Source organism: Electrona antarctica (assembly GCF_951216825.1).
Source record: "Electrona antarctica genome assembly, chromosome: 16".
Taxonomy (NCBI): domain Eukaryota; kingdom Metazoa; phylum Chordata; class Actinopteri; order Myctophiformes; family Myctophidae; genus Electrona; species Electrona antarctica.
Genome location: NC_136797.1, coordinates 26503779 through 26792136, shown reverse-complemented (window position 1 = coordinate 26792136; position 288358 = coordinate 26503779). Strand labels below are relative to the sequence as shown.

General features: G+C 42.8%; 9 protein-coding genes, 1 long non-coding RNA gene and 1 pseudogene across 23 annotated transcripts; 8 read left to right on the top strand and 3 right to left on the bottom strand.

Moving 5' to 3' along the window:
• Positions 1–18419: 18419 nt before the first annotated feature.
• Positions 18420–21150, top strand: LOC306939377 (puromycin-sensitive aminopeptidase-like; annotated as a pseudogene). Its single transcript has one exon. The product of its transcript is annotated as a puromycin-sensitive aminopeptidase-like (transcript).
• Positions 21151–49460: 28310 nt separating this feature from the next.
• Positions 49461–121853, top strand: rapgef1b (Rap guanine nucleotide exchange factor (GEF) 1b). 6 transcript variants are annotated; one of them, XM_079525216.1, is made up of 27 exons: positions 49461–49848; positions 78972–79117; positions 81266–81444; positions 86824–86980; positions 87768–87856; positions 88410–88577; positions 89420–89470; positions 90564–90678; positions 91249–91435; positions 92081–92620; positions 94568–94770; positions 99221–99391; positions 103589–103738; positions 106976–107068; positions 109365–109450; positions 109920–110025; positions 111451–111526; positions 112273–112360; positions 113472–113561; positions 114788–114973; positions 116246–116330; positions 116879–116973; positions 118071–118149; positions 118235–118336; positions 118628–118725; positions 119397–119525; positions 120102–121853. In XM_079525216.1, the coding sequence occupies exons 1-27, from the start codon at positions 49821–49823 to the stop codon at positions 120250–120252; spliced, it is 3648 nt and encodes a 1215-aa protein (XP_079381342.1). In that variant the 5' UTR covers positions 49461–49820; the 3' UTR covers positions 120253–121853. The 6 variants fall into 6 exon arrangements, with proteins under 6 accessions (XP_079381342.1, XP_079381343.1, XP_079381341.1 ...); XM_079525217.1 differs by having other exon boundaries at positions 88407–88577; positions 91249–91399; XM_079525215.1 differs by having other exon boundaries at positions 49462–49848; positions 88407–88577.
• Positions 121854–122557: 704 nt separating this feature from the next.
• uck1 (uridine-cytidine kinase 1) lies at positions 122558–126455 on the bottom strand. Its single transcript, XM_079525034.1, has 7 exons — positions 126224–126455; positions 125124–125283; positions 124713–124809; positions 124449–124591; positions 123975–124069; positions 123814–123862; positions 122558–123679 (listed from the first exon to the last, which is right to left on the bottom strand). Exons 1-7 carry the CDS (start codon positions 126311–126313, stop codon positions 123486–123488), a joined length of 828 nt encoding a protein of 275 aa, XP_079381160.1. The 5' UTR covers positions 126314–126455; the 3' UTR covers positions 122558–123485.
• Positions 126456–131558: 5103 nt separating this feature from the next.
• On the top strand, positions 131559–143621 carry lrrc8aa (leucine rich repeat containing 8 VRAC subunit Aa). Its single transcript, XM_079524719.1, has 3 exons — positions 131559–131822; positions 136945–139072; positions 140916–143621. The coding sequence occupies exons 2-3, from the start codon at positions 136955–136957 to the stop codon at positions 141189–141191; spliced, it is 2394 nt and encodes a 797-aa protein (XP_079380845.1). The 5' UTR covers positions 131559–131822; positions 136945–136954; the 3' UTR covers positions 141192–143621.
• Positions 143622–145527: 1906 nt separating this feature from the next.
• phyhd1 (phytanoyl-CoA dioxygenase domain containing 1) lies at positions 145528–151978 on the top strand. Of its 2 annotated transcripts, none has more exons than XM_079524372.1 (11): positions 145528–145683; positions 146751–146909; positions 149101–149176; positions 149268–149315; positions 149419–149474; positions 149561–149623; positions 150016–150037; positions 150346–150474; positions 150775–150891; positions 151387–151513; positions 151656–151978. In XM_079524372.1, the coding sequence occupies exons 1-11, from the start codon at positions 145651–145653 to the stop codon at positions 151702–151704; spliced, it is 879 nt and encodes a 292-aa protein (XP_079380498.1). In that variant the 5' UTR covers positions 145528–145650; the 3' UTR covers positions 151705–151978. The 2 variants fall into 2 exon arrangements, with proteins under 2 accessions (XP_079380498.1, XP_079380499.1); XM_079524373.1 differs by lacking the exon at positions 145528–145683 and adding an exon at positions 146530–146583.
• Positions 151979–152110: 132 nt separating this feature from the next.
• On the bottom strand, positions 152111–165764 carry dolk (dolichol kinase). Of its 2 annotated transcripts, XM_079524371.1 has the most exons (3): positions 165620–165764; positions 157299–157377; positions 152111–157195 (listed from the first exon to the last, which is right to left on the bottom strand). In XM_079524371.1, the coding sequence occupies exon 3, from the start codon at positions 157150–157152 to the stop codon at positions 155512–155514; it is 1641 nt and encodes a 546-aa protein (XP_079380497.1). In that variant the 5' UTR covers positions 157153–157195; positions 157299–157377; positions 165620–165764; the 3' UTR covers positions 152111–155511. The 2 variants fall into 2 exon arrangements, with proteins under 2 accessions (XP_079380497.1, XP_079380496.1); XM_079524370.1 differs by lacking the exon at positions 157299–157377.
• Positions 165765–166143: 379 nt separating this feature from the next.
• nup188 (nucleoporin 188) lies at positions 166144–194230 on the top strand. Of its 2 annotated transcripts, none has more exons than XM_079524718.1 (43): positions 166144–166216; positions 168437–168491; positions 168822–168895; positions 169097–169181; positions 169273–169353; positions 169456–169500; positions 169883–169975; positions 171723–171842; positions 172150–172361; positions 172949–173063; positions 173670–173870; positions 174432–174521; positions 174659–174724; positions 174846–174965; positions 175053–175179; positions 175584–175742; positions 175835–175961; positions 176173–176260; positions 176913–176989; positions 177102–177216; positions 177571–177691; positions 178097–178163; positions 178880–179005; positions 179392–179632; positions 180050–180256; positions 180925–181094; positions 181937–182006; positions 182110–182177; positions 182718–182916; positions 183199–183276; positions 184346–184431; positions 184582–184727; positions 186389–186570; positions 187013–187213; positions 188481–188573; positions 189077–189229; positions 189723–189860; positions 190010–190084; positions 190460–190675; positions 191230–191361; positions 191642–191715; positions 192192–192321; positions 192570–194230. In XM_079524718.1, exons 1-43 carry the CDS (start codon positions 166191–166193, stop codon positions 192747–192749), a joined length of 5229 nt encoding a protein of 1742 aa, XP_079380844.1. In that variant the 5' UTR covers positions 166144–166190; the 3' UTR covers positions 192750–194230. The 2 variants fall into 2 exon arrangements, with proteins under 2 accessions (XP_079380844.1, XP_079380843.1); XM_079524717.1 differs by having other exon boundaries at positions 191606–191715.
• Positions 194231–195842: 1612 nt separating this feature from the next.
• LOC306939912 (uncharacterized protein) lies at positions 195843–205795 on the top strand. 3 transcript variants are annotated; one of them, XR_013791945.1, is made up of 5 exons: positions 195843–196154; positions 199636–199669; positions 200131–200340; positions 201510–205136; positions 205335–205795. XR_013791945.1 is itself a non-coding variant. In XM_079524720.1 (3 exons), the coding sequence occupies exons 2-3, from the start codon at positions 200139–200141 to the stop codon at positions 202922–202924; spliced, it is 1617 nt and encodes a 538-aa protein (XP_079380846.1). In that variant the 5' UTR covers positions 195844–196154; positions 200131–200138; the 3' UTR covers positions 202925–205795. The 3 variants fall into 3 exon arrangements, 1 of the variants encoding a protein (XP_079380846.1); XR_013791946.1 differs by lacking the exon at positions 199636–199669 and having other exon boundaries at positions 195844–196154; XM_079524720.1 differs by lacking the exon at positions 199636–199669 and having other exon boundaries at positions 195844–196154; positions 201510–205795.
• A 3149-nt stretch (positions 205796–208944) lies between these two features.
• Positions 208945–211806, bottom strand: LOC306939376 (uncharacterized protein; the record flags this gene model as incomplete). Its single annotated transcript, XM_079523964.1, has 1 exon — positions 208945–211806. One exon carries the CDS (start codon positions 211804–211806, stop codon positions 208945–208947), a length of 2862 nt encoding a protein of 953 aa, XP_079380090.1.
• Positions 211807–214622: 2816 nt separating this feature from the next.
• LOC306939139 (store-operated calcium entry-associated regulatory factor-like) lies at positions 214623–223632 on the top strand. 2 transcript variants are annotated; one of them, XM_079523652.1, is made up of 7 exons: positions 214623–214858; positions 216306–216490; positions 217495–217684; positions 218744–219019; positions 219632–219860; positions 220001–220101; positions 223144–223632. In XM_079523652.1, the coding sequence occupies exons 1-7, from the start codon at positions 214792–214794 to the stop codon at positions 223167–223169; spliced, it is 1074 nt and encodes a 357-aa protein (XP_079379778.1). In that variant the 5' UTR covers positions 214623–214791; the 3' UTR covers positions 223170–223632. The 2 variants fall into 2 exon arrangements, with proteins under 2 accessions (XP_079379778.1, XP_079379777.1); XM_079523651.1 differs by having other exon boundaries at positions 214626–214858; positions 219998–220101.
• An 8549-nt stretch (positions 223633–232181) lies between these two features.
• On the top strand, positions 232182–232991 carry LOC306939763. 2 transcript variants are annotated; one of them, XR_013791924.1, is made up of 4 exons: positions 232182–232260; positions 232349–232449; positions 232576–232645; positions 232837–232991. It is a non-coding gene; the product is annotated as an uncharacterized lncRNA (long non-coding RNA). The 2 variants fall into 2 exon arrangements; XR_013791925.1 differs by having other exon boundaries at positions 232570–232645.
• The last annotated feature ends 55367 nt before the right edge of the window (positions 232992–288358 follow it).

Below are 288358 nucleotides of genomic sequence, written 5' to 3'. Positions count from 1 at the left end.
CCCCAGCTGCACGGGGTTTCCTCGTGTTAAATGCAGGGGCCTGCCTGCAGTTCCAGCTCTGACCACTACGTCTCGCAGCTCCCACGCCTTTCTGGCGGCTTGTTTCCCACCCATTGTGTGACATAAGAGCAAAATGGCCACAGTGTGAATATGGTCAACGGTGTTCTCCAAAATGTTACTGTGTGGTTTTCACCTTTTCCATTGCCTGAAAGTTTGTATTTGTTTTACACTCCCCAATGAAGTAACAACACTATGCATCATGCACACACACGCACGCACGCTCGCACGCACACACACACACATTAACACAACCTCCACTTTTCCCCACTCCACTCTAAACTGGCTCCACCGCTGCAACTCAGCAAATATGGCGGGCAGGGTTTAATTTTCTGGCCTCCGTCTTAGACCCAGCCTCATGCATTTTTCATGACCACCATCCTGTTCCCGCCCCGCCGCTACCGTTGCACAATGCTATCGATTGGGCGATTAAGCCATCAAACTGTTATAAAGAGGTTAATATTTTAAAGCGGTTACACTTTTCTACACTCCTTACGTTAATGTGTACCCTCCAGTACAGTTTCAAGGGTTTTAACCCATTCAGGACGGGAACCCCTTTTGGTGTTAAAAATCGTGAAAATGTGGCACAAATCTTTGAATATATATTCTTTCAGAGCGAACGTTTTTAGCTCAAATCCTTGCTTCTGGGTGGGTCCCTGGAACACCATATTTTCAGATGGGGGTCGGTAGCCAATTACATATGATTTCTGGGGTCCTTGACATGAAATAGTTTGAAAATCCCTGATATAGGTTTTTTGTAGAATCTGGTCTCAGATCTAAATGGGTTAAGAGTTTCCGCTCTCGTACTAGGTGAGGTTATGAATGTTTGATGAAATGCAGACCAATGTGTTTTGTTTTGGGGTTTTTTACTTTCCTACCATGCTGAGCCTACCAGCTCTGCGGTGGTGCGTCCAATCGGCTGACAGTGTCAAAGGTGGAGAGGGAACGATGTCAGCAGGAGGAAACTGACTGCATGGGGTCATGCTAACCCAAAAAGTTGGAACGGATATACGTCTATAAATTGATGACCAGTTTGCTTATGGTAATTCCATTAGAGCTCTGGAGGTTGCCTGGCAATATTGCAGGGTTCAGCATTAATTGTAACCAGCGGGCTCTGAATCTGCAGCCTCATGCTATTCCGTTGGCAATTGATGAGCATCTCAAGTTATGTTTAGATGTTGATCCAAGAGAGAATCCTCTCTCCTCTCTGCTTACGCTATGCTGTCAAATATAATGTCTAGCGAAATGTCATTAGACGACATTCTCCACTCTGGAAGGGGTCATTGCCTTATTAGCAATGACATGCTTTATTATAAATTATAGGGGTGGGACGATTTACTTACCTCCCGATTCGATATGATATCGATACCTATATATAGGTGCCAAGTTACTTTGCTTTCATTATTATAGTCTTGAACATTTTAAAGCAATTCTAAACAATATAGACCATGAAAGGTTCAATCATATGCTTCAATGCAACCAGATAACATCAGTCAATCATTGTGACATGAAAAAATAAATACATACAAAATTAAAAATAAATAAATTGGCGATATGATTTTAGTATGGTGGCATTAAAAATCGTGATATATCCCTGAATCGGGGGTTTTTTGCGCGCCCCTATTATAAATACAGCATTCGAGTTGAATGTTCATTATCACGGAATATGGGAGACATGGATTTGCACCAGTTCTTTTCATCAACACTGGAGGAACGTAAGGAGGAACTGAGGGCCTGGGCCGTGGCTCAGCGGTCCAGGCACCTTGGCTGGTAATCCAGTCTGGCAGTGTGCCGCGGGTTCGACTCCCGATCCCGACGGCCTTTACTGCATGTCTTCCCCCCCATCTCTCTCCCCATTTCCTGTCAGCCTACTGTCTGTCCCTCCATAAAAAATATAAAATAAAGGTGAAAGCCACAAAAAAAAACAGAAGTACTGGAGGAGTCTTGGAGAGTGGATTGTGAATGAAGGAGAGACTTCAGTCATAGGATGTGTGAGAGAGAGAGAGAGAGAGAGAGAGAGAGAGAGAGAGAGAGGAGCAAAGTTGCGTGTACAGTTCAACACTGCCGGTCTGTTCCTCCATGCCACTGTACGTACGCCACACAGCATGGTCTCACTACCATCTTCACTCTCACTCTTGCCGTTACTGTCACAGATAACTCCTGACACTTTCTTCCATCCGTTCCACCCCCGCCTGCAGCACTCTCCTTTTCACCTCTCTTCCGCACTCCCCATTACTTTGGATAGTTGACCCCCAGGTCTTTTTAAAAACTCCTCCACCTTTGCCACCTCTACTCCTCCTTGCATTCCTCACTGTTCCACTGTCCTCTCTCTCTCGTTTATAGGCGCACATTATTCTGTTTTACTCCTGCAGATTTTCAATCCTCTAATCTCTCTAGTATGCAATACTGTAGTATCCACCTTTTCAAGGCTCTCTTCAACCTGTTCCCTTGTCTCACTACATACCACAATATGTCTTAACACATTCCGTAGGGAATCGAACCGAGGGGTACATACGACGTCTGTGCGCATCCTCAGTGATACCGGGTGAAAGAGGAATATCCTGAATTTTTTCCTTTTTTTTATTTGTCAGTTCGCCTTTCGGCTACCTTATGCTACGCTCTGGGCTCATGTTAGCTTACCGTTGATTTAGCTGTTAGCGCGGCAGAAAGAATGACTCGTCTCTCCTAATCCAGGGCGCTCTCCGTGGTTTTGAACTGATCGATATACTAGCGCTTCATTTCTGCTCCTCATCCGTCTCTCCCGCAAAATATGAACGCTTTTTGGATCATATATCGTATAAATTAAAACGATAGCAATGTAAGCTAGCAATGTAAAGCACACTTTTTTAGCGGATTGTTTCCGGGTCGTGGGTTTCAGAGTAAAAGCGACCATGTCTTTCCGGCACCCCAGAGCTCCTGTTTTGAAGGAATCCCGGCACCGGTTGTGTTAACAGGCGAACACATTCGGTGAAATATAGGCGAATATTTGGTGAGAATATCCAATCTACAAGCCCACGAGCCCTGCATCGCATCATAATGTGATAGTGAAGGAAAGAAATCACACCCGTGTGAAGTGAGGGACACTCTTATCATCATACATCATCTCCCTTTGTCTTCAATGTTTGTGTTTACACAAACCCGGAAATCTGGGCATAGGAAAAAAAGGAGCAGGCCTAGTATAGAACCCTGGGGGACCTCACCTCGGTCAACTAAGTGTATGTATACAGGGCTCATGATGTTTCCCTCACCTGGCTGTGACCTGACGGAACTGCCCGCCATGGCGAACTCTCGCACACGATCCATACACCTAAATACCAGGGGTCACCAATATGTCCGTACACGGACACATGGCAAAGACTTGGCCTTGTCCGTGGCAAAAGTTTTACTTATTTTATTTTTTAGACTCCATGAGGCCTATAATGTTCGTATTTTGATCCAGATCCAGAAGACCAGGGAATTACTGAATGTCTCCAGGTTTCCTTCAGAATATACTAGTGCATGGTTATGTTTTATGTTTTATTTGCAAGGACCTCTTTAACTCTGAGTGTATACAAATGGAACCAATGCACCTGGTAAGGGTTCCATTTGAACACTCCCAGAGTACAGTATGTCCGTGACAAAAAAAAAAAAGAATGTTGACAAAAATGTCCACCACAACCCGCGCTAAATACTGAATCCATTCAGGCGAATGCCTAGTTATTCCCATCCCCCCCCTCATGGTGACAGTGCTCATACAGACCATAAGAGCGGTCCTTGATTGATAGATTGATTGAATACTTTATTGGCAGAAATGCAATCAGTACAGGGTACAATCAAACATAAATGTAATCCGTACAGGGTAACACATGTCCAAAGGGATCACAGAAAAAAAAGTCCTTGCGGTCTTGTTTCCATTAAGGTCCTGGGTATTCAATTCATAATCAAACTCCATTCATAATCCTCTCCATTATAGTGTCAGTGAATTTGTCCTGTCTATGTCGTCATAGTGCAGTCCTTCCAGGGCGGAGCTATACGCATAACGCGCCCGAGCAGCAGCAGCATGTCCCGATCACTGTGATCACCTGTGACAAACCACACCGAGGCCCAATCAATACACTATAGGCCCTCCTGGGGCCAGTTGGATTAATGCAACTCTGCTGGCCTGGGAGCGTGCGTGCATATAGGCTATATAAGAGGTGTGTGTGTGTGTGTGTGTGTGTGTGTGTGTGTGTGTGTGTGTGTGTGTGTGTGTGTGTGTGTGTGTGTGTGTGTGTGTGTGTGTGTGTGTGTGTGTGTGTGTGTGTGTGTGTGTGTGTGTGTGTGTGTGTGTGTGTGTGTGTGTGTGTGTGTGTGTGTGTGTGTGTGTGTGTGTGTGCGCGCACGCGCGTGTCAGTGTCCATCTGATTGAAAGAAAGAAGAAAAAAAGAAAGAATGCTTAATATGTTTAATGATATAAAGCTAAATAATAACTGGAAACGAGAAAGTTAGAGAGGAAAATCAGGCTAAATTGGAAGAGTTGTGAAGGAGTGTGGGTGTGTGGTGGGGTGGGGTCCACAGGGAGCATGTTCACAGCTATATTAACCCATTCCGGACGGGAACCCGTTTTGGTGTTTTGACTAACCATTATGTTATACTATAGCTATTGAAAAATAGCAGATCTACAAGCTCATAGCCGCGCTACGAGATCTAGATCTAGATCTGCTACTTTTGAAAACTCGTGAAAATGTGGCGCAAATCTTTGAATATATATTCTGTCACAGTTTGTCACAACGTTTTTACTCAAATCTTTGCTTCTTGGGGGTCCCTGAAAGAACATATTTTCAGATGTGGGGTCGGTGGCCATGAATTACATATATTTTTGGGGTCCTTGACATGAAAATGTTTGAGAACGACTGACATAGAAACATGGGTTTTTCTGAAAACTGTCAGGTTTTAGAATACATTTGTAGAATCGTCCTCAAGTCTAAATCGGTTAATATAACACACAGGGTATATTAATATATCACAGCGGGGGCAGTTATAGAGAAGCTGTGTTTGTCTTGGTCTAAATTGACACCCCCTCATCACGGTGATAGTGGCGTTGTTTTGGCCCAGGTACCCCTTGGGGGGTGAGATTTTTTTTCCAGGTACCCCCTCATCCTCGCAACACCTACATTTAGATGCCATTGGAACTATTTGTATAAAAACTTTTCAATCAGCCTGGGCCATGGCTCAGTGGTCCAGGCACCTTGGCTGGTAATCCAGTCTGGCAGTGTGCCGCGGGTTCGACTCCCGATCCCGACGGCCTTTACTGCATGTCTTCCCCCCCATCTCTCTCCCCATTTCCTGTCAGCCTACTGTCTGTCCCTCCATAAAAATATAAAATAAAGGCGAAAGCCACAAAAAAAACATTTAAAAAAAAAAAAAAAACTTTTCAATCAACATTTAAGATGCTATCTTAGAATAGATGTAGACCTATTTGACAGTGCAGAAACATTATAATTGCCTTCCTTGATGCATCAATTAAGCATCAACGACCATCAGCTGGTCACAGTCACAGACCCTCAGCCTCTGCAGTACTCCTGAAAGTGACTGCATGGAGTCTGTTTCATTTCTATCCAAAAGCCCTTGAATGATGGAATATGATTACTGTGATTATGGTAAGCTCACACATCACATTACACATACCATTTCGCGGACCCCCTGGCAATGCGTCGTGGACCCCACCTTGGCGTTGGGGAGCCTGCTAAGTATTAAGTCACTGTTATCTTTCACCTATTATGAGCTGCGCTTACTGCATTGGATTTCAACCCTTCTCATATCAAGGCTCATTATTTATTCTGCATTTGAGCCACGGACCACCCTGATGAGATTTAGCATCTCGGACCCAAAACCAAAGAATATTTTGTTATCGTTGGATAGGATTTCATTTTGTCCACAATTCCATGCTGTATTGATGGTTGGTACCATTAGGAGAGATAACAGGCAAATGTTAATCAATTCCTCTACATTCTCTAATTGTGTAGAAGAAATGTGAAAATGCAGAAAAACCACACCAGAATACGATAATGTATGTTGTACAGTAATACGGTATAATAAAGAGCACTTTGAACCTCGAGAAACAAACACAAGCATATACACACTCAAACATTCCAGTCTACATTATGATCTATACAAGCTCATAGCGCCGTCACGTACGTCAGCAACCTTTTGTAGATCAGTTATTTCTAGATCAGTTCTAGTATAGTAAACCTCAGCCATTACTGACTGTCTTCTGAGTCTACTCTTTGCTGCTGTACTTTGTTTGTTGTTGCGCTTTAACCCATTCTGGAAGGGAACCCTGGCGTTTTAAGCATTATGTTGTACTTTAGCTATTGACAAATAGCAGATCTACAAGCTCACGACCTTGTAGATCTGCAAATTTTTTTAAATCGTGAAATTGCAGCGCAAATCTTTGAATTATGTATTCTTTCAGAGCGAACGTTTTTAATATTTTCAGATGGGGTCCGTGGCCAAATACAGATAATTCTGGGGGTCTTGACATGGAAAAGGTTGAGCACCACTGACAGAGAGAAAACAGTTAGGATTTAGACGACGTTTTTTTAGAATCGGCCTCAGTCATAAATGGGTTAAAAACCTCCTGCCGTGGTCACCCCCCCACACACACACATACACGCATGCACACACACACACACACACACACACACACACACACACACACACACACACACACACACACACACACACACACACACACACACACACACACACACACACACACACACACACACACACATCCAAGAGTCTGTCCCTCATTATCGGTCCAACCAACCTTCCTCCCCAGCACGGTGTCACAACTTCAGTACAGTATGGTCTCGTTATCTCCACGGACACCAGAAAGGCATGGGGTATTATGGGGTGTCAGACACGCCCCCTCAGTTACAGGCTACTGAGGGAGCTGCCTGGCGATTAACACCAAGGTCAAAGGTTTTTTTTCTTTCTTTTTTTTTTGCTATACTCACTGTACTATTTATTTGATATACTGTATAGCTTCAGCATATTTGGTTGTGCTGGTCCCAATTTGCTCCTTTGCAGCACATACTAGTTATAATTCTCTGCACATACACAATATGGACTTGCATTCAAGTTGTTGTGGTACTATACACTGCCTTCTTATCTGTAGAATCTACAGTATATTATTGGCCACCGACCCCCATCTGAAAATATGTTGTTCCAGGGACCCTCCCAGAAGCAAAGATTTGAGTTAAAAACGTTGGCTCTGAAAGATTAAAAGATTTGCATTACATTTTCACGAGCTACAAGCTCATAGCACGGCTTGTAGATCTGCTATTTTTCAATAGCTAAAGTATAACATAATACTTAAAACACCAAAAGGGGTTCCCGCCCAAAATGGCTTGTCAACCACACCAATGAAACTCATTGCAACTCAATGAGTTGCATTGGTGTGGTTGACCTTAAAAACCGTCTCGTCCCGACCCGACCCTTTGGTGTGGTTTGGGCTTAATGGCATATAGTTCAATGTTGAAAATGAGTGTTATTCCCCTTTGAGTTAACATTTTTTACTTGATGCTAAACATTGAAAGCTAGTGATGGTTGTGGTCCATCTATATCTTGATACTGGCAGCTAAAATAAATCATGTTTTGTCTGACCCCATCTTATCCTTATGTCATGTCCATTGCAACATTATAGATTGTTTTTAATTGTTATTGACCTATATGAGCCATTGTTCGGGAACCGCACTCAAGGCTACTTCAGTGAAAAACAAATGACATTTCAGTTGTGACATGCCGTTGCTATCGTACAGCAAAGTGTATAGGTGCTTATTTTTGGGTAAAATAGCCAGATCAAATTTATAAGAAAAGGATCGTCTTGGCCCGGGCCGGCCTAGAGGTCCGGGCACCTATAGGCTGGTAGTAATCCAGCCTGAGGTTCGAGTCCCGATCCCGACGACCTTTGCTGTGTGTCTCCCCCTAAATCTCTCTCCCCGTTTCCTGTCAACCTACTATAAATCCCCCAAATTCTCTTAAAATAAATAAATGAGGTCAGTTTGCTATGCAAACCAGATGAGATGGTGCAGCGGGGTTTGATTGACAGGTGGGCACAGAAGCTGGTGTCAAGGAAGAGATTGTTGAATGTAGAGCTCTGCCAGTGTGACGGTCCGCTCCTCGGTCCGTGGACTTTGTGGACTTGGCTGTCCTTATTTCGGTTTTGGACTTTAAATGATGTTTCTGTCATTTCAGCGTGGTCTGTCGTCTGTATTAGACATTATGTGTTCCTGTTCTGCTTGGTTTTGGTTTTCTGTTACTCTGTTGTTGCCTTGGTTTTGTGTATCTTTTTGTAGTATGGTTCCTAGTGTTTCCTTTCCTGCCTGCCTAGTTACTGTTGCCTACCTTGTCTATAACCTACCTTTAATAAGGGAAAATTAGTGAAATATGTGTGGAAAATCTGGGAAAAAAATGCTTACCACTAGCTTTCTTCACAGATGTGTTCATAAAGGTGTCTACAATAACATATACATTTGTTCCAACCCAACTCCCTTGGGAAACTTGACTTGACTGACAGCTGCTGCTGAAAGATGGGGTACCATTATCAACCAATATAAGGCAACAATTTCCAAATTTCATTATACTTTAAGTAGCATGTGACGTGTCAAACTAGGGGGTTTTCATGATTCTGAATCCATTGCAAGCATTAGTTTTGCACAAACACCACTCCTTTGCCTAAAAATGCCCATAGCCGTCATCACAAATGTGATGAGGTCAGCACATTTGGACACATTAGGGCAAGTGACTATGGCCGAATTTAGCCCAAGGAGTATTTCCATGCAAAATTAATGCTTGGAATGGATTCAGCCTAATGAAAAACCCCTAGTTTGACATGTCACATGCTACTTAAAGCATAATGACATTTTGGGGATTTTGCCTTATATTGGTTGTTAATGGTACCCCAACTTTCAGCAGCTGTCACAAAGTTTCCCAAGGGAGTTGGGTTGGAACAAATTTATATGTTATAGTAGACACCTTTATGAACACATTTGTGAAGAAAGCTAGTGGTAAGTATTTTTTTTGCAGATATGCCACACATTCTGCTAATTTTCTCTAACTACTTATGATGTGTGTCAGTGTTTCCACCTGTGTCCTGTTAGTCAGCCTATTCTAGTGTTGATTGTATTTTGGTTTCACCTGTGCCCCAGCTGTTATCATGTGTGTTTGTATTGTGTTCTTGTTAGTTTGTAGTTCCCTGTTGCGTGAGTTCCTGTGTTATGTATTCTGAGATTTACCTGCCTTTTGCACATTTATGGATATGAATCTAAGTTTAATTGTTCTGCCTGCTGTCGCCTGCATTTGGGTCCTCATCATCCGTACTCATCCGTAACAGCAAGTGAGGCTAAGAAGTGATCCATTTGCCAACCCAAATTCTCTCCGTCTCTCATCGTAAGTAGCAAGATCTACAAGCTCACATGAGCTTTAAACTCGGGCTATTGTCGTCGGTGCGTGACACGACGGGCGCGCATTAACTGAGCATAAATCAGGCTCGAATTCAACCAGCGTGGAGAGAGGGAGGAAAGGATGAAGGGAGGAGAGGGAGAGAGGGAGGGTTTGGGGGGGGGGGTGTCTGTCCTAGGAGACAGATGGCGCGCGGGGCTGATCCGTGCCAGGCTGGCGCTGGACGGGCTCCATGTGCTGTAGCGGGTAACTAGGCCCAGGCAGGGTGGCTCGTGGGCGGCACTCTGATCCTCTGCGCCACGGTGCTCCTCTGAGGCACAGGAGTCCACTTCCCCCGCCCATCTGTTACCTTCACCACAACTCGCACGCACGCACGCACGCACACACGCACACACACACACACACACACTTTCTATATCTCCCTCGCTTTCTCTCCCTCATTCACACTCACACTTAATATCAGTTTTTCTCTCTCGCAGGCACCTGACCAGACACTCACTTCCTCTCTTTCCCTCTCTCTCTCTCACACACACACACACACACACACACACACACACACACACACACACACACACACACACACACACACACACACACACACACACACACACGTCAGAGACTGCCCCCCAACCCCCCCCCCCCCCCCCCCCTGCTAATCTATAGCGCTGGGTTCAGTTACAGTGCATCAGCAGCCTTCCTCCGCACCATCTTACAAAATTAGCCTCCAGCTTTGACCAGAACCCACCATCCTTCCGATGCCGTTTGGTGTCACGCTGACTGTATATCTGTTATCAAAGCACTTAATCTCTACCGTTCAAGCGCTCGTGTATAATCCTGCGTGATATGATATTAGCTAGACAACTCCCACACACACACACCACTCGACTATAATGGCCACGACCTTCTTTTTTTTCTTTTTTTTTGCTGTACTGTAATCCATGACACCAACAGGCGTTTAATTGCTTCTGCTTGTCACCTGTGGGGGCAGGGTCCCGTATAGAGCAGCTGGGGTCCACAGTCTGAGATCCAGGGCCGTGCCGTGCCGCGAGAGAGCACAGTCATTCATGCGTGCGCTTCAGTTGTAAACAGCCAATAGGTAGACACGTACATTAACAAACATTAACATTGAGAGTATAGACAAGAGGCGCCTCTTCAGGTATAGCGTTATGATGACTTCGTCGGCCAGCGAGTCCTGTTTTTGTGTACTTAATATGTCTCTATAATCTGGGACAAACTGGAATGTATTGTGTATTTTAGTCTGATGTATTCATTATGATGTATATACACAGAGGCTTGTAGTAATCACTGTTGTCAAGGGGACATGACTGTGACGTTGATTAGGGACTGATGGTGGATGGGCCACAGGTGTGGTGTGTCACACCATATATAAATGTATGTTCTACTCATTTGTGCGAAGGTCTGCGGAAGGGCTTCGGCCCGAAATGTTACCACATTAGTAAAAGATATATCTGGGAGCAGAAATTGGTGTGCAGACTTCTTTTATTTCTTGACACGTGCACCTGACAAGTATGCATTTGTGCCACTGATGGCCCTTTTATTTTATTTTAAATAATGAATCCGGTAATAAACGTGATATATGTGAGGAGGCCAGACTGAGACTGAGAATGAAATGTTGAAATCTACTACAGACTAGACATTGTCCGGACGACTGCTGGGGACTTTACTGTAGGACCACTGTGTAGAGACAGATCAATAGTGAACAATATGTCTCGCAGCATTATTGCATATCACATGATGCAGTATTACATATCAACACAAAACCATAGCCTATTCTTAGCTGGCTGGCTTTCATGATTTAAAGTTTATGTTTTGAGCATTTTCAAGCTCAAAACACATAACGATACATGCTGGAAATCCTGAGGAACATTCATAATAATACTATAACAATATGATAAAAAAACGTAAAGTAAATAATGTATAGCACTTCTTAGCATACATGTATTAAAGGTAAACATACAGCTTTTAAATAGTAGGACATATACCCCCACTTTTAGATCCTCCCCAACTGTTGACAATTAATTCCTTGTTGCTTTCATTTAGTTTATAGATTAGTGTGTGTGTGTGTGTGTGTGTGTGTGTGTGTGTGTGTGTGTGTGTGTGTGTGTGTGTGTGTGTGTGTGTGTGTGTGTGTGTGTGTGTGTGTGTGTGTGTGTGTGTGTGTGTGGGGGGGGGGGGGGGGTGTAATTGTATAGAATAAGAAATGCCATAATAATTGAAAATGTGCCCAAATGCTGAGAGAATTTCCTTTTTTTTTTTTACATTTCCGGAACACTTATCTAGGTCTAGGCTGTAGTGGCTGTGATGACATTGCTTTGAGCACTGGCTTTGACATGCTTTTAGAGAACGGTCCTTCCTCAGCCGGCTGTCTGAACACCAGTTAGGGAAACATTAGACCTTAAATATTAATGCAGTAATATGGCATTGTTGGAATGCTCACTGAGCTGTGGGCTCCAGGCCTGCTGGGCCATTTGTCACACTCCAGAAAGCTCACATGCAGCCAGAAAACTCAAACCTCCATGAAGGGAGCCGCGAGAGACATGCGTGCACAATGCAATGCATAGCCCCAGCATGGTTGATTGACCTGTAGACCCTTTCATAACATCAAATGAGTTACGTAAAGAAATTACTATGACCTCTTTTCAATGCCCGATTCCTCCTACATTATGGACGATGTTTGTCCTGTTTTGTGTTAGCATGTGACGCCCACAGTATAAAATGTCAAATGTTCTGACATTTTCAAAAATCACACAATCTCAGAAGCTTGTGCAGAGATGTCCCAACATTGTGAGCTTGTAGATCATCTATAATCCACTATTCGCCACACGGCCATGTATACTAGGGCTGGTGTGTTTTAACGTAAAGAGTATAAAGAGAACTTGCAAGAAAACCATCTCATGTTCCCGCTTCTCTTTTGTCGTCGTAATTGTCCTTCACGTGTAAAAGTTGCCCTGGAATCTAGCCCAGATCATTTCTATGAAATGTTTTGTTTCTGTTGGGAATCGTATCGCTGATTGCATAATCAAAACAGGTACAGTACAAACACTCCAAGCATGATTCTCTCTCCGCCTGTGAGTTCCAGCAACAGATGGCAGAGGGAGAAATCAGCAACACGTTTATTTTTTCTGTCCTTCATTTTAACAAAAATGTGGCATAATTGGACGCTTATCCTTACACACACATATTTCAGCATATTTTGATACCATTCCAGAACAGATATTTTCATCTTCCCTCAGAGTATGAGGTCCTTTGGTAATTAGGAGTTTTCAACTCCTTTTACAATTTCGTTTTTCACCAACAAACGATGTAATCCTGTAAACAGTAACCAAACCACCCCTTGAGTTCACACACATGCACACACATACGTGCGCAGTCTGCGCACACGCACACGCACAGACAGACAGACAGACAGACAGACAGACAGACAGACAGACAGACAGACAGACAGACAGACAGAGTTAAATAAACACTGAGTATTTTATTGTGTTCAAGTAGAACTTGACTATCCACTATACAGCAGAAAGCCTGATAGGTGCAGGACTAAATTGTCAATAGCAGGTCAAAAGAGTCTATACACCATCCAGAATGCACAGAAATCTGCATCTCCATGCTCATTTGAATAAAATGATGTGTGTTGTTTTTGTTATGTTTCTATCTGCACAAGGCACTGGCTCTCAAACCTTTTTCATGTCGAGGACCCCCAATTTACTATGTATAGGAAATTATTTGTGCTGATTTGTGTTGAGAAATTTTCAAAGATTTTCTTTTGTATATATACCATCAAAAATCAATTTCATAAAAGCCTTGAAAAGGTTTTATAAAATGTTGAATATTTCTTTTAACATTTACGAGGATCCCCTGGTACAAAATATTTGTCGGATGGCAGTCCGTGGCCTAATAATAGCATATTCATTTGGGGGTCCTTGACATTAACCCATTCTGGTGTTTTAACTAAGCATTATGTTATACTTTAGCTATTGAAAAATAGCAGATCTACGAGCTCATAGCGCGCCACCGAGTGGCGCGCAATGAGCTTGTAGATCTGCTATTTTTGAAAAATCGTGAGAAAATGTGGCACAAATCTTTGAATATTATATTCTTTCAGAAGACTTTTTATTTATTTCGACGTCAGGCCTAAATGGGTTAAAACGTTTGAGAACCACTGCCCTATATATGCGGGTGGAAATGTAAATAAAGTGACTGGGAGCAAGCAGGTGACTTTGCAGTGTGCTGGAGGTCTCCCTCGTTAAAACCGGGAGATGCGCAGTTCTGGCATTGATGTATATGCTGCTGTGCATTCTGCTGTGAACCTCACTCTGTAGGGACGAGAAGACGTGAAGATCCGATGAGATGAGAAGACCCAATGAGATGAAGACAGGATCGGCGTTAATTGTCTCCACCAGGCCCGAAGGCACGAGGAGAGAGTATGTTTGGTATAGGCTACCCTGTCTGTCCGTCCGTCCTTGTGTCTGTCTGTCTGTCCGTCCAATTTATTCTGACCCCTCCAAGAAAAGGCCTAGTTGTCCTGACCCCTTATCCATCATTTATACATTATGGATAATTAGTGTGGACTTAGACTGTTATTCGTCTATAGTATATTGTCAATGGGAATTTAACATGGGAATTTGTGTAGGACGAAAATAGCGGATTTGCTCAGACACATATGACGTAAATTCTCCATTCATTGTCGATGGAAATGTAATGTTTGTGTATAGGACAAAAGTAGACACTAATAGCTGAATATAGGAATAAACCTGATACAGATAAATAGGAACTTGAGTTCCACTGATCCAAACAGGAAGACTTATTGATGATTGATAATAAACATGCTCTAAAAATGCACTCCGTCCACCCATTGGACCACTTAACATTGCAGCCGTTGGTCTGGCTGCTTTGTAAAGTGGTCAGAAGGGAGGGCTGCGAACGCTGATCCAAAGTTGGGAACCGCTGAGTTAAGGCAGCTGTCTATACATCAACAACTAAAGTTCACTTGAAGAGAGAGAGCGAGGGTGGAATGTAGTTGTAATATTTATAGGTACAGCGAGCACTGAGCACAGGCTCATATGTGTATTTCCTAATCGTGTGGACATATTAAAAGTGTGTGCGTGTGTGTGTGCGTGCGTGCGTGCGTGCGTGCGTGCGTGCGTGCATGCGTGCGTGCGTGCGTGCGTGTGTGTGTGACTCCAGGTTGAAAGTAGGCTACAGTAGTTATACGTCTGTCTGTGGATTTAAACAAAAAAAGCATTAGGCGCTCGCTTGTGATTAAATATTAACTACATTGGAACTTTGGTTCTTTTTTCCATTTCCTGAAAAGTAACAGTTTTGGACGTACAAGGTGTCCCACCCGACAGCAACGATAGGCTCTGTTGCAGTCAGGAATGTGTCTTATTCGATAAGTAAAGAAATGCAGATCTGGAGTCAGCTGGGGGGACTCTGGCACAGAGTCACGAGTGTGAAAGTGCTGCCGTGGGTCCGTGGAGAGGTCGGGGACGACGGTGTGGCAGTGGGGAAGGGGGGCGGGGGGAGGGGCGGGGGGGGGGGGGGGGGCGGGGGGGTCAATGATGTGAATTCCATCGATCCCGGGCTTCCTGACAAGTGTTCAGTGATTTCCTGTCCCTGGCAGAAATATTGTGCTTGTTAATCCATTCAGGCCTGACGTCGAAATTTATTTATTTATTTTTTCTAAATCATGACAATTTTCGGAAAGATTTGCGGCACATTTTAACGATTTTTCAAAAATAGCAGACCTACAAGTTCATAGCGCGCCACTCGGTGGCGCGCTATGAGCTTGTAGATCTGCTATTTTTCAATAGCTAAATTATAACATAATGTTTAAAACACCAAAAGGGGTTCCCGCCCAATTTGCTTAATGGTTAATGTGGTTAAACGCTAACGTGACATGGATGCGTTCCAGGTCTCAATGGATTAATCCATTTGAGTGGGAGCACCATGGGGGGCTGAGGGAGGGCTCAGAGAGAAAGAGTGCATGGGGAGGAGAAGGTGGGCCGCTGAAGTGAGGGTTTGAAATGCTTCATTTATACTCGACAGAAATAGCGATCAAGAAGCTCGTAGACCTTATATCTTGCTTGTATCGAGCTTGTAGATCGGCTATTTTCGTGCGGGCGATGCCGTCGTATGTCAAAGTATAATTCAGGCTTGAGGATATAGGAGGCAAGAGGACGAAGAGAGCATGGTCAACGCAAACAGGATGCTAATGAGCGTGCACTAATCAATGTTTGCTTAATCAGCTCTTCAGCTGTAAGTGTCCAGGGGAAGGATAGCAGAGGGGAAAGAGGGTGGTTGTGGGAGAGTGTGTCGGGGTGAGTTCATGAGAAAGTGCAGCCCAAACCTCTGATTCACTCCCTCTGTTAAGAACATTGGTTCTCAAGAACTCCTTGATGAATGCAGCAGCTATACATTACAGATTCCTTTTAGATAACAGCCACGCAATTGTTTGGTGTGTGAATGAGAAATGCTAGTAGAAACTGACCTGGTATTAATAAACAATCACTGAATAGGATTGTGATTATAGTTAGCCTGGGTTCCAGCCTGATTCGCTGCGTTCCGCGGATCTGAAAATGTCACTGTGCTACTCAGTCTGGACTCTGGACAGAGGCTGCATGACTCACATTTCATAACGTCACCTGTTACGTACTGTAGCCACGTTGTTGCTTCCACTCTGTCCATGCTTCTCACTGTTGACAAAAATAGTGCCGTTCGAGACTTGAGAGTAAAAACCTACTGTAAAAAGTAAACGTATAGGTTAAGTATACAAAAAGAATGACGGCTGTGTGGGGTGGGTTTTTGTGAACGATAAGGGGACGTCGCAGGACAACAGCAGTAGCGGTGTGGGGTGAGTTTAGTGAATGATAAGGGGACGTCGCAGGACAACAGCAGTAGCTGTGTGGGGTGAGTTTAGTGAATGATAAGGGGACGTCGCAGGACAACAGCAGTAGCTGTGTGGGGTGAGTTTAGTGAATGATAAGGGGACGTCGCAGGACAACAGCAGTAGCTGTGTGGGGTGAGTTTAGTGAACGATAAGGGGACGTCGCAGGACAACAGCAGTAGCTGTGTGGGGTGAGTTTAGTGAATGATAAGGGGACGTCGCAGGACAACAGCAGTAGCTGTGTGGGGTGAGTTTAGTGAATGATAAGGGGACGTCGCAGGACAACAGCAGTAGCTGTGTGGGGTGAGTTTAGTGAATGATAAGGGGACGTCGCAGGACAACAGCAGTAGCTGTGTGGCGTGGGTTTAGTGAATGATAAGGGGACGTCGCAGGACAACAGCAGTAGCTGTGTGGGGTGAGTTTAGTGAATGATAAGGGGACGTCGCAGGACAACAGCAGTAGCTGCGCAGTGTGCATTGATACCACGTCAAACTGGTGTTTTTCCTCAACCCGCACCACAGACCAATCAGAAGCCTCGGCTCCATTTCAACCTTCATATGTCCCGCCTACCCGTGGAGAACAGGAGACTCCCCAGACTGAGTAACGCAGTGCCATGTTCAGATCTGCGGAACGCAGTGAATCAGGCTGGAACACAGGCTAGTGATTAGTGATTGTTGGTAGGAAGCTAAACTATAGACTTGCACGTGATTGCAATGAAAGAACAGTCTTTAGGTATGACACAGTTTAATTTGCCCACTACAGTTTCACATCGGCATCCCCCACTACACAGACGTGCGCACACATGTGCGCATGCACACGCAGGCACGCACGCACACACGCACGCACGCACACACACACACACGTAACATAACATTGCCAGCTGTAGGGGCATTAACGTCATGCTGTTAAGTTTTTCAGTGATTTCAACTAATCCTCACCCCTAGTTCCTTTGGAGCGATAATAGGAGCCCCAGCACAGTTGGCCAAATTCATGGCGGACTGACTTTTACTAACAGGTCAAGTGAGGGCATAGAGCGGGAAAGGGACACGGGACAGGGGGGTTGTGATGTGGAGGAGAATTTATACGTTATACGTCAAATATAAAAAGAGCTCTAAGTTAAAAACAAAAGGTGACCGGGCCTTTGCACTCAGAGCCCCAACTCTCTGGAATGCCCTCCCCCTCGAGATAAGGTTTGCTTCAAATCCCTCCTAAAAACTCACTTTTATAAAGCTGCTTTTAACACCTAAACGTTTTCTAAACATTCCCTATTGTTCTTATGTCCTACTGCATTTCTGTACATTGCCTGTTCTTTATTTTTATTTGTATTATTGTAAACTGTTGTTTTTTTGGTGTGCACTGCATTTGTTCTTATTTTATTTTGTTGTAAAGCACTTTGTAACCTCGTTTTGAAAGGTGCTATATAAATAAAGGTTTATTATTATTATTATTATTATTATTATTATAGTCTCTTCAGAGACTGGCTGGGAGTTCATAGAGTCTTGGGCATGCATGGGCTACAGTGGACAGAGCAACAGCTCATTGTCTTTCTTTAAACTTTTTGATGTCATTAGATAATTCAGGCCGTGTAGCGGCATACAGTATATATGGGCATGGTACTTCACGTGTCACTAACGCGTGATGTCACAAAAGTGTCACAAAGTGACATTATTGCACACCATCTGCCCACAAGCCAAATTTAATCTAAAGGTCATCGATCCAAATTGGCTTTCTATTGCGATCAATTTGCCATATTTGGGAGATCAGCAGACTTTCGGCTCGCCTGATTGGCCAGCCCAACCCATCGACGTTGTGGATCGGCCAAGCCCCGTGTGACAGCGGTGCCACTGTACCAATATAAGCAATGGTGGCGTGTCAGATCTTTTGATTTGCAGCGAGAGCAGCGCAAACACTGAGGCATTGGAAGACATTCTCAACTTGCTTTCAAGACCTATCGTTGAAGCCCGTTTCAGCAAACCAAGCTATAGCCCTGTCTTTTGTGAACGTGACAAATCAGGCAAAAGGAGACGCCACCATGTCCGAAAAGAAGTCCTTTGAACGGCTGCCCACTGACGTCGGCCCCGTCAACTATGGGCTGTGCCTGAAGCCTGACCTCACCAACTTCACCTTCGAGGGGAAGCTGGAGGCGGCGGTGGAGGTTACACAGGCCACAGATCGGATTGTGATGAACTGCTTGGACATTGACATCACCACAGCATCCTTTGCCGCAGAGGGAGGGGAAATGAATGCTACGGGGTTCGACTATCAGAAAGAGGATGGGAGAGTCACTCTGTCATTTGCCAACCCTCTTCAGAAAGGATCCGGTACATTGAAGATTGACTTCACGGGAGAGCTTAATGACAAATTGAAAGGCTTCTATAGAAGTAAATATACAACTGCTGCGGGAGAAGTCCGCTACGCGGCCGTGACTCAGTTTGAGTCCACGGATGCTCGTAGAGCCTTCCCCTGCTGGGATGAGCCAGCTATCAAAGCTACATTTGACATCACTCTGATAGTTCCCAAGGGCCGAGTAGCCTTGTCAAATATGAATGTCATTGACCAAAAGCCGTATCCAGACGATGACAGCCTTGTGGAAGTGAGGTTTGCAACCACACCCATCATGTCCACATATCTTGTAGCATTCGTTATTGGTGAATATGACTTTGTGGAAAGTCAGTCGTCAGATGGGGTGACAGTACGTGTCTACACACCCATTGGGAAGGCAGAACAGGGGACGTTTGCACTGGAGGTTGCGACAAAGACCTTGCCTTTCTACAAAGACTACTTCAGTGTTCCTTATCCACTGCCTAAGATTGATCTCATAGCTATTGCTGATTTCGCTGCTGGTGCCATGGAAAACTGGGGCCTTGTAACTTACAGGGAGACGGCACTGCTGATCGACCCAAAGAACTCAAGCTCGTCCAGCAGGCAGTGGGTGGCTCTGGTGGTCGGACACGAGCTGGCACATCAGTGGTTTGGAAACCTGGTCACCATGGAGTGGTGGACCCATCTGTGGCTTAATGAAGGCTTTGCATCATGGATTGAGTATCTGTGCGTGGGCCATTGCTTCCCAGAATACGACATATGGACCCAGTTCCTCATTAACGACTATGCCCGTGCTCTGGACATGGACGCACTGGACAGCAGCCATGCCATAGAGGTGAACGTTGGCCATCCGGAGGAGGTGGAGGAAATATTTGACGCCATATCCTACAGCAAAGGGGCCTCTATCATTCGCATGCTGCACAACTACATAGGAGATGAGGACTTTAGGAAAGGAATGAATGCCTACCTTTTGAAGTTCCAATACAAAAATGCATCAACAGAGGACTTGTGGGATAGCCTGAAACAGGCCAGTGGCAAACCCATTGCTGCAGTTATGGACTCCTGGACCAAACAGATGGGCTTCCCTATTATTGTAGTGGACCAGGAACAGCAAGGCAATGACCGTGTCCTCAAGATATCTCAGAAGAAGTTCTGCGCCAGCGGACCATATAAGGGTGAGGATTGTCCCAGTTGGATGGTTCCCATCAGTGTCTGCCTCAGTGGGGACACCACGCACAAGTTTCTGTTGGACAGCCCGGAGACCACCATCACCCTCAACAACGTCGGCCCAGACAAGTGGGTCAAGATCAATCCAGGCACAGTAGATTTCTATCGTGTCCAGTACAGCTCTTCCATGCTGGAGAGTCTTCTTCCAGGCGTCAGAGACCTCACCCTGCTGCCTGTGGATCGGCTGAGCCTGCAAAATGACCTTTTCTCTCTGTCACGTGCAGGCATGATCAGCACGGTGGAGGTACTGAAGCTGTTGGAGGCGTTCGTCAACGAGTCCGACTACACCGTATGGAGTGACCTCAGCAGTAACCTGGCAGTGCTCTCCTCGCTCCTCTCCTACACCGACTTCCACGATTACATCGAGGAGTTTGTCCGGGACCTCCTCGCGCCCATCGGCCTCAAGCTGGGCTGGGAGAGCAAGCAGGGAGAAGGCCATCTGGATGCTCTGTTAAGGGCGTTGGTCCTGGTGATGCTGGGGAAGGCAGGACACAAGCCCACACTGGAGGAGGCCATACTGAGATTCAAGGACCATGTGGAGGGGAGACGCATCCTGTCAGCAGATCTAAGGGGCCCAGTGTACGTGACCGTGCTGAAGCACGGGGACAGTGCCACGTTGGACACCATGTTGAGGCTTCACAAGCAGGCTGACATGCAGGAGGAGAAGAATCGGATTGAACGAGTGCTGGGCTACATCTCTGCCCCCGAGCTCATCCAAAAGGTCCTCACCTTTTCCCTCTCCGAAGAGGTCCGTTCACAGGACACGGTGTTAGTAATTGGCGGCGTGGCAGGTGGCAGTAAACAAGGCAGAAAGGCGGCCTGGACGTTTGTGAAGGACAACTGGGAGGAGCTGTCTGACCGCTACAGTGGATCCCTCATAGCTCGACTCATCAAGTCCACTGTTGATGGATTCGCCATTGACAAAATGGCGGATGAAGTGAAGAGCTTCTTCGAGAGCCACCCCGTAGCTGAACGCACGGTGAAGCAGTGCTGCGAGAACATTATCATCAACGCCGCCTGGCTGAAGCGTGATGCAGATGACATCCACCAGTATCTACTGCTTCGCAAAAGTTCCACCATCTAAGAAACGCATCCTACCCTCAGGCCCCATGCCTTGGCCGTTGACCCCCACACTGCAAGCAAGCACAGAGGGAGAGCACAATGCACTTAAATCAGCCTTCATCTCTCCAAAGAAAAGTAATTTTAAAAAGTGATGTGGATCTCAGGATCCACACAGAAATGACATATGACTCCAAATTTGGGTAAGGTTGTAGCCCAATCAGATCCCTGACGTGATGTTACAGCATGTGAAATATTCAAAAAGTATAAAACATGCAAATATAATAATAAAATCACACTTGTGTGAAGTGAGGGGTGCCTCACTCCTTTAAACATCAACACATGACGTCACTGTCGACACGTGACGTTTACTAAACAAACATTAAAAGTCCATAGACTTGGCTGCCATGTGACGTTGAGGGCCTATAGCACCCCTCAAAAATCACACTTGTGTGAAGTGAGGGCCGCCTATGGGGCACACACAAACATGATGTCATGGGGAGGCATGCTTTCTTAAAGAAATCCATAGACTTGGCTGCCACATGACGTCACACACAAAGCCAGCCGTTGGAGCCTTGGTACTTCCGTGGCCTTCTGACAGCGTGTAATACGTGTATACATATTTGTGGTGCTGAGTGATAGTTCAAAACCTTTATTTTGAAGTAATATCAGAAACACTTTCCTGGGGGTTTTATGTGGGTAATTTGTGTTTTTAGAGATTCCAGTATTTCAAAGTGTCCATGGACTCCATCATGTCATGGACACTGGGCTCACTTACTTCCTGGACTAAAATTTCCATAATGCTTTGGTGCACTGCTCCTCCTTGTGGATAACTGAGACAACATGTAGTCCAGGAAGTAAGTGAGCCCAGTGTCCATGACATCATGGAGTCCATGGACACTTTGAAATACTGGAATATCTAAGAACATAAAAACCCCAAACATCATTAAAATAAGATCTGGTTGCAAAAGGGGTGAAGTGGCCCTTTAACTCTTTCCGTGCCGATGACGCCTTTCACAACTTATTTTAAGTAACACTGACCAAAAAATGAAGAACAAAAAGAATGCACGCACGCACACATGCATGCATGCATGCACACACAAACACAAACAAATATTCCATGGATAAGTCTTGATTGCAAGTTGGATGATATTCAGTATGTTTTTATAGCTACATCAAATTGTAGATTATATATAAATAAAGTCACAGTACACTACAAGGCTGTCTGCATGAATATGTCACATTCGATACAATGTACTGGGAATAACCACCATTTCAGTGTAATGAATATTGCAAACCAGCTGACCAGTTTAAGGCTTCAAAGTTCACAGCGTAGTGAAGAAATCCTGTCAAACTGGGTCTGCAATACCAGAAAGGGAGGAAAAAAAGTCTCTATTTGATAGAAAACATGGATAGGGAAGTGACATGCAGCAAATGCTGGGAATCAAACCGGGGACTGGTGGTCAGGCATTAGAACCCATGTGGTATGTGCCCTAACCACACAGCTATATATAGAGAAGGACTTCAGGAAACATGTTTTGTAAGTGTGAGTGAGAGAAGAATGACTGCAAAAATTGTCTGTCTGTCTGTCTGTGCGTGCGTGCGTGCGTGCATGCATTGGGTTAGGTATCTGTTACACGCAGGGAACACTTTCCCATCGCCACCAGGCCTCCAGCTTGAATTGGTGCCCCAAACAAAGGGACGGTGCCCTTGGTTGCTGTGCTAGCGACTCCTGCTGGTTGGCCGGTGCGTGCCCGTTCAGCGGGGAGGGGATATGGGGGAGAAGAAGAGGGAGAAGTGTAAAGGCTCAGCTGGTGAAATTCAAGTGAGAAGAAGCTGCTGGTGACTCATGTGTATGAGAAGAGGCATGTGGTTTCTGCAACACACCCTACCTAGACCAACACTGGGAACCGGGAACATATTGGAAAATAGCTCAAATTGGAAGAAGTGGGCTGAAAGATTAAAAAGAAAAAGAGAGATTCCCATCCAAGAGGATTATTTTCAGGTTTCCAAAAGCTATTCCAATCTTGAAATCAATCCATTGTTTAGTGCAGCCATATATATTCCTCATTCAACTATAGCCATTCAAGATACTGTGCCATTATGGATATTATTAATCATTACCATAAGCTGTGTTTAATGCCTATTCATGGAAAAATGCCGCTGTATTTCTCTGTTATGCACATGCAGCTCACACATCTCAACCATATAATAATGTATGATATTGAACATAATCGTCTTGTTCATAAACTTCCATTATTGGAGGCTCTCCCATATAGGACATATTTTCTCCTTGCTTTTTTGAGCACGATGGTTTCTTGAGTTGTGCATTAATCCTGTTCTTTACCCACTCAGAAAAAGGCCACAACTCAATCAGTTTCCCGTCCTCGGGAACGGCGGCCTTTAAAAAATGACTCTATACCCTGAGTTGACAGCCCTGAGATGGGAAGAAGGAATTCATCTCACACAGAGATCCAGAAGAAAAGAATAAACTGAGAAGAAGCAGGGGTGAGTAAGGAAGTGAGGTACGCGCGTGTGCGTGTGTTCGTGTGTGCGTGTGTGCGTGTGTGTGTGCGTGCGTGTGTGCGTGCGCATGAGTAAGGAAGTGAGGTGTGTGCTGCGTGTGTGCGTGCACATGTGTGAGTAAGGAAGTGAGGTGTGTGTGTGTGTGTGTGTGTATGCACGCAAACACACATATATTTACACAGAGACACACACATATACTGTACACACACACACACACACACACACACACACACACACACACACACACACACACACACACACGCGTGCGTGCGTGCGTGCGTGCGTGCGTGCTCACGCGCATGCACTGTGTTTGGGAAAATGAGCTGTATGGTTGTATCAGGGCTAGGCATGTGAAGGGGAGAGCAGAAATCAACCTGTATTACAGTCTAATCTGTATCGCCCTGGACCAGCACAGGACCAGGCCTTTATGGTGGGGACTTTATGAACGTCGTGTCAACATGGGATTTCAGCAAGAGTTTTAGTCCTTGAAAGCCACATGTGTTTGTTAATTCGCTATAGCTGGCCAGTTCAACACAAACATTTTAAACCACTTGATACGCAGCTTCACCATTCTCACCAAAAATAGCAGATCTACAAGATCTGCTAGATTTAGTTTAGATGGAAAAAAGAGTGCAGTACGTGCGATTCAGGTTCAGTTTACTATGTTTAAAGTGGTCTAAGTGGTTAATATTCTATACAGTAGGTGGCCAATATATTCTATAGATCAGCCAGTTCACCAGAAACAGGTTCATATTCCGTCGCTGGCCAGTAGTTTAGCTTGTCTTATAATGGTCTTGTTGTAGACTCAAAGCTTTTGTACACGCTTTTGAACATTCTGCAATATGAGTACTTTTTACTTTTAGTACTTTAAGTACATTTTGATGCCGATACTTTTGAATACGGGACTTCTGCTTGTAATGTACATCTCCATTGCAGTATTTGCAGCCTACTATACCCAACAATTGTCACAACCTACAGTAAACCATGACTGTAAAGTCTAATGCCACTATCCTGTTTGTGTCGGAGAATAGGATTATGGGTATTATACATCGCAAACAAATCCCCTCTATCTATACGTGTCTGTCTGTTTGAGGAAATGAGCCTGCTGGCTCTCTCTCGCATGTGCTGGAAAGCCGAGCTAGCTGTCATTAGTCGGTCTTCACCACACACGCCCACTATAGCTCTAATGATGCTAAAACATGCCTGGCTTTGCTTCAGCGTGAACCCTTTGAAGAGGACAAAAATAAATAAATAAATAAATGAACAAGATTTGAAGAAAGATAGTTGTACAACTTCAGATGGAGTTTGAATTTCACTTTCGGGGAGACGTGGTGGAGGCTGATAGGTGCGTGCGTGCGTGCGTGTGTGTGCGTGCGTGCGTGCGTGCGTGCGTGCATGCGTGCACGTTACATTTTTATTTTCATTTTAAAGAGAAACGAGCTATTAACATGCAACTCGGAGTCTGTCTCTCTGTCAACCACTCTTTGATGTCATTCTGCCTCTGCAGCCTTTGAGAGGGCTTGGTATCATTAAGCACCTCCAACGAGTCACACACACACACGTAGGGGAGATGACTAGATCGCCAAAGTTTTTCATCATCAATAAAACGGGAGTTTGCTTCTCCTTTGACTGGGAACTTCAATCAACATTAATTCATTAATTTGTCCATAAATAAACTGCCTGTGATTAGCCAAATGATATTCTCTCACCATTGTTGGACAAACCGTAGGTGGCTATATTCCATTTGAATGCTGCAAGCATCATAGAAGTGATGTCCAGTGGGTGTGCATCTATAATGATGTGCAGGCATCCATTTCATGTTATGTACCGTATCGGCTAATGAGAGTGCCAAACGCCTGATTTCTTTTACATCGCGTCTCGCACCGAAAATAGTAGATGTACAAGCCCACACCGCGTCGCAGTGCAACAAGTTGTGAGCTTAAAGAGCGGCTGTTTTCAGTGCGAGACACCGTCATGCAACTAAGTGTACTGTATAAATCAGGCATGTTAATATATGCCTGTCACAAGTAAGGAGAGCATGAGAGTTCTAGAGTGTACTGCGTGCTGAATTTGAACGAGGGGAAGACATTAAATATTCTTGATTGAAGTATGATTGCATATCCAGCTGCATATTCTCACTGAGGGGTTTTGCTTTTAACTGAATATTATGCTGTACACAAGCACTTTGCAGTTGAACAAATATTCCCCCCCCTGGCAGTGTCTCAGCCCACCGGTGGTTTAGTATTTAATCCTTCCCAACAAACACAACTACTAGATTTACTCCGGGAGTGGGCGGGTAGCTGCCATCTCTACAAAGGGAATTATTGACATTGTTAAGCTATGTGTTTACAGTATTAAAAAGGAAAGAAGAGGGGGGGAAAGGACCATAATAAAATAAACACATTTATGGTTTCCATTCCTCAAGCTCACTGTAAAGCTATAACTTACGTATCTCAAAGATGATGAAAGTGACCTTGCTCTGGAGTCTTTTCTGGGCAGGTTTTACTAATGTAGCTCGCAATACTTGAGGGAATACTAATTTTAGTTGAGGCAATGTCTTGCTGCTTAAAGCTGCTCTTACCTCAGGTCTCCCCAAGAATCAAGGGTCCTTTTGAAAAGACCCATCTTCTCATCTCATCTCATTAGGGTGAGAGATCAAAGCATGCTGAACTGGACACTGTGGGCTATATTTCAATCTATTTATCACTCACTGCGCCCACTGACTCTGAGTGAAGGTGATGTTCGTCCAAATTCTTGCACTCACCACCTCTTCTTCCTGTAAACACGCCATTTTGGTGACACACGTCGGCAGCTGTGTCCGGCTCTGTGGCTTCCGCCCAGCACTGGGCTCCACATGAAAGGGCGATCCACAGCTTTGGGCAGTGGCTCTCAATCTCTTTCATGTCAAGGACCCCCAAATTAATATTTGGCCACGGACCACAACCGAAAAAGATTTAGTGCCAGGCATATCCTTACAAGATTTACGTTGTTAAAATGTTTACTCTACTAGAGTAGGCCGGTGCACAGGTTTTTTTTTTAAATGGCAAAAATGCGACACGTTGTGAGCTGTCTTGTTTATTGTCTTTTCATATACCTGTCACAGATTTTATAGTAGTTAAACCCCCATAAGCGCCCACTTTGAGAACCACTGCTCCAACTTTCCCAACAAACAACTCCAGACTGAGAGATTTACAGAATAAATAAGCTTTTTTTTTTTTTTTTTTACAGTAGGCCTGTTGCAGACTGTACTATCTGTCTATCGTTCAGCAGTTCATCTAATCCTGTTAATCTGACTTTGTCTCAGGCCAGTGGTTTTTGGGTTCACCAGATTAATTCCCGGTCTGATGTTCAATCTCTCCGATTTGTTTAATGTCTAGACAGATTACAGATTCACACGGGACAACACTGTAGCCTACATATAGACTAACGCAAACGCACAGACAGCACTGAACAGCTTCTTACAAACAGACCATCTGTCTGTGTGTGGATATTGTCATGTTCTATACATGTACACATGTGGACTCCTCTCAGAGTTAAATGAACACTTAGGACTTAAGAGTGGACTGTATCTAGATTTATGTTTACTACAAGCCAAAAGGGCTATAGCTTTATCGTGGAAAAAGATAGGCAAACCCAGTATTGCTCAGTGGTTTAGGGAGCTGTCATTGTGTCTTCCTCTGGAAAGAATCACTTATACTTTGAAAAATAAACAAGAGATGTTTGATAAGATATGGGGACGGTTTATCCAATATATTACGGTTAATGATTTATCTTATTTAATGGTGGAAACTGAAAATGTCTAATTGTATTCTCTGCAGCTATTTGGTCTTGTGGCCATAAGGACTCTGTTGTTGTTACCAGTCTAAGTGCCCTTATTTTAATATACTGTATTTATATGTATGTACTGTATGTTTGTTTTGTTTTTTGTTTTTTAAGTAATTGTATTGTCTGATGTATTATGTATTGTTCTGTTGTATTGTCTGTTTGTACAAAAAAAGACAAATGCAATAAATATATTGTTTTAAAAAAAAAAGAAAAAAAAGAGTGGACTGTATCTAAGGAAGTGGTTCTCAATTCTAAAATAGCCGAGCTAAAGAATCTCTATGAGTATGTCACCAGCGTATACTAAGAACCGCCCCAAACAATCGACTTGAATCGCAGAGGATCCGAGGGAGTGATGCACCAAGTGAGAAGTTGGTTGGATCAGCGGATCTCTAAATAATATCGATAAATCCGAAAGCCCCCATGATATTTGGGCATGCCTCACAAGGAACTCCATCTGCATGAAAGGGACCACAGACAGACACAGAAATCTCCATATATATACAGGCATAAAAGCACTCTAGACAGACAGACGGTTACGCTAACAACCTGTACAACGGGAATAGTGGGGCTTGCATTCCCAACTTGCAACTTGCGCCGGTGTCCAAATCCAATGGGCACCAGTATATAAACATCATGACAAATCTCTGATGGTGGCCCCCTGGTACGAAATCATATCAAATAGGGGTCCGTGGCCAAATACGTATCAAATTTGGGGGTCCTTGACGTGAACATGTTTGAGAAACACCGATCTAAGACAATGCAGATTAAACTCAGAGGTAAAATGACGCAGAGGATGTTACCGTGCAGGAACTTCTCTGTGATGGCCGTGGCATCAGGGACTGTGTGTTTCATACATCGCACTGTAATGACGCCTCTACGGTTATACATTATACATGACACACCCACACGCCACATGCATATACATCCATATATAGACTTTAACACACACCCTTACTCTTCATTCATACCATAAACACAGAGGCGCAGGGCACTGACCTGTCATTTTTGATATACAGGTTTAATGTTTGTTTTTCCTTAGACAAACATGAAATGCCATTAACAATGAACAGAGAGCCCCTCACTTCACACGGGTGTGATTTATTTTATTTTATTCTCACAGTCCTTCCCGTGAAGACCTGTCTGCATGCTCTATATGATGTGCTACCCTGGCTCCTGTTGAAAGAACTCTCAAATGATCAAAACGTCACAGAGATGGCGAGCGACTGAGGGAGAAAGAAACAATTGTGTCTCTGCCTGTGTACAGTGTGTGCATGCATATACTGCATGTGCACGTGCATGCAGCTAGGGGTGTCTGTATTGTATTTTGTATGAGCTCTAATCAATTGAATCAATTATATATTAATAATAAGGGTAATAATAATAATAGTAATAATACATTTTGGGAGGTGGGGGCATTTTCCCCACGCAAGCCTCTACATTGGGTATTTTTGCTATTTGTGTGTGACACTGTTGTATGACTACAGTATGTATAAAATGTATATAAAATGACTGCCCAAGCATCCACCATGACACCCCTACGGCCTCCTAGGCCATGGGATGAGTAAGAGTAATGTATAAAATATGGCTTAAGTGGTTTGTCAGATTAAGTGATTTTGTTTGTTTGTTTTTTTGCATTGATTTGTTTATTCGAAAAATATTCTCAGCAACATTATTCAAGAGGATTTCTTTTGTCAATTAAACAAGACAGTATTATCCAGCACAATGCTTGAGCTGCGATACTCCAGGGTTTCATGTTTCCATGTGTGCAGTATGCAAAGTAAACTAGGTTACCCAGTCTGCATAAAAAAAGCAAAAGTTGAGTGGAGCACATCAGAGCTGAGCGACCCGGTGGCTGTCACTCTGTCGGAGCTCAACAGATATGCAGCTTCATTCGCTAAATCAGCGCCTGGAAAGTTGTCAACACAGCTCCGCCAGAAAGGACAGCTTCTCCTCTTCTTGTCTGTTAGTTGCACTGGAATTTGAGTGTTTACTGACTGTTGGACGGATAATGAGGAGGATGGCTCTTTTGTGTCCTCGGGTTTCATTTTTATTATCATGGTTAAGGGGCATTGTGGGTTTGAAGACAACATGCAAATGACTGTGTCGACTCCAGTCAAAACATCTCTTTGATGCCTGGGGTTCACTCTCCTCTCTGGGAGACGGGACTTGTGGGCAGGCTTGGTTACACCATAAGGACACAGATTTAAGTAGTAATATGTTTTACACTGTGCCTACAATTTACACATTTATCGAAAAGAATGTGCTTTGCTCTTCTGACCTCCCACGTGCATTATGATTCTAAACAAATTGAGAGCCAGAAAACCCGTAGACAATATTGCACACTAGAAAGAAAACAAGCCCTTATATATCCCAAAATGCTGACGCATACAAACAACTTTGATGTCCACTGGGAGCCACTTCAGATTCTACTGGATACACCGATATTAATCTGCCGAACATCGGTATTGACCAAAACGTTTTTGTTAACTGCAATCGGTGTATCGACAAATAAGATGACATTCACCGATACCAGTCAGTGAGTGGCCGATGTTTATCTGCTGTTTCATTTGGGCCCCTTTTAGAGGATAGTGCGATGAGAGTCTGAAAGACTATGTATCCCTGCATGGGGAAATAAAAAAAAAAAATTGCGTCCTCACTTTTGTCTTCAATTTTTGTGTTTACACACTTTTGTCTTTGGTGTTTGTGTTTTTACACACTTTTGTCTTCAAATGTTTGTGTTTACACAGACCCTCAAAGTTGGAAATTGGATCGGCTAGCGCCCCCTCAAAAAATATAAAACAAACAAGGAAACAGATGAAAATATAGGCTTCGGCTATCAGCCAAATGTAACCTCAGTAAACTATGCCTAAACCAACCCGGATTTGGGGGTTTTCTAGTAGTTAATCCTAAACTTAACCTCAGTAAAACTAACCCTAACAATAAAGCATCCAAGAAGCACCCACGGCCCCCACCCCATCCTTCCGGTTACCCTACATTACAATCTACAATTTTCCCCTGCCTGACCTTGAACTATGAACCCTTAAAGGACCACTTCACCACTTTTCAACCTATCTTCATATAAATAGGTGCTCACTAATAATCATGAAAAAAATTAATTCTATTCGGTCTGTGTCTCATAGGAGGGCTGTGGGCAGTTCAGAAACCGTCTTCCAGTGACATCATCGATGGGGAATACAAGCTAATAGAAACTGCAGGCTTTCTATTCCTGAAAAGTTGCAATGCGAAAATTGAAGCCATCGTTCTCACGATACTGAAAATCTAAATATCTTTGTAAAAAAAATCTTGTTTAAAAAAAAATCTGCCTCATGATGATGTCACTGGAAGACGGTTTCTAAACTGCCCACAGCCGTCCTATGAGACACAGACTGAGTAGAAACAAATCGTGACATTTTTTCATGATTATTAGTGAGGACCTATTATATGAAGATAGGTTGAAAAGTGGTGAAGTGGTCCTTTAAGGATGTTGACCAGGGTTTCCAGGGGTCTGTACTTGGCCCTCTCCTTTTATTCCCTCTACACCAAATCTCATTCTGTTGTGACGCGTTGTGATCTTGTAGATCGGCTATTTTCACATAATGTCCGTAATAGTGACAGCATGGGTTCATGTGGTTAATTAATTTGTACCATAAATAGCTGAATACACATGGTCGTATCTGGGCCACTCGTGTAGCTAACTGTGTAGAGCATTGGATCTGAAAGTTGGGCCCCCAGGGGTCCTAGAGGGGGTTCCAGTGCGTTCCCATCAAAATATACCCTATACATCGGCTATTTGAAAATAGACAATCTACAAGCTCACAACGTGCCGCAATGTTGTGGGCTTGTAGATCTGCTATATCTGCAGATGTCATTGCAATTACCTCTCTCTGTTGACAGAGGGAGACAATGGACCAAAAAAACCTATGTACTAACTATAGCTGTAGCTTTTAATAGTTGTAGTCCTAATGTTTTTTTTCTCATACTGTACCCCTGCCATTGCCCCAGATGGAGGAACAAAAATACTATATTCAGCTTGTGTTAAAAATATTAATAAAACAAATCATGATTTATTTACAGTATTTACACAGCATCAATCCTCAGAAAGCTCATATTCAGTAAATGTGTGTCCATATAGATGCACTTTGATAATATGTTAAAGTGTGTGTGTGTGTGTGTGTGTGTGTGTGTGTGTGTGTGTGTGTGTGTGTGTGTGTGTGTGTGTGTGTGTGTGTGTGTGTGTGTGTGTGGGGGGGGGTGTGTGTGTGTGTGTGTGTGTGTGTGTGTGGGTGTGTGTGTGTGTGTGTGTGTGTGTGTGGGGGGGGGGGGGGGTGTGTGTGTGTGTGTGTGTGTGTGTGTGTGTGTGTGTACTGTGTGTGTGTGTGTGTGTGTGTGTGTGGGGGGGGGGGGGTGTGAGTGTGTGTGTGTGTGTGTGTGTGTGTGTGTGTGTGTGTGTGTGTGTGGGGGGGGGGGGGGGGGGGGGGGTGCGTGTGCGTGTGCATGTGCGCGTGCGTGCGTGCGTGCGTGCGTGCGTGCATGCGTGCGTGCGTGCGTGCATGTGCATGCGTGCAGTTCAGGCACTCCCACAGTACATTAATAACAGCTGTCACAGTGCATTTTTTGCTGCAGTGAGGAGTGATTAGGCCCGACTTACTCCCAGCATGTGACAGTCTGAGCTACCCATAAAATACGTCAAAGAAAACCCCTACTTTCATTATTCCACCATCACTTCATGAATTCATAAAGGTGCACTCATTCTCCATCGCTCTACACACACGCACACACGCACATGCACACACCCTACATCAAAGAGCAGTGCTAGATTATGAAAACATGATGGCAGCTATGTGAGGTCATTTAGGTAATAATTCAGATCTATAACAACAAACAGGGATGTATGACTTTAATAATGTGTGGTCTCCTCTCGTCCATTCAATCACCCCTTGAAACCATCCAAGACATAGTTAGTTAGGAAGGAGGCTTTTGCTCTAAGCTATAGCTGACAAACCTAATTCAATTAATCACAGCCTTAATCACCGAGGCTGTTAAATGGTCCTTGTGTGGATTGGATAGTTAAGCAGTCGGGCCAAGTTGGCAGACTTACTACAGTGTAACCCTCCTCACCTCAAAGTGCATCACTTTGCCCTGACCAGACCAACGACTCTCATTCCTCACCTAGTTTAATTTCGCTGGTGTTTCTGAGAAGTGATCTGCACCACAGTGAGTTTTAAATTAATGTCTATTGAAATGGGAAGGGAAGGCTCGTTCAACTCAAGGACATTTCTGGAAAAAGTTTGAGGTTATACTCAGATTCCAGAGTCTTTTTTTTAATAAATCGTATAGGTCTGCAGCAGCAGTCCAAACGTTGACTGTCGTTGCGGATCTTATAACCATTATTAAAAAGGACTCCGAAAACTTGTACAGAGAGTGCAAATTATACATTCCTTCATTTTAAATAATTGCCAGCACCTGGTGACCTGCATGGGATTTGACCTGTGGTGGTTACTGTAGCACTGTGGTACCATACAGTGAAAAGGCCCTGTTCAAACCCGACTGCATGGGGTTAGGGTTACACAACCAAAAGGATGTATTTTAGGGATATTACTCCTGCCTTCTGGTGCCAGAGAATGGCTGCCCCAAGCTGTGAAAAATAAAATGTCACAGTGGGAGCTCTTTAACCGCTTAAAACCTAACTTGACCGGTACTCTCCTTTTCCCTATTACACCAAAGTTCCCCCCAGAAGCGTTTTAAGCAAACTCCTATGAGGAATACTACACAGTATAGCAGCATTAGCAAGTAGCATCACTGGGAGACCAAAAACCTCACGTGTAAATGGATGCAAATAAATGCCGTCACTTTAGCAAGACTCTCAGACAACTATTAAATGCTTCCGACCTCCTGAGAAGAACAAAGCAAAGGCCGACGGATGACATTTAGTCCCAAACAAGTGGAGAGGAAACCAGGCCCTTAAGAATCATCGAAAGTGTTATTCTTCTCTTTGTCTGTACATCACAAAGGTGGCCTCTTCACCCACAGTTCTTTGTGTTTTTGCACCTCTGAGTGTGAGCCCCCTCTCAGGCTGAGGGCACCTGCCGACCCTGGAGGACTCCGCTGGCTAATGGATAGAGGTGTGAGACAGAGAGAGAGAGAGTGGTCCAGCTCACTGTGCATCCCTGTGTTCTCTTCATGGTCTGTGGTCCTCTTTACTCTGGCACCACTGCTAAATGTCAATCAGGAGCACCAGAAGGACTGGCACACTGTCACCGTGGGTAGTAGTACAGCCAGGTTGACCCTGCCGTTTGAACACACCAATTGGAAAGGCAGTGAGAGAGACAGGGGGAGACAGACAGAGAAAGGGGGAGAGAGAGAGAGAGAGAGGAGTGAGACCTTCACTGTCATGGTGAAAGGATAGAACGATCTTGAAAAGGCAAGCAGCTGCGCTTTCCAAAAGCCAGGCCGCCGTCCTGTAGTGCTCCCAAAGAGCACTACAACAATGCCTGTATCAGCACATAAATAATTCCTGCAGGTGTGTGTGCATCTACAAATGTGTGCAGACCGCTCTGTGTGTGTCCTATATGTCAGTAAGGCTATGCAGCATTCCTTTAACCTTTATGTCTTTTGACATTCCTGAATACATAAGCCTGGCACATGCAATGTGTACGTGTGTGTGTGTGTGTGTGTGTGTGTGCACTCAAGTATTTGTGTTTATATACCGTATATTGTTTTATATTTAAAAAAGCGTGTGTGCATTTAGTACGTTCACGGTTCCATCAGTCTACATCTATTTCTCCTGACCTTGTTCACAATGTATCTCTACCGTTTTTTGTTTGTGGCAGTGACGGAGTGTTCTATTCTCATGCAGTATTGAGTAGGTTATGACCTAGACATCGTCTTCTCTTGGCCCAACTGCTTTGCGGCATTGCTCTTCAATCTGCACCGGCTCGGGTCGAACCCCCTCATTGATATCGCGAGCCGTCCATCTTAATTCCACCATGAAAAGCACTCTTCAGACAAATCAGTCAATGGCGTGTCATCGTAGAGAGGGCCCAAAGACAGAGGGCTCAATTTGTTGTGGAGGTATTTCTCCTTCAAATGTATTCAGTCATTTAAGCCTCACTGATCCCCTCCCTCTCCCACCATCCCTCAGATGTGAGGGGCCTGATTGCTGGCCAAGGTTAACAGAACCCTAAACTGTGTTTGAGCTCTCCATCATCACGCCCACCACCAGAGAGATCAAACAGCGTTCTTCTTCTCCCCTCGTTCCCTCTCACGACCCTCTGCTATAGCTCACTTCTCCTCGCTATACTCTCTGGAATATTCCTGCTTGTAAAGTACTCTATAATAAACCATAGCCTATAGCCCTAGCACGAACCAGACTGTACACTAGGGATGCAACTATTGATTATATTCCATACCTTTTCCATTCATCTTGAAGCTCATTTCGTCAAATTATTTCTTACTTATTTTCTAAATATACCAACAAATTGATGTAGGCCTATCGGCTCACAAATGAGCTCGCAACGCGTTCCACCATGCAACATGTTTGAGCACATCGCCTATTTTAGCAATTTGAAATGTTTGTAGTGGGAATTGATTATTTATTTTATGTAATCGATTAAATTGGTTATAGTTCGATTAACTGTTCATTAACCCTGTCCCCTATACACCACATCTTATAATAAAATGGACAGTGGATGTTCCACGTGGACAGTGAGTGGAGCGTGGGTGTGTCACAAAAGTATAATATGCCCAGATATGGAAACTCTTTAAACTAGATTTTCTAAATCTAGATTTGAAGGCTGTGTAGTCTGAAAATCTGGTTATAGAAATACCTCCAAATATTGACTTTGTACTTTCATCTTGCATAACTGAATGATATAGTGTTGATTTGATCTGAATGCTTACAATTCATTACACTGCATTACATTACATTACATTTAAAATCTTGTTTAAACAACCGCTATAATTATATTAATTTATATAGACGATTAAGTTCTGAAATACATTTTCAACTTTATTGTCCAGTGAATTTAACAGCTAACCCTAACCCTTGCGGTGCATATTATTTTGATATTATTTAGGTATCATGAATTCAGTACAAACAATATAAAATCATTTTCATTTCCGTTGTTACATGTATGCAGGTTCTTATATTCAACCTTTCAGCAATTTCTTCTAATTTCTTCATATGTGTGTTGTGTGTTAAATCAGTGGTTTTCAACCAGTGGTCCTTGAGGGGGTTCCAGGTGGTCCCCAGCTGGAGAGTTGGTAACCAAATGGACCCTTATAGATCTTTAACTCTTGAGAGCGTAAAATGAAACCTAATTTTACACCCTCAAGAGTTACATTTTTGTTAAACATCTGCATTACTTAATTTATAAGATGTCTACACAATTACAGAATGTAGAATTGTTATTTTGATCAACGTTTGTCTGGTATCTCTCCTAACGGTATACAACAACAATACAGCATGGATAGTGGACAAAATACCATTCAACAAGTACAAAATATTCTTTAGTTTTGTGTCCGAGAGGCTAAATCTTAATAAATAATGGCTCTTGATATGAAAATGGTTGAAAATCACTGTGTTAAATGGTCCTCCACAGTGTGGTCTTTTGAGGCCCAGCAGGGACAAACATGTCAGCAACAGCTCATGAGTGCCACTAAGTGGTGTACGGTGGAATTGTTCTGGTTTTAATACCATACTAGTTTTACTGTAGATTAGAATATAAAGATTGTGACATTGCAGACATTAAATAAATCATAGCCTATTTTTCTTTTTTTTTAACCCATTTAGGCCTGACGTCGAAATTTAAAAAATGACGTCTAAATCCTGACAGTTTTCTGAAATACCTCATGTTTCTGTATCAGTGGTGCTCCATATTTCATGTCAAGGACCCCAGAAATTATATGTAATTGGCCGCCGAACCCACATCTGAAAATATGTTGTTCCAGGGACCCCCCAGAAACAAAGATTTGAGTTAAAATGTTCACTCACTAATAATATATATTCAAAAATAGCAGACCTACAAGCTCGTAGCTTGAGCTATGAGCTTGTAGATCTGCTATTTTTCAATAGCTAAAGTATAACATAATGCTTTAAAACACCAAAAGGGGTTCCCGCCCAAAATGGGTTAAAGAAGACATTGACATAAGTGACAGTGAAACACTATAAAATATAGTAAAAATAAAGCAATCTATGCCATGATAGGCTTAATATCCCTTTGATCTGATCTAGGCAAAGTTGAGACAAATAACAGTCTAAGTCCATCATTTATTCTGACCCCTCCCTGAACAGGCCTAGCTGTCCTGACACCTTATCCATCATTTCTACATTATGAAATTGAGTAAATATTACTCAATTACATGTGATAGTTGCTTTTTAAAATTTGTACTTGAGTTAAAGAAGGCCTACTGGAGTACATACTTGCTTTTGAAAATACTCAAGTATTCAAAATTACAAATTACAAAGTACATTTATTTTTGAGGGGCGCTAGCCCCTCCTATAGCCTATTCAGCTATTAGTGTAGATTGTCGTCCCATTAAATTCTCATTGACAATGAATAGAGAATTTACGTCATATGTGTCTGAGCAAATCGGTATTATTGTCCTACACAAATTAAATTCCCATTGTCAATGAATGGAGAATTTTACGCAAATTGGCATAGTGTCTATTTTACGTCATGATGATGTACGTATGATAAGAGCGCCCCTTACTTCCAAGGGGTGTGATTTTTTATGGCATTGCTTTATATGTTGACATTTTCCAAAAAAGAAATCAATAATAGTTAAATAAAACAGAACGACAAGCTCACAATGTGAAGCGTTGTGGTCTTGCAGATCTGCAGTTGCTACAGTGTCTCCCAGTCCCTCCAGCTTTTTAATAAACAGAAAACATGTCCGGGTAGTTTGCCAATTAGGAGAGAGTGCCCATTTATCAGCTTCAATTAGTATTGCAGTTTTAACTGTGTCTGTTCTTTTTTTTTTTTACCACACATATTCATCCTGTGTGAGTTCTCTCTCCTGATTGGATACAATTGGTATCCCAACCTGAAAATAAATGTTACTGTTTAGTAAAGAGCTGGAGAGATGGGGAGACTCTTGTTACTGGACAAACATTCTTCTATAGAAATGAGTAGGCTATACTATTAGAATATGTATGGAGCTATAAAAACATACATTTTAAAGGAATATCACTTACCCTACCTTTAAGGGAAGGCCTATAAAGTAAATGTAGCCTTCTTACTGTCCACCACTGGGATGGCAAACAAATCAGACTTGTCCAAAGTCCGGCCCTCGGGCCAATCGTGGCATGAAGGCAGATATTTTTCCTTCCTAAAATGTATTATTTATGGCCCGACATGTGAAATTCATACCTTGAAGTGTTTTAAATGTAACTGGGCAGATTGGGTATTTCCCTGTAGAATTTTTAAGGAGTCCTATAGCTGGTATTAGCTGCTTGTTCCTTGTGTTGTTTCATTCTTCTTTTTTTCCACACCTGGTTACATTTGGCTACACTGCCATTTGAACAAAATACAACTTACTATTAAATATGCCTACTAGGAAAAGTGCTTCTCAGAGCACAGGTCTCCGTCAGGTCAGGCAGGTTATTGTGGGCCAGCAATGTTCGGAATTTGCCAGGATGGAATATGATTTTTTTCTTTTATCTTTTTAAAAAAAACTTTAGATCTTAGCCAATTAGGATGGAATATAAAAAAATCTGAAAGACCCATTTCAAGCCAACGGTGCTGGAGATTAACTGTTAGATGGACACACACACACACACACACACACACACACACACACACACACACACACACACACACACACACACTCACACTCACACGTACGCGCACATGTACACGCAGTCGCGTCACGGACACACGCACAGACAGACGGACAGGGTGCAATACATCAGCCATGTCTTTCTGCCTACATTGGAGAAAATAAAAGCAGCGCATGTATACATGCGGAAACAAAGGCTGATTTTTATTTTATTTATTTTTAAGATTTGTTTTTGGCTTTTGCCTTTATTGATATAGTTACAAGTGAAGATAGACAGGAAAGAGAGCCTTATACATTATGTGGCATGCATGCACCTGTACCACTAGGCCAGCGGGCGTCCCGGCTGCATTTTTGTTTTGTTCACAGCACAGCTGAGTGACTATACATTTGGCTACACAGCCAAATGCTAATTGTGGCGTTCCACAAGGAAGCATACTAGGGCCTCTACTGTTCCTAATATATGTAAACGACATGACTTCAGCTTGTGACTGCAACTTGTTCCTGTTCGCAGATGACTCGGCACTGCTGGTCTCGGACAGGGACAAACTGCAGGTTGAAAATGCCCTCAGCTCTGAACTCGGTAGAATCTGCACCTGGCTCGCTGATAACAAACTATCTTTACACCTGGGAAAAACTGAATCCATTCTCTTTGGATCTAATAGTAATCTCAGCAAGGCAAATGGCTTCTTGGTTAGAGTGGGTGACAATGTTATCACACGTAAAGATGAAATTACCTACCTAGGTTCCATCCTGGAGGCTAATCTTTCCGGTGATAAAATGGAAAGATTAGCCTCCAGGATGGAACCTGGCCCCCGTAAAATCTGAATCCCCCCAGTCTCTAAATGTTTTGATGAATTGAACATGGTGGACCCTGTTGTAAACAAACAACTAACGCTTAATTGGGTCGTCCACTCACAGTTAACAGCCTTTGTATTGGGTTTGTGCTTGAAATGTACTGTAATTCTGCAAACTGTTAATAAAATTTTCAATCAATCAATCAAAAAGGATGTTTCAGTTGAACCCATACGCTTTCGTAGATTGATTATGGTAGCGAATAAATGTATCTGTCACGTGTCACTGCCATATTATGAAGTCCCTATTTTGGGCACACACAAAAATAAAATAAAATTGAAATGTTTCAAACTGTTGACCTAACTGTGGTTCACTGTCAGCAAGAGATGGTACTGAACTTCAAGTCCAAGTCTGCTCTGACCTGTCAAGTCTCCATAAACCGTGACCATAAGGTAAGGGAGGAACATAGAACCCGGGGCCTGTATGCCTCAGTGACATCGTGTGGGCCCGGCCATCTCCCACTCCTGCTTTGAGTCACCGCAGCGCTATCATTCTGGTGTCATGTGCCCTGCCAACTGTAGGGTGTTGAGGATATCTCTGTGCAGGTATCAGGTGTTTAATTGAAGGTGGGGGCCGCCACCTCCAGTTGCCCATGTATGATTTAGGCTACACTAGCTGTTATTATTGTCTCCACCAGGCCGAAGGCATGGGGAGAGAGTATGTTTTGCACTCCGTCCGTGTGTGTGTGTGCGTGTGCGTGTGTGCGTCCTTCCTTCCGTCCGTCTGTTACCAGCTAATCTCCGGCACCGTTAACCCGGTCGATGCCAAACTTTGCACACACACTCCCTGGATGCCAACGATGAACCTCTGCCCCACATTTTCCAGAACGGCCTGTTATAGCGCCACCATGAGGCAGCTTTTCACATTTTTTTACCTAAAACTTACCAATCTGCGTGAAACGTTGCATGCACACTCCCTAGAGGCCAAGGACAAACCGTTGACCTGCATTTTCCGCATCTGCCTTTAATAGCGCCACCAGGATGCCGACTTTTGTAAAACACATTTTTTGATATTACTCCTCCAGATTCTGTCCAAAAATCTCACAAATCGTTACACACCATCTCTATGGTCATGTGCTCAAGTCGGATCTGTCCGATATTTCATATTCCATCCTAATTGGCTATAATTAGCTTTCACAGTTTGCAAGATTGCCCCGTTTTGAACAAAAGCCTCAAATCATTAACGCAGCATGCAATTTACGTGAAATCTTTCACACATTTTCTTACTAGGCTGAGGAATATATCCCACCCTTTTCACATTGGCCTGTTATAGCGCCACCAACAGGTTGATTTTTGCTAAACACATTTTTGGAACAAAATGCCTCAAAAACATGTTTATATTAATCCTAAACATTTTGCCAAACATCTCACACAGTCCTATCCTCCTGGTGGAGACCTGTGCCCAGAAGGGCACTTTTTCTAGTTCATAATCTTATTCTCTTGTGCTTGAGAAGAAACCACACCCATAACCTGTGTGTGTGTGTGTGTGTGTGTGTGTGTGTGTGTGTGTGTGTGTGTGTGTGTGTGTGTGTGTGTGTGTGTGTGTGTGTGTGTGTGTGTGTGTGTGTGTGTGTGTGTGTGTGTGTGTGTGTGTGTGTGTGTTTTTCACCATGTTCCTCTGTGCAGTGCTGGATTTATAGGAGTTGAGGCCCCTGGGATAGAGTAATTTTTGAGGCCCCCCGGGGCCTTGTGGCTGCGCGGATTTTCCACGCGGGAATTCATTTTGGCCAACAAAAAACGGAGGGAACGGCAAAATCCCCCTAATAACACTAAATATTCAAACACAAATCTCACTTGACTTGGATTGCAATACTTTAGATGTTCACCATTTAAAAAAAGCCCAGTGGTAAATCCGGCCCTGCATCCCTGCATCTAACCAGCTCAGTGGCCTTGTGGTTAGAGTGTCCACCCTGGGACTGGGAGGTCAGGGTTCGATCCCCGGCCGGGTCATACCAAAGACTCTGAAAAATGGGACCCGGTGCCTCCTGCTTGGCACTCAGCATCAAGGGTTGGATTGGGGGTAAGTCCCTGCGACATACTAGCGTCATGTCCAGGGGGTGTACTTGTACATCAAGCTGCCTCACGCTACAGAAACGGGAGATAGGCTCCTGCCCTATGGGCCCCATGGCTCGGCAAGGCTTACTTACTTATCCCTGCATCTGTGTATGTGTCTGTGTGTGTCTGTGAACAGTGAGAAAGCCCGGGGGGGGCGAAACGTTGTTGTATTTATAGGTTGAAATAAAAAAGACGGGGAGCAGAATTATATTGTGTGTGGGCGGACATTCCACTTTTTTCTTCATTCAGTAATTTTTTGGGTCCAGCACCGTATTCTGAAACTCGCAGCGAAACTGCGCACACACTCCAAGGCTGCATTTTTCAGATGGGCCTGTTATAGAAAAAGGAATATCCGCACTCTCTTGAGTAGTTTATGAACTTATTTATTTTCAATGAAAACACAGTGGGCAGTATTATGCGTGTCTTAAGTACCAGGTCTTATTACTTAACTTAAGACCTGGAGGCGTGGTCAATGCTGTTTGGCCACTCAGAATAGCCAAATGGCATAAGTTAAGTAATAAGACCTGGTACTTGACACGCATAATACTGCCCAGTATTCTGCACTGCTGCTGTGTGTGTTCATTCATCACTACTACTACTACTACTACTAGTAGTAGTTTATTTTGGTCATAAAATTAACATTAAACATTTGATGTTTGTTTGTTTTGTTTTGTTTTTTCCTTACAACTTCTGTAAAGACCAAAAAGGTTTAGGCTGAAGCCAATGCCTATCCTTTTCACATCAAAGCAGACAAGGCCCTTGTTTGCTTTGGGGTGGGATTGGGGCAGAAAACAAAGGAAAACAAACACAGAAAAAAAAGGAGAAAAGGAAAAAAAAGGAGAAATAAGACATTTTCAGAATCTAGAATGGCATGTTTTTTGCTCTGGTGGGAGATTTGGTCCTGTTATAGCGCCAACAGGTTGGTTTATATAAAAATATATAAAATATATAACAATCGTTTTTTATATTACTCCTACAGATTTTGTCAAAACATCACGCAAATCGGTACACAGTATCTATAGGCCTATAGTCATCCAGTGAAACATATTTTTCATATTCCATCCTGATTGGCTAAGATTGGCCCATTTTGAACACAACACGTCAAATCATGAACGTCCGATCACAGTGAAACTTTGCAGGCACAAGGCCATCAACAAACTTTTTCTAGTTATTTATTTTTCTATTTTCTATATTTACTTAATTTTTTGGACGAATACCCAATGTATTTTTTTGTTTTGTTTTTAAACAGTGGCTATGCTGACTGAAAAAAAAAAGATAACTAACTGAACCTGTATTTTGTGTACAAAACTATCTAAAACTAACTTATTTTCTTGGGTTTTCATTAGACAATAATAACTCTGGCCCTTTTCAATCCAGCGCCTGACTTATTTGTCAGGTGAAACACTAAAACTAATAAAAACTAACTAACTAAACTAAGTACAAATCCTCCCCAGTATGTCCATCGCATCGTAGTGGATCATTCTGGGCGCCTTAGTGCTTCTTATTTGTACATGGAAAGAGGTGGGTGGATGGACATGGTCAAGAAAAGGGACGAATGGTTTGGCAGTGAAAAATGTCTCAATTGAATTTTGGAAGGAATGCGATTTTCTTCATAAGGAGACAAACACACACTCACAGCGAGTGGCTGTCATGGCAACTTGATGCTGCGATGGGGGACTCACTTAGACAGATGGAGGAGAGATGGTGAGATTACCCTCTGCGGTTGGGTCATTAATATTGGGACAAAGACAAACACAGAGGTCATTATGCCAGCTGCGATTCTCCTCGTAGAAGGCTATGACAATCTGTGGGCACTTGTCTTTGGCCTCTTCGGCGCACACTAAACTTTCCTCGTCAGAGTCCTTCCACTTCATAAGGAAGGCCGAATCAGTGGCTCCTTTGATCCTCTCCGGTGTGGGTCCTCCCTCAACTATAGGTGCAAACCCGCCATTATAGCCTTTCTTCTTCTTGGGCTCATTCACCGCCTCCTTTTCATCGTCCGAATAATTCCTCTTGGAACCTCTGGTGTCTTTGGTGCGCTCTGGGGATCCTGTACCGGAGTTAGTGACCCCACTGCTGGGAGAGCTACTGTCACAGCTTTTCTTATGGGGCTCGATCTCGGAAATAAGCTCGGGACTGTGTTCCTCAGGGGACCCTTTCCACTTCTCCATGCGGGGGGCTGGTGTTGAGGTCGTCTCCATGCATGTTGAGGTAGTTTCCACGGAGGGATCTGGTGTTGGAGTTTTCTCCACGCAGGGATCTGGTGTTGGACTTCTCTCCACGCAGGGATCTGGTGTTGGACTTCTCTCCACGCAGGGGGCTGGTGTTGGAGTTTTCTCCACGCATGGATCTGGTGTTGGACTTCTCTCCACGCAGGGATCTGGTGTTGGAGTTTTCTCCATGCAGGGATCTGGTGTTGGACTTCTCTCCACGCAGGGATCTGGTGTTGGACTTCTCTCCACGCAGGGATCTGGTGTTGGACTTCTTTCCATGCAGGGATCTGGTGTTGGAGTTATCTCCACACAGGGATCTGATGGTGGAGTTGTCTCCATGCAGAGGGCTGGTGTTAAGGTAGTCTCGATGCATGTTGAGGTATTTTCCATACAGGGATCTGGTGTTGGAGCTGTCTCCATGCAGGGGTCTGGTGTTGGAGCTGTCTCCATGCAGGGGTCTGGTGTTGGAGCTGTCTCCATGGAGGGGGCTGGTGTTGGAGCTGTCTCCATGGAGGGGGCTGATGTTGGAGCTGTCTCCATGGAGGGGGCTGGTGTTGGAGCTGTCTCCATGGAGGGGGCTGGTGTTGGAGCTGTCTCCATGGAGGGGGCTGGTGTTGGAGCTGTCTCCATGGAGGGGGCTGGTGTTGGAGCTGTCTCCATGGAGGGGGATGGTGTTGTACAGTACCTGGGGGTGCGTGTTGGGGATTCAGTGCGAGCCGTAGCAGCCCCCTGTCCACGTCTCTCCCTGAACTCGGAAATAAGATCACGACAGTGTTTGAGATTATGCTCTGGTTCCCAGGTGTTGTCTTCATCAGAGAATCCTTTCCATTTCAATAAGAACTCAACTCTGCCTTTCACCTTCCTCCTGCCCACCACTTGCTCAACGACATACTCCTCATTAGACTCCTCGTCGGAATGGCCTTCGGAATCGTCTTCCGGATCGTCCTCGTCGGAACTAAGCTCGGGACGGAGATTCTTCTCCCGGGTCCTCTCAGAGAATCTGTTAGAGTTCAGCTCATCTTTGTCTTTCTTCGCCCTCCTGTCCAGCACATTTTCACCAACATACTCTTCCTGCTTGAAGGATAAAGACTGGTCTGTACGAGACTTATTTCCCATGGTGATGGCTGCGTAGCACTCTGTGTATTACAGATAATGGATGAGCGTGCGTAAAATAAAAGCTTGAATCCCGAATGGCGCTTGCGTGCACCTTTGGTTTACAATGCCAAAGCCAAAATAAACACAATTTCCTTCTTTGTTTTAACCATATACAGAGTAAAATAAATATATTGATACACTGAGTATTTTGCAATATTGCACTGGTTTATATATACATAACCGCATCATAGTGACATCACATGATGAGTTCAAGTACGATGTTCGGTACGGTGTCTTATGTAAGTCAAGGAGTGGGTGTGGGATGGTGTGCTTTTTATCCCACAATTCTGCAACCCATTTTTCACCCAGTGTCAATTATCTAGTGTAATCCTAGGCCCTACATGTCCTCTGCCAATCTGGGGAGAGCAACAGACCTTCTATCCTTCCTTCTATGCACGAGGAGTCCAAGCCACTTCCTTTCACCAGAGAGGGGGGAGTTTCCCCGGTTGGATGTAGTGCGTGGAAGGAACACGTTATTCCAACCAGTTCCTTTCCCCTCCATCAGGTGCCCCGGCTGGCCAGGGGGAGGCAGTTTAGAGACCAGGATTACTGCATGTTTTTTGTGAGGGGGAGGGGACACGGGGAGAACATGCAAACTTCACACAGAAAGGCCCTTTTGCCAACCTCACCCAGGGTATACGGGCACTGATGACGCAGAGGAGAGAACACGCCCCCAGCGCCAAGCGGGAAGCAAACCGAGGACCTTCTAGCTGTGAGGCGACAGCGGTACCGACTGCGCCCCCTGCCCCTTTTTCTTAATTCCTCCCTTTGCCGGAGCCTTCGTCCTACTCCTCCCTGCACTCTATCTTCCTACCCGCCTGGCTTCCCTCCCCCGGCCGGATGCACTGCGGTGGATTTGAACCCCCAGACTCCTCGGTGGTGGGCAGGCACCCGATCGCCCGTCTGATTCTTTTGTACACTGGTTTTGAGGTTGTCTTCATGCAAGGGGTCTGATGCTAAGGTTGTGCCGTATCCGAGGGGCTCACAGGTGACAGACTGGAATTGACAGCAGGGTATATTATGGATGCTCTGTACAGAAGAGTCAGAGGTGTCTGTCCTGAGGAAACAAACTCAGGTTCTACCAGTCTATGCTAGCAAGCATCATTTTCGATGCACATAATCTGAAAATGACTTTTACTTTGGTACTTTAAGTAGGCTACTCTAGAGGTTCATACCGTTACGCGGTAACGCGGCCCTCACACATAGAGTTCAGGCCGCTACTCGGCCATCACCCTACGTCGCACCGCCATTCCGACCAATATGTCTGAGTCATATAGTGTCGAGGGCTTTGTCACTCAGAGTACCCGTTGTACCTGTCTCTGACTCTGTCTGTGTCCCTTTTATGCCCATATATGGAGATCTCTGCAGTCCCTTTTATGCCCATGCATGGATATCAATGATGTCATCAGTATATGCCCACATGTTGGAATATCGGTTGGATCGGCGGTTCTGGACAGCGCCAAGTTTGAAGTCGTCAGTCCCATATATGCATATCACCATATGGGAATAGCGGTCGGATCTGGACAGCCGAATCTCTATCTGTATCCTTGTCCCTTTTATGCCCATATGGAGATCACTGATGTCATCAGTATATACAGACTATATACCATATATTGGCCATGCCCCCTTTTGTGCCCATATATGGATGCATGATGACACATTGAGGTTAAGCAACACACGCCATGTTTGGGCGTAGCTGCATATAGCTCCTTATATGGTTATGACTGCCGGCCGGCCAGTCCTCCCTTAAGCCAATATAGGATTTGATGCTACTAAATACTTTTTACTTATAAATACAAATTTGAATACATTTTCTACATTGTGGTATTGCTATACTTAATTAAAACACTGAGTATTCCGTACGTCCGGCTGGGGAAAAGAAGCAGCTTGGACTCCTCATGCATAGAAGAAAGCATGAGGTCAGTCCGCTGCCCCCCCAGGTTGGCAGAGGAAGTGTAGCGCCCAGGATTACATTAGATAATTGACACTGGGGGGAAAAATGGGTTGCAAAATCGTGGGATAAAAAATATATATTTTTTTTTAAATAAAATAAAAAAATAAAAACACTGGGTATTTCTAACTCAGACATATAGGCATATCGTCAAATACTTCAAAGCAGCTTACTGTCCAGAGTTAGCTGATCAAGGAACAATTTAGGGACTTCAAATATCTTGTTTGTGTCTGTTTGTGTTGAGCTCAAAGTTAAACTAACACTCAGGATTTCACAGTGTATCCTGCCCCGACAAGTTTGTAACTGTCAAGAAGTCTATTGTTTTCCTTGGGCGACTTTACTATCGCTCCAGGGAATGAATTCCACGACATCCTTACCACTCCACCGAGAGAGGGCGAGACTCCACCACCACCTGTCAAACACACACACACGCACGCATGCACGCACACACACACACTTTGGTTATGGGTGTGGTTTCTTCTGTGCAAGCACAAGAGAATAAGATTATGAATAATAACAGCTAGTGTAGCCTAAATCATACATGGGCAACTGGCGGCCCCCACCTTCACTTAATGTGGCCCATACTGCATACTGTAGGTTAACATTTGAATAGATGTAGTATTTATTTCAGCTGTTACAATTCCAAACATGCAAACATGACACGCTTGAATTACTTCAGTCTATATTACGCTAGTAGCTGAATGACTAGTATTAGAATTGTATTATCTTTTTTTATGTCCAATGTATTTGTAATTTAGTTCAGAAAGTTAACATAACTATAATTAAAGGCATTTGAAAGGCATTTGAAATTAAATACAATTTTTACTTTTCAGGATTCCAAGTAAAAAATAGCAAAAAATAGCTGATCTACAGATCGGCTATTTTTGTAGTAGTTTTTGCAGTAATATGCAATGTGGCCCTCTGGAGTGAGTGTGGAACTACCACAACCTGACATCCCTATTTTGGAGATAGGTCCACATCAAATATATTTGACTAATTAAAGGTTTACTTATTGCATGAAAGAGAAATACTGACTCGTGCAGCCAAGTCTATGGACTTGGTTTGCTTTAAGCAACCCCCCCCCCCCGCCCCCCCCCCCCCCCCCCCCCCCAAACAGAGTCTGGTGTGATTTCTGGTGTTTTCCTTCCTTTGCTTGCCTCTTTAATTTTCCTTTCTGTCGCATTCCCTTTCTTTCTTACCTTCGTCCTTTCCTTCTCTCTTCCTTAATATCCCTACATTTCCCTCACATTTGTCTTTTCCCAAGCTTTCTCTTCATGTCCTATTCCCTTCCTCTCCTTCCGTTACTTCCGTTATTTGTCTTTTCCCAAGCTTTCTCTTCATGTCCTATTCCCTTCCTCTCCTTCCGTTACTCCTTTCCATTACATGAATTGATGGATTGATTGATATAACACTTTATTAATCCCCAAGAGGGAAATTCAGGGTGTCACAACAGAATAACGAGATTAAAAAGCAGAAAGTGACAGTAGATGTAACGGGCACCATAGATCAATAATTCCACTGACCTTCCTTTCCCCTTATCCTCTCCTACCATCCAGTTTATTTCTTTTCCCTTTCCTTTCTAAAGGACTTCTTTAAAGGATGACCTCACCCATTTTTAACGGACCTATCTTCATATAATTGGTCCTCACAAATGCTCATGATAAATAATGTCTCAGAGGAGGGCTGTGGACAGTTCAGAAACCTGCATACCAGTGATACCAATATTTTGTTTTTGAGGGGCGATATGTCCAGATTTGTGTGTGTGTGTGTGTGTGTGTGTGTGTGTGTGTGTGTGTGTGTGTGTGTTGTCCCCACATCTTATTATACCTATAATATTGATTGTACATAGGGTTGCCACCTTTGAGATCTTGAAATAAGGGACACTCTTTACGCCTGCCACGGCCTTGCGGCGCAGGCATATGCGGCAAGGCCGGCAATAGGTTGAAGCAATAAGTTGAAGCAATAGGTTGAAGCAATAGGTTGAAGCAATAGGTTGAAGCAATAGGTTGAAGCAATAAGTTGAAGCAATACGTTGAAGCAATAGGTTGAAACAATAAGTTGAAGCAATACGTTGAAGTTTCCCTTCAACTTATTGTTAACGCTATCCACAACTTTTGAAGTAGAATTTTGTTTTCCAAATGGGCATAACAACATAAAGAGTTCTGATTGTGAATCTGAGTGGTTCTTTAAATGGGCACAATATTTAATTATATTGATTTATATTTATATTAGACTTTAAAACTCAACATTATTAAACAATCAACTATAATAGTCTACTGAAATAGCAGGCTAACCTATCCCCACATCAGCAGCCAAGATGTGGGCTATTGGGCAGGTATTAGAAATACTACTGACATGACATCTTGTAAAAACACGGATAAATAAGATGATAAATAATATAAGGTCCCATACCGAATCGATCTCAGGAGATGTTTGTCAAATGTCAAATGGATTTTGCCCTTACTGGATGTTTAGGTCATGAAGAACTGAAAATGAACTGAACATGAAGAACACGAAAAGATGAAATTACCTACCTAGGTTCCATCATGGAGTCAAATCTTTCCGGTGATAAAATGGCCACCAACGTAATCAAAAAAGTCAACCAAAGAACAAGATTCCTATACAGGATCTCCTCACTGGTCAACAAAAACACCTTGAAGACCCTAACAGGAGCCCTCGTACAAGGTTTCCTCGACTATGCATGCACCTCCTGGACGGTACCACAGCACCTCAAAGGCCCTTAAAACAAGATTCCAGACTTCCCAAAACAAACTGGTCAGGCTACTACTTGGCCTCACTCCCCGAACCCACCTGGCTGGAATGGCTACAGGACTCTATACTAGGAGCCCGCGGACCCCCATTAGAAAATATATGCCAGCAACCCTAGCTATTAAATAAAGTATTAAAATAAGGAAATAATAATAATAATGAAAAAAAATAAAAAATAAAACATTGTACTGAAGGAGGCTATACCTACAGTACAGTACTTCAATAGATGTATTGTTACTTGTCTTGCCACCACTGTGCTTACATGCTTTTTAGGGAGTTCACAGCTCTTTGCATTGAAACCCCAACTCGAACCCACCCATTGATGTAACTAATTCCTCCCACAAGGGGTCGCTGTTGTGCTGGATGACGGCACCCTTTCACGAGTCAGCCAGCCAGCCAGGTCTGGAGTGGAGACAGTGTAGACTAGTCTCGGTGTGTGAGTATGCGTGTGCGTGCGTGTCTGACTGTAGCCAGAGAAAATCACCCGGAGACGGACTAAAGACAGTTTTCACTGTACCAATGTGTGGCTCGTAAATCTACTGCCTTCACCCCAGCAGCGAAATGAAATCACCCAATGGACACTATAACATGAGTATATGGAAAATGAGGGAATAACAATCGTGTTCGAGACACGGCGGCTTGTTGGTTTTAACGGTTATTTGGAACTGTGAGTGGAGTCTCTGCCGCTGGAAGCTACGAAAATGTCGGGGAAAATAGAGAGCAAGCAAGGTAAGCGTCTGCCCCAGACCCCGGCGGAGCTGCTCTGGGTTTACCGTTATTTATACACATTTAAGCATTTATCACAATTCGTCGCGCGACCCTTTCGTTCGACAATGACGTATTGTCAACTAGGGGTGGAAAAAAAGTGTCGACGCGCGTGTTTTCAGCTGAAAATGTAAAATGTTGGCCATACGATACTTAAAGAAATGACAACACGACTAAGTGTTTATTACACAAATAAAATATAGACAATGTATTGCATCCAGCAGAGCTTTAGTAATGGTTTTTAGATTAGAATGTGAGGGTTTAAAGCTAAAATAAATGTGTGTGTAGTGTGTGTGTGTACGTTGGTACCATTAGTGATAGTTGGTATTTTGCTCAGACTGTCCAGTTATAAATCAAAGCGACAAGCAGCTTGTGTTAGCTAACGTTATTATCCATTTTAACTAATTACTTTCCCGTGGTGTGTATAATTCCCCTCCGTCAGTGTATATGAGGGGGGCTACTGGTTTCCACTATAAACGGCCCTGAACGTGAAGAATGCCTCCCCTTCTTTTACAGGATAACAGCATTCACATGAACGTTTACCCCCGCTAGCTCAACCTAACGGTCAGTTAGTTAGCTAGCCGACACTGATTTAGTTGCTTGTGTTCACACACCCAGCCAGAGGGCTGTATCGGCAACAACGCCAACCAAACCAACCTAGAGCAACATCATTTAGGTCGAATAAAGTCAAACGGTTACACGGTAGTGTCTCTGGTTTAGAGGCGTTTGGCTGGAGAAGGCTATTGACCGCAGCTAGCTAACTGCTGTGCTGCAGCTACACACACACTAGCATCTGTGTGAGCTGGAGCTAACAACGTTAGCCTGGTTGTTACCTACAGGACTCCAGTGATAATAATATAATGTGTTCACGCCCAAGAAGCTCGTGCCTGTATTGATTTCTGCACTGTGTGCACGTGGCATATTTTGGTCGGGTTTGACATTTGTTGCATGTTGTGGTATGGAAGGCGCCGCAGGGATATTTATATGCAGCAATAACGAATACTAAACAGTGACAATATAACACATTGGTTATTGTAGTAGTAGTAGTGGGGAGGAACAGACGTATGCTTTTGGATGGAAACTTTATCCCCGCCAGCTAGACTCGCATCCCACACACACACACCCCACCAGCTGTCTCCCCGCTTCGCCTCACAATCCTGTGCGATGATGCACACACACACACACACACACACACACACACACACACACACACGTTGTAGCAGGCGGGGCGAGAGTGTCATCCACCACTGTCTGGCGTCATTCTTCTCTAGGTGTTTTTGCATGTCTTTTGAACTGATGACCACATCGTATTTCAATAGACATTACTTAATATGTAATACCTTTTTAATTGATTGGTTGGTTAATGGTAGCACATGGGAATAATAATAATAGGAATTATACACCTCATATAATCTCCCCCCACACAGCCACATAAGTGCAGCTAGAGTGGCTCCTCTGGTTGCGTTTAGTGGGTCACCTGTTGGGCTGTTGTCTCTGCTGCCTTCCATTGCTCTATTCCTCATGCACTCATTGATCTCAGAGGGAGTTTTGTATGTTCCCTCAGCCCTATATCCTACTCTAACCCTATAGCCCTGTTTGTGACCTGACCTCCCCCTCTGCAATAGCTCCGGGAGGAGGTTGTGTCAAGCTCTAGCGGAGGGTGGGAGTCTCTGGCAACAATGACCAATTATCACCTTTTTTCTGAACATCTCGTCCCAAAATGTAAAGTTACCGATAATCTAGCGATCCTACAGATTTCTTGGAATAGCCCTTGGGTCCGATCCACACACATGTCCAATCCACAACTCCACATCCACCTTCTGAGCTTCATGAATTGAACAAAGTGGACCCTCTTGTAAACTAGTGTAATGCTTAATTGGGTCGTCCACTCACAGTTAACAGTCTTTGTATTGAGTTTGTGCTTGAAATGTACTGTAATTCTGCAAACAGTTAATAAATATTTCAATCAATCATGACCTGGGGGTCAGGCATGTTTCCTGTAAAGCGTTAACCCTGAACATGTCCCTGCTTGCACCTGTATGAGTGACAAATACACCCTCTTAAGTCTTCATTCTTAAGCCCTTAGATATACTTCATCATATGATAATGGCAAAAAAATAGCTGATCTACAAGCTCAAACTATTTGAGCTCTAAAAAGAAAAAAATAACATTTCCACATATGCCTAAAATAGACAGGCCAGGCTTAACGTGGTTAATGTCAGATTGGCAGTGGCTGCAACAACATAGTCCCTTATCACCATAGACACTGTCCTGCTGTCATCGGCTCTTTGTCTCTCGGGGGCTAAACACGGTCACAGTGCGTCTGTCACCTGTTCAGAAGTTGCCCCTTTACACCACGTGTTGTGTGCCATTCACTGGGATGTCGGCTCTGAAGCTGTTTAGAGGGTACTGCTGCTCATCATTCTTCTGACTTCAACCCATATTATTCACAATATTCACAATAATGACATTTTTTGCTTGACAATTTGAAAAACAAAATTTCAACATGAAAATGATTATGACAATTATGCAAAAGTAATTGCAATTATCTCAAATAATTGCATTTTAGGGGATTGTGTAGTAATTAGGACAGGCCTAGACCTGCACGCACATAGAATTCAGTCACTTGGACACATACAGTAACAAATGCTTTGTTACGGTTGATGGTGTCGCCCCAAAACCTCTCAACAGCAGGAAGCCAATCTCACATCCTAGTTCTTTCCTTCTACAGTGAGAAAATGAACTGGGTGGAGGAAGATTGGGAGTGTGCACCAGTGTGTTCCTTTTGTTGGTGTGCGTTTCTTGTGCAGCACATGTCTAATCTGGCCATTAGTTGCATGTTACAAGTTCTGGTTAGAACTGAAGGGGATCTTGAGGTTGTTATTTTGAATGCAGTGTCTCTATTTGTACGACACCACATTATGTTTACTCACTGAGGCCCCTTTTCCACCGGGGTTGGACCGGTTCGGTTCTTTTTCCCCCGCCTGCTATTGAGTGTTTCAACTGAAAATGAATTGGTTCAGAACCCTAATAGTTGGTTCGGAACTGGACCCAAAAAATGGCCAGCGGTTCCGTGAAAGCACTTCCGAAGAATCTAGAACCAAAGTTATTTTGGTGTAAAAGGGCCCTGATTGTTGGACAATCAGGCCCCTAGATAATCATTCTAGATAAGCTAAATAGTACTAATACTATATTTCATATACCTGCATCAAACTTACCTGTGTCACTTTGATGCTTCGTTCGTTTAGAGAGTTTATGTGCAGATATCAAGCATTCAAAACGGACTGAATTGCTGATGGTCCGCTCTCATGTCTCACGCACGTGTGTGTAGGTTTGGGTGGTACAAATGTTCTACGGCATTGCGAATAAGGGGCCAGCGTTTGTTTGTCTATGTGTATGCATCTATACATGCATACATACATCCCCCACTCAATATTTGGGCAAGACTGACATCAGATCAATCACACAGCAAACTATACAGCTCAGCTGCACCAATGGGGTCAGGCAAAGGCATACATGGAGATTATATTTTTTCCATGGCTAATCTTGCAAACCACTACACTGATCAGCAGCAAGTAAATCAATCAAATATCTTTCAAATCCGTCCACCACAACAACTTTGTGTGAATTTATAATCTGATTTATAATCTGTCCAGGCTTGTCTGGAGCCGAGTGGAACTCCATATTCAGGCAACACTGACATCATCAATAACTTGCAATCCATAGCTACAGATTGCACACGGAAGATATGCCTAGTACTAGGGCTGTCGCAGTGAAGGGATTTTTTTAAATTTTATTAAAACATTTTTTGTATTAATTTATCCTGATTTTATGTATTTAAAAGCAATAAACCAAAATTTGACTATATATAAACACTCTGCGTATGGACAATACTGAGGCTTCTTTGAATGCAAAATCATAGAAGGATTGTGTTACAATTGATGGTATCCCGAATGCTGACCTCTAAAATAGACAAATGGTTACATAAGATCTGTGCACCAACATATAGGCAGAGTGCAAGATTAACATTTTCCTTAGTGAACTCGCTGGGAACGGTGTATAACCGTAATCTACCTCGAGCCATGCAGTTATCAAAAAATAATGCATTATTTGCATTTAGCGAAGCCTCTCTCTGCTTCACATTGTGGGAAGGGTCAGTTTTCATTACCAGTGTAATACAAAGTACAAGCTTGGGCTATATACCTTTTCAATTGAATGCAAACCGACTGTACTACTAACATAATCATTATGATTTATGATGATAAATTCTGTCAATTCTGAGAGAGAGAGACTATAGTGCAAAAGAAACAAGACTTGCAATTTTGAATTCCTCCATTACAACAAAATGAACACATTAAAGGATTATGAGGTGAAGGGTTCAACATTGGTGAACCTTGCCTGGCGCCAACTAATAGAAAAGAAGCGCCGTCGTTGACCCCACTAGGCAGCCATATTGCTTGTAGTTCTTCGGATGCCAACACACCAACGTAAGTCAAACAAATAACACACCAGGCCGTCATTGTCCACAGCCCTCCAAGACAACATTGGAGACTGATGCAAAGCCTCAGTGTTAACCCGTCTGAAGCATGTGTCTGTGCCGAGTCTGTTGAGTGTTTGGAGTTTTTTGATAGACATGGAGAGGGAAGTTGATGAGAAGCACAGCAGGGAAAGGGTAGAGCCCTGGTACAGCTGCTTTATTTTTTAAACACAATTGCTTGTAAAAACTAATCTGCTTTATCGGTAGAGGGTGTGTATCACTCAACTGTTTGTAATCAACGTTTAGTTATCTTGCAACAAAGCCATTACATTGCGGCACTTGCTTTCTTTGCTACTATAGCTTGATGAATACTGTCAATGATTTAGCTGCCTATAGTTTTTACAATGAAGGAACGAACCTTTTTCCCATATTGGCCTCAACAAATAACAAATTGTTAATTGAAATAAACGTGATTTATTCCTTCCACCAAATTCCCATACAATTCTATCTACTTGTGGACAGCTAACAAATGACTTGGCAATATGCTTTATAGTACTCTGTACATTTTAAATTATAGTCTATATAGTATAAAAGTTATGAGATATTGCAAGGAAATAGAAAATCCTCCTATACTGAAACGCACCACCAACCTATAAACCCAAAACTTGTATGTTCTGAAAGGTGACATTTGTACAATGATAAGGTTTCTTTATACTTCACATGTTATGTTTATTCATTTTCTATAAATGAATGCCATGGGAGTTTTAAAGAAATGAGCCTGTGAGGCTTGTTGTTTCAGCAGTACCTAACTGACATTGTAATATAATATAATATAATATATGATATAATAATATACTTTCCCCAGGTAAGAATGAACTCACAAGATCATCAATGATCAAGAATCTTTGTATAATACATTGTTGTCTTCCCCATAGAGAGACATGACTTCATCCGGCGTGTCCACTTTAGTAACAAAGCTCTACAGTAGGCACTAGGCAGCACAGTGTTTTATAATTAGCCCTCTGACTCCATGCTAGCTGGAGATGCAATGCTAGTTGCTAGCCACAGCAGACCTGATCCATCAGTTCCTTATTTTAGCCTCCCTGCCCCCAACACCGCTCACTGTGAGTGTAGCTGTATGTCTGTTTGCTTTTGAAACAGTTGGTTGTAATGTTGTTGGGTGTTTACTGTTAAGCATTCCAAGAGTTTAACATGCAAGCGTAAGCCATTTCAGTGGCTTAGTGTTAGTCAAGTGGATACTGCGTGGCTTAGCCTTAACTAGGTCCTGGTTTGTCATGTAAGGAGTAGCATCTGAATTACCTTAAACCAGCACTGACTGAATAAAGTCTAAAGCAGTAGATCCCAGTAGATTAAGTTTTCCCTCATTACAGCCCGCTGTGGCAATGGCATATGGCAGGCTTTGGGTCTTGGTTTGACATGCTGCAATTTCGAGGTTTTAATGGCATTGAGCATTTCATCGTGCCTTTCCCACGGAATGAGAAGCGTGCTGTTACCATAGTACATTTAGTTGTGTTGTAATTCGTTTTGAGTGTGCTCTCTGCTCTGTATGGGAGTGCAAAAGAGGGAGTGAATCGGGTTTAGGGACAGGAAGGCAGAGGGGTGGAGAGAAGTAGAGCGCCGATGAGTATTGAGTCCCAGTTCAGAGAGAGCATTATGAGAGGGATGGATCTGACTTTGGATAATGCTTAGAAAGAGGATATGATGAAAAAAATGCAAGACGGACAATGGTCTCTTTCTAACAACAGTATATTTGTGTGAAGGCTTTGGCCTGTTTTCTATTTTCATACATTTTACAAGGAGCTATCCTCCCATATTTTTCAAGCAATATATCATCATTCTTCCGGTATTCATCTCCTCGCCTTCATCATTGATCTTTAGACAACATCCCTCTCAGAAGTTGGCCTCAAGATCTTGTGCTGCACCTGATGTCAGTGCCATGTGTAGGCTTGCATGTTGCAAAGCAGGTTCGTATTATTTCTCCTAATGGACGTATCAGTAGGTTCTTCTGTTCTAGAAGTTAGCCACGGATTGGATTGGACACTGGACCACTGATGACACAGCAGACCGCTTCAGTCAGGACCTCGGCTGAGTGAGGATTATGTGAACGAATTCATTCAGAGACACAAGAGTAATTCTCACATCAAATAAACCAACAATTTGGATGTACTGCTGCATGTGATGGGATAAAAGTACTCATCTTCATTAAGGGCTATTTGTGGATATATTTCCTTTTGTGCGTTCTGTAGTGTTAATGAGTCAGGCTGGATGGATCACTAGGCTCAGTTATTGTATGACTAACTTTGGGCAGTGCAGCTGAACCATAGCTGTGAAAATGACCCATCTGACCACAAAGTCATCAGGACACAAACTGCAGTCATATTAGTAGCACACAGTAGTACTGTAAGACTTCCAGTGCTACCTGTAAACGGTGTTGGACAGTGTGGTAACCTCCTACCCAGGCCGGTAGGTTTGTGTGAACTCAGGTATCCTGGATGGGAAACATAGGTTGGAAGAGCCAGGCCTCCTCGGAGGGCACAGGCTCCGAGTCCTCACTACAGGAGGATCTAGATGTGGACACAGGTAAATACTCATGCCTCTCTTAAAATATACATTTCATGCCATGTTCAAAGTACTGTATGGTTCAAAATACTTTTACTTTATTCACTTGTTCTGATGGTGGTCCACTACTCACTGTGACCTAACAACCTTCATCTTTGATCCAGCAATGCAGATTTATTGCCAGGAAAACAAGTGATAAATACAGATGAAACTGACAGTGATCACATTGTGATTTAGAATGTATTTGAAGATTAGAGAAGACTTAGGTACATTTTTAAAGTCATATTCATGAGCAGGTCAAACGGCAAAAAAGAAAGAAAAAAAACACTATTCATCATTGAGTTTAAGATTATTCTCAAGCAGATGGCTGTGAATTTCAAGCAGTTGTATAGAGAAAATGTGATGAATAAATGGTCTCAGAAATTCTGTAATTTGCACATCAGGACTTTGATGTTTTGAATGCATATAGTTCTTTTATGAATTTTGAATGCATTGTTCTTTTATGTAAGGCCTATTCAGACTGTTTTCCAAGCGGTTCACTGTTGTGGAGTTTTACATGTAAAAATAAGCGCACTGGCAGAATGAAATGCAGGGGACATTCTTTGCTTTGCTTTTTGTGTTGTGTGGCTTTTTGCAAGGTGCTCATTTTGCTCTGCTCAAGTCTTGGGTGGACCCAGTCAGAGGGAGCAGAGCTCTCTGCTAGGCCACAGCCTTCCCACACGGCCTGTCTGCCTGCATTGCTCCTTCCATAGTCACACTTTAATCCATGTCTCATCAGGTGATGACCCATTTAATAGGTAGCCTACTGTATCATATCCAGGATCCTTGGACTTCTATCTGGGTTATACAGTGAAACCTAAAGGAATTCAAGCCGACGTCCAATTATTCTATGCTGTCTTTGGCCCTATATATTTCGTACAACGAATTGTGCAAATGGGCGATCTATAAGCTCACAGTTTACATCGCGACGTGTTGCACTAGTCTTGTAAACTTGATCTGCAATTTCCACAATCTTTCAATTTGCTATACACCGTAGTACCTGAACAATTGGATCGCGTATGGGGGGGGGGGGGGGGGGGGGGTTAACACTTAACAGTGTTTGAGTTATTAATGTTTCCAGTGAACTGCCTGCTTCCCCCATTAAACCATATGAGCTGAGCCACCCTGGTGAGCCGCTAGCATGGCGAGGCTCCGTAATTGAGGTAGTTGGGTTCATCATTGTGTAATTACACAGTGTTGAGCGCCATAATATCTTGTTTTGAAAACACACCCTATGTGGTGCGCTAAGCCTAATGAATCTGTGCCCAGCAGGCTTTGAAGAGTTGACATTAAGTACATGTGCATTTTGTATGTCTACCCTGAGCAGCCCAATCTCCACAGCAGTGATGATGCACCTGATTAAGGATTGGTGGACTGAGTAATGCTATGTCTTGCAGACAGACGGACTGAATGGTGGCTAGTAAAGACCTGTTGCGGCAGGCACAGCTTCTAAACTAGTCCGAAAGCAAGGATGTTATGACTGGTCTACAAAATGACAAAATTCTTACGGCATAGTTGGGTCTACTGTATAATCGCTTTTGTGATCTGTCTCTGACATTTTAGAAAAGTTGGCCTACACAGCAATACTTTTTCAACTCAATGTATGTATGTAGGCCAAAATTGCCATGTCAATCAGCAATATAGATTCACAAAAGGTATAACGGGTGTGTCTGCACTACAGCAAACAAAGCGAGTAGCACAGAGTGGTGCTCGGCAAACAATGAAAATGTATTAAACACAATGCTTCCAGGAAAAATGTCTTGAAAACGTTTTCTCTTCACTTAATTGTCCACCATTGGAATAAAATTAACTAAATTCCCTGTCTGGCAGTGGGCAACTTGTGAACCAGTAGCTCAGCCAATAAGTCTACATTTTTGTTATGTTCCCAAATATTGGTTCATGAGTAGGTACAGCACAATACATCAGTTGGTCACTACATTTGGCTTAAAAGAATATAACATTTTCATTGTCATTTATTACAGCAGTTATTAATCACTAGTACAACCTTACCAACCTTACAGATAATTTCACAAAATGCAATGTGTGAACATTTGGAAGTTGAGCATACAAGTTCTGCCGTAATGATTTGAGTGCATTTATAGGAAGAGAAAAATATTTTGATGTGTCATGGCTTTACAGAGAGTACAGTGAGTGTATATTAAGAAAATACTTTGCTGGGACCCACATGTAGGTCACCAAGCTAGTCCACATGGCATGCATTTTGTTTTGAATAGAAACATAGAAATATAATGCAGAATTCAAATCAGTTTTTAATTCAATTTGATCATAGTGCCAAATTTGCCAAATCACAACGTGTCATAGAGCAGATGTACATCCCTGGACGATGTACGTTGTCTTTGCTTTTGTGCCACCCTCATGCCAAAAATCTCTGTAAGGATGGCAATGTTGATCCAATTCCGTTCAAACCACTTTGGTCCAGTTGGGTGTAAGCCTCTAGTGATGCTAGCTGGGATTTTAGGCTCTTAGTCTTGTTTGCTGTGTGTGTGTGTGTGTGTGTGTGTGTGTGTGTGTGTGTGTGTGTGTGTGTGTGTGTGTGTGTGTGTGTGTGTGTGTGTGTGTGTGTGTGTGTGTGTGTGTGTGTGTGTGTGTGTGTGTGTGTGTGTGTGTGTGTGTGTGTGTGTGTGTGTGTGTGTGTGTGTGTGTGTGTGTGTGTGTGTGTGTGTGTGTGTGCGCACACGTGTGTGTTTGCATGCACATGTGTGCATTGCATTTCATTTTCAGCGTCCTTTACAGTCATTGCCAATTTCCGATGCCAATCTAAATGGACAGTACAATTGAGTCATGTCTGTGTATGGGTAGGAAAACCATTAGCTTGATTCATCCTCTTTGTACCCACACAGCATGAGATGCCCATACATAAAAACAATATATCCCATCAGCCACTGCGACTGAGCCTCGAGGCCTGCATGCCGAGTGTGGGCTTTCAACTGGTGTGTCTCTGACTTTATTTGACCCACTTCCTCTTGGACATTAGTACTGAGTGACCGTCTTTACACATCTCTGCCAATCCCACCTCTTTGACCATTACAGACCATGGTGTATTTCATTTTTTACGTGCATCGTTTCTACACTTTCCAGAAACGCATCCACTCAAACTCAGTTACTGTACACTGTTTCCACCCTGTTGCCTTTAGATATTACTGTATGTCTCACACGCGCACGCACGCACGCACGCACGCACACAGAAGACAACCAAATGGAGTTTGGAATAGCAAGTATTCCTGGTTTGGTGTTGGACATGTGTTAACCCATTTTGGGGGCGGGAACCCCTTTTGGTGTTAGCATTATGTTATGCTTTAGCTATTGAAAAATAGATCTACAAGCTCATAGCGCGCCACCGAGTGGCACGCTACGAGCTTGTAGGTCTGCTATTTTTGAAAAATCGAAGAACGACTGACATAGAAACATAGCTTTTTCAGAAAACTGTCAGGATGTAGAAGACATTTTTAGAATCTGATCTCGGGTCAAAATGGGTTAAAGGGCTGCAAGTGATAAAGTGTTAAAATAACCCTATGGTATATTCCCATAGCAATCATTGCTAGTATTGAGTGTTTGAGTGATTGTTCTTGGAATCCAAAGGTTCCAGGTTCGATCCCCGGGTTACCCTGGCTACGGGTCAGAACTTAAGTGTCCTTGAGCAAGACACCGAACACCCAACTGCTCCTCTACTGTTCATGCAGATTGCCGAATGCTTAAAAAAAAACTTGAAAAACTACACAAAACAATGGCTTGTTCTACACATATTTTTATATGATAATATTATAAATTAAGGGGACAGACTCCCGTGTGTTACCGGCTGATACCGACAATAAGCCATGCCCGACCTACTTCATATAGTCGGTGACCATATAAAATGTGATTTGAGTAATTGAGTTTGCATCAATTAACTTTGTGCATGTTACAGGCAAACACTTTAAAGGAATGAAAGTACCTTGTAGATTGGTGATTTTAGCCATTTCTGCGCAACACCATCATATGACAAAGTATCAAAATGGGGCCTTAGTTAGTGCTTCATTAGAACTGAGACCTCCAGAGGTGATCAAATGGATGTGATGTGTTTGGGAAGTGTCTGTCGTGCCGGGCCTGTGCAGTGTGGCTGCACACAGAATGTCAAGAGGATGACAAGTACGCTGCTGTGTGGACAAGAAGAGCTTTGTAAAGCACTCTAGTATGGGGAGAGTTGTACCACTCCTCCTCTCGCTGCTTAGGGCCATTTACTCGCAAAGAACACTGATGCTTACTCTTCTCTGTCTCCATGTCTCGTGTTCAGGGCTGTAAAGTGATTGGTCCTCCAGTGGCTGTTTGTCTGCAGTGTGTTAGCATCACTCTCCTATCTCAAGAGCTTTTATAGTGCCCCGATTGCCTCTTAGTCCCCACAAACAGCTGCCATTGACTACGAATTCTGCATTCATCTCCATAAAACAAGAGCGTTTGTTTTAGCTGTCTCACTGTCTCCGTTATATTGCTGGCTGATGCTAGGGTTAGTGACAGTTAGGCTGGATATTTATAGCACTTTGAAATTCTTCAGCCCATTGGTTTCACACCAGGTGAACCTGCTGCCTGCTATACTCTCAGTGGAGCACATGCTGCTGATATGAAACGCATCGCAGCTTGGCACAGTTTAAAGGGAATGCTGAAAAATGCAGTAAACTAACAGCAGCCAGGAGGGTCACTTGAAGGATCAGACTGTGTGTGCGTGGTGGGTGTTGGTGTGTTGTGCCGTGAGCTTCTTTATCTTTTTCATGTGGTTATCATGAGTAGGCCTATTTATTTGTGTCTGTCTGTGCAGTGCCAGTGACTGGGCTATATGATATGTGTGTGATCTGTGTATGTGTTGGTGCACTGACTATGCTGTGATGAGCCTGGCTGAGGTGAGTCAGCTGCAGTTGCAGAAGGATTATGCTAGAAAGTTAGTCCAGGCTACTCTGGACTGTGTGTTTCATCTGGGGAGAAGGGGGGTGATTAGTGAGGGAGACGAGTATCAGTGCCATTTAGCTGTGGCATCAGGAGGGGTACTACACACTACACAGGGTCAGGGTGGCATCAGGAGGGGTACTACACACTACACGGGGTCAGGGTGAAATGTATCTGTCTTTCATTTCCCACGTTTAACCCTCATTTGCTGCCTAAGCTACACACATCTTCAATTGTCTGTTGTCTCATTCAATACTGTTGAAATATCTATGCCAACTTTACAGAATTATAATCATTCGCTGCTACAATAACAGCTCACCAGCCTTTCCCACTAAAATGAGTATAGTACTGACTAAATTACTGAGAGGCATAACATCATGTCATTGTCATTTCAAAACCTGGGCAGGAAATCAAAGGTTTCTTTTTTGTTTTGTTTTTTGTTTTTTTGTCTGCCCAAATCCCCATATTCACCGGCCACAGCTTTACCAGTCAGCTAGATTTTTAGCCCTGCTAGCAGGGCTCTAAGGATAGAAATGTTGGCCCGTCCAAGAGTCCGTCCAACACTTGGGTTGCAAAGAAGATATTTGGAAAAGTACTAGCTGGATTGTCATGGAATGTGTCGTGCACCTTCGCACTCCCTCAAGAGTTCATCGAGTTCATCTGTTGTGTTCATGCTGCTGCTGTCTTGCGGACAAGACACGCTGAACCAACATTTCGCTGCTTGTTACTGTATGTGTGACAAATAAAGCATTGATTCTTCTTGATTTGTGATGCAATGGCCTTTCCTCTAGCACCAACACAAGTCCAACATGTCCACAAATTTGCACACGAGATATCTCCAACTCTCAGAATGGGGCAATGAGCAGAGTGCCATGAAACTTACTGATTGCATGCATGCTTTGCCAAAGGATGAACTCTACTGATGTTAGTGACATAAGTGACCCGTGACCTTTTCTCAGTGCATCATTCAGTGAATATAAAATGTAGAGGGCCTAGCTGTCACATCCTCTTCATCTCATCATGCTTTCTTTGTGGATCAATAGCTTTAGAGTGGCTCTTGGTGTATACATAAGTGTCTGTCAACGAGTGGGTGCTAATGCATCTATGTGTGCACGTGCATGCGTGCGTGTGTGTGTGTGTGTTGTGTACAGGACAATTCAGTGACCCAGCCCTCAGGTCCGTCCCCTCTCTACAGTCCCCAGTGAGCTGTAAGGAAAGAACTAAGAAGTGCTCTAATTCAGGGGTTCTCAACCCGTGGGTCGCGACCCCTCGGGGGGTCGCCAAATTATTTTAGGGGGTCCCCAAATTATTTAAAAAAAAAAAAGATTTATTTTTAAATTTTATTTTCACTTTTTTTCAAAAATAGCAGACCTACAAGCTCGTAGCGCGCCACTCGGTGGCGCGCTATGAGCTTGTAGATCTGCTATTTTTCAATAGCTAAATTATAACAATGCTTAAAACACCAAAAGGGGTTCCCGCCCCAAAATGGTTTAAGGTTATTGTAGCAGTCAATTTATATTGGGGGTCGGGAGGGGGCGGGGCGGGGGTCCCGAGACATTGCCAAAGCATTTCCGGGTGTCCCCGGCCAAAAACGTTGAGAACCCCTGCTCTAATTAACTAGTCCTATTAACCACACATGCCCAGTACCTCTACCAGCCTGCATTATATCCAACAACAGTGCTATTAGTGGACGAGGATAGAGGTTGAACGTTCACAACATCCTAAAGGTCACACATATCCTGTAGCCTAGTTTATTGTGACTATACTGCACTGAAAGATTGTGACATTAATGATTTTAAGTGGCATCTGCCAAGTGAAATTAACTGACATTTAATGAGGCTGCCTGTAACAATATATAAATATACCGCATATGGAATCATATCGAATCGATTGAGTGACTCCTGTATTGATATTTGGTCTCTTTAAGTGCGCATGTAGTTTGTAGTTGTACACCTATTTAAGGGCACTGCATTATGCGTGTGGATGCATAAAACTCTTTTTGTACGGTACTTTGGCTATTAATAATAAGCTTATTATGATGTTTATTGCCTTACATTTAGCATTATGATGAAAATCGTATTGTATGCACTTTACTCGTATGTACTTTACAGAGTGTGTTTTACATTTTGTGATTATATTGAAGTTTTGTTATTTTTCATGTCCTGAGTGGAAAATGGAGACCACAAAGACCTTTTTGTTTTGGTGGTATGATATCCTTTTAGACCAAGTGAGTGGTTACATACATTATGTTATAATTTAGCTATTGAAAAATAGCAGATCTACAAGCTCATAGCGCGCCACTCGGTGGCGCGCTATGAGCTTGTAGATCTGCTATTTTTGAAAAATCGTGAAAATATAAGACTCTGGAATGCCCTACCTGAGGCTATCCGATACAGCGATGCTGTATCGTCTTTTATAAACACACCTGTTCAGAAAAGCCATTTTTAGTTTTTTCTTGTTTATAGTACATTTGAACTGAGAGCATACTGGAAGAAATGGTTTATCAGATCCATAACAGTTTAGTGGACTAGCTCTAGTTAACATTATTACTGATGAGCTAGTCTTTTATTTCTGCCTTTTCCATATAGATCAGCTGTAAGCCCAGGAGAACAGCCAGTTGAATATGCAGTATTGGCTATATAGGACATGCATGGCTTTAGTTTGTCGCACTAAGCTATTCCCTTTGATGATATTGTCTGTGTGTGCGTGTGTGTGTGTGTGTGTGTGTGTGTGTAAATCAGTGTGCAGTCTGTGCACATCTGAAAGAGATGTAATGGTATATAGTGAGTGTGCATTTGTGCGAGTTGTTTTGTGAAGCCAGTGTGGTGTAGCTGTGTAGCATGTTTTCATAGAAGTAACTAAGTACAACTTTATACAATCTACTCCAAAAAATAAAAAGAAATGGTGCATTTATATAGCGCCTTTATCCAAGGCGCTTTACATAGATTGTGCATTACATTCACCCATTCACACACACATTCATACACCGATTGCAGCGGAAGCCATGCAAGGTACCAACCAGCACATCGGGAGCAATTTGGGGTTCAGTGTCTTGCCCAAGGACACTTCGACATGTAGACAGGAGGAGCCGGGATTCGAACCGCTGACCCGTGGATCATTGGACGACCTGCTCTACCTCTTGAGCCACAGTCGCCCCCCCACTCCACTATATCATAGACGGCTTTAGTTACTTTGCAGATTTGGATTATTACAAAAGATACATGAACCACTCAAGCCCTATTTTACACTTATTCTGATTTCCTATGCTATTCAAAAATGGCCAATCTACAGCACAAAACTCACAAACATGTTGCGATGCTTTGTGAGCATGTAGATCTTCTATTTTCAAAAAGGTTTGTCAAATTTTGAGAAATTTCAGTACTCTTTCTTTGGTATTGTAAGTATATTTTGATGCGAATACCTTTTGCACTCAAGTAAAATGTTGACTACAGGCAGTTTTTTTTATATAGTGGTATTGCTAGTTTAGCTTACAGAAATTGGAGTACTTTGTCCACCATTGCCCCACAGTCTAGCACCGCTCACTCACACAACCAGTACAGTTGGAGAACACTCACTTGGACACATAATAAGGGCTTACAGAAATATACAGTTGGAGGCCATCGATATTGTCCTTTTCTTTTTGCTGAGGTTTGAGTGATCTGCGCAAAATGACACTTAACCCATTTTGGGCGGGAACCCCTTTTGGTGTTTTAAACATTATGTTATAATTTAGCTATTGAAAAATAGCAGATCTACAAGCTCATAGCACGCCACCGAGTGGCGCGCTACGAGCTTGTAGGTCTGCTATTTTTGAAAAATCGTGAAAATATTTATTTCAGAAAACTGGAGGATTTAGAAGGATTTTTTTAAATTTTGAGGTCAGGCCTAAATGGGTCAAATGATAAGGGACAATATCGGTGGCACCCAACTGTAGATAGAAGAAAGTTGAGCCTGACCGAAGCCATATGTTTGGGTCCGATCCCGATCTTAGACCACCGATTACCGTTGTTTTGACCCAGAGTATAAAAAAAGATAAACATTGTTTTAATAATTTTGAAACATTTATCTTATAAGCAAACCAATGAATGAAAATAAACACAAAACACTTTTTTGATATTTATTTTAATATTTATATAAACTTCAATATATGCATTTTTCTTTTAATACAATTAACACGCAAATTATAAAATATACACACAAAGCAACACAAAAAAAATGCTTATTATATCAGCCAAACCGAGACATATATATCGGTCAGGCTGTAGAAGAAATGAATTAATAAGATAGATATAGCGGGCATGAATTGTATATATTTTTGAACACGGACCTAATGACCCCCAGGACGCACCTTGTTTAACAAAACCACCAAGTCACTGGCCTACATACAACCACAAGGGTTAGAAAGAGGACATGCCACAGGGTTATTATTAACTCTTAAAAATGGGGGAATCCCACATGCACAATGGAGCTGGAGCTGCAATGGTGGAGGTTAAAGCAGACGAGACATCACTACTATACTGTCTGCATGTAGTCTTTTGGTGCATTTGGAATGGATGGGATGATAATATGAAAAACATTTTCAAATGTAGTTGGTCTTTAATTATGATTAATCATCATTATCGCTAACATTTTGGATGCTAAAAATGTTAATAATACCAGCAGGTATTGCAATCTAACTGATTTCATGCAGTTAAATTCCTGGTTTAGCGAGACATCTGGCATCTGGAATGCCAACGGTGTTATTGAGCTATTGGTGTATTTATAAGGTAACACGTAGCTTTTCGACTGGTTTGAAAAATACATTCTTTAGGAGTTGTGCCTGTTTTCTCGCACACACGCACGCACGCGCGAGTGAACACACGCACGCACGCACGCACGCACGCACGCACACGCTTGCCTCTAAAGACGTTGCAACTGTGGTCCTCTACAGTGGTTGTTCTAGATCTGCTAGTGTTTAGTGTTATGGATCTGCCTGTATCCTCTGGCCATGCTCTATTAGCCATGGTTGACCAGGCCTTCTATTCCCATACAAGCCAACATGCAGCATGATTCCCATCACCTCATTTGATATGTAGTCTACTCTTTAAAGGGCCACTTCACCCCTTTTGCAACCAGATCTTATTTTAACCCATTTTGGACTGAGGTCGATTTAAAAAAAAAAAGGCTTCTATTGGGCCACGGACCCCAATCTCGCTCTGAAATATATATATTCAATGATTTGCGCCACTCGGTGGCGTGCTATGAGCTTGTAGATCTGCTAAATTATAACATAATGTTTAAAACACCAAAAGGGGTTCCCGCCCAAAATGGGTTAATGATGTTTGGGAGACAAGAAACACTTTACTGGGGTTTGTATGTGGGCCATATGTGTTTTAGGTATTTCAAAGTGTCTGTGATGTCAGAGACGCTGGTCTCACTGCTGGATTACTACAATGACCATAATACACTGACACCACGGCTCGTAAACAGTGCCTCAAACTGTGACTCCGCCCACAAACGGGGGAAGTTGTGATTTTCGCTCGTTCACTGCAATGCAATTTGCGGCATTTTCAAAACAATATTGAGCAGAGTAGCGATTATCAAACGTATTTGCAATGCCATACGTTGAAAGATCTGTTTGTTGCCCGTGGACAAGGCACGCTACCTCCGCAAGTTAGATAGCATCGGCATAGATGTTTGTCCGTATGATTAAGGATTGGACCAAGTTGCATTGGCAGCCATAGAAAATTCCGGGGTAAATTCTTACCCCGGATGTGACGTTTTTGGGCGTTCCTGTCTAGCGTGGTGTCAGTGTATGCTTTGCTGCACTCACCCCACCTTGTGGAGAGGGGGGGGGGGGGGGGGGGGGGGCTGTCTTATTGAGACAACATGTAGTCCAGGAAGGAAGTGAGACCAGTATCTGTGTGTGTCAACATAGTCTTATCAACATAGTTTAAAAGCTTTTCTGTACACATTAATTACATACAGTATACCCCACTTGAACTAAACACAGATAAACCAAAACATGTAACAATAAAGTTACAGTTACATGTACTGTATGTCTTGGGTAGTGTCACCTAACTGGCTATACTAACATGAAGTAAGGCCACCCTGCACACCGTCATAAGTCTGAGTGATAACCTTCTACCACGTTCAGCTGATGGATGCATCTCTTCACAAGGTCGTTTGACTGCCTGTCAGACAGCACAGCAGGAAAACCGGAAGTCGACCACGGACGCTATACTACCTCCTCCATTACAGAGTCGGGGACATGTTCCATTCCGATGGTTGTTCCCTTCCCTGTCATCCTTGTGGACCAGTTTGAGCTGTGGGACGGATAACACTTTAATTTGGCCTGTCATCCCGACTCAATAAACCACTTAATAGTTAGTCATATGACAAATAGCAAAAACAAGCGATCTACAACCTCACAACGGGTCGCATTGGATCGTGCTGTGAGCTCGTAGATCGCCTGTTCTCGCCGTTTTCGAGGGATGCCAGGTTGAACGTGGTTAATAATAACCAAGGAGCTAATGAGGATTGTACTAAACGGAATACAACACGGCCAAGGAAAGACCCCACTACAATGGAGTGTATAAATAATTCACTAAGCACTTAACTATTTCCTGTTGCGTTTTTCAATCTTTCCTCTCCATTTTGTCCCCCGCTGCTTGTGTCTCACGTGCCTGAGGCTTGCATTCCATTCTCTTGCACCACAGCAGGTCTTGCCTGCGGAGATATGATACTTGGCACTTGCGCCTCTGTGGTTTTTGTTTTACAGTGCAGCAGACACTGTGTCGCTCACTATGTTCTCATTTTTATAGACAGATGTGTGCGCTGTATACAGGCAAGGTCACTTATAGACAATTGTGTGTGTGTGTGTGTGTGTGTGTGTGTGTGTGTGTGTGTGTGTGTGTGTGTGTGTGTGTGTGTGTGTGTGTGTGTGTGTGTGTGTGTGTGTGTGTGTGTGTGTGTGTGTGTGTGTGTGTGTGTGTGTGTGTGTGTGTGTGTGTGTGTGTGTGTGTGTGTGTGTGTGTGTGTGTGTGTGTGTGTGTGTGTGTGTGTGTGTTAATCAATTTAAAAGAGCATAACAGAGGGCCAGGGGGTAACAGATAATGAGAGTTAAAGCAAATTATAACAAGTGTGTAAAGCAAGAGCGATTCAAGAGATAATGCGGCATAGATAAGGTGATTTATGGAATGGCTTTTCTGAACAGGTGTGTTTATAAAAGACAATACAGAATCTAGATACAGAATCTAATACCTGAGGCTAATCGGATAGCCTCAGGTAGGGCATTCCAGAGTCTTGGAGGCTAGCTTGGACAGCGAAAGCCTGTCAGATCACCCGTAGTTGTTTGTAGCATATGTGTAGCTTTGTATCTGAAGTTGAAACAACTTATTTGCTTATCAACCTCTTAGCTTTTGTAGCAGCTCTAAAGGTCCCATGTATCTTTGTATCTTTATGTGTCGCTGGCATCCATTGAAGTCAAGAAGAATGGTAGCCGGCATCTTTGTATTTCTGCCAGTGTGAATGAAGCGTTATTGCAAAGATGCTTCTTTCCAAGAATAGAACGTAACCATTTCCTGTATAGAAACACCACATTAACCCAACTAACTCTTGGGCTATTTTCACGTTAGTTTGTAAATATGAGTCAGACAGATTCACACCGGATGAGACCATTCGGTAGTCTATCTCACTAACTCTTTTTTTTTTAAATGTTTTTTTTTTTGTGGCTTTCGCCTTTTATTTTATATTTTTATAGAGGGACAGACAGGCTGACAGGAAATGGGGAGAGAGATGGGGGGGTGACATGCAGTAAAGGCCGTCAGGATCGGGAGTCGAACCCGCGGCACACTGCCAGACTCGGGCTACCGGGCCAAGGTGCCTGGACCGTTGAGCCACGGCCCAGGCCATCTCACTAACTCTTAATACTTTGAGTGGTAGCTTTTGTGTCCGCCACTAGAGAAGGCATTACAACTCTTTGGGGACACCAGTGGCTATTTTAAGCTTGTGTAAATTGATATAGTTTTAGCTGGGTGGTTTTAATTAATGGATTTAAAACGATTTGCTATTCCATGAAGTGTGCTGTAGCGCTTGTTGGGTAATTTTGGTAGTGTGTCCGCTATAGTTAGTGTGTTGAAATGCATAAGCTTTCGACATGGCTCTGTGGGACGCCTAGCCACCTATAGCCATCTGTGTGCCTGTGCGTGTCTCTGATTCCTTGGGCACGCTGCCAGTAAGATAACGTACTGTAGTACAGGGTTGTTTTTGGCAGTACATTTTGATTTTAGTTTTAGTCATAGTCTCTTGAATAGTTTTCATTTAGTCTTAGTCACATTTTAGTCACCTGGAATGTTTTAGTGTTAGTCTAGTTTTAGTCGACTAAATGTCACAAGATTTTAGTCGACTAAATCTACAGTTGATTTAGTCGAACAAAATGTATTTTGGCTGGCCTAGATGCCTTCGTAATGACTCACAATGATTCACTTGCTGAAAATAGCGCGTTGTGGGCTTGTAGATCTGCTATTTTCAGCATGCAACCAAGTGTAAAATGACTTATACTGGATCTCTTGTCCACTAGTCCCTTACTAACATTTTAGACTAGTTTATATTTGTTGACGAAATTGTCAGTATATTTAGTCTTAGTTTTAGTCATCACAGCTTAGTTTTCATTTTAGTTTCCATTAGTTTTCGTCAGTGAAAAAAGGTAGTCGACGAACATCTTTGTCTTATAGTTTTAGTCGACAAAAACAACACTGCTGTAGCACCTCCAACTAATTCCCATACATCATTTATTTTCAACTAATGGGGTCTTTGAAGACAGCGGGTCCTCTTCTTATCGAGCAGAGACATTCAGCTTAACTTAATTAGCCCATTTTACACCCACTTTGGAATGACTTTGTCCGCTGCAATTTATTCACTCTCTCTTTCTCGCCATTTTTCAGTCTCCCTGTTTTCTTTCATCTGTCCTCCTCCCTACTTAACAGCTGGCATTGTGTGACCTCTTTGTCTCCTGCTGTCATTTTTTAGAAGCCACGAATATGCATGGACACACACACACACACACACGCACACACACCAGGTTTACCCATTACTTAAGGAGTTGAGTTGAACGTGACAGCTGTGAGGGTGACCCCAAGCATAGCGTCTCCTGCGTCCTGTGTTAGGCAGCTCCTCATTATCTGTCACCCCCCATCTCGACCCTGTGTACACGTACGGGGTAGTGAAGGGGGCCGGCCAGCTGTCCTGTAGAGATCACACACCTGTACTGAACAAGAGGCTGGTCAATCTGTCAAACCTGTCAGTCCCCTCAACAGGTTTGGACAAGCTCATGAGCAGCCGCACTCTCTCTGTGTGTGTGTGTGTGTGTGTGTGTGTGTGTGTGTGTGACTGTGTGTGTGTGTGACTGTGTGTGTGTGTGTGTGTGTGTGTGCGGGGTATATAAAGAGGGAGGTCGGAGTCCTTATTTGTCCCATCGCATACTGATTTTAACCCATTTTCAGATTCTAAAAATGTCTTCTACATCCTGACAGTTTTCTAAAAAAGCTATGTTTCTATGTCAGTCGTTCTTTGATTTTTCAAAAATAGCAGACCTACAAGCTCGTAGCGCGCCACTCTGTGGCGCGCTATGAGCTTGTAGATCTGCTATTTTTCAATAGCTAAAGCATAACATAATGCCAAAAGGGGTTCCCGCCCAAAATGGGTTAAATAAAGACGGACGCTCGGGTCGCGCAGGGGTAAAGCACCTCTCAACACAACGTGGGCGTTCTTTGATGAGGGGTGTGAAAGCAGTCAGTGAGGGGTGTTGTTGAAAGCAGTGTTGATTTCCTCTACCAATAACATGACGAAAAATTTTCGTCGACTACCTTTTTTCACTGATGAAAACTAAATGAAAACTAAGCTACGATGACTAAGTAAAACTACGACTAAATATACTGACAATTTAGTCAAACAATTTAAACTAGACTAGAGAAGCCAGCGTCGGTTTCTTTTTTTCGGTCACGTGATCCTAACGTGTGACGTATCCCATTGTGTCCGCGGAAAACCCTGTATGTCTTAAGTTAAAAGTGATCAAAAACGGCAAATAAAACAACTCGGGTAACTCATGTTAGGGAGGGACAGAGGTCTTTATCAATTAACTTGTGTAACTCGTGAATGGGGGTGAACGTGTTAAAGTATTCTGAGGCACCCCTGGGACTTGCCTCACAGCACACTAGGGTGCCAGGGGAAGCCCTGATCTTTTCAAAAAAGATACTGTAAAAGGCACTGTAGGCCTTTAACCAACTGCATGGCTTCTGTACTCTGTCACTCACTCCATTACAAGCCACATTTAGTCACAATGCCTCACAGGCCTCACAGCTAATGACATCACTTGTCTTGTTAAATGGGTAGAAGAAGCAGGCAGTCGGGGAAGAATGGTTGGCCCCACATCTTCGCTGGTGGAGGGAATGGTGGTCATTAAAGATTCGCCATTATGACAGAACACTTTACGATACATCTTATTTTCTTCTCTCTTTCTCTCTCTCTGAGAGATGACGTGATTTCCAGGCCTAAGCCAGACTCCCATTGAACTCTATCTAGTATAAGAGGGACTTTTCCTACCCTCAAAACAGATGAGCGTGTGCATGCTGTAAGGTTTAGAGAGTAGAGAATTGATAAATGGTGTATAAAACCAGTGTTGATTTTGACAGAAAATTTAGATTTTAGTTTTAGTCATAAACTAAAAAAAAACTTGAATAGTTTTCATTAAGTTTTAGTCACATTTGAGTCACATGGAATGTTTTAGTGTTAAGTCTAGTTTGATCGACTAAATATAACATTTTAGTCGACTAAATCTACAGTTGATTTAGTTGACTAAAATGTATTTTGGCCTTGATGCCATCGCAATCGACATGATTTTACAGTTGCAGACTATAGCTGATCTACAAGATCACAACGTGTCGCGCTGCGATGCGTTGTGAGCTTGTAGATCTGCTATTTTCAGCATGCAACCAAGTGTAAAATGACTTATACTGGATCTCTTGTCCACTAGTCCCTTCCTAACATTTTAGTCTAGTTTTTATTTGTTGACGAAATTTAGTTAATTTAGTTTCCGTTTCTCAGTGAAATAAGGTAGTCGACCAACATATATTGTCATAAAAATACATCCAAAGGCAGTCGTAGTTACATAGGTATTAGTCGACGAAATCAACACTGTATAAAACATCGTAGAGAGAGCAGAAGACACACAATCCTGACTCCTCTATAGTGTGCCTGGTGTACACTGTGTACAGTATATCTGTGGGTGTAATGATGATCCTATGAGGGCCGTATGTAATGTATTGATCATGGAGGTGACTCACTCTCACTGCTGATGTCATTGCATTCTAACCGGGCAGGGGAAGTGGAACATGTAACCTCAACGTCCTCCTCGGCTTTTCTCCGAGGTGATTGAGTGATAGATATTACAGTATACTGACGATGTTTTATAATGTCAATTCAGAATACATCCAAAGGCGGTCGTAGCGTTACAAGCTATATGGTGCCTGTGAAGGATTTTACATACACAGTGTTTGTTTACACTGACAACGCCAACATCACTGATTTGTAGAATTACCCACATAAATCCTCCTCTTTTCAGTGATCCACTTTCAAATCTCTTTTTCCCTCTCTGTTTAAAGTTTTTTTTTAAATAATATATTTTATTGACAAGATAAATATCAATGTACATGGTATGCTCTACAGCGTGGTGTCTTTTCTCCCCACAAGATGTATAAGACCAATAAATACACATAGGTTACACTCATACACACATTACAAATAACAGGTATACAAGACAGGACAAACTGAAAACCACAAATACAGAGGTGAGAAAGCAACAACAACCTAATATCGTACATTAAGAAAACAGACAAACAAACAGATAAACAAATGCCATGTGGCTACAAACCAACATGGATATAGAGAGCGCCCCGAGCTTGATGGACAATTATCCCCAATGTTTGAGGAGGATAAGAGGGAATTTATACCTGAGGTGAGTTTTTCAATGTCCGATTGAGTCTAATTTGTTAAAGTAAGTGATGAGTGGTTGCCAGTACAGAAAAAAAAGGGTGTTTGTTTCCTACAACTCAGTGAGTCACCTGGTCTAGTGTGTGAATGATTGTGCCATGTGTCAGAGACAGAGTAGCGGTAAATCCTTGCTGTCCTGTCCTGTCCTGTACCATACCATGCAGACCTGTGTGAGATGGGGAAGCAAGTTAACCCATTTAGGACTCAAGCCGATTCAAAAAAAAAAAAAGAGTCTTCTAAATCCTAAAAGTTTTCTGTAAAACCTATGTTTCTGTGTCGGTGGTGCTCATCCTTTTTCACGTCAAGGACCCCCAGAATTATCTGTATTTGTCCGTGGACCCCAATCTGAAAATATGTTGTTCCAGGGACCCCCAGAAGCAAAGATTTCAGTTAAAAACATTCGCTCTGAAAGAATATATATATTCAAAGATTTGCGCCACATTTTCACAATTTAACAGAAAGTCAGTGGAAAAGAGTGGCGCTGAAGTTGGAAAAAACAGCAGGGCGAATTCTGAACGCTGCCTATTAGAAGAAATATCTGTGCAAAGTGCAAAGTTGACATTTTGCCTTGAGGCCGGTGCTAGAGGAAAGGTCATGGCGTCACTGAAATGGTTAGGATTCATCCTCCAGAAGGTACTCGGCGTGCTTCATGGCAATCTGCCCACTAGATGTTTGAGATATTTCGGATGCACTGCGACGCGTCGAAAACGTTGTAGATCTGCTATCTTTTCAGCATGCAACCAAGGAAATCAGGCACTAGACAGCAGGGCTTTAGTGGGGCTAAAAAAAACATAAATGTACAGCAGAAACTATAGAATCAATCACATGCATGCATAGCCATGAAGTGGAACCATATCCATACATGCATAGCCTACAGGTTGTGGTGTAATGTCATTACCTGGGTGAACACATTAATGATGACGTCTTACTCAAGTGCCCGGATGTGGATTATGGAAACAAGCTGTAGCTACTTGTAACACTGCAGTGCTGATACTGAAGGCATGCATAGTATGCATACCCTCAGGGCAGTCATAAAAGGCCTAGACTAGGTGAGGTATTCAAATGCCGGTCACACTCTTAGTGACACGCCGTCGACAGCAGCCTGTCATTGTCACTATGGATTGTTGAGTGAATAGGAACAACTCAAGTCCCAGACTCTATTGATTCAGACTAGGACAGGCCGATCTGAGCATGTTGTCCCCCTTCCCCTGGGTCTTTACTCTTGTCTAGTCACCAGAATGACTTTTATTCTCTGGCGCTTTAGAGCTCCAGCTCTCTCTTTCTTTTATGCCCTTGTGTTCTCTGCCAGTCCCTCCTGGCTGTCTAGAGATTCTGTCTGTCTCTATATACTGCATGGATGGTGTGACTAACGGAGGTGTAGAACACCAGACTATTTATAGCCACCCTGAAGAGAAGTCTCTTCATCCGATGCTTCGCGATCAAAAGAGTGAATTATTTTCTGCTCGACATCTCATTTTCTTTTTGAAGTGACATAACTAACTAGGCTAATACAGTACCATGCACACATTCCCAGATATGTTACCCTGTGTACATTTCGTGACGGTATAGTTGCATAAATAAATAATTAAATGACGTGTTTGTGCGATTAGAGACAGATTCATTTTCTGTAATTTGCTGGTTTGTTGAATCGGCTGTACTAGGCTATTTTTCATGGACCCCGTCCCGAACCTGTACAGATCTCCGGTACTGTCTGCCGGCCGGGTACTTTCGGTTTGTGTAGATCTGTGAAGACCTCTGTTAGTGGAGGTCCACTCAGTCATTTCTGTGTAATGTCGTGCCTCATCTCAGTCACATTTTTGAGTGGTGCTAGCCACTCCTATAGACAGCAATGTGTGTCCCTGGCCGGGTCTGTGTCTGTCTGTCCATCCGTCCGCCCGAGTACGGAAATAGTGTTTGTTGACCACCAAGGGTGCGTTCAGAAATACAGCACCGGAGCGTACTCGCCTATTAGCATTGCAGTGTGCTCCACTGCACTGCAATGATTTCTGAACACGCCCAATGTGCCACTGTTGCACACACACACACACACACACACACACACACACACACACACACACACACACACACACACACACACACACACACACACACACACACACACACACACACATACTTGTACAGTACACTACAGTACAGTACTACAGGACGAGTACACAGTACAGCACCACTCAGTTCAGATGGGTCTGATTTTCTAGAACAAACCACTACAAAAAAAAGCCAATGAGGCTTTGGTTTTCATAGAGAATAAAGAATAATGATGATGGATATGGAGAGACGGGAGAATAAGGATTGATGAACGACGCGTCAATCAAAGGCGCAGACGAAAGCGCAAAACGGGTAGAAGGCCAGTATATGTGTGGTGGTGGTGCTGTTGTTGACGATGATGATGTTGCTGATTGCTATTCAGCGCTCGGTGTTTTGTGCTGATGGCAGTGGAATGCCAAATCCTACTGCCACACCAGACTGTGGGGGAGATTACACAGATAGAGTTTAGTTTTGTCACTGATAAAAACCCTCTTTTCCTGCTGGCTGACACCGCTGTATAGCGTTTATCTCTCTGATTCTGATGAGCCCTGTTTGAAGAGTGTGGAAGGCTTCTATCCCCCCGTACACATCCAATGTGCTGCTGACAGCAGACTGTTAACCCATGTAGGCCTGACGTCGAAATTTAAAAAATGTCTTAAAAATCCTGACAGTTTTCTGTATCAGTGGTGCTCAATATTTCATGTCAAGGACCCCAAAAATTATATGTATATGCCTCCTCCCCCCCTATCTGAAAATATGTTGTTCCAGGGACCTCCCCAGAAGCAAAGATTTGAGTTAAAATGTTCACTCTGTAATAATATATATTATAGGCACATTTTTCACGATTTTTCAAAAATAGCAGACCTACAAGTTCATAGCGCGGCACTCGGTGCCGCGCTATGAGCTTGTAGATCTGCTATTTTTCAATAGCTAAAGTATAACATGATGTTTTAAAACACCAAAAGGGGTTCCCACCCAGAATGGGTTAAATTACTCTTATTATGAAGCATCTCACTATTATGTAAAGGCAAGGCAATTATAGCATAATAGCATATTTCAACAACAAGGTAATTCAAAGTGCTTTACGCAAACCGTTAAGCATTAAGACGGGACACACATTACAAAAACATTTGAATACAATCAAACACAAGAAGTTAAAATAAAACGTTGCACACGACATTGAGAAAAGTAACCTAATCCTTCCATCGGGCTGTAAACTGCACACATTTCTGAGTGATGATCAGCCTCCTCAATTGATCAATGGATCATCATGCCGTTCAATGTGAATTGAATGGGTATTGGACTCACAAATAAGGACTAACAAAGATTCAATAAAACTTATTCTCATAATATTAGGAGTCTGGACAAAACTGTGCCATTTATATAATGAGTGAAGGCTGTGAGGTGAACATTGCTATATTTCGAGTATAAAGGGGTTTTATTTGTCACTCACTCACTCCTACAACTACAGCATGTGGCAGTGAAATGTTGCTGTTACATGCTATGCAGACTGTGCTAACAAACAAGATATAATGACAGGGTATAGACAAAGTCAGAATGCCAACAAACGAATAGGGGGTATTTCTGGGGTGTATATGGCGCATCCGCCCAGCTTTCTGCAGGACTACAACTTGAACAAAACACGGACAATTATACCGAAATCATGTTGCGTTTTGGGGTTTAAAACTAAATGCTTTGTACGTAATGAACCAAGACTACACTTTGCGCTTTGAAGTCTAAACGCCTGTGTGCGCACACACTCGCTCGCACGCACGCATGCACACACACACACACACAAAATGCCATCCCACATGCACAGAACGGAATGTTGCTCTGCGTGTGCTTTAATGTAGTCACTGTGTGACAAAGCGTGTCATATCCTGTATACTGTAGGTTATTAAATGTGCCCATAAAATCTAAACTTCATACCAGGAATCGAAATAAAATGAGATGCCTTCTGTATGCACCCAGAGGTGGTGGTTTTCTTGATATAATAAAAAATAATAATAATAAATAAGTATAGCATGGATACTGCCCCCATGCGGAACTGCTAGCTAATATTGTGGTGGCCTCATGATGATTTGGTACTGTATATAATATATACAGTTATATATACCACTTAAAAACCCTATACTTGACTGACTGAGAGTCCCACCGGTCTAATAGGTCCAGCAAATTCTATCCTCACTGAAAATATAACTTTTTGTGAGCTTGTACAATACATCTGCTGTTTTTGCAAAATGTTTGCCCCAGAACACAGATGCCAAGGTTATGCCATGTGATTAAAAACAAAAGAAAAAACTTTTAACCGCTATAAATATATAATGTTTATCCTTTTAGTTTCTAAATGCTTCATGAGGCTCTTCTCTCTCCTGTTTGACTGACCACTCGTCTGTTCTCTCCATAGACTCTTGTCTCTCCTGTTTGACTGACCACTCGTCTGTTCTCTCCATAGACTCTTGTCTCTCCTGTTTGACTGACCACTCGTCTGTTCTCTTCGTAGACTCTTGTCTCTCCTGTTTGACAGACCACTCGTCTGTTCTCTCCGTAGACTCTTGTCTCTCCTGTTTGACTGACCACTCGTCTGTTCTCTCCGTAGACTCTTGTCTCTCCTGTTTGACTGACCACTCGTCTGTTCTCTCCGTAGACTCTTGTCTCTCCTGTTTGACTGACCACTCGTCTGTTCTCTTTGTAGACTCTTGTCTCTCCTGTTTGACTGACCACTCGTCTGTTCTCTTTGTAGACTCTTGTCTCTCCTGTTTGACTGACCAGTCGTCTGTTCTCTCCGTAGACTCTTGTCTCTCCTGTTTGACTGACCACTCGTCTGTTCTCTCCGTAGACTCTTGTCTCTCCTGTTTGACTGACCACTCGTCTGTTCTCTCCGTAGACTCTTGTCTCTCCTGTTTGACTGACCACTCGTCTGTTCTCTCCATAGACTCTTGTCTCTCCTGTTTGACTGACCACTCATCTGTTCTCTCCATAGACTCACAGCGGTCACACCTCTCATCCTTCACCATGAAGCTGATGGACAAGTTCCACTCTCCCAAGATCAAGAGGACGCCCTCGAAGAAGGGCAAGCAGCTGCAGCCCGAGCCGGCAGTTAAGAGTGCTGAGAAACCTGTCAATAAGGTTTGTGTTTGTGCGCGCTCGTGTGTGTGTGTGTGTGTGTGTGTGTGTGTGTGTGCGTGTGCGTGTGCGTGTGTGCTTGCGCATGTGGACCCATAACCATAATAGAGCTTGTAGATCGGCTATTTTCGATGTGTGATCCCCACGCTTAAAGGTATATTCAGTGATTTTGCTTCATTCAAATATCACTTATTTTTTCTTTTTATTTGGATAATCCTCCCTACTATAGAGTGTGCTGACCATATAAGGAGTTCCTCCCTGTCCCCAGTGAGCCCCTGGGGTCAAAAAACCCTAGTTTCAGTTTTGGTGGCGGGTGGCAAAGCCTTCATCCAATCAGGATGAGAGGGGCCTTCCTCCAATCATGTGTGGGGGCGGGCCTTTTTTTTTCTTATCAAGTCTACACATTTTTTCTAATCAGATTTCCAGGTGAAAATGTGATGTCTCAGTCTGGTCACTGAAGCCTGATTTATACTTGGATCATGGATCTTGCTATTTTTGGTGTGCGACACCAGTGGAAGTTAAGCATTACTCACGCCTACGTCCACAGCAATCGATGCAGATGGGTCGACGATCGGATCATAAAATCTGATTTGACTGCATGCTATACTCAGGCTTAAGTGTCTGTGTATTGTGTGACATCCGTCTGTCTGTCTGCCACCTGTCTGCCACCTGTTATACATTGCAGCTCATTTGTTGTTGCGTGTTTTGTTTGTAAGACAGCTGATTTCCTGTGTATTATTCTTTCTTCTGCTTTGTGTCGGTGTGTGTGCGCGAGCTCCTCTGTGGGTTCCCACCAGCACAGCCCCCCCCCCCCCTCCCCCCCCCCCCCCCACCCAGTGTGGAGTATAGAGGCTGTGTGGCTCCTCCAGTGCAGCAGGTGTCTGCAGTGCACCCAGTGTGTGGAGTATAGAGGCTGTGTGGCTCCTTCAGTGCAGCAGGTGTCTGCACTGCACCCAGTGTGTGGAGTATAGAGGCTGTGTGGCTCCTTCAGTGCAGCAGGTGTCTGCACTGCACCCAGTGTGTGGAGTATAGAGGCTGTGTGGCTCCTCCAGTGCAGCAGGTGTCTGCACTGCACCCAGTGTGTGGAGTATAGAGGCTGTCTGGCTCCTTCAGTGCAGCAGGTGTCTGCAGTGCACCCAGTGTGGAGTATAGAGGCTGTCTGGCTCCTTCAGTGCAGCAGGTGTCTGCAGTGCACCCAGTGTGTGGAGTATAGAGGCTGTGTGGCTCCTTCAGTGCAGCAGGTGTCTGCAGTGAACCCAGTGTGTGGAGTATAGAGGCTGTCTGGCTCCTTCAGTGCAGCAGGTGTCTGCAGTGCACCCAGTGTGGAGTATAGAGGCTGTCTGGCTCCTTCAGTGCAGCAGGTGTCTGCAGTGCACCCAGTGTGGAGTATAGAGGCTGTGTGGCTCCTTCAGTGCAGCAGGTGTCTGCAGTGCACCCAGTGTGGAGTATAGAGGCTGTCTGGCTCCTTCAGTGCAGCAGGTGTCTGCAGTGCACCCAGAGAACGCACATGAATGGGTGTTTCCTGAATGGACGCCTCCTCCACTAGTCTCATTCTCAGGGCTTTTTGTTTTAATGAGTTTTATTTCCCAACAGCCCTGTAACACCAGAGGAGCCGATACAGTCGTGCTGATAGAACTGGTTCCCAGTTCTGGCTGCTCTACCGGCCACTCTACCCCTGAGCCACTGCCGCCCCAATAAAAATGTTTTTTTAGTGAGTGGGGAATATCAATACAAAAATTGTCTGATATGTTGACTTTATTCCAGTGTTGATTTTGACATCAAATTTTGATTTGAGTTTAGTCATAGTCTTTGGAACAAAACTTAATTTAGTTTTTGTCACATTTTAGTCATCTGAAATGTTTTAGTGTTAGTCTAGTTTTAGTTGACTAAATATACGATTTTAGTCGACTAAATCTACAGTTGTTATTTTGTCGACAAAATTGCATTTTTGCGGGCCTCGATGGCGTCGTAATGGCAGGTTTTACACTTGGCTGCATGCTGAAAATAGCCGTTCTACAAACACAACACAACGCGCCGCGCTTTGATGTGTTGCGTGCTTCTGCTATTTTCAGAGTGGTCGACGGGAACATCTTTCGCCACAGTCTTAAGTCGACGAAATCAACACCGCTTTGTTTCCTTTTTCTCTTCCAGAAGGTGAGTCGACTGGAGGAGCAAGAGAAGGAGGTGGTCAGTGCCCTGCGCTACTTCAAGACCATCGTTGACAAGATGGTGGTGGAGAAGAAGGTGCTGGAGATGCTGCCAGGCTCGGCCAGCAAGGTCCTGGAGGCCATCTTGCCTTTAGTACAGGTGGAGGCCCGCATTCAGCATAGGTGAGCCCTATCTGTAGCTAGTGCTGTTTCTGACAACACATTTTGATTTTAGTTAAAAAAACTATTCTTTTTTTTTTAGTCACCCGGAATGTTTAGTCTAGTTAGGTTGACTAAATTGTATTTTGGCGGACCTTGATGGCAGATTTTACGCTTGCTGAAAAAAGCCGATCTACAAGCTCACAACGCGTCGCACTGCGACACGTTGTGACCTTGTAGATCGTCTATTTTCAGCATGCAACCAAGTGTAGTTCTAAACTGGATCTCTTGTCCACTAGTCGTTAATGTTTTAGTCTAGTTTTAGTCATCATGGCTTCGTTTTTGGCTTCGAACAAATCAACAATAATCTGTACGCTGAGGCTCTCTGTGTGTGTGTGTGTGTGTGTGTGTGTGTGTGCTTGTGTGCTTGTGTGCTTGTGTGCTTGTGTGCGTGTGCAATATCGCTGGACCTATCAATGTCAAATGTCTTGTGGGCCACAGAAGTACCTCCACTAATTTCTTTTCACACACGTTTTAAAAATATCCTTCTATAACTTACGCGAATCTCATGGCATCTTTTTTCCACCCATTACATCTTGAGATAGCTTGTGTGTAAGTGGAATGGATATTTTTGTCCTATGTTTGATCCTCATGTCTTCCCCCCCCCCCCCCCCCCCCTCCAAAAAGGGGATTTATAGTATTTTGCGGTAGCTGTAAAGTTTCCTCTTCAAAGCTAATATGAGGCAGTCATTCTTTTTCATTCCCTCAATGTTTTTAAATTAAGGATTTAATGTGTATCAAGATTGCTCTTATTTGTTTTCTTCTTCTCATGACCGCTTCTTGATTCCTTTCATGTGTTAACTGTAAAGCACGGAGAACTTATTACAACTAGAATGTTATGCTATATAATACAGTGGTTTTATTATATTTTGTGTTATTTTATTTTTTGTTGTCGTTGGATAAGATTTTCTCCACAATTCCATGCTGTATTGATGTTGGTACCATTAGGAGACATAACAGGCAAACGTTGAATTGATGTTTAACAATAATGTAACTCTTGAGAGCGTCAAATGGACCCGGGAGAGTTAATTTGGTTTCATTTTACACTCTCGGGGGTCCATTTGGTTACCAGCTCTACATCATTTAGCTGGGGACCACCTGGAACCCCCTCAAGGCCCACTCACCACTGGTGGTCCCCGGACCATTGGTTGCAAACCACTGCTATAGTGAATCCAGTACCCGCTCTGGAGGCGGAGGGGGGGATTGTGAAGGTCATTACACACTGGCGAATTAGCGACGCGAATTATTCGTGCGAATAATTCGCCTTTTTTTAAAACCAATTGAAGTCAATGCAAGCTTCCACATCAGTGGCGAATGTGCGAATGTGCGAAAATGCGACCGTTTTCGCTCTTTATTTGTTCGCTCCGGTGTTCGCTCCGGTGTCGAATTTTTAATTCGCGTCGCTAATTCGCCAGTGTGTAATGACCTTACGTCTTGCGACAGAGGCCATCACCCCAGGACTCCCTCCAACCAAAGGCATCCTGGCATTATACAAACTGAATAGCTGAGGAATTACACATCACGTTCATTTGTCACTCTGTTGACATAGCACTGTATTAGCAGTGTAGCTTCTTGTAATCAGAAGGAATTTGACAGAATGCCCAGCATATATTTATAGTAAGTAATTGAATGGGTCCGTTTTCTTGGCTGCCACTTTGTGGTAAACTTTAAGCTCTCTGTGGTGGGAGACTATACTGGAGTGTCTCTGGTCTTGGAATGTCTGTCAGACACAGACGTGTTAAAACTTCTCTCTCTCTCTCTCACTCTCTCTCTCTTTGTGTTTTTGCTCTGCTAGTCAATGCACTTGGAGGTCAGAGGTAAAAGGATTTGTATGCCAGTTTGTCATTTTTGTATTTCTGGGCAGATGGATGGATGCTACCCACTTTTCATAGGCATCAGCCCCACTAGTGGGGATTTGATCTCAGTCTCCCAGAGTCAAATGTTACCCTATCCATGTGTAGATCGTTAGTTTTAATTGATTGATCTAGATCTTTAGTTCGATGTAGTTTTAGCACCAGGACCCTGTGGAAATGTTTCCTATAGCCTACATATATGTACTGTGTGTGTGTGTGTGTGTGCGGGCGCGTGTGTGTGTGTGTGTGTGTGCGTAAACTATACTATACTTGTGATTGTGTGTGTAGATATTTGTCGATATACTTTACTGTATATTGGTTACTTGTTTCTTCTTGACAACAGATTTTTAAGAATATTATTTAGATAGCTTGTTTAGACAGATGCTAGGTTCGATTTTTACCTTGTATCCTAGTTTCTTTGGGGCACGACTACATTGTTCTCTTTTAGACTCTTATGTTGACATTAATTAGAACCACCACTTACTAAACCCGTAGCGGTTACCAATCTTCACACGACAAGATCTTAAGTCATAATTATTTAGCCTGAGTATTGTTTATTTCTTTCAGGGTTATTTTGAAACTAGCGCGGTGCCCGTTGGGCACTGGCCTACTTCCAACGATGCAAGTTGGAAATGCATGCCCCACCCAGTTATTATGTATGTGTCCCTTTTATGTCCATATATGGAGTTCTTTGTCAGGCATGCCCAAATATGGAGTCTATGCAGATGTCAGAACGTCATTGTGATGTCGGAACAGGCCAGCTCCATATGTGGAGATCTAGGGGTGATCAGGTGTGATCAATTGGCTAATTTAATTTGGGCCCTGTCCAGAGCCCGGGCAAAGGCTTTTGTGCTGGTTCTGGACAATCGGCGATCCGACGGACTCGACGCCGTGCACCGCACCCCCTGTTGGGGGGTGTGTGGAACGAGTGTGTCGAATGTTGAAGTCGGTGGGGCGAACGGTTCTCGGGTTACGTGCATTACAGACGTGCACACAGAGACGTGGTGCATTTATAATAGGATGACGGTAGAGAGGCAAGAAACATGGAAGCAGAAACGGCCCGGGAAGCATGAAGCGGGTCTCCAGATGGAACTGAACCAGGGATGATGTGATTATGTGGTCGACACGCTATCCGCCGCGCTCCATTAACCCATTCAGGCCTGACGTCGAAATTTAAAAAAAAAAGTTTTCTAAATCATGACAATTTTCGGAAAGATTTGAGGCACATTTTAACGATTTTTCAAAAATAGCAGATCTACAAGTTCATAGCGCGCCACTCGGTGGCGCGCTATGAGCTTGTAGATCTGCTATTTTTCAATAGCTAAATTATAACATAATGTTTAAAACACCAAAAGGGGTTCCCGCCCCAAAATGGGTTAATGGTTAATGTGGTTAAACGCTAACGTGACATGGATGCGTTCCAGGTCTCAATGGATTAAGAGACAGAGAATGTTTGTGTAATAGTTAAAGGCTTGAGCCTCTCTTACCTCAGCTCTAGGACTGCTCGTTGACTTACAGAGTCTGACTGCTCCTGCAAGGCAGAAGGGCCCCGATAATGACGGGTGCAATCCCATAGCCCCCAGATTACATCTGCTTGCTTTTAATGTGCTTTCTAAATCAAATTGACTTGACTTGACATTCTAGGTCGGACAAACCTCTCTCCAGCTCCCAAAATCTCCGCCTGTACCTCAAACCGTGCCTTAGTTCGTCTAACCTCCTTCGCTACAGTGTTGCGTTTGGCAGTCAAATTTAGATTTTAGTTTAGTCATAGTCTTTGTAATGAAACTTAATTTAGTTTTAGTCATATTTTTGTCATCTGAAATGTTTTAGTGTTGAATATCATACGATTTTAGTCGACTAAATCTACAGTTGTTTGCAAGAAGAATACATTTTTGTGGGCCTTGATGGCGTTGTAATGACAGATTGTACGCTTGGTTGCATGCTGAAAATAGCAGATCTACAAGCTTGTGTGCTTGTAGGTCTTTCAGATTTTCAGAACGCAACAACCCCAAGTGCAACCAAACATAAAATTATCTCTTCTACACTAGTCCCTCCCTAACAATTTAGTCTAGTTTTTATCTGTTGACGAAATTGTCAGTATATTTAATCATAGTTTTAGTCATCGTGGCTTAATTTTTGAGTGGTGCAACCACTCCAAGGAACAGCAATGTCCGTGTTAACCTATGTGACTGTGTGACTATGTGTGTGACAATGAGGGGCAAAAGTGGCGCTGTTGTGCCAGAAACAGAGAGAGAGAGAGAGAGATAGTGTTGCACTGTTGCCTAGTGCTAATTACAGAGAGAGAGAGCGACATAGAGAGAGGCAGGGGGAGAGGGGAGTTGCACCACTCAGTTCACACAGGTGTGATTTTTATTTAATTTTAGCTGCTTTCGTCAGTGAAAAAAGGTAGTCGGCGGACATTTTTCGTCATAGTTTTTTAGTTGACAAAATCAACAGTCCTTTAACTGCAGACGCTGGCAGGCCTGTGAATCACTGGCAGCGTGTTGGGACTGGCCTGGGCCACACCTTGTTGTTGGCTTTGAACACTCCATTCACTGCAGCCAGCGCCACACCTCCGTGTTCAGATACAAGTGTACAGTGAGCATGATCAGAGGCGAGCTTTTTTACAACCCCCCTAGCTACCTAGTTCCTGAATTTAACCCTGGGCTTCCTACTTTGGGCATGTCGTTATAGGAAAGACAGCCTAGGACTGCCAGTATATGCTTAGTTTATACACGTGACGTCACAGGCCGGTGTTGCGCACAATGTGCAGTGAAATTAGCAGATCTCCAAGCTCACAACACATTGTTTAGCGATGTGTTGTAAGCTTGTAGATCGGCTATTCTTGTCATAATATGCTGGCGTCAGGCTTGAGCGATTAAACCCTGACTGCTCTAATCATTGAGTTATATTTGGTAGATAATAGATATGCAGTAGTATGGATTCATATGGTTTCATTCTTGTTTGTTTTTGCTATTTTAGAAAATTAAGTTTGACCTATTCTCAAAAGGTTTCTTTTAATCCTTCTTGGCTTATACCTTTCCAAAGGGGCATTTATTTTGCAATAAAATCACCTGGAAATATATGTCTTTTATTTGGTTTGGTTGGTTGTAGCATGATTACATCTGTGTAATCCGTGTAATACATCTGTGTAATTCGCAATGGACATTACAATGTCCACTACAATGTCCATTGCGAATGAAGGCATTACGTTGAATAAATTGAAACGTTTATTTTTTTATTTTTTGCATAATTTATTGTTTAATCTGTATCCCGACACAGGCTCTATCCTGATTGGATCAATCTGGTATCCCAGTTTCAGTTTCTGAAAATGCATTTTCTGTTTAATAAAAAGCTTGAGAGACATGGAGACTCCCGTTACTGAACAAAACACTCTCTATAGCAATGAGCACTATCACAATATAGAGCTTTTTATAACACTTATTTTAACCAAACAAAGTCACTTACGCTACCTTTTTAATGTTTTCAGTTCGGCGCTGTCTTCCTGCCACAACCGCGTGTACCAGAGTCTTGCCAACCTCATCCGCTGGTCCGACCAGGTGATGCTGGACGGTATCGACCTGGAGGACAAGGAGAACGCGGTGGCGGTCACTACTGTCATCAAAGCAGTGCTGGACGGGGTCAAGGTCAGTCTTGTTGCAATGTCGATTTTGACAGCAACATTTTGATTTTAGTTTTAGTCATAGTCTTTTTGAAGAAAATTCCATTTAGTTTCGGTCACATTTTAGTCGTGATGGCCGATTTTACACTTTGGTTGCATGCTGAAAATAGCCGATCTGCAAGCTCACAACATGCCGCGGCGCGCGACGCATTGTGAGCTTGTCCATCTGCTATTTTCAGAATGCAACCTAGCACAAAACTGGATCTCATCGCTTAGTTTTTCTTTTGTTTTTCTTTTGTTTTCGTCAGTGAAAAAGGGTAGTACTGTAGTAGCAACTTACCGAAGCTGCATGCCACGTAGTAATGCACTAAATAGGACTACTCATTTTTAATTTACAGTTCAATACCAAGGTCCATTCCTTTGAAACAATCAGCCGGACAAAATGTATACATCTGGCCTAATTTTTTAAAAAAGGACTTAAAAAGCATAATAATTACGCTTACATTACCAACTTCAGCTCAATGACTCTTGCAATTATTTTGTTATATCTCAACTTATTTGATTATTGTAGTTTTTAGTTAAAAGTCTCTTCCTTGTTTAGTTTACAATTTCTCATAATGACAAGGGGGAAGGGGAAGTCAAATGTCCTGTTTTACCGTATACCTTTATCATTGTGTGCAAATAACATTCAGCTATGGAGAAGAAGGGTTTATGAATGGCTTTTGTCTGTTGTTATTGACTGTATAGCCAACTGCTGTTTACTTTTTACTGGAGGGAACGGAGGCATCACTGTTGTCTGTTTCTATGAGCAGGAATTGGTGAAACTGACCATAGAGAAACAGGAGCAGCCGTCACCCACCACCCCAAACAAACCAGCACCCCCTGCCACCACCGCTGAAAGGTGAGGGCAATGTACACATTAGGCTATGTTCAGACTGGCAGCAGACAATTTTGCCCTATCCATATTATTGGAATCACAGTATCAGTTTTTCATCAAGACCGAACATCTTTGCTAATCATATTTGAACTAGGTAGTTTTGACACCACCTCAGACACTGAAGCCTGATTTCTATTTTGTCATGTGATGGTATAACGGGGAAAAAAAAAAATATATATATATATATAAATATAACGGATTGATTTAACACTTGCTGGAAATATCAGATCGTTGCGTTGTGAGCTTGTAGATCTGCTATTTTCAGCATGCAACAAAGTGTAAAATGACTTTTACTTATACTGGATCTCTTGTCCACTAGTCCCTTCCTAATTTATTCTAGTTTTTAACTTTTTATTTGTTGACGAAAGTGTCAATATATATTAGTTTTAGTCATCATAGCTTAGTTTTTCATTTAGTTTCCGGAAAAAGGTAGCCGATATTTTTCGTCACAGTATTGTCGACGGATATACAGATGACTCGGCAGACGACTGACGCCTTTCAATTTTCTCTGCAGTAGTAGCACACCTGAGCCGCCCCCCTCGGCGGACCAAGAGCCGGAGGCGTCCAATAAGGTGGCTCTTCCGCCTGCTGCCACGCCCACCGGAGAGGCTGCTTCCGACGCAACCGACGAGGACGTCGCCCCGCCCAAGCCGCCACTTCCTGAAGCTAAAATGGCGGAGCTCAGGTGAGGAACATGGACGTACTACATGTCTGCACATTTCACACTCGGTGATGTGCACACATCGGCGATTCTGAGATGAGCCTTCTTCTCTTCATCACCTCACCACCTCCTCCCCTGCAGTGTGCTTCCTTATTGTCTCCTTTCATTTAACTTGTTAGATGAAGGGACCGAGATAAGAAGAATGTCAGGCTTCTGATATTATTCACGACACACTTTCATTCATTCGTTAATTCGTACATTCATTCATTGTCTGGGTTTTTTGTGGCGTGTGTCCAGAGCTGGTTTTGCAAACCTCTGAACGGATCACCGACAAATAATAGTTTATGAACACTTTTTCCGCGTATGTTTCATACTTTTTGAAATATTTAACTTATAGTCAAAGCCAAAAGGGCTCTGAAACCATGCCCAAATTTGGAGTCATATGTGTGGTAAATGACCGACCATGATAAGGCGACTGCTGTCACTGGCTGGCCTCATGAAGTCTGAGATCCAGATTGGAGCCATGTCATTCCCATGTGGACGTTTGTATTTATTTTTTTAACAGAAAGTTGGGAGCTTCTGAAATGTGCCTGAAAATATGTTTATCTTCTTGTTGTTATTATTATAATACAGTTTGTGTTTCAGGATGTAGATACAGTATGTCTGCAAGAGGGGTTCTTTTTTCCCTTTCTTTTCATACACAAGTTCATGTCCTCTAGACTCTAGTCAAAAATCCTCAACTCCTGACACTCACTCTTTAGGCGTTTGGTTTAGTGGCCTGTCTCTTCCTTTCTTACTCGTTCTGCTCTGTCTCCCTCTCCGTTTTGTTTGATCTGTGGTTTCTCTTTGGATTTCGGGGGGAACAGAGCACAGTTGAGTGCTGATGCTGGCCAAAGGAGACTCACACAGAAGGAGAAGTATGTCAGCTCGTAGGATCATAACATAACTCGGCATTATAACATCCCCCAACCCAGTCCTCCCATAATAAACCTGCTGGATTGGATGAAAGGGCTTTGACTTGCATGTTTGATTTGTCCAAACGTTTGCTCCATCCCGTTGTTCACCGAAGCATTTCTCATCCAATCAAAAGAACAGTCCAGTGCATGAGAATGTGTGACTGACCTTACGCTGAATTCACACCAACAGCTCTATCAGCTGCTTCCATGCTGTGAGAAAGCGTCGAGATTCAATTCAAAGTCTATGTGACGAGGAACGCCCGTTGCTTTCCCCCCAGCGTGGCAGGAGGTGGAGCTAGCAAAAAAAGCGGAAAAGTTGAGAAAAGTTCAACTTTTGCAGCTGCGGCTCTGTGGCGAGGCAGAGTTGTGATCTGATCTACAAGCTCACAGCGCGTCACAGCGTGATGCGTTGTGAGCTTGTAGATCAGCATCCAACCAACCATACAATGGCTTGTCTTTTAGGTCTACTTTATCTCTCGTCTACTAGTCTCTGTACACTGCCTGCCGAGCAGCAGCTGTGCTGGCTTGATCCGCCTGTCCTCCCCCGTCCAGGATGTAATGGAGCAGTATAGAAATCACTTCCGCTGCTGGTGTGAATTCAGCTTCATCCAGTGCTTCAACTGGGCCCTGCGATCATGCTCTCCGAGTCCCATTTTAACTCTGTGTTAATCCACTGGAAGTCTGACGAGCAGGCAGAGCTTTATATTATATATTAAAGCTGAGACGCTAACAAGAGACATCCTCACTGACATCTCACTGTCGCCTATACCTCCAGGAAGGAGGAACATATCCTGGATATGTTGTGTTCATGTATTCATAAGACATGCATTTGTGTGTGAGTGTGCGTGTGCGTGTGCGTGTGCGTGCGCGTGCGTGTGTGTGTGTGTGTGTGTGTGTGCGTGTGCGTGTGTGTGTGTGTGTGTGCATACATGTTGGACAACGTGTTTTCCCCCCCCCCGTGTGCTTTTTCCTTCCTGTTCGCATTCTTTTTTTTTGAAAAACTCGACTTCTGCCATTCCCGTTATTGAAGCTGTTCTGTTTATTTGTCACCCAGCCCTCCACCAGCACTGCCCCCTAAGAAGCGCCAGTCGGCTCCATCGCCCACCCGGGTCGCTGTGGTCGCCCCGATGAGCCGGGGGTCTAGCTTGCCATGCAGCGTTCACAGACAGGTGAGGGGAAGGGGGGTCACCACCACCTGAGATATTGGACAACATGTCATGCTGTCGCAGAGGGGAAAAAATAAATCAGTCAGTCAACGCTTTTATGTTTATATGCCGTGGCTCTGCAGGAGGCTGGCCTTCTATAAGTGTCTGTCTGTGTGCGTGCGTGCGTGTGTGCGTGCGTGCGTGTGTGCGTGCGTGCGTGCGTGCGTGCGTGCGTGCGTGCGTGCGTGCGTGCGTGCGTGCGTGCGTGCGTGCGTGCGTGCGTGCGTGCGTGCGTGCGTTCGTGTCCAGAGCTAATCTAACAAACCGCCGAACGTTGGGTTAAAAAAATAATGATTCCTGGAAAAGTGGGATCTCTTCTCTCAGCCTAGCGATAATGCATGAGGATTTCAATGAATGTATCTTGCAATATGAAAAATGCAGCCTTGTTTTTGTTTTTGTCTTTATCCTTTTTTCTTTTTTCGTATTGTCTTTTTTTGCTTTTTGTTGTCTGTCTTTTCATCAATAAAAATTAAGTGAAAAAAAATAAAATAATAATGATTCCCATTTTGTGTGTGCGTGCGGGCGTGCTTGCAGCCACAGGACTACGAGCAGGACTTCCTCCAGAGGCGTTTCTCCGGGGGCAGCCAGTCGTACGGGGGCGACTCCCCCCGCCTGTCCCCCTGCAGCAGCATGGGGAAACTCAGCAAGTCGGACGAACAACTGTCGTCGCTGGAGCAGGACAGCGGTCAGTGCTCTCGCAACACCAGCTGTGAGACCCTCGGTAGGAAACACAAGATATACACGTGCACCCATTGCCGGTGAAACAATCACATAATGTAATACTGTATTTATATATATAGTTTTTTCTTTTATTGGCCATCTGTACTGTAGTACAGCAGTGCTACCGCTTAAAAGCAAAAAGTATTACATTATTACAGCTTCTTATTTATGAAAAAACCTGTCCTCATGGATTTAAAGTTCTCAGTCGCCACGACTGATTTCAGTCATTTGGATTCCATAGAAGTCAGCATGTCTTCTATTGTAGAAGTGTGTCCTGCACACAAAAAATAGGCCATGTACAAGCTTACAACACGTCGCATCGCGACGTGTTGTAAGCTTGTACATGGCCTATTTTCGGTTAATAGTTATTTCAGTCTTCCAGAAAACCCCAACGATCTCAGATATAACGCCTCAATATGCAATTTCTTCAACGGGTTAGCTGTATGACTACCAAAACATCCTCATTTTACATATCGCGTTAAGTGCGTGGGACACACGGCGCTAGTGTGTGGTGGCTCCTTTCACGCTTGTTTCGCAAATGACATATTAGGACTTTGCCCTAGCAAAGCATTTTTCAGTCGTGTGATTTTATTTTTGCTTTAATAATCCACGTGTACTCTCTCTCTCCTTCTCCCCCCATGCGCAGACAACACGGAGAACTACGACCCAGACTATGACTTCCTCCACCAGGACTTGTCGGTCGGGGATCACTTACCGCCGGCCCCCGTCGGCGGGTGTCTGAGCCCGCTGCCGGAGTCTCACAGCGAGTCCTCGTCCCCGGTCCCGGGACAGCACCCGCTGCAGCCCCGCTTCAGCGCCGGCCCTCCTCCCCAGCATCCCCCAGAGTACTGGAGCCCCCAGCCCAACCAAATGAACCCGTTCTTGCACCACCCGTCCCGCATCAGCGCGGCGCCGGCCCTGCCGCAGAAGAAGCGCCGCAGCACCCAGATGTCGCCGTTCTCCGAGGGCGGCGGCTCGCGGATTCTGTACGAGCGCTACCCCTCGCAGTACGACAACCTGTCGGAGGAGGAGCTGCTGCACCCCACGCCGCCTTTCCCCCTTTTCACCTCGCTCTCGCCCATGCCCCAGGCCAACGGCGGGGTGTTTGTGGCCCAGTACCTGGCCAGTGACAATGCGGAGTTCCCTGGTAGCCCCCCGCCACTACCAGAGAAAAAGAGCAAACACAGTAAGTTGGAACGACAGCGGGGCGACGGAGGTGGTTATTGAGGAACAAGGAAAAAAGGCCAGAGACAGTCCTATAGGGTTTGTTCAGACTGCAGGCAAATCCCCCCCCAAAAAAACCCCACATTGCTTATAGCAAGTGATGAGATTGGATTTGTGTATTTTAGACATTGTCTGCATTTGGTTGCTGTGGTAATGACATCATGACATCATGACATCAGGCTTCAGTGTCCAAAAGTGTCCGGTCTGAGACGCATCTTTAACTTTGGAAATTAGATTTGAATTGCATTTTGAACAACCTATGAATATTGTTCAAATCTGATTAGCAAAAATCCATTTCTTTCCATCTCTTTTTTTAATGCAGACTTGATAAAACCGATCTGGTTCCGTCATGTATATTGTATAGGCCAACGATCAGATTTTGGCTGCCAGTCTCAACATGGCCTTAAAAGAATACTGAGACAGGAAGGGAAGAGGGAAGACTAGATTAATTAAGAAGAAGAAACGTGGACGAGTTAGGGAGTGACAGCAGGGTGACGGCAACACTTGCAACAGCCAATTCACTCCCATGTAGGAAATGTCAAAAGGAATCGTAATCTTTTGAACAGGGACAGGAAGTGGACTCCAGGATATACACCACAATGTAGCTCCAGCTACAGGGCTACGGAGGGCAACATTTTGGGTAATTTCCTGACACACCCCATTATGTCATTTCCTGACACGCCTATTATATCATTTCCTCTTCGCTACTGTAACCGGGAGAAGAAAAACACCACTGTAGCTGTTGAGCAGAATCCTTGTATGTCCTGTCCATGATCTCCACCGCGGTCGAAAAATGATGATATCCAAAAACCTTTGACTTTTCAGGAAATGTCTTCCAATGGATCCAATGCACTTATTTTATGTATTTATTTTATTGGATTGGATTACCGTAATATAGTCCCGCGGGGGAAATGGAGTTTTCAGCTCCACCCTGGCTGATGGTTGCTCAGATGGTTAGACTGAGCACTCAGAGAGGGGGGAGCAGTTGGTGGTTAACTGCCTTGCTCTTGCTCAGGGACACTTCGACCGGCCAGTGTTGATTTTGACAGCAGATTTTAGTTTTAGTTTTAGTCATAGTCTCGTGAATAGTTTTCATTTGGTTTTAGTGACATTTTAGTCACCTGGAATGTTTTAGTCGACTGAATATCACAAGACTTTCGTAAACTAAATCTACGGTTGATTTAGTTGACTAAACTGCGGGCCTTGATGCCGCCGTAATGACTGATTTTACACTTTACACTGAAAATAGCCGATCTACAAGCTCACAACAAGCGTCGGGGCTTGTAGATCTGCTATTTTCAGCATGCAATCAAGTCTAAAATGACTAGTGTCTTTTACTCATACTGGATCTCTTGGTCCACTAGTCCCTTCCTAACATTTTTGTCTAGTTTTTATTTGTTGACGGAATTGTCAATATATTTTAGCCATAGTTTTTGTCACCATAGCTTAGTTTTCATTTAGTTTCCATTTAGTTTTCGTCAGTGAAAAAAAGATGTTTCAAGCATTCTGTTATACTTTAGCTATTGAAAAATAGCAGATCTACAAGCTCATAGCGCGCCACCGAGTGGCGCGCTATGAACTTGTAGGTCTGCTATTTTTGAAAAATCGTAAAAATGCGGCACAAAAATTTGAATAGCTATATATTCTTTCAGAGCGAACGTTTTTTTTATTTCGACGTCGGGCCTAAATGGGTTAAATATTTAGACGACCCACAGACCTGGGTTGGTGTCCCCATTCTGTCACTATAGGTGAAAGTTTTCAAAAAGGTTTCTACAATGGTGAAAAATAGCACAGAGCTTGTCGGTCGTGACTCTCGTGCGAAGAAGGTCATTCATTTATGAAAATAATGAGCACGTGAGATGGCCACAGCCGTGAATAACAATGCTGACCTCTAATCTCTCCTGTCAAGTCCTCAAGTACATGGCGTTTGTGGAGGACTACTCGGAACCGCAGCCCTCCGTGTTCTACCAGACGCCACAGAGCGAGAGCATTTACGAGCAGCGGAACAAGCGCTTTCAAGAGGTCTACGGCTTCAACGACTCCTTCAGCAGTACCGACTCGGTTCATGAGCCGGTGTTGCCTCCAGCTCTGCCCCCCAAACAGAGGCAATTGGTAAGAAACAGCTACACACATGCATACATAACATTGTCTCTGTCTCTACGCAACCTTGGCGTTGCTTTCCAGATGTCCAAACCAAGACTTTTATTTGGACTCCTTTTCAAAAGACTTTATGAAGTATGTTGACGTGATTAAGTAAGACTAGCTAACTCGATATATAATATCCAAAAACTTCTGACGTGCAGAGCTGGCGTTGATAACTGTAATCATTGCCCAGAGCGGCTGGGCAACGTTGAAGCCACCACCCGTAGTGGGCAAAACTGGAAGTGCAGGCGGGCTGGGCCCAGGTTAACCCATTTTGGGCGGGAACCCCTTTTGGTGTTTTAAACATTATGTTATAATTTAGCTATTGAAAAATAGCAGATCTACAAGCTCATAGCGCGCTACGAGCTTGTAGGTCTGCTATTTTTGAAAAACCGTGAAAATATTTATTTCAGAAAACTGGAGGATTTAGAGGGGGGGGGGCTGTCGCTCCTCATCCGCTCTCTAGATATATATTATAACTCTATGGATCAAACAGAAAAGAGAAAACAAATAAATAAATAAATAAAGGTTGGTTGGTGCACCATTTGGTCACCGTGGCTCAATTAACGTGGGAAAGAGGAGCCGATTGCGTCCATGAGCTAAACTGCATTCCAGCGAGTAGGTAATCCTCATCAATTCTCCCGTGAGCCTCCGCCTATCTTGTTATCTCTCTCACCTCTTGAGCCCCTATTCTCCAGGAGTCTCTATCTCTCTCCCTCACCCTTTTCAGCAGACACCTGTGTGTGTGTGTGTGTGTGTGTGTGTGTGTGTGTGTGTGTGTGTGTGTGTGTGTGTGTGTGTGTGTGTGTGTGTGTGTGTGTGTGTGTGTGTGTGTGTGTGTGTGTGTGTGTGTGTGTGCGCGCGTGCGCTTATGTGGGTGCGTGCGCTTATGTGGGTGCTTGTTTGGCTGTCACTGAGAGATAAGGCGAGCCGTTATCAGCCCTGCATCTGATCCAGTACGCGTATCTTCATCGGAGAGTCTGTGGCTAGGTTAATTGAGACAGCCGTCTGACAGGCGCTCAATGGGTGGAAAGAGATCCGTTGATGAGGCCATTCGGCTAGGGGAGGTGATGAGGTCAGATGGTGGTCAGATTCGTTCAATCATGGGGCCAATAACCCACAGTTTAGCAACGGTTAGCATGAGACCATTATGGAGGCTGACTAAATGCACGGTAATTTGTCCTTTGCTTTTTATCACCCAGGCGATTTAACCCATGACTAGGGTTTTAGCGGACGCTAAATTGTTGTTACCCTATAGTCATGTTTTCTGGGCCAAAGAAAACATTGGCTGTTTGCACTTTGATACCTGAACACAGATTCTTTTTTTGTTACTAAAGATCTATATTTGACATTGACATGCCATCCTGACGAACAAATCAATAATAGGTACTTTGGTGCATTGCCACTGCCAACTGGCAGACGGTGACACACTGTGTCACACACACATACACACAAGTGACTTGAGGGCTATTTCAGTCTAGTGATCTGTGATTGCCTGATGAAATCAATGCAACATTCCATTGCCCTCTGACCTAACATATTAACGCTGGCGCTCAGAGAAAAAGCATACCGCTATAGCATCAGGGACGATGGGAAAAGTGTTGATTCCCCCCCAAGCTTGTGTCAGCAGAGGTCATGGAGGGACTATTGCACTGCAGCTCTTCCGCTGCAGATGAAAAGTGATCACACAGTCAGAGAGACACAGACGTTACTACATATACTGCCCCCCAGGCAGGCAGTTGCTTTCTTGACCACATCCTTGTAATCAGGTCTACCAGATGTTTAGATGAATACGAAAACGGCTGATAAGAAAGATAATAGGCCTACGAAGTTGTTTAGGCTCTCTTCTTCTACAAATATTCTTTCCTTCATAAAAAAAAGCACATTTTTAGATGAGGCTTAAAGGCATTGACAGCAAATTTAGTCATTTTAGTCATAGTCTCTAGTTTTCATTTAGTTTTAATCACATTTTAGTCACCGGGAATGTTTTAGTGTGATGTCTAGTTTTAGTCGACTAAAGAATGTAAGATTTTAGTCGACTAAATCTACAGTTGATTTAGTCGACTAAAATGTATTTTGGTGGCTCTTGGTGTGTGTGTGTGTGTGTGTGTGTGTGTGTGTGTGCGTGTGTGTGCGTGCGTGCGTGCGTGCGTGCGCGTGTTGCGGTTCCTGCTGTGAAGCCTAATCTGGCCTCATGTTTTGGACTTGATGTCTATTGGCCCAGTGGAATAAGCCTGTTTGCCTCCCGCGTGAACCCATGTTCCCGCGTGAACCCATGTTCCCGCGTGAACCCATGTTCCCGCGTGAACCCATGTTCCCGCGTGAACCCATGTTCCCGCGTGAACCCATGTTCCCGCGTGAACCCATGTTCCAGGCTCGCATGCTTTGGGGACTAGACTAACCCCTTTTGGTGTTAGCATTATGTTATGCTTTAGCTATTGAAAAATAGCAGATCTACAAGCTCATAGCTACGAGCTTGTAGGTCTGCTATTTTAGAAATAAGCCTGTTTGCCTCCCGCGTGAACCCATGTTCCAGGCTCGCATGCTTTGGGGACTTTACAGAAAAAGAAAGACTTTTGGTCCGCAGCGGTGGATAAATGAAAGCCTGATTTTATATTTTGTTTCGTGGGAACCCCTTTTGGTGTTTTAAACATGTTATAATTTAGCTATTGAAAAATAGCAGATCTACAAGCTCGTAGCGCGCCACCGAGTGGCGCGCTACGAGCTTGTAGATCTGCTATTTTTGAAAAACATTGAAAATATTTATTTTAGAAAACTGGAGGATTTAGAAGAATTTTTTTAATTTTGAGGTCAGGCCTAAATGGGTTAAATTTATGAATGAATTTGGTGACGTAGACGAGGTACCACAAGAACAGCGCGAGGGGGTACTATCATAGTAGCCTGGCATGGCCAGACTAATATCTACGCAGTGATATTAGTCCGTGCCTAAAGCGGGCAGATCTACAAGCTCACAATGCGTCGTGGTTCAAAGCGTTGCAAGCTTATAGATCTGCTATATTTGGCACGTATAAATCAGACTTAAGTTAACGGTAAAAATGGAAGGGATAATTTTGTCCCTGTTTAGAGCCAGTTGTAGATGGCCTCATTCCTCTGAAGCAGTGTTTAACTTTGAATAGTTTTCATTTAGTTTTAGTCACATTTTAGTCACCTGGAATGGAAAGATTTTAGTCGAGTAAATCTACAGTTGATTTAGTCGACTTTTAAAATGTGTTTTGGCGGGCCTTGATGCCGTCGTAATGGCTGATTTTACATTTGTAGACCTGCTATTCTCTTATCCACTAGTCCCTTCCTAACATTTTAGTCTAGCTTTTATTTGTTGACGAAATTGTCAATATATTTAGTCTTAGTTTTAGTCATCATAGCTTGGTTTTCATTTAGTTTCATTTAGTTTTTCGTTAGTGAAAAAGGGTAGTCGACGAACATTTTTCTTCATAGTTTTAGTCGACAAAATCAACAAGCTGAAGTGGCCGCGGAGAAGGTTTACACCAGGGGTTTTCAACTGATTGTGATCCAGGGACCACCACCTTGACTAAGAATCAACCTGGGGACCACTGTTGTGTTGCAATGGGATATGGGCTAAGACTAGTGCTTTCGTAACATTTGCTATAGAATACTGTTTCTCAAACGATGGTCCACGGACTTAACTGATACTGATACAGTACTGACACGTGCCTTAACCTTTATCCCTAAACTTTTTTGCCATATTTTACTATCTTGAAAAATATTTTAAAATAGTTCAACTAGCCGATCTACATCCACACATTATGATCTTGTAGATCGGCTATTTTTATAGTAGTAATAATAGTATATTATATATACTGTATGTAAAAATGTCAAATACGTGCAAGATATAGCACATGATGACATGATTATATGGGCACATTTCCTAATAATGATGTCACGTGATGTCACGAGGGCAGATCCATATATGGAGACCTAAGGGTCTTCATGATGTCACGTGATGTCACAAGGCATGATGGATTGGCAACCATATATGGTGGTGTGACTGACGCGAGACGCAGGATTTCATCGTAAATGCGACCTTCGGTCACAATTAATTCACATTCAGTCACTTTTCTGCTCTTTTGTTAGACTGATTCCTCTCTCTCTCTCCTCTCTTACACTCTCTCTCTCTCTCTCTCTCGCTCTACTGTGGTCCCCAGATTTTCAATACTCTTCTGCTCAACTTTGATTAAATATAATATGCTATAATTAATCTCTCTGCTTATTTATTATAATCAACTGTCATGTTTTCTCTTTCTTTCCTCCCTTGTTTTCCTTTTAACACATTGGTTTTCACTCTCCACTCTCCTCACACCCATTTATTCACATCCCCTTTTCTCTTTCTTGTCTTTCGTTCTCTTCTTTGTCTCTCCACTCTTCTTCCTCCTCCCCTCAGGCCTCCCACTCCTCCTCCCCCTCCTCCTCCTCCTCCTCCTCTCTCTCCTGCCACCTCCAGCCGTCCGTAGCGACGGCCATGGAGGAGGTGGCGGGCTCTGGGCTCAGCGGGCTCAGCATGTCCGTCTCTAATTCCTTCCTGATTGGCCAGGCCTCCTTGACCACGCCCACGGTGAGTCCCTCCCCCCCAGCCATAGGGCTGCTGGGAGGTCCTGGGTCGGGCCAGGGGGTGGGGCGGTGTGTGTGTGTGTGTGTGTGTGTGTGTGTGTGTGTGTGTGTGTGTGTGTGTGTGTGTGTGTGTGTGTGTGTGTGTGTGTGTGTGTGTGTGTGTGTGTGTGTGTGTGTGTGTGTGTGTGTGTGTGTGTGTGTGTGTGTGTGTGTGTGTGTGTGTGTGTACGCGCGCGCGCACGCGCGTGCACGCATGGATTAAAGCAAAATAAAATCTCACGACTGAAAAATGTTGCTTGGCCAAGTCGGAAAGTCCTAATATGTAATTCATGAGACGGTGTGAAAGGAGCCACCACACACCAACGCTGTGTGTTCTGCACCAGTGGTTCCCAACTTTGTTTCATGTCAAGGACCCCCAAAATGATACTCATTAGCCTGCCAAGGACCCCCATAAGAGAAGATTTGTACGGCTCTAGCAGTGATTTTCAACCATTTTCATTTCAAGGGCCCCCAGTTTGACCTGAATTGGGCTACGGTCCCCCATTTAATGGCATTTCTTCCTTTGGGACCCCCAATGTATATTGTAAAGTCAAAGTTAATTTAACTCTGAGAGTGTACAAATGGAAACAAATGGACCCGTTAGGGACCATTTGGTTCCATTTGTACACTCTCTGAGTTACAGACCCATAAGGGTCCATTTGGTATTTTGGTTACTAACTATCATTTATCTGGGGACCCCCTGGAACTCCCTCAAGGAGCCCTAGGGGTCCCCGGACCCCACTTTGGGAACCACTGTCCTACACACTTAACAGCTGTCCAAGTGTGATGTTTTGGTAGCCATACAGCTAACCAGTTGAAGAAATTGCACATTGAGGCGTTAACGAAATATCTGAGATCATTAGGGTTTTCTGGAAGACTGAAATAACTAATAACCTATTTTTGGTGCAGGACACATTTCTATAGAATACATATGCTGGCTTCTATGGAATTCAAATTACTGAAATCATTCGTGGCGACTGAAAACTTTAATCCGTGTGCGTGTGCGTGTGCGTGTGTGTGTGTGTGTGTGTGTGTGTGTGCGTGTGTGTGTGTGTGCGTGTGCGTGCGTGTGTGTGTGTGTGTTGTGGTTTGTCCGGCCATCCTTCCGTTCTCTTAAGGCTGATTAATGCTTAGTTGCGCAATGACAATAGCAGATCTGCAAGATCACACGCCTTTTTCGACGCACAACTAAGGATAAATCACGCTTTATGGATTTTGATTGATGCCGTCGTAGGCATTGTTTGGTTGCTGTGTGCTTCTTATTTTTGTCCATCCATTCATTTGGTGTGTGCATTTGTTTTGACTCTGTGATTTTGCTGCTGTTGTTCCTCCATTTTGTTTGATATTTGGCACAAGCGTTAGTTGTGTTGTAATTAGTGTGTGCTTATGCGTGTCATTATGTCTCATAATGTGTGCACTTCTTGCATGGTCGTTGTGTGCTTGCCTTGTGGTGCAGTCAGTGTCTGACTGGGAAAGATGTGTGATCACGTTTCGCATCGAAAGGGTTTCTCAAGACATTTTCTAAGGACGATTCTTTATCCCACACACCCTTTTCGTCGTCATGGGTCTGAGATGCAGTCATTTGAGTTGAGTGTCTGGAAAAAGACGTGTACAAGAGTAAAGTATCCAAACATTGCAACCCCACAGTGTCATTTAGGAATAGCAGAATACTCGTATGTAGGTCTAGCTCAGGGGTTTTCAAACCGAACATTTTTTAATAGATTTTCGGAAAATTGCGGAAATAGCAGATCTAGAAGCTCTCGCGAAAAAAGAAGAAAAAAAGAAGAAAAAAAAGCCATTCGCGAATATCGACTTTAAAAAGTCGATTGGCCGTTCCACCCCTACCGTGACCGTTGACCCTCAGTGGATAACGTTCTGCACGTGGGTGGTTTATTTGGGGCGTAGGGGGGCTGAGCCACATGCTGTCAGCAGTGGTGGAAAGTAACCAAGTACATTTTTTGGAGGTATTTGTACTTTACTTGAGTTTCAGTACTTTTACTTCTACTCCACTACATTTCAGAGGCAAATGTTGTACTTTTACTCCACTACAATATTTTGAGTTACTAGTTACTTTGTAGATTTAGATTATTTATTACAAAACATGCATTAAGTACTTCAGCCCTATGTACATTTTGGCCATTTGTAAAATAGCCGATCTGCAAGCTCACAATGCGTCGCGATGCGACACATTGTGAGCTTGCAGATCGGCTATTTTCGGAACATTCTTATACATTTGATAACTTGAAATGAGACATTCTGAACAATGAGTACTTTTACTTTTGTTACCTAAAGTACATTTTTACGTCGATACTTTTGTACGTTTCACTCGAGTACATTTTGAATTGCGAACTTTAGCTTGTAGTACTTCTACATTGCAGTATATTGATACTTTCACTTGAGTAAGAACTTTGAGTTATTTTCCCCCCACTGGGTGTCAGTCCCCAGGGTGGGTGGGTGGGGCGCAGCAGGGTAGTGGAGATCTCCCACTCTCTCATCTCGCTGTGGATCCAGTGGAATGCAGCACCACATATGGACCACATGTGAAACACATTCCTCCTTCTCCTTTCTCCTCGCTTAACCACTTTATGCTCTGTTGTATGACAAATAGCAGATAAATAACAGATCTGCACGCGCACGTTTTTTTGCTATCTTAGAAGATTTTGAATTTTTTTTTGTTTTGTGTGACATCGTCAAAATAGGGATGCCAGATTAAAAGTGGTTAAGCCTCATTTATTATTTTTGTCCAAATGGTATCTATTGTGCTATGTTGGTAGAAAAACAACAACAACAAAACAAACAGACAAAAAAAAACATATTTTCAACTTCCAAACTCGCGACCCTACGACAGGAAACGCATGTCTAAAAATAAGGAACAGATTGGCTATTTTCTCACAGCATGGAAATAGGGCTTAAATGATTGAGTGCACCTAGTATCTCTGCAGCCCCCCCTTCCCTTCTTGCCCTTCTGTTCCTGTGGAATGTTAGCATTCCTCAACTCCTCAGGGCATGCTGTTTTCTCTTCTTTTTTTCAGGGGGGTGTCATTGGAGAAGGGGGTCTTGAAAGTTGAGGTAGAGGGGTTTGCACATGTTGGGGTGGAAAGACAAGGGAATATTCTGTCGTGTGTGTGTGTGTGTGTGTGTGTGTGTGTGTGTGTGTGTGTGTGTGTGTGTGTGTGTGTGTGTGTGTGTGTGTGTGTGTGTGTGTGTGTGTGTGTGTGTGTGTGTGTGTGTGTGTGTGTGTGTGTGTGTGTGTGTGTGTGTGTGTGTGTGTGTGTGTGTGTGTGTGTGTGTGTGTGTGCCTGCGCCTGCGCGTGCGTGTGTGTGCGCCTGTGTGTGCGTGTTGCTGTTGTAGTAGGCCCCGGTGTATTTTTTTTTGACTGCTGCTATAGGAAAAAAGAGAAAATTCTAAACCTCTGCATGTGTGTGTGCGCACTAGCAGACTGCATTCATCACTGATCTATGTGCTGCTTTGTACTGGGATGCCTAAACAGGTCTGGTATGCAAGACTTGTTGCAGCAGGTTACTAGTACTACCTCTACCGACAGGCATCTCCTGAGTCCTGACCTGGCCAATATGTCCCGCACGCACGGTCGCACGCACCCACTCACACACACACACACACACACACACACACACACACACACACACACACACACACACACACAGACGCAGACGCGGACATTCTCACATGCGCAAACAAGAAATGACCCCTTTCAACCTGCCGTCCCTATTTGGAGCAAAAAGACAAAATATAGGGTTCATGAAGCTTCTGTTTGTACTGGTACTGTCATCCATGTGGTATAGACTAGTATACTGTAGGTACAGGCATTTCTGGTTTGTTATGTCTGTTTCGTCTAATCTTTGCAGATTAAAAAAAGCCGTTAGTTGCAGTGGAGTGGTACATTTTGTGTGTGCGTGTGTGCGTGTGTGCGTGCACATTCATTGTTTGCATATCAAGTTGAGGCACATCATCGTCATAATCCCCGGCGTTCATACGGAGGTGTTGGAGAATTTCATTTTTTTCCAGCTTCTTTTTTTTCCAGTATGTCTTGCTCTCTCTCTCTCTCTCTCTCTCTCTCTCTCTATTCACCTCTCTGACCTTTATTTTTCTCTCTTGTTCTTTATTTCCTTTCCGACTTGTCGTCCTTTTCGCCGAACACAGAGCAACGACCCGGCCGCCTTGACCAATGCCACTGTTCTGGATGGCAGCGGGGGCGGGCCCAACTGTTCCCTGGCCAGCTCATTGGGCGGCTCTGTGACTGTCTGTCTTCCTTCTGAGTCTTCTCTCACTGACTCTCTCCACACCTCAGCGGTGAGCTTTGCATCAGCGCACTGGTTTTCAACCCTTTTCCATGTCCAAGGCCCATTATTTATTCGGCATTTGAGCCCACGGTACCACCATTTGATGACATTTTAGCCCCCGGCTCAGACCCAAGACTTTTGTTGTCATTGGATACGATTTTGTCCACAATTCCATGCTGTATTGATGTTGGTAGTACCATAGGAGAGATAAAATCAAAAATAAACAATTATTCTACATTACTAATGTGGTAGACTTGTAAATTAAGTAATGCAGATCTTTAACAATAATTTAACTCTTACGGGTCCATTTGGTTTCATTTTACGCTCTCAAGAGTTAAAGATCTAATAAGGGTCCATTTGGCCAACTCTCCGTCATTTTGGGGACCACCTGGAACCCCTTCAAGGACCACTGGTGGTCTCCCCCGGACCACTGGTTGAAAACCACTGCATTAGCGGAACCCAAATATACACAGTCAAATCCTCCGTGTTGGTTTAGAGGTGGTGTAAGTTGTAAAGGGATATCGAAATGTTCAGTAGCTCTGTATTCCGATTCTGTAATCATTGCTATAGAGTGTTTTGTTTAGTCTCTACATCTCTTCAGCCCTTTTAGTAAACAGAAACTTCATTTTCATGTTGGGATACAATTGTTAATCCAATCAGGACTCGAATCCCAAAAAAGCATAATAATTTATCAGCTTCAGTTTTATAATGTTCCAGTTCCAATTGTGTCTGCCGCTCATTTTTGTTTCTAAGTGTCCTCGTCCTGCGTGAGTTCTTTCTCATGAATGATTGGAATGAAATTGGTATCCCAACCTGAAAATGTATTTTCTGTTCACTTAATCGATGGAGACACTCTACTATAAAGTTGTATAGAGTTCACATCACTTTAACTCATACAAATATATGTCTTTAGGGTCCATTTTGTTACATTTGCACACTCTGAGTGACAGATGATTAAATAACCATTGATGATTTTACTGTGTACTTTAAGCCAGACAAAGCTAAATCACTACAGATCATAATGATCGGCCTGTGTAATCTAGCCGGTCGTCATTTAGGTATTTGGCGGGATTTGAGTCTTGCAAAGTGGAAGCTCTTTGGGTCAGGACTAAATGATTCATAATCTGACATCCTGGTCATCGTGACTAGACTGCCCATAAATCTGCTCATCTCTAATTCTATTTCTTGATAGACTCCTGGTAGGTCTAGATTAGCTTCAATCTTGTACTGAATGTTCTTTTTTTGCCAATCTGTACTGTTCCATTTACAAATGATGCACAACAGCTCCTCCTGGTGGCCACATTTGCAGAGAGCTGAAAAAGTTACATTACAAACAATGCAATACACTACACCAGTGGTTCTCAAACTTTTTCATGTCAAGGACCCCCAAATTGACATTTATTATCCCGCGGACCCCCATTGAAAACATATGCCAGCCAGGGACCCCCATAAGAGAAGATCCAGCAGTGCTTTTCAACCATTTTCATTTCAAGGACCCCCAGTTTGACCTGCATTAGGCTACGGACCCCCATTTAATGGCATTTCTATCTCTGGGACCCCCAATGTATATTATAAAATCAAACTTAATTTAACTCGGAGAGAGTACAAATGGAACCTTCCGTTTGTACACTCTCTGAGTTACAGCCCCATAAGGGTCCATTTGGCTCCTATCTATAATTTTGCTGGGGACCCTCATGAAACTCCCTCAAGGACGCCTGGGGGTCCCCGGACCCCACTTTGAGAACCAATGCAATACACAATACAATACAATTCAATACACTATGTACAACTAGCAACTTCCTCCACTTACCCAGGCAGCTGCTTTGACAGCGGTTATGGAGAACCATTCTGGTAGTGCAGCTAGACCACAGCTAGTTCCTGCCTACCTTTATTAGCCATACTTTGATCATTACTAGGCCTGTCCTAACCTCGCGTCACCAGGCTTTCCACCTCGGAGGAAAGCCTGGTGTTCCAAAATCGCTGTGTGATCCGGTCTGGAGCGGATGGTTAATTTACGCCATGTTGTAGTCACTGATTTGTAGTCACAGGCAGGAAACTACCCGAAATAATTCCTCACGATCATAATTTTAGGGCCTACCCAATATAATAGAATTTACCCGTGGGACAACAAAGGTATACAGATGCTAAATAGTTTCTGAAAACTACACCGCGTCAATTTATCGGGTAGGCCCTAAAATTATGATTGCGGGAATTCTTTTGGGTACTTGCGGCTTGTGGTTTCCTGCCTGATGACTACAAATCAGTGACTACAACATAACGTAAGTTACCATCCGCTCCCGACCGGAACATAAACCCGAAAAGGAAGGCTGCCCAGGCTAGGCCTTTCCCACCCTTAAAGGGATATAGTTCACCCCCAAAATGACTTTTTTCTCCTATCGATTACTCAACCCATGGAGCGACTGGTGGAGTCTCCGGTAGGACAGTGGTTTCTAAACTTTTTCATGTCAAGGACCCCCAAATTGACACTAATTAGCCCGCGGACTCCCATTTGAAAACATATGCCAGTGACCCCCATAAGAGAAGATTTTTACGGCTCAATGTTAATTTAACTCTGAGTGTACAAATGGAACTTAACGGGTCCATTTGGTTCCATTTGTACGCTCTCAAGAGTTACAGACCCATAAGGGTCCATTTGGTTCAAACTATCATTTAGCTGGGGACCCCCTGGAACTGCCTCAAGGACCCCTGGGGTTCCCCGGGCCCCACTTTGGGAACCACTGCGGTAGGGAACTCAAAGAGCCTCCATTGAGTCTCCACTCTGCTGGTCACATCACATTATTGACTCGGGAATGCGACAAAAACTAAGGGCAGTATTATGTGTGTCTTAAGTACCAGGTCGTATGACTTAACTTAAGACCTGGAGGCGTGGTCAATGCTGTTTGGCCACTCAGAATAGCCAAATGGCATTGATCACGCCTCCAGGTCTTAAGTTAAGTAATAAGACCTGGTACTTAAGACACGCATAATACTGCCCTAAATCTCCATGAATTCAAGGCTTCACAGGGTGTGGAATTGATAGAAAATAAGCATTTATTTTTGTTTTTCATTTAGTTGCCACGGCCCTTTCGACAGATATCACTCGATATCACTTTGTTTTGTCAAGCAAAAGATAGGAAATCTAAATGAGCCTTTTTAGCAAACACCACTTTTTAGCGAAACAACTTCTAGCCGCCTCTCCTCTCCGCTCCCTCACGCCGTGGTTTGTGTCCCTCCTGTCTTCCCGTAGAGCGAGAGTGCGAATGAGGAGGGCGGGGAGGGGGAGTACGTCAACCTGTACTCGTCCAGCCAGGCCAATGGGGAGCTGCCGCTCTCCTACAGAGTAAGTAGCTGACACGCCTCTTTAACTATGACAGGCCAATGGGGAGCTGCCGCTCTCCTACAGAGTAAGTAGCTGACACGCCTCTTTAACTATGACAGGCCAATGGGGAGCTGCCGCTCTCCTACAGAGTAAGTAGCTGACACGCCTCTTTAACTATGACAGGCCAATGGGGAGCTGCCGCTCTCCTACAGAGTAAGTAGCTGACACGCCTCTTTAACTATGACAGGCCAATGGGGAGCTGCCGCTCTCCTACAGAGTAAGTAGCTGACACGCCTCTTCAACCATGACAAAAGAACATGTTCGTCGACTACCTTTTTTTCACTGACGAAAACTAAGAAGACTAAATATAATTGACAATTTCGTCAACAAATACAAACTAGACTAACATGTTAGGAAGGGACTAGTGGACAACAGATCCAGTATAAGCCATTTTACACTTGTTTGCATGCTGAATCAGTCATTACAACAGCATCAAGGCCCGGCAAAATACATTTTAGTCGACTAAATCTACAGTTGATTTAGTCGACTAAAATGTATTTTGCCGGACTAAAATCTTATGATATTTAGTTGACTAAACCTAGATTATCACTATAACATTCCAGGTGACTAAAACTAAATGAAAACTCTTCAAGAGACTATACTAAAATTTGCTGTCAAAATCAACACTGCTTTCAGGATATGAACCAATTGAAATTCAGTGTTATAATGATCAGAAATGGAAACTTTGAGTGAGTTAGTTTTCCGTTTCTACCACTTATCTGTTTTGTTGACTGGAAAGTGAAAAGGCAACCTTCTGGTTCACATCTTGAATTAATTGAGTTAAAATGCAACTGGAATGGAGTAGGGCTGCAACTATCGATTATTTTCTTAGAGATTATTCTACCAATCGCATTTCCAATGAATAAAATAATATAAACAGATTTTTGTTCTTAAATGTATTTGTTTTTTTTACTTTACAAATCAACAGAGAAAAATAAAAAATATATTTTTATAATCAACAAAATAAATACTTGGAATACTTGAAACACTGGTTTCACACAAAAATGGTAAATAGTTGATCTACATGCATCCAACGCATTGCGATCTCTGTCGGTTTTCTGCTCTACATGTAAAGTGTCTTGAGACAACTTGTTGTGATTTGACATTTTAATAAGCTTGTGAGCTTGTAGAGCGGCTATTTTCACAAAAAAAAGCATCCTCCCCCAGATTTTATGTATTTATTTAGAATCGATTAAACCGATTAGTTTGATTAACTGTCGCACCCCTAGAATGCAGCGATCCCTGAGTGAGCATGACCTGGGATTCAGTGGTTTGCCTAGCCTGTGAGAGACACGTGTCTGTCGTGTGATGCAATGTCACCTGTTGAGATGTCCATCCATGTGTCCTTCTGATTGCCTGGCTGGTGATTACTGTCCCCTGACTGTGCTTCAAATATAAAGCCTGAGTTATACCGAGGTGTGTGCGGGTGTCGCATGCCGAAAATAGCTACAAGCTCACAATGTGCGATGCCTTGTGAGCTTGTGGATTGGCTATTTTTGGCGTGAGACACGCACAACTCGCTATGAATCAGGCTTAACTAGCATTTAACCTCGTTCTGATCTAACACCTGACATGGTACTGCTCCAAGGGGATTTTCAAGGGTTCACTAGTTTTCAATTTCCCAGTAACATTCTCCATAACGTCTTTTCTTGTGTGTGTGTGTGTGTGTGTGTGTGTGTGTGTGTGTGTGTGTGTGTGTGTGTGTGTGTGTGTGTGTGTGTGTGTGTGTGTGTGTGTGTGTGTGTGTGTGTGTGTGTGTGTGTGTGTGTGTGTGTGTGTGTGTGTGTGTGTGTGTGTGTGTGTGTGTGTGTGTGTGTGTGTGTGTGTGTGTGTGTGTGTGTGTGTGTGTGTGTGTGATACAGAGTGCCGTATACATGCGAGCGTGTGTATTTGATGCAGTGATGGGGTGTTTGTACGATTTGTGTGTGTCTTTTTAACTGGGTTTTTGATCCGTCCTGGGTTTTTTTTCTCCATCTGGTGTTGAGAAAACACTACATTTTTATACACAAGCGCCTTTTGATACGATCCCCTCTAATGGTAACAGGGCTGACACCCTCATCAAACAGCAGTAACATTTATATAAAGCTTCTAACCTCTCTTACCACCAAATGTGTTGCATGACATCTTGGTGGCTCCTGTGAACTCACCGCTAGCCACGTCTTCTTTCTGTTGCATGGTGTCTTCCTGTCAACACTGAGTGGTGGTTTTAATGCAAATGTGCCGACGTTCATCGCTTTTTGTCCCGTTTCTCAACCAGGAGACGATCACTGCTGATGATGGACTTCAAGACTCCAGTCCTCAGATGCCCTCTTCCAATAGCAAAGAGGCCTTGGACAAGGACAGGTAAAGTCACAAGTGAACCAAGTTGCCATAGTAGAAATCACAACCACGCGCGTCAGTTTTCTGTCTGGTTTATACTTGGTTTGCGCAGCATTGTTGTGCACCGGAAATGGCAGATCTACAAGTCATGATGTGTCTCGCTACAACAGGCCGTGAGCTTTTAGATCCGTTATTTACATTCCCTGACAGCCGCGTGCAACTACGGGTGAACTCACGCTTAATAATAGGTTTCATTTTATTTCAAAACAAGAATGTCAGGTAAACTGTAATAATGTAATGGATTAAATAACCCCGGGCAATTAAAGTGTTAACTGTCGCACCCCTAGAATGCAGCGATCCCTGCATAAATGTCATAAATGTCCATACTCTGACAGTATAGGTTTCAGTTTTTGTGAGTGATTGAGTGATTACCGATGAATGATTGACATCTTTATTGACACAGTGTAAATGCATATGCTTCCATGGGTTATAGGAGGCAGAAATCAACAGACTCGGCTGGAAGCGACGAGGAAGAGGTGGATGAACTTTCCCTCATCGACCACAAGGAGATTATGAGCAGAATAACACTAAAACAAGAGGTAGGAGTCACAGAGGCATGCATTGTATATTATTTAATATAAGATATATTTTCCTCTTTGCAGAAACGCCAAAGGTCAAATGACAGGAAACTGCAGTCACGCACATTTCTTTATATTATACTAGCGAATGCGCTGGTTTCCTGTGACGTATTCAATGAAATGAGAAAACTCTAAGCTAGTTGCCTTTGCTGCCCTCTGTAGGCAGTCATCAGAAACCGCACCACTGCATGTTAGCCTCTCTACGCACACACGCGCACACACACACACACAAGTCCTTTTCCATTCTCCGTTTGGCGCAGTCAGATGTGTGAGTAGTTTTTCTGGGCAAAGCATGTGAGCGTGTGATTATGTGCAAGATGGTGCTGCTGTGCTGTCCCCGCTCTGTAAGGTCGGGAGCAGAGACACAGCAGAGGACCATGGGACCGGCGAGAGAGAGACACAGAGAGAGAGAGAGAGACAGAGAGAGGTGGGGCTACATAGAGATGTAGCTAATGTGCACCGTTTACGACTGTGCAGGCGGAGATGTTGGAAGTGATCGTAATGTTTGATCAGCAGGCTAGTTTATCTGTGTTTCTGACTGTCTCTGACATCAGTGGCAGGTGTTGCCAGATCGCGTGAGAGAAATAAGCATCCAGGTCTATGAAAACAAGCCGAAAAAGAGGCGACAACTAGGTTGTGAGCTTGTAGATCGGCTATTTTCAACAAAACAAATATTGGGGGAAAAAGTGGCAAATGTGGAATATTTTTTGAAACATTTTAACGGCACAAATCTGGTATGGGGGGAGGGAGGGGGTCCCTGGCACAAAATGTTTTTAGATGTAGGGTCCTTCGTTGGACAAATACATTAATGTCCTTCTTGACATGAAAATGTGTGACAATCACTGGGTTTAAAAAAAACAACCATTTAGGGAACAAGCCCAAATAAGCAACTATACACTTTAGAAGCAAGCCCCCCGCTAAAAACCGCAACCCGCAACAACTACCAATATTTACAAGCACCTTCACAGAAGAAACGAGCCCAACGTCGCTTATAATCAGCGGACATGGCAACATGGCAACAGCACTGATCAGTGGAGCTGGTGCAAGGCAGAGGGAGGTGGGGGCACTGTAGAGGAGTATGAGGACAGAACAGAGAGAGAGAGAGAGAGAGCTGCATTTTGGGCTAGACTGCATTACTGCCTTACATCCCTCCCCATCAACTCCTACTAACCACTCATCTCTCCCCCTTCCTCTTCATCTGTCTCCATCTTTTCTTCCATTCATTCTTCCATCTCTACACCCCTCTGTCTGTCATCTCGTTACCTTTGGATTGTCTGTGCCTCGCCCCTGTCCCTCTGTCTTTGTCTCCGTCTCTGTCTCTCTCTCGCTCTCTCTCTCTCTCTCTCTCTCTCTGTCTCTCTGTCTGTCCCCCACGCACACACACAGAGTGACGATGGTCCTGACGTGCGTGCTGGATCTGGAGATATACTGTTAGTCCATGCCACGGAGACGGACCGCAAAGGTACAGTGCAGGATGCTTTATGACTTAACACATTCAGAACGGGAACCCCTTTTGGTGTTTCAAGCATTGTGTTATACTTTAGCTATTGAAAAATAGCAGATCTACAAGCTCGTAGCGCGCCACTCGGTGGCGCGCTATGAGCTTGTAGATCTTCTATTTTTTAAAAATCTTGAAAATGTGGAGCAAATCTTTGAATATATATTCTTTCAGAGCGAACATTTTTAACTGAAATCTTTGCTTCTGGGGGGGTCTCTGAAACAACATATTTTGAGATGGCTGTCAGTGGCCAAATACAGAAATTTCTGGAGGTCCTTGACATGAAAAAGGTTGAGCACCTGCACCACTGACATAGAAACATAGGTTTTTCAGAAGACTGTCATGATTTAGAAGACATTTTGTAGAATCTGGCTTCAGTCCTAAATGGGCTAATACTCTTCTAGTATGTGCTATGCTACTGTGTCTGTGGGTCACTTTCTGGTGTTTAAACCTGTGGTCGTTTGATTTTGATCACAGCGACTGTGGTTCCTTTGTACGATTTTGTACAATTTGGGTGTGATTCCTCTTGGGTCCTGGTCTTATCGAAGTGCATCCATCTCTGTTTGGTTCAGTGATCTTTGCTCTGGCATCGTGTGCGTTCTGGCCTCGTACACGTTACAGTATAGCGAAGTGTTTACAGCTGTATGTGGACAGTTGCATATCTCGGCAGAATTGTAATCTGAAAATGTGTTTCCGTTTCTTTTTGACAGATCTCGTTTTGTACTGTGAAGCCTTCCTGACGACATATAGGACCTTCATAAGCCCAGAGGAGCTCATTAAGAAGTTACACTACAGATATCCTTTTGTCTCCCTACTGTTCCAAACAAAATCATGTTTTCTTAAATGGTCGCTGAGTGCTTATTCACTTTTAATTCCACAAACGCACACCCGAGTTCAGCTCTGTCTGTCTGTCTGTCTGTCTGTCTGTCTGTCTGTCTGTCCTAGTTGAACCCAAGTATGCAGTTCAGAGCATAATGAGTCTATATATGCTCTGAAAGATTAGGAGCTGTCCATCAATTTGCAGTATTCCAATTTCCACCAATCCCTGAGCAGGCAAGACACAGGAAGTGGGGTGTCATAAATTAACATTGCACACAATCCTTCCAAACTATCTATAACACAGAGTAAAATCCTCAGTATTGATTTAACCAAATGGACCCTCATGGATCCATTTGGTTCCATTTGGTTGCTCAAAGGCACCAAATGAGTTCTAATTTAGAGTCAGTTGTTGGCTTTTTTTCCTCTCAAAAAGTAATGAATGTGTTCTCTCCTCCGCGTCATCAGTGCCCCATACCCAAGGCTGGTTTGGCGAAAGGGCCTTTCTGTGTGGAGATTGCATGTTCTCCCCGTGTCCCCTAGGGTAGGTACCCTCACAAAAAACATGCAGTAATACTGGTGTCTATACTGCCTCCCCCTGGCCAGCCTGGGTGCCTGATGGAGGGGAAAGGAACTGGTTGGAATAACGTGTTCCTTCCACACGTTTCCAACCGGGGAAACTCCCCCCTGTCAGGTGAAAAGAAGCGGCTTGGACTCCTCATGCACTGAAGGAAGCATGAGGTCAGTCCGTTGCTCTCTCCCAGGAGGGAGTGTAGAGGCCAGGGTTACATTAGATAATTGACACTGGGTGAAAAGTGGGTTACAAAATCGTGGGATAAAGATTATAGGTAAAAATAATAATAATAATTAAGTCTTTACTGCCAATTCCGGTACATTGATAAGCGTGCAGCCTGTATTTTCATAAATTCTTTAGAAGCGTTACATGTTTGCGACAATTCGATTTTATGCTATAAAGGTCCCTGCACACTGCTTCGTTTTTCGGATTTTTAGCAGCGTTTTTACGCCCGTTTTCCGAAAAAGGGACCTTAATGCTTCCGCTGTGTGTTCATTCTCCTTGACCACAGAGCACATACACTAGGTTCTGTCACAGTCCAGACACATTCAAGAAGCGAGTCAGCAAAAACACCTTCTTTGTATTGGTTCGTGTGGTGGATGAGCTGTGGTGAGTAAATGATCTATGTGTCTGTACCGAGCTTTTCAAAATATGACACAATGTTGATGGTGGGCTGGCTCCCCAACTTTTAGTCAATAAACATTTTTCGTAGAAATATCCATAAGGACTATACTATTTGTTGGGGGGAATTTGATACATAATGACAATAGCAAAAATATACATTTAAAAAGGTGTATTGAAGGGATTAACCATAAGCTCTATTTAATAATTTGTCGTACAATGGGGTTATGCTGCAAAAAATAGCCTAGTTACAAGCTTGCAGCGGGTTGCTTTGTGACACGCTGCAATGACGTGCCCAAAAATAGGGATATCAGGTCGAAAGTGGTTAATTGCTTCATCACTTTCAATTGAAAGTTTATTTTACAGTGACTCATCTTGTGAGGCTTAATTTTGCGGTGTAATATAGTTTTGTATTGCAGTAATATTTATTTATATGTAGTTTTCTAATTCAGCAATTATCTGGTGGTGCATTTTTCCCCTTTGCAGCCATGAAATTAAATTAACTCCTACTGCAAACCATTAGTTGTATTAGCGTGTCGCCTATTCAAAGCCATCATTTGAACCTAATTTAACCATACTTTAATGATTAATTAAGGTATCAGTCTATGTGAACTTCTAGAATGCTTGTTTTTTTGTATTGATTTTGTTGACTAATGTTATGACAAAAAATGTTCGCTGACGAAAACTAAATGGAAACTAAATGAAAACTAAGCTATGATGACTAAAACTAAGACTAAATATATTTACAATTTCGTCAACAAATAAAAACTAGAAAATCTTATAATCTTTAGTCACTGAACACTAAAATAACAACAAAACAACACATAACAAATGAACGTTCGTGACGGAACGTTCCGCCAACTAGAATCCAACCGGCAACTGCTTTTGGCGGAACGTTCCGTTTATTATTGATATCAAACCGGATCGCTGATTTCTTTATTTTTGTTTTGTTTTTTTGCTTGGCCTTTCCTTCTTCAGCGATCCTAGTCCGCTTTCGCACACACGCACTGCCGTTCACTTCTTGTATACAGGCGGACTAAAAATCTGAATAACTCTAAATCTACGGAGCTCTCCGTGGTTTTGACAAAACGTCGATTGGAACAAACCGGACGTGCATCACACTAAAACCAAGTAGATCCGGGTCGGCAGTCTAGTGTCGGCTCTTGCGTCCACCAGGTGGCAGTAAAGCTTAATGCTCATCATCTCCTCCCTAGCCTGGCGGAGTTGACAGAGGACATCCTGAAGCAGCTCATGGACCTGGTGTTCAGGCTGGTGTGTAACGGCGAGCTCAGCCTGGCCCGCGTGCTTCGCAAGAACATCCTGGACAAGGTGGAGCAGAAGAAGCTGCTGCGCTACACCAACTCCCTGAAGCCGCTCGCTGCCCGCGGGGTGTCTGCCAGGTGGGGCCGTCGCTCACAACTTACAACTTAGCCTGTATTAGTTTGAACTCCAAAGTTTAAAGCCCTAAACCATGCCAAAGGGTCTGGTCGCGGGACCACACCAATGTAAACCACACCAATGCAACTCCTTGCAACTTAATGAGTTGCATTGGTGTGCTTTACCTTAATAACCCATTCCGGGCGGGAACCCCTTTTGGTGTTAGCATTACGTTATGCTTTAGCTATTGAAAAATAGCAGATCTACAAGCTCATAGCGCGCCACCGAGTGGTGCGCTACGAGCTTGTAGGTCTGCTATTTTTGAAAAATCGAAGAACGACTGACATGGAAACATAGCTTTTTCAGAAAACTGTCAGGATGTAGAAGACATTTTTAGAATCTGATCTCAGGTCAAAATGGGTTAAAAAACGTTTTGTCCCGACCAGACCCTTTCGTGTGGTTTGGGCTTTAAAGCCGATCTGTATAGTAGAGTACAGTATGTTATATTTGGTTATGGTTCTATCAGAAATGTGAGCGCGTCTGTGGTTCTGTAAGACTGGTTAAGTACTGGTTGACAAGAGCTATTGCATGAAGCTCAATCTATCCTCTTTCTGTATTAGCTCAAGAGTAGAAATTGTGGCCCAGGTTAGGACATGAAGGTTACGTATTGCAGCTCTCTTTCTTACCTACCCAAGTCGTGCTACTCAAATGCTGCCTGTACCCGGGATCGAGCTTGCGATCCAAAGGCGAGCTTTTGTCTGACTCAGCGACACGGACACATACCCTGTCCCTGGGCATTCCATCTACTGTATGTATGTCGGCAGGCACAAGAAGATTGGTCGAGTGGTTTGCGAGCTTAGCTTGCGGACACTCACACAGACACACTCTTCTAGAAACACGCCCCTTAGGTGCCATGCCGTTAAAAGTTTAAAAGATAAAATGTGCTGCTGTAAAATAGCCTGTCACTTACAATGGATATCTGGAAGAAATCACCTAACTCTAAAAGAAAAACTCCAGCTCAAGTGTAGTTAGGAGGTTTTTGTCGAAGCACTTTTTAATACTTTTCATTGGTTCAATATGTTTTTTAACCAACACACAGATGTAAAGGGTGTTCAATATGCATTGATTTATGAAAAAAAGAAAAGAAACTCCCAAACCTCAAAAATGGAGTTAGGTGGTTTCTTCTGGACAGCAACGAGAGTAAATCAGAAAGGTTACACCAGTTGTGGGACAAGTCTACTGATACAGAGATGGCTCCTCATATTTACATGTGTGTTTTTTATGCATCACTGCAGGCCTGGAACTCTCCATGACTTCCGCAGTCATGAGATTGCAGATCAGCTCACTCTCCTTGACGCAGAACTTTTCTACAAAATTGAGGTACAGCCCGCTGCCACAGAACCCTGCCTTCTGCACAGCACAATACTTGGTTTTCATTTGTAACGCCATTTGGTTACAGGTTATTTTACTGTGTTTAGGTGTCATTACAGGGAGTTTCCTGTGTTTATACTCACTGTACATTTTGAGATTGTTGTTTATTTTGATCTTTTGTTTCCAATTTAACCAACTCCGTACACTTGGAAATAAATTAAATAACAAATAATAAAAAATGTGTAAACCAAAAGGGTGTAGACTGAAGCCTTAATAATTTATAATAATAAATATTATATAAATAAATATATATAAATATATAAATATATATATATATAAATATATATACATAAATAAATAAATAAATATATATATATATATAAATATATATTTATAATAATAAAAGGGTGTAGACTGAAGCCTTAATAATTTGTGATTACCGGTACACAATCAATTTTTTTTTTTGATAATTATGTATTTCTATATAGTATATTAATTTAACACGTACAACATACAATTGCACTCAACTGTTCCTCGCTCTTCTGTTCTCCTTTCAGATTCCTGAGGTGCTGCTTTGGGCCAAGGAACAGAATGAGGAGAAGAGTCCCAACCTGACTCAGTTCACAGAGCACTTTAACAATATGAGCTATTGGTAAGATAATATGAAGCCCTCCTCTCCACACCGCTGATGTCCTTGGATTGTTATCATCGATGCTGTCACTCTTCTGTTAACCCCTTTAGGACGGCGGAGGAGCGCATCCGTGTCGTCTTTGAATATAGTATATTCTTTCACAGCTAACGTTAGCTCAAATCTTTGCTTCTGGGGGTGTCCCTGGAACAATATATTTTCAGTCTGCGGCCAAATTACATATCATTCTGGGAGTCCTTGACGTGAAAAAGTTTGAGAACCAATATTGATTTAGATCAGGGGTTCTCAACCCGTGGGTCGCGACCCCTCGGGGGTCGCCAAATTATTTTAGGGGGTCCCCAAATTATTAAAAAAAAACATAAAATAAAATAAAAATCACGATTTTTCAAAAATAGCAGACCTACAAGCTCGTAGCGCGCCACTCGGTGGCGTGCTATGAGCTTGTAGATCTGCTATTTTTCAATAGCTAAATTATAACAATGCTTAAAACACCAAAAGGGGTTCCCGCCCAAAATGGTTTAAGGTTATTCTAGCAGTCAATTTATATTGGGGGTCGGGAGGGGGCGGGGCGGGGCGGGGGTCCCGAGACGTTGCCAAAGCATTTTCGGGGGTCCCCGGCCAAAAACGTTGAGAACCCCTGATTTAGATGACAGTTGTAGAATCAGATCCTCAGGTCTTAATGGTTCATCTGACATCAGGCAATATGGGGCATTAGACAACATTCAGCCACTAGATGTCGCAAGTATACAGGTTACAACGTCTCTGTTGCATACATGTGTTATTCCCCTATCACCAAAGGCAGCAATCATGTAGTCTTTAACATTGTAACATTATGGCTGCCTTACAAGAATATATTTAGCTTTAAAAGTAACTTACCCAATGAAAACGCATGTTCTCTAGTTTGGACGCCCGACAAAAGTATTATAATTATTATTTCAAAATCATAATGTCTTGAGGCGGTGCAACATTTTTATTCCACATGTTTTTAAAAGCTCTGTGGATGTATTTAGTTTTTATTGTTCACTTTCCAAGACCTCCGAGTCTCTTTCATCTTTCAGACAAAGATGTTGACCATAAAACAATTCCTCTTTGTCCGGCAGGGTGCGATCTTTGATCATTCAACAGGAGAAAGCCCAAGACAGAGAGAAGCTACTCCTGAAGTTCATTAAGATCATGAAGGTTAGTCATACTAATGAAGAATTAATAAAGGAGATCATGTTGTTTTGCCGTGTTTGTGTTAACTTTTATTGTCGTCTCGTTTTAGCACTTAAGAAAGTTGAATAACTTCAACTCGTACTTGGCAATACTTTCTGCTTTGGACTCGGCTCCCATCCGCAGACTGGAGTGGCAAAAACAGACGTCGGAGGTGAGCCAACAACAACGACCATTATTGTGTCACCACATGTCAGCCTATTAAATAGTAAATATTAACGATGAGTGATAAGGATCTTGTGACTGCCACCTATGCACAGTAAAAGTGTTCATCCATTTGTAACTTGTATACACAAGGATAACCAAATGGACCCTTAACAGATCCACTTGGTTTCATTTGTATACTCTGGGTTAAAACACTGAGGAGTTTATTGGGTGTGAAGGATTGTTTGATCAGGATTGTGTGCAATATTAACTTCTCGCATCTCGTCTGTTCACTGCTCAGGGATTGGAGGAATACTGCACGTTGATTGACAGCTCGTCATCGTTCAGAGCATACAGAGCTGCTCTAGCTGAAGTGGAGCCTCCGTGCATCCCATATCTGTAAGTACAGCTGGACAATAGTAGCCTGGCTAATAAGCCAGACTCAAATCACACTGTCGTGTGGTATTTGAGTCTGGAGATGCTGTGTATGGATCTTGTTTCCCGGGGGGCGGGTTCAAACATTTTCTCTTTGACGCAATTGGTCAGAGCTACTGTTAGTCAAAGGTCTCAAGCATTGAACGTCACTGTACCAAAGCCCGCCCATATTGCATACCGTGTCCCGATTGGCCACACCAGTTCTCTGGTGTAGGAAATGGGCGTACAATTGAGCCTCTCCAGACCGTAATCCGCCGGCAGGCATTTTATTTTGCCAACGGCTGATTCGGTCTGGCTTATTAGCCAGGCTAGGACAATAGTACAATATTAACCACTTTAACCCTCTATTCTCAGTAAAACACACTTTTCGCAAAAAAATAAAAATAAAGAAAAGGCCTTCTAAGCTTGTAGATCGGACATTTTTGGCGACTGTTCCCCCCCAGAATGTAGATGCTGGGGTTCAAGTGGTTAATCACAATAACCCCTAGGTGGAAATAGCAGATCTACAAGCTCACAACGATGTGATGCGTTTGAGTGTGTAGATTGTCTCTCTTCACTGCATCATGGTTTAAGTTATGTCTTGCACTGAGTTGCACTGACTGATTTGTTTTCCCATCATCCCCTGCTTCTTCCAGGGGTCTGATTCTCCAGGATTTGACCTTCGTCCACCTGGGGAACCCTGACCTCATAGACGGAAAGGTCAACTTTTCTAAACGCTGGCAGCAGTTCAACATTCTGGACAGCATGCGGCGCTTCCAGCAAGTGTAAGTAAATGAAACTTAAGAAGACGATGGAACCACCTTTCTAACTATAAGGTTTCACATAAACACATAAACATTTCTGGGGGCCTGACGTCGACATTTTAAAACCGTCTTCTATATCCTGACAGTTTTCTGAAATACCTTTGTTTCTGTTCGCCACATTTTCACGGTTTTTCAAAAATAGCAGACCTACAAGCCACCGAGTGGCGCGCTATGAGCTTGTAGATCTGCTATTTTTCAATAGCTAAATTATAACCTGTTTAAAACACCAAAAGGGGTTCCCGCCCAAAATGGGTTAACAATTCCATTCTCAGCTGGCCAGAACATTTGCGGTGTGTCCAGCTTCCACTAATGATTAGTGGACTAATCTATCTCCACATTTCCTCACTTATCTATCAAAAACTAAAAGGCTTGCAATGCCCCCAAAATAATGTATCACCTGCTAATCATTCTATCCACAGCTGTCGACTACAATATTTACCATTAAAGTTCAACAACATAAAACATTTAACCCACTGCAGCAGTTGCTTATTGTTGTATCCATAATCACTAATAAGACATTTTATTGGCTCTATCCAGGCATTACGAGCTGAAGCGCAACGACGACATCGTCTGCTTTTTCAACGACTTCAGTGACCACCTGGCAGAGGAAGCCCTGTGGGAGTTGTCCCTGAAGATCAAACCCAGGAACATCACCAGACGCAAGACGGAGCGCGAGGAGAAAACCTAGGGGCTTTCCTTCCTGGTAACTTCTGCCCTGGGGGGGCGCAGAGACTGACCTCCAAACTGTGCTTCATGACACTAATTCCACTTTACTACAGACAGAGACAAGAGGGACACTTGGCTGGGGAGCTCATGGGAGAGTACAGAACAAACTACAGTAGACTGGAGATGAGTGGCCAAAGTTTACAAGACGCTCTGCTGCTCTGGGAGATGACGATTGGGATAACGGTAGCTCCAGAGCACGACAGGGATAGATTTCAGTGAGCCTGCGATGCCAAGGAGGACACTACAGAACTGGGGAGGACAGGGAAGACGCTCATCCCTGTCCTCTCCGTTCACAAAGTGGAACTGCGGTGCGTGTGCGTGTGTGTGTGTGTGTGTGTGTGTGTGTGTGTGTGTGTGAGTGAGAGATTGAGGTGAATGGTCCATTAATCCCCCGGAGATGCTCCTTTCTCTTCCTTCATGTATGTATGTGCCATTCATTCATGGGTCATCTTCTACACCCCTCTCTCCCCTCCTGACGCTGAGCTCCTCCGACCTAGCAGACCTGGAGGTCTCTCTGTTTCAGAGTAGTCTGCCATGAACAATGACGTCACGATGCAGACCGCAACTGGGAGGAACTGCTGGGGGGGGACGTGCGGGGATTTGTACTTGGAGAGGATGACAATGAGGGACTGGAACCTTACCATGAGATTTCATTTTGAAACATTTTGTGTAAAGCCCGTTTTTTGTACTTCATCGTATGACTAGTGCCACACGACAAGAATAGCTAGTACCCTACAGGCTCACAACGCCTCGCATCCATCCACAACGCGCTGTGAGCCACGCTGTGAGCCACGCTGTGAGCCACGCTGTGAGCCTGTAGCTCTGTTCTTTTTGGCTTGTGACACGGCGTACGCCGGAGCATAAATTAGGCATAAGAATCATGTATGGTTATATGTATTATATACAGTGCTCCTTTTGTTCTTAAAAAGGATCTTTATGCTAATGAGAAGAGCTTAGCTTCTCCCAAGTGCCATACGTGTGTGCACTAAAAAAAAGCAAAGCAAAAAAAAACACAAAAAGAGAATTACTAAAGATGCTGTGATCTATGTTATGTCATACTGAATCATTGTGTGCCATGTTCAAGTATAGAGAACCATCAGGCAATCAGAATCATGTCCCAGTTATTTCAGTATGAAGGCGAGTGAGAGACCGAAGTCCTACGACAGCGATTCTCAACCTGTGGGCCGTGAGGATATTGCAAATGGCCCCGAAATAATTGGCAAAGCACATTTTACTGATACACATAACAACAATATTAACTTAAAAGTTCTCTGTTGATCCAGGGAACACAATCGATTGTGTTATACATTCTCTGAAAATGCATGTGGCCCACCCACCCACCCGACTGACCACTTAATAAGTGGTCAGATGGGTGGGCCGCGAACACTTTCAAGATTTTCAAGATCCAGAAAGTTGAGAACCACTGTCCTGTGAGACCTGTGTGTTTATCATTCCATCATGTGCTGTTGTAATTCATTTTTATTCCTCTTTAGGAAGATTCTCCCATCCAACACACTACACTGTATTCTCAAAGTCCCAATAAAACGGCTCCGTTTCGATACATATACAGTATGCGTCTCTCGCGTCCCTCTTATCATTTGCCGATATTCTGCTTTAATCCATTGAGACCTGGAACGCATCCATGTCACGTTAGCGTTTTAAACATGTTATAATTTAGCTATTGAAAAATAGCAGATCTACAAGCTCATAGCGCGCCACCGAGTGGCGCGCTATGAACTTGTAGGTCTGCTATTTTTGAAAAATTGTTAAAATGTGCCTCAAATCTTTCCGAAAATTGTCATGATTTAGAAAACTTTATTTTTTTTAAATTTCGACGTCAGGCCTGAATGGTTAACCCAGAATTCCCAGGACGGGAACGGATCTGTATTGCTTTAGCTTTTAACCATTATTTTAAACTTTAGCTGTTGGAAAATAGAAGATCTACAAGCTCATGGCGCAGCACAGAGTGCCACGATACGAGCTTGTAGATCTGCTATTTTGGATGATTCGTGAAAATGTGTGAATCTTTGAATATACAGTATATTCTTTCCCAGTGAACTCTTTTAACTCAGGTCTTTGCTTCTGGGGGGTCCCTGGAACAACATTTGGGGATTGGGGTCCCCGGCCAATTACATAATTCTGGGTTTTTTATAGGTTTTTCTGAAAAACAATCTAACTATGCTGTAACATTATGTAGTAGAACTCACACCTTGCCATTGATAGTGAAATTATTATAGATCAGTGGGAAATAGATTTAACGAAACAAATTAAGGCATTTTTTTATTCATCCATCAAAACATGGCAACCTAGGTCTAACACTGCAACACCAACAAAAATAATTGACCTACTGCATGTGATAATTTACAAGGAAAATGAAAACATGTGGGTTTATACACTACTAGGTATAAACTATTAAACAAATGAATATAAACAACTCGAATTATGTGCAAAGCCAGGAATAAAATAAATAATTGATATTGTTCTTAAAATATAACAATTTTAAATAATTGTTCATACCTATTATATCACCCTCAAAATTCAGAAACAGATGTAGTCCTACCACAGCTGGTAATAAATATACATATACAGTGGAAGACCAGTGCTAGAACTGACTGTAAAGGCAGCGTACAGTGGTATTTATTTGTAAAAGAAAAAGTAAAAAATAAACATTAAAGCTCTATTGTAATTCATTGCTATAGTTCAGTAACAGGCATCTCCCCATCTCTTCAATAAACAGAAAATATGAGAGAACCGCATAAAGTTCATTTATCAGCTTCAATTTGATAGTGTTCCAGTTTGCTTTGATCACTTCCAATTTAGCTCGTTTGCCCTGTATCATGTATGACTTCTCTCCTGATTGGGTAAAATTGGTATCCTGACCTGAAAATGTACTTTGTTTCCTGAAGAGACAGACAGACACATAACTGAACAAAACCTCTACAGCAAATTAGCAATAAGTCTGAATATAGAGCTTTAACATTTCTTTCAACAATAAAATATAACTTAACACCACCTTTAACTATTAATGATGCACCAACGATTTCATTAAATGGATTATGAAAACTATTGCAGCCCTTGGACACTGGACTGTGGAAGAAAAAAAAAGGAGCTGAAGAAAATAGGACAGATACCCAACAACTGACCCAAACCCACCAGTCAATCAACCAGTAAGTCCCAGCTCTCACTGGTCCAGGTTCAGTGGGGACGACTGCTGGGCTCCAGTAGGACCCTCTTCCCAGTGAGGTTGGAGGTTCCATTCTGAAGGTCTTGCTCAGAAATGGACCGTTTTAATAAGCGCCCATGGCCATTGCCGCCGGACCCTCGCTGCCACTTACAGATGTCGCCGTTAAGAATGTCCTGGATGTGCTGAACGATGAGGTTGATGGCCACTGGGGAGATTAAAATTTAAAAAGAAGATGGTTTTTAGATGGTGTCCTGCAAGAATAACGAAAATAACCGATCTATGGAACATGTCAATGATTTTTCACATTGTACGTCTGGTTGAAAGTGTTAAACAACGTACCCATGTTGTCAACTCCTCTTGGAATAATAACATCTGCATACTTCTTGGTCTGGGGACAAAGACAGCATTATTTGACACAGACCAGTGAAATGATAGATACCGTGTAGGTCACTGGCCAATCATTTATTTATAAGCGTAGCGTTAGAAAACTGGATACATACGGGTAAACAGAACTCCTCAAAGGCAGGTTTGACGAAGGTGGTGTACTGCGTGAGAATCTGCTCCAGGTCGCGACCTCTGGTCATATCTCGTAGAACTACAGACAAAGACAATCAAACCAGAGTATTGATACTAGAGGCCGACTGAAATATTATGTATTTTTTTTGATTACATCAGTATTGTCAATTATGTAGCCAAATGTGTCCTGGCATGTCCTGCTGTAGGCGAAGATTAGCAGCAAATAGCAGATCTGCAGGTTCACAATGCATCATGACGTGAGCTCGTAGATAACATTTAATGTATTATTTTCTCTTTTTATAGTGAAATACAATTCACGCTTACGTGTTTTCTTTTCACTTGTCCATTGCATAATTCAAATCGGACCCAATTAAAGACTTGCATTTGTGGGGCTCTAATTGATAGAACAATGTCAGTGACGGTTTATGTTGTGTTCTGTGTTTGTGTGACAGCAATACCTCTACGAGACAGCCTGACGTCTGAGTCTGTGTCCACAAACAGCTTCATGTGGAACATGTCTCGCACTTTCTGCGTGTAGAAGACGAGGATCCCCTCAAAGAGGACCACGTCTGCAGGGTAAACTGTGATCTTGTCCTCCAGTCTAGAAGCATGCATACAGTTTTCAGTTTTTCACACAAATCAAAATGCTCAGGCCTCTGTGAAATATGAAAAATAAGTATTTCTCTCTCTGGTGGTAATACACGTGGACTTGACCTTCTCACCTGGAATGAGTGACGAAGTCATACGTTGGAACTTCAACCACTCTCCCTTCCACAATGTCCTTCAGGGTTTTGTACATCAAATCATTGTCAAATGCGTCTGTAACAAACCACAGCAGATAATTAACCTAGTGTCCCTATTGGCAATTTTCAGCTAAGAGAGTTGGTGTCAAGGAAGGGAAAAAGGAGCAGACATAGTATAGAGCCCTGAAGGACCCTGGTCAACTAAGTATAAGTTGGTGGTTCTCAAATTGGGGTTCAGGAACCCTTGACGAGGTTCCAAAAGGACCCTTACAGGTCCTCTCCATTTGTACACTCAAGTTTAAAGAAAAGGTTTTGAGAATCACCGTTGGTTGAGTTGAGTGCACATTTTATTAATGTTCACCTGAACAACTGCAATGACATTTTGCCTACCTGGGTGGTCAAAGTTATATTGTCCCTTTGCTGCCTTTGTCTTCTGGTCTGGGACCAGGACCCTGTAGAAACTGTCCTGGCTTACAATGGCCACCTTCCTCTGGCGATGGTCCACCTTGTGCTGACCCAGAAGCTCCATGATCTTGGCACATACTGTAGACTGTGATAGAATACTCATTTTACTGAATGAGCGGCAGTGGTTCATGTATCTCATTGTGAAACGTCACTTGATCATTATATTAAACAGAAAACTATTATTTGTAGCTTATAGCACATTTACACACATTAATAATCTCAATGCTTTTCACAACACATTATCCATCCACACAAAATCTTGTGTTGTGAAAACTTAAGCACACACACACACACACACACACAATCATTTTTTACGCTATTGCGTAGAATTGAATACCAACACTGAGCCCAGTGTCCACTCTGAGATTGGACTATGGTACCCAATGCCTCCCTGTTTGGCACGGAGTCAGCACCAAGGCCAGGGTGAAGTCCCTATGACACACTTGCATCATGGGGGTGTACCTACATCAAACGGCCCCACGCTAAGGACATGAAATGGATAGGCTCATGACCTATGGCCACATGGCGGGGTAAATGGCCACATGGCGGGGTAAACAAGGCTACAGTACTTACAGTACTTATAGGGAGCCAGCCGAGCCAGTGAAGTGATCTAAGTATAGCAGAATTCTGTCTGCAGCATTTTGGGTGAGCTGCACTCTTCCAACAGCAAATTATAGGCCATTACAGTAATCGAACCTGTTGGGAGATTAATCCATGGAGCAGTTATTCAGTCAGACTGAGGCGAGAAAGCTTCAACTTTATGAGATGTTTAATCATTTGGGAAATTAAGATCCAGTAAGTATGTTTAACTGACACCGATATTGACTGGACTGGAAAACAAGCAGATTGCTATTGTTGTTTGCTCATAGATGATAATATAATAATGTACGTCTAAAGGATTAGGAATAGATCATCTGAACCGCAAAATGTTCGCCAGTAGAGGAAAAGGGGCGTTTCTGGGTTAACTATTTTGACAGATAGCAGGAAGCTAGCTGTTGACGCTAAAGCTAACCGTTAACACTCACCTTGCCGCTAGCAGTTCCTCCACTGACCCCGATCAGAAAGGGACGATGTCGTGCCCTCTCCACCTCGACCAGAGTTCCAAGAGAAGCCATGTCAGGACGGATGACAGGGGACAGTCACCACTAACTTGTTATGGAGAATAATAGCTTCCTTAAGTTCTCTGTGCTATTTTCAACGATTAATTATTCTCGCGAGATTTCGGTAGTCGGTACTCTCTATTCCGTGGACACATGTCATGTGACAATGTTCCCAAAAAACAAACAGCATCATGAATCATGATCCGATGGATATCCGCTCAGATTCGGAGCATCAGGAATTTGCAATGAATGAAATTAATAAACCAGTTTCATAGCAATTAAAATGATTATATTTATGATAAGAATAACATGTCAATCTGCTACAGAGCTTAAAGATTTTAGAAATTTAAGTTTTCAGCGCAGTAGCCTATCTCTATTAGCCTATCTGTTGCTTTCGTACAGGTACAATATACACTACGTGCATGCATGAGTGAGTGACAACATAACAGTAACACCTTGTGTAATATATCAAAATAAACCTATTTGTATCTTGAATATACAACAGGCCTATCATTTTACTGTAAGGGTTTTGATGAAACATTCCTTTATTAGGATACATTTTGTATTTGCTTATATAGTCCTTATCGCTGTACTACATACGTATGTAAAGTTGTAGTATTATTTAATTTTTATTATTCACATGTCATGCCCAAATTAGGACTGCCAGGTTGATTGATTTACATCTTAAACCCTACTTGACATCTGACATGGATTGCCAGGGCTCTATAGGCCCTATAGAGCCCTGACTAGGTCCACTACTTTTTCCCTCAAAATCTCTTAGCTGAAAATAGCTGATCTACAAGCTCACAGTGCTAGGATCGTTGCTGAATGCCCCAGTTAAACCAACCACTCAATGCTATGCCAGGCTTGACACACAAAATGAATATGTGAAGTGAAGGGAAGAAAGGGATAGTAAATCATATTCAATTTATTATAAAAGGCAAACAATACAATACGCACACAACAATATATATCTATCTATCTATATATAGTTATATACTATATATAATTAGATATATATCATGTTTTGTGCGAGTCATTGTCTGTTTCTTGTGTATCTTCTTCAGAATCCTGTGACGTCAGAGCTTTTCTGGACTCTTCCACCACAATCTCTAAAGCAGAATCTCCTTCAACCCGTTTCACCTTCTCTCCCTTTGCTGCAAGGATCTCTTCAATATTTCTGAAAGTACAGAGAAATGTGGCATATTATAAAATAATAATGATCTTGTGAGAATCACAAGCATTTCCTTTCCTTTCAATATTGTGCTGCACATTTTCAATTTCTTGTGTATGTGGTGTAATAGCCATAGTACACAATCTACACATGATGCTTGTACTTCAACTCAACTCAAACTTTATATATATAGCACATATTACAACTACCAATGGTCAACCAAAGTGCTGTACAAGTTAAAAACAGGAAGGGAAAAAAACAAGACAGGCAAAAGGAAAAGAAAAACAGATCAATACAAGCAAACATAACATAAAAACAAAATATGAAGGGACATATGAAATATGAAATATGAAAATAGACAAATAAAATATAGAAGGAGCTAAAAGAATTACATGGTTATACAATTTATATAATCAGGCAGTGTCGAAGGCCACAGTGAAGAAATGGGTCTTTAGTAGGGGATTTAAAAGCCTCTAATGAGGGAGCAGAGTGAATATGGAAGGGTAGGTTGTACTTTATATTTGAAATCTGAATGTTTATGTACATGTTTGCTCTGTAAATGTAGCGGTCCCAAAAAACAGGCTGAAGTTGCTACATGTCATGATTATGTCATGTTTCAGGGGAGTGTTATGTGATAGAATAGCTCTATATTCCAATCCAAGTAATCATTGCTATAGTGTTTGTTCAGTAACAGGTGTCTCCTTTCTCTCCAGCTCTTTGGTAAACAGAAAATAATTTTTCAGGTCTGATACCAACTGCTGTTTTCGACCTTTCGACACAGAAGCACCCGGGGGGAAGTGGGCTAAGAAAGGGAACGGGCCAAACCTGAGTTCCTGTTTTACACAAAAAGGAGGTGGTCCTCCCAGGGGCAAAAACAAAGGGGAAAACCGAATGGGTTCTCAGATTGTAACCTCATATTCCTAAATGACATAATCTTGAATGTGTTGTAGATGTATATTTATTCAACTACACTAAAAGGGATCGAGCCTCAGGAAAAATATTTCTGTAATAAAATACCGAAATACAATGGTCTCTCAGATGTTACAGTAGCTATGGTCAACCGTAGCTTAGGTTTTATGATGGTGTGAGAATAAAACAAAGTAATGTATTCTCATTTGAGTTCATCCATTGTAAAATGTTCAGCCAATCACTGACCTCTTTCCCTCCAGGTCAGAGAACCAGCTCAGGTTATCAGCAATAACGTGGTGTTTTTCACATCCTGGACAGGTCACTATTACCACACCTTTGTGGTAAGCTATCTTGGATATCCGTTTCATTGATCTGGTGGAGCAAACCTAAAAAATCATTCATGATAACTGTTAATGATTAATAATCCATATAGTCCACATGCAATATTATATGGAACATTCACTCACTCACACACACACACACACACACACACACACACACACACTACCTTGCATGTGTAAATTAGCTGATAATGCGTTGTCTGGATCTTTCCAACGATGTCATTTCTACAGAGTGATGTAGTTGAGAAGAATCCTCTTTGTGTCACAGTGGGACACTTATGATAGATACGCGTGTCTGGCTGCATAGACCGTAAAAGGCTTGACGACTGTCTTGTTTTGGATGCTGTCACTGCTCGTCCCAAGTGGTGAAATTGACGTCCATACATTAATCGTGTTGACATTGTATGACAGCGTCTTAACAACCCGGTAAAATTACTCATGGCGTTCGGTTGCAATTAACAAGCGGGACCTTTAAATAAATGTAGATTTTAAGGCTTTTAAAGCCTGAACTATTTCATCAACGTGCATATGATTGTCGCAATGTGATGACGTCAAACACAATCAATTGTTTACTTCCGTCTCAGGGAAACAGACAGAGGAGTTCCTTGCAGGCGGGAGTCGCGGGACTGGATCGATTTTAAAACGTTGAAAAAGACCTATGGATCAAGAAGAGTCAAGACTTGTTTAGATACTTTCGTATATTAAATAAAATCACACCCGTGTGAACTGAGTGGTGTAAGGTCTTATATAGACTGATCAGCTGTGGTCTGACGTAATGTCTGACGTAATGAAATCACACCCGTGTGAACTGGGTGACAATAGCAACCATGCTCATTTTTTGGTACGAACAGACAGACAGACACGTAAACTAACAAAGCCAGTTGTAGGAGTGGTTTACACCACTCAAAAAAGACCTAAAGCTCGACTGGTGAACCTAAAGCGAACTAGCGAAGTATCTCAAAGTATAGTTTAGTCAGAACTGGTTAAAGAAGTCTTGAAGATTCTCTTCTGTCTTGACTCTTCTTGCATAGTCTGTCATAAAGCTTGTCAAAGAGCTGTGTCTTGGTCCTGGAGATCATTAGTGTCTGGGTTGACTGACTGGCTGGGTATCGCGTTGGATCTGGACCTTGGTTCTTCATCAACCCGGTGACGTCGCTATGAGTCAGTCATATGACATCAAGGTTTACCGGAGTCCCAGCTGTCAGTCATGCCCAAAGATGGAGTATGATGCCAGACATATCATGTCAGTTAGCTCCAATTAGGGGGGGGGGGGGGGGGGGGACATCAATTTGTGGGGTGGGGGGGGGGGGGGTATTCTGTTATCCATCCACATAAATGTTGCCTCAATCACAGTACCTTTACCATAAATACCAATAATGCAGTCACATGTTGGTATAATAGGCCTTTAATAGCCCTGTACTCAACATTGCACCATATCCTATAATCTAACAAAATAAATGATAGGCCTATCCTCTAAAATATTACTATGGGCAGGGTTTTTGAATGGCAGCATGGCCTTTTCAACATTTTCTTTTTATAAAATATATAGGCCTATATATATATATTTTTTTAACAATCAATTTTGATCCTATTATTGATTAATCAGACCCTTCCCTGATATAGTAGCCTAAGTTAAAGTAGTTGTTCCACTGAGCTTATAATGCATTATGACCAGGCCAGCACTTATAAGGTGTTATGAAGTTATGTTTTAAGTTGTCATACATGATTATAAACCTTTATAACAAGTGTTAATATAGTGCCTTACAAGCACATACATGCATTATAAATGTTGTAACAGGTGACCAGCACATTATGCAAGGGCCATAGGCTATGGGAAGGGCTGAGGGAACATAGGGTCTATTTTGGGATGAGAGAGGGAACATATGGCTATGGGAACATACAAACATAGGGACTAATTTGGGATGATTAAACAGAGGGCTGAGGTAATATACCGGTAGGGCAGAGGTAAATAGGGCCTCATTTTGCAATAATAAAAAAAGTTAGGGATTGAGGGAATATGACCCCCGTGGATATTTTACAAAATAGCCTACACACTTTCTGCCAGACCTTTCAAATGGATATGAAACTATAGGCCTAATAATAATAATAATAATAATAATAATAATAATAATAATAATAATAATAATAATAATAATAATAATAATAATAATAATAATAATAAATAATAATCATGACATGAAATGCAGCTCAAAGTGCAATAGAGAAAAAATAAAAATGCATAAAACAATAGTGAACAATATCTGACTCCAAGTCATGGAATACATGAAAGGTAATATTACAGACATTCAGGGCCATGCTGTGTATATCATTATTTTGGTAAGGGGAAGAGTGGGAATTAAGGAAAAGTGAGCACCAAAATGGGCTATTTTTCCCCAAAGTGATACAAAATAAAATATTTGGAAAATGTAATTAAGTATAGAATAATTTAACATAGGCTATTACTACAAAGCTGTTCATTCAATCATTTTGGGCATAAACATTAAACTATTGAACTTGAAAGATACAATTAGGTCTAATTATCTGATAATGATGTACCTTCCGTGCATGTTCAAATCATTTATAGGTTGCATTACCATTTTTCAATTATATATTACCTTTTTTATTTGTATATTTTTACAAAACAGACAATTTTAGATCAAGGTGCACAGACTGCCTGCTTACTCTTATTTTGGGAGTTGGTTAGATAGGAGGCCTTTCAGAAACAACATGGGGCACAATCATAGGGGCACAATACGAGAAAAGGTGTTGGTCAGAGGCTTCAATCATGCCTATGTTTATTTTTCATCATTCACAGTTATCTGGCTGTGGACTTTCATTTCATTTTTGCACAGCATTTAGTTTGAAGTGCGTGTGTACAGTTAGCGGAGGAGGTGGTTCCGGTTCCTGTGTCAGCAGCCAGCAGGTAGACTGGAGCTTCTTGTTTCTTCAGTTCCTTCTCTGGCTTTTTTCCTGCTGCTTCTCTTCTCGGTGGATGTGTGGTGGAGTGGACGTATTGCTCTGTGGCGGAGGGGAAAACGTTAAGAAATGAATCAGTTGTGGACAGAAGAAGAGGCGAAAGACACAATCTGTAACCTATCAGGTGGGTGTCGGTTCATATCAAACGTTTATAATAACGCATTCATTGTCGCAGCATGTACAAAGAATATTGCTCATCTTCTGTTTTGCGTGTGACATCGTTTCCCCGTCACCCGGGTGGTGGAATGTTGTTGTGGAAATACAACAAAGAGCTCTTCAAAAACAGCGACAAGAGAACCCTGTTCATTAATGAATGTACCACGTTTTACACTGACATTGTCCTGCATTACAATGATTACATTGTTTACAGCTAAATGCTACATCATGGTAGTGATTATGCATCAGATACAATGTTACTACTATCCACACAATCGCCATCGTTACGACATGATCTGAGACATGATCTGTTAAAAATCTAACTATATAGGCTAAGGCAGTCCTAATAATAATACATACAATCGGGTAACATTGGGAGGATATTTTGTATTGTGCTCTCCTCTCCCTCAAAGGTAAACCCACTTTGTACAATCGTGTTTTACCGGTAAAAACAAGCTGTGTGTGAGAGAGGGAGAGGGAGGGACACTACATGGTCAAATGGTGTCTGCGACTAGAACCAGTTCAACCTGGATGAAAGTGAAAAAGCATTATTCATGTTTTCCCCCATCTCCTTTCTCAAGGCAGTCACACAGCGGCACCATGGCTTAGTCACTGTCTGTCACACCACTGTAACGAGAGCACAGGTCTTGTTCGCATGGATATGGTAGCTTTGATGGGTTGTAGAGAGAGAGAGACACTAGTCTAGAATGCAAGGGATTTTTGTTGGATTGCTAGATCATGGAGACTTATTTTGTATGGAAGTTTGTGTGACTATTTTATTGAGAGCTGATCCCTAGCTCCTTTCGGAACCCTACGTTAAAGTTTCTGACATTTTGATGACTTTATGTAGGGTTCCTTCTCACCGGATTCAAGCGACATGGGATGCAATCTGATTTCCCCTGACTTACCCCTGTGCTGCGGTGTGGGTGTCACGCTGACATATTCCAAACGAAGCATATGGACGCTATAGGAGACAACGAACCATCTGACCCCCCCCCGCGAACGGCTCAGAAGCCGTTAAGTATTTTTAATGTTTGTACGACCGTTTTGCCAGCTCTGAAATTCTCTCTTCGGTCCCTCCTTGTTGACATCTCGGTTGGCTAGCTGCGCCTACGAGGCGCGTAGGGAGGCGCTGCTAGCCAACCGAGATGCCGAGAGGCGGTACAATGGGATGTCAACAAGAGAGAATTTCAGAGCTGCCAAAACGGTCGTACAAACATTAAAAATACTTAACGGCTTCTGAGCCGTTCGCGGGGGGGGGTCAGATGGTTCGTTGTCTCCTATAGCGTTCATATGCTTCGTTTGGAATATGTCAGCGTGACACCCACACCGCAGCACAGGGCTAAGTCAGGGGAAATCAGATGGCATCCCATGTCGCTTGAAGCCGGTGAGACCGGACCCTACGTGGTAGGTCCAAAGGAGCTCAACCCGGGGGGTCCGGAGACGGGCTAGCTGATCCCATGAAGTCCAGATAAAATGCTGTCCGTGGAGAAAGTGCATACAACACAAATCACACAACAAAACAACATAAATCACACAGTCCTGACTTAGGCTAAACTATGCTTATCAGCATAGTTTAGGCATTCAAGTTTATCGATAGCTATTTCCAATAGCTATTTCTCTAGTGTTTACCCTATCTTTAGTAAGGCATGCTGTTAAAACATGCTGTTAAAAACCCCTTTAAAAATATATGCTATCTTTTTGGACAATGTCACAATAGGTGAATAAACATTCAGTGAAAATAGGTGCATATTTGACAAAAGTATTCGCAGAAATGTTTGGGGTTAACTGTGCTAATTAAAATCCAGAGACAGGGACATGTCATTCCCTTCATACCCCACTACTCTGGGAGTTCGGGTTAGAGAATGAAGTTGAGTTGGACCATGGATAAGCATGTAGTCAGGGCTGCTTAGACATTGACTTAACAAAAGCAGCTCTGTAGGGAAAGAATGTGGGTGAATTCTGCTAGAAGGCCATCAGCAAATCAGGAAGCTAAGAGCAGATCTCTGTTAAGATAAGTGAGAGCTTTGGACAAGTCTGCTATCAAGCCTGGGATGCCACTTGCCAGTAATGAAATTGCTGTGCATCCCATTTTAATTTGAGGAATCCCTGTTCCTTCACTGTGGTGCAGTGAGACCGATCAGGTTACAGTCTATCTGGTGGCTGTCTGATAAAAATAAATCGGGACGTGTTGTGATGGTGGACTGGGTCTGGGAGTGCACCGTGTTGAGAGTGTAGTGACTGTAGTCGGACCGAGATGCCCTTAGTAGCTTACAGTTTGAGTTAAGTTCTGTTCTCCATACAGTAAATAAATACCATATCACACCTGATACAATTTTGAGTGCTATTCTGAGAAGGTTTTTTTGGTGTTTGTTGTGAATCTATCAGACTATGGTTTAGCTGCATTCTGTGGTGTTAGGGCAAAAGGCTTTCAACCGAATAGGCTGTCTTTGTCTTTAAACTAGCTCCCTGATTCAGTGATATTAATTTACTGCACATTGCACAGTCCTGTCAGCTGACGCGCTACGCCACTACCGCTTTGCTTGAAATATTAAAGCATTGCACTACTTTGAATCATCACTTGGTACATCCATCCCAACTTAGTACTAGGAACACATTCTGTTTGGTGGGAGAGATTGCTAGGGCAAGGATGAAAGCTAATTTGAATTATCACATAATGTGTCGGCCTTAAATAAAACATATAGGATAGGCTATTGTCAGCGTCAAGAGGGAATATTTAGTCTGTCTCTTTAAATTCACCTTGTGTTCAAATATCACCTGTTATGATCACTGTCACAAGGAGAGGTGCCGCAGTGGCTGTTTGAGTCACTCTGTACAGCAGTAAATAACTTATGAACAGTTTCTGACACATTAAGTCATGCAACACTAACTGCATGCATTTCAGTACAGGCTTTGGTGTAAAGCCTTTTATCACGTGGAGATGGTATCAATTTAGTATTTGGTTTGAAATAGTGTCTGTAAATCTGAAATAAGGTTGAAATATGGCTGTGAGCTAGATTCTAGAATATATTAAAGATGGAGATAGTGTGGCTTTCTGTTAAGTCTTTTTTGATTAATCCATCCATGTTGTATCGGATACCCTTTGATCCTTTTCCTGCCAATAAAAATGGCAGTGAGGGTTAGCAAGGTGAATGGGGGGTCATGCCTATGTTCCCTTGGTTCTATGTTCCCCAGTTAAGGTTGGGTAAGCGGGGAACAAAGAACCTCGTGAACATAATTATGCTCCCGGTGGATGTCGAGGAGACTTTGGAGAAGTTTTTTGGTTACTTGCTTACTCCTCAATGTTGTGCTTGTCATTTTAATGCCAAAGTTCAAGTTGCACGTCTTTGTTCACTAACGACTTCCTTATGTTTAGCCAACCCCTCAGCCCATTCATTCATTCTTGTACTGCCTCATAGTGTAATAGATTCTGTTAAAACTTTAGATTTGACTTTATGGCGGTAAAATCTGAAGTTGTGACTTACTTACTTTTCTTAGTATACTGTATAAGTGTATATCCTCAATCTAAATATGAAACAGGCTTAATGTTTAACTATAAGCCTGTGTGCGTGCATGTCGGCATGAGCATGCATGCTGACATGGCTCTGTGGTCCTTCATATCCAGCTTGCTCGGCATTCTCCAAGCCACAATGGTCTGTCGACATACAGGATGTCTGGATGTCCCTGACGCATAGCAGAGTTTACAGTCAAATTAAATGACTTTCCTCCCTCCTCTGACAATCCTAAGCTTGATTACGTTTGGTTGCACTGTGCACGCCATATTGTGCAATGAAGATAGCCGATCTACAAGCTCACACTACACCACGTCCAGCTGAGCTGTGAGCTTGTCGTTTGCTATTCTTGTTGTGTGACTGACACTGACACCCAGCTAAAGGGCCATTCACACTAAAGCACTATAACTATACGAATATAGTTCGTCAAGTGGATGACAGAGTTCACACAAACTTTGTAAAAAAAAAAAGAAAAGACTGGTTATAGTGACTTCCACGTGCGGTTAGGGTTTGGGGATAGGATTAGTCTGGGGCTCTATGGTCGGAATATTGGGTAGTCGGATTAATGGGTGTCGGGTTATTGGGACGTCGGACCCTCAGTATGAACGGCTCCTTAGTCTCTAAATCAGATCAGCGTGTAATGGTTTGAACTATGTAGTCCTAAAATGTCTCTTTTTGATGTATGTGTTTCTATCCAGTCTAGATTCGTGGTAGAGTGGTTTTAATATACGTTTATGGTAATAATTAATTTGCTGAACACTAGGCTGTCAAGATAATACCAGGTGATATAATACTGTCACCAAATCATTAGATGCATGCTCTAATACTTAATTTCTTTCTCTATTTTTTTCTTGAATATGAGATAAACAAGATAATTGTCTTTGTAGTTTGGTGGAGCTAAGAATTTCCCCCACTTTTTGTTACACCTGTAGTGTAGTGTTGAGTTTAAGCATTGGAATTGCGCAATACATTTTAGGGGTGAGTGAATTTGCCTCGATTATCTGATTAATAGAAAATCTATCGGATACAAATTTCGTTACTGAATAATTGGTTTACTCGTGTAGAATTATATCATTAACTATGTGTTGTTTACAACTTCACCAAAAGGCCAATGCTTGTCCCTTTTACTCATTAAATTGAGTAAAAGGTCACGGGGTCGCTCAAATAGTTTGGGTTAATTTAACAACTCACAATTTGCCATTGTGCCCTAATGGTGGCGCTAGAAAAAAATACATTAAGTGTCCAACATCAATAGAGGTCATATTTTGAGGAGATTGAATGGGACTATTGTGGAAAAGTTAAAACTCCTTTATAGTTTGGCTAATGCATAGCAAGAATACAAAATGCACATTCAGTACGTGTTGCGTCAACAATGCCTTCATCAGGGTGACTGAACAGGATTCCAGAACAAACATGACATGCAGATGCAGAGCCTGGGAAGTGTTGACAAGTTATATGACAAGTTATATTAATCAATGGGTCAAATAGTAATGTTGTAAACGTGACAAAATAGGATAGTAGACTATAGTATTAATGTGACTGTAAAACTAATGCTATTCTGTCTATTTATTTTTACAGATAAACCATCATGATTCCCATCACAGAGCTCCGGTACTTTGCTGACACGCAGCCGGCGTACCGCATCCTGAAACCATGGTGGGACGTTTTCACCGACTACCTCTCCGTTGTCATGTTGATGATCGCCGTGTTTGGTGGCACACTGCAGGTCTCGCAGGACAAGATGATCTGCTTGCCTTGCAAGTGGGTGGTCAACGGGGAATGTGAGACCATTCCCATCGCCAATGTAACCATCCCGTATGCCCCAGAAGTACCCAGAGGGATCCAGTACCAGCTCGACCGCCACCAGTATAACTACGTCGACGCAGTCTGTTATGAGAACAAACTACATTGGTTTGCCAAATACTTCCCTTATCTCGTGCTCTTACACACTCTCATCTTCCTGGCTTGCAGCAACTTCTGGTTCAAGTTCCCAAGGACGAGTTCTAAACTAGAGCACTTTGTCTCCATCCTCCTCAAATGCTTTGACTCTCCATGGACTACGAGGGCTTTGTCTGAGACGGTGGTGGAGGAGAGTGACCCTAAGCCTTTGGGGAAAATGAACGGTTCTGTGGAAAAGAAGACCTCATTTATCAGTGAGGACGTGGAGGCAAGTGTACCTATGCTCCAAAGAACCAAGTCTAGAATTGAACAAGGAATTGTAGATCGCTCTGAAACCGGGGTTCTAGACAAGAAGGAAGGAGAACAAGCCAAGGCCCTTTTCGAGAAGGTGAAGAAGTTTAGGGTCCATGTTGAGGAAGGTGACATAGTCTATCGCCTCTACATACGTCAGACCATCATCAAAGTAATCAAATTTATATTGATAATTTGCTACACAGCCTACTATGTACGCTTTATAAAATTCAGTGTGGTCTGCAAAGTGGACATTGAGAAGCTGACGGGATACGCCATGTACCACTGTGCTCACCCCTTAGCTACACTATTCAAAATTCTGGCCTGTTTCTACATTAGCTTAGTGGTAGTTTATGGAATTATCTGCATGTACACTCTGTGCTGGATGGTCAGTCGCTCCCTTAAGCGGTACTCCTTTGATTCGATTCGTGAGGAGAGCAACTACAGCGACATCCCTGACGTGAAGAACGACTTTGCCTTCATGATGCACATGATCGACCAGTACGACCCGCTCTACTCGAAGCGATTTGCTGTGTTTCTGTCTGAGGTGAGCGAGAACAAGCTGAGGCAGCTGAACCTGAACAATGAATGGACACTGGACAAGCTCAGGCAGCGCATTACAAAGAACTCTCAGGAAAAGCTGGAGCTACATCTGTTCATGCTCAGTGGGATTCCAGACACAGTATTTGATCTAATAGAGCTGGAGGTGCTAAAACTGGAGCTCATCCCTGATGTTACCATTCCCCCTATCATAGCTCAGCTGGCCAGCCTGAGAGAGATGTGGCTCTATCACACACCGGCCAAAATCGAGGCTCCAGCTCTCGCCTTTCTGAGGGAGAACCTCAAGTCCCTTCATATCAAGTTTACTGACATCAAGGAAATCCCTCTTTGGATCTACAGTCTTAAGAACCTCAGCGAGCTGCACCTGACTGGGAACCTGAGTGCAGACAACAACCGCTTCATCGTCATCGATGGGCTCCGGGAGCTCAAAAGGCTCAAAGTTCTTCGCCTGAAGAGCAACCTAACCAAGCTTCCTCAGGTGGTGACCGATGTGGGCGTTCACCTCCAGAAGCTTTCCATTAATAATGAGGGCACCAAGCTGATGGTACTCAACAGCCTGAAAAAGATGGTCAACCTAACCGAGCTGGAATTGCTCCGCTGTGACCTTGAACGCATCCCACACTCCATATTTAGTCTGCACAATCTTCAGGAGATTGACCTTAAGGATAACAATCTGAAGACAATAGAGGAGATCATCAGCTTCCAGCACCTGCACCGCCTAGTATGCCTGAAGCTGTGGTATAACCAGATTGCCTATATCCCAATTCAGATAGGCACCCTGACCAATATGGAACGGCTGTACCTGAACAGAAATAAGATCGAGAAGATCCCCAGCCAGCTGTTCTTCTGCCGCAAGCTGCGTTTCTTAGACCTGAGTCACAACAACCTGACCAGCATTCACGCTGATGTGGGCTTCCTCCAGAACCTGCAGTACTTTGCTGTGACAGCCAATAGGGTATGAACGCTTATTTTCTTCTTTGAAAATGTCTGTGTATTCTTTTAGGAGAGGTTTAATTATACCTGAATTCACACAGTGTCTTTCATTTTCTCTCTGTTTTACATGCTTGAATAGATCAGACATTATAGGTCAGGGCAGGCATTTCTAACACTTTAGCCCTATAGTCCTATTTGTCGTACAAAGAATAACTAAAATAACCAACACACAAAGTGAGCTTGTAGCTTTGCTTTTTTTCTTTGCTTTTTTGAAAACAATTGAAAATACAAATTTCCCAAAAATAGGCACGCAGCACGCTAGGGTTAAAGTAAAACAATGTAACCTTCCTCTTCCTGCACAAGTGTCTGTCTGTCTGGCTGTGAAGAAGATGGAAGTTGCATGCTTTGTGCACCGCCGATTAATTAAAAGCACTTACACAATGTTCTACTTAATGCACTCTGTTTTTAATTTAAAATTGCTTATTGGATCATGTGGTCTGAGTAAAAGGATGCTATTATTGTTTTACTTTGGCTATTTGTGTGGCTGCACACTGAGAATACACTCCATGAGGTCAGTATGCAGCTGAAAATACCTCTATTTATAGGGACCATTCTGGTGAGTTCTGTGTTTTAATGTCTTTTTCACTCGAGTCCTCTCTACCCATTAGCACATTATCGGCCCAAACGAGTTGTGTAATTTGTGAAAGTTGTGTCCACCAGGCAAGCATTAATTTAACCACATTTCACAATTTTAAAAAAGCAAAAAAAAGCAACAACAAAATAAAGCTGATGTATCATGTATGACTCGGCTATATTCGGAGATTTGATGTAGTGTAATACAAGCGGACCTATTGTAGAACTCTGGGGGACCCCGGGCAACTAAGTATAAAAAGGGTTTATTGGTTAACCACATTACTCCACTGCCGTTGGTACTTTGTGAGCTTGTAGATCAGCTTCTTTGTTTTTCGTCATGCACGAAAGTATATGGTAGCCCTTGAAAACATTTCATTCCATTCAATGTGATTTCAAGGGGGGAGCGGTTAACCGGGCTAGTATATGAGGCTTAAGTGGTTAAATAGGACCTGATGTTATCCTGGATCGCAATGAACTGGACTTAATGTTCTTCCAAAACAAAGCAAAACAATGCCAACTGCAACTTTATGGACTTGTAATCTTTTATACCATCTCTTCATTTGTTTGGAAGGCACATATCTCGTTGCTGGCTCATGATGCAAAAACTTTGTTGTCTATTTTTATTTTTCTATCAGCCTTTATGGTTCTTTTCACCAAACTATTCTTATAAATTGTGGGTGTGGGTGACATGAAAGAGTTTGGAGTATATAACTGTGGTTAGTATTTCTGAAATATTTACACTCTTTTGATCAGGTTGTATCTTGTGAGACATTTTCCATTTGGTAAAATCTTGAATGGACGTAGGGTCTACTGATCTTTTTCCACGTTCACAATATACCTTTATTTGGGCCTGCCTATCTTACTTAACCCTCAGTCTATGGCCTGAAAATGTTTTAAACATCAGCATAATCAACAATTGGTAGTGTGAGTTGTTGAACAAGTTTCTTACTGTAAATGTGAAGCAGTTAATATGTCTGTCTGACTATATGACATTTTAATGATGGACATGAGTCAAGCCAGAGACCAAGATATTTGATTTGATCAACTCCATGCAGTTGTGTACCATCGAGACAGGAAATATTGTATGATTGATTATTAGTTTGTACTTTAATATTCGGATTATATGATGGAAGGATAGATGGGTAGACAGACGGCCAGAAAGATGTGTACATGCTACTCGATAAAATGCCAAATGTCAAATTGTCAATTCTATTTCTTCTATCCCTCATCAGATCGAGTCCTTGCCTCCGGAGCTGTTCCAGTGCAAGAAGCTGCGCACTCTGAATCTGGGAAACAACTGTCTGCAGACTTTGCCATCTCGATTTGGGGAACTAACCGGTCTGACCCAGTTGGAGCTGAGGGGTAATCGCCTGGAGTGCCTCCCAGTGGAGCTGGGTGAGTGTCGACTGTTGAAGAGGAGCAGTCTGGTGGTGGAAGAGGATCTCTTCAACACACTACCATCTGAAGTCAAAGAGCAGCTATGGAGAGCTGACAAAGAGCAGGCCTGAGCTGTAAAACGTGAGGTATTTGCGAGACACCGAGAGATTGTAACAAAATGAAAGAGGTAAAGGCAGTTCGTACAGCAGCCATGTTGGTCGTATCGTGTCAACACAATATCATCTTTGTTGAGTGACGTGAGACATGACACTTGTTTGCTGAAGCATAAATTGGGCTTTTTTTGGTTGGTGTCTCAGGTCTCTCTTGTCTGGACCCATAACCACAGATCATGTTGAAGCCTCAACAGACGACCGGGACAGTTTTGTGCCACTCTCCTTTCCTTAAATTAAAAGATATGCAAACCTTGTATACAAGCTTGATTGTAGTTACGATCACAAGAGAACAACAAGCTGGAAAGAACCATGGTATTTTTCTTGTGCTGGTACTAGGTACTGACTGAATCATGACACTACATAGGACTTTTGCCCTTGTGGCGCCTCCTAGTGGACGAACCACTCTATAAATGCAACACACAAGTTTCTTCACTAGCTGCCAAGGATGTCCACGGCAACACCAGTGGTCACTAATGTGGATGAATACTGGTGTTAATGGCTCCTGACCTAGATCACCTTTCATCATTCATCACCCTCCGTTGAACTCCAAGTAAACTGGATATTTACCAGCACTGTTTATTCATTCAAGAAAAGCAAGAAGAGACAGGACACGTACAATAATAATAAATAATAATAATTAATGAACAACCTCAGCTTTTGGCCATATTGGGAGAAAAAAAATATTCACCTAAAGAGTGTGATAAGATTTCATGATATTCAACATTCAGCAATGTGCTCTATTTGCTTGAAACCGTTTTTATTGTTAATACCTTGGATTTAATAGCATCGTTTGGAGTACGTGGAGTATGTGAACTCCAGCCAGGCAACTCTTATGACTAATATGGCCTTACCTTTTACAAGCTGTATATCCTGTTAATGATCACAAACATCACATTCACGACTTGTTTTTTTATGCTCTATAAAATGTATAGCTCACATCAGCAGCTTTGTTTCATGTATACCGGTGGTACGGCACGAGCTGTTATTCTTACCAGCGGTTTTATTTTAATGTTATTTTCTAAGCGAGTTAAGGGACATTTCTCTAACATGAGACAATTGCACCTTTGTTCAAAATGAATTTTATTACTCGGAGGCCTTGGCTACATCCAAATGCCCTTCTAAGGGTTACCGGCGATGTGCTCCCACCTGCTCTTTCAATACAGTCCTTCCTGTCCTGAAAGGAGTCTTCTTATGTTTAATAAGGGAATGTTGCCAACTCAGTAATTGGGAGCTGTGCTCCCAGAATGGAGGAATAGATGAGTCCAGAAAAAAATAAAATAAAAAGCCTTAGCTCGCTGGTCGAGTCATTGGCGTTTTGTTTGTCAGACAGAAAGGTATAGTGGAGTAGCTCAAAATTATTATTATTATTTTTAACGGAACATTACAAACAGATGCTGACCCAGTCCCTCAATATAATTACAATATAAAATTTGCTAGTGCCATAGAAATTAATCTCAGGAGATTCAAGGAAAAGAAAGTAATTGTTGATATGAACACTTCTGTGTCATGCAGCCTTAATTAGCACTGAATCTCACATGATTTTGTTCAGATTTGGTCATATTCTAAGTAACCTTTTATCACGATGTGAGCACTGAAAAGAAAAGTGTACGTTCAACTTGTTTTGTTTCCCCCATAACAGCTGGGTCTTGAATGTTGGGGATGCTTTGGTCATGAATTTTGTTTCGTTTATATTTTTGCTGATATTTAGAGCCTAGTAATACAGCCATTAGCCATTTAGACAGCAAACACCAGGCATTTTGAATGAGATCCTCATGGAACCACTATCCCCATGCACCTCATTCCCGCATGAAGGAAATGGGCGAGGGCCTTGAGACGGCTGTTTAAATTCACAGCATTCAAACCGGGAAGTACTGACTTGGAAGAAAATGCCTTTGGTGACGTTGTCATAGACAATACCCCCCACACGGAATAGCAGTGTTTCCCAAACGTTTTAGCTTGAGATCCAAAAGAGAAATTTGGCGTCCCTGGGACCCAAACTTACAGAATACATTATGAAGTTAAGCCTTAACAAGTTATGAACTTAAGCCCTGTTTAATATAGTCAAAATAGCCGATCTACAGGGTCCCAGACATGTATGCTTGTATATCTGCTATTTTCACAATTTCTTACAAGTTTTTGTTTTAAATAATATAATTATTGGTTTTTGTATTTGAATTGAAAAATGCAGGAAATGTAAAAAAAAAGAGAAGAGAAAATATATATATTTAGTCATGTCCTGGCCCATTGTTTGGGAAACACTGCAGTATAGCACTTTGCCAGCACTTTAAGTAGTGTTAGATTAAATGCAGCTCACGCACATTTTATCACTTTATGTAACCTCTATCAGCAGCCTACACCTGAATGCCATTGGTCATTCACTACCCCCCCCCCCCAAAAAAATGCTTGTTAAAGGTTTTATCTTGTTCTGTTTGTTTTTATGTTAACACAAACTCGGAAACAGTCAGATGTATGCAGTTTAAAGCATGTTTTGAATGAATGTTATTGCAGCAGGATTTCACAGTTTGTTCTAACACATGGGTCAACGCACAGCTGTAAGTTCAGCTGTTGCCTAGGTGATGAGTGGACATATCCAAAGTACACGTGATTACACAACTGAACTAACACCTGACAATCTATCTATTGTGTTTACCCTCCTCATCCCATAGTCTGGGGTATTGTGTAACGCTAGAAATAATCATGAACGAATGGTTAACGACTTTAGCCCCATTTTCAAAAATAATTCTAAAATTTAAAAAAAGTTTGCCTAATAATGACATGTCCGAAATAGGGACACCAGGGTTAAAGGAGCATTCCGTGATTTGAGTGATTTGGAAAACCACCCAGTCCTCCCCGGTAACAAAATGTGCACATGCACACTCTACAGTGGGGGGAAGTGCAACAGGCCAACAGCATGTGCACCAAGGCCCGCCCCCACTCGATCATGATTGGAGGAAGGCCCCTCTCGTCCTGATTGGATGAAGGCTTTGCCACCCGCCACCAAAACTGAAACTAGGGTTTTTTTACCCCAGGGGCTCACTGGGGACAGGGAGGAACTCCTTATATGGTCAGCACACTCTATAGTAGGGAGGATTATCCAGAAAAAAAGAAAAAATAAGTGATATTTAGATTAAGTCAAATCACTGAATATACCTTTAATGTGGTTGTGGGGGTAAAAACTAAAAAGCATATTTCTTGACAGTCATCAAATATTTTGACTTTTGGGTCAATATCCAAAATCGTGTTATTCTCAAACTGCCAAAATTACAAAATATAAATTTCAGATATCTAGTTTAAGTTTTATTGTAATTATTACACTTCTGCAAGGACATGATTGTACTCGCTGTATAAATGTAGATATGTCAATGATTAAGAAACAAATCAATTTTATTCAACTTTCCTTTATAGGCTATACTACATGTCCTTTCCATCATTGCAGGGGGGCTATTAAGGCATAGCTTATTTATACACATTGTACAGTATATACCAAATGAATGCTATTCATCTACCCAGTAATACAAGACCTCCATAATCAATAAACATTTGTGTGGCTGAATATGGATTTAATTTGGCTGAATAGAAAGAAAAACGGAGCTGAGTGAATGAAATTATTGTCTATCACGGTGTGATGGAGCCTTTATTGTTGCCAAAAGGCTTCATACATAGATTGTTATGATGATTGTGATATCCCAGAGTCAAATAAAAAAAATGGGATAATTGCGCTTTGACTAACAAATGTTCTGCCCTGACTTTTCTACCATTATGACAAGTGATAATAAAGCAAACACTAAAACATTAAAGTCTATTTCTGAGTTTGTATTCCTGACTGACTTTAATTAGAACTCCAAACAAACTGGATTTCCTTGCCCCTGCAGAGCCCTCAGTTTGTTCTCAACCTTTTCAGACGCGACAATATTAAGTATTTGTAATAGAGAGTATGCGCATGCTTAAAGTGAATGGCACATCGAGTGGCAAATCGAGTGGCAAAGCAACAGGAAAAGTGAGTTTAACATTGTTTAATGTTGTTTAATGCAATCAGATAGGACTTTTCTGTTTGGTGTTTGGGCTGTCAAGGCCAGAAAGTAGTTTTTTGCCACTCATTAGGCATTCCTGCATAACTTCCGGGTTTGATGATGATGTCACACGCATACCCTCTATTGTATGCGCGTGCACGCACGAACCGTGCGCGAGGGAATAATTATCTCTGAAAAAAAAACCACGTGACCAGAGGATTTGCTCAGCAGTTAACGAAAGGGTTAAAGTACAAAATCCTATTAGTCGCGTCTGGACACTTTCATCACATGGTAGATGTTTCCCGGATGAGAACTCTCACTTCTCTGTTACTTTTCTCTTACATGCTACTAGCCTACTACAGTAGGCCTACAGTCAGTAACCGTAGGCTACTCTACACAGCAACAGCATGGATTTCATGACGGATCGGGACGTGCAAAAGGTATAACACAATGGAGACAGTTTGTTGCATTATTAAATTCATTATGCAAGTATAGTGAACTCAAAGGACCGCAATATAAGCTCTCGTGCTTTTTTTGTGGTGTGCTTGTGTTGTATGATTATCCATTCCTTTTGACAAATTAAAAGGGCAAGGCCCATAATGCCATTAATTATTGCCTTATGTGATTAATTTGTATGCGGCATTTCGCATTTGTTTGTTCGTCAATTAAAACGTAAATCAATTAGTCGATAAAACGTCAGTTTTAATCGGAATCCCTCAAACACGAACGCAAGGACAACACTAGAGACGGTCGCGGCCACACAGCCAACTCAAGGTATGGCCACGGCCAACTTGGGGACCCAACGCAGCTCCTCCAAGGAAAACAAACAAATTAACGGAGCTGAACGTGAATCCCCCCCACCGCCCACCCCTTTTTTCCCCTCACTGTATATGTTTCTTTTCCCTTTTTACCTCCTTTATGCTGAATTCCTGTTCTGTCTATAGAAGTGTCTATTTGTACGTCTCTAAATGTTTTGATGATTTGAACATGGTGGACCCTATTGGAAACAAGTGTAATGCTTAATTGGGTCGTCCACTCACAGTTAACAGCCTTTGTATTGAGTTTGTGCTTGAAATGTACTTTAATTCTGCAAACTGTTAATACATTCTTCAATCAATCAATCAATCAATCAGTTCCGAGCTACAGCGATGGGAGGTCACGGACATAGCGGACGAGGGCTGAGCCCGAGTTAAATTAAACAATTTCCTTCCGCGCGCGCGCGTGCGTGTGTGTGTGTGTGCGGCTGTGCGCGCGCATGTTTGTGTGTGTGACTGATGTGTTGGGGACGGGGACGGGATAGCAGATCAATTCAATAATAACTAGCCTACATACATTAGAAAGTATGTATGATGATGTAACTTAAGTCATATAATAATTTGTATCGAAGTTTATTTAGTCCTAGAACATACTGTCATTTCGGGTTAGGTAGCCTAGCTACTGCATTGGCCTTCCTCATCATCACACTGTTAGTGTTTGTGAAAGGCTTTATCTGTCATCATCACAACAGTGGGAGGAGGACGGCTATGTGGTCCTGGAGGGCCTCCTGACCTCAGATGAGTGTGATGAACTGAAGCAGAGGATGGTAGAGATAGTGGACCAGATGGATGTACCAGAACACTGTCGGATCACATTCTCCACGGATCAGGAGGAGCAACTCAAGTCACAGGTAAACTATGCTGTATCTATATTACCAGTGCATGGTTTTCAACCCTTTTCATATCATGCCATGGCCCATTATTTATTCTGCATTTGAGCCATGCACACAGACCACCATTTGATGACATTTAGCCTTGCAGACCCAAAACTAAAGAATATGTCCACATTTCCAAGCTGTATTGATGTTGGTAGGAGAGATAACTGCAGGCAAACGTTGATCAAAATAACAATTCTTCTCATACATTTTGTAGACTTCTTGTAAATTAAGTAATGCAGATGTTAAACAATAATTGAACTCCCTTATAGATCTCTCAAGAGAGATCAAGAGATATCTATAAGGGTCCATTTGGATGCCAACTCCATCATTTAGCTGGGGACCTTTGAGGACCCCTGGTGGTCACCGGACGACTGGTTGAAAACCACTGCTTACAGTACGAGTCCGCTGGTGATTACTAGACTTGTTACTTTATTGTAACTCTTTTTCTCCATCCTTTCATGTATATGCACTTAAAAGATGCAGGTAAGACTGCCATGTTGTACTCAGTAGCCTAATGCAAATCATCATTTCTTAAAGCTGCAGTCCATAACTTTAATGGCCTATACCCGGGGTTTGAACAAGGGTCTGAGAGACACATTTCTACCGCTCATTCAAGAGACAATCCTCACTTGACCAGTAGTACTGCTCTGGTCAACCAGTAAGGGTTCTACACGACACCGGGGACTAACTTCTCTTCCATTGAGACATCTCAGACTAATATAGTACTATTAACATACTCTACTATAGAGCGTCGCAGTCCCGCCCGCTTCCAGGGCACCGGAAGAGAATTTCCCATACATTTTCCCATAGATGTTTCAGAAAGTATTTATTTAAAGACCTTTAAGCCTCAGACAAAGCCAACTCGGATGATGACAAATCATGACAATGAACACATTTTTTTGGGGTGAACAAAAAAAAGAAGGGGCAGTGTACAACACTTTATTTTTATTTAATTATTTGTCCGACCCAAAGAATTGTGTTTATTGTCATGAATTGTCATCATCTGAGTTGGTTTTGTCCGAGGCTTTAAAGGTCTTTTTTGAAACGTCTATGGAAAAATGTATGGAAAATAATCTTCTGGTGCCCTCGTCGTTCTGAGAGGGGGCTGGACTTCGACGCTCTATACAGATTGGTTAACAAGAAATTGTATTAATTCAAATAGAATTGCAGCTTTAAACCCTAATTAGTTGACCAGTGTGTCCCCATGGCTTTATACTACTGCTAGTATTTCCATCTGGTTGTATGTAGTGGTGGAAAGTAACAAAGTACATGTACTTAAAGAACAATTTTGAGGAATTGTTACTTGAGTATTTCCAATTTTTCTAGCCTCACAGCTAGAAGGTCCTGGGTTCTATTCCCGCTGAGGACGCTGGGGATGCTGGAGGCGTGTTCCCTCCTCCGCGTCATCAGTGCCCATACCCGAGGCGGGGTTGGCGAAAGGGCCTTTCTGTGTGGAGTTTGCATGTTCTCCCTGTGTCCCTTACCCCCTTTTTGAAACTAGCTCCTTGCCACTCGCCCTACACTTTGAGCATACATATATAAATCATAGAGACGGCACTGGATGGGAGGGGAATCCCAGTGCCGTCTCTATTATTTATATATCTACGCTCAGTGGCGAGGAGCTAGTTTCAAAAAGGGCCCTAGGGTAGGTTCCCACACAAAAAACATGCAGTAATCCTGGTCTCTAAACTACCTCCGCTTGGCCATCCGGGGCGCCTGATGGCGATTGGAATAACGTGTTCCTTCTGTGCGCTACATCGGGACTAGGAAACTCTCCCCTGTCAAGTAAAAAGAAGTAGCTTGGACTCCTCATGCATAGAAGGCAGCATGAGGTCAGTCCGCTGCCCCCCCCGCCCCCAGGTTGGCAGAGGAAGTGTAGCGCCCAGGATTACATTAGATAATTGACACTGGGTGAAAAAAATGGGTTGCAAAATCGTGGGATAATTTTTTTTTAAAAAGAAGACTGAATCACAGCAGCCATGCTGTGATTCATATAATAGCTCGTCCCTCACATGTGATATTCTTGAATGCATTAGTCACTGCCTGACCTTAACTGTCCTATAGTACTATATTCCTGTGCCAAGTCTTATCAGTCTGCCTACGTCTTATCTCTGTGTTGCGTTGATGTATCGGGTACATAATACATAAACTATCTGTCCTGCAGGGAAATGCTGACTATTTCATTACCAGTGGAGATAAGATCCGTTTTTTCTTTGAGAAAGGAGTTTTTGGTGAAAAAGGTGAGCACAAGCCTATTACGATTCTTCCACAGTTTCTTTAAATTAAGGCCAGATATAAAATGTAATGGAAAAATCATCGCTTAACTTATAGGAGAATTCATCGTTCCAAAACAAAAGTCCCTGAATAAAGTTGGACACGGTGAGTTTATCACAGAATGTTTGCTATTTTGTGGAATAAAGATATTTTACGTAACTGAAATGACAATAAAAATATAGCATAATGCTTTTTTTGTTACCTGTAGCTCTCCATGCCCATGAGCATGTGTTCAAAAAGGTTACGCATTCACCTCACATTCAGGTGAGTTAGCTGTCAGCTTTATCACAATAGCAATTGATATTCTGTATATTCATTCACTGATATGGAATGTAAACACTCTCCTATAGGGTATCGCTAAGAAGCTGAGTCTTAAAAGCCCTGTGATATTGCAAAGCATGTACATTTTTAAGGTAATGCATGTGTCATTATTTTCTAACCTCATTCATTCTCTCACCTCAGAGAAACGTTTAATGGTGTTAATGCTGCATTCACACTAGCAGTGACAACGCAACAGGCTACGTTATTTGTTCTACGCGCCAACACTCACAATGAATGGGAAAAACCTCATTGTTGCCGTTAAGTTCCCCGTGCTATTTAACCCTACCCAGAATGTATGCAGTCAGTGTGGCTTGGGCAACACTTCAATGGAGACTGCAGAAATGACCACTCTTTGGCAGTTTTGTAGCCCATCACTGATTATATGAACGCAGCATAACACTGTCTCTAAATTATGCCATCTCAGCTTATTATGCACCACAACATTGAAGACAATGTTCACTTTCTTTTCTTCCTCCCTTTTCAGCAACCAGGGATTGGTGGGGAGGGTAAGCAAACAGCCATGATAAACAAAATAAAACCAATTATAACCTTGATGTCACAGTCACCCTACTTTTATACACCATCGTAGGACAGTTTGCATGAAAATAGCAGATTTTCAACCTTATACATCATGTCTCTTTGTGACGTGTTGTGTTCTTATACTTTAGACCAGATATTTCTTTATTTAAGAATTGTATTATTATTTAAAACCTTCGCCTATGATGACAAAATAGTGACATCAGGTTGAAAATGGATAGCAGGAAAACCAGAATATAATTAATTGGTAGGTAACAGGTTGCGCTCTGTTTCCTAGTGACTCCGCACCAAGACGCCACCTTCCTGTATACAGAGCCACTGGGCAGAGTGCTGGGCCTGTGGATCGCCTTAGAGGATGCCACTCTTAACAACGGCTGCCTCTGGTTCATCCCAGGATCACAAGATAGTAAGCTTAAAATCAGAATAAAACGGATTGCTTTTTTGTTTGTGGACGCCGGTAGCCAAAAGCTGGGTGTAGGAGGCCTTAAAAAATGTGTGTAAACACAAATATTGTTTTTCTACCGTTTCCTATGACTAGTTTTGAGTGTTAAGTGAGGACGCAAATTGTGATTGGCCGGAATGAGATGTTGTATGATGATGTATGATGATAAGAGCGCCCCTCACTTCACACGGGTGTGATTTTTTTAATTTATATATTTTGGGGAAATAAACATTATTATATAACAACTTGCTCTCCTTTCCCCAGTTGGCGTCTCTCGGCGAATGGTACGGACTCCAAAAGGAACCTATCCCCTGACAGACTTTACTGGCAAAGAACAGACCTATGATGAGGAGAAGTTCATTGCCGCTCCTGTAAAAAAAGGTAAGTGAGGTTATTCATTTCCTAACCTTAAGGCTAAAGAATGTTCTAGTTATTGTGCATAAAGTATGCTGCATAGAGAAGTATTTGTAACTTAAATGTGGTTTTATTAGAGACTAGACTTGAAATTCTGCCAATCTGGGTTACAAAATTGCGGGATAAAACGTGTGTGTGTGTGTATATATATACACACACACACACACACACATCTAATGTGTGTAGTGTATATATACACACACACACACACGAGATGTGCAGGAGCCCGTTCTTCAACCTCATTTCTCTACCAAATAAACGTCATTGACTCATTGTTGAAAAATTGCAGATCTGCTATTTTATTGTTTTCAATTATTTATGTTTGGATCAAAATAGGTATTTTGTGGGATTCATTTATCTCATTAATCTCTTATCTGATATTTGGTCGTTAACACATGGATTGGATGCCAGGTTAAAAGTTTGGTGAACCATGTGAGATATAAATAGGATTTGTGTGTTCAGGTGGGGTGGTGCTGATCGATGGTCAGGTAGTGCATCGCAGTGCTCAGAACACCTCTGAAGATTCTCGCCATGTCTACACGTTCCACCTCATGGAGTCCCAGAACACCCAGTGGAGCCCTGACAACTGGTGAGGAACAGCGCACATTTTTATACTGTTGAATCATGCATTTACAGATTAATCACAATGGGTATATTTGTGGGATTTATGTTCATTTGCAGTTCCAACTCTTAACTAATTAATAATGAATGAAATGATTTGGTCTTCAAAGGTTGCAGCCCACAGAGGACCTTCCTTTTCCAGCGCTCTACACTAAATGAAGATGTTTCGCATTTTCTACTAGTTCTGGGATATAATCGCGATCTTCTCTTTTCTGAAGATGGAACCGTATTGTCCCCCGCCAAACGTTCAGCCTTGACAGTTTTTAAAAGGCGTGTAAGTGATATTTCTTTGTTAAAATAAGTGTTCAATCGGATACATTGGTAAAATTGGTATCCTGACCTGAAATTTTCTGTTTACTAAAGAGCTGGAGAGACAGGGAAACCCCTGTTACTGAACAAACACTCTATAGCGTTGGAATATAGAGCTTTAACATTTTAACAAAAATAAATCACGTACACACCCTTTAACAGAACACTACAAACATCCTGAGTCAACACTAGGAATGGACGTACTAATTAACGCTAATTTACATTCCTGATCAATTTGAATGTTTTTTTTTGTATATTATAAAAGGTGTCAAAAACATATTCTTCTAGTTTAATAAATAAGTTCAAACTGTTACAAGGATACTGTATACTATTTTCATACATTATATTTCCCAAGAAAATATGGTCAATATTCCTATTTCCAATTTTGTGTCCAGCCGACAAGCCCTATATTATACTTTGTTGTACGAGGTGTCAAGTGATGAAATCTATTTAATGACATGCCCAAAATAGGTATGCCATGTTGAATAGATTAAATAGTTGGGCAAATTCAGTTGAACATCTATTTATGTATATGGACCCATCAGACACTGGTTTTATTTCCATCTACATGCGTGTTATTTGAAGACATTGATCAGAACACAGCTACATCTTTATCTACTGTATTATGTGGGCAAGGAAAAAACAAACAGCAATTGTTTGTAAGAAGGAAAGAACAATGCAAGCACAAATGGACAAACCGTTAAACTCGAAGATGGTAATGTTACAGTGGGTTATAGTGAAAAGCCTTTTCAGTTACAATGATCAGTGACAGTCTATTAAATTCTTAACGGCCCACGCTGAAACCCTATTTTAAAATTGCCTTTATTCATATAGGCATAAATGTTCAAAATCTTCAAGAAATGTTAAGGAATTTGGATGTTTTGAAAATAGCCAATCTACATGCTCACAACATGTTGCATGTGTGGTGAGTGAGCTTGTAAATCTGCCCTTTTCTTATGCAAATTCAAACTAATCTCAAACCAGACATGAATGTGATTGATATCAATTCCTATTTTCTGTAAACTAAATGAAGTATTTAAGCACAAAAGTCTTTAATGATGCACATGCAATACCAATTTCAGACAAATGTAAGTGGCAAGTTCATACTGAAAAGGCATAAATGTTATAACCACATTAGAAAATATCAACTTCTACAGATGAAGGTTAAACCAAATACGTTGGTTTCATGCTAAAGAAGGAAATGAAATAAGGTAAATAGCCTGAGGAGAGTTGAGCATATCTACCCACAAAATAAATACCAAGCAATATGTTTTTAATATTAACTATTGCTGAACAAGTTTGACAAAATTAATTTGAACTCAAAACATCCGTTTTGACCGACTTTTTGGGATGTGTGGGATTTAAGGGCTCAGTCACAATAAGGAAATCTCTCAATATACACACAGAGGGTCCATAGAAATAAATTATTTTAACCTGAAAACAAAGGCATGTTACAGTATGATATTTCACATTAGTGTCATGCAAGAGGATAATCATTTTCTGCCATCCAGCCCTGGTAACAAACTGAAAAGGGCTACTCTGTCAGATACCATGCATTTTGACTACCTACACGGTACTAAATGATAGAAAATATGGATATTAAGGCAAATATGTCCAGTAGTCAGTCCTTCAAATTGCCATGATAAGGCAAAAACAATATATTATAATCACATGAAATGGCTCATAACAAAACAACTTCAAGAAGCTCACTTTAAATAATGTTCTTCAAAGGCTATAGAAAAGCATACATCCTTTTGCAGACAGGACAAGATCGAAAAGAACAAAACAAAAACATCAACATTTGTCATCTGTCATCCAACATCCATAATCCCATGATTGTACATAGTCTCTGTCATGTGGAATACTTTTCAGGATTCAAATAAGAAAAGCACATGTGAAGTGAGGGGCGCTCTTATCATCATCTCATTCTGGCCAATCACAATTAGCGTCTTCACCTTTCTGCCCTCACTTTTATCTTCAATATGTACTTTACTCAGCCAATCAAATCATTGCGATGGGGTGGGTGATCAGCCTATCACAAGCCATTGGAGGCTTACGAGGGGCTAGCACCCCTCAAAAAAGTTAAAATATGGAGATAAGAGGTTTCTGCCTGACAGAAACTATATGTAGAAAGTACATTTTGGCATGTTGCTAAAGTTTATCTCCTGTTGGATATTTCAGGAGTTTGTGGTGTCAGTGGCACAGCTCTGTGACCCACAAAGAAACTCCAAACGTCTGCATCAATACAGACATAACTCAAGCAATAGTATTTAGCAAGCCCAGCGGTTCTCAAAGGCCCCCCCATAACTCTTTGAGTGTACAGATGGAACCGAATGGACCCATAAGGGGCTCCATTTGTACACTTGCAGAGCTACAGCATTGTAAAAGTACATGTGGAATCCCTTCAAGGAACCCTGAGGGTCCCTGGACCCCACTTTGAGAACCGCAGATCTAACTCATCCTCTCATGTACCTTAGGTTCAAACAATAATCCATAAGAAACCATTACTGAAATGATTTGTGAAAGAAACGGAACAGATTCCTGTCATGCTTAGCAACGAAAAAGGAAGGCAGTCCGCACACCGATCTTGAGCTCCCTTTTGGGATCTCAAGAACAGTGTGCGGACTGCCTTCCCTTTTCACTGTATGTATCTTTTGTTCACCTGTAGAATTTTTTGAGATGTGCATGCTTCCCTTTGGACTCGATTTCTAATGCTTATCAGCAATCCCACATGGTACACAGTAGAATTGTTAGTGCCATTTGTATTTGTTCTTATTTATTATTAAATAAAACAAGGGAATAATTACGCATCCCTTTCTTGTGGTAGTCAGGATGATTCCCCTTATGGAAACCCAGTGTTACATCAATACTGTAATAATGGCTCAACTTCACAGCTTATACAGAACAGTTCCCATATCCTTTCTCTTGATGACAAGGATGCTCATTTCGTCGCTGTTGGGTGGAAATCTTGTTTGTCAAAAACCATTACTTTTCAGAAAATTCTGGAAAAAACAGAACCTGTGTTTACATGAATCCAATGAATGTAGTTATTATTTAGCTATAATCTTTTGTCAATACTTTTCATTGGTTAAGATGATAAAGCCCAAACAGACTCAACCACTTTCAACATGGTGTCCATATTTTGGGCATGTCATTATTGGCAAAACGGTTAAAACCTGTCAACTATTTTGCATGACACTGCTATACAATGTATATAAAATCACACCCGTGTGAAGTGAGGTGCGCTCTTAACGTACATCATCATCGCCGACATCTTACAGTTGAAAGCCTCCTATACAACATATAAATGTTTGTGTTACGCAATGTTTGTGTTTACACTATGATGTAAAATTGTCCATTCATTGTCAATGGGAATTTAATGTTTGTGTGGGACAAAGTTTGGGCACACACACTAAAAGTTGGACATAGGATCATAGCCCCCTCAAAAATAGGGCATTGATTTATGAAAAAACATAAAAAGATGAAATATGGACAGGGTTTCTGCCCGACAGCGACGATTTGTTTCATACAGGGCTCTACAATTTCTACTATTGTGTTTTGTCACCTCTTTTCCTCTAGCACAAGCTAAGCAAGGGTTTATTTCTGCCCCTGTTGTCGTTTGTGCAGTAAGTCCAGGCCAGTTTAGTCCAGTCAGACTCAGAGCATCAGCAGAACAAAGAGGTACAGTGGGAGGAAGAGGTTGTCTATCTGAGAGGTGTAGGCTTCTAGCATGGCCACCAATGTGATGGAGCCGACAATCCAGGAGTAGGTGGAGTTGAGATTAATGCTCCCGTCAAAGATGAGGAATATAGCCACAGCGATTATCTGGGCAAACACAGACGTAGCAGTCCCCTCCATGGTTTTCTTAGTGCCTGGCCAGCGGATTTCACCCATGGTACTGCCGCACACAGACGCAACGGTGTCTCCAATCCCCACGGCCAGAATTCCTGCATAAGGCACCAAGCCGCCCGCCCCGGGTAGTATCCCCTTAGGAGCACACGGCCCAGGAAACAGCCATACGGGCAGCGACATACCGAGCAACAAGTAGATATGAGTCAATATGAGGGGCCCAGAGTCCCGCTCATCCAGAAACAAGGTGAGCAGCTGCCTGAGGAGCTGTCCTAGAGGCCGGATCCGAAAGTACCGTACGTATTCCAAGAGCAAGAAGACCGCCAGGCAGCCCACGGATGCCACATGCAGCATTTGTCTGTCATACACGAGCCCTGGGACGTACGTGGCCACCACGATCAGATGGAAGTACTTCCTGACGACAGTTGAGGCTTGGTGCTTCTTAGAGCCGGACTGGCGTTGGTAGTTTTGGTGCAACACGACACATGTGGCCACGGTGGCCAGGAGCACCCAGTAGGCCAACAAGCAGAGTCTTCTGTCATTTAACATGACAAAATCCAACAGCCATATGAGCGGATGCTGGCGGATGAAAAGGGAGAGCCAGGGCATGAGGATTCCCAGTCCTAACACCGCGGTCATCATGTGGAAGAACAATGAGGACACCCAAGTCTCAGACTCCATGAAGCAGAAAAGCAGCGCAAAAAACACCCCCAGTAACAGCGATCCAACCACAACAACGGGCAGGAAATAGTTCACTGGATCACCTTTGACCTCCGCTAGGTTCAGGGAGCGCTTGATGAGCTGGTTGACGATGAAGCTGATTCCCCCGACGATGAGGAGGGCCTCCCCAGGCGTGAAGCTGCGTGGCAGCAGGTACAACACGATCAAGCTAAGGTAGACAAATATCAACAGAACCTCCAGCACCTCGATGACTTCAGATACCGTCAGTGTCTGTTTGGTTGTGTAAAAAATGGCGCTGCCCGCAATGCCTGCTATCACACAGGTATTTGTGGGCACCGGCCTGGTGACGCCCAGTGCAATCAGGGACAGGAACAGGGCCAGCATCATGCCCGTGACGGTGACCACGATGGAGAAACGCTCAAAGTAGACGTTTCCCGAGGCGGCGCACCTTTCCCTCAGTGCCAGGCCCAGCAGGGGCATCACCATGGAGGCCGGGACAATGCCACTGTTTGCCGACGGACGGAACTGAAATACAGCACCGCCCGACTTAAGGAGGCGGTCCCATTTGTGCTGCACGTAGAAGGCCTGGATGAAAAGGGCTATGCTGGCCCAGGAGAGCTGGTTCCAGACGGCCATGTGGACACACAGGACCACGGCCAGAACCACGGTGGACTCCACCAATACGGGGTTGATCTGCATGGTGGCTGCAGTGTGGAGATGGGTGGAGGAGAGATCTGGGCGGATGTTCGGAACCACTGATGCCCTCATGTGTCACTTCCTCTCTGTAGCACACGTCATCGTTTGATAGCCACTGCAGATGTTGTAAAATAAACAAAACAGAAAAGTTTAGTATTTATTTAAGGGGATTAAAATGTGACAGCATGCCTTTTTAACGGAACAGTCAAGTGCAGTACCAGTTATCAGAGTACTCCTAGGCCAGACTATGATGTCAGTCAACTATGATGTCAGTCATCTTGATTATTTGGGCTAAAACTGCAGACAGACAAACACACAAACAGACCTGTGGAACTTGATAGAACTAGACCGCCACCCATTGGGAGCCAGCTAGCCTACATGGTCACCACGCAGGTGGGGAACGTTTTGCTAGCCGGGAGTACATGCTTTTATATGCTTTTATATGATGTAATCGCTGCGTATGTTGGAGTCTCAAGCTTATCTCACATTTTCTCACACGTCGGCATATCGGCGAAGCAGTACAAATGTTACACAACGCTCAGCCAATCAGTGAAGCCAATGGGTTGGGTTAGCCAATCGCAGAAGCCCCACATGACAAACGGTTTGAAGCAGAGACGTGACACAAGTTTGAGGGTGTTCGGTTGGGTGATACGCCGGCGCCCCAGTTATGCCCAGGACAGACGGACACAGGTTTCATGAATACAGTCATAGATACTCGTCACAACTCGTGCAGTACCCCTTTTCAGAGTACTTGGAGGCCAGTCTATGATGTCGACACGCACCAACTTGGGAGAGTTCGGTGATCTATGACAGCGGCACAAATATCACTCGTGCCGACTGAGAGCCACTCTCTCTCACACACACACACACACACACACACACACACACACACACACACACACACACACACACACACACACACACACACACACACACACACACACACACACACACACACACACACACACACACACACACACACACACACACACACACACACACACAGAGATTCCTGGAATGTATTATATGATGATAATTATGGCGCTCTTATCATCGTACATCATCATACATCATCTCATTCCGGCCAATCAGAATTTGCGTCCTCACTTTTCTTGTCTTCAATGTTTGTGTTTAGCGTAATGTTTGTGTTTACACAAACACTCAAAAATGGCCATTCGTTGTCAAAGGCATTTCATGTTTGTGTTGGGACAAACGCTCAAATCTGGCCATTCATTGTCAGGCATTTCATGTTCGTGTTGGGACAGTGACATAAAACTATAGGTTACGAAGGTAACCCTGGTTAATTAAATAAACAAGCGAGGAAGCTCGCTATGAAGATTGCGTCTTCTGACGTGATCACAGAAGCATTCTAATACACTCACAGGCAATCCATTGGCTGGGTCTGGGACTAAGGTGCACCTTGACCACCCCCCCAGGTAAAGGTGATAAAGGTGCCAATAAACCAATTAGTCCCCACTTCAAACATGTGGAACCTTCTCATGAGGCATTGCCTACAAGAAGGGCGTTTTGGCGAGCTTCCTCGCTTGTTTATTTAATTAACCAGGGTTACCTTCGTAACCTATAGTTAATTTAAACTAAACTGCACGAGGAAGCTCGCTATGAAGACCCGATACACTCCCTTCTTGCCACCACAAAGTCTAGACTCACGGGTCCCGACCTCTGCCTGTAGGGTGACGGGAGCGAAAAACCACCCGGCTCAAAAAGCCGGCGGAAAAAGGAAGGAACCTCGGACCCAGGGCCACTCCACTCAGAGGCCCGACAGATCCAAACCTTACTTTGAAGCCACGCTGAGGACAGCATGCGCCACTGGCGCAGCCGTCACATCCAATCTGTAAAAATTGGCAAACGTCGAGGAGGATGCCCAGCTCGCAGCCGTACACACCTCCTGGATAGACACTCCCCTGGAGAGAGCCCAGGACGTCGCCATACCCCTCGTGGAGTGCGCCTTCAACCTTATGGGAGGCTGCAAACCCCTGGCCGAGTAAGATCGTTCTATGGCTTCCACTATCCATTGTGAGATCCTCACCTTGGATACTGCCTTCCCCAAGGTCTTGGGGGCCCAGGACACAAACAACTGAGTTGTCTTCCTGTGTGCCGCCGTCCTGTCCATGTAAGTTCGTAAAACCCGTACAGGGCACAGAGTATGCCTCCTCTCATCCTCTGCCGAGGAAAAAGGAGGAGGACAGAATTCCACCAGGTCCACCGGTATACAGGTGGTCAACTGGTTCTTAGGCACAAAAGCCGGGTTGGTCGTAATGACCACCCTCGTCCTGTCCACGGAAAAACGTGTGCACTCCTCGCTCACTGAAAAAGCGTGAATGTCACCGACCCGTTTAGCAGTCACCAACGCCAGCAGTAGCGCCGTTTTCAACGACAAAAACTGCAGCCCCACTGACGCCAATGGCTCGAATGGCGGTCGAGACAAGGAGTCCAAAACCAGCGCGAGGTCCCACGAAGGAACCATAGACTTCGGTACCTGGAGGAGGCGCATCGCACCAGCCATATACCGACGCACTAGAGGGTGCACCCAGACAGTGCCATTCCCGAATCCAACATGGCAGGCCGAAATAGCCGCCAGGTAGACCTTCAGGGAGTTGTAAGACAGGCCCTTGTCCATCAGACTCTGAAGGAAAGACAGAATCACTTTCACAGATGCCTGAAAAGGCACCGCCTGCGTCTGTAGACACCATTTCTCAAACGCACGCCACCTCCCGTCGTAGGCCTCCCTGGTTGACCGAGCTCTCGCACTCTGTATAGTGTCGATGACACTCTGCGGCAGGCCTTCCGCGTCAAGGTTCATCCTCTCACGGGCCAAGCCCATAGATCCAGGTCTTCCGGCCGTGGATGGAAGATTTCCCCCTTCGCTTGCGTCAGCAGATCCCTGCGCAGCGGGAGCTGCCACGGATGGTCGTAGAGGAGAGGTGATATCTCCGACCTCCAAGAGCCCCACCCTGGAGCTATCAGTATTACCGCTAGGCCCTGGGTCCTCACTCTCTCCAGGACTGGAGATATCAGGGAAATGGGAGGGAACGCGTACAGCAGACTTCCGGGCCAGACGTGCGCTAGCGCGTCTAGGCCCAGAGACTCCTGTCCCGCTATGGAGAAGAACTCCGGGCATTTCGCGTTCTCCCCCGAGGCGAACAGGTCCACTTGTGGACGGCCGAACCTGTCCCAGAGCTGAGCTGCCACCGCGTCGTGTAGGGACCAGTCCGCATAGTGGCACCTCCCTCTGGACAGAAGATCCGCTCCCCTGTTCAGTATCCCCGGGACGTGGGAGGCTCTGATTGACCTCAGATGTGTGTCGCACCACAGAGTCAGGTCTTGTGCTAGTGCATGCAGCAGGCGGGATCGCAGTCCCCCTTGCTTGTTGACGTAGCACATGGTCGTCGTATTGTCCGTCCTGACCAGGACGTGACAATCCTTGATGAGGGGTTCGAAGTGTCGTACGGCTAACCATACTGCCATCAGCTCTAGATAGTTGATGTGGGCGGTCCTCAGTTCGTCGCCCCACACTCCCCTGGCAGTTCTGCCCTCGTGGGTGGCGCCCCACCCAGTCATACTGGCATCCGTAGTGATGATCTTCCTCGACACGACCAGACCCATGGACACTCCTTCGGAAAGAAATGACCTGTCTCTCCATGGATGCAGCGCCGATATACACTCCGTTTGGACTGTAACCAGGCGATGACGGCGATCGTTGGGCACCCTGAGTGAGAGCATCCACCTCTGAAAAGGTCTCATGAACAGTCTGCCTAACCGTAACACGGTTATAGCGGAAGCCATGAGTCCCGCCATTTTCTGGCACGTACGAAAAGGGACCCTGCGTCCCACCTGGAATGAGCTCGCGCACTTCAGAACGGAAGTCATTCTGTCCTGTGACAGCCGAGCCGTGAGGGAGACAGAGTTCAGTGTTAAACCTATGAAGTCTGTTGACCTCGCTGGTATGAGCACGCTCTTTTCGTAGTTCAGACTGAAACCCAGAGACTGCAGGTGACTCACTACCCAGCTGGTGTGGAGTCGTGCCTCGCTTTCCGACTGCGCAAGCAGGAGCCAGTCGTCGATATAGCTCGCTATGCGAACTCCCCGTTGTCTCAAAGGGGCTATGGCCGCTTGAGTACACTTCACAAACACTCGGGGGCTCAAGGACATCCCGAAAGGGAGAACTAGGTATTCGTAAACCCGTCCCCCGAACCCGAACCGCAGGAACTTCCTGTGCGGCGGGTAAATCGGGACATGAAAATAGGCGTCCTTGAGGTCCACTGACGTGAACCAATCCCCTTTGCGTATCATGCGTAACAGTGCCGCATTTGTCAGCATCTTGAAACGAAAATCCTTCAGATATCGGTTGAGGGCTCGGAGGTCCAGAATAGGACGCATCCCCCCCCCCTTTTTCTTCACCAGAAAATACCGACTGTAGAAACCGTTTAGGCTCTGATCTGGAGGTACTTCCTGAATGGCATTCTTGGCCAGCAGGGAAATTATTTCGTTTCGCAAAATGACGGCTGCCTGTCCGCTTGCCTGAGAGAATATTATCTTCTCGAATGTGGGTGGTTCTGCGGAGAACTGCAGCTTGTAGCCTTTTCTCACGGTGTCCACCACCCAGGTGTGTGCGCCGCACTCTATCCATTTTGAAACGCACCGCGTCAGAGGATTCATTGTCAGCCCTACTCTTTTTTGAGTTAGAGTGGGTGCCTCCCGCGGCAGGCATTGTGTTACCTTGGTTAACACTGGCACCATGTTCAGCCGTGGTAAAACGGCGCCCCCTAGCGACGGGGCCATCAAACTGGCATGGTGCTTGTGCCTTTTTGCAGCGCTCTGATGCGCTGTCAAAACATCTGCGTTTCGTCCCACTGCCGCGGGTCGTTTCATTGACCTGCGTGGCAGTGGGCTCATACCCCGTGTGTTCTGGCAAGGATTCAAACATTTTGTTCCACACAACATTTTTATTTGAATCAGGGAGGGGGACAGGGGAGGTACAGTATGCAACGACATCTTTTTCGCAAAAATCGGTGCAACAACGCTCATCCTGTCCGGTGCTCTCTGCGCCAGTGGCGTAAAGCCCGAGGCTACTACGCCGCCAGCGTAAGCTCCTCCCAGAACGTGGGGGCGGAGGGAGACGGATTCCATCAACGTCTCCCCGAGGCTCGGCGCAATGTCACTTACGCTGCTGCTTGTTGTTGTTGTGCGTGTGGCGTTGACGCTTCCGTCCCGCCGCCGCGGAAGGAGGCTGACCGTGAGGCCCGGTGTCCTTCTTGCGATCCTGCTGTGACTGTTGTCGGTGTTGGTACTGGCCTCCCGAAGCAGAGGGGGCTCTGGCAGCCGCTGGAGCCTTGAAAGGAGGCCTGGAGCCGCGCTCCCTCTCGTTGTCCCTCCGGTTCATAGAGCGGCCGTACGAGGATCTATTTCTTTTGTTACCTGGCGGAGGCTTTTTCTCCGTCGGCATGAAAGCCTGCGCCGCCTGCTTCTTTTTCTCTCTGTCTTCGTGTCTGGCCGTGAGATCGGCCACCGTGCCAGAGAAAAGATTGTCTTGCAGGATGGGTTGGTCCAGGAGAGAGGCTCTCTCTTTGGTTTCGGAGTGGTTTAGCCATCTAGCCCGTTCTAGTACCACTAGAGTAGCCATTGCCTTTCCCGTCATCTCCGTGTTGTACCTTGTCAGCGCGAGCGCCTCTTTATGGAGCCTCCGTAGCTCGTAGAGCTGCTCCAGATTCAATGCCTCTCCCGATGTTTTGAAAATGTGGGAGACAGAGCCCTGGAGTAGTGTGATGGCGTTAATGGCTTTCACGGAGCCCGTGAGCGTCGCGTATGCCTTCTTCACCATTGTGGACATGTCGTTTTCCTGTGTGAGAGCGAATTTCGGCTCCTTCGGTGGGGCGACTTCGGGGACATGTAGGAGATGAGAAGCCAGGAATCTGTCCATCTCGGGCAGAGATTCCAGACCCACTTTCTTCATGGCGACACAATCAAGCTCTTTCTTATGTGTGGGTAGGAAGGAGTGGGTGTAGGGGTGCTCCCAGGATTCACCGAGCGCCCCCGTGAAACCCTTAGCCAAGGGTAGGATCTGTTTGGCTCGGGGAGCGTCCGGATCCTTACCGAAATCATCCCAGGCCGTGTCCGTCGCAGCCGCCGCCGGAGTAGCTTCAGCTGGCCACGTTAGACCGCTGCGTTCAGTAGCCCTCTTGAAGACATCAATCAGCTCTGACTTGTCCATCTCGAGGACGACTCGGGACCGAGCAGGGGCTCGGTTCTGAACATCGGTCTGGGGTGCCGTGTCAGGCACCGCCGTGCTCTGTGGCTCGGTTACATCCGGAGCTGTTGTAGCCAGAGCCTCAGTCCCAGCCCGGGGCTCGGGCTCAGTCCGGGCCGCCGTCTGAGGCTGCATTCCTGCGATGAGAGTGGCTCTGAGGCGTCCCTCAGACTCCGATTCTGACTCACTCTCAGAAGAGCCCTCAGAGTAGGAAGAAGAGGAGCTACCGCTGGAGCTCTGGCTCTGATCTCCCTCCGAGGACTGTTCTTCATCGCCGGCGTGTTGCTCGACGGGGGAAGGACGATCTGTGCGCCTCTTACGTTGGCGAGGCGGGGAGTGCGGGATTTCGGCAGCCGCTGGAGCCGTAACCTCGTCAGCCAGAGCTTTTCTAGCTGCTTGTTTGGCTTTCTTAACCGCCCGCTTCGCGCGGGAAGTAGACGGTAGGTCGGCATAATCACCCTCAGAGTAACGAGCGGGGTCCAATGCGTCCCGTCTCTCCTCCGCCAATTGATCGGCCACCTCTCGGTCGTCTGCCGGTTCTGGTTGTCGGATGGCTCCGTCGAAGAACTGCTTAGCACGCACTAGCCTGCGGGTTATGATGCGTGCGTCGACGCCGTCACACAGGGAGCAGGCACCCGGGTTATGAACGGCGTCGAAAGCGTGCTGCAGGCCCAAACAACGGACACAGTCCTCGTGTTTGTCCTCGCCGGCCATCCAGTTGGAGCATGTCTCACAGTGCTTCTGCAGCACCGCGGGCTTATCGTTAGCCTTGCGACGTTGGTTTCTGCTCTTCCCCGACATCACTGCTTTGGCGTTCTGCAGGCCGTTAGCAGGAGTAGTACACGGGGAGGGTAGCTTAGCGGGATGCTAACAATAGCTAACACCGGGCGTCCTTTTGCAGGAACCACGCTAAGTTGTTATTAGCTTAGCTTCAGCAGGCTTGTGGCTAGTCAGGGCCGTGTGCTGGCCGTCCAACTAGTAGCCAGCGTAGCTGTAGCTAGTAGCTAGCCTAGCTGTCACTAGAATATAGTGTAGCTGTAGCTGCTAGATTTATAATCAGGGCCGTTTGCTGGCCGTCCGATTAACAATAGAATTTTATAGTGCAAGGAAATTCTTAACCCCAAAGTCATGAACTCACCAGTGGTGCAGTTTGTGGAACCAGAATTCGCTCCTGTCCTAGTAAACTCAAACACACTGAAATCAAGACTTTGTAGCAATGCATGTGATCTTCATGAGAAGTTACACAGAAGTGGGGACTAATTGGTTTATTGGCACCTTTATCACCTTTACCTGGGGGGGTGGTCAAGGTGCACCTTAGTCCCAGACCCAGCCAATGGATTGCCTGTGAGTGTATTAGAATGCTTCTGTGATCACGTCAGAAGACGCAATCTTCATAGCGAGCTTCCTCGTGCAGTTTAGTTTAAATTAACTGGCCATTCATTATCAATGACATTCAATGTTTGTGTTAGGACAATTTTTGTGTTTACACGCATCCTCAAAGCTGGATACGGTACATACTGTCTATATACTGTATACACACACGGTGCAGTTCCCGTTATCAGAGTACAGTACATGGGGACTATGATGTAATCTCCAAATGTGAGCATATCAAATGTCAGATACACACAGATGTACAGAGTCAGACAGAGAATATTCTTGGAATTGATAGATACTGTAGATACTAGATTTAAACAAAAGAAATCCTTTGGGATTAATAAAGTATCTATCTAGAAGAGAATAGATAGCCAATTGCACCAGTTTATTCTGCGTTCCTGGCTGTTTGGGAGTTAAGAGTGTTGAATCAGGTCCAATGAGTCATCATATCATGGCTTATCATAAAAGTAAAACTGAACTTTGGTCAGCAGTGACATGACCATTCACCTATTTAACGAAAACCACACAACAATGGCGAACAGCTGAGACGGAAAGGAAAATGATTTGTTTTTTTCAACCTTATACAGTCAACCTTTTGTTCTTCTGACTCAAGGTGAGAGCAGAGGCTGGAATTATACTGTCATCATGCACAGTGAAATCCTCAGTGTCCATTTTTAACTATGAGGAGGTACATATGGAACCAAATGGAAATTTGGTTCCCTCTCATAGTTAATAGAGATGCAATGAAGCCACGGGTGCTGCGATCTAAAGGAAAGCATCGAGCTAAGCATCATAGAATTCAGCTGATTCTACCGAGTTAGCAGAACGTTACAGAAGGGCTAAACTCACATGCTGAAACCCCCTTGTTTAATGAATGCGCACCAGTGCCGTTATACGTACCACATCCGATCCGTGCAGTGCTGTGTTCTCTGTTGTGATGTGGGAAAAGAAGATGCCCGTTAGTTCTTGAGACAATATTCTGCTCTCCTCTCCTCTCTCTGTCAGCAGCCTGCCGTTCGTTCCTCACCAGGAGGAGGTGGCCATGTTTTTTGACAGCCAAGTCACGTGGTGCACATACGTCACCAGGCTTTCCGCAGTACCTGTGGAAAGCCCTAAAGCCTATTTTATTTTAAATGTTTTCATTTTTTAAGGATTTGTATTTTTTCCCCGTAATGATGTAACGTTATCTCCATCCACATCAATTTAACTCATGTCGTCATTTGGTCACAGACTGCTTTAAAAAAAAGAAAAGGGAAAAACATATCCCGGCCTGCTATTTTCCATTTCCTTTTTTTCTATAATGCACTAATATTGTTTATCTTACATCGTAAATGTAATGTGTGTACATTTGGGGTTTCGTATTACTTAAAAAAATATATGTGTATAATATTTATTTATGAAAAAACAGTAGGCGGGGAAAGAGACGGAAACGGAAGACAAATGACATCCAATCACATGGCAGGAAAAAAAGATGGCGGACTCGGAGATTTGTGTCAGGTAAAACAACGAACGTTAAACTTTTTTGTTGTGTTCATTGCAGCCAATTACAATGACATTTGCCAATGGCGAACAACAGCATTTTCCAAATCCCCTTAACCTATATCCATTATCTCACAGCTGGCCTTAACACTGAATTCAGAGTGGGACAAGTTGTGTAGTTGCCGCCACGTTATTTTAGCATAGCCGCTTATGCTGCACACACACACACACACCGCATGATGACAACAACAGCAGCTGTGTTACTTTTCAACCGCATGAAGTTTAAGGCTAAATAGTTACTTTACACGTATTCTATTTACACGGCTCAACTGGGGAAAGTGTCGGCACTCCTGTCAGTTGAAAATACGTAATTTTCGATCGAACGAAATGCCGGTGCAACGAGTTTGTACATCTCGTCCTGCTGTTCTGACTCATGTCCATAAAATGGCTCTAAGTTAATTGAGTTTAAACGCTAAAAGGCTTATTGTGGATGACTTTTCTTGGTGCTTGTGTTTCAGCGGTGGCTCATGTTGGCCCAGTTCTATTTTGGCTTTTGGTTGAGCAGCATTAGACTAACTATTAGCTGGAATGGCTTAGTAATAATATTGACAAATGAAATATTGGAACTAAATGAGGATGGTGGCATCGTACCACCACCACTGCTATGGGACTGCTATTTAGTTATGATTTGTTATCATAACTAAATAGTTATATTGTTATATTTAGTTGTGATTTTCATTATTTTACAAATTATGGTCTTGACTTGTCAAATAATACATCCAAGTCATAGGTAATTTGTAAAACAATCAGTTGCTTTCATATTCAATGCTACCATTAGCATTATGTTTATCCTGTCACCATACTGTAGTGTACACTGTCCAATAAAGGCAGAAAAAGGCCCACAAATATCTTAAAAAGTTCCACACAGCAACAGACAATTAAAGGACCACTTCATCAACCTCATATAAAATGGTCCTCACTTATGCTCATTATTATAAAATGTCTGTGCATTGCCCATGGCACCCTTAATCTGCAGGCTACCTCATCCGACTGGGTAGCCGCAATTTGCAACGCTAGATTTTTTTATAATGGGATGAATCTAAAGTTGCAATACCCTCCATTGACTCCCCACTCATCCAATTTGTTTTGTGATCTGCTTGTCTTAAACAACGTTAAACTCACCAACATTGCAGCTGTAGTCCAAGCTTGAATTATCCTCTTTCAATCTGCCGAGCTTGTTTTTCATAAAAATCCACCGTACACATGATATGAGCTACTTTCTGTCAAGAAATTCTGTGCAGGTGATTCTTTTTCTAAGTGCTGGAGTTTGGAAGCACTCGTCGTATGTCACTGAACGGCCCTGCGTACCACCTGTTTCGAATTTGCACATAATGCAGGAGGCAGCAGCGCGACCCGTTAACAAAAACGAGTGCTTCCAAACTGCAACACTTAGAAAAAGAATCACCTGCAGAGGATGTCTTGACAGAAAGTAGCTCATAACATCTCTACGGTGGATTTTTATGAAAAACAAGCTCGGCAGATTGAAAGAGGATAATTCAAGCTTGGACTACAGCTGCAATGTTGGTGAGTTTAACGTTGTTTAAGACAAGCAGATCGCAAACCAAATTGGATGAGTGGGGATCGTCAGTCAATGGAGGGTATTGCAACTCTAGATTCATCCCATTATAAAAAAATCTTATTTATATTATATTATTTTGAACCTTCCACAACTACTTACTCTTAATGCTCATTATTTTAAGAATCAGAACAAACTTTATTGTTCTGAGCTTGTGGATCCATTTTTGGTGCGCATTGCGGGCTTGCCACAAGCTTGTTCTAATCTAGAGACACTAGTGCTCTATTAGAACTGTAGCACACTGCAAGCTTGTGCATCTGCTTTTTTTTAAAACAGCTTTTGAATTATCTTAAGTGTGACAACTACTCATTTAGAAGGCATTTTGTAGATTCACACTCAGATCCTGATGGGTTAAATAAACAGAGTATACCACCAAGCAGGTGCATAGTGTGCATTAAATGATTGACTGGGCAAATTAGGCCCAATGGACCCTACGCTGGTGCCACCAAGCCAGTGGGAGTGGATGTCCATTGACTGCCCTATTTTAGTCACCTCATGGCTGCCACATACTGTACCTGCATACCTCAACACATTTACTGTGTTCTTTTTGTGCACTGCTTTTGAAATATAAACATCTCACCAACCATTAAACCCATTGTTAGGAGCAGTCGAGAGTTATGGACCATATTACTGGGAAGATCTGCACTGCGAGAGCCGGTATGTCTTCTATACCTTCACAGGGCATTAACTAATGAACTAGTGTTTTGTGGTCGGAGGCCACAAAACGGCCTGGCCAATCAGCTAGAAGCTGCTGCTAGAAGCTGCTAGAAGCTGCTGCTGATTGGCCAGGCCGTTTTGTGGCCGGGCATCAAGTCTGCCTGAGAGTTCCCAGATGGGAGCAGGAGGGGGAACCCAGTGTACTCTCTGCTGCCCCATCTGGCGGAGTCAGGTTAATGATGTCTACCACACCATTTGTAATTTGAAATGAAAAATATTTTTTATTTTGCATGTGTTTTCTCTCCCCTAATGAACCCTTAATTGATGAAGGCTCAAATCGAGGCGGAACTAGATAGACACTGGGAGCGGCTACATCAAGGACTGAGCTACTATAAACCACCCAGGTATAATTCCACTAGCTTTCAGTGTTTCCTTTTTTTTGGCATGGTGCCAGAGCTTTTAGGCATGGTGCTGCACCGGGGGAAAAAAAAGGTCTGCAGGAAACCCTGCGTTGATTCAAACAAGGAACACAGTGTAATAATGTATAACATTAACAAAGTGTTGCTGCTAGTGTAAGTGTCAGTGACATTATTCTGTGTCTACAGCACACAATCTGCTGGTAAAGTTAAAGCCAACAAAGATGTGCCCCCAACATTGAAGGATTTTGGCCTGAGGATCAGCAAATTGCTGGTGAGAATTTGTTATACGCTGCTTTATATAAATGTCAGGTTTCCTTTGTTTGTCATGATAATCATTCATGGATATATTGTACATGATGCAGGGTCTTGATGAGCAACAGAGTGTGCAGATTTTACAGTGTTACTTACAAGAGGATTACAGAGGAACCCGTAATTCATTAAAGGTGTGTATGCCCACTTGGTTTCACTCAACAGAACAACACTAGTGGTGCTATTCATGTATGTGTATGTGGTGGATATATTACAACAAACAATCTTTCTTACAGACTGTTCTTCAGGATGAGAGACAAAGCCAAGTCCTTCTGCTGAAGGTCAGTATACACTTATATTCTACTCTGATTTAGACCTGAGGATGCATCTGTGTCACCTTTTAACCACTTTAACCATCATTTTTAACTTTGTTGAAAAATAGCAGATCTGCAAGCTCATTGAGCTTCTGCTATTTTTGAAAAGTCATGAAAATGTGTGCACATCTTTGAATATATATTCTTTCACAGTGAATGTTTTTAACTCAAATATTTGCTTCTGGGGGGTCCCTGGAACAACATGCTGGGGGTCCTTGACATGAAATAGTTTGAGAACCACTGACATAGAAACATAGGTTTTTCAGAAAACTGTTAGGATTTTGAAGACATTTGTAGAATCTGGTCCCAGGTCTTAAATGGGTGAAACGTGTCTTGTCTGGGCCCACAGGTATCTGACTATTACTACGAGGAACGTATCTGTTTACTCAGATGTGTCTTACTCCTGTTGACATATTTTCAGGATGAGAGACATCCCTACAGGGTAAGAAGTTCAAGATTTCACTCACCGATCAAACACAACTACATTAAGCCTCCCGAATAAATATATATAACATTATTATTAACAGGCAGAAACCTTCTAATCCTTTTTTTGTAATTTACTTTGTTTTACAAAAGTTACAAATAGCCAATCCACAAGCTTGGAGAAAAAAAATGATATAAGTGAAAGTGGTTACGTCCGTCTCTGGGTTCTATAAATATGTTTGATTGATTGAAGTATTTATTAACAGTTTGCAGAATCGGTAAATTTCACATGAAAGCACAATTCAATACAAAGACTCTTACTGTGGACGGCACACTGATAAAGCATTACACTTGTTTACAACGGTCCACCTTTTTCAATTCATCAAACATTTTGAGACGAACAAATATACACTTCTATATAAAAAACAGGAAATCATGTAAGGAGGAAAAAAAAGGGAAAGTAAACATACAGTAAGGGGGCGGGGGGATTCAGATTTTACGGGGGCCAGTTACGAATTGCAGGTGCCCGTAGGTGCCCTTTGAGAGTGGTTTTGAAGGAGTCAAGGGAGTCGCATGTCTTAATGGCTGTTGGTAGGGCGTTCCACATTTTGGTGGCATAGGAGCGAAAATAATTTAGTCCCTTGTTTGTGCCGAATCTGGGTTGAATATGGTTTGTTGAACTCCCACTGGTGTTGTAGGTGTGAACTTCGTTGACATTAAGGAAGTATTTAGACATGGGTATCTTTGTGGTGTATCAAATCTTGTGGACCAGACCCATTGCAAGATGCTGTACTCTGTCATCAACCCTAAGCCATTCCAGCCTGTCAAAGTGGGCAGGGGTTAGGTCGGTCCGGGGAGTGAGGCCAAGTAGTAGCCTGACCAGTTTGTTTTGGGAAGTCTGGAGCCTTGTTTTAAGGGCCTTAGGGTTTAACCAATGAAAAGTATAGTAATAGTTTGTTACAAAATAACTACAATGAATTCCATTTCCTGAAAAGTTATGGTTTTAGATGGATTGAAGTTCTCAGTTGCCACGGCAAAATAGCCGATCAGCAAGCTCACAACACGTTTTTTTGGTTATTTTAAGATTAAAGAAGTTTTCAAAGTGGTCAAACTAACAATAGAATACATTTTCAGAAGCATCTTCCGTAAAAGAAATGCACAAAAAGTACATAATGACCCGCACACCGTATTAAAGCAACGCTTCGGTCAAAGACCTCCAGGCATCTCAATGCCCAAGACACCAACACTTCTCGCTAGTTTAGATCGGATATAATTTATATGGGGTTTCCAGGAAAACGTATAATCTATTATCACTCCTGAAAATTTGAGTAGTCTTGGATAATTCATAAAAGCAAAGGTTTAAGCCTCAATATTCAATTTCTTCAACTTCTTTATGTAGAACAGCAAGATCATAGGATAATGCCTAAATATATTTTTACATTGTGCTAATTGTTTCTGAAATGAAATGAAATGAAATGAAATGAAATGAAATGAAATGAAATCTATATTTACCCAGGGTATCTGGGCTAAGCTCAAGAACTTGTTTCCAAGTTAGTTCCTTTCTTGCGCTAGTTCTTTCTGCGCTAGTTCCTTTCTTGCTGTTTCACAAATCACAGAATTAGATTTGACCTGACAAAACATTTCAGTCGTGACTCGTGAGTTTATCTTATTTTGCTTTATTCCATGTAAAATGTTTCCGCCTGACAGACAGCGACAATACTGTATTTGTACTTTGCTGTAATTTAATGGTTTGTGTTTCTGTACAGGCAGAGTACTCAAATTGTGTTAACAAACTGGAGAAGGATCTGGTTAGCAGCTACCAGTCTCAGTTTGAGAACTTATTCAAAGCGGAGGCACCAACATGGGAAACACATGGAAACTTTATGGTAAGAATACAAAAACAAAATTCTGACCACAGGGGGGGGGGGGGGGGGGGGGGTTGTGTGTGTGTGTATTTTGCTACTGTACATATAAAACAGATAAAATGTGTAGTTTAGGACTGGTCAGTTCAAATTGCATAATTTGGACAGACTTAATGTAATTACATCCTCAGATGTCCTCTTCCTATGAGGGGTGGGGGAATACGTCACAATTAATCGGAGAAATGGAGATTTGATGTGACCTAGATAAAAGTCAATGTGCTAATAGATAATGATATTACTACATATATAAAGCATTGTGTTGGGCTTCCAGACGGAGAGGCAGGTGTCTCGGTGGTTCCTGCAGTGTCTGAGAGAACAGTCACTGTTGCTGGAGATCCTCTTCTTGTATTATGCATACTTTGAGATGAGTCCCACTGACCTGCTGAGCTTTACGAAGATGTTCAAGGAACAGGGCTTTGGCCTGCGGCAGACCAACCGACACCTAGTGGACAAAAGCATGGATACTCTGGTCGAGCGCATCGGGTAAGAAACTGTGTGTGTGTGTTTCTCATTAGCTGGGAATTGAGGGGACTCATCTTCTAAATGCTGGCCAGAGGTTCACTGGAGGCATATTCGAATTGCAGTGTTTAACCCATTTTGACCTGAGATCAGATTCTAAAAATGTCTAATACATCCTGACAGTTTTCTGAAAAAGCTACGTTTCTATGTCAGTCGTTCTTCGATTTTTCAAAAATACCAGACCTACAAGCTCGTAGCACGCCACTCGGTGGCGCGCTATGAGCTTGTAGATCTGCTATTTTTCAATAGCTAAAGCATAACATAATGTTAACACCAAAAAAGGGGTTCCCGCCCAAAACGGGGTAAAAAGAAAAGGATAATTGTAACTTTGAAACTGACCCTCTATCGTTTTTGCTTCATAATAAAATGCTAAATCCCCAAGTGTAAGAGGAAGGTTAATCAAATATCAATCCTATTGAGGACATTTACAGAAAGAAAGGAAACTGTTGTCCAGCATTAGTAATTTATTTTAGCCTGTATTATTTATCTATTAACTAATCAATGTTTTGTTTTATGCTTTTCTTCCTTTTTTATGTTTTGTCTGGCTGCAGTAATTTTAGCTCTCTGATCCTTGTTGAGGGAATGGACGTAGACTTTCTTCATAAATGTGCCCTGGAGGACAGCACTGAGCAGCACCAGTTCTCTAACACTCCTGACGTCAGCAAGGTTTGATTCGAGTCTATAATATACAGCAGATATTGCATCAGCCGTTTTTAAATTGATCAGTCGGTGAACATACATTTTCTGTCTGAAGGGAGTAACCCCTAACCTGACTCCGCCAGATGGGGCAGCAGAGAGTACACTGGGTTCCCCCCCTCCTGCTCCCATCTTGGAACTCTCAGGCAGACTTGATGCCCGGCCACAAAACGGCCTGGCCAATCAGCGGCAGCTAGAGGCGGGATCAAGGCATACACAGTGCTGCCTTGATCCCCCAAATTTCCACACTTTGGATTTGACTTGTGGTCCAAATGTCTGGTGGTGTCAGAATATTTTGAAACTGTGTGCAGCCCTAATGGAACTAGAGCAAAGATCTGCAGTGACTTGATCCTATTGCTAAAATATTTCACCATTTGTCCGTTGTGTCTAAAATTAGGTAATTTCTTCATGAATTGCATAATGTCCTAAAAAGGCTAGGAAAAAAGACAGAAGTGAAAATACGCTCACAACACGTCGCACCACAACGAGCTGTGAGCTTGTAGATCAGCTATTTACAAGTTTGGGTCCCAAAACTCCCTTCTTAGAAATATGTAAGAGATAAATGTTCCCTCCCAGGAAATGGACCAGCTGCTGCTTACCTTCGGTGACATTCCTCATCACGGGCCTGTGTTGCTGGCCTGGGTCCTGCTGAGACACACGCTGAAGCCAGATGAATCCAGCCCTGTCATCAGGAAGATAGGCAACGCCTCCCTGCAGCTGGGGGTCTTCCAGTACCTGTCCACCATGCTGCAGGGCCTGGGCGTCTCTGGGAATAATGTAAGGGAACAGGAAAATACGTTTGGGATGTTTTATAAATAATAAATACATGTCCCAAAATGTATGTCTAGTAATATGTCATTCACACCCCTCCACTTTGCCCACCTTCAAAAAAAAATGTATTGCATGCCTGCCTTGTTCTTTTTCAATTAAGTATTTTGTAACATAACGTTTTTTAATTAACTTTTTTTACTTTACCTTTTTCACTTTCTTCCAAATGTATTAATTTTACCAATTACCCCATGATATAAAACATATTGGGGCAAGGGCAACTATTGGCAAATGGCAATGCTAGGACTGCAGAAGAAATCATTGTTGCGAAATGCTCTTGGGAATATAAAGTACTACTGAGAGAGCTGAGACATGCACTTAAGAATTGTTTGACTTTTGCAAACATTTGAATGCTATCGGAGTGGCACAATCATGTAACATGTTCCTTTCCTTATATTGCACAAGCCTAAAATACATACCTGTTTTCATGTTATTGCTACCTGTACCGTTAACTATACATTCAAATGACATGTAGCCTATTCTGTGTGTTGTGTGTTGTCTATTTTCTAGTGCACAGCAAGCACAGCAAAGATGTGCATCTATGGCCTCCTTTCTTTTGTCGTCACATCCTTTGAAGAAGACACTCTGGGCAACCAACAGGTATCCTAGAAACAGTCTCTAGGCCAGTAGTTTTCTAACGTAATTTCAAATCAACACGTAAGGGTCTTTTGTACATTCTCATAGTTACAAATGGACATCATGTTACAAAGACCACTAGTAACACATTACTTCCACAGGACTTGATCAACACTGCCTGTGAAGTCCTTTCTGCTCCCAGCCTGGCCGAGGTCTTTTGGGAAATGGTGAGGAGAAATTCAGTTGAGACAGCCTTTCTTGATGAAAAGAAGCAAATAATTTTAGTATAGTTATTGCCACATGGAACTGTGATTTTTCTTTTTTGCTTTCCGTCTTTCTTTCGTTCAGAAGCCCAACATGGGATTAGGAATGATTCTGGACAGTGCTGTCGGGATGTTCCCTCACAAAATAGGACCCCTGTTACAGCTCCTGACTGCTCTTCTGTCAAACAAGTCAACGGCAAAAAGGGTATTGACATAAACACACACATGCATAAACCTACATTATATCATGTATCTGGAAATGTGTTCATAGATTTCTACCTCTATGTGACAGGTGTACACGTTCCTAGACAAGATGTCCTTCTACACAGAAGTCTACAAACATAAGCCCAATGACATCGTGTCCAAAGATGACGAGACACTGTGGAGGAGACAGACAGCCAAGCTCCTCTACCCCTTTGGTTAGTGTGGTTGATGGTTATGATGCAGGCTGTCACACTGTCGCTAAATGTATTTATGACCATATATAAATGTGAATATACTCACATTTATTGTATGTCTTCTGCTAAACTATGTCTCCTGTGCTTGAGACAGAGGTACGCTTTCCTTTTTCTTATGATTTACTTTGGTTGAATTCGTGGAAGCTTGTCTGGAAACAAATTTCACCCACTCTTGTATTACTGTAAGTGTAAACTTATGAGGTGACGATAAACTAAACTTTTTAAATTTTAAGTGAAGTCTTGCACAATTTTAAATGCAATTTGAACTTGCCTAAAAGCGTGTTGCTTGGATTCATTTTGAACTATGTAGCTGTTTTCTGCTAATGCGCCCTCTGATCTGACCGCTGGTATGTCCTGACCCTCAGGCCTGGGACAGACTAACTTGCGGATGCCTCAAGGAGTGTTTGGTCAGGTGGGGGTGCGGAGTGACCAGGCCTACCTAGTGCGCTGGGACTACTCCTACAGCTCATGGACTCTCTTCACGTGTGAGGTTGAGATGCTGCTGCATGTGGTTTCAACGGCAGGTAACCTGACTGGACCCAAACACATTACAAATTCAAAACCGTATTGAATGTGGTGTTGCGGTAAACGATGAACCCTTTTCCCCCTTCTGTAGATGTGATGGCTCACTGTGAACGTGTGAAGCCCATCCTGGATCTGGTCCACAAGGTCATAAGTACAGACTGGACTGTGTCCGATTGTCTGTTGCCACTTACATCTCGAATCTACATGTTGCTGCAGAGGCAAGTTGCTCCTTACAAGTACCTACTAGCTAACTAGTCATTCCATTGAGTTCACTGGCTGAACATTATCTACTTGAAAATTGCAGATCTAGTGTATATAGAGCTTATGTGGTTAAAAGCTAATTGTGTTTTCTCTTGTTAAAACATAGTATACTTTTGACTTGCATGTTATGAATCTATTTAATATACTTTTTATCCATGTATCCATCAGGTTAACATCGGTCATCAACCCTCCAGTGGATGTGATCGCCTCTTGTGTAAACTGCCTTATTGCATTGGCTGCCAGGATGCCAGGGAAGGTAGGCACTCTGAATGTGCATGTAGATGTATTGGCTATGTTTTTTTTTTTACAGGTGTAACATCACAGATATTTTCTATCATACCTCGAACATGTCAAGATGCAACTAAAAACCCTCAAAGCATTATATAGCCTTTCCCAGAAGATTCAAACGGTGCAAAATAAATCACTGTAGTGTATCCATGGATAGTCAATAGTGGAGAATGCAGGGTTTTAAACAAATCCCTTTCAGTGTTTCCCTTATTCACTGCATGTATGAATGTATCCGGCATCTGTCTATTATTATTTCTATTCTACGCTTGCCTCCAAAAAGCCTCTCCATAAAAGAAGTACGATACGATAGTTGAAAGCTTTGTATTAAAATAAAATCACACTCCTGTGAAGTGAGGGGAGCCCAGATTTTGGGGTGCATGTTGATGTTCTGTATTACAAGATGTAAGTCAAGATGTTCCATCACAATTTACCCTAAACAAATATTAAAAGTCCATGGACTTGGCTGGCCTATGACGTAATTTCCGAAAGCCATGCATTGGAGGGGTTAGCGCCCCTCTACTTTATCAAACCGAACTGTGAATTTTATGTTCCATTACACTCCTAATAAGTCACGCCTTTAACCTAATATAGTTGACCCACATTTGCCTTTCTTCCTTCAGGTATGGTCCAGTCTGCATCACACAGGCTTCCTCCCCTTCGCCTCCAGCCCCTTGACCAACATGGCCCAATGCATAAGGTACCTGGAGTTTGAATGGCTTTAATGGAGAGCTACCAAATATATAGGAGAATGAGGTATTCCATTTTTGCTAAGGGGAATTATTTAATAAAACCAAATGTATTCTTTGCAGTGCCGAAGGCATGAAGGCAGGTAACTATGGGAACCTCCTGGTTCTTATCGAGCAGCCTAGGGGAGAGTATGCTGTGACCATTGCCTTCCTGCGCCTCATCACAACCCTAGTCAAGGTAGCGTACTACTGAAAGAATTTCACATCAATTAGTGCAGTGGTTCTAAAATGTAGGTCCAGAGACTGCCAGTTGTTCGTTGGCGGAGTCTCCAGCTAAATTAACTGAAGCATTTTGAAAAACCTTGAACACTTTGAAAATACTTGTTTCAATAATCCTGGCACAAAATCTTTTCAAATGGGTGTCCGTGGTCAAATGCATATCCGTCCATGACATGAACATGTTTGAGAAACACTGAATTAACGATAACACTACTTTAGTTGACACTCATTCACATGCATTTGTGATCTTACCATGCATAGCAACCTGCCTATAACAACTCTAAAATGTTTTTGCTTGTTCTGTTAATCCCAGGGTCAGCTGGGCAGCACTCAGAACAAAGGCCTGATTCCATGTGTACTGCTGGTGTTGAAGGAGATGCTGCCCACCTACCATAAGTGGCGCTACAACACCTATGGTGTCAGAGAAAGGATAGGTGAGAGGACGTTTACGAGAGGATGTAACAACATGACGCATTACTTTTTCTTGGTATCGGCAGTTATGCCAATTATTATGATTTGTAACCAATTTGAACCTGGTGTTTAGGGCATATCATTATAGGCAGTTCAAAAAAAGGTTTTCAAAGGTAGTATACTACTGTAGATTGGAATTGGAATTTTGAAACTTTGAAAAGTTTCTTATTGATTCCACTTTGTTGCACAATTTCACAATGTCCGTCTAAACATCAGTAGACAGTGGGCTAGCTCTCAAATTGTTTTTTGACGCAAAAATCTGCAGTCGGTCTGCCTCTAGATGAGGATGCAGTGGCTGTATGGTTATTTATTACATTAGTGTAATGTAAATGAAGTGAACCTGCTGCTACTGTTCTTGTTTAATGCAGGCTGTCTGATCTTGGAGCTGGTCCATGCCATTCTCAACCTCACTCCAGAGGGAGAGGATCAAGTCAGGTAAGAATGATATCTCCACAGTTAATGTTTCATGCAATAAATGGTTCCTTTAACTGAGGCAAAGAATTTTGCATTCTCACATTATGGCTTTGGGATAGTTAGTGGTAACAATCCATCTACTATTTAAACTGTTTAACATCCAGTAGTGTTTAACATTTCTGTACTTTGATCCCTGCCTGAGATAAAGTCCTATTATAATCATATTAATCTCTGCCAGGAGTTTGTTGTATTCTGATTTGCATGCACTTATATGATTGTGTGCTTACAGTCGAATTTGAACAAATTATCCACAAGATACTCATATGTTTGCTAGTACTGTTGATACTAGCAAGCTAGAGTCATTTTAAGACTAACAAACTATTGGCTTCTTGAAAAATAACTATCTTGGAGAAAAGCATGTAATGCTTACAATTATTTTCTTGCCACTACAGTACACTGTATTAAGCTTGTAAGCTCAAATCACGGTTGTTTCATTATTCAGTTGAAATCTAAGTAGTTATATTCGGTTTTAGCAGGTGCCGATAATTCAGTTTTCGGCCTATTGAAAAAACACAAATATCAAGGCTGTATGGTCAGGTTCAGGGTTTGACAGCACTTATCACATGAGCCAAGCCAGAGACAGTTCTAGTTCTTCAGACTATATGGATGCTGCTAAATACTCTCTGCAATTCACCAGCCTTCATAGAACCAAATGTCCATGCTCTCTCCTGCTCCAGCACTCCCACCCTGCAGTCTCTGTGCATCTATAGCCTGGCTAACACTGAAGCAGGCCAGGCCGTGGTCAACATCATGGGGGTTGGAGTAGACACCATCGATATGGTTATAGCCGCACAGCCCGGCAGGTATGACAAAATAATTACAATGATGTCTATTGTTATCCTGCCCAGTATCAGATCTACTGTATATATTCTGCTACTTCAACTGTCTGTTGAATGCCTTTTTTCCCCATTTCTATTTATAAAAATCACACCCGTGTGAACTGAGTGGTGTAATATAGCCTGTCTGATGTAATGAAATCATGTCTGATGTAATGAAATCACACCCGGGTGAACAGGGTGAACATAGCAACCATGCTCATTTTTTCTGCACTAACAAAGCCAGTTGTAGGAGTGTTTACACCACTCAAAAAGAAAACATGTTTTCACGTTTTAACGTTGTTGATCTTGAACTTGTGTTCACTATTAAACTGATATATCTTTGCCTTTTTTCTTTAAAAAAAATCTTCTAGTGGTGGCTCTGAAGGCCCAGGTCAGATCCTCATCCAGACGGTGAAGTTGGCTTTCTCCGTCACAAACAACGTGATCCGCCTGAAGCCGCCCTCTGACGTGGTGTCCCCGCTGGAACAGGCCCTGACCCAGCACGGGGGCCATGGGACCAACCTGATCGCTGTCCTGGCCAAGTACATCTACCATAAACATGACCCCGCTCTCCCACGTCTGGCCATCCAGTTGCTGAAGAGGCTTGCCACGGTAAGGCAGCTCGACATAAGATTGCAGCTAGTTATTTTCTTAGTGCTTTTTTTTATTCTGCTTTTTAATCAATTTTAAAAATGTATATATGTTTTATGTCAGCCAATTCATTAAAGCGCCACTTCACCCCTTTTGCAACCAGATCTTATGATGTTTAGGACACAAGCAACTAGGGATGTGCCGATGAGACATTTTGGCCGAAATCGATATCCGATATAATTAACATTGAGTGACTGCACTTTCTTCCAGCAGTGAAATGTCCCTTTAACCACTTAAGCCTTTTTAGACTGTTACTGCAGTACTATGACATCATCAGTATGACTTCAGTCATCTCCAGTCCACATTTCGTAAAAAAAAAAGGAGAAAAAAAAGGATTTGACACATTACCCCAAATGGTCTTTGTGTTTTGTCCCTAAGGTGGCGCCCATGTCTGTGTATGCGTGTCTGGGCAGCGACGCAGCAGCCATCCGAGATGCCTTCTTGACGCGACTGCAGAGCAAGACGGAGGACATGAGGATCAAAGTGATGATCCTGGAGTTCCTCACGGTGGCCGTGGAGACTCAGCCTGGCCTCATCGAGCTCTTCCTCAATCTGGAGGTCAAAGATGGAAGCGAGGGCTCAAAGGTGAGAAGACCTTTTTTTTGTGAGCGCCGAAGCAGCGTTGATTTTGTCAACCAAAACTATGACAAAAAATGTTCGTCGACTACCTTTTTTTTCACTGACGAAACTAAATAAAGCTAAGCTATGATGACTAAAAGTGAGACTACATAATATATTGACAATTTCATCAAATAAAAACTATTACTAGACTAAAATGTCATTTTACACTTGGTTGAAAGCTGAAACTAGCAGATCTACAAGCTCACAACGCGTCAGTGTAAAATCAGTCATTACGATGGCATCGAGGCCCATATTTTAGTCTACTAAATCAACTGTGGATTTAGTCGACTAAAATCCTATGATATTTATTCGACTAAAACTAGACTAACACTAAACTGACTAAAATGTGTACCTCAAGTCCCTAAAATGTAATCTGTTGACAGGGCAGAATCTTTGACACTCACTTCTGTGTATACTAACCCTGTAGTGTACACCTCCTTGTATGTCAAAAAGCAAAAAAAATAGCTGCTACAATCTCAGAGTGCATTTTGTTGCAATGCGTTTGTAGATTGGTTATTTTCGGCAAATATTGGCCTATTTTCTCCTAGGATGCTAGGGTTCCTCCTGTTGTTAAATGATCCAAAATGTTTCTGGTGACTTCATGGCATTTGTTGGGCCTGCCCGCACTGCAGGAGTTCCTCTTGGGAGAATGGAGCTGTCTCGCGGTGGTGTTGGATCTCATTGACTCCAAGCAGCAGGGCAAGTACTGGTGTCCTCCTCTGCTTCACCGGGCCGCCCTGGCCTTCCTTCTGGCCCTCTGGCAGGATCGGAGGGACAGCGCCATCTCTGTCCTACGCACCAAGTAAGCATGTTGTCTCTGGCTAATATTTATTTTGACCAGGGAAAGAATGTGGTAGGGCTGCAACTATCAACTATTTTCTTTCTCTTTGCGAATTAACACTTTTCTGTTATTTTATACTTCGTCGCACAACGGCGTCATGCGGAAATAGTGAAAATAGCTGATCTACAAGCTCACAAGACACATTGTAAGGTTGTACATCTGCTATTTTTTGGAATTATTTTGTCTTTGCCTATTTTGCCCCATTCCCAAAATTGGAATCAATTATTTTATTGCGACCGAAGGTCGCAGATTACTATGAAAACTTGCAAAACCGGTCAGTTGGTCGGTTGGGCCTCCATATATGGGAATATCGTGAGTCACGCCTCGTGACACGCTCCATATATGGCTGTCTCCATATCTCCAACTGACATCATCAAACCCTCTACACTCAATACACGCTATATATGGCCATGAACCCTGGCCATACCTGTTTTTTACTGGGATCTCCATATATGAAGATCACGACACTGACCTCATCAAACCCTTGATAGCCATACAGTACTACATCATGGTTTGACATACTAGATCTGCATATATGGAGCCGGCCAGCAACTCTACATCTGACCTCACTGAAACCAGATTAATAGTTTTAACTCCTGCTTCTCAACTGTGCCGTATTAAGAACAAAGTGTTGTTTCAGTGGGACCTCACCCTTTGGTCGTTTCTCGCCCTCAGGGCAGCTTACTGGTTAAATTATCGCTTCTTTATTATAATTGATTTCATTAACTGTTGCACCCCTAGAATGTGGATTTCTTATTCGATGGATGATTGATTACAGTTAATGTATGGCTGCTTTTCCATAGAGAGAAGTTTTGGGAAAATTTGACAACTCCTCTGTTTGGAACCCTCACGTCTCCTCCTGACACCACAGAGGTATTTACTTACTTTTACAACCTGATAGACTAATATACATCCATATTGATTAAAGGCATCTCAGATGTGTCAACTTAATGGTCTTACATTTTTCTCCTCTTAGCCTTGTGTTCTGGAAACCTGTGCTTTTGTTATGAAAATAATTGGCCTGGAGATCTACTATGTTGTCAGGTAATTTCTCCATCTTAATATTTTTATGGTTTCTATAACGTGGCTGTATGGCAGAAATCTTGTATGTTCATATTTTATGTTATGTATTTTTGAGGGGCCTCATAGGAGGTGTGTGTGTGTGTGTGTGTGTGTGTGTGTGTGTGTGTGTGTGTGTGTGTGTGTGTGTGTGTGTGTGTGTGTGTGTGTGTGTGTGTGTGTGTGTGTGTGTGTGTGTGTGTGTGTGTGTGTGTGTGTGTGTGTGTGTGTGTGTGTGTGTGTGTGTGTGTGTGTGTGTGTGTGTCCTAACACAATGCCATTGACAATGGCCAGAATGAGATGATGAATATGATAAGAGCGCCCCTCACTTCACATGGGTGTGATTTTGTTTCATAAATAAATCCCCAATTTTTTACTCCATGTCCGTATGACCGGGTGCAAAGATGACTAGCGAAAATAGCCAATCCACAAGCTCACAACAACACATAGTGACGTTCAGTTGTGAGATTAGTCTTTGCTTTGGCCTGTGCACTAAACGTTGGCCTCTCTTCTCTGTGGCGTCAGTGGCTCCCTGGAGCAGTCCCTGAAGGACGCGTTGCAGAGGTTCTCCAACGGGAGGCGATACGAGTACTGGTCCCAGTACGTCAAGGCGTTGGTGAGCCACGTGGCGGAGACGGAAGAGGAGGAGGGCATCCAGTCGTTCTCTGAGACCCAGATGCTCATCTCGGCCTGGAGGATGCTGCTCATCCTGTCCACCAGCCACGTATGTCTTGATGAGTGACACGGCAAACCACTTTGTTCTCAAATGTTTAAACTGGTTTGAGTTTGTAGGTTAGCTATTTTTGCTATATTGGAATTGAAATCTTGAATTCTTTTTTACAAGCTCAAGGTCAAAAGCTTAAGCTTGTAGGTCTGCTATTTTTGATATGACACTATATGCAATGTGAGCCCTCTGGAGTGAGTGTGGAACTGTAGGGGTCCTCTCCATCGTCAAAGTTACCCACCCCTGTTCTAGAGCTAAATGATGTGTGTTCTTTGCCTGTAGTCTGACGTCATGCACCTGACGGAGGATTCGACTAGACTGAAGCTCTTCATGGACGTCCTGGATGGCACCAAAGCAGCTGTGAGTTACCAGGATAATTAAGTTCTTGTCATCCAAAACAGTGGTTTTTCAACCAGTGGTCCGGGGACCACCAGCAGTGGTCCTTGAAGGGATTCCAGGTGGTCCCCAGTAAAATGAGGGAGAGTTGGTATTGGTAACCAAACGGACCCTTATTAGATCTTTAATCCATTGAGACCTGGAACACATCCATGTCACGTTAGCGTTAGCGTTTTAAACATTATGTTATAATTTAGCTATTGAAAAATAGCAGATCTACAAGCTCATGAACTTGTAGGTCTGCTATTTTTGAAAAATCGTTAAAATGTGCCTCAAATCTTTCCGAAAATTGTCATAATTTAGAAAACTTTTTTTTTTAAATTTCGACATCAGGCCTGAATGGGTTAACTCTCGAGAGTAAAATTATTGTTCAAAAATCTGCATTACTTAATTTCCAATAAGTCTACACAGTGAGCGAATGTAGAGGAATTGTTATTTTGAGCAGCGTTTGCCTTCCAACAACGACCTAATTTACAATTTAGGCATTTAGCAGACGCTCTTAATCCAGAGCGACTTACATTAAGCAAGAACAAAAAGCATGGGAATACATCACATATATAAAAAGCATTTATCATGAAACATGCGTAAGCTAAGAACGTAACAGTGGAATATCTATATAATGAAACTATACATATATGCTATACATATATGCTATACTAAGCTATACATATGTACTATGACGTGCTATGACTACATACAATGCAATTATAGTGCTGTCTACATAACATGCTAAAAGTCTGTCTCAAATGCTATCTAAGTCTACAAAGATGCTATCTAAGGGGGTAGGGTAAGTGCTATGGGCCATGATGGAGTCTGAAAAGGTGGGTTTTCAGACTGCGGCGGAAGATTGGGAGTGATGCTAATATTCTATGTTTTGGGTCTGAGAGGCTAAATGTCATTATGGGCCTTGATATGAAAAGGGTTGAAAACCACTGATCTACTGTTGTTCATTGCTTTATATTATTTGTCCATCAGCAGTGACATTTTCTCATTTCTCTGTTCTGGAACCGCTCACTGCTTCTCCTACACCTAGCTGATGGTTCCTACGTCGGTCCCGTGTCTGCGTCTTGGATCCATGATGGCCACTCTGCTGCTCACCCTCCTCAAACAGTGGAGAAGGTGTGTGTGTGTGTGTGTGTGTGTGTGTGTGCGCATACGCTGTACTGTCCTGAACATGTGCATTTTGTGAAGATGAGTTTGACAGTTGTGCATGTGAACGTTTTTCCACTCCATTCCGTGGCAGCATTACCGTGTCTTTTCCTTTTGCAGTGTGGTGGCAACAGGCCCCGACGTCCTGTCCCCCCTGTCCCTCATCCTGGAGAGCGTCCTACAGGCTGACCAGCAGTTGATGGAGAGGACCAAGGCCAAGGTCTTCTCTGCACTCATCTCTGTGCTGCAGATACAGGGACTCAATGGTGCGTCTCTTACAAGCACATTTTAGACTCCGGCTTAACCCGTTAAGACCTGAGACCAGATTCTACAAAAAATGTCTTCTAAATCATGACTGAGTTTTCTAAAAAAGAAAAAGAATTCCAGGTACCCCCCAGAAGCAAAGATATGAGTTAAAAGCGTTCGCTGTGAAATAATATATATTCAAAGATTTGCACATATTTTCACTGCTATTTTGCAGCTAAAGTTTAAAATAATGGTTAAAGTGGTTAAAAGCTAAGGTGACACGAGATGTGTGGCAGGCAGTGTTGTTCAAGTTACTTTTAAAAAGTAAAGAGTTATAGTTATAGTTACTTATCTAAAAAAGTTACTAGTTACTTTACTAGTTATTAAATTATGAAAGTAACTTTTAGTACTTTACTTTACTTTAAAAAATAATAATATAAAAAAACAATTTAAAAGAAGGTTTTTTATTCTGTCGCACAGTAAGAGAAAAGACAACTCCCTCCTAACATTATGAAAAATTAATGTAGTGGAACAATAAAACCTGTTCAGAAAAAGAATACCTCATGTCATTCCTTATAGAAGTGAAACTCCGGTTTATGTTGTGGTTTTTAACCCCTCTCTAGTTCCATACCACTGACGTACAGTTCTTAAAATGTTATGCTTGCAAGTGTTGATCCCATCTGCTTCCATGGAATACTATAACTTTTTGCTGAGGAGTTTGTTTGCTGGATATGTTTTTGAACGTGGCGTAGTTTACAAAGAGTATGCTACCATCAATGGACGCACGTCGCTCAAAGTAGGATTCACTTTAAATTGTCATTATGAAAGGAGCAGATTAATGTAGGCTACATTATAGAGCAAGGGAGGAGAACAGCTGACGGACGGTGTACAGCACAGTCCGCACACACACACACACACACTCCGTCGGCGAAACTGGAGGAGTTTGAAAATAATGTTTGTTTGGTCCTTGTCCCTTACCGAGAATCTGAAATAGTTATTTTTGGGAACTAGCCCTTCAACCTCTACTCGCTCGACATCCAAGTATAATTGTCCGTCCATTTCTTTCGTCTTTCTTTACATATTATTCTGAGCGGAGCGCAGTGACTGTGCGATGTGTGTGTAGACAAACTCCTGCTTCCCTCTCTGCCCAGTAGAAAGGGGCGGGGACTTTGGCAGAGCTCAGAACACAGCCGATCTATAAGCAAATATATTGAAGTGCAGTGGCGACGCATTGTTAGCTTGTAGATTTGTTATTTTTGGTGAACGAAACCGTCGTACTGCAGAAGTATAAATTACACATCATAGAAAGTGCTCACTGCATCTGATGCGGCGAATTGTATGGGGAGACTTTTCACTTGGATCACATAAGTTGACATTATAACGCGGGTAACGCACGGACAATAACTATAAGGCCGTTATGGAATGGGGAAATGTAAAGCGTTAGGTTACAAGTTACTGCAAAAAGTAGCGCCGTTAGGTAACGTAACGTGATGTAAGGGCATTAGTTACAACACTGGTGGCAGGTCTTACAATTAATGGCTTAAAGGAAAATATCGTCGTTGAGTCCAGACGGAAAAAGCATTTATGAAAGTACACACACACACACACACACAGAGTACGGTGCATGTGTGTCTTTTTAGTCATCGGATGAATGTAACCCTGCAATTTCACCGCTCACTAGGCGGCGAAATATCCCAGCTGCCCCAGCTTCTGCTGTGCGTCTGCGAGACGGTGAAGGACGAGGCCCTCGCCCTGATCGACAGCACTCGCCACATGAGCCAGGTGGGAGACGTGGTGCCGGAGGACAAGGACAGCATGGAGACGGACGCTCCGCGCAGTCTTCAAAAGGACCAAAGAGACGGGGTGCGTGCCGCGGATAGTGTTGTTGATTTTGACGGCACGGCAACATTTTTATTTCAGTTTTAGTCATAGCCTTTTGAATAGTTTTAATTTAGTTTTAGTCACATTGGTTAGCGTGTTAGTCTAATTTTGGTCGACTAAATCTACAGTTTATTTAGTCGACTGAAATGTGTTTTGGCTGATTTTAAACTTGCTTGTTTCAGCATGCAACAAAGTGTAAAATGACTTATTCTGGATCTCTTGTCCACTAGTCCCGTCCTAACATTTTAGTCTAGTTGTTATTTTGTTGATGAAATTGTCAATATATTTAGTCTTAGTTTTAGTCATCATAGCTTAGTTTTCATTTAGTATCCATTTAGCTTTCGTCAGTTAACAAAGGTAGTCGACGGACATTTTGTCGTCATAGTATTAGTCGAAGAAATTAATACTGTGCGTCTATTGTCAGGTTTGTGTGCTGGCACTGCACTTAGCCAAGGAGCTGTGTCGCGCCGACGAGGACGGAGAACACTGGGTGTCGGTGATGAGGAAGGTTCCGGTTCTTCCCTCCGTTCTCAGTGCCCTGGAGCTCAGTCTGCGCTCCAAGCACAACGTTTACTTCACTGAGGCCGCGTTGCACCTGCTGCTCACTCTGGCCCGCACGCCGCAGGTAAACGCACCAAGACACTGTGTGCCTTCAGGGACATTGTACTTAAATCAGTCCTTCACATGAAAGGTGTATTTCACTTCAAAGCACTTTTTCTTTTTTTTAAAGATTTGTTTTTGGCTTTTCTGCCTTTATTGATAGTTTCAAGTGAAGATTGACAGGAAAGAGGGAGAGAGAAGGGGAGAGACATGCAGCAAAGGTCGTCATGAACGGGACTCGGAACACGCTGTCAGGCCAGAGCCTGTATGTGGCATGTGCCTGGACCACTAGGCCACCGGTCGCCCCACTTCAAAGCACTTCATGAACGGGACTCGGAACACGCTGTCAGGCCAGAGCCTGTATGTGGCATGCGCCTGGACCACTAGGCCACCGGGCGACCCACTTCAAAGAGCCTGTATGTGGCATGCGCCTGGACCACTAGGCCACCGGGCGCCCCACTTCAAAGAGCCTGTATTTGGCATGCGCCTGGACCACTAGGCCACCGGGCGCCCCACTTCAAAGCACTTTTGGGGTCATTTTAAGGTCTACTGTCATGCAACATCCAAGCACTCAATAATAATAATAGCTTGAATTTATATAGCGCCTTTCATGAACCCAAGGACGCTTTACAAAGTAACAAACAACCAACAAAACAAACAAAAATTCAAGCTGTCTTAACCCGCCAGAACTGTAGGATTAAATTAATCGTGAAGCCTGCCAGAACCGTAGACTACGTTTTACAGGGTTTATATTCTTTAATCCATGTTTTGATCGGATCGAATCGTTAGCTGCCTCTCGTTAGCATAACAGTCAAAGTGGGACAGTGGCCGCGGCCATTTTGAAGATGCGTGCGCATCCACTTGTACTCTATGTGCTGCTTTCAATGGCCTGTATCTCCAAATCGGCGCAATGAATGTCGTTTCTGAAAACAAGGTTTTTCAAAGGCCGACAGCAGGCCCTGTGATACTCGCGGTCAGGTTTTTTCACCACCGACCGAGAGAACAACAACGTGTCAACTGTTAATCCTGGTGGTCAAACGGGTGTTGGAGCATGGCAAATCTCACATCATTAGCATAATTAGTGTTAAATGAGCTTATTTAGGAGGCAGCCGTGTTTTCATCAATTGAATATCAAATATTTAAATATTAAATCAAGCAAGTTATAAAAACTGTCGGTGCACACGACAGTCAGAGTAGAAAAGTGAAAATGAACTGTGAAATGTTATGTAAAAGTGAACTACCCCCCCCTGGTGCAAGCCTTGTCACATTTACCTCTCAAATTGTCCTTGCAGGGGGCAGCTGCTGTTGCTGGAGCTGGAGTCATTCAGAGCATCTGTCTTCCACTGCTCAGCGTGTATGAAGGCTCTTCAAATGGAGCCTCACAGGTAAAAGAACTGAGCTTTAGTTTACACTGAAACATGTATCGACTTTTAAATCGGTCATCAACCTGTGGTACTGGTGGTACTTGAGCCCTCCTCTGATGGTACTCAGAGGAGTCGCCCAAAAAAGAAGAAAAAAGACAAAAGTGGAATGAAATATTTATATTACTACGGTAGTTATTTTGGTCAAGCAATTGGTTGAAATATAGTAGGCTCTCCAGCCGTGCTGAAATGAGCATGACGGCACACCTAGCCGTTAATTTGAGAACGGATGAATCACGTTAGAAATCATCAGTTGAGCTGCATTATTGGCGTAGGAAAATAATAAAAATCAAAGAATAAACTAAATTTCCCTCCTGTGTTAACTGTGCATAGCTACACTGGTACTTGGAGAGACATATTTTCTGAGGTGGTACTTTGTATAAAAAAGGTTTACAACCACTGGGTTAAATGATGGAGGTGATAACAACAGTATTGGTCTAATGTATATGTCTAATGTGTCTGTCCAGGGTTTCTCTCGCAAAGGCCAGGACTCCCCCTGCTGGCCAGGGGTGTACCGACTGTGTATGTCTCTCATGGAGAGTCTGCTCAAGACGCTGCGCTACAACTTCATCAATGAAGCTCTTGACTTTGTTGGAGTACATCAAGAACGCATACTGCAGGTACGGTGTGTGTGTGTGTGTGTGTGTCTTGAAAGGTAACTTTGGAGCTATATTTGTGATCATGTGAAAATTGCACATAATAAAAACTAGACTACAATGTTAGGAAGGGACTAGTGGACAAGAGATCCAGCATAAGTAAATGACAAGTCATTTTATGTTTGGTTGCATGCTGAAAATAGCTGATCTACAAGCTCACAACACGTCGTGCTGCGACGCGCTGTGAGTTTGTAGATCGGCTATCGGGCATTACGCCATCAAGGCCTGACAAAATACATTTTAGTCGACTACTGTAAATCAACTGTAGATTTAGTCGACTAAAATCTTATGACATTTAGTCAACTAAAACTAGACCAACACTAAATTATTCCAGGTAACTAAAAATGTGACAAACTAAATGAGAACTATTCAAGAGATGACTAAAAATAAAAAAGATTGCTGTCAGAATCAACTGCAACGGATCAGGCTTAATGCTTTTCCTTCTGTGCTGCCTTAGTGTCTGAATGCAGTGCGCACGGTGCAGAGCCTGGTGTGTCTGGACGAGGCTGACCACACCGTGGGTTTCCTGCTGCAGCTCTCCAGCTTTTGCAAGGAATGGCAGTTCCACCTGCCCAAGCTACTCCGAGATGTACAGGTCTGTTCGTCCCAAGAGAAACTAAATGATACCGGCTAGAGTAGACGAATGGATGCTATTGTTGCCTTTAGTTTTATCTTTGATGCTTTTACAGACAGTACAGCTTTCTAACCTTTCTGGTTTTTGGTTGCGTTTCTCTCTACATGCAGGTAAACCTGTGTTACCTGTGTCAGACGTGTACATATCTCCTCCATAGCAAGAAGATGCTCCATCACTATCTCCAGGTCTCACTCTCACATTTTTTTATTTACATTGTTTTGAAGTCAACAAAGTACTTTTGTTTTATTAGATGTTGTGTGTACACAATTCTACCACTGTCTACACTGCGAGTGAGAGTGAAACCTATGATCATCTGAAATAGTCATTATTATACATTCTCTCATTGGGCTAATTTCAAGCTGGTGATTATACTGGAGTGTTTGCTGGGTACCAACCACCCCCAAGGACCTCTGGGGGTCCCACTTTGATAACCTCTACTTTAAGAAATGATATGCACTGCTGTTTTTTGTGTTACAGTATTATACTTTGTTGTACTTCAAATTCCTGTTTGCCTATTATGATTATGTATAATTTGTGAAGTAAAAATGTAATTCCTATAGGTGAAAAATGGTGAGGCGTTACCCCCTGGTCCTCTCCCAAGATCCCAGCGGTCAGCCCAGACTCCCTCCAAGGAGGCTGCCGGTGGAGGGGAGAGGGAGGAGGCCGAGCAGAAGGCCCTGCTGGCTGTACAGTGCAGCCTTCTGAAGATCCTCAGCAAAACCCTGGCTACTCTGCAACACTTCACTCCAGACTGCTGCCAGATCCTACTCGACCAGGTTGGTAACCACACACAATGCTTAGTACCGTAATCCCACTTTCACTTTTAACTGTCACTGTATTTGCAAATTTTGCAAATACAGTTTTTTCTGTTGTGAACACATTCACACAATGTGTTCTGTGTTTCGAGGCTCTGTTAGGGGATCCCAAACTTTTCCATGCCAAGGACCCCCAAATAGCTGTAGTCTCTGGCTGTGGCCCCTTATTGTGAAATTGCTTAAAAAAATACAAACTTGAGATTAGGACATTGCCACAAGATAGCCAGTCTACAAGTTAACAATGTGTCGCAGTCGTCACATTGTGAGTGTGTCGGTTATTTTTGAAAGCTGATGCTAGTTTTTAATAAACGCCATCCACCACGGCTCACCAACTCAGAGGCTGTGCTTGTTGACGCAAGGCCATTTTCTGTTCAGCGTGGCTACTCGCTCACCTATCGGCTCACTCAGGCACGCCTCACAAACCTCAAGGCATCCAGTTAATAATGTGTATCTCCACAGTGTGTATCTCTGTGTCATTGTATGGAATAACGTGCATCTCTCTCTGTCTGTGTCAGTGTATGGATTTGGCAGAGTATAGGACCCTGTTTGTCCTCAGCTTCACAACATCACCCTTTGACCCAGATGTGCCTCCTTCCTTTGGAACTCTGCTGGCCACCATTAATGTGGCCCTCAGCATGTTAGGAGAGGTAGGTGCCCCTCACCAGTCAGTTTCTAAATGCTTTGCTCAAGAGAGACTGGGGACAATATCTTGGCTTCCGTTGCTAAAACTAGGTGTAAACAATTAGCTATGTAAAAAAAGCACAGTTGTCAATGCTAGTTTACAACCAACGTTGTCATTTCCCAGCGCCTACGATGTGCAAGTACCAAATCTGCTTTCACCCATTGATTGCATTGTTCACTTAAGTTTATTGTATTTTGTGCTCCTAATAGCCTTTGTCCCCCCAACTCTGTTGTTTCGATGAGCAGATGGAGAAGAAGAAAGAGCCAGTTTCATTGAGTATAGCCTCATTAGCATCATCAGAGGAGATCCAAGCACTCAAGTAAGTAGACAGACTAGGCCTCTTTCTTCCCTCTGTGTTTAAGTATTATTTGGATTGGTATTATATGGGAAACACTTATATCCCTGACACATTTGGCCCTGGTTCACAGAAATAATTCTAAGAATGCTGAGATACCCCTTCATTGCCAACTTGTAGTAACCAACTCGTATTACTATACATTTATTCCCCAGGCACTATTTTCTATTTGTATTTTTGACTAAATCTTTCTCATTTTGAGTATGAATATTGAACACTGAACATTTTCAGCTGCACTTGAAAGAAAAGTTTACACGTTATTTGATTTTATCTTATACTAGGTGAAGGTAGAGACTAATATTCCACCTCAAAATGCATTGCAACCTAGTGACCCTATTTTGGGCATGACTATATTAGAGGTGAAAATGGAAAGGAAACCAAATTGGCTGGAGGGCGGCCTTTTTAAATTGATCTCTCTCTTGCTCTCTCTCTCTGTCCAGGTCTTTACTGATGTTCACAATGGAGAACTGTTTCTACGTGCTAATCTCCCAAGCTGTACGGTGTCTAAAGGACCCCACTATCCTCCCTAGAGACAAGCAGAGGCTCAAGCAAGAGCTCAGCTCTGAATTGGTGAGACCACCTGACTATCTGTTTTTAAATTATCTAAGCTTTAAAACTTTCTGGCCATGTCATAATAGGCAAACATTTAGGAAAAATGTATCGACATTTGACAAAAATGGCATAGCTACAAGCTTGTAGATCTTAACCAAGTGTATACTATACAGTATATGGTTTAAATGGTTAAATATAGGTTATGAATGGTATTTTGTATTTGTTTTTTCAGTGCAATTATTTCGATATCTCTTCTCTCCTTCTAGAGCACTCTTCTCTCTGGCCTTTCTCGTCACTTCCGTAGGGGATCTCCGTCGTCCCCAGCCAGTGGCATTCTGCCTTCCTCTCAGACAAAACCTCCCACGCCCGGCTCCAAGGGGAGCCATGAGGGCCAGGAGACAATCATCCAGCTCGTCCAGGCCTTCGTCAGACTTGTGCAAAGATAGCCAGTCATGTGCAGCATATCTGTTGCTGTTGGGCAGAAACCTTGTATGTTCAATACCATACATTTTCAGGAAATGTGTTTTAAAGGGTCCAATATATTAATTATTCAGTCAAAAGCTCTTGTTAATACTATAAATTGGTTAAATATAACACCCACAAACAGACATAAGCACTTCGAAAAGATAGCAAAGCATTGAAGATAACTACTGGGAGGTTAGGCTTCGTTTTGCCCTGAAGGCCATTGACTGGGTGGCACTCGCTGAGCGGGTACCACCCAACTAAAGTTCTTGAAGGCATGTTGTGATGCCATCTGTGGCAAGCTAGTGCTAATACTTGGATTTGACATAGTCTAGGAAATCACTAAGATTGCCTTAACTTAAAAAGTACTGTGGTCCGATCTGGGATGGTGGATTAGTTTGAGATTTACTAACACCCTGCAGATCCCTGAGCCTGTTGATACGCAAAGCAAAGGCTAATAACAGTGCTTTGGCCTATGCTGAGGAGTCCAAGGCCTGTAATATCTCATTGCAACCCATTATCAGTTTGTAGATTGGCTATTTTTACTACTTTTGCATGACACTCACGTTGAAATATGGACATGCCTACAAGGTTTCTGCCAAACATGATATATACAGTATATACATTTGTAATGCTGTTGGTACATGGAAAGCATGGTTCTCTTTGACAGAACCAACCGAATTTTCCTTCCAGCACTTTACTTGAAGTAGTGCTGACAGACAGACCCAGAACCATTTCTAGTATTACAGTATGTGTTGATTAAATTGATTTTGAAGCTACTTGTTATACAAATATATGACCAAGGTTACAGTTGAATTTTACACAGCCAGTCTCTTTTTCTACAACTGTATGTGTTAAGTCATCTTTCAAAAATACCTCTTCCTAAATTCTTCACGTAATACTTGGATTTGACATAGTGATGTATGCATCTGTTTGGCTATTACTATGGTCCAGCTTTAGAAAAAGAAGAGGAAAAGGTTTATGCTCTATGAATGAATAGAGCTGCGTATTTATATAACATTGCTTCCGGAAGGGAATCTACAGACAAATGGGTGCTATTTAACATCAGCTTGACTGTGATTCGTCTTTCCAAGGCCTAGTTTTATAGGTCACTTTGGTATCACTTGATGACCAGACATCCAGCTATGTCAATGGAGTGAAAGATTATGTATCCTTTTAAAAGCATTGTCAAATAGCATTTTCATGTATTGGTAGTAATGGAGCCGTTATTAAAAAAAACGAAGCTTACTCTGTATATTCTTACCGTTTGCTTATTTTCCTATTATGTCTTGATTTTCATGGAGGTTGCTGAATGGAATAGCATTTATTCTAAGAACAAAACTTTTTTGATGTGGAGTTTGCTTTTAATTATACTCCACTCGTTAACCTATTTCATCTTGTATGTATGTCAAAGAAGCTGCCAAGATTTGTACTGGGGGAGTGCTAATAAAAGGGACTAAACATATCTGTCTCATGTATTCTCAACCTAAATGTAAAATGTTTAATGTCTCAAATACAGTCTGTGTGGACAGAATGCTTACACTACAAGGTTATGGGCACATTTGGCAGAGGTGTAAAGTACTGTACAATTTGTAGGTATCCAATGCTGGCCTATTTAACATTGGATTCATTGCAAACAGACCACTAGGGGGTGAGCCCAACTCGTTTGCGATGGTTTTTGAAAACCTCATGCCCATACCTAACACCATGCCAAAAATCTAAAACTTGTCACCAAGTGCATAATTGTTATGATTTTTTATGTATTAAATAGTTTATAGGCATTTTAAGCTTACTGAGGCCACCGTGGACGCCATCTTGAAAATGATGCCTTTCCAGAAGTTATTTTCACCCAAAATGTTTGTTATTTAGCATACCCAATACTAATAGAATCCATTGGAAAATCTATTTTATCAATTATAATTTTTTTTTACATATTAAATCCAAGCTTTATAGGCATTTTGCAGCTATTGTGGACGCAATCTTGAAAATGATGCCTTTCCAGAAGTTATTTTTTCCTACATTTTTAGTATGTTATTTAGCACACCCAATACTAATAATCCATTGAATTTTTTATTTTATCCATTATTATGGTTTTTAACCATATACTGGCCCATTTAATATTAGATTCATTGCAAACGGACCACTAGGGGGCGAGCCCAACTCGTTTGCGATGGTTTTTGAAAACCTTATGCCCATCCCTAACACCATACCAAAAATCAAGAACTTGTCACCAAGTGCATAATTGTTGTGATTTTTTATGTATTAAATCCCAGTTTATAGGCATTTTAAGCTCCCGGCAGCCATCGTGGACGCCATCTTGAAAATGATGCCTTTCCAGAAGTTATTTTTTCCTAATTGTTTAGTATGTTATTTAGCACACCCAATACTAATAGAATCCATTGGAAAATCTATTTTATCAATTATTTTGATTTATAACCATATACTGACCCATTTAATATTAGATTCATTGCAAACGGACCACTAGGGGGCGCTCTCAACTCGTTTGCGATGGTTTTTGAAAACCTTATAACCTTACCTACCACCATACCAAAAATCAAAAACTTGTCACCAAGTGCACGATTTTAACGAATTCAGACCCAGCTAGCAGGTCCATTTGGTTTCATTGTATTGCCAACGATCTGGTCCATTTGGTCAACTCGCCATCATTTAGCTGGGGACCACCTGGAACCCTCAAGGACCACTGTTGGTCCCCGGACCACTGGTTGAAAACCACTGCCAGAGTCAGAGCAGAGTTACGACATTGAGGGGGCAGAAAACTGAGCGCTGTTCATGCAGCCTGGACAGTGAGTCGGTGACACAAGCTGGAGTTTGAAATACATTGTTTTCAACGAGGGCGGCGCAAATATCAGCAACTGTTTTAAAGTATTGTACAGTGACAACTAAAGTCTCTGTAATGTTTATGCTGTACTATTATTAAAAAACGATCTAAAATAAAGGGATTTAAGATCATTAAAGCTGGGCTGTTGCCTGAGTCCAGTGCATTCTGCCAACTTCCGGACCGGGTCCAGGACATTGTCGCTCTTCGCCATGAAGTGAACGGAGTTGTCGTAACTGTCTTAGGGTCGCCACCTATGAACACTTAACGACACATGCAGGAGAGTCGGGGAGAGGAGAGAGCTGCCTGTTTTGGGGATTGGGATGAAACATGTATAATGTTTAATTAATTACTTCACATAACTAGACGCGCTGAGCAGAGGAGACACAATTAAGTTAACGTGACGCAGCTGTTGGTGAACATGCTGCCTTCTACAGCGAGTCAGCGACTGTTTTCGGGGCTCGACTGAACCAGAAAACTCCTGGAGGAGGAGGTGGATTTGGCCCATGTTAATGGCCTACCTTGGCCAGGCAGAGAGACAGACAGCGTCGGGGTAAGTTTGTTTGTGTAGTGGTTGAAAAAAACAAACAAACAAACAAACAAAAAAAGGTACTCACTGTGACTAAATGTTTTACTTAAGTAAAACAAAAGTATCAATACTGCAATATAGACCTAGGCTATACTAATAGCTACATCAAAATGTAGCTATTAAAGTACCAAACTTTTGGTACTTTAAAATGTAATTTGTGACCACTGGTCACAGCACTGTCGTGTTAAAATTTCATTTCATATTTATTTATTTCATGATAATATTCATTTTACCCTATACTTTTCTATTTACATATTCCATACAAGAAAGGAAAAGGAGCAGGAAGAAGATAAATCTTATTGATACCTCACCTGCTCACCATGATTACATCAAATAAAGGAGAGAAAACAAACATAAAATATAACCTTGGCCTATACAGAGAGAACCTGTAGCCTATACAGAGAGAAAGAGAGAGTGCACAACAACAAGAGAACAACAAAACGAAGATGAGAGAACGAAAGAAAAATGAAAATTAACTAATACATAATTTATACATTTTTCCCTTTTTAAACGCTGTTGTACAGCTCTTCAACTCCTGGCTTTGCGAATTCTCCATCTCCACATCCACTCAAATATATCAGTAACTGTATTGGTAACAATCTGCTTTTCACTCTGTAGCCTAGCCGCAATTTGCAACTCTAGATTTTTTTATAATGGGATGAATCTAGAGTTGCAATACCCTCCATTGACTCCCCACTCATCCAATTTGGTTTGTGATCTGCTTGTCTTAAACAACGTTAAACTCACCAACATTGCAGCTGTAGTCCAAGCTTGAATTATCCTCTTTCAATCTGCCGAGCTTGTTTTTCATAAAAATCCCCCGTAGACATGGTATGAGCTACTTTCTGTCAAGAAGAAGAAATGTTGGAGTTTGGAAGCGCTCGTTTTTATTAAGGGGTCGCGCTGCTGCCTCCTGCATTATGTGCAAATAAAACAGATGCATGCAGGGCCGTTCAGTGACTTACGACGAGTGCTTCCAAACTCCAGCACTTAGAAAAAGAATCACTTGCACAGAATTTCTTGACAGAAAGTAGCTCATAACATGTCTACGGGGGATTTTTATGAAAAACAAGTTCGGCAGATTGAAAGAGGATAATTCAAGCAAGACTACAGCTGCAATGTTGGTGAGTTTAACGTTGTTTAATACAAGCAGATCACAAACGCAAATGGATGAGTGGGGAGTCAATGGAGGGTATTGCAACTCTAGATTCATCCCATTATAAAAAAATCTAGAGTTGCAAATTGCGGCTATCTGTAGCCTACACAACTAATAATGTTCGTAGTTCAACTAAATCCATGATTTTCAGCAAGCCTAACACCAGTAAGACGCCTGGGGGCGAGAAGCACCCTAAAGGGCATATATGGAGCGTGTCTTGAGTGTACAGGGTTTGATGAGGTCAGATCAACATATGGAATGTTAGAACAGGTCAGCTCCATATGGAGATCTAAGGGTGGCAGTGTCTTGAGTGTACAGTCAGTTTCGAATTGCAGCAGTCCTGTAGGTTCTCTTTGAGAGCGGTTTTGAAGGAGTCTATGGATTCACATTTCTTAACGGCTGTTGGTAGGGCGTTCCACATTTTAGTGACATAGGAGCAAAATTAATTTAACCCCTTGTTTTTAGCCGAATCTGGGTTGCACGTGGTTTGTGGAACTCCCTCTGGTGTTGGAGTGTGGACATTAGGGAAGTATTTGGACCGGTACATATGGGCATCTTGTGGACCAGACACATTGCAAGATGCTGTACTCTGTCGTCAACCCTAAGCCATCCAGCCTGTCATGGGCAGGGTTTAGGTGGGTTCTGGGAGTAAGGCCAAGTAGTAGCCTGACAAGTTTGTTTTGCGAAGTCTGGAGCCTTGTTTTTAGGGCATCTGAGGTGCTGTGGTACCAAGAGGTGCATGCATAGTCGAAGATTACCTCGTATTTCTAGTTTATTGAAATATTGTCATGCACATTTGTCCAGTGCATAGCCTACTGCAGGCCTGCCGCCTTGTTGACTATATTTAAAAGTAACATTGAAGCTCTTGCTACCATTGCTAACATTGTAATGAAGCGCGCCATGTTCGTGTCCACAGACACACGTGCGCACACACACACATCCTGTCTCTCTCCCTGGAGAGTAGGGCTCTATCAGTTCTGACGGAGACCTCTCCCCCTCACGCATGCACGCACACACACACCCCCTCACCCTCCTCTCGCACTATTATGCTCGAACTGCACCTTTCTAAACTAAATCTGTTATGGAATATAGCCTTAAATTGCATTTTCTAAACTTTGTTTTCCTATATTCAGCTATTAGTGTAGATTTTCGTCTTACACAAACATTAAATTCCCATTGAGAATTTACGTCATTATGTGGATGAGCAAATCGGCTCTTTTGTTCTACACAAACATTAAATTCCCATTGACAATAATGGAGAATTTACGTCATATGTGGAGCAAATCTGTATTTTTGTCCTACACAAATTATATTCCCATTGACGATGAAGGGAGAATGTACATCATATGTGGACGAGCAAATAGGTAATTGCAAGGACCCCCCAGTTAGTCTACGGACCGCATTTCTATCTCTGGGACCCCCAATTTATATTGTAAAATCAATGTTAATTTATCTCTATTTGTACACTCTCAGAGTTACAGACCCATAAGGGTCCATTTGGTTCCAAACTATCATTTAGCTGGGGGCCCCTGAAACTCCCTCAAGGACCCCTGGGGGTCCCCGGACCCCACTTTGGGAATTAGCTAATGATCAATGAGCTACAAGTGACTCACTGCCTGCCTGACTGACTATTTTGCTGTCTTCTTTTTCGTGTATCATTCAGATGTCCAACTCAGTGTTGTGTAGCCACACCCTATTTTCAGCATGCGACAAAGTATGATTCGAGCTTGAGTAAATGGTGCATTCATGTAGCGCTTTTTGTCCAAAGCGCTTTACAAAGTGCACTACATTCTCACACACACACACACACACACACACACACACACACACACACACACACACACACACACACACACACACACACACACACACACACACACACATTCATACACAGTTACACATGCATACACCTTTACATATAGTGTCCATTACCTTCACCCATTCACAGTTTTCACACACCTTTACATAGATTGTGCATTCCATTCACACACACACACACACATGCACAAACCTTTACATAGATGCATCACATTCACCTATTCAAACACCTTTACATAGTGTGCATTACATTCACCCATTCATGCACACATTCACACACCGGTGGCGGAGGAAACCATGCATGTACCCTGGACTCTGATTTAAAATCTTATTGTTTTTCATGGTTTCGTCCTCAAAGTAACAGTTTTTGAATTTACCTGTGCTTTCGTTTGAAATCTACCCATTCTACATACTGTGAAATTATCAATCAAACCTGTTGTTGATCCAGGCAAATTCTCTCTTTTCTTTTAGCAGTCCACCCTGCACTAACCCTAACCCTCACCAGGTAAATTGCTAACGCAGACCTCACCAGGGAAATAGCCTATATGTGCAAAGACGGGACTAAGGCCTGTTTTACACTGGCAGCCAAATCTAGCCTGAATGTAGCCTGAATCAGATCTGTGTCACTTCAAGATAGAAATCCGATTTGCTTAAATAAGTCTAAATGCAGACAGGTCACATGGTTACAGTTTAGTGTAGTTCCACTGACAAATAGGAGTGAGGTGCAGACAGTAGCCTACAGCAGTGGTTCTCAACGTTTTTGGCTGGGGACCCCCGGAAATGCTTTGCCCATGTCTCGCCAGTGACCCCCATAAAAGAAGATTGGGCTGAGAGTGGGTTTGTCCTGGTTATGTTAGCGATGTTCTGTCCAGTGTTGATCTGGGAGAGTTTAGTCAGGAGGACTGAGTCATGTCATTGACCTCACGATAACATTTTTTTCTCTTTCCTTATTGTGTGTGTGTGTAGACCACAACATGACAGCGAGTAAAGTCACATCCCAGACGGTAAAAGCGGGCCTCAAATGTGGACCATCAGAGTGGACCGGAGGAGATGAACTATTTGGGGGTTTTAAAAGAGCGATGTCGTCCGACAGCTTTTCAGCTGCTGCGTCAGAGAAGGAACAGATCTACCAGGCAGCCATGCTGAAGCAGCCTGTGATAAAGTTACACAGAATAGGTATGTGCATGTTTTCATGTCACTGTAGAGAGAGAGAGAGAGAGAGAGAGAGAGAGAGAGAGAGAGAGAGAGAGAGAGAGAGAGAGAGAGAGAGAGAGAGAGAGAGAGAGAGAGAGAGAGAGAGAGAGAGAGAGAGAGAGAGAGAGGCCTAACCTTTCTTAATCATCACGCCTAGTTATATCATGACTTCTAGGTCAATGATATAACATTATATTGTGATATGATAATTTAGCAGCAGACCGGCTACTTAGACCAGTCAACTGTCTTCTATGGGTTAGGTTTTGGTACGATGATGCGCAAGCACGCCTCGCGGGGCCTTGAACACTGACCTGCCGGTTCCGCTGGGTCACCATGTTGCTCCCGGGTCCTAAACAATATACATGTTGAAAAAACAACTCAATGTTATTCTAAATACCGTATGCATACCTTTTAATAAAAAACACGTCACAACACTCAATTAGCTCCAAAAAATGAATTTAATAGGCTACTAATGTCGTTCAGTCCTAGGAGCAGCTTCACAAGTCTTTTCTTTCAATTAATAATCCGGCAAAATGCCAGGAAGTTCAGTTCATATATTTATGATGTTGAGTTTATTGACGTATAATTTAATCGCCAGACGGAACCCAGAGTGCTTTGTTGATGTCCAAACACTTCACTTCTCAGTCAAACCATACCGGAGGTCCATTTGTGTCCGTCTTCTTCACAAGGTTCTAGACGGTGTTGTAGCGTCCACAGAGCGGCGTCCTCTATCAGGTAGAAAGCGTCATTATGGTGACGGTCGTTTCTCTTGATCAGGAGTCAATGCAGTGCAAAACCACCGACCACGTCGCATCTGTGACTGTAGATCCCTTGGCCCGCCATGGTGAAACTGCAGAATTCCATATCTTTTGGGAGGTGTGTCGCTCGGTCAGGAACATTTTATCAGGGTAATACGTAGCTCGCACGACTCCAGTTGCTTTGTGTTTTTTCTGCCTTTATTGAAAGTAGACTGTAGACAGGAAATGAGGAGAGAAGTGGGGGGGAAGACACGCGGCAAAGGCCGTCGGGATCGGGAGTCGAACCCGCGGCACGCCGTCAGGTTGGCTCAGCAGCCTAGGTGCCTGGGTCTTGCCTGTTATTTTAAAACATTCATTCATGTTCTTTTCCTCTCTCCTCATTCTCCATCACAGCTGTCTTTCCTGCCCAACTGAAACATATCTACAGCAGAAATAGACATCTCAACCAACACCACAGAATTCATACCGGAGAGAAGCCCTACGCCTGTAACCGTGCTCTCAAGCGTCACCAGAGAATTCATACCGGAGAGAAGCCCTACACCTGTGACCAGTGTGGGACTAGCTTCAGCCACAGCAATACTCTCAAAGATCACCAGAGAATTCACACAGGAGAGAAGCCCTACGCCTGTGACCAGTGTGGGACTAGCTTCAGCCGCAGAAGTGCTCTCAAACATCACCAGAGAATTCATACCGGAGAGAAGCCCTACAACTGTGATCAGTGTGGGACTAGCTTCAGCCACAGCAATACTCTCAAAGTTCACCAGAGAATTCACACAGGAGAGAAGCCCTACGCCTGTGACCAGTGTGGGACTAGCTTCAGCTGCAGAAGTGCTCTCAGAAAACACCAAATAATTCATACAAGGTTGAAGCCATACCAATGCGACACATGTGGGGAAAGGTTCAGCAGGAACGATACTCTCAAACGTCACCAGAGTATTCATACAGGAGAGAAGCCCTACCACTGTGACCAATGTGGGAAACGGTTCAGCAAAAGCAGTGATCTCAAAAGTCACCAGAGAATGCATACAGGAGAGAAGCCCTACTACTGTGACCAATGTGGGGAACGCTTCAGCCACAGCAATACTCTCAAAGTTCACCAGAGAATTCACACAGGAGAGAAGCCCTACGCCTGTGACCAGTGTGGGACTAGCTTCAGCTGCAGAAGTGCTCTCAGAAAACACCAAATTATTCATACAAGGTTGAAGCCATACCACTGCGACACATGTGGGGAAAGGTTCAGCAGGAACGATACTCTCAAACGTCACCAGAGTATTCATACAGGAGAGAAGCCCTACCACTGTGACCAATGTGGGAAACGGTTCAGCAAAAGCAGTGATCTCAAAAGTCACCAGAGAATGCATACAGGAGAGAAGCCCTACTACTGTGACCAATGTGGGGAACGGTTCAGCCGGAGCAGTACTCTCAAAAATCACCAGATAATTCATACAGGAGAGAAGCCCTACGCCTGTGACCAGTGTGGGACTAGGTTCAGCATGAAAAGTACTCTAAAAAATCACCAGAAAACTCATACAGATGAGAAGCCCTACTACTGTGACCAATGTGGGGAACGGTTCAGCCGGAGCAGTACTCTCAAAAATCACCAGAGAATTCATACAGGAGAGAAGCCCTACGCCTGTGACCAATGTGGGACTAGGTTCAGCCTGAGCAGTACTCTCAAAAATCACCAGAGAATTCATACAGGAGAGAAGCCCTACGCCTGCGGCCACTGTGGGAAATGGTTCAGCACGCGCAGTAATCTCATACATCACCAGAGAACTCATAGAGGACTCTCTGAAGTTGTCATGTAGTCAGAGAGCAGGTAACACTGGTGTAGCTGATCTACAAGCTCCCTCATGATACGTGAGCTTACAGATCAGCTATTTGCACTGGTTAAAACAACAGTATGAGTGTTTGCATACTGCTGCGTTCTTTTCAGAAAAAGCAGAGGAAAAAACGGCGCACCCGTAATTCGCTCTGATATTCGGGCCTGAAGACGCAGCAGTTTGCAAGCTCCTTAAATGTATTAAATATGTTTTAGCCATGGTACATTATTTATATTTGATTGTGTTATCGGTTAATAAAGCCTAAAAGAAATCCAGAAATGTAATTTTGATTGCATTTCAATGTTACAATGTTAAATGCCAAAAACAATGAATGTGACAACGAATCGTCAAGTAAAATGATGGTGACAACACCACCTAAAGCCTATAATATACATCCATTACAAAGAAACAGCCGATGTGTGAGATTGTAGATTGGCTAACATAACATATACCGTTTATTTGGCTTCCGAAGTAGTGTTAATGTCATCATAAAAACTAAGCTATGATGACTAAGACTAAATATATTGACAATTTTTCAACAAACAAAGTAGAATATGTCAGGGAGGGACTAGTGGAGAATAGATCCAGTAGAACTAAAATAAGTTGTTTTATGTTTGTGTAGCCCCCAGCCATGACCCAGCCCACAACGGCCCTGCCAATCGGGCTCGGCCCTATTGGCACGATAGGTTGTGCTTCGCCTTCGGTCTGGCGAGTGGGATCAGCACAAATCACTACATTTGGTTGTGTGCAGGTATCACGCTCTGAAAATAGCCGCTGTGAGCTTGTAGATCTGATATTTTCGGCACACAGCTAAGTATAAATCGGGCATTACGACGCTATCACGGCCCACCAAAATACATTTTAGTCGACTGAATTATACATTTAGTCAACTAAAATCATATGCTATTCAGTCGACCAAAACTAGACTAAAAGTAAAACATTTCAAATGACTAAAATATGACTAAATGGAACTTTATTAAAAAGAACTAAAACTCAACTAAAACATCAGCACTGTTCCAAAGTTGGTGGGAGTGGCCTAATGTTGAGGGTCCTACTCAATGCAACTAGCCTGGCACCATACCCTGAGTCACTAACCACGCTGCGATTCAGTGGTGTAGGGAGCTTGTGATTGGTTGTCAGTGGAGTAGGGAACTTATGATTGGAGTGGAGTAGGGAACTTATGATTGGTTGTCAGTGGCGTAGGGAGCTTGTGATTGGTTGACAGTGGAGTAGGGAGCGCTCCGCTGTGTTCATTTGGACCGTACTCAAGTAGGGGGGACTTACTATTCTGTGCTTATTGGGTTGCATCTTGAACGGCGCTGAGTCGGCTAAGGGAACTTCACAACGTTCGACTTGGCAACTCGCTCGCTTGGTGGGGTCTCTCGTTGCTCAAGTTCGCTTGAGATGGCGCCCCTCCATTGCGGTCTAAAACTATACTTTATCGGACAAAAAAGTAATCGGCGGTAATAGTGGCAGCAGCGGGATTCGATACCAGGAGGTGTGGGTTGGGAGTCTAATGACCAGCGAAGCACGGTACCGAGCTGGCTGCCAGAATGGAGTTTTCTGTTTGTATTAGAATATGATGAAAGCCCAGCGGCTTCGGTAGACAAGCGCTCCTTAAAAACTTGTCTCCTGCGGAAACAATATTGGTGTTCCGTGAACCTCTAAGAGCAGTTATTGATTAAGTTATCAATAGTTTTAACTTAATGATTAAGTTATCAACAGTTTTCATGATGTCTCACCTGATTATATGTACACACGTCTATGTTCATCTGTTGCATAATATTATATACTAGCCTAGTGTTTTATTTAGCTGTTTTTCAACAGTGTCGTGCAGAAGGGAGAAGTTTGCCCTGAAGGCTTTCTGCCAGAAAGCGGGTGTGGCCCCCTTTCTTTAGATGTACCCAAGATCACAGGTTCGAAGGTTTAGGCATTTTCTTTAGGTATAGGTTAAGGTTAGCTTTATGCATCTTTTTATTTTTTTAGGGTTTTTCTGGGTTAAGGACGTCAGTATTCTGTAACTTACAAATTTGATTATATGTACAAAGTGTTTGCTTAAGCCATCTTTTTTGGATTATGTTTTACTGTCTTTATGGCAGTGTTATTTGTGTTGACTAAAATTAAGACTAAAAGGTCAAAGGTTTTTGATTTTTTTTGTTGACTAAGACTATACTTTAGTGAGGTTAGGCTCAGTTTAGTGAGGTTAAAGGTGGCCTTACACTAGCCGATTTTTTTTCAATCTGAAATCTGATAGCACCACACACTACAGGATAATCGGAGCGGGGCAGAGCAAATATCAAACATTCTTGATGTTGATCGGGCCGATCCCGATCACGCTTTGAGCGGTCGGGCACCCCCCGAGCGTCAAAAATTGCCGATTATCGGCTAGTGTAAGGCCACCTTAAGGTTAGGTTTGGACTTAGCCAGAAAGCATTGAGGGCATGTCTCCCTTGTGCCGGCGTCATACCACTGAATTTATATCTGACCTGCTTGGTGCTCAGTAATGTTCATGATAAAATACCACCATTTGTTCTACTCGGTCTGTGTCTCATAGGAGGGCTGTGGGCAGTTCAGAAACCCGTCCACCAGTGACATCATCATTAGGCAGATTTATTTTTAAACAAGATTTTGCCGATAGCTTCCATTATTGCATTGTAACGTTTCAGGAATAGAAAGTCTGCAGTTTCTATTAGCTTGGATTCCCCATCGATGATGTCACTGGTGGACGTGTTTCTGAACTGCCCACAGAGACACAGAGTCGATTTTCTTTGTTCTTTTTTTTGCCATTTTATCATGATTAGTGAGAACCAATTTTATGAAGATGAAAAGTGGTGAAGTGGTCCTTTAAATCCTCTTAGCAAACCTTGCATTGAACTGTACTTTGCTTTTTTTCTGCAAACTGTTAATAAAGCATTAAATCAATCAATCAATGAATCAAGCAAGATTTACAATCATTCCCTCTCATGGGGGAATGATTGGCTGCGCGCCAAGTTGCCAACAGAACGGAACAGTTCCCCGCGGCAGTTCTAACCTATGGTTCTAACGCGCCAGGTCGGCTATAGGATAGAGGGTAACAAGACAACTCACCCCTAAAGCCACTTTTGGTGAGTTGTCCAGACAACTCACCCCTAAACGTGAAGACATCTCACCCCTGCTTTTTTAGGGGTGAGATGTCTTCACTTTCCGGGGTGAGATGTCTTCACTTTTGGCCACTTTCGGAGAGAGAGAGAGAGAGAGAGAGAGAGACGCTCTACTCCTAGTGTTTCACCCGATTTTACTGTTAAATAAATAAATAATTAGCCGTGACTGCGCACGTCTGTAGGAACCGATAGTTAGATCCGAAATTGAATTATGCCTACTGTAATGGGTGCCACGGAAAGTACAGACAACTCACCCCGCAATGTCAGAAAGTGAAGACAGCTCACCCCGGAAAGTAAAGACATCTCACCGGGGTGAGATGTCTTCACTTTCCGGGGTGAGCTGTCTTCACTTTCCGGGGTGAGCTGTCCGGGGTGAGCTGTCCGGACAACTCACCCCGACATGTCAAAAAGTGAAGACAACTCACCGGGGTGAGATGTCTCGTATTCGGATAGAGTCCTCAACCGAATATTAAGGCCCAACCCTACTGGGCCCGAACTGGACCAGCCCGAGGCAAACATTACCATAATGTTAGGCCCGAAAACTCCCAAAAGCCCCCAAAAAAATCTAATAATTAAAAACGCCATAATAATACCGAAATAAAAGGTTTATGTAACTCACGTTGGCTGTTAACGTTACATTTCCACCATTCTAACTGATTCCAGGGGTGAGTAAACATCTCTGAAGTAGCAGCTCCCTTAATAGTTTCCTCTGAAGTGACGCAGTTATGTCCAGGTATTATCCCCGTCGGCAAAGTGCAACTCTTTCATCATTCACTGTGCAACAGTCCCGAACAGAGCTACAATATTTATGACAACTGCCAACATCAGTCATAGCCTCTCAAACCCAGATACATACATACGTAATATGCATCGTTGCCCATCCAAAAGAACACATAGGCTACAAGCCATCAACGCACCGCTCATGTGTCAACAGTTTACAGACCTGTTATTTTGGGCACATCTTAGAAACCAAATAAGCCTGTAACATTGCGTGGTCATGTAACTTGCTTGTAGCTTACGTTTATGCAGTAGAATATTAACGTAGGCCTACTAGCCTTTACCGTGGTGAAGTTGGTTAGGGTATTCCCCCAGCTGGGTTTAGCGAGACAGAAGTGCAACATGAAAACCTGACGTGCTATCGTGGATGATCACATGATCTTATTCAAATGCATAAAAATAGTAATCTAGGATCTATCTAGATCCTATAAACTATGTCTTGCATATTATATTTTCTTGACGTTTCACATTTGAGTCAGATGTCAAAGTGCTTTTGGAAAAGCACTTTGAGGCACCACTCAACATGCAATTCCAATGTGAATTGATTGCATATGTAGGTGCAGATTCGGTGGGTGCTTCGGGACCTGAGCACCCACGGGAAAAATGCAGTTTGTCCTTTTAACTGCATATTAACTACTCTTAAAGGCTAAGACAGTTGGCCATGAGATTTGGACTAAGTATGTAATTGTGAATTTGTGACTGACTCCACTACATCAAGGTAATGGCAAGTTATTATTACAAATGAATTAACTAGAGTTACTAGACCATACCCATTACCCAGGGAACACGTGCACCCTATATGATTGAAATGTAGAGATGCTTTGGGAAAGATCATTGTTCAATTCTGGCATAATTCTATCTAGGGAGATTATATAATTCACCATGAAATAAGCAATTATATCAGACTAGCCCCTCCTATGTCCATCTTTTAGTGCCCTACACAAACATTAAATGGACAGTTTTGAGTGTTTGTGTAAACACACATATATTAAGTAACACAAACATTGAAGACGAAGGTGAGAGGACGCAAATTCTGATTGGCCGGAATGAGATGTAGTTTAGTTTAGTTTATTTCGAACCTTTCACATGTACAGTATAACAATACATAATACATTATACACTTGTATGTGTATAATGTACAGATGTATGATGATGTACGATGATGTATGATGATGATGATGTATGATGATGTACGATAATAAGAGCACCCCTCATTTCACGCCGGTGTGTTTATTTTGTATTAAACTCAACCATATAGTGTGACATTGATCATCAGAACATACATTTTTATTCCAAAGTCCTTAGATCAAAGCAAGGCTTTGTTGGAGAAGTGCTGTTCATAACATAGGGCTCATAGGGAGTTAAATGCAACACACACACACACACACACACACACACACACACACACAGGTTGGGTGCAAACTCAACCCTGTTCTAGAAGGTTCCCCCCTTGGGGTCACACAAAAAAAGTCAGTTAACAAATGGTCCCGTAGATCTTCAGGACCATGCTGTCCACGTTCACTGCTGCTGTGTTCGGCCCTGGTGGAAAATCTGACATTACGCCCATATAGGTGGGCCAAATCTCAGCCAAAATCCCCAAATACAACTCTCAAACAAAAGAGCCAAATCTACACATGCAAATCTCAAACAAAAGAGCCAATGGATGGTGGGGCATGGTTTAAAGTATCTTCCCACCACTGTGGAAACTGGGCTTCAGTTCCTCCTCAGTGCTCCTCGGCACTCCTCGGTGTTTGGCTGGGTGCTCCGAACAAACCGTATGCCTAAACTGAACCAGCGGCAACCTATAACAATTTGATTGGCTGACGCCCCAACGAATCAAATGCATAGAACATAGATGGCGCAACAGCTGAATATCCATTACACAGGGGACCCCCCAAGGCACTCCCCAAGGGCCATGGACAATGGTTGATAAGCCCCATGGGCTAGGAGTTTGGATGTATAGAAGCGAGAGCTTTCGGTCCAGTCGTCTCATGATGCGCATGGCTGAGGTCCCTGGAACTCGACCATTGTCCTGTGGTGGCAGTAGGATGTCTTGGGGTCGCCCATTCTGTGTTGAGACAAGCTCCTCTAGGGGTGACTTTGTTGGTACTGACCGTCCTCTGGGTTCGGTGACAAAGCTAACCCATCTCTGGGTGCAAAATGTGTTAAGTGTTGTGTGCTGTGAAAGATGTCTACCTCATCTTCCTCATCTCTATGTATTTCACTAGGGGAGCTTTCCAACTCGCACCTAGGCCGTGTCTTTCTGAGACTGAGACCTTTCCTGATATCAGCCATGAGACGGTCGCGATGTATGTTACTGCCCTCACTTTGAGGCAGACCTTTAATTTTTCTAGCTTTCTTTCCTTTCTTCTTGGATTCTTCTGCTTGTCGCTTCTTTCTCTTCTCCTCCTTGGCTGCTTCTTCTTTCCTGATTTTGTTATCCTCCAAGGCCTTGATGAAGAGTGCGCGGAAAGCCTTAATAGTTACAAAAAGCTCCTCCAGGGAGAGCTGTTGAGCATCTTCCAATAGGTACCCCGCCAGCTCAAGTTTCTTTTTGTCAATCTCAGTCAACTTCTCATCTAAAGCTTTGCATGCCTGCAGGCATTCATCAATGTCTTTTGCATATTGCTCTGCCACATCTTCCACAGAGTTGGAGACCTTCCTGGAAGTCTCGTTCAGTCGTTTCAGTAAGGAACGAGTCTCTGATTGGCAATACGTCAAGCTAACTCTTGATGCCTTTTCGCAGATCTCTATCTCATCTGGCAGTGCCAACAGTTCCGGTTGGTGCAGCTCTGCTTGCTCAAGGATGTGATGAAGCAGTGTGATTGACTGGTTGGATTTGATCTCGCTAAGCTTGAGCAGGGAGCTGATCTTGAATCCTTCTGCCATCCCTATATGACTTCCATAATTAAGGAAGTTTCCCACAGCCAGGATATGTCTGCAGAAACTGGCCCAGAGGTGGCTCTCCATGAGGGAGTGGCAGGCCTCCTCCACCAGTTCGGCTTCAGTGCTGAACAAGTCCAGCACTGAAGAGGTCTCTTCACACAGCAGCATACACTCCATCCTCAGCTGATAACATGGGACAGTGAGGAGTGAGTTGTAGAGGCGGTCTACACTACCCAACTTATCTTTGTCTCCTTGGAATTTACTCAGATTTTCAATCTCATGTTTTTCTGGAAGGAGTTTTAGGAGCTCTTTAAGCACCTCTGCGTCCAACATGGTTCGATTCCCTTTCTGGATCATATCTGCAAGTTCCTCATTCGAGAATTTGAACTGCTTCAGTAATATGGACAGTTGTCTGATTTTATTAGAATCAATGAAAGTAATCTCTTTAGGCTCTGTCCTTGCTGGCCCCTTGGCTTTGTGCTCAGTCACTGGGAGACAGAACAGCTGCTCAATGGTGCTGTAGTTGGGCTGTAGGGAAGGGTCGTTCTGACTGTCTGCGCCCCACATGGAGTGAGCATCAGAAACAGGACAAAGCTTTGCCCAGGTGAGCTTCTTCATCCTTATGCTTGGGCGCTGCCCAGGCTGGTCTGAAGATGGACGTGGAGGTGGAGGTGGGGGTGGAGGCAGAGGAAGGGGCGGTGGTGCGGTGGGAGCAGAGGTCTTTGTTTCTCCATCGTCAGACTTCCTCTGGTCTTCCGGGTCGCTCTCGACTGCGTCCTGATCACCGTGGTGTGGTGGAGAGTCCGCTTTGGTGCTTCCGCCAGGTCTATCTTTCTCTTCATCCGTCAAGTCACTGCAGACTCCCTGCTGTCTGTCTGTCTCTGCCTGTGTTCCAACCTGTACATCAGACTTCTTGTGGTCTTCACTCAAAGGCTTGACACGGGGGCGAGGGGGGCGGTGCCTTCTGACAGTTATGACTTTCTTGTCTTCTATCGGGTCTCTGTAGACTTCCGACAGACACTTTTCATGTTGTTCGGAAACCTGTGTGGCGGAGGGGAACGCAGTGGCATCTCGGCGCTTGCGGTACAGGTCCCCCTGGGGTGGGGTTGGATGTGGGGGTGGTTGAGCGCACGGCCTGTATTTCTCTTCGTCCATCAGGTCTGTCTGAATGGCCATGTCCGCATAACTGACCGGCTGTCTGTTGACCTCATAATGATCTGTGCTGGTCTTGACATTGGAGATCATCAAGTGCTGCATGATCTTGTCTAAGGATTCCACCTGAGAGTCTTGCGGCAGCAAAATGGCTCTTGTAGTCACAGTCTCCAAGGCCTGCCAGATATCACAGCGCTCAGGCCCCAACAGCAGCAATGTTTGTAGGATGTACAGCAGTTGTACGGAGGCTGGGGAGTTGCTCACCTTGTTGAACAGAGTAGTAAACACCTCCAGGTGATTGCTCATGTCACAGGATTTTAACTGAGAGTCTTGGGGCAGCATGATGGCTCTAATAGTTAGAGTTTCCAGGGTCTGCCAGACATCAGATCGCCCGGGGTCCAGCAGCAGCAACGTTTGTAGGATGGACAACAGCTGTGGGACAACTGGGGAGCTGCTCACCTTCTTGAACAGAGTAGTGAACACTTCCACTTGATTGATCATGTCAATGCCTTTGTCTTTCGCAGACAGGCTCATCCTGTAGTCCTCCAGATGAAGGCAGTAGAGACTCTTTTTGAGAGTGTTAATCTCTTCCTCCTTCTCCTCCAACCTCTGTTGGAGTTCGCCAATTGTCCGGAACTTGTACTCTTTCATTACACACTGTTTCTCCATAGCTTTGATTGTTTGTTCTGCAGAGAATAGGTTTTCAGCCGACGCCCGCAGCTCTTCAACCAGTTGTGCTTTCTCCTTATCCCAAATCTGCTGCTTCACAAACATCTCCTTTCTGACCGTCTCTAAATGGTGTTTAATCACATTGTAGGTATCCTTGTACATCACCTGAATCTCATGTCTAGCTCTGGTCTCGGGGGTTATCTGTTCCATGTGGTCTATCCTCTGCACCGCAGAGCGTATCATCCCAACTGAATTATTTTGTTACTAGTGTAAAATACCAAAATCCGGGACTATATACAAATTACAAAATCGTGTTTCACATATGTAGGCTTTTCAGAACTGCTAATTAACTATTAGCACTCTGTACGGTGTCTCCATTGTACAATGACGACACGCCAGTGGATGTTGTTATATGCCTCGGTGTGACGTAATACAGACGTCATAGGGGGGAGAAAAACAACTGCCGTGTGAAAAACAACTGCCGTAGACTGTAGACACATAGAGATTTAAACAAATATTTATATCAATTATTCTAAGCCTTAAATCAAGCCATCCAGGATCCTGGTGTATCATGCCCATAAAACCTTTGATTCTGTGAATAAAATGCAAAATAAAAATCACTAAACAAAGCGTATTTATTATATTATGTACTATGTAGTATGTATGTATGTATGTGTTAAATGTAGTATGGTAGTATTACATTTAATTATATGATTATAATTAAATATATATATTTTTTCACAGAATCAAAGTTCTCTGACTGTTTTGAGGCGAGCTTTCCCGTATTCTGTGAGATGTCATGTGGCCATTACATCTTGTGACTGGTTTCGTTTTATACAATTAATAACACACTGCATTCATGTCTCATAACGTATATAGTGGCAGTGAATCTGCAATGAGTGAAACTGACCCTGCCATCTGTGCAACAGTGCAGGCTTCTAAAAGTCAAAATGATGCTTCATTTCCCAAAAGCTCATGCCCCCCATGACGTCATGTGGCAGCCACGGTGATGGGTGCCCCTCACTTCACACAAGTGTGATTTTTGTTCTTATAACTATAGCCTAATCATGCAGTGTTATAATCTGTTCATGATTCCCTGATGAAGGCTTTACCGCCGAAACGTCTTAACCTGCTGCGTCCTAATAAAGTATTGGCACTCTGGCTATTGGCGTGTGCGGCCACTTTCTTGCTTTTTCAAGATTCCCTCTTCAAGTTCTCTCCCGTGGGCCAGCACCGCTAAAAAGGACTTTTGTGTGCGTTAGCATCCTTGTGCACAGTATCATGCTGTCATGCATCATAACTCTAATTCTATTCTATCTAATTATTGGAAAATATTAAACAGCGGATATTCATTGTGTTTTCATCATTAAGGCCCTAAATCATATGAAGCACTAGCTGTCTGTTTCAAACACAGCATGTTTTTACCTGGGAGTGGAATTATTAGATTAGATTCAATTTATTGTCACTGCACAGAGTATGCAAATTCTTTGACAATGACAGCACAGCAGCAGCAACTGTCACAATTCCACCCACCCCTATCTCATTTTTGGAACGTTTTCGATGGTTAATAGGCTATTCATAAACTGTGTGTTCATCTTTAAGGCCCAAAATACCCCAGAAAGCATGAGTGTCTTTTTTTTGTTTGTTTGTTTGTTTGTTTGGTTGGTTGGTTAAGTAGTTTTTTATGTCATATTTTGTGTCATATTGTATTGTCATATTGTCTATTGTGTGTGCATCTTTAAGGCCTGCTAAAGTCATACTTATTTCTGATTAATTGAAAATGGTAAACAAGTGTAATGTTTTATGGTGTCATCCACGGTTAACAGTTTTTGTATTGAGTTGTGCTTGAAATGTATTATTTATCAATAATCAATAATTTATCATTTCAAACAGAATGTTTGAGTATACACTCACTGAAATAGAATGCTTTATAGGTATGATTTAGGCCCTTAAAGATTGATTGATTGTATTAACAGTTTGTGAAATGAAATGAAATGATTACTATATTTACCCAGGGTATCTGGGCTAAGCTCAAGAACTTGTTTCCAGCCAGGCCCTGCTCATAGAACATTTCATCGTAGTGGTTCAATGCCTTGTTCAAGGGCACTTCAGCGGTGGTAATTTTAACGTGTCGGACCGCTGATTCGAACTGGCGACGTTCCGGTATCAAGAACGCTCCGCAATCCGTTCGGCCACCGCTGACACATTGTAGAATGGGTACAGTTCAAACGAGTGGACTTTATCTATCTATCAATCAATCAATCAATCAATCAATCACGGGGCAGGGGCCAGTTTCGAATTGCAGCCTCTGTACTGTAAGTGCTCTTTGAGACCGGTTTCGAAGGATATGAGTTCTTAACTTCTTTAAGAGCGGTTTTGAAGGAGTAGATGAGCTGAGCATGAGCACACAATGAATGTCAACCGTTTAATACTTTCCAATAATTAGATAGTCGGATAGATAGGGGGGGGAGTGGAATTATGACTTTAGCGCAGCGCTCGAATGAAAAATCATTGGTAGCCTACTATCATGGTATTCACATACTCACCTAAGTCACCTTTTATCATTATAGCTCCTTTAAACCTCCTTTATGATGAATTCCTGTTCTGTCCTTTGTCTATATAGAAGTGTCTATTTGTACGTCTCTAAATGTTTTTGATGAATTGAACATTGTGGACCCTATTGGAAACAAGTGTAATGCTTAATTGGGTCGTCCACTCACAGTTAACAGCCTTTGTATTGAGTTTGTGCTTGAAATGTACTGTAATTCTGCAAACTGTTAATACATTTTTCAATCAATCAATCAAAAAAAAGCTATAGCTGACCATTTAATTGGAGAAATAATGTGATCACTTTGTAAATGAACTACCGGTATATAACATCTGTGGGTTTCATATACTTGAAGACAGCATGTTAGCATACAAAGAGTCGAAACTTAATTGTTTCTCTCCACTTTTCGCTGCGGCGAGTTACAAGCTTATTATATGCACTACTTGACTTTGTCCACCAGAGGGACAGTGATCACGCCATAGGAGCGTCGTGCCCGTACGCGATTGGTCGATGTCGACCAAAACAGATTACGTAACCCGGAAATATATTCTACTTTCAGTTGCTTTCATCAGGCAGCGGCGATGACATTTTACATGTAAACAATTCCTTCACACATTTTGTGTTACTCGTTAACAACTTTACTATTAGGCCTATACACAGGGAATCTTAAAAAACCGACAATGAAGGGATTTATCATATTTCTTTTTCAGTTTGTTTTTGTTGTTCACGTCAAGAGTTGGAATGAAGGTGAGTTCAATTGTTTCCGTGTTCAGGACGACAGAGTCCCATTTTGAACTGTCGTTGATTTAAACAAATAATATGAACCGCTTGTAGGCCTACTCAGACAGTGTAGCTTATGAGGGACCCCTCAGTTTGGGAACCACTAACTGAGGGTTCCCCAAATGATTTAGCTTAATGTGCAACACTAATTTCTCACTCAACCGTAAACCAGTATACAGTATACGTCGTGCACAGTAGGCCTACGTACTATGGTATCTGCACATTTCTAAAGTGAAAAGTTAATGACTTCTAAAACGTTTTTATTAAATGAACCTTGGCACAAAGTGTGTGGGTTTCACAGATATAGGACTGACTACTGAGAGAGTGCCTCTGACAGGTCTGTTGTCTTGAGGGCAAGCTGACAGTGAGCACGGCTCTTTTGAGAGGAACCTGCAGGCAGTGATGAAGCAATAGGAATGAGGCACCATCACTTTAAAGTGTGACCACACAATATTTGTGGACCAAATTCATGTCCGAAAGAAAGTCTTCTTTAATCATCTTTTCATGTCTTTATTCACTGGAATCAGTATTCTGAATAAATAACACGGGTTAAACTGAAAGCAACAGAGAGTCAGACGATACGATTTGGGAAAATTGTTTCCCTTATTACTGTTGGTGTCGAGGGAGAGAAAGAATATAATGTAGTTGTGATGTCAATATTTAATTTTTCACATATGAAATGATGGCTCATTTCCTTGGAGAATTGTTGTCATAATGCTCAGCCATAAAGGCCATGACCATCTTGAATGTGCGAAAACCTCCTTGGTAACGACATAGTAGTGTTGATTTCTTCTTTTGAAGAAAAAAACAACTTAATTTAGTCATTCATATCTGAATTATTATCATCTGAAATGGTTTAATGTTAGTTTAGTTTTAGGCGACTAAATATCATACGATTTTTGTCAACTAAATCTAGTTTATTTAGTCTGCTAAAATGTCTTTTGGCGGGCCTTGATTTTGTCATAATGGCTCATTTTACACTTGGTTAAATACTGAAATCTACAAGCTCACAACAACGCATCGTGAGCTTGTAGATCTGCTATTTTCAGCATGGAACCAAATAAATTAATCTCTTCTACACTAGTCCCTCCCTATCATTTTATATTGTAATTTTTATATGTTGACGAAATTGTCAATATATTTAGGCTTAGTTTTAGTCTAGCTTACTTTTCATTTAGTTTCCATTTAGTAGTCTGAAAAAAGGTAGTCGACGAACATATTTCGTCATAGTATTAGTCGACGAAAATTTTGACCCACACTTCACACAGGTGTAGTGATTTTATTAGAAACGATTAAGGTTATTTTAGTTATTAGCAATTAAATAGATTGGCTCGATTAAGTGTTGCGGGCGGCCCTACTAAACAGCCAGTGACTGACCGCTATAAACCAGCCTGTGTCATTCATTCTCCCCCAGGTCCAGGCAATGTGTTACTGCGTGACGTCAACGTGCTGACCCTCTATAAGGGTCGCTACACCACAGCCCGCCGCTCCAGCCCTGTCCTCCAGCTCCAATGTGTTGGAGGCTCCGCCGGCTGTGGGGCCTTTGTCCCCGAAGTGGTCCAGTGTATGAATAAAGGCTGGGATGGAGTCGACGCACAGGTAGGGATGGATGGATGGATGTGGTTCTGTTCATGTCAAGGACCCCCAAATTGACACTTATTAGCCCACAGACCCCCATTTGAAAATAATAGGCCAGGGACCCCCATAAGAGAAGATTTTCAAGGAGCCCCAGTTTGACATGCATTAGGCTACGGGCCTACGGACCCCATTTAATGGCATTTCTATCTCTGGAACCCCAATTTATAGTGTAAAAATAGTAAAATCAAGAGAGAGAGTGAGTGTACAAATGGAACCAAATGAACCCTGAGTTGGTCTAAATCAGGATAAGGGTCCATTTGGTTCTTATACTAGTATCTATCATTTAGCCCTGGAACTCCCTCAAGGACCCCTGGACGGTGGACCCACTTTGGGAACCACTGGGATAGGTGATGGTAAAGATGGGAAGATAATTGTTATCGTTTTTATCTTGATAAAACAAAACAGTCCGAAAATTGTTATCGTGGAGATATCGTGAAATTGTCAATTGTCAAGTATTGGTTAAATACTTGTCCTGTAAAGGACAGGGGACCTGTAAAGATCACATTTGGTTAGGTGGTTAAAAGGCTGTTGAACTTTGGAAGAATACTGGGTTTTATAGCTACGTTGTTATCATATAATTCCAGATACTACTGACACTCATATCTACAGTATCATCACCGCCACCTGTTCTCTTTGTTTATTCTCCATTCATTCCATCCTGTGCATTTTGCATTGTGCATTCACTCTATTCATTACAGAGAAACGTACCTCTTTCAACACAAACAAATGTGAAATGGCTCTATTCATGCTATATTACCATTTGAGTTAAAAAAACATGACAAAAAGATTTCCAGACACTGAATTTGAGTACAAAGAACGTTTCTTTTCGTGCATGGCTGAAAAAAGAAAAAAAAAGCAACTGGAACAGATTGGATTTGGCCCTGAAAAACCGACAACATATTGAAGCACTGAGTACACAAAATGGTGTCCTTTCCTAACGGTCTCTCCCACCCCCACACCCCTAGTGGGAGTGCAAGACGGACATGGACAATGCGTACCGGTTTGGTCGTATCGAGGTGAGCTGTGAGGGCTACAGCCATGCAGACGATCCCTACATCCTGAAGGGCTCCTGTGGACTGGAGTACACCCTGGAGCTGACGGAGGAGGGACGCAAGAGGGGACAACATGCCGGCGGCGCTGGCTCCTCATTTGGGGGTAGGGATCAGTGTTGATTTCGCCGACTAAAACGATGACAAAAAAAAAATGTCCGTCGACCACCCTTTTTTTTTACAGGCGAAAACTAAATGAAAACCTAAGCTATGATGACTAAAAGTAAGACTAAATAGATTGACAATTTCGTCAACAAATAAAAGGTAGACTAAAATGTTAGGAAGAGACTAGTGGACAAGAGATAAGTCATTTAGCGATGCGTTGTGAGATCTGCTATTTTCAGCAAACTTGTGTAAAATCAGCCATTATGACGGCATCAAGGCCCGCCAAAATACATTTTAGTCTGCTAAATCAACTGTAGATTTAGTCGACTGAAATCTTATGACATTTAGTCTAACTAACTAAAACTAGACTAACACTAAGACATTCCAAGTGACTAAAATGTGACCCAAAAAACGAACTGAAAACTATTCGAGAGACGGTGACTAAAACTAACATCATAATTTGCTGTCAAAACTAACACAGGTAGGGATTCAAGTCAAGTCCAGTCATCATATTAGCGATTAAATTTGATCTTGAAAAAAGGATTGGCAAACCGTCAGTGTATCCGAGTCCATTCTGAGATGAGTCTTATGACTAAAATGAATAAATAATGTCACCAGCACAGAAACCTCCAAATAGAGATATCAAAATTGCAAAACATAGGGGGATACCTTGTGACTTAAAGGGGGGAAAACAAGTATATTGTCATAATCAGAGCCATATAGTAAGACAGAGTTACGACTTCATGGGGCCAGCCTCTTCTACATAGACTTCTATTGAAAAGGGACAACCGGAAGTGTACAGAATGCATTGGAGTCTATGGGCTCACGCGAGTACATGAACCACGTGACTGGGCTGTGTTCTGCCCCCTCAATGTCGCAACTCTGTCTTACTCTATGGCTCTGTTCATAATCATCCTTTTCTTAAAATAAATAGATATAGGTTTTATTATCTGCTCCTTTCTGTGTAGATATCTGGTACTGTATAGACTAATGGGACTACTAGGGTTTAATTGATGTCTGATGATGTCTCTCTCTCTCTTTATGTGTGTAATTCATTCAGGTTTCGGGGACTATGCTTCCAGTTTCTTCTCTGGCAACAAGCCTCAGCACAGTCAACAGAGACAGCAGAGCTCCTCTCCAGTGGAGGGCAGTGACACTGGCAGTCTGCTGGGAGTGGCTTTGCTGCTGTTGATAGCCTATGGCGTCTACACACTCTTCCTCAGTGGAAACGGCACTCCCAGGGAACAGGAACACGGAGGCCAGGGTAACCCGGGAGATGAGAACCCCGGCTACACTGCAGGACCCCCACCTCCTGGATTCAAACCAGACTTCACTGGTAGGTTGCACAGAAGACCTGATGAGATAAGTCCAGCTTTTGGGGTGTGTGTGTGTGTGTGTGTGTGTGTGTGTGTGTGTGTGTGTGTGTGTGTGTGTGTGTGTGTGTGTGTGTGTGTGTGTGTGTGTGTGTGTGTGTGTGTGTGTGTGTGTGTGTGTGTGTGTGTGTGTGTGTGTGTGTGTGTGTGTGTGTGTGTGTGTGTGTGTGTGTGTGTGTGTGTGTGTGTGTGTGTGTGTGTGTGTGTGTGTGTGTGTGTGTGCACAAACTTTCTGACCCTGTCCTCTGCCTCTTCTTCTTTCACTACATCTACTTCTTTCACTACATCCATGAATCTCCTCTGTGGACTTCCTCTAGGCCTCCTGCCTGGCAGTTCCAACCTCAGCATCCTTCTACCGAAATGCTCACTATCCCTCCTCTGTACGTGTCCAAACCATCTCAGTCTGGCCACTCTGGCTTTATCGCCAAAACATCTAACATACGCTGTCCCTCTCTGATGTACTAGTTCCTGATCCTATCCGTCCTTGTTACTCCCAGAGAGAACCTCAACATTTTAGTCTCTGCCAGCTCCAGCTCTGCTTCCTATGTTGTGTTATATTGTTATATCCATCCTAGGGCCTCCTCCAGGCTATCCTGGCGCCAACGCAGGCTATGCTGGTGCCAATCCAGGCTATGCTGGTGCCAATCCAGGCTATGCTGGTGCCAATCCAGGCTATGGCTTCCACAGTGACTACAGCAACAGACAACATTACCCAGGAGGCCGTTCTTCCGCAGGAACTGGAGGTGGCTTCTGGACAGGGATGGGGACAGGAGGAATGCTGGGATACCTGTTTGGAAGTCAGAGGTTAGATACATTACAAGATAGAAAGGATTTTCTCAAAGAGAAAGTAGGAATCTATCCTTCTCTCTCCGTATGTATGTTGGCGTTCTAGTTCCATTCATTCTGTATATTTTGAGCTGCTTTTTTGTGGTTTTGTTTAGCAGGAGACAACCCTACGGCCACAACACTACCCACTATACTACTGACAGCAGACCTGGACCTGCTCCAGGTCCCACCTTCAGCACTGGGACACGCACCGCATCAGGTAACCACTTTAAACCTAGTCTCTCGAGACTGTTGACTCAGGAAAAGACCCCCCCCCCCCCCCGGAGATTTTATGCATATGATGTGGAAATGTACTAATTTATCCAAAGAGTAAGAAAATATTTAGTTTTTCTCCAAACGCAGACGTTATCAAATAACTCAATATCAGAAATGACACAGAGTCACATATCTGACAAAATCTCTAGGGTGTTTTGTTTATTTTCTTATATGACGCAACCTAAGACCAAGATTTGCCTTTGGGAATTCCAATAAAGTTGACGTCAGGACTTTGTTTCTCTATACCTGTAGCAAGGGGGGCAACTTTGATGATGGAGAGGGCCACTATATTTCCACACTCACTCCAGAGGGCCACTATATTTCTACACTCACTCCAAGGGGCCACTATATTTACACACTCACTCCAGAGGGCCACTATAGAGCGTCGCAGTCCCGCCCCCTACCAGGGCCCAGGAAATTATTCCCCGTTCATTTTCCTCATAGACATTTCAAAAAGTATTTATTTAAAGACCTTTTAAGCGTCGTACAAAGCCAACTCGAGTTGTGAGAAATAATTAGAAAGAAGAAGAAAACTGCAGGTTACAACACTTTTTTTCTGGTTTTTCTTCTTTGTAATTATTTCTTTGGTCCAAAATATTGTGTTTATTGTCATGATTTGTCACGACTCGAGTTGGCTTTGTACGGCGCTTAAAAGGTCTTTAAATAAATACTTTTTGAAATGTCTATGGGAAAAATGCATTGGGAATAGAGAACAGCGGATGATCTTTTTTGTCACCCGAATCCGCATGTGCATAATTATAATCCGCCCGTTATCCGACCGCAATTTATTAATTAATCCAATTTATTAATCCGCACCACCCGCAATCCGCTGCGCAGGGAAGCGCCCAGCGTATACAGTATAGCCAATCTACAAGCTCACAACGCGACGCTGCGACGCGTTGTGAGCTTGTAGATCGGCTATTTATACTACTTGTACAAACAATGTCACTCACCACTCTCTCGACAGTTCACCAATGTTACGTAGTGGTTGTATATATCCATTTCCATGGTAACACGCCGTCCACGTTTTCGCGACGTATTTTCATACAGCATATCCAGCGGTCATCGGCGGCAGGGTAAAGAACTTAATCACTCCCAGTCCCACGCCGAACGTATATTCCTCCCTTCTGTTTTACTTAGTTTTAAGTTTCTCTCAGACTCACTAGCTGCCTGTTAGCAACTTTAGCGTAGCTGCCTGTAGGAGACCACCGTGTTGTTGTTGTTGTGCAACAGGACCCAACTTCATAGGCGGCTAATTTGTGCCAGATCATGGAAAATGATTAAATTAAAATACTACTACCAACGCACGCACGCCGAGATTGTGTGCGTTTTAAAAGCTATAATAAGCATATTTATATACTTTATTATGCCATTACTTTATTTCCCGCATTATTTCACCCGCGGTTTATCCTATATTAATTTATAATAATATGAATTGACCCTAATCCACCCTAAACTGCGGTTCACCCGCGGCAACCGCGGCTAAATCCGCCACCCGCTGGTCTCTAATTGGGAACTATTTCCTGGGCCTGGCGTCGTCATGAAAGGGGTCACTGCGATGCTCTATATTTCCACACTCACTCCAGAGGGCCACTATATTTCCACACTCACTCCAGAGGGCCACTATATTTCCACACTCACTCCAGAGGGCCACTATATTTCCACACTCACTCCAGAGGGCCACTATATTTCCACACTCACTCCAGAGGGCCACTATATTTCCACACTCACTCCGGAGGGAGTGCGCGCGCACACGTCTGGAAATCTACATAACTCGAGAACCCTTCGCCCCACCGACTTCAAATTTCACAAACGTGCTCCACACCACCACACAGAGTGCAGTGCCCGACCTTGAGTTGGTCGGAGAGGCAGGGTTAAACTTACAATAAATGCACCGCGTCTCGATAATAATATATCAAACACTGTACACTCAAGACACGCTCCATATATGGCCAGTACCGAATTAATTCCATATGTTGATCTGACCTCATCAAACCCTTAGATCTCCATATATGGAGCTGCTGTCATGATAAAAATATATGCTCATTGCCAATTCAGGTGAGAAAAGTTGCCCACCCCTGGCATATACTGATGTCATCATAGAACTCCATATATGGCCCGAAAAGGAATACAGACACTCTTTTTGAGGGCTCTATATACAGGTTTAATGTTTGTTTTTACTTAAACAAACATTAAATGCCATTAACAAAGAGAGTTTAATGTTTGTTTTGTCTGTGTTTGTTTTACATCACCATTACATCACCTAATCATAGCAACATGAGTTAGACTTTAATATATTAGCACTCCTCGCTTCACACAGGGGTGAATTTTTTTAAACAAAATATTTATTTAGAGTTTTATTATCGTGGGAACGATGGCTTCCATTATTGCATCGCACCTTTTCAGGAATATAGAAAGCCTGCATCTAATCAATGATGTCACTGGAAGACAGGTTTCTGCTCGACAGCAGAGATATACTATATTTAATAATTACCCTTTGTTTAGCGGTTTTCTTTTTTTTCTTTCTTCACAGAATCAAACGTTTTATGGCCACGAATCACCAGGATTCTGGATGGCTTGATTCTAGGCTTAAAATAATTGATATATATATATTTTTTTAAATCTCTATGGGAAAAATGAATGGGGCCGGGAACAATGGAACCAGAAAATGGCTGTGATTAAAGGGCATACTGTAACTTTTTCAAAAGTTATTTTTGCTACAATCTTTCACATAGGCATAGGCACCGGAAATGTGAGGCAAACTGCGTAGGATAGAAAAGACAAAAGGAAAGCTGAAATGTAAGGAGAAACTGTTAGGAGAAACAGACAGCAGGAAAGATGAGATGGAGACAGTGTTGGAGTGAGATTGTGGGAAGACGCAGGGACCATGAGGGGTCACATGTGGCTCCAGAGACAGTCCTCATCACCTCTACACACAACACACTTTTGTTTCTAAAGACGAACTATTTACTGTTTGTGTTGTCAGGGTTTGGAGGAACCAAGAGAAGATAGACGCTGGGTGAAGCTTTTTCTACAGAGAACTTCCAAGAAACATGGCCAGCTAGCTATCCATCTGTCCTCCTCACCAACTCCAACCATTGAAACACTTTTGCGATGGGCTAGCATTTGAGTTACACAGTCTCCTTTGGGTAGAAATAGGAGTCTGTTGTTCAGTCAAAATACTTCATTACACATGGGCATCCAATAACATCCAATAACTAAAATGTGTTTACTACTAATGTGAAAATACGGTAATACATAACGTCCATGTAGATACTTTATGACCAGCGATGCACAATAATTGTACATCTTTAAATTCTTTATTTTATCTCTTTTGCGGTGTTGCGATTTATTTTGTGTATTTTTATTGAAGTTAAAATATATATTCATTAAAACTGATACTGTTCATGCTTTACTGCATTGTTTATGCTGTTTGACCTGCTTTGATGGATTTGATAAAGTTTTCATGAACCTTTTTCTGAGTGAATTTATTATCACAAAGCCAATAATATTTCAAAGTGATGTATTATTGACAGTCCATATTAAGCCCTATTTTATACTTCATCATACGATGGTATTGTGCATGTGACAATAGCAGATCTACATGTGCATGTGTTAAAATGCAATGGGTTGTGAGCTTGTAGATTAGCTTTTTATTTTTTATGTTTGGAGATTTATTTAAATAATTTTAGAACTAAAAAGCTATAATTCTGTGGTACTCATTTGCTTCCTTGTCAGCCCAATATGTTATAAATATTACCTCTTGAGACCAGTTGCAAGAGGAAATAAATAAAAAACTGTTGTTGATTAAGTAATCCGTACTAAGAGACAAGCTGTGATCTAGTTCTCAGACTCGGCACAGACTTGAGTTCAAATGTCTCCTACTTTGGAATTTTCAATGCTAAAAATGCAAAATAACGCTTTAACTCTTTGGGTGCCAGGTGGTGGACACCAGTTTTGGTCCTGGGTGCCACTTTTCCCATTATAAATAAAAGAAAGAAAATGTAATTCTATTGTGCATGTAATGTGCATGTCATAACCTGATCACCAGATTAGAGGAATTTTCAAAAACATGGATTCAAGAAAAAAACGTCTTAACGTCCCTGGCACTCAGGACATAGTGAAAACGGGCTCGTCTTAACGTCCCTGGCACTTAAACCGAGTACTATTAGGTTAGAGACATGAAGTGCCTGAGAGATACTGTAGTGAACAAATACTAATAGAACGCTCAGTACAGAGGTTCCATGTTCAAATCCCAGTCCTCATAGTTAATCGCTGGACAACTTTCAGTCAGTGTATGAAATTATCAACAAAGAATTCTTATTTTATTTTTTATAACTGTTGTGTTGGTGTTGATTATGGGTGCGTTCGGAAATGCGCACCAGGAATGTGGTCAGTTTGTTGAGTGTGGTGGGCGGTGACGTCACAGTGTGCCTTATTTACGAACGACCACAGCTGTGACGTATTCACACCGCCGACACCGGACAACCCCAGCTTCAGGGTAGGGTCGCTCAGTGCGGGCACTCGGCACACCCGGTGCGCAGCGCACTGGATTTTCGAACGACAACGCACCAAGTGCACGGAACGACAAGAGAGCACACCAGTGCGTTCAGGGCGCATTTCCGAACGCACCCTTTATTTTTAAGGGCTGGGTTTTGTCACCACCTCCTGTTTGTTTTTTGGCATCACAAACTTAAAATTTCAATAATAATACAATTCTATAATTCAAGTTGCACAAATACATCCCCCATTGACTACATATTCAGATCTGGACGTCCATACCAGAGCCATAGAGTATAGACAGTTGTGACATTGATGTGGCAGAAAACAGCCCGGTCACGTGGTTCATGTACTCACGCGAGCCCATAGACTCCAATGCATTCTGTAAACTTCCGGTGTCCCTATTCACCAATAGAAGACTATGTAGAAGCGCCGCCATTGGACTGGCCCCATGAAGTGAACGCAAGGGGCCAGTGAGGCGCTCCAACGTTGAAGCACTGGGCCCTAGTGGTAAGAGGAGGGACTACAGGCGGACCCGTGGATTCATGACCGGGAAACCCCGTGCAGCTGGGCTTTAACAGCGCTTGGTTGCACTTCCGCATTTGCGAAATACGGAAGTAGACGTTCTGAGACGGTTCTTCCGGGTGCTTCAAAACGTCACTGAGCCTAGGACAAATAAAGAGGATAGTGCACGGAGGTGCGGCCCACTCTCCTGCGGGAGGTTTGCACATGCTCAGTGTAAACAGGAACTGCGATGATGGAGTGTTCCAGCAGAGGTGCTAGAGGTGCATGAGAGTTGCTGACCCTGAACTGAAATAATAAAAAGGATATCACAAAAAGAGAATAGTACAAAGTTGATTTTAATTTTATTTTAAAAAGTATATCAATTTCATAATTGTGGAAAAAATGTTGTGTATAACAGACTGAAAGATAAAGGACAAGTACATTTACTAAATGTTAATGTTTTTGTATATTTTCTTTTGTGGATTTTCTTTAGTACATGTGTCAAACTTTTATTTTTGTGAAATGACAAAGGAACATGGATGCTGTTCAATTTTCAAGTGCTGTGGATGATATAAAACATTTGAAAAGGGAAGGGTGACTGCTGTTTAGTTCTCAACTATTCTGGATCTCATTATTTACATCACAAGTTATGAGCTTTCTATCTAGCACCTCTGCTGGAACACTCCATCATCGCAGTTCCTGTTTACACTGCACATGTGCAAACCTCCCGCAGGGGAGTGGGCCGCACCTCCGTGCACTATCCTCTTTATTTGTCCTAGCACTGAGCAACTTCCACTGACATGAATAGCGGGGGGGGGGGCGGAGCTTTGCGCCAGATCAGTCTATCCTTTTAATACTCTATGAGGAACAGCCTCTGGTCCATGCAAAGTTCAAAAGACCCCTCTGTAACCACCAACCCCCAGACGTCAATACACGACGTCTATGTCGCCGACCCAGCCAGATGACCTGACAGTCTCAGCTGCGTTGCAAAAAGACGTCCATACAACGTTGATAGGACCTGACAGTCAGAGAAGCTTCATTGCAAAAAAGACGTTGAAACAACGTCGACAAGACGTCCACATCTCTTACCTCAGCTGCGTTGCAAAAAGACGTCCATACAACGTTGATAGGACGACCTGACGGTCAGACAAGCTGCATTGCAAAAAGACGTTGAATTGTATTGAGTTTGTGCTTGAAATGTACTGTAATTCTGCAAACTGTTAATACATTTATCAATCAATCAATCAATCAACGTCGACAAAATCTTCGCAAAAGTCATGATTGAAAATAAATTAAGAAAATGTTATAATACTTCCTTCTCTCCCCCTCCAAATAAATAAAGCAAAGATATGATTGCTATTAGAACATAAATAGGCCAGTCAATTTAAGCTAAAAAGGGAAGTGACCCAAAATAAATTGCAATAGTAATTGTAATGTGAATGAATGTACTGACGGAACAATTATGTGTCTTTATTACATGGCTTGGTTGAATGCTTGATTCTGATTGGTCAATCGCTTAATTCAGCGGTGAGTTATCTCATGATAATGACCGCTCCGCTGTATAATGACCGCTGCCTAATCAAACCCTCTGAGCACCACCAGCTGCGTGGCTGCGCCCCGCTTGATTTACTGCCGTTTCCAACATAACAGCCATGTAAACACACACACTAGTGACACACAATGTAATTTACAGCTAAACATTGCTCTTAAAAATGTTTTTGAAAACATTTGAGCGAGAAATAGACGAAGCAGGACCCGAAAATGGATTCTATTTGATCAACTCACTTCCTTGTTTTCTGACAGTGCTGCAGCCCTGCAGCTGGGCAGACGCAGCCAGCGCGAACTTATGGAATACTTTTTTTGTTGCGTTTTGGGTCAATGTATTAATTTATGTTAGTTAGCCATGTAATAAGCGGGATAATATCTGGCTAGGTGGTCATTGTCGGCATATAATTCACCTTCAGGGAGGGTAACCACCTCGGCTTCGCCTCGGTGGTTAAACTCCCTGTCGGTGAATTATCTCCCGACAATGACCACCTAGCCAGATATTATCCCTTACTTAAGACCGCTGTACGATAACAACAGACAAGACAGATCAGTGTGAGCTGAATAAACACAACCTCAAGTATGTTGTCAAGAGTTACATCGGTCATAACCTGCACAGTAATCGTTCAAGGTTTTTTATGGTCCAAATAACATTAAAAATGTATTATATACATTTTGGATCATGGTAAATTCAAGGGTTGAACGTTGGGGTACCATTGAAAATCTATATAAGGCAAAAATGTCATATTTGAATTATGCTTTAAGTAGCATGTGACATGTCAAACTAGGGGTTATTCTAGCCCCTCTCGGGACCCCACGGTTTAGCTCTTGTCTTTCGCTACCCCGGAGGGTCCCTTACCATCGGTCAAAATATATATGGTAATTAGAGAATGCAGACGGACTTGGCCTCGCATATGTCCTTGCTGCGCTGTTTGAGTGATGGTTATATGTCTCTAAAGAAGCATATATCGGCAATAGGAGACAACGGAGACCTCAGCGAACGGTGCAGAAGCCGTTAAGTATTTTTAATCTTTGTTAGACCGTTTTGGCAGCTCTGAAATTCTCTCTTCCTCACTTCCCATGTCCCGCCTCCCGAGCGGTGGCTGGCTAGCTGCACGTCTTAGTTACTGCCTCTGATTGGCCGACCGCATACATGCAGGATGTTTATAATGCTGTTGTGTCGTGGGAGGCGGGACATAGGAAGTGAGGAATCATATTAATCAGATGTTTCTTAGCGCTGTTGAGGTTTGATTTTGCATGTTAGTGTAACAGCCGGGAATCGAACCCAGGTTCCCGCACGGAAGGCCAACATCCTAACCACTAAACCAAAGCAGTTGCTTATGGCGCAGGGGAGATATGAGAGGTCATCAGGCTGGGGCTGTGAGCCCCTGCTACAATAGGCTTCAGTTAATACAGCTCTACATGTTCAAATCCCTGTTCGCCTATAGTTTAATGCTGGAGTGTTTCAATTTTACTAACTGAAGGCCAACAAACACAATTACCAGGAGACTTTGGCTGAGGGTGTCTGACTGATGGTGCAATGGTCTAATGATCAGTCTCTCTGTACGGACATTCCATGTTCAAGTCCCATAGCTGCTATATAGCACAATGCTCTAGTACTTTTCAAGGCTCGAATACAAAATAAAAACTCAAAAGCACCAGGAGACATCTGCTGAATGCCCTAAGGTGCCTTGGCTCAATGGCATGGTGTGCTTGATATTGGTTGATTCGGTTCCCTCTGCTACAGACAGTTGGCAGGTTCAAGTCCCATGTCATCAAGGTGCTGGAACGGACCATCGGGAGACGGTGCTCTCTCCCCCTGTTTCCTGATAAGTAACCGTTGAGGCTTATGTCTGAAAGAACCCTGTCCACCTAACATTTTACAGATAAGAATTAGGTCAAACGTTTAAAAATAAAATAGCAATGCATTTTGGCCCATCATCTGACAGAATAGTCTGTGTATTTCATCTGACAGAATAGTCAGTGTATTTGCATACTGGGCCCCGATTATAATCGTCGACAATGGCAATGTAATTTTTCTTGACTTTTGACGATGAAAAAACTACACACTATAGTATATTTGTTTAATCATTTTCATCTTTTTTTGTAATCGTCGCAAAAACCATGAACTATAGTTCATGGTTTTCGCAACGATTTAAAAAACAAATATGAAAATGATGAAAAAACGACATACTATAGTTCATGGTTTTGGCCCATCATCTGACAGATTAGTCTGTGTATTTGCATACTGGGCCCTGATTGGTGGCCCAAAACTTGGTGGGAAAGTCCCTCTTTTATGTCTGGCTTCCAGGCCAGTTGGAAAAGGGCACACTGAAAGCTGGTAAGAGTATGTTAAATTGGACATTTTCATGGTAAAAGGTTAGCTGGACAGGGTTCTTTCAGACATAAGCCCCAACCGTTACATCTCAGGAAACAGGGGGAGAGAGCACCGTCTCCCGATGGTCCTCCAGCACCTTGATGACATGGGACTTGAACCTGCCAACTGTCTGTAGCAGAGGCAACCGATCAAGCGCACCACACCATTGAGCCAAGGCACCTTTGGGCATTCTGCAGACGTCTCCTGGTGCTTTTGAGTTTTAACTTTTTTTATTCGAGCCTTGAAAAGTTCAAGTTACTGCAGCATTGAATGAGACTTGAACACAGAAAGCCTGTACTGAAAGACTCATCATTAGACCACTGCGCCATCAGTCAGACGCTCTCAGCCAAAGTCTCCTGGTACTTTTGAAGTGATCTTTTGTGTGTTAGGCTTCAGTTAGTAAAGTGAAGATAACACAGAATCATATTAATCAGATGTTTCTTAGCGCTGTTGAGGTCTTCTTTTGCATGTTAGTGTAACAGCCGGGAATCGAACCCAGGTCCCCCGCACGGAAGGCCAACATCCTAACCACTAAACCAAAGCAGTTGCCTATGGCGCCGGGGAGATATGAGAGGTCATCAGGCTGGGGCTGTGAGCCCCTGCTACAATAGGCTTCAGTTAATACAGCTCTACATGTTCAAATCCCTGTTCGCCTATAGTTTAATGCTGGAGTGTTTCAACTTTACTAACTGAAGGCCAACAAACACAATTACCAGGAGACGTTGGCTGAGCGTGTCTGACTGATGGTGCAATGGTCTAATGATCAGTCTCTCTGTACGGACATTCCATGTTCAAGTCCCATTGCTGCTATATAGCACAATGCTCTAGTACTTTGAACTTTTCAAGGCTCGAATACAAAATAAAAACTCAAAAGCACCAGGAGACATCTGCTGAATGCCCTAAGGTGCCTTGGCTCAATGGCATGGTGTGCTTGATATTGGTTGATTCGGTTCCCTCTGCTACAGACAGTTGGCAGGTTCAAGTCCCATGTCATCAAGGTGCTGGAACGGACCATCGGGAGACGGTTCTCTCTCCCCCTGTTTCCTGATAAGTAACCGTTGGGGCTTATGTCTGAAAGAACCCTGTCCACCTAACATTTTACAGATAAGAATTAGGTCAAACGTTTCAAAATAAAATAGCAATGCATTTTGGCCCATCATCTGACAGAATAGTCTGTGTATTTCATCTGACAGAATAGTCAGTGTATTTGCATACTGGGCCCCGATTATAATCGTCGACAATGGCAATGTCATTTTTCTTGACTTTTGACGATGAAAAAACTACACACTATAGTATATTTGTTTAATCATTTTCATCTTTTTTTGTAATCGTCGCAAAAACCATGAACTATAGTTCATGGTTTTCGCAACGATTTAAAAAACAAATATGAAAATGATGAAAAAACGACATACTATAGTTCATGGTTTTGGCCCATCATCTGACAGAATAGTCTGTGTATTTGCATACTGGGCCCTGATTGGTGGCCCAAAACTTGGTGGGAAAGTCCCTCTTTTATGTCTGGCTTCCAGGCCAGTTCGAAAAGGGCACACTGAGAGCTGGTAAGAGTATGTTAAATTGGACATTTTCATGGTAAAAGGTTAGCTGGACAGGGTTCTTTCAGACATAAGCCCCAACCGTTACATCTCAGGAAACAGGGGGAGAGAGCACCGTCGCCCGATGGTCCTCCAGCACCTTGATGACATGGGACTTGAACCTGCCAACTGTCTGTAGCAGAGGCAACCGATCAAGCGCACCACACCATTGAGCCAAGGCACCTTTGGGCATTCAGCAGACGTCTCCTAGTGCTTTTGAGTTTTAACTTTTTTTATTCAAGCCTTGAAAAGTTCAAGTTACTGCAGCATTGAATGAGACTTGAACACAGAAAGCCTATACTGAAAGACTCATCATTAGACCACTGCGCCATCAGTCAGATGCTCTCAGCCAAAGTCTCCTGGTATTTTTGAAGTGATCTTTTGTGTGTTAGGCTTCAGTTAGTAAAGTGAAGATAACACAGAATCATATTAATCAGATGTTTCTTAGCGCTGTTGAGGTCTTCTTTTGCATGTTAGTGTAACAGCCGGGAATCGAACCCGGGTCCGCCGCCGCGAGTGGGGCGAGAACTCGGGCCCTGCTTTTGCTAGGCACCGACTCTAACCATTCGACTATAGAACACAGTTTAATAAGTCAGTAGCATGAATAATTTAAGTAACATCACAATTAGAGAATGTAGAAGAATTTGTGTATAATCTGCCGAATTAGTTTATTTATGTTACTGTGGCCGATTTGTTGGTGTCGGCGGTCTGTTTACATGACGCCAATTTCAAACAATGTTTGTCCCTTTACCAACCAAACAACAAACAATACTCTTTTCACATCTAGTCGATTATTTATTCAGCATTTGAGCCTCTCACAATGGTGGTCAGTCAGTCAGTGGCTCAAATGGGTCTGAGAGGCTAAATGCCATCAAATGGTGGTCCGTGAATCAAATGCTGAGAGTGTAAAGATCTACTATTGGGGTCCATTTTGTTACCTAAATTAAATTGCTCTGTATTGTGACAGTAATCATTGCTATAGTGTGTGTTCAGTAACGGTGTTAAATAGCTCTGTATTGTGACAGTAATCATTGCTATAGAGTGTGTGTTCAGTAACAATGTTAAATAGCTCTGTATTGTGACAGTAATCATTGCTATAGTGTGTGTTCAGTAACAGTGTTAAATAGCTCTATAGTGTGACCGTAATCATTGCACCAGGAACCCAGTCAGGATACAGATTAAACAAGTGGAATTGTAATGTAACAAACAAAATTAGAACTGGAACATTAAGCTCATAAATAGCTACTTTCTCCCGATTGGCTGAAAATGTGTCACCTACTTGAACATTCTTTTTTTTAAGCCCTTTTCATTTTATTAAAGAGCTGGAGAGACAGGAATATTCTGTCACAATATAGTTATTTAACACTTACTGAACACACACTATAGCAATCATTACTGCCACAATATAGAACTATTTAACACTGTTACACTTGTAACCCCTAGAGGGAGGCAGAGGTTAAGTGACAAGGGTATTTAAAGGCTTTCTGAGCAGGCAGGTAGCAGGTCTGAAAGCTGTGGGGCCTCAAAACACTGCCAGTAGCATGTTGTTGAGAGAGGGGATGTTGAACTGCTGAACTGTCACTCGGTAATCCTGTCCACTTGGTTTCTGCATTGTATATTTGTTTTATTAGTTTTTTGTATGATCTACAATGAAAGTATTTTTATATTGTCAGGTCTGCACTACTCGTATGTTGCTGTAGTAGTCGTGGAGTCCTGTCTAGAATTGTTTGGGGCGTGGCCTCCCCAAATGTGTAGGCACTTAAACGGGAGAATTGTGAGTGTATATAGATTAGGTTTATGCAAAGATGAACCAAGAAATGGGCTGTTTTAATATATTCTGTAACATGCTATAGTGTCACTGTCTCTAACCTGCATGGTTTATGTCATTTAACAGCTACAGGTGGAGACAGGGGGCTTGTTGTTCCTGGGTGACCATTGAGACTGATGTGTTTAACTTAAAGCTGTATTTGGTAAGGGGATCCTTTTATTGGTTTGTGGATTATATTGGGGTTATAGATAGGACATGCAATATTAATTTCTGACGTTTGTGCATTACATGATATGATCTGTGTAGTATTTAACAGTTTTGCCCAATTGCTTTGCTTAGGTATATGTCAATGCTATTGTGCTCTGCTTAACTTTGTTTGTCATTGCCTTATAGGTTCATGTTGAACAAGCGACCCCTAAAGGGCCGCTGTTCCTTTCCTTTCCATTTTTGATTTGATGTGTTTTGTGAAACAACCATTCTTCCCCATTTTAAGTACCATCTCAAACACTACTTTTAACAATTTTGATATGCAAATAAATGTATTTTGTAACCTGCTTTTTATAAATAATTATAATTGTTAATTTTGTACCACAATCTTGGGTCCTATCTCAACTAATTAGTAGCGGGGTCACACACTGTTACACACACTATATCAATTATTACTGTCACAATCACTTTGTAATGCTACTGATGTTTGTGTGCAACATTTGAGCTGACAGGCCTTTTTTATTTCAATCAATAAAGTCACCTTAATTCAAGTGATAGATTATATACAGGGGCATGCCATGTGGTCTACCTGCACAGCCTTTGTGATCTACTGGTAGATCACGATGTACCTTTTGGGCTAGCCGCAATTTGCAACTCTAGATTTGTTTACAATGGGATGAATCTAGAGTTGCAATACCCTCCATTGACTCCCCACTCATCCAATTTGGTTTGTGATCTGCTTGTCTGTGAGTTAACTCACAAACATTGCAGCTGTAGTCCAAGCTTGAATTATCCTCTTTCAATCTGCCGAGCTTGTTTTTCATAAATATCCCCCGTATACATGTTATGAGCTACTTTCTGTCAAGAAATTATGTGCAGGTGATTATTTTTCTAAGTGCTAGAGTTTGGAAGCACTCGTCATAAGTCACTGAACGGCCCAACATACCACCTGTTTCGAATGTGCACATAATGCAGGAGGCAGCAGCGCGACCCGTTAACAAAAACGAGTGCTTCCAAACTGCAACACTTAGAAAAAGAATCACCGGCAGAGGATGTCTTGACAGAAAGTAGCTCATAACATGTCTACGGGGGATTTTTATGAAAAACAAGCCCGGCAGATTGAAAGAGGATAAATTCAAGCTTGGACTACAGCTGCAATGTTTGAGTTTAACGTTGTTTAAGACAAGCAGATCACAAACCAAATTGGATGAGTGGGGAGTCAATGGAGGGTATTGCAACTCTAGATTCATCCCATTGTAAACAAATCTAGAGTTGCAAATTGCGACTACTTTTGGGCAACCCTTCAATACAGGATTCCTGTCCAGAATTGTTTTATTAAATATAGAGGGTTTAAGTCATTCTGAATGTATGTGTCTTTCTTTCTTAGGACGGAGATCAAGGTATAGACGCCGTTGGAAGGCTCTAGCCAGCAAGCCCAGTCAGCCAACGCAGCCAGCCAGCCCCGCCAGTCAGCCAGTGTAGAAAGTCAGGCTGCCAAGCCAGCGCACTTCAGCCATTGCAGCCTAGGGTTAGTCAGCTCAGCCAGGCCTCTCTCGAGGCCTGGCTCTCTGTCTGCCTGGCCCGGTCTGCCACAAACTTTCTGTCCTGGCCTGAAACTGTTTTTTTTTTCGGAGTCTGGGCTTGTAAAAAATGTCGCTGCGCTGGCTTGCTGAGCTCGCATTCTGAGCTGGCTGGCTTGCCAGGCCGGCTGGTTCTGTTGCTGCAAGGCAGGGCGGGGCAGACCGGGCCAGGCAGAGCCAGGCCTTGAGAGCTGACTAACCCTAACCCTTGGCTGCCTCGGCCGGCCTACCTGCATGCCTGCCTCGGCCTGCTTGCTTGCTTGCCTGCATGCTTGCCTGTCTCGTCCTGCCTGCCTGCCTGCAACTTGAATGAGGTGTGTAAACACTTATTTTACGGGTGTGGGTGTTGACCGTGGCTTTTGTGTTCTCCAGTTGTTTCTTGGAGAGTGTTCTGTCCAGTGTAACTCCAAGTTACATGGGGTGGGTATGGTTAGGTTTTTGACCATCCCAAGTGACGCTCAGTTCTTTTTTCGCGTCTCGGTTCCTCAGGTGGAAGCTGCATAGTTGGGTTTTTGATGGGTGACTCAATCTTCTGGAAGTCTGCTTGTTGGGTGGTAATGCAGAGGTTGTCGGCGTAGATTAAACACTGGCATTCTGTGGGTAGTGGCTGGTCGTTTGTGTAGATATTGAAAAGGAGGGGGGTGAGCACGCTACCTTGTGGGAGGCCGTTCTTTTGGGATTTCCATTTACTCCTCTGGTCATTTAACTGGACATAGAAGCGCCTGTTGTTGAGGAGGCTTTTGATGACTTGACACAGGTCCAGGTCACTGTCATGTCCAGTAGTTTCCTGACCATTGTGCGGTGTTGGACAGTGTTGTAGGCAGCAGAGGGATCTATGAATGCTGCTCCAGTTATTTGTTTTCCCTCAGACCCATCCTCAATGTGTTGGGTGAGGTTGAGCTCTGTCCAGCACAGGAGCGGCCGGGACGGTCTATGAGTGGCATGAGGTGTTGGAGTAGCAGCCTCTCATAGAGCTTGTAGGTGATGCAGAGGTGGGAAATGGGTTGGTAGCTCTTTGGGGATGATGGGTCTTTGCCATGTTTGGGGATTGCAACCACTTTGGCCTTTCTCCAGACATAAGGGATGGTTTTCTGTGCCATGCATGTGTTCAGCATCCCCAGGAGCCAGGTCTTTGCGTTAGGTCCCAGGTTCTGTATCATTCTGCCATTATGTCATCAATCCCTGCTACTTTTCCAGATTTCAACTTTCCCATTGCAGTTTCGAGTTCTTCTAGGTCGAAGGGTTTGGTTTGAGGGCTGGCTGATTGTGGTTGGTCTGATACCACTGTGATGGTATTCTCCTGTGGGTCGGCAGCGGTGTTTGTTACGACTTTTGGCCACCAGTTGTGATGCAACAGAGTTTGCTGTGACCATTGTGATTATGTGTGGTCTTTGCCAAGAAGGCGGATTGTGGCCCATGCCTTCCTGCTGTTTATTGTCATGTTGGTGTTCTCTATCATTTCCTTCCAGACTTTCCTCCGTTCATCCCCAACTTCACTGTCTATCTCCTGTGTTCTCCATTCATCTTGAGCGATACACAGTCGCCTGATGTGCGGGGGGGAGGTGCCGGCTAGCGCATAAATGCACGTGATCGGCTCCAACTTGAGCAGGCATACTCTGCTGTAGAGAAAGACAGGGCCATGGCAGTTGCACGGATTGTTTGTGGGTCTGCGCCCCACTTGGAGTTCACTAGTTTTCGCAGGATCATTTTAAGGTCATTTATACTGGTGACGGTCATTTACTAGTCTTATGAAGGTAATTTATACTGTTCAAGGTAATTTATACTGGCCAAGGTCATTTAAACTGGTGAAGGTAATTTACTAGTCTTATGAAGGTCATTTTTACTGGTCAAGGTCATTGAGGAGTGCGCGATTCTTCATCATTCTTGAGGATTTGAAAGAAAGGTGAAAATCTAAAGGCTATATAGTCCATTGCCCCGGAGGGCATACTATAGTATGTAGTTTTTCACCATTTCGGAGGATTTGAAAGAGAGGTGAAAATCACGGAAAAGTGAAAGGCTATAGTCCATGGTCTCGGACGGCATACTATAGTATGTTGTTTTTCACCATTTCGGAGGTCATTTATACTGGTCAAGGTCATTTACTAGTCTTACGAAGGTCATTTATACTGGTCAAGGTCATTTACTAGTCTTTTGAAGGTCATTTATAATGGTCACGGTCATTTATACTGTTCAAGGTAATTTAAACTGGTGAAGGTAATTTACTAGTCTTATGAAGGTCATTTATACTGGTCAAGGTAATTTAACGGCGCGCTTTAGTGCACGATTCTTCATCATTGTTGAGGATTTGAAAGAAAGGTGAAAATCACGGAAAAGCGAAAGGCTATAGTCCATGGTCTCGGAGGGCATACAATAGTGTGCCACTTTTTGCATGATTTTTGAGGATTTGAAAAAGGTGAAAGGCTGTAGTCCATGGTCTCGGAGGGCTTACTATAGTATGTTGTGTTTCACCATTTCGAAGGTCATTTATACTGGTGATAGCTTGGTCCCAATTCGTCCAAAAGCAACAAGATTGGTGACAAGTGTTTGATTTTTCGTATGGTGTTATATGGTTATAAGGTTTTCAAAAACCATCGCAAGCGAGTTGGGCTTGCCTCCTAGTGGTCTGTTTGCAATGAATCAAATATTAAAGTATATGGTTAAAAAACAAAATAATTGATAAAAGATTTTCCAATGGATTCTATTAGTATTGGGTATGCTAAATAACATATTAAAAATGTGGGTGAAAATAACTTCTGGAAAGGCATCATTTTCAAGATGGTGTCCACGGTGGCCTCAGTGAGCTTAAAATGCCTATAAACTGGGATTTAATATATACAAAATCATAACAATTATGCACTTGGTGACACGTTTTTCTTTTTTGGCATGGTGTTAGGTATGGGCATAAGGTTTTCAAAAACCATCGCAAGCGAGTTGGGCTCGCCCCCTAGTGGTCCGTTTGCAATGAATCCAATGTTAAATAGGCCAGCATTGGATTCATTGCAAACAGACCACTATGGGGCGAGCCCAACTTGTTTGCAATGGTTTTTGAAAATATTATTCCCATACCTAACATTATGCCAAATATCTAAAACCTTTCACCAAGTGCATAATTGTTATGATTTGTTATGTATTAAATCCCAGTTTATAGGCATTTTAGGCTCACTGAGGCCACCGTGGACGCCATCTTGAAAATGATGCCTTTCCAGAAGTTGTTTTTTCCTACATTTTTTATGTTATTTAGCATAGCCAATACTAATAGAATCCATTGAATATTTTCTTTTATCCATTATTATGGTTTTTAACCATATACTGGCCTTTAATATTAGATTCATTGCAAACGGACCACAAGGGGGCGAGCCCAACTTGTTGGCGATGGTTTTTCAAAACCTTATGCCCATCCCTAACACCATGGGAAAATTGAAGAACTTGTCATCAAGTGCACGATTATAACGAATTGGGACACAGCTATGAAGGTCATTTACTAGTCTTATGAAGGTCATTTATACTGGTCAAGGTCATTTACTAGTCTTATGAAGGTCATTTATACTGGTCAAGGTCATTTAAACTGGTGAAGGTAATTTACTAGTCTTAAAGTCATTTTTACTGGTCAAGGTCATTGAGGGGCGCGCTTTAGTGCGCGATTCTTCATCATTCTTGAGGATTTGAAAGAAAGGTGAAAATCACTGAATCTCTCGGAGGGCATACTATAGTACGGTATGTCGTTTTTCACGATTTCGGAGGACTTGAAAAAAAGTTGAAAATCACGGAAAAGTGAAAGGCTATAGTCCATGGTCTCGGACGGCATACTATAGTATGTTGTTTTTCACCATTTCGGAGGTCATTTATACTGGTCAAGGTCATTTACTAGTCTTACGAAGGTCATTTATACTGGTCAAGGTCATTTATACTGGTCAAGGTCATTTACTAGTCTTTTGAAGGTCATTTATACTGTTCAAGGTCATTTATACTGGTGAAGGTAATTTAACGGCGCGCTTTAGTGTACGATTCTTCATCATTGTTGAGGATTTGAAAGAAAGGTGAAAGAAAAGGCTGTAGTCCATGGTCTCGGAGGGCATACAATAGTGTGCCACTTTGATTTTTGAGGATTTGAAAAAGGTGAAAAGCGAAAGGCTGTAGTCCATGGTCTCGGAGGGCTTACTATAGTATGTCGTGTTTCACCATTTCGAAGGACCTGTAAATTACAACAAAACAAACTAAGGCACTGGTGTGGTACTCCTGGTTTTCCAGAACGGGGTTCAAGTCCCTGCAGTGCTCTGCTCAATTTGTTGTATTTACATGGTTTATTTAAATGTTCTGCTCATTGTCCATGGGCTCGGAGGGCCCATTTAATATTAGATTCATTGCAAACGGACCACTAGGGGGTGAGCCCAACTCGTTTGCTATGGTTTTTGAAAACCTTATGCCCATTCCCAAACACCATGCCAAAATTCAAGAACTTGTCATCAAGTGCACGATTATAACGAATTGGGACCCAGCAATGAAGGTCATTTATACTGGTCAAGGTCATTTAAACTGGTGAAGGTAATTTACTAGTCTTATGAAGGTCATTTTTACTGGTCAAGGTCATTGAGGGGCGCGCTTTAGTGCGCGATTCTTCATTTCGGAGGATTTGAAAAAAGGTGAAAATCGTGGAAAAGCGAAAGTCCATGGTCACGGACCGCATACTGGTCCTTGCATTTATACTGGTCAAGGTAAAAAAAGGCGAAAATCGCGCAAAAGCGAAAGGCTATAGTCCATGGTGTCGGAGGGCATACTATAGTATGTCGTTTTTCACGATTTCAGAGGATTAAAAAAAAAGGCGAAAATCACGCAATAGCCTAAGGCTATAGTCCATGGTGTCGGAGGGCATGCTAGTATGTCGTTTTTCACGATTGCGGAGGATTTGATTAAAAGGTGAAAATCACACAAAAGCGAAAGGCTTAGTCCATGGTGTCGGAGGGCATACTATAGGATGTCGTTCACGATTTCGGAGGATTTAAAAAAAAAGGTGAAAATCATGCAAAAGCGAAAGGCTATAGTCCATGGTGTCGGAGGACATACTATAGTATGCACCTTTGGGCATTCAGCAGACGTCTCCTGGTGCTTTTGAATTTTAACTTTTTTTTATTCAAGCCTTTAAAAGTTCAAATTACTGCAGCATTGAATGAGACTTGAACACAGAGTCTGTACTGAAAGTCTCATCATTAGACCACTGCACCATCAGTCAGACACTCTCAACCAAAGTCTCCTGGTAATTTTGAAGTGATCTTTTGTTTGTCAGCCTTGGAAAGTTCAAATTGCTGCAGGAGGAATGGGACTTGAACATGGATTGTCTGTACTGAAAGACTGATCTTTAGACCACTGCGCCATCAGCCAGACATCCTCAGCCAAAGTCTCCTGGTAATTGTGTGTGTTGGCCTTCAGTTAGTAAAGTTGAAACTACATTTGAACATGTAGAGCTGTATTAACTGAAGCCTATTGTAGCAGTGGCTCACAGCCCCAGCCTGATGACCTCAAAAGTCTCATATCTCCCCTGCACCATAGGCAACTGCTTTGGTTTAGTGGTTAAGATGTTGGCCTTCCGTGCGGGGCACCTGGGTTCGATTCCCGGGTGTTACACTAATGTACAAAACAGCGCTCAAAGCATTTGATGAATGTGATTCTGTGTTCAGGACTCAATTCTTTCAACTTTACTAACTGAAGGGTAACATACAAAAGATCGCTTCAACAGTACGAAGAGGCAGTTGTTACTGACTGATTGTGTAGTAGGGACTGATGATCAGACAGACTCTCAGCACAGAGAGTTCATGTTCAAATCCCAGTCTCCCTAAAGTCTAATGCTAGAGTTATTCAGCTTTATTAACTGAAGGCTATTCTAGCAGTTGCTCACAGCCTCAGCCTGACGACCTCAAAACTCTAATATGTCACAGGCAATTGCCTTTGACTTGTCTCAGTGGTCAGGATGTTGGGTTTCCACGTGGGAGACCAGGGTTCGATTCCCGGCTGTTACACTGACATGCAAAAGAAGACCTCAACAGCGCTAAGAAACATCTGATTAATATGATTCTGTGTTATTTTAACTTTACCAACTGAAGGCTGACAAACAAAAGATCACTTCAAAATTACCAGGTGACTTTGGCTCAGAGTGTCTGACTGATGGTGCAGTGGTCTAATCATGAGACTTTCAGTACAGACTTTCTGTGTTCAAGTCTCATTCAATGCTGCAGTAATTTGAACTTTTCAAGGCTCGAATAAAAAAATGAAAACTCAAAAGCACCAGGAGACATATCTGCTGAATGCCCAAATGTGCCTTGGTTCAATGGTGTGGTGCGCTTGATCGGTTGCCTCTGCTACAGACAGTTGGCAGGTTCAAGTCTCATGTCACAATGTACACGGAGGACCATCGGGAGGGTCCAGCTGAAGTTTTACCATGAAAATGTCCAATTTATCGTAGTCTTACCACCTCTCAGTCTGCCCTTTTCCAACTGGCCTGGAAGCCAGACATAAAAGAGGGACTTTCCCACCAAGTTTTGGGGCACCAATATGCAAATACACAGACTATTCTGTCAGATGATGGGCCAAAACCATGAACTAAAGAAAATGATGAAAAAACTACACACTATAGTAATTTTTTTTAAACGTAGAAAATCAAGAACTAGACTATTCTGACTATTCTATAAGTCTATAAGACTATTCGGTCAGATGATGGGCCAAAATGCATTGCTATTTCTTTTTAATGTTTGACCTAATTCTAACATCTGTAAAATGTTAGCTGGACAGGGTTCTTTCAGACATAAGCCCCTACTGTTAGTTCTCAGGAAACAGGGGGAGAGAACATCATCTTGTTAAGATGATGTTCATGTGATCCAGAGGTTGTGAGTTCAAATCCAGCTGAGTTCCTCCTACTTTCACTCTGTAGCATGTTTTGAAGAATAACATCCAGAAGAACACTGGAAAGAGATGGAAAGCTGAGGAGTTTCTCAGAGAGCATGGTGGCACTCTGTGATAAGATGCTGTGAGCCACAGGTTGTTGGTTCAAGTCTAGCTGAGTTTCTTCTACTCTTCACGACAAAAATAACTCAGAAACACATTGCATTGGGTGTTTAAGTTAAGTAACTCAGAAACTACAGAACATTTCAAAGTAAAAAGTTCCAGCATGTGTTCCCACAGAAAGCTGAATTATAAAAAGTGTGAATGGAGTTTCTATGTGAATGATTTTTTGACGTGCCACTATCTGCCATTATAAATTTCTCAAATTTAAAGCACTATATTTCTAAAATGATGCAACATTTCAAAGATTCCTTTTCAGGCAAACATGTCCACCGTAAGATGAACCTAAATAGGTTTGAATGGGGATTCTAGGTGTAAGTATGTAGGACTAGTAGCATGCCAAAGTTATAATTTTTTTCGGACGGCATACTATACATGTCGTTTTTCGTGATTTTGGACTATTTGAAAAAAATATGAAAATCATGAAATCACGGCATACTATAGCATGTCGTTTTTCATGATTTTGGAGGATTTAAAAAAAAAGATGAAAATCATGAAAAAAATGACATACTATGTCAGAGCCAGGACTTGAACCTGCAGCCTCCTGATTCCCAGGCAGGCTCTGCACCCAGTGAGCCACTGTGCATGCTGTTCTTAAAAGGCCGAATAGATAATGACAGAAGAGCCAGAGACTTGTTTCCATTGTGGTTCATAAACATTCGAACGTCTAGAGATAAACAACAGCAAAAGAAACAATAGACAAATCTCCTGTTATTTTATTTTTTGTATTTTATTTTTGTATCAATGTTGTACTCAAAGGGAACAGCAGACTGTGTTGTGGCAGGTAGCAAGTAGATCAGTGACTTATCACACTGGCTGCATGATCTGGAAATTGTGGGTTCAAACCCCACTCAAATCTTTACTTGCCAAAATCTGCCATTGACCACCATTCTGAATTTCTCAAATTTAAAAGCACTATATTTCTAAAACGATGAAACATTTCAAAGATTCCTTTTCAGGCAAACATGTCCACCGTAAGATGAACCTAAATAGGTTTGAATGGGGGTTCTAGGTGTAAGTATGTAGGACTAGTAGCATGCCAAAGTTTGTGCTATTGCCATTGGGAATGCATTGGGCGTTTAACCTAAATAACTCAGAAACTACAAAACATTTCAAAGTAAAAAGTTCCAGCATGTGTCTCCACAGAAAGCTGAATTATAAAAAGTGTGAATGGAGTTTCTAGGTGAATGATTTTTTGACGTGCCACTATCTGCCATTATACATTTCTCAAATTGAAAGCACTATATTTCTAAAACTATGAAACATTTCAAAGATTCCTTTTCAGGCAAACATGTCCACCATGAGATGAACCTAAATAGGTTTGAATGGGGATTCTAGGTGTAAGTATGTAGGACTAGTAGCATGCCAAAGTTATAATGTTTTTCAGGCGGCATACTATAGCATGTCGTTTTTCGTGATTTTGGACTATTTGAAAAAAAGATGAAAATCATGAAAAAACGACATACTATAGTTCATGGCTTCGGACGGCATACTATAGCATGTCGTTTTGCATGATTTTGGAGGATTTGAAAAAAAGATGAAAAAGATGAAAATCACTCCGATACCATGGGCTATAGTCCATGGTCTCGGAGTGATTTTCGTCTTTTGTCCAAATCCTCAAAAATGATGAAAAACGAGGATTTGAAGAAAAGACGAAAATCACTCAGAGACCGTGACGTAGAGAGAGTGACGCAGAGAGAGTGACGCAGAGACAGTGACGCAGAGAGAGTGACGCAGAGACAGTGACGCAGAGAGAGTGACGCAGAGACAGTGACGCATAAAATAAAATAAAATACAAAAAATGAAATAACAGGAGATTTGTCTATTGTTTCTTTTGCTGTTGTTTATCTCTAGACGTTCGAAAGTTTATGAACCACAATGGAAACAAGTCTCTGGCTCTTCTGTCATTATCTATTCGGCCTTTTAAGAACAGCATGCACAGTGGCTCACTGGGTACAGAGCCTGCCTGGGAATCAGGAGGCTGCAGGTTCAAGTCCTGGCTCTGACATAGTGTCCCAAAATCATGAAAATATGACAAAATATATTATGCCGTCCCAAACCATGGACTATAGTCCATGGTCTCGGAGTGTTTTTCATCATTTTTGAGGATTTGAAAAAAAGACGAAAATCACTCCGAGACCATGGGCTAGTCCATTGTCTCGGAGTGATTTTCATCTTTTTTTCAAATCCTCAAAAATGATGAAAAACGGCATGCTATAGTATGCCGTCCGAGGCCATGGGCTATAGCCCATGGTCTTGGAGTGATTTTCGTCTTTTTTTTAAATCCTAAAAAATGATGAAAAACGGCATGCTGTAGTATGCCGTCTGAGGCCATGGGCTGAACTTGAACCCACGACCTGTGGTTCACATAGAGAGCAGCTTATCACAGAGGCCACCATGCTCTCTGAGAATCTCCTCAGCTTTCCATCTCTTTCCAGTTCTCTTCTGGATGTTATTCTCCAAAACATGCTGCAAGGTGAAAGTAGCAGGAACTCAGCCGGATTTGAACTCACAACCTCTGGCTCACATGGACATCATCTTAACAAGGGTGCCACTGAGCTCTCAGTGATTTTTAGGTTGTAAGTTGTTCTTCTTGGTGTCACTTTTCAAATGGGGCCTTGGGATCATGTACAGAGCATTTGAATGGTGCTGTGCATCAAAGGTGTCTTTAGTGCTTTTAAGTGTAATCGTGGATGTTAATCAGATAATACAGAGGAGAAACCATGACAGGACACAGACAGCCTCCCCATTGGTGGATGTGATGCTGGCAGCCAGCCCAGGTGTGTTCTGGTCCTGTTGATTGAGCTGAGAAAAACTATATATATGGGCTATAGTCCATTGTCTCGGAGTGATTTTCATCTTTTTTTCAAATCCTCAAAAATGATGAAAAACGGCATGCTATAGTATGCCGTCCGAGGCCATGGGCTATAGCCCATGGTCTCGGAGTGATTTTCTTCATTTTTGAGGATTTGAAAAAAAAAGACGAAAATAACTCCGAGACCATGGGCTATAGTCCATTGTCTCGGAGTGATTTTCATCTTTTTTTCAAATCCTCAAAAATTATGAAAAGCGGCATGCTATAGTATGCCGTCCGAGGCCATGGGCTATAGCCCATGGTCTCGGAGTGTTTTTCTTCATTTTTGAGGATTTGAAAAAAAAAGACGAAAATCACTCCGAGACCATGGGCCTCGGACTTCATACTATAGCATGCCGTTTTTCATCATTTTTGAGGATTTGAAAAAAAGATGAAAATCACTCCGAGACCATGGGCTATAGCCCATGGCCTCGGACGGCATACTATAGCATGCCGTTTTTCATAATTTTTGAGGATTTGAAAAAAAGACGAAAATCACTCCGAGACAATGGACTATAGCCCATGGTCTCGGAGTGATTTTCATCTTTTTTTCAAATCCTCAAAAATGATGAAAAACGTTATGCTATAGTATGCCGTCCGAGGCCATGGGCTATAGCCCATGGTCTCGGAGTGTTTTTCATCATTTTTGAGGATTTGAAAAAAAGGCGAAAATCACTCCGAGACCATGGGCTATAGTCCATTGTCTCGGAGTGATTTTCGTCTTTTTTTCAAATCCTCAAAAATTATGAAAAACGGCATGCTATAGTATGCCGTCCGAGGCCATGGGCTATAGCCCATGGTCTCGGAGTGATTTTCATCTTTTTTTCAAATCCTCAAAAATGATGAAAAACGGCATGCTATAGTATGAAGTCCGAGGCCATGGGCTATAGCCCATGGTCTCGGAGTGATTTTCGTCTTTTTTTTAAATCCTAAAAAATTATGAAAAACGGCATGCTGTAGTATGCCGTCTGAGGCCATGGGCTGAACTTGAACCCACAACCTGTGGTTCACATAGAGAGCAGCTTATCACAGAGGCCACCATGCTCTCTGAGAATCTCCTCAGCTTTCCATCTCTTTCCAGTTCTCTTCTGGATGTTATTCTCCAAAACATGCTGCAAGGTGAAAGTAGCAGGAACTCAGCCGGATTTGAAGTCACAACCTCTGGCTCACATGGACATCATCTTAACAAGGGTGCCACTGAGCTCTCAGTGATTTTTAGGTTGTAAGTTGTTCTTCTTGGTGTCACTTTTCAAATGGGGCCTTGGGATCATGTACAGAGCATTTGAATGGTGCTGTGCATCAAAGGTGTCTTTAGTGCTTTTAAGTGTAATCGTGGATGTTAATCAGATAATACAGAGGAGAAACCATGACAGGACACAGACAGCCTCCCCATTGGTGGATGTGATGCTGGCAGCCAGCCCAGGTGTGTTCTGGTCCTGTTGATTGAGCTGAGAAAAACTATATATATGGGCTATAGTCCATTGTCTCGGAGTGATTTTCATCTTTTTTTCAAATCCTCAAAAATTATGAAAAACGGCATGCTATAGTATGCCGTCCGAGGCCATGGGCTATAGCCCTTGGTCTCGGAGTGATTTTCGTCATTTTTTTAAATCCTAAAAAATGATGAAAAACGGCATGCTGTAGTATGCCGTCTGAGGCCATGGGCTGAACTTGAACCCACGACCTGTGGTTCACATAGAGAGCAGCTTATCACAGAGGCCACCATTCTCTCTGAGAATCTCCTCAGCTTTCCATCTCTTTCCAGTTCTCTTCTGGATGTTATTCTCCAAAACATGCTGCAAGGTGAAAGTAGCAGGAACTCAGCCGGATTTGAAGTCACAACCTCTGGCTCACATGGACATCATCTTAACAAGGGTGCCACTGAGCTCTCAGTGATTTTTAGGTTGTAAGTTGTTCTTCTTGGTGTCACTTTTCAAATGGGGCCTTGGGATCATGTACAGAGCATTTGAATGGTGCTGTGCATCAAAGGTGTCTTTAGTGCTTTTAAGTGTAATCGTGGATGTTAATCAGATAATACAGAGGAGAAACCATGACAGGACACAGACAGCCTCCCCATTGGTGGATGTGATCCTGGCAGCCAGCCCAGGTGTGTTCTGGTCCTGTTGATTGAGCTGAGAAAAACTATATATATGGGCTATAGTCCATTGTCTCGGAGTGATTTTCGTCTTTTTTTCAAATCCTCAAAAATGATGAAAAACGGCATGCTATAGTATGCCGTCCGAGGCCATGGGCTATAGCCCATGGTCTCGGAGTGATTTTCTTCATTTTTGAGGATTTGAAAAAAAAAGACGAAAATAACTCCGAGACCATGGGCTATAGTCCATTGTCTCGGAGTGATTTTCATCTTTTTTTCAAATCCTCAAAAATTATGAAAAACGGCATGCTATAGTATGCCGTCCGAGGCCATGGGCTATAGCCCATGGTCTCGGAGTGTTTTTCTTCATTTTTGAGGATTTGAAAAAAAAAGACGAAAATCACTCCGAGACCATGGGCTATAGTCCATTGTCTCGGAGTGATTTTCATCTTTTTTTCAAATCCTCAAAAATGATGAAAAACGTTATGCTATAGTATGCCGTCCGAGGCCATGGGCTATAGCCCATGGTCTCGGAGTGTTTTTCATCATTTTTGAGGATTTGAAAAAAAGACGAAAATCACTCCGAGACCATGGGCTATAGTCCATTTTCTCGGAGTGATTTTCGTCTTTTTTTCAAATCCTCAAAAATTATGAAAAACGGCATGCTATAGTATGCCGTCCGAGGCCATGGGCTATAGCCCATGGTCTCGGAGTGTTTTTCATCATTTTTGAGGATTTGAAAAAAAGACGAAAATCACTCCGAGACCATGGGCTATAGTCCATTGTCTCGGAGTGATTTTCATCTTTTTTTCAAATCCTCAAAAATGATGAAAAACGGCATGCTATAGTATGAAGTCCGAGGCCATGGGCTATAGCCCATGGTCTCGGAGTGATTTTCGTCTTTTTTTTAAATCCTAAAAAATTATGAAAAACGGCATGCTGTAGTATGCCGTCTGAGGCCATGGGCTGAACTTGAACCCACAACCTGTGGTTCACATAGAGAGCAGCTTATCACAGAGGCCACCATGCTCTCTGAGAATCTCCTCAGCTTTCCATCTCTTTCCAGTTCTCTTCTGGATGTTATTCTCCAAAACATGCTGCAAGGTGAAAGTAGCAGGAACTCAGCCGGATTTGAAGTCACAACCTCTGGCTCACATGGACATCATCTTAACAAGGGTGCCACTGAGCTCTCAGTGATTTTTAGGTTGTAAGTTGTTCTTCTTGGTGTCACTTTTCAAATGGGGCCTTGGGATCATGTACAGAGCATTTGAATGGTGCTGTGCATCAAAGGTGTCTTTAGTGCTTTTAAGTGTAATCGTGGATGTTAATCAGATAATACAGAGGAGAAACCATGACAGGACACAGACAGCCTCCCCATTGGTGGATGTGATCCTGGCAGCCAGCCCAGGTGTGTTCTGGTCCTGTTGATTGAGCTGAGAAAAACTATATATATGGGCTATAGTCCATTGTCTCGGAGTGATTTTCGTCTTTTTTTCAAATCCTCAAAAATGATGAAAAACGGCATGCTATAGTATGCCGTCCGAGGCCATGGGCTATAGCCCATGGTCTCGGAGTGTTTTTCTTCATTTTTGAGGATTTAAAAAAAAAAGACGAAAATCACTCCGAGACCATGGGCTATAGTCCATTGTCTCGGAGTGATTTTCATCTTTTTTTCAAATCCTCAAAAATAATGAAAAACGGCCTGCTATAGTATAAAGTCCGAGGCCATGGGCTATAGCCCATGGTCTCGGAGTGTTTTTCATCATTTTTGAGGATTTGAAAAAAAGACGAAAATCACTCCGAGACCATGGGCTATAGTCCATTGTCTCGGAGTGATTTTCATCTTTTTTTAAAATCCTCAAAAATGGCATGCTATAGTATGAAGTCCGAGGCCATGGGCTATAGCCCATGGTCTCGGAGTGATTTTCGTCTTTTTTTTAAATCCTAAAAAATGATGAAAAACGGCATGCTGTAGTATGCCGTCTGAGGCCATGGGCTGAACTTGAACCCACGACCTGTGGTTCACATAGAGAGCAGCTTATCACAGAGGCCACCATGCTCTCCGAGAATCTCCTCAGCTTTCCATCTCTTTCCAGTTCTCTTCTGGATGTTATTCTCCAAAACATGCTGCAAGGTGAAAGTAGCAGGAACTCAGCCGGATTTGAACTCACAACCTCTGGCTCACATGGACATCATCTTAACAAGGGTGCCACTGAGCTCTCAGTGATTTTTAGGTTGTAAGTTGTTCTTCTTGGTGTCACTTTTCAAATGGGGCCTTGGGATCATGTACAGAGCATTTGAATGGTGCTGTGCATCAAAGGTGTCTTTAGTGCTTTTAAGTGTAATCGTGGATGTTAATCAGATAATACAGAGGAGAAACCATGACAGGACACAGACAGCCTCCCCATTGGTGGATGTGATGCTGGCAGCCAGCCCAGGTGTGTTCTGGTCCTGTTGATTGAGCTGAGAAAAACTATATATATGGGCTATAGTCCATTGTCTCGGAGTGATTTTCATCTTTTTTTCAAATCCTCAAAAATTATGAAAAACGGCATGCTATAGTATGCCGTCCGAGGCCATGGGCTATAGCCCTTGGTCTCGGAGTGATTTTCGTCATTTTTTTAAATCCTAAAAAATGATGAAAAACGGCATGCTGTAGTATGCCGTCTGAGGCCATGGGCTGAACTTGAACCCACGACCTGTGGTTCACATAGAGAGCAGCTTATCACAGAGGCCACCATTCTCTCTGAGAATCTCCTCAGCTTTCCATCTCTTTCCAGTTCTCTTCTGGATGTTATTCTCCAAAACATGCTGCAAGGTGAAAGTAGCAGGAACTCAGCCGGATTTGAAGTCACAACCTCTGGCTCACATGGACATCATCTTAACAAGGGTGCCACTGAGCTCTCAGTGATTTTTAGGTTGTAAGTTGTTCTTCTTGGTGTCACTTTTCAAATGGGGCCTTGGGATCATGTACAGAGCATTTGAATGGTGCTGTGCATCAAAGGTGTCTTTAGTGCTTTTAAGTGTAATCGTGGATGTTAATCAGATAATACAGAGGAGAAACCATGACAGGACACAGACAGCCTCCCCATTGGTGGATGTGATCCTGGCAGCCAGCCCAGGTGTGTTCTGGTCCTGTTGATTGAGCTGAGAAAAACTATATATATGGGCTATAGTCCATTGTCTCGGAGTGATTTTCGTCTTTTTTTCAAATCCTCAAAAATGATGAAAAACGGCATGCTATAGTATGCCGTCCGAGGCCATGGGCTATAGCCCATGGTCTCGGAGTGATTTTCTTCATTTTTGAGGATTTGAAAAAAAAAGACGAAAATAACTCCGAGACCATGGGCTATAGTCCATTGTCTCGGAGTGATTTTCATCTTTTTTTCAAATCCTCAAAAATTATGAAAAACGGCATGCTATAGTATGCCGTCCGAGGCCATGGGCTATAGCCCATGGTCTCGGAGTGTTTTTCTTCATTTTTGAGGATTTGAAAAAAAAAGACGAAAATCACTCCGAGACCATGGGCTATAGTCCATTGTCTCGGAGTGATTTTCATCTTTTTTTCAAATCCTCAAAAATGATGAAAAACGTTATGCTATAGTATGCCGTCCGAGGCCATGGGCTATAGCCCATGGTCTCGGAGTGTTTTTCATCATTTTTGAGGATTTGAAAAAAAGACGAAAATCACTCCGAGACCATGGGCTATAGTCCATTTTCTCGGAGTGATTTTCGTCTTTTTTTCAAATCCTCAAAAATTATGAAAAACGGCATGCTATAGTATGCCGTCCGAGGCCATGGGCTATAGCCCATGGTCTCGGAGTGTTTTTCATCATTTTTGAGGATTTGAAAAAAAGACGAAAATCACTCCGAGACCATGGGCTATAGTCCATTGTCTCGGAGTGATTTTCATCTTTTTTTCAAATCCTCAAAAATGATGAAAAACGGCATGCTATAGTATGAAGTCCGAGGCCATGGGCTATAGCCCATGGTCTCGGAGTGATTTTCGTCTTTTTTTTAAATCCTAAAAAATTATGAAAAACGGCATGCTGTAGTATGCCGTCTGAGGCCATGGGCTGAACTTGAACCCACAACCTGTGGTTCACATAGAGAGCAGCTTATCACAGAGGCCACCATGCTCTCTGAGAATCTCCTCAGCTTTCCATCTCTTTCCAGTTCTCTTCTGGATGTTATTCTCCAAAACATGCTGCAAGGTGAAAGTAGCAGGAACTCAGCCGGATTTGAAGTCACAACCTCTGGCTCACATGGACATCATCTTAACAAGGGTGCCACTGAGCTCTCAGTGATTTTTAGGTTGTAAGTTGTTCTTCTTGGTGTCACTTTTCAAATGGGGCCTTGGGATCATGTACAGAGCATTTGAATGGTGCTGTGCATCAAAGGTGTCTTTAGTGCTTTTAAGTGTAATCGTGGATGTTAATCAGATAATACAGAGGAGAAACCATGACAGGACACAGACAGCCTCCCCATTGGTGGATGTGATCCTGGCAGCCAGCCCAGGTGTGTTCTGGTCCTGTTGATTGAGCTGAGAAAAACTATATATATGGGCTATAGTCCATTGTCTCGGAGTGATTTTCGTCTTTTTTTCAAATCCTCAAAAATGATGAAAAACGGCATGCTATAGTATGCCGTCCGAGGCCATGGGCTATAGCCCATGGTCTCGGAGTGTTTTTCTTCATTTTTGAGGATTTAAAAAAAAAAGACGAAAATCACTCCGAGACCATGGGCTATAGTCCATTGTCTCGGAGTGATTTTCATCTTTTTTTCAAATCCTCAAAAATAATGAAAAACGGCCTGCTATAGTATAAAGTCCGAGGCCATGGGCTATAGCCCATGGTCTCGGAGTGTTTTTCATCATTTTTGAGGATTTGAAAAAAAGACGAAAATCACTCCGAGACCATGGGCTATAGTCCATTGTCTCGGAGTGATTTTCATCTTTTTTTCAAATCCTCAAAAATGGCATGCTATAGTATGAAGTCCGAGGCCATGGGCTATAGCCCATGGTCTCGGAGTGTTTTTCTTCATTTTTGAGGATTTGAAAAAAAAAGACGAAAATCACTCCGAGACCATGGGCTATAGTCCATTGTCTCGGAGTGATTTTCATCTTTTTTTCAAATCCTCAAAAATGATGAAAAACGTTATGCTATAGTATGCCGTCCGAGGCCATGGGCTATAGCCCATGGTCTCGGAGTGTTTTTCATCATTTTTGAGGATTTGAAAAAAAGACGAAAATCACTCCGAGACCATGGGCTATAGTCCATTGTCTCGGAGTGATTTTCGTCTTTTTTTTCAAATCCTCAAAAATTATGAAAAACGGCATGCTATAGTATCCCGTCCGAGGCCATGGGCTATAGCCCATGGTCTCGGAGTGTTTTTCTTAATTTTTGAGGATTTGAAAAAAAAAGACGAAAATCACTCCGAGACCATGGGCTATAGTCCATTGTCTCGGAGTGATTTTCATCTTTTTTTCAAATCCTCAAAAATGATGAAAAACGGCATGCTATAGTATGCCGTCCGAGGCCATGGGCTATAGCCCATGGTCTCGGAGTGTTTTTCATCATTTTTGAGGATTTGAAAAAAAGACGAAAATCACTCCGAGACCATGGGCTATAGTCCATTGTCTCGGAGTGATTTTCATCTTTTTTTCAAATCCTCAAAAATGATGAAAAAACGGCATGCTATAGTATGCCGTCCGAGGCCATGGGCTATAGCCCATGGTCTCGGAGTGTTTTTCATCATTTTTGAGGATTTGAAAAAAAGACGAAAATCACTCCGAGACCATGGGCTATAGTCCATTGTCTCGGAGTGATTTTCGTCTTTTTTTCAAATCCTCAAAAATGATGAAAAACGGCATGCTATAGTATGCCGTCCGAGGCCATGGGCTATAGCCCATGGTCTCGGAGTGTTTTTCTTCATTTTTGAGGATTTGAAAAAAAAAGACGAAAATCACTCCGAGACCATGGGCTATAGTCCATTGTCTCGGAGTGATTTTCATCTTTTTTTCAAATCCTCAAAAATGATGAAAAACGGCATGCTATAGTATGCCGTCCGAGGCCATGGGCTATAGCCCATGGTCTCGGAGTGTTTTTAATCATTTTTGAGGATTTGAAAAAAAGACGAAAATCACTCCGAGACCATGGGCTATAGTCCATTGTCTCGGAGTGATTTTCATCTTTTTTTCAAATCCTTAAAAATGATGAAAAACGGCATGCTATAGTATAAAGTCAGAGGCCATGGGCTATAGCCCATGGTCTCGGAGTGTTTTTCATCATTTTTGAGGATTTGAAAAAAAGACGAAAATCACTCCGAGACCATGGGCTATAGTCCATTGTCTCGGAGTGATTTTCATCTTTTTTTCAAATCCTCAAAAATGATGAAAAACGGCATGCTATAGTATGAAGTCCGAGGCCATGGGCTATAGCCCATGGTCTCGGAGTGATTTTCGTCTTTTTTTTAAATCCTAAAAAATTATGAAAAACGGCATGCTGTAGTATGCCGTCTGAGGCCATGGGCTGAACTTGAACCCACAACCTGTGGTTCACATAGAGAGCAGCTTATCACAGAGGCCACCATGCTCTCTGAGAATCTCCTCAGCTTTCCATCTCTTTCCAGTTCTCTTCTGGATGTTATTCTCCAAAACATGCTGCAAGGTGAAAGTAGCAGGAACTCAGCCGGATTTGAAGTCACAACCTCTGGCTCACATGGACATCATCTTAACAAGGGTGCCACTGAGCTCTCAGTGATTTTTAGGTTGTAAGTTGTTCTTCTTGGTGTCACTTTTCAAATGGGGCCTTGGGATCATGTACAGAGCATTTGAATGGTGCTGTGCATCAAAGGTGTCTTTAGTGCTTTTAAGTGTAATCGTGGATGTTAATCAGATAATACAGAGGAGAAACCATGACAGGACACAGACAGCCTCCCCATTGGTGGATGTGATCCTGGCAGCCAGCCCAGGTGTGTTCTGGTCCTGTTGATTGAGCTGAGAAAAACTATATATATGGGCTATAGTCCATTGTCTCGGAGTGATTTTCGTCTTTTTTTCAAATCCTCAAAAATGATGAAAAACGGCATGCTATAGTATGCCGTCCGAGGCCATGGGCTATAGCCCATGGTCTCGGAGTGTTTTTCTTCATTTTTGAGGATTTGAAAAAAAAAAGACGAAAATCACTCCGAGACCATGGGCTATAGTCCATTGTCTCGGAGTGATTTTCATCTTTTTTTCAAATCCTCAAAAATGATGAAAAACGTTATGCTATAGTATGCCGTCCGAGGCCATGGGCTATAGCCCATGGTCTCGGAGTGTTTTTCATCATTTTTGAGGATTTGAAAAAAAGACGAAAATCACTCCGAGACCATGGGCTATAGTCCATTGTCTCGGAGTGATTTTCATCTTTTTTTCAAATCCTCAAAAATGATGAAAAACGTTATGCTATAGTATGCCGTCCGAGGCCATGGGCTATAGCCCATGGTCTCGGAGTGTTTTTCATCATTTTTGAGGATTTGAAAAAAAGACGAAAATCACTCCGAGACCATGGGCTATAGTCCATTGTCTCGGAGTGATTTTCGTCTTTTTTTCAAATCCTCAAAAATTATGAAAAACGGCATGCTATAGTATCCCGTCCGAGGCCATGGGCTATAGCCCATGGTCTCGGAGTGTTTTTCTTCATTTTTGAGGATTTGAAAAAAAAAGACGAAAATCACTCCGAGACCATGGGCTATAGTCCATTGTCTCGGAGTGATTTTCATCTTTTTTTCAAATCCTCAAAAATGATGAAAAACGGCATGCTATAGTATGCCGTCCGAGGCCATGGGCTATAGCCCATGGTCTCGGAGTGTTTTTCATCATTTTTGAGGATTTGAAAAAAAGACGAAAATCTCTCCGAGACCATGGGCTATAGTCCATTGTCTCGGAGTGATTTTCATCTTTTTTTCAAATCCTCAAAAATGATGAAAAACGGCATGCTATAGTATGAAGTCCGAGGCCATGGGCTATAGCCCATGGTCTCGGAGTGATTTTCGTCTTTTTTTTAAATCCTAAAAAATTATGAAAAACGGCATGCTGTAGTATGCCGTCTGAGGCCATGGGCTGAACTTGAACCCACAACCTGTGGTTCACATAGAGAGCAGCTTATCACAGAGGCCACCATGCTCTCTGAGAATCTCCTCAGCTTTCCATCTCTTTCCAGTTCTCTTCTGGATGTTATTCTCCAAAACATGCTGCAAGGTGAAAGTAGCAGGAACTCAGCCGGATTTGAAGTCACAACCTCTGGCTCACATGGACATCATCTTAACAAGGGTGCCACTGAGCTCTCAGTGATTTTTAGGTTGTAAGTTGTTCTTCTTGGTGTCACTTTTCAAATGGGGCCTTGGGATCATGTACAGAGCATTTGAATGGTGCTGTGCATCAAAGGTGTCTTTAGTGCTTTTAAGTGTAATCGTGGATGTTAATCAGATAATACAGAGGAGAAACCATGACAGGACACAGACAGCCTCCCCATTGGTGGATGTGATCCTGGCAGCCAGCCCAGGTGTGTTCTGGTCCTGTTGATTGAGCTGAGAAAAACTATATATATGGGCTATAGTCCATTGTCTCGGAGTGATTTTCGTCTTTTTTTCAAATCCTCAAAAATGATGAAAAACGGCATGCTATAGTATGCCGTCCGAGGCCATGGGCTATAGCCCATGGTCTCGGAGTGTTTTTCTTCATTTTTGAGGATTGAAAAAAAAAAGACGAAAATCACTCCGAGACCATGGGCTATAGTCCATTGTCTCGGAGTGATTTTCATCTTTTTTTCAAATCCTCAAAAATAATGAAAAACGGCCTGCTATAGTATAAAGTCCGAGGCCATGGGCTATAACCCATGGTCTCGGAGTGTTTTTCATCATTTTTGAGGATTTGAAAAAAAGACGAAAATCACTCCGAGACCATGGGCTATAGTCCATTGTCTCGGAGTGATTTTCATCTTTTTTTCAAATCCTCAAAAATGGCATGCTATAGTATGAAGTCCGAGGCCATGGGCTATAGCCCATGGTCTCGGAGTGATTTTCGTCTTTTTTTTAAATCCTAAAAAATGATGAAAAACGGCATGCTGTAGTATGCCGTCTGAGGCCATGGGCTGAACTTGAACCCACGACCTGTGGTTCACATAGAGAGCAGCTTATCACAGAGGCCACCATGCTCTCCGAGAATCTCCTCAGCTTTCCATCTCTTTCCAGTTCTCTTCTGGATGTTATTCTCCAAAACATGCTGCAAGGTGAAAGTAGCAGGAACTCAGCCGGATTTGAACTCACAACCTCTGGCTCACATGGACATCATCTTAACAAGGGTGCCACTGAGCTCTCAGTGATTTTTAGGTTGTAAGTTGTTCTTCTTGGTGTCACTTTTCAAATGGGGCCTTGGGATCATGTACAGAGCATTTGAATGGTGCTGTGCATCAAAGGTGTCTTTAGTGCTTTTAAGTGTAATCGTGGATGTTAATCAGATAATACAGAGGAGAAACCATGACAGGACACAGACAGCCTCCCCATTGGTGGATGTGATCCTGGCAGCCAGCCCAGGTGTGTTCTGGTCCTGTTGATTGAGCTGAGAAAAACTATATATATGGGCTATAGTCCATTGTCTCGGAGTGATTTTCGTCTTTTTTTCAAATCCTCAAAAATGATGAAAAACGGCATGCTATAGTATGCCGTCCGAGGCCATGGGCTATAGCCCATGGTCTCGGAGTGTTTTTCTTCATTTTTGAGGATTTGAAAAAAAAAGACGAAAATCACTCCGAGACCATGGGCTATAGTCCATTGTCTCGGAGTGATTTTCATCTTTTTTTCAAATCCTCAAAAATGATGAAAAACGGCATGCTATAGTATGCCGTCCGAGGCCATGGGCTATAGCCCATGGTCTCGGAGTGTTTTTCATCATTTTTGAGGATTTGAAAAAAAGACGAAAATCACTCCGAGACCATGGGCTATAGTCCATTGTCTCGGAGTGATTTTCGTCTTTTTTTCAAATCCTCAAAAATTATGAAAAACGGCATGCTATAGTATGCCGTCCGAGGCCATGGGCTATATAGCCCATGGTCTCGGAGTGTTTTTCTTCATTTTTGAGGATTTGAAAAAAAAAGACGAAAATCACTCCGAGACCATGGGCTATAGTCCATTGTCTCGGAGTGATTTTCATCTTTTTTTCAAATCCTCAAAAATGATGAAAAACGTTATGCTATAGTATGCCGTCCGAGGCCATGGGCTATAGCCCATGGTCTCGGAGTGTTTTTCATCATTTTTGAGGATTTGAAAAAAAGACGAAAATCACTCCGAGACCATGGGCTATAGTCCATTGTCTCGGAGTGATTTTCGTCTTTTTTTCAAATCCTCAAAAATTATGAAAAACGGCATGCTATAGTATGCCGTCCGAGGCCATGGGCTATAGCCCATGGTCTCGGAGTGTTTTTCTTCATTTTTGAGGATTTGGAAAAAAAAAGACGAAAATCACTCCGAGACCATGGGCTATAGTCCATTGTCTCGGAGTGATTTTCATCTTTTTTTCAAATCCTCAAAAATGAAGAAAAACGGCATGCTATAGTATGCCGTCCGAGGCCATGGGCTATAGCCCATGGTCTCGGAGTGTTTTTCATCATTTTTGAGGATTTGAAAAAAAGACGAAAATCACTCCGAGACCATGGGCTATAGTCCATTGTCTCGGAGTGATTTTCGTCTTTTTTTCAAATCCTCAAAAATTATGAAAAACGGCATGCTATAGTATGCCGTCCGAGGCCATGGGCTATAGCCCATGGTCTCGGAGTGTTTTTCTTCATTTTTGAGGATTCGAAAAAAAAAGACGAAAATCACTCCGAGACCATGGGCTATAGTCCATTGTCTCGGAGTGATTTTCATCTTTTTTTCAAATCCTCAAAAATGATGAAAAACGTTATGCTATAGTATGCCGTCCGAGGCCATGGGCTATAGCCCATGGTCTCGGAGTGTTTTTCATGATTTTTGAGGATTTGAAAAAAAGACGAAAATCACTCCGAGACCATGGGCTATAGTCCATTGTCTCGGAGTGATTTTCGTCTTTTTTTCAAATCCTCAAAAATTTTGAAAAACGGCATGCTATAGTATGCCGTCCGAGGCCATGGGCTATAGCCCATGGTCTCGGAGTGTTTTTCTTCATTTTTGAGGATTTGAAAAAAAAAAGACGAAAATCACTCCGAGACCATGGGCTATAGTCCATTGTCTCGGAGTGATTTTCATCTTTTTTTCAAATCCTCAAAAATGATGAAAAACGGCATGCTATAGTATGCCGTCCGAGGCCATGGGCTATAGCCCATGGTCTCGGAGTGTTTTTCATAATTTTTGAGGATTTGAAAAAAAGACGAAAATCACTCCGAGACCATGGGCTATAGTCCATTGTCTCGGAGTGATTTTCGTCTTTTTTTCAAATCCTCAAAAATTATGAAAAACGGCATGCTATAGTATGCCGTCCGAGGCCATGGGCTATAGCCCATGGTCTCGGAGTGTTTTTCTTCATTTTTGAGGATTCGAAAAAAAAAGACGAAAATCACTCCGAGACCATGGGCTATAGTCCATTGTCTCGGAGTGATTTTCATCTTTTTTTCAAATCCTCAAAAATGATGAAAAACGTTATGCTATAGTATGCCGTCCGAGGCCATGGGCTATAGCCCATGGTCTCGGAGTGTTTTTCATGATTTTTGAGGATTTGAAAAAAAGACGAAAATCACTCCGAGACCATGGGCTATAGTCCATTGTCTCGGAGTGATTTTCGTCTTTTTTTCAAATCCTCAAAAATTTTGAAAAACGGCATGCTATAGTATGCCGTCCGAGGCCATGGGCTATAGCCCATGGTCTCGGAGTGTTTTTCTTCATTTTTGAGGATTTGAAAAAAAAAAGACGAAAATCACTCCGAGACCATGGGCTATAGTCCATTGTCTCGGAGTGATTTTCATCTTTTTTTCAAATCCTCAAAAATGATGAAAAACGGCATGCTATAGTATGCCGTCCGAGGCCATGGGCTATAGCCCATGGTCTCGGAGTGTTTTTCATCATTTTTGAGGATTTGAAAAAAAGACGAAAATCACTCCGAGACCATGGGCTATAGTCCATTGTCTCGGAGTGATTTTCATCTTTTTTTCAAATCCTTAAAAATGATGAAAAACGGCATGCTATAGTATAAAGTCCGAGGCCATGGGCTATAGCCCATGGTCTCGGAGTGTTTTTCATCATTTTTGAGGATTTGAAAAAAAGACGAAAATCACTCCGAGACCATGGGCTATAGTCCATTGTCTCGGAGTGATTTTCATCTTTTTTTCAAATCCTCAAAAATGATGAAAAACGGCATGCTATAGTATGAAGTCCGAGGCCATGGGCTATAGCCCATGGTCTCGGAGTGATTTTCGTCTTTTTTTTAAATCCTAAAAAATTATGAAAAACGGCATGCTGTAGTATGCCGTCTGAGGCCATGGGCTGAACTTGAACCCACAACCTGTGGTTCACATAGAGAGCAGCTTATCACAGAGGCCACCATGCTCTCTGAGAATCTCCTCAGCTTTCCATCTCTTTCCAGTTCTCTTCTGGATGTTATTCTCCAAAACATGCTGCAAGGTGAAAGTAGCAGGAACTCAGACGGATTTGAAGTCACAACCTCTGGCTCACATGGACATCATCTTAACAAGGGTGCCACTGAGCTCTCAGTGATTTTTAGGTTGTAAGTTGTTCTTCTTGGTGTCACTTTTCAAATGGGGCCTTGGGATCATGTACAGAGCATTTGAATGGTGCTGTGCATCAAAGGTGTCTTTAGTGCTTTTAAGTGTAATCGTGGATGTTAATCAGATAATACAGAGGAGAAACCATGACAGGACACAGACAGCCTCCCCATTGGTGGATGTGATCCTGGCAGCCAGCCCAGGTGTGTTCTGGTCCTGTTGATTGAGCTGAGAAAAACTATATATATGGGCTATAGTCCATTGTCTCGGAGTGATTTTCGTCTTTTTTTCAAATCCTCAAAAATTTTGAAAAACGGCATGCTATAGTATGCCGTCCGAGGCCATGGGCTATAGCCCATGGTCTCGGAGTGTTTTTCTTCATTTTTGAGGATTTGAAAAAAAAAAGACGAAAATCACTCCGAGACCATGGGCTATAGTCCATTGTCTCGGAGTGATTTTCGTCTTTTTTTCAAATCCTCAAAAATGATGAAAAACGTTATGCTATAGTATGCCGTCCGAGGCCATGGGCTATAGCCCATGGTCTCGGAGTGTTTTTCATGATTTTTGAGGATTTGAAAAAAAGACGAAAATCACTCCGAGACCATGGGCTATAGTCCATTGTCTCGGAGTGATTTTCGTCTTTTTTTCAAATCCTCAAAAATGGCATGCTATAGTATGAAGTCCGAGGCCATGGGCTATAGCCCATGGTCTCGGAGTGTTTTTCATCATTTTTGAGGATTTGAAAAAAAGACGAAAATCACTCCGAGACCATGGGCTATAGTCCATTGTCTCGGAGTGATTTTCATCTTTTTTTCAAATCCTTAAAAATGATGAAAAACGGCATGCTATAGTATAAAGTCCGAGGCCATGGGCTATAGCCCATGGTCTCGGAGTGTTTTTCATCATTTTTGAGGATTTGAAAAAAAGACGAAAATCACTCCGAGACCATGGGCTATAGTCCATTGTCTCGGAGTGATTTTCATCTTTTTTTCAAATCCTCAAAAATGATGAAAAACGGCATGCTATAGTATGAAGTCCGAGGCCATGGGCTATAGCCCATGGTCTCGGAGTGATTTTCGTCTTTTTTTTAAATCCTAAAAAATTATGAAAAACGGCATGCTGTAGTATGCCGTCTGAGGCCATGGGCTGAACTTGAACCCACAACCTGTGGTTCACATAGAGAGCAGCTTATCACAGAGGCCACCATGCTCTCTGAGAATCTCCTCAGCTTTCCATCTCTTTCCAGTTCTCTTCTGGATGTTATTCTCCAAAACATGCTGCAAGGTGAAAGTAGCAGGAACTCAGACGGATTTGAAGTCACAACCTCTGGCTCACATGGACATCATCTTAACAAGGGTGCCACTGAGCTCTCAGTGATTTTTAGGTTGTAAGTTGTTCTTCTTGGTGTCACTTTTCAAATGGGGCCTTGGGATCATGTACAGAGCATTTGAATGGTGCTGTGCATCAAAGGTGTCTTTAGTGCTTTTAAGTGTAATCGTGGATGTTAATCAGATAATACAGAGGAGAAACCATGACAGGACACAGACAGCCTCCCCATTGGTGGATGTGATCCTGGCAGCCAGCCCAGGTGTGTTCTGGTCCTGTTGATTGAGCTGAGAAAAACTATATATATGGGCTATAGTCCATTGTCTCGGAGTGATTTTCGTCTTTTTTTCAAATCCTCAAAAATGATGAAAAACGGCATGCTATAGTATGCCGTCCGAGGCCATGGGCTATAGCCCATGGTCTCGGAGTGTTTTTCTTCATTTTTGAGGATTGAAAAAAAAAAGACGAAAATCACTCCGAGACCATGGGCTATAGTCCATTGTCTCGGAGTGATTTTCATCTTTTTTTCAAATCCTCAAAAATAATGAAAAACGGCCTGCTATAGTATAAAGTCCGAGGCCATGGGCTATAGCCCATGGTCTCGGAGTGTTTTTCATCATTTTTGAGGATTTGAAAAAAAGACGAAAATCACTCCGAGACCATGGGCTATAGTCCATTGTCTCGGAGTGATTTTCATCTTTTTTTCAAATCCTCAAAAATGGCATGCTATAGTATGAAGTCCGAGGCCATGGGCTATAGCCCATGGTCTCGGAGTGATTTTCGTCTTTTTTTTAAATCCTAAAAAATGATGAAAAACGGCATGCTGTAGTATGCCGTCTGAGGCCATGGGCTGAACTTGAACCCACGACCTGTGGTTCACATAGAGAGCAGCTTATCACAGAGGCCACCATGCTCTCCGAGAATCTCCTCAGCTTTCCATCTCTTTCCAGTTCTCTTCTGGATGTTATTCTCCAAAACATGCTGCAAGGTGAAAGTAGCAGGAACTCAGCCGGATTTGAACTCACAACCTCTGGCTCACATGGACATCATCTTAACAAGGGTGCCACTGAGCTCTCAGTGATTTTTAGGTTGTAAGTTGTTCTTCTTGGTGTCACTTTTCAAATGGGGCCTTGGGATCATGTACAGAGCATTTGAATGGTGCTGTGCATCAAAGGTGTCTTTAGTGCTTTTAAGTGTAATCGTGGATGTTAATCAGATAATACAGAGGAGAAACCATGACAGGACACAGACAGCCTCCCCATTGGTGGATGTGATCCTGGCAGCCAGCCCAGGTGTGTTCTGGTCCTGTTGATTGAGCTGAGAAAAACTATATATATGGGCTATAGTCCATTGTCTCGGAGTGATTTTCGTCTTTTTTTCAAATCCTCAAAAATGATGAAAAACGGCATGCTATAGTATGCCGTCCGAGGCCATGGGCTATAGCCCATGGTCTCGGAGTGTTTTTCTTCATTTTTGAGGATTTGAAAAAAAAAGACGAAAATCACTCCGAGACCATGGGCTATAGTCCATTGTCTCGGAGTGATTTTCATCTTTTTTTCAAATCCTCAAAAATGATGAAAAACGGCATGCTATAGTATGCCGTCCGAGGCCATGGGCTATAGCCCATGGTCTCGGAGTGTTTTTCATCATTTTTGAGGATTTGAAAAAAAGACGAAAATCACTCCGAGACCATGGGCTATAGTCCATTGTCTCGGAGTGATTTTCGTCTTTTTTTCAAATCCTCAAAAATTATGAAAAACGGCATGCTATAGTATGCCGTCCGAGGCCATGGGCTATAGCCCATGGTCTCGGAGTGTTTTTCTTCATTTTTGAGGATTTGAAAAAAAAAGACGAAAATCACTCCGAGACCATGGGCTATAGTCCATTGTCTCGGAGTGATTTTCATCTTTTTTTCAAATCCTCAAAAATGATGAAAAACGTTATGCTATAGTATGCCGTCCGAGGCCATGGGCTATAGCCCATGGTCTCGGAGTGTTTTTCATCATTTTTGAGGATTTGAAAAAAAGACGAAAATCACTCCGAGACCATGGGCTATAGTCCATTGTCTCGGAGTGATTTTCGTCTTTTTTTCAAATCCTCAAAAATTATGAAAAACGGCATGCTATAGTATGCCGTCCGAGGCCATGGGCTATAGCCCATGGTCTCGGAGTGTTTTTCTTCATTTTTGAGGATTCGAAAAAAAAAGACGAAAATCACTCCGAGACCATGGGCTATAGTCCATTGTCTCGGAGTGATTTTCATCTTTTTTTCAAATCCTCAAAAATGATGAAAAACGTTATGCTATAGTATGCCGTCCGAGGCCATGGGCTATAGCCCATGGTCTCGGAGTGTTTTTCATGATTTTTGAGGATTTGAAAAAAAGACGAAAATCACTCCGAGACCATGGGCTATAGTCCATTGTCTCGGAGTGATTTTCGTCTTTTTTTCAAATCCTCAAAAATTTTGAAAAACGGCATGCTATAGTATGCCGTCCGAGGCCATGGGCTATAGCCCATGGTCTCGGAGTGTTTTTCTTCATTTTTGAGGATTTGAAAAAAAAAAGACGAAAATCACTCCGAGACCATGGGCTATAGTCCATTGTCTCGGAGTGATTTTCATCTTTTTTTCAAATCCTCAAAAATGATGAAAAACGGCATGCTATAGTATGCCGTCCGAGGCCATGGGCTATAGCCCATGGTCTCGGAGTGTTTTTCATCATTTTTGAGGATTTGAAAAAAAGACGAAAATCACTCCGAGACCATGGGCTATAGTCCATTGTCTCGGAGTGATTTTCGTCTTTTTTTCAAATCCTCAAAAATTATGAAAAACGGCATGCTATAGTATGCCGTCCGAGGCCATGGGCTATAGCCCATGGTCTCGGAGTGTTTTTCTTCATTTTTGAGGATTCGAAAAAAAAAGACGAAAATCACTCCGAGACCATGGGCTATAGTCCATTGTCTCGGAGTGATTTTCATCTTTTTTTCAAATCCTCAAAAATGATGAAAAACGTTATGCTATAGTATGCCGTCCGAGGCCATGGGCTATAGCCCATGGTCTCGGAGTGTTTTTCATGATTTTTGAGGATTTGAAAAAAAGACGAAAATCACTCCGAGACCATGGGCTATAGTCCATTGTCTCGGAGTGATTTTCGTCTTTTTTTCAAATCCTCAAAAATTTTGAAAAACGGCATGCTATAGTATGCCGTCCGAGGCCATGGGCTATAGCCCATGGTCTCGGAGTGTTTTTCTTCATTTTTGAGGATTTGAAAAAAAAAAGACGAAAATCACTCCGAGACCATGGGCTATAGTCCATTGTCTCGGAGTGATTTTCATCTTTTTTTCAAATCCTCAAAAATGATGAAAAACGGCATGCTATAGTATGCCGTCCGAGGCCATGGGCTATAGCCCATGGTCTCGGAGTGTTTTTCATCATTTTTGAGGATTTGAAAAAAAGACGAAAATCACTCCGAGACCATGGGCTATAGTCCATTGTCTCGGAGTGATTTTCATCTTTTTTTCAAATCCTTAAAAATGATGAAAAACGGCATGCTATAGTATAAAGTCCGAGGCCATGGGCTATAGCCCATGGTCTCGGAGTGTTTTTCATCATTTTTGAGGATTTGAAAAAAAGACGAAAATCACTCCGAGACCATGGGCTATAGTCCATTGTCTCGGAGTGATTTTCATCTTTTTTTCAAATCCTCAAAAATGATGAAAAACGGCATGCTATAGTATGAAGTCCGAGGCCATGGGCTATAGCCCATGGTCTCGGAGTGATTTTCGTCTTTTTTTTAAATCCTAAAAAATTATGAAAAACGGCATGCTGTAGTATGCCGTCTGAGGCCATGGGCTGAACTTGAACCCACAACCTGTGGTTCACATAGAGAGCAGCTTATCACAGAGGCCACCATGCTCTCTGAGAATCTCCTCAGCTTTCCATCTCTTTCCAGTTCTCTTCTGGATGTTATTCTCCAAAACATGCTGCAAGGTGAAAGTAGCAGGAACTCAGACGGATTTGAAGTCACAACCTCTGGCTCACATGGACATCATCTTAACAAGGGTGCCACTGAGCTCTCAGTGATTTTTAGGTTGTAAGTTGTTCTTCTTGGTGTCACTTTTCAAATGGGGCCTTGGGATCATGTACAGAGCATTTGAATGGTGCTGTGCATCAAAGGTGTCTTTAGTGCTTTTAAGTGTAATCGTGGATGTTAATCAGATAATACAGAGGAGAAACCATGACAGGACACAGACAGCCTCCCCATTGGTGGATGTGATCCTGGCAGCCAGCCCAGGTGTGTTCTGGTCCTGTTGATTGAGCTGAGAAAAACTATATATATGGGCTATAGTCCATTGTCTCGGAGTGATTTTCGTCTTTTTTTCAAATCCTCAAAAATTTTGAAAAACGGCATGCTATAGTATGCCGTCCGAGGCCATGGGCTATAGCCCATGGTCTCGGAGTGTTTTTCTTCATTTTTGAGGATTTGAAAAAAAAAAGACGAAAATCACTCCGAGACCATGGGCTATAGTCCATTGTCTCGGAGTGATTTTCGTCTTTTTTTCAAATCCTCAAAAATGATGAAAAACGTTATGCTATAGTATGCCGTCCGAGGCCATGGGCTATAGCCCATGGTCTCGGAGTGTTTTTCATGATTTTTGAGGATTTGAAAAAAAGACGAAAATCACTCCGAGACCATGGGCTATAGTCCATTGTCTCGGAGTGATTTTCGTCTTTTTTTCAAATCCTCAAAAATGGCATGCTATAGTATGAAGTCCGAGGCCATGGGCTATAGCCCATGGTCTCGGAGTGTTTTTCATCATTTTTGAGGATTTGAAAAAAAGACGAAAATCACTCCGAGACCATGGGCTATAGTCCATTGTCTCGGAGTGATTTTCATCTTTTTTTCAAATCCTTAAAAATGATGAAAAACGGCATGCTATAGTATAAAGTCCGAGGCCATGGGCTATAGCCCATGGTCTCGGAGTGTTTTTCATCATTTTTGAGGATTTGAAAAAAAGACGAAAATCACTCCGAGACCATGGGCTATAGTCCATTGTCTCGGAGTGATTTTCATCTTTTTTTCAAATCCTCAAAAATGATGAAAAACGGCATGCTATAGTATGAAGTCCGAGGCCATGGGCTATAGCCCATGGTCTCGGAGTGATTTTCGTCTTTTTTTTAAATCCTAAAAAATTATGAAAAACGGCATGCTGTAGTATGCCGTCTGAGGCCATGGGCTGAACTTGAACCCACAACCTGTGGTTCACATAGAGAGCAGCTTATCACAGAGGCCACCATGCTCTCTGAGAATCTCCTCAGCTTTCCATCTCTTTCCAGTTCTCTTCTGGATGTTATTCTCCAAAACATGCTGCAAGGTGAAAGTAGCAGGAACTCAGACGGATTTGAAGTCACAACCTCTGGCTCACATGGACATCATCTTAACAAGGGTGCCACTGAGCTCTCAGTGATTTTTAGGTTGTAAGTTGTTCTTCTTGGTGTCACTTTTCAAATGGGGCCTTGGGATCATGTACAGAGCATTTGAATGGTGCTGTGCATCAAAGGTGTCTTTAGTGCTTTTAAGTGTAATCGTGGATGTTAATCAGATAATACAGAGGAGAAACCATGACAGGACACAGACAGCCTCCCCATTGGTGGATGTGATCCTGGCAGCCAGCCCAGGTGTGTTCTGGTCCTGTTGATTGAGCTGAGAAAAACTATATATATGGGCTATAGTCCATTGTCTCGGAGTGATTTTCGTCTTTTTTTCAAATCCTCAAAAATGATGAAAAACGGCATGCTATAGTATGCCGTCCGAGGCCATGGGCTATAGCCCATGGTCTCGGAGTGTTTTTCTTCATTTTTGAGGATTGAAAAAAAAAAGACGAAAATCACTCCGAGACCATGGGCTATAGTCCATTGTCTCGGAGTGATTTTCATCTTTTTTTCAAATCCTCAAAAATAATGAAAAACGGCCTGCTATAGTATAAAGTCCGAGGCCATGGGCTATAGCCCATGGTCTCGGAGTGTTTTTCATCATTTTTGAGGATTTGAAAAAAAGACGAAAATCACTCCGAGACCATGGGCTATAGTCCATTGTCTCGGAGTGATTTTCATCTTTTTTTCAAATCCTCAAAAATGGCATGCTATAGTATGAAGTCCGAGGCCATGGGCTATAGCCCATGGTCTCGGAGTGATTTTCGTCTTTTTTTTAAATCCTAAAAAATGATGAAAAACGGCATGCTGTAGTATGCCGTCTGAGGCCATGGGCTGAACTTGAACCCACGACCTGTGGTTCACATAGAGAGCAGCTTATCACAGAGGCCACCATGCTCTCCGAGAATCTCCTCAGCTTTCCATCTCTTTCCAGTTCTCTTCTGGATGTTATTCTCCAAAACATGCTGCAAGGTGAAAGTAGCAGGAACTCAGCCGGATTTGAACTCACAACCTCTGGCTCACATGGACATCATCTTAACAAGGGTGCCACTGAGCTCTCAGTGATTTTTAGGTTGTAAGTTGTTCTTCTTGGTGTCACTTTTCAAATGGGGCCTTGGGATCATGTACAGAGCATTTGAATGGTGCTGTGCATCAAAGGTGTCTTTAGTGCTTTTAAGTGTAATCGTGGATGTTAATCAGATAATACAGAGGAGAAACCATGACAGGACACAGACAGCCTCCCCATTGGTGGATGTGATCCTGGCAGCCAGCCCAGGTGTGTTCTGGTCCTGTTGATTGAGCTGAGAAAAACTATATATATGGGCTATAGTCCATTGTCTCGGAGTGATTTTCGTCTTTTTTTCAAATCCTCAAAAATGATGAAAAACGGCATGCTATAGTATGCCGTCCGAGGCCATGGGCTATAGCCCATGGTCTCGGAGTGTTTTTCTTCATTTTTGAGGATTTGAAAAAAAAAGACGAAAATCACTCCGAGACCATGGGCTATAGTCCATTGTCTCGGAGTGATTTTCATCTTTTTTTCAAATCCTCAAAAATGATGAAAAACGGCATGCTATAGTATGCCGTCCGAGGCCATGGGCTATAGCCCATGGTCTCGGAGTGTTTTTCATCATTTTTGAGGATTTGAAAAAAAGACGAAAATCACTCCGAGACCATGGGCTATAGTCCATTGTCTCGGAGTGATTTTCGTCTTTTTTTCAAATCCTCAAAAATTATGAAAAACGGCATGCTATAGTATGCCGTCCGAGGCCATGGGCTATAGCCCATGGTCTCGGAGTGTTTTTCTTCATTTTTGAGGATTTGAAAAAAAAAGACGAAAATCACTCCGAGACCATGGGCTATAGTCCATTGTCTCGGAGTGATTTTCATCTTTTTTTCAAATCCTCAAAAATGATGAAAAACGTTATGCTATAGTATGCCGTCCGAGGCCATGGGCTATAGCCCATGGTCTCGGAGTGTTTTTCATCATTTTTGAGGATTTGAAAAAAAGACGAAAATCACTCCGAGACCATGGGCTATAGTCCATTGTCTCGGAGTGATTTTCGTCTTTTTTTCAAATCCTCAAAAATTATGAAAAACGGCATGCTATAGTATGCCGTCCGAGGCCATGGGCTATAGCCCATGGTCTCGGAGTGTTTTTCTTCATTTTTGAGGATTTGAAAAAAAAAAGACGAAAATCACTCCGAGACCATGGGCTATAGTCCATTGTCTCGGAGTGATTTTCATCTTTTTTTCAAATCCTCAAAAATGATGAAAAACGGCATGCTATAGTATGCCGTCCGAGGCCATGGGCTATAGCCCATGGTCTCGGAGTGTTTTTCATCATTTTTGAGGATTTGAAAAAAAGACGAAAATCACTCCGAGACCATGGGCTATAGTCCATTGTCTCGGAGTGATTTTCGTCTTTTTTTCAAATCCTCAAAAATTTTGAAAAACGGCATGCTATAGTATGCCGTCCGAGGCCATGGGCTATAGCCCATGGTCTCGGAGTGTTTTTCTTCATTTTTGAGGATTTGAAAAAAAAAAGACGAAAATCACTCCGAGACCATGGGCTATAGTCCATTGTCTCGGAGTGATTTTCATCTTTTTTTCAAATCCTCAAAAATGATGAAAAACGGCATGCTATAGTATGCCGTCCGAGGCCATGGGCTATAGCCCATGGTCTCGGAGTGTTTTTCATCATTTTTGAGGATTTGAAAAAAAGACGAAAATCACTCCGAGACCATGGGCTATAGTCCATTGTCTCGGAGTGATTTTCGTCTTTTTTTCAAATCCTCAAAAATTATGAAAAACGGCATGCTATAGTATGCCGTCCGAGGCCATGGGCTATAGCCCATGGTCTCGGAGTGTTTTTCTTCATTTTTGAGGATTCAAAAAAAAAAAGACGAAAATCACTCCGAGACCATGGGCTATAGTCCATTGTCTCGGAGTGATTTTCATCTTTTTTTCAAATCCTCAAAAATGATGAAAAACGTTATGCTATAGTATGCCGTCCGAGGCCATGGGCTATAGCCCATGGTCTCGGAGTGTTTTTCATGATTTTTGAGGATTTGAAAAAAAGACGAAAATCACTCCGAGACCATGGGCTATAGTCCATTGTCTCGGAGTGATTTTCGTCTTTTTTTCAAATCCTCAAAAATTATGAAAAACGGCATGCTATAGTATGCCGTCCGAGGCCATGGGCTATAGCCCATGGTCTCGGAGTGTTTTTCTTCATTTTTGAGGATTTGAAAAAAAAAAGACGAAAATCACTCCGAGACCATGGGCTATAGTCCATTGTCTCGGAGTGATTTTCATATTTTTTTCAAATCCTCAAAAATGATGAAAAACGGCATGCTATAGTATGCCGTCCGAGGCCATGGGCTATAGCCCATGGTCTCGGAGTGTTTTTCATCATTTTTGAGGATTTGAAAAAAAGACGAAAATCACTCCGAGACCATGGGCTATAGTCCATTGTCTCGGAGTGATTTTCGTCTTTTTTTCAAATCCTCAAAAATTATGAAAAACGGCATGCTATAGTATGCCGTCCGAGGCCATGGGCTATAGCCCATGGTCTCGGAGTGTTTTTCTTCATTTTTGAGGATTCGAAAAAAAAAAGACGAAAATCACTCCGAGACCATGGGCTATAGTCCATTGTCTCGGAGTGATTTTCATCTTTTTTTCAAATCCTCAAAAATGATGAAAAACGTTATGCTATAGTATGCCGTCCGAGGCCATGGGCTATAGCCCATGGTCTCGGAGTGTTTTTCATGATTTTTGAGGATTTTAAAAAAAGACGAAAATCACTCCGAGACCATGGGCTATAGTCCATTGTCTCGGAGTGATTTTCGTCTTTTTTTCAAATCCTCAAAAAATTTGAAAAACGGCATGCTATAGTATGCCGTCCGAGGCCATGGGCTATAGCCCATGGTCTCGGAGTGTTTTTCTTCATTTTTGAGGATTTGAAAAAAAAAAGACGAAAATCACTCCGAGACCATGGGCTATAGTCCATTGTCTCGGAGTGATTTTCATCTTTTTTTCAAATCCTCAAAAATGATGAAAAACGGCATGCTATAGTATGCCGTCCGAGGCCATGGGCTATAGCCCATGGTCTCGGAGTGTTTTTCTTCATTTTTGAGGATTTGAAAAAAAAAGACGAAAATCACTCCGAGACCATGGGCTATAGTCCATTGTCTCGGAGTGATTTTCATCTTTTTTTCAAATCCTCAAAAATGATGAAAAACGTTATGCTATAGTATGCCGTCCGAGGCCATGGGCTATAGCCCATGGTCTCGGAGTGTTTTTCATCATTTTTGAGGATTTGAAAAAAAGACGAAAATCACTCCGAGACCATGGGCTATAGTCCATTTTCTCGGAGTGATTTTCGTCTTTTTTTCAAATCCTCAAAAATTATGAAAAACGGCATGCTATAGTATGCCGTCCGAGGCCATGGGCTATAGCCCATGGTCTCGGAGTGTTTTTCATGATTTTTGAGGATTTGAAAAAAAGACGAAAATCACTCCGAGACCATGGGCTATAGTCCATTGTCTCGGAGTGATTTTCATCTTTTTTTCAAATCCTCAAAAATGATGAAAAACGGCATGCTATAGTATGAAGTCCGAGGCCATGGGCTATAGCCCATGGTCTCGGAGTGATTTTCGTCTTTTTTTTAAATCCTAAAAAATTATGAAAAACGGCATGCTGTAGTATGCCGTCTGAGGCCATGGGCTGAACTTGAACCCACAACCTGTGGTTCACATAGAGAGCAGCTTATCACAGAGGCCACCATGCTCTCTGAGAATCTCCTCAGCTTTCCATCTCTTTCCAGTTCTCTTCTGGATGTTATTCTCCAAAACATGCTGCAAGGTGAAAGTAGCAGGAACTCAGCCGGATTTGAAGTCACAACCTCTGGCTCACATGGACATCATCTTAACAAGGGTGCCACTGAGCTCTCAGTGATTTTTAGGTTGTAAGTTGTTCTTCTTGGTGTCACTTTTCAAATGGGGCCTTGGGATCATGTACAGAGCATTTGAATGGTGCTGTGCATCAAAGGTGTCTTTAGTGCTTTTAAGTGTAATCGTGGATGTTAATCAGATAATACAGAGGAGAAACCATGACAGGACACAGACAGCCTCCCCATTGGTGGATGTGATCCTGGCAGCCAGCCCAGGTGTGTTCTGGTCCTGTTGATTGAGCTGAGAAAAACTATATATATGGGCTATAGTCCATTGTCTCGGAGTGATTTTCGTCTTTTTTTCAAATCCTCAAAAATGATGAAAAACGGCATGCTATAGTATGCCGTCCGAGGCCATGGGCTATAGCCCATGGTCTCGGAGTGTTTTTCTTCATTTTTGAGGATTTAAAAAAAAAAGACGAAAATCACTCCGAGACCATGGGCTATAGTCCATTGTCTCGGAGTGATTTTCATCTTTTTTTCAAATCCTCAAAAATAATGAAAAACGGCCTGCTATAGTATAAAGTCCGAGGCCATGGGCTATAGCCCATGGTCTCGGAGTGTTTTTCATCATTTTTGAGGATTTGAAAAAAAGACGAAAATCACTCCGAGACCATGGGCTATAGTCCATTGTCTCGGAGTGATTTTCATCTTTTTTTCAAATCCTCAAAAATGGCATGCTATAGTATGAAGTCCGAGGCCATGGGCTATAGCCCATGGTCTCGGAGTGTTTTTCTTCATTTTTGAGGATTTGAAAAAAAAAGACGAAAATCACTCCGAGACCATGGGCTATAGTCCATTGTCTCGGAGTGATTTTCATCTTTTTTTCAAATCCTCAAAAATGATGAAAAACGTTATGCTATAGTATGCCGTCCGAGGCCATGGGCTATAGCCCATGGTCTCGGAGTGTTTTTCATCATTTTTGAGGATTTGAAAAAAAGACGAAAATCACTCCGAGACCATGGGCTATAGTCCATTGTCTCGGAGTGATTTTCGTCTTTTTTTTCAAATCCTCAAAAATTATGAAAAACGGCATGCTATAGTATCCCGTCCGAGGCCATGGGCTATAGCCCATGGTCTCGGAGTGTTTTTCTTAATTTTTGAGGATTTGAAAAAAAAAGACGAAAATCACTCCGAGACCATGGGCTATAGTCCATTGTCTCGGAGTGATTTTCATCTTTTTTTCAAATCCTCAAAAATGATGAAAAACGGCATGCTATAGTATGCCGTCCGAGGCCATGGGCTATAGCCCATGGTCTCGGAGTGTTTTTCATCATTTTTGAGGATTTGAAAAAAAGACGAAAATCACTCCGAGACCATGGGCTATAGTCCATTGTCTCGGAGTGATTTTCATCTTTTTTTCAAATCCTCAAAAATGATGAAAAAACGGCATGCTATAGTATGCCGTCCGAGGCCATGGGCTATAGCCCATGGTCTCGGAGTGTTTTTCATCATTTTTGAGGATTTGAAAAAAAGACGAAAATCACTCCGAGACCATGGGCTATAGTCCATTGTCTCGGAGTGATTTTCGTCTTTTTTTCAAATCCTCAAAAATGATGAAAAACGGCATGCTATAGTATGCCGTCCGAGGCCATGGGCTATAGCCCATGGTCTCGGAGTGTTTTTCTTCATTTTTGAGGATTTGGAAAAAAAAGACGAAAATCACTCCGAGACCATGGGCTATAGTCCATTGTCTCGGAGTGATTTTCATCTTTTTTTCAAATCCTCAAAAATGATGAAAAACGGCATGCTATAGTATGCCGTCCGAGGCCATGGGCTATAGCCCATGGTCTCGGAGTGTTTTTAATCATTTTTGAGGATTTGAAAAAAAGACGAAAATCACTCCGAGACCATGGGCTATAGTCCATTGTCTCGGAGTGATTTTCATCTTTTTTTCAAATCCTTAAAAATGATGAAAAACGGCATGCTATAGTATAAAGTCAGAGGCCATGGGCTATAGCCCATGGTCTCGGAGTGTTTTTCATCATTTTTGAGGATTTGAAAAAAAGACGAAAATCACTCCGAGACCATGGGCTATAGTCCATTGTCTCGGAGTGATTTTCATCTTTTTTTCAAATCCTCAAAAATGATGAAAAACGGCATGCTATAGTATGAAGTCCGAGGCCATGGGCTATAGCCCATGGTCTCGGAGTGATTTTCGTCTTTTTTTTAAATCCTAAAAAATTATGAAAAACGGCATGCTGTAGTATGCCGTCTGAGGCCATGGGCTGAACTTGAACCCACAACCTGTGGTTCACATAGAGAGCAGCTTATCACAGAGGCCACCATGCTCTCTGAGAATCTCCTCAGCTTTCCATCTCTTTCCAGTTCTCTTCTGGATGTTATTCTCCAAAACATGCTGCAAGGTGAAAGTAGCAGGAACTCAGCCGGATTTGAAGTCACAACCTCTGGCTCACATGGACATCATCTTAACAAGGGTGCCACTGAGCTCTCAGTGATTTTTAGGTTGTAAGTTGTTCTTCTTGGTGTCACTTTTCAAATGGGGCCTTGGGATCATGTACAGAGCATTTGAATGGTGCTGTGCATCAAAGGTGTCTTTAGTGCTTTTAAGTGTAATCGTGGATGTTAATCAGATAATACAGAGGAGAAACCATGACAGGACACAGACAGCCTCCCCATTGGTGGATGTGATCCTGGCAGCCAGCCCAGGTGTGTTCTGGTCCTGTTGATTGAGCTGAGAAAAACTATATATATGGGCTATAGTCCATTGTCTCGGAGTGATTTTCGTCTTTTTTTCAAATCCTCAAAAATGATGAAAAACGGCATGCTATAGTATGCCGTCCGAGGCCATGGGCTATAGCCCATGGTCTCGGAGTGTTTTTCTTCATTTTTGAGGATTTGAAAAAAAAAAGACGAAAATCACTCCGAGACCATGGGCTATAGTCCATTGTCTCGGAGTGATTTTCATCTTTTTTTCAAATCCTCAAAAATGATGAAAAACGTTATGCTATAGTATGCCGTCCGAGGCCATGGGCTATAGCCCATGGTCTCGGAGTGTTTTTCATCATTTTTGAGGATTTGAAAAAAAGACGAAAATCACTCCGAGACCATGGGCTATAGTCCATTGTCTCGGAGTGATTTTCATCTTTTTTTCAAATCCTCAAAAATGATGAAAAACGTTATGCTATAGTATGCCGTCCGAGGCCATGGGCTATAGCCCATGGTCTCGGAGTGTTTTTCATCATTTTTGAGGATTTGAAAAAAAGACGAAAATCACTCCGAGACCATGGGCTATAGTCCATTGTCTCGGAGTGATTTTCGTCTTTTTTTCAAATCCTCAAAAATTATGAAAAACGGCATGCTATAGTATCCCGTCCGAGGCCATGGGCTATAGCCCATGGTCTCGGAGTGTTTTTCTTCATTTTTGAGGATTTGAAAAAAAAAGACGAAAATCACTCCGAGACCATGGGCTATAGTCCATTGTCTCGGAGTGATTTTCATCTTTTTTTCAAATCCTCAAAAATGATGAAAAACGGCATGCTATAGTATGCCGTCCGAGGCCATGGGCTATAGCCCATGGTCTCGGAGTGTTTTTCATCATTTTTGAGGATTTGAAAAAAAGACGAAAATCTCTCCGAGACCATGGGCTATAGTCCATTGTCTCGGAGTGATTTTCATCTTTTTTTCAAATCCTCAAAAATGATGAAAAACGGCATGCTATAGTATGAAGTCCGAGGCCATGGGCTATAGCCCATGGTCTCGGAGTGATTTTCGTCTTTTTTTTAAATCCTAAAAAATTATGAAAAACGGCATGCTGTAGTATGCCGTCTGAGGCCATGGGCTGAACTTGAACCCACAACCTGTGGTTCACATAGAGAGCAGCTTATCACAGAGGCCACCATGCTCTCTGAGAATCTCCTCAGCTTTCCATCTCTTTCCAGTTCTCTTCTGGATGTTATTCTCCAAAACATGCTGCAAGGTGAAAGTAGCAGGAACTCAGCCGGATTTGAAGTCACAACCTCTGGCTCACATGGACATCATCTTAACAAGGGTGCCACTGAGCTCTCAGTGATTTTTAGGTTGTAAGTTGTTCTTCTTGGTGTCACTTTTCAAATGGGGCCTTGGGATCATGTACAGAGCATTTGAATGGTGCTGTGCATCAAAGGTGTCTTTAGTGCTTTTAAGTGTAATCGTGGATGTTAATCAGATAATACAGAGGAGAAACCATGACAGGACACAGACAGCCTCCCCATTGGTGGATGTGATCCTGGCAGCCAGCCCAGGTGTGTTCTGGTCCTGTTGATTGAGCTGAGAAAAACTATATATATGGGCTATAGTCCATTGTCTCGGAGTGATTTTCGTCTTTTTTTCAAATCCTCAAAAATGATGAAAAACGGCATGCTATAGTATGCCGTCCGAGGCCATGGGCTATAGCCCATGGTCTCGGAGTGTTTTTCTTCATTTTTGAGGATTGAAAAAAAAAAGACGAAAATCACTCCGAGACCATGGGCTATAGTCCATTGTCTCGGAGTGATTTTCATCTTTTTTTCAAATCCTCAAAAATAATGAAAAACGGCCTGCTATAGTATAAAGTCCGAGGCCATGGGCTATAACCCATGGTCTCGGAGTGTTTTTCATCATTTTTGAGGATTTGAAAAAAAGACGAAAATCACTCCGAGACCATGGGCTATAGTCCATTGTCTCGGAGTGATTTTCATCTTTTTTTCAAATCCTCAAAAATGGCATGCTATAGTATGAAGTCCGAGGCCATGGGCTATAGCCCATGGTCTCGGAGTGATTTTCGTCTTTTTTTTAAATCCTAAAAAATGATGAAAAACGGCATGCTGTAGTATGCCGTCTGAGGCCATGGGCTGAACTTGAACCCACGACCTGTGGTTCACATAGAGAGCAGCTTATCACAGAGGCCACCATGCTCTCCGAGAATCTCCTCAGCTTTCCATCTCTTTCCAGTTCTCTTCTGGATGTTATTCTCCAAAACATGCTGCAAGGTGAAAGTAGCAGGAACTCAGCCGGATTTGAACTCACAACCTCTGGCTCACATGGACATCATCTTAACAAGGGTGCCACTGAGCTCTCAGTGATTTTTAGGTTGTAAGTTGTTCTTCTTGGTGTCACTTTTCAAATGGGGCCTTGGGATCATGTACAGAGCATTTGAATGGTGCTGTGCATCAAAGGTGTCTTTAGTGCTTTTAAGTGTAATCGTGGATGTTAATCAGATAATACAGAGGAGAAACCATGACAGGACACAGACAGCCTCCCCATTGGTGGATGTGATCCTGGCAGCCAGCCCAGGTGTGTTCTGGTCCTGTTGATTGAGCTGAGAAAAACTATATATATGGGCTATAGTCCATTGTCTCGGAGTGATTTTCGTCTTTTTTTCAAATCCTCAAAAATGATGAAAAACGGCATGCTATAGTATGCCGTCCGAGGCCATGGGCTATAGCCCATGGTCTCGGAGTGTTTTTCTTCATTTTTGAGGATTTGAAAAAAAAAGACGAAAATCACTCCGAGACCATGGGCTATAGTCCATTGTCTCGGAGTGATTTTCATCTTTTTTTCAAATCCTCAAAAATGATGAAAAACGGCATGCTATAGTATGCCGTCCGAGGCCATGGGCTATAGCCCATGGTCTCGGAGTGTTTTTCATCATTTTTGAGGATTTGAAAAAAAGACGAAAATCACTCCGAGACCATGGGCTATAGTCCATTGTCTCGGAGTGATTTTCGTCTTTTTTTCAAATCCTCAAAAATTATGAAAAACGGCATGCTATAGTATGCCGTCCGAGGCCATGGGCTATATAGCCCATGGTCTCGGAGTGTTTTTCTTCATTTTTGAGGATTTGAAAAAAAAAGACGAAAATCACTCCGAGACCATGGGCTATAGTCCATTGTCTCGGAGTGATTTTCATCTTTTTTTCAAATCCTCAAAAATGATGAAAAACGTTATGCTATAGTATGCCGTCCGAGGCCATGGGCTATAGCCCATGGTCTCGGAGTGTTTTTCATCATTTTTGAGGATTTGAAAAAAAGACGAAAATCACTCCGAGACCATGGGCTATAGTCCATTGTCTCGGAGTGATTTTCGTCTTTTTTTCAAATCCTCAAAAATTATGAAAAACGGCATGCTATAGTATGCCGTCCGAGGCCATGGGCTATAGCCCATGGTCTCGGAGTGTTTTTCTTCATTTTTGAGGATTTGGAAAAAAAAAGACGAAAATCACTCCGAGACCATGGGCTATAGTCCATTGTCTCGGAGTGATTTTCATCTTTTTTTCAAATCCTCAAAAATGATGAAAAACGGCATGCTATAGTATGCCGTCCGAGGCCATGGGCTATAGCCCATGGTCTCGGAGTGTTTTTCATCATTTTTGAGGATTTGAAAAAAAGACGAAAATCACTCCGAGACCATGGGCTATAGTCCATTGTCTCGGAGTGATTTTCGTCTTTTTTTCAAATCCTCAAAAATTATGAAAAACGGCATGCTATAGTATGCCGTCCGAGGCCATGGGCTATAGCCCATGGTCTCGGAGTGTTTTTCTTCATTTTTGAGGATTCGAAAAAAAAAGACGAAAATCACTCCGAGACCATGGGCTATAGTCCATTGTCTCGGAGTGATTTTCATCTTTTTTTCAAATCCTCAAAAATGATGAAAAACGTTATGCTATAGTATGCCGTCCGAGGCCATGGGCTATAGCCCATGGTCTCGGAGTGTTTTTCATGATTTTTGAGGATTTGAAAAAAAGACGAAAATCACTCCGAGACCATGGGCTATAGTCCATTGTCTCGGAGTGATTTTCGTCTTTTTTTCAAATCCTCAAAAATTTTGAAAAACGGCATGCTATAGTATGCCGTCCGAGGCCATGGGCTATAGCCCATGGTCTCGGAGTGTTTTTCTTCATTTTTGAGGATTTGAAAAAAAAAAGACGAAAATCACTCCGAGACCATGGGCTATAGTCCATTGTCTCGGAGTGATTTTCATCTTTTTTTCAAATCCTCAAAAATGATGAAAAACGGCATGCTATAGTATGCCGTCCGAGGCCATGGGCTATAGCCCATGGTCTCGGAGTGTTTTTCATCATTTTTGAGGATTTGAAAAAAAGACGAAAATCACTCCGAGACCATGGGCTATAGTCCATTGTCTCGGAGTGATTTTCGTCTTTTTTTCAAATCCTCAAAAATTATGAAAAACGGCATGCTATAGTATGCCGTCCGAGGCCATGGGCTATAGCCCATGGTCTCGGAGTGTTTTTCTTCATTTTTGAGGATTCGAAAAAAAAAGACGAAAATCACTCCGAGACCATGGGCTATAGTCCATTGTCTCGGAGTGATTTTCATCTTTTTTTCAAATCCTCAAAAATGATGAAAAACGTTATGCTATAGTATGCCGTCCGAGGCCATGGGCTATAGCCCATGGTCTCGGAGTGTTTTTCATGATTTTTGAGGATTTGAAAAAAAGACGAAAATCACTCCGAGACCATGGGCTATAGTCCATTGTCTCGGAGTGATTTTCGTCTTTTTTTCAAATCCTCAAAAATTTTGAAAAACGGCATGCTATAGTATGCCGTCCGAGGCCATGGGCTATAGCCCATGGTCTCGGAGTGTTTTTCTTCATTTTTGAGGATTTGAAAAAAAAAAGACGAAAATCACTCCGAGACCATGGGCTATAGTCCATTGTCTCGGAGTGATTTTCATCTTTTTTTCAAATCCTCAAAAATGATGAAAAACGGCATGCTATAGTATGCCGTCCGAGGCCATGGGCTATAGCCCATGGTCTCGGAGTGTTTTTCATCATTTTTGAGGATTTGAAAAAAAGACGAAAATCACTCCGAGACCATGGGCTATAGTCCATTGTCTCGGAGTGATTTTCATCTTTTTTTCAAATCCTTAAAAATGATGAAAAACGGCATGCTATAGTATAAAGTCCGAGGCCATGGGCTATAGCCCATGGTCTCGGAGTGTTTTTCATCATTTTTGAGGATTTGAAAAAAAGACGAAAATCACTCCGAGACCATGGGCTATAGTCCATTGTCTCGGAGTGATTTTCATCTTTTTTTCAAATCCTCAAAAATGATGAAAAACGGCATGCTATAGTATGAAGTCCGAGGCCATGGGCTATAGCCCATGGTCTCGGAGTGATTTTCGTCTTTTTTTTAAATCCTAAAAAATTATGAAAAACGGCATGCTGTAGTATGCCGTCTGAGGCCATGGGCTGAACTTGAACCCACAACCTGTGGTTCACATAGAGAGCAGCTTATCACAGAGGCCACCATGCTCTCTGAGAATCTCCTCAGCTTTCCATCTCTTTCCAGTTCTCTTCTGGATGTTATTCTCCAAAACATGCTGCAAGGTGAAAGTAGCAGGAACTCAGACGGATTTGAAGTCACAACCTCTGGCTCACATGGACATCATCTTAACAAGGGTGCCACTGAGCTCTCAGTGATTTTTAGGTTGTAAGTTGTTCTTCTTGGTGTCACTTTTCAAATGGGGCCTTGGGATCATGTACAGAGCATTTGAATGGTGCTGTGCATCAAAGGTGTCTTTAGTGCTTTTAAGTGTAATCGTGGATGTTAATCAGATAATACAGAGGAGAAACCATGACAGGACACAGACAGCCTCCCCATTGGTGGATGTGATCCTGGCAGCCAGCCCAGGTGTGTTCTGGTCCTGTTGATTGAGCTGAGAAAAACTATATATATGGGCTATAGTCCATTGTCTCGGAGTGATTTTCGTCTTTTTTTCAAATCCTCAAAAATTTTGAAAAACGGCATGCTATAGTATGCCGTCCGAGGCCATGGGCTATAGCCCATGGTCTCGGAGTGTTTTTCTTCATTTTTGAGGATTTGAAAAAAAAAAGACGAAAATCACTCCGAGACCATGGGCTATAGTCCATTGTCTCGGAGTGATTTTCGTCTTTTTTTCAAATCCTCAAAAATGATGAAAAACGTTATGCTATAGTATGCCGTCCGAGGCCATGGGCTATAGCCCATGGTCTCGGAGTGTTTTTCATGATTTTTGAGGATTTGAAAAAAAGACGAAAATCACTCCGAGACCATGGGCTATAGTCCATTGTCTCGGAGTGATTTTCGTCTTTTTTTCAAATCCTCAAAAATGGCATGCTATAGTATGAAGTCCGAGGCCATGGGCTATAGCCCATGGTCTCGGAGTGTTTTTCATCATTTTTGAGGATTTGAAAAAAAGACGAAAATCACTCCGAGACCATGGGCTATAGTCCATTGTCTCGGAGTGATTTTCATCTTTTTTTCAAATCCTTAAAAATGATGAAAAACGGCATGCTATAGTATAAAGTCCGAGGCCATGGGCTATAGCCCATGGTCTCGGAGTGTTTTTCATCATTTTTGAGGATTTGAAAAAAAGACGAAAATCACTCCGAGACCATGGGCTATAGTCCATTGTCTCGGAGTGATTTTCATCTTTTTTTCAAATCCTCAAAAATGATGAAAAACGGCATGCTATAGTATGAAGTCCGAGGCCATGGGCTATAGCCCATGGTCTCGGAGTGATTTTCGTCTTTTTTTTAAATCCTAAAAAATTATGAAAAACGGCATGCTGTAGTATGCCGTCTGAGGCCATGGGCTGAACTTGAACCCACAACCTGTGGTTCACATAGAGAGCAGCTTATCACAGAGGCCACCATGCTCTCTGAGAATCTCCTCAGCTTTCCATCTCTTTCCAGTTCTCTTCTGGATGTTATTCTCCAAAACATGCTGCAAGGTGAAAGTAGCAGGAACTCAGACGGATTTGAAGTCACAACCTCTGGCTCACATGGACATCATCTTAACAAGGGTGCCACTGAGCTCTCAGTGATTTTTAGGTTGTAAGTTGTTCTTCTTGGTGTCACTTTTCAAATGGGGCCTTGGGATCATGTACAGAGCATTTGAATGGTGCTGTGCATCAAAGGTGTCTTTAGTGCTTTTAAGTGTAATCGTGGATGTTAATCAGATAATACAGAGGAGAAACCATGACAGGACACAGACAGCCTCCCCATTGGTGGATGTGATCCTGGCAGCCAGCCCAGGTGTGTTCTGGTCCTGTTGATTGAGCTGAGAAAAACTATATATATGGGCTATAGTCCATTGTCTCGGAGTGATTTTCGTCTTTTTTTCAAATCCTCAAAAATGATGAAAAACGGCATGCTATAGTATGCCGTCCGAGGCCATGGGCTATAGCCCATGGTCTCGGAGTGTTTTTCTTCATTTTTGAGGATTGAAAAAAAAAAGACGAAAATCACTCCGAGACCATGGGCTATAGTCCATTGTCTCGGAGTGATTTTCATCTTTTTTTCAAATCCTCAAAAATAATGAAAAACGGCCTGCTATAGTATAAAGTCCGAGGCCATGGGCTATAGCCCATGGTCTCGGAGTGTTTTTCATCATTTTTGAGGATTTGAAAAAAAGACGAAAATCACTCCGAGACCATGGGCTATAGTCCATTGTCTCGGAGTGATTTTCATCTTTTTTTCAAATCCTCAAAAATGGCATGCTATAGTATGAAGTCCGAGGCCATGGGCTATAGCCCATGGTCTCGGAGTGATTTTCGTCTTTTTTTTAAATCCTAAAAAATGATGAAAAACGGCATGCTGTAGTATGCCGTCTGAGGCCATGGGCTGAACTTGAACCCACGACCTGTGGTTCACATAGAGAGCAGCTTATCACAGAGGCCACCATGCTCTCCGAGAATCTCCTCAGCTTTCCATCTCTTTCCAGTTCTCTTCTGGATGTTATTCTCCAAAACATGCTGCAAGGTGAAAGTAGCAGGAACTCAGCCGGATTTGAACTCACAACCTCTGGCTCACATGGACATCATCTTAACAAGGGTGCCACTGAGCTCTCAGTGATTTTTAGGTTGTAAGTTGTTCTTCTTGGTGTCACTTTTCAAATGGGGCCTTGGGATCATGTACAGAGCATTTGAATGGTGCTGTGCATCAAAGGTGTCTTTAGTGCTTTTAAGTGTAATCGTGGATGTTAATCAGATAATACAGAGGAGAAACCATGACAGGACACAGACAGCCTCCCCATTGGTGGATGTGATCCTGGCAGCCAGCCCAGGTGTGTTCTGGTCCTGTTGATTGAGCTGAGAAAAACTATATATATGGGCTATAGTCCATTGTCTCGGAGTGATTTTCGTCTTTTTTTCAAATCCTCAAAAATGATGAAAAACGGCATGCTATAGTATGCCGTCCGAGGCCATGGGCTATAGCCCATGGTCTCGGAGTGTTTTTCTTCATTTTTGAGGATTTGAAAAAAAAAGACGAAAATCACTCCGAGACCATGGGCTATAGTCCATTGTCTCGGAGTGATTTTCATCTTTTTTTCAAATCCTCAAAAATGATGAAAAACGGCATGCTATAGTATGCCGTCCGAGGCCATGGGCTATAGCCCATGGTCTCGGAGTGTTTTTCATCATTTTTGAGGATTTGAAAAAAAGACGAAAATCACTCCGAGACCATGGGCTATAGTCCATTGTCTCGGAGTGATTTTCGTCTTTTTTTCAAATCCTCAAAAATTATGAAAAACGGCATGCTATAGTATGCCGTCCGAGGCCATGGGCTATAGCCCATGGTCTCGGAGTGTTTTTCTTCATTTTTGAGGATTTGAAAAAAAAAGACGAAAATCACTCCGAGACCATGGGCTATAGTCCATTGTCTCGGAGTGATTTTCATCTTTTTTTCAAATCCTCAAAAATGATGAAAAACGTTATGCTATAGTATGCCGTCCGAGGCCATGGGCTATAGCCCATGGTCTCGGAGTGTTTTTCATCATTTTTGAGGATTTGAAAAAAAGACGAAAATCACTCCGAGACCATGGGCTATAGTCCATTGTCTCGGAGTGATTTTCGTCTTTTTTTCAAATCCTCAAAAATTATGAAAAACGGCATGCTATAGTATGCCGTCCGAGGCCATGGGCTATAGCCCATGGTCTCGGAGTGTTTTTCTTCATTTTTGAGGATTCGAAAAAAAAAGACGAAAATCACTCCGAGACCATGGGCTATAGTCCATTGTCTCGGAGTGATTTTCATCTTTTTTTCAAATCCTCAAAAATGATGAAAAACGTTATGCTATAGTATGCCGTCCGAGGCCATGGGCTATAGCCCATGGTCTCGGAGTGTTTTTCATGATTTTTGAGGATTTGAAAAAAAGACGAAAATCACTCCGAGACCATGGGCTATAGTCCATTGTCTCGGAGTGATTTTCGTCTTTTTTTCAAATCCTCAAAAATTTTGAAAAACGGCATGCTATAGTATGCCGTCCGAGGCCATGGGCTATAGCCCATGGTCTCGGAGTGTTTTTCTTCATTTTTGAGGATTTGAAAAAAAAAAGACGAAAATCACTCCGAGACCATGGGCTATAGTCCATTGTCTCGGAGTGATTTTCATCTTTTTTTCAAATCCTCAAAAATGATGAAAAACGGCATGCTATAGTATGCCGTCCGAGGCCATGGGCTATAGCCCATGGTCTCGGAGTGTTTTTCATCATTTTTGAGGATTTGAAAAAAAGACGAAAATCACTCCGAGACCATGGGCTATAGTCCATTGTCTCGGAGTGATTTTCGTCTTTTTTTCAAATCCTCAAAAATTATGAAAAACGGCATGCTATAGTATGCCGTCCGAGGCCATGGGCTATAGCCCATGGTCTCGGAGTGTTTTTCTTCATTTTTGAGGATTCGAAAAAAAAAGACGAAAATCACTCCGAGACCATGGGCTATAGTCCATTGTCTCGGAGTGATTTTCATCTTTTTTTCAAATCCTCAAAAATGATGAAAAACGTTATGCTATAGTATGCCGTCCGAGGCCATGGGCTATAGCCCATGGTCTCGGAGTGTTTTTCATGATTTTTGAGGATTTGAAAAAAAGACGAAAATCACTCCGAGACCATGGGCTATAGTCCATTGTCTCGGAGTGATTTTCGTCTTTTTTTCAAATCCTCAAAAATTTTGAAAAACGGCATGCTATAGTATGCCGTCCGAGGCCATGGGCTATAGCCCATGGTCTCGGAGTGTTTTTCTTCATTTTTGAGGATTTGAAAAAAAAAAGACGAAAATCACTCCGAGACCATGGGCTATAGTCCATTGTCTCGGAGTGATTTTCATCTTTTTTTCAAATCCTCAAAAATGATGAAAAACGGCATGCTATAGTATGCCGTCCGAGGCCATGGGCTATAGCCCATGGTCTCGGAGTGTTTTTCATCATTTTTGAGGATTTGAAAAAAAAAGACGAAAATCACTCCGAGACCATGGGCTATAGTCCATTGTCTCGGAGTGATTTTCATCATTTTTGAGGATTTGAAAAAAAGACGAAAATCACTCCGAGACCATGGGCTATAGTCCATTGTCTCGGAGTGATTTTCATCTTTTTTTCAAATCCTTAAAAATGATGAAAAACGGCATGCTATAGTATAAAGTCCGAGGCCATGGGCTATAGCCCATGGTCTCGGAGTGTTTTTCATCATTTTTGAGGATTTGAAAAAAAGACGAAAATCACTCCGAGACCATGGGCTATAGTCCATTGTCTCGGAGTGATTTTCATCTTTTTTTCAAATCCTCAAAAATGATGAAAAACGGCATGCTATAGTATGAAGTCCGAGGCCATGGGCTATAGCCCATGGTCTCGGAGTGATTTTCGTCTTTTTTTTAAATCCTAAAAAATTATGAAAAACGGCATGCTGTAGTATGCCGTCTGAGGCCATGGGCTGAACTTGAACCCACAACCTGTGGTTCACATAGAGAGCAGCTTATCACAGAGGCCACCATGCTCTCTGAGAATCTCCTCAGCTTTCCATCTCTTTCCAGTTCTCTTCTGGATGTTATTCTCCAAAACATGCTGCAAGGTGAAAGTAGCAGGAACTCAGACGGATTTGAAGTCACAACCTCTGGCTCACATGGACATCATCTTAACAAGGGTGCCACTGAGCTCTCAGTGATTTTTAGGTTGTAAGTTGTTCTTCTTGGTGTCACTTTTCAAATGGGGCCTTGGGATCATGTACAGAGCATTTGAATGGTGCTGTGCATCAAAGGTGTCTTTAGTGCTTTTAAGTGTAATCGTGGATGTTAATCAGATAATACAGAGGAGAAACCATGACAGGACACAGACAGCCTCCCCATTGGTGGATGTGATCCTGGCAGCCAGCCCAGGTGTGTTCTGGTCCTGTTGATTGAGCTGAGAAAAACTATATATATGGGCTATAGTCCATTGTCTCGGAGTGATTTTCGTCTTTTTTTCAAATCCTCAAAAATTTTGAAAAACGGCATGCTATAGTATGCCGTCCGAGGCCATGGGCTATAGCCCATGGTCTCGGAGTGTTTTTCTTCATTTTTGAGGATTTGAAAAAAAAAAGACGAAAATCACTCCGAGACCATGGGCTATAGTCCATTGTCTCGGAGTGATTTTCGTCTTTTTTTCAAATCCTCAAAAATGATGAAAAACGTTATGCTATAGTATGCCGTCCGAGGCCATGGGCTATAGCCCATGGTCTCGGAGTGTTTTTCATGATTTTTGAGGATTTGAAAAAAAGACGAAAATCACTCCGAGACCATGGGCTATAGTCCATTGTCTCGGAGTGATTTTCGTCTTTTTTTCAAATCCTCAAAAATGGCATGCTATAGTATGAAGTCCGAGGCCATGGGCTATAGCCCATGGTCTCGGAGTGTTTTTCATCATTTTTGAGGATTTGAAAAAAAGACGAAAATCACTCCGAGACCATGGGCTATAGTCCATTGTCTCGGAGTGATTTTCATCTTTTTTTCAAATCCTTAAAAATGATGAAAAACGGCATGCTATAGTATAAAGTCCGAGGCCATGGGCTATAGCCCATGGTCTCGGAGTGTTTTTCATCATTTTTGAGGATTTGAAAAAAAGACGAAAATCACTCCGAGACCATGGGCTATAGTCCATTGTCTCGGAGTGATTTTCATCTTTTTTTCAAATCCTCAAAAATGATGAAAAACGGCATGCTATAGTATGAAGTCCGAGGCCATGGGCTATAGCCCATGGTCTCGGAGTGATTTTCGTCTTTTTTTTAAATCCTAAAAAATTATGAAAAACGGCATGCTGTAGTATGCCGTCTGAGGCCATGGGCTGAACTTGAACCCACAACCTGTGGTTCACATAGAGAGCAGCTTATCACAGAGGCCACCATGCTCTCTGAGAATCTCCTCAGCTTTCCATCTCTTTCCAGTTCTCTTCTGGATGTTATTCTCCAAAACATGCTGCAAGGTGAAAGTAGCAGGAACTCAGACGGATTTGAAGTCACAACCTCTGGCTCACATGGACATCATCTTAACAAGGGTGCCACTGAGCTCTCAGTGATTTTTAGGTTGTAAGTTGTTCTTCTTGGTGTCACTTTTCAAATGGGGCCTTGGGATCATGTACAGAGCATTTGAATGGTGCTGTGCATCAAAGGTGTCTTTAGTGCTTTTAAGTGTAATCGTGGATGTTAATCAGATAATACAGAGGAGAAACCATGACAGGACACAGACAGCCTCCCCATTGGTGGATGTGATCCTGGCAGCCAGCCCAGGTGTGTTCTGGTCCTGTTGATTGAGCTGAGAAAAACTATATATATGGGCTATAGTCCATTGTCTCGGAGTGATTTTCGTCTTTTTTTCAAATCCTCAAAAATGATGAAAAACGGCATGCTATAGTATGCCGTCCGAGGCCATGGGCTATAGCCCATGGTCTCGGAGTGTTTTTCTTCATTTTTGAGGATTGAAAAAAAAAAGACGAAAATCACTCCGAGACCATGGGCTATAGTCCATTGTCTCGGAGTGATTTTCATCTTTTTTTCAAATCCTCAAAAATAATGAAAAACGGCCTGCTATAGTATAAAGTCCGAGGCCATGGGCTATAGCCCATGGTCTCGGAGTGTTTTTCATCATTTTTGAGGATTTGAAAAAAAGACGAAAATCACTCCGAGACCATGGGCTATAGTCCATTGTCTCGGAGTGATTTTCATCTTTTTTTCAAATCCTCAAAAATGGCATGCTATAGTATGAAGTCCGAGGCCATGGGCTATAGCCCATGGTCTCGGAGTGATTTTCGTCTTTTTTTTAAATCCTAAAAAATGATGAAAAACGGCATGCTGTAGTATGCCGTCTGAGGCCATGGGCTGAACTTGAACCCACGACCTGTGGTTCACATAGAGAGCAGCTTATCACAGAGGCCACCATGCTCTCCGAGAATCTCCTCAGCTTTCCATCTCTTTCCAGTTCTCTTCTGGATGTTATTCTCCAAAACATGCTGCAAGGTGAAAGTAGCAGGAACTCAGCCGGATTTGAACTCACAACCTCTGGCTCACATGGACATCATCTTAACAAGGGTGCCACTGAGCTCTCAGTGATTTTTAGGTTGTAAGTTGTTCTTCTTGGTGTCACTTTTCAAATGGGGCCTTGGGATCATGTACAGAGCATTTGAATGGTGCTGTGCATCAAAGGTGTCTTTAGTGCTTTTAAGTGTAATCGTGGATGTTAATCAGATAATACAGAGGAGAAACCATGACAGGACACAGACAGCCTCCCCATTGGTGGATGTGATCCTGGCAGCCAGCCCAGGTGTGTTCTGGTCCTGTTGATTGAGCTGAGAAAAACTATATATATGGGCTATAGTCCATTGTCTCGGAGTGATTTTCGTCTTTTTTTCAAATCCTCAAAAATGATGAAAAACGGCATGCTATAGTATGCCGTCCGAGGCCATGGGCTATAGCCCATGGTCTCGGAGTGTTTTTCTTCATTTTTGAGGATTTGAAAAAAAAAGACGAAAATCACTCCGAGACCATGGGCTATAGTCCATTGTCTCGGAGTGATTTTCATCTTTTTTTCAAATCCTCAAAAATGATGAAAAACGGCATGCTATAGTATGCCGTCCGAGGCCATGGGCTATAGCCCATGGTCTCGGAGTGTTTTTCATCATTTTTGAGGATTTGAAAAAAAGACGAAAATCACTCCGAGACCATGGGCTATAGTCCATTGTCTCGGAGTGATTTTCGTCTTTTTTTCAAATCCTCAAAAATTATGAAAAACGGCATGCTATAGTATGCCGTCCGAGGCCATGGGCTATAGCCCATGGTCTCGGAGTGTTTTTCTTCATTTTTGAGGATTTGAAAAAAAAAGACGAAAATCACTCCGAGACCATGGGCTATAGTCCATTGTCTCGGAGTGATTTTCATCTTTTTTTCAAATCCTCAAAAATGATGAAAAACGTTATGCTATAGTATGCCGTCCGAGGCCATGGGCTATAGCCCATGGTCTCGGAGTGTTTTTCATCATTTTTGAGGATTTGAAAAAAAGACGAAAATCACTCCGAGACCATGGGCTATAGTCCATTGTCTCGGAGTGATTTTCGTCTTTTTTTCAAATCCTCAAAAATTATGAAAAACGGCATGCTATAGTATGCCGTCCGAGGCCATGGGCTATAGCCCATGGTCTCGGAGTGTTTTTCTTCATTTTTGAGGATTTGAAAAAAAAAAGACGAAAATCACTCCGAGACCATGGGCTATAGTCCATTGTCTCGGAGTGATTTTCATCTTTTTTTCAAATCCTCAAAAATGATGAAAAACGGCATGCTATAGTATGCCGTCCGAGGCCATGGGCTATAGCCCATGGTCTCGGAGTGTTTTTCATGATTTTTGAGGATTTGAAAAAAAGACGAAAATCACTCCGAGACCATGGGCTATAGTCCATTGTCTCGGAGTGATTTT

What these genes read in the sequence shown, in the direction of transcription:
- rapgef1b (XM_079525215.1), top strand. Translation starts at nt 49,821, where the DNA reads ATGTCGGGGAAAATAGAGAGCAAGCAAG. An exon ending in AAGAAGTTACACTACAGATA is followed by an intron (nt 112,361 to 113,471) that starts TCCTTTTGTCTC and finishes ACAGAGCACATA; the next exon opens with CACTAGGTTCTGTCACAGTC. An exon ending in GGCAAAAACAGACGTCGGAG is followed by an intron (nt 118,337 to 118,627) that starts GTGAGCCAACAA and finishes TTCACTGCTCAG; the next exon opens with GGATTGGAGGAATACTGCAC.
- uck1 (XM_079525034.1), bottom strand. Translation starts at nt 126,313, where the DNA reads ATGGCTTCTCTTGGAACTCTGGTCGAGGTGGAGAGGGCACGACATCGT. An exon ending in GACTTCGTCACTCATTCCAG is followed by an intron (nt 124,592 to 124,712) that starts GTGAGAAGGTCA and finishes GCATGCTTCTAG; the next exon opens with ACTGGAGGACAAGATCACAG. An exon ending in AAGAGGAGTTGACAACATGG is followed by an intron (nt 123,680 to 123,813) that starts GTACGTTGTTTA and finishes TAATCTCCCCAG; the next exon opens with TGGCCATCAACCTCATCGTT.
- lrrc8aa (XM_079524719.1), top strand. Translation starts at nt 136,955, where the DNA reads ATGATTCCCATCACAGAGCTCCGGTACTTTGCTGACACGCAGCCGGCG. An exon ending in TTGCTGTGACAGCCAATAGG is followed by an intron (nt 139,073 to 140,915) that starts GTATGAACGCTT and finishes ATCCCTCATCAG; the next exon opens with ATCGAGTCCTTGCCTCCGGA.
- phyhd1 (XM_079524372.1), top strand. Translation starts at nt 145,651, where the DNA reads ATGGATTTCATGACGGATCGGGACGTGCAAAAG. An exon ending in AGGAGCAACTCAAGTCACAG is followed by an intron (nt 146,910 to 149,100) that starts GTAAACTATGCT and finishes TCTGTCCTGCAG; the next exon opens with GGAAATGCTGACTATTTCAT. An exon ending in CGCATTCACCTCACATTCAG is followed by an intron (nt 149,475 to 149,560) that starts GTGAGTTAGCTG and finishes ACTCTCCTATAG; the next exon opens with GGTATCGCTAAGAAGCTGAG.
- dolk (XM_079524371.1), bottom strand. Translation starts at nt 157,152, where the DNA reads ATGAGGGCATCAGTGGTTCCGAACATCCGCCCAGATCTCTCCTCCACC.
- nup188 (XM_079524717.1), top strand. Translation starts at nt 166,191, where the DNA reads ATGGCGGACTCGGAGATTTGTGTCAG. An exon ending in ACACTCTGGGCAACCAACAG is followed by an intron (nt 174,522 to 174,658) that starts GTATCCTAGAAA and finishes TTACTTCCACAG; the next exon opens with GACTTGATCAACACTGCCTG. An exon ending in TGCTCCATCACTATCTCCAG is followed by an intron (nt 190,085 to 190,459) that starts GTCTCACTCTCA and finishes TAATTCCTATAG; the next exon opens with GTGAAAAATGGTGAGGCGTT.
- LOC306939912 (XM_079524720.1), top strand. Translation starts at nt 200,139, where the DNA reads ATGACAGCGAGTAAAGTCACATCCCAGACGGTAAAAGCGGGCCTCAAA. An exon ending in GATAAAGTTACACAGAATAG is followed by an intron (nt 200,341 to 201,509) that starts GTATGTGCATGT and finishes TCTCCATCACAG; the next exon opens with CTGTCTTTCCTGCCCAACTG.
- LOC306939139 (XM_079523651.1), top strand. Translation starts at nt 214,792, where the DNA reads ATGAAGGGATTTATCATATTTCTTTTTCAGTTTGTTTTTGTTGTTCAC. An exon ending in CGTCAAGAGTTGGAATGAAG is followed by an intron (nt 214,859 to 216,305) that starts GTGAGTTCAATT and finishes ATTCTCCCCCAG; the next exon opens with GTCCAGGCAATGTGTTACTG. An exon ending in CGCTGGCTCCTCATTTGGGG is followed by an intron (nt 217,685 to 218,743) that starts GTAGGGATCAGT and finishes TAATTCATTCAG; the next exon opens with GTTTCGGGGACTATGCTTCC.